We start from the raw sequence: 288,358 nt of genomic DNA, 5'->3' as shown, positions 1-288,358 counted from the left end.
TTTACTGTGTATCATGGCTTATCCTGACTTTCCTTAAACATGCTCAGAACACCTATATCAGCCTACAGCTGGGCAAATTCATTCAACACAAAGCCTGTTTGGTAAAGAAGTTTTGCTATTTCATGTAGTTTATTGAATACTGTACTGAAAGTGAAAAAAAGAATGGCTGCCTGTGTAGGAATGGTTGTGGGGGTATTGGTTGTTTAACCTCTGATGGTGTGACTGACTGGGAGCCATGGCTCACTGCTGCTGTTCCACATCCCAAGAGAAGATCACATTGCATATAACTAGTCTGGGAAAAGATGAAAACCCCGAATTCAAAGTAGTGTTTCATGTTCGCACCATTATAAAGTAAAAAAAAAAAAAAAAAAAAAAATCACAAGTCAAATTGTTGTAAGTCAAGGACCATCTGTATTTTAATTTTGGATTCTGCTTATAAAATATAAATATATTGCTGTTCATTTGGCATGCTTTCAAATTTCACTTTTTGATATCTTATAAACTTCAAAGTGCTACAATTTTAAAGCTGTTGATAGCTTTCATGGACATAGTCTGACCTATAACTTTACCTTAAAAAATATAAGAGAGGGAACTAGCATTCAGCTTTCTAAATAATATTACTACACATGTCTTACCTTGGAAACACAGCTTCTTCTGACCTAGATTTCCAGTGAAAATTAAGAATTTTCCCTGCATCTTGGTACTTTAGAAAAAAAAAATCAGATCCAATTTGGGAGGATAATTTAAACTGCATTGAGAATATAAATGAAGTTGCTTCCATCTCTAGAATTCTTTCAAAACTGTTACCTGATCAAGCTCACTAGAATAAGTAAGTAATTAAATTAGACAAATAAGCCTCACACATAGGTAATTTTATTCCTCTTTCTTCCTTTCTTACATAAGAAAATGCATAAGCTAGTTTATTGTTGTCACCCTACCCTCTTTTGAACAGGATATATTATAGAGATTCTGGTGAATGAGGGGGAAATAAGCTCTTTGCATTTTGAGCTACATTTTTTTTTCCTCACCATCAACCAGGAATGGTAGACCTGCAATTTTTAGAAGAAAATCATAAAAATGCAACCTCTAAAATTTCTGGAGCATGTCTATGTGACAGCCAGGACCATGTCTGCTCACCTTCCACATACTTCCATAGGAGGTCAGTTGAAAAGACAACACAGAGCTCCCTCAGAGAGGTTCAGTGATCCCACCAGGAAAAGAATGCACCCTCCTTGCTCTGTCTTGTAGCAAGACTACTGTCCCATATGACTACCATCCAGGTCTAAAACTTTACTGACATTTACACTTGCATCTCTTATAGGGGTCAAACTGCCATTTACAGAAATATGAATGAAGGCAGTTTTTGAATTGTGCTGTTATATGTGGCATTGGTCAAAATGGCTTCAGCTAAAGCAACTGAAGAATTAAAAGAAAAGGTCAATGGTATTTTCTTAAAAAGTCTAAAATCTTAGTTGCTTCACTTCTATCAAAGGTAAATTTGAAACTTTTATGTGTAACACCAAATAAACCTATTTTCACGTTTGAAAAGATAGCCAGCTTTGACCATCTTCGAAGAACAATTATTTGAAGTGTTAGAATTATATAATTGAGACTCAGTAACTTTAAAGATAATATCAGTGTGTCAAAATTTTAACAGAGCAATGTATGCTTCTACTGTATATCCCCTAAAGAAGAAAAACTTAGCTAAGGTATTACAAAATGTCAAAAACTGAGAAGGAAAGAAGAAAGCCAAGAGCTTTGTAGCTAGTGAATCAATGCTCAACTTATAATCACACAAAATGAGCCATCTTCCACCTTCCTTAGAACAGAAAGCCTTTCCAGTAAAGTGTAGTACATGTTCTGCATAGCTGTCATAACAATGTCATTTATGTTACTTCTATAGTCTTGAATAATGCAAAAACAGGTACCTATATATAACTCTAGGCAACGTACAATAATGAGCAAGTTTCCAATTTCCATGATTTTTGCTTTCATGTTCATGAACTTGACAGTCAAAATCAGTTATTTAAAATGTGAATTTTATATTGTCTTGACAAGACTGGTGCTTTAGCACATGGTCTGTTTCATATAACTTTGGTATAATTTCCATTGTATATTGTGCAGCTAGGTTTTAATGTACCTATATGCAGAGATACAGAATATATCTCTAAGTGCTAAGTGAGAAAAAATAAGTTGCAAAACATTGTATATGTAGGAAAGGGATGGTTCTGAATCTGTAGTTTTGTTTACTAATCACTGATTTTTTTACTACTTTTTTTGTTTACTAATTACTAATTTAAAATTACTAATTTTAATTTTGTTTACTAATTACTAATTTACTAATTACTAATTTCTACTACATGTAGAAATGTTGGAGGATATATGAATAACTAATTAGTAAAAATAGAATGAAAATCATACAGGTGACAGGAAGAGGGAGACTGAGACATCTTGAAGTATGCCTTTGTACACAATTTTGATTTTTTAAAACATGTAAGTACTACTGGTTTAAAGGTTAAAGTATATTTTTAAATGATTTTTCAATATTTTAGTATTTTAGACCCAGTTCTATCGTGGGGGGGAGGTGGTTTCCTTACACAGTATCAAGCAATTCTTGGACACCAGTGAGGTGTCGAACAATTCAGCTCAGGTCTGACACTAGCTACCCAGAGAGCATCAGATTCCACAGGTGAAGAGTTTAGTGCTGCAAGGCTGCCCTCATACATTTCAGATGCCTTTCACAAACCTAGCTTGTTACTGGTACTTCTGACCAACTGACTATAAATGAAAGGTTCCTACCAGTCCTCCTTGGGTTCCATTAATTTGCTAGAGCAGCTCCCTGAACTCAGAGAAACATTTCATTTACTTGTTGCCCATTTATTATCAAAAGATATCACTCAAGAGCAGCCAGATAGAAGCTTTGCTTAGGGAAAGATACAAAAGAAGGAGCAGAGCTTCCATGCTCTCTCCGAAGTGCACCACTCTCCCAAGATCTCCATGTGCTCACCAATTCAGAAGCTTTCCAAACCATGCCCTTTTGGATTTTTATGGAGGCTTCATTACATAGGTAGGATTGATGATATCATTGGCCATTGGAAATTTATTTCAACTTCCAGCCCCTCTCCCCTACCTGAAATTTGGAGGCAGGACTGACAGTTCCAATCCTCCAATCTCGTGGTTGACTCCCCTGACAAGCCTCATCATAACATGCCCTCCTTAATACCCATCACCTGGTTACCCCATGCCCCTAACCCTCTCCTTTCTCTAACCCTCAGTTTGTGCCCCAGAGTCCAGAGCATCTCATGGTTCATCTCCCTCTCTGGTTTCTTCCCATTCAGTTTTCTCTCCCTTCCACCGTGGTCTTCTGTGCTATTCCTTATGTTCCACATATGAGTGAAACCGTATGTTAATTGTCTTTCTCTGCTTGACTTCTTCCACTTAAAAACCCCATCCTTAAGTATAGTTCAAAAGTAACCTCCTTAATACAGCAAAAGGTCTTTTATAGCTCGCATCACTTAGGAAATTCTAAGGGATTTATGAGCTCTGTGCCAGAACCAGGGAAGAACACCAAATATATATTCTTTATTTTAAATCACAGTATCACGGATACTTATTAATAATGTGACCCATCTCAAGGCAAAGATGAAACATCCTTTTGTCATTAACACTAAGTCCTTTTTGAGAGATATATCAAGAATTAGAAAAAGAAGAAAAGCATGAATTATGTCTATCAATTTTGTCTTATAAATTCTTCTTTCTTTCTTTACTTTTAGCAGTGTACCATTATCAACAATGGACTGATCTGCCAAAAAACAAACAAAAACAACAGTAAATGCCCACATATGTCTTTTTTTTTTTTTTTTTTTTTTTTTATTTTACAGAGAGAAATCACAAGTAGATGGAGAGGCAGGCAGAGAGAGAGAGAGAGGGAAGCAGGCTCTCCGCTGAGCAGAGAGCCCGATGCGGGACTCGATCCCAGGACTCTGAGATCATGACCTGAGCCGAAGGCAGCGGCTTAACCCACTGAGCCACCCAGGCGCCCCATCCCACATATGTCTTTTGACATATACATTATATACACATGCGTGTGTGTGTGTGTGTATGTGTGTGTATAATTTCTTAAGAAAGAGAATTAATTTTTCAAGATGAATTAAGTATCTATATACGAATACCAACTCCATGCTATTTATTACAGTCTCAACCTTAGTATTTACAGCCTAGATAGAGACTGGTTTATGTTTATTGTGAATTTAATTCAATCTAGCAAATATTTTTAGGTCCCCTACTATATGCCAATGAATACAGCCTACAGATAACCCTACCCTTGTGTCGATAACATTCTATGTGTCTGAGAAGGATAGGGAAACAGACCATGAATGAGAAATATACTCTGATAATTTTTTATGGTTATTATTATTACTATTAAATTCTACTATTAAAAAATCCTACTATTAGGGTGCCTGGGTGGCTCACTGGGTTAAGCCTCTGCCTTCGGCTCAGGTCATGATCTCAGGGTCCTGGGATCAAGCTCTGCATTGGGCTCTCTGCTCGGCAGGGAGCCTGCTTCCCTCTCTCTCTCTCTGCCTGTCTCTATCCCTACTTGTGATCTCTCTCTCTTTGTCAAATAAATAAATAAAATCTTAAAAAAATCCTAATATTAAAAAATAGAGCTACGTAAGGAGGATCCAGAGTACCACAGAGGCTGTTAGGGTTTAATTCTAAATAAAATAGTCAGGGTGTACTTAATTAGGAAGGTAGTATTTGAACAAAGACATAAAGGATGTGTATTAGTTGTGCAGATATCTGATGGAAAGTATTCTAGGGAGATGCAGTAGTTAAGGGAAAGACCAAAAGCTGCAGCATGCCTAAACTTCTTCAGGAATAGCAATAAGACCACTGTAGAAAAAAAACAGAGAAAGTTAGGCTCAAGAAATAAAATGGACTAGAACATATACATCATGTAAGCTTGGTTTTTATCCTTGGTGACAATGGAAACCTCTGTAAAGTTCTGAGCAAAGGAATTGCATGATTTAACTTATGGTCAAAATAATCAGTTAACAAGGGCAAAGGTAGAAGCATAAAGAACACATGTTTATGATGTTATTGGAGTAATCCAGGCTAGAGATATACTGACTTGGGCCAGAATGGTAGATAGATGGGGCGGGAAATGTTTAAATTCTGGAATTACTATCAAGGTACAGCCAGTATGATTTGCTGGCAGATTTGCTCTGGGAGAGAAAGAAGTTGAACTTGACTTCATACCTTTGGCTTCAGTAACAGAAAGAATGAAGTTTCCTTCAAGCAAGACTGGAAAGCATTGTATAAGAGTCACAGGCACATATCAACAAGAACACAAGGGAAGAAAAAACTCAAGGTTCACTACGAAAAGCTTCCAAGTAGGAGAATGAAGACTAGAATAAAGTAGCTCTCTAGCTATCTGTAATGATACTGTGCTCCGTCATGTGTGATCATCTCATTGCTTCCACTCTACCCACCAAATCTCTTGGAAAACAATGACTTCTGCTATTATTTGTTTTGGAAACTGAAATTCTAAGCACAAATTTGTCCCAAACATGAATCAGAGCTGTTCCATTGTTCCGCTAAACTAAAGGTAACAACTATAATGTAAGCCTGTGATATTTGTAATGATGATAATAATCAAAAGGAAATGAATGGCCCCAATACCTTTTTAATAGAGCTTAGGGTAAAGTGTGGGAATTTGTGAAGCAGATTTACTTCTCTAGTTATTTTTCCAAAATTTATGTCTAAGGAACCTGACTTCATATAACTAAATTAACCATTGTTTGGAATGGTGAACTGCATTAACTCTGAGTAGATCTAAAATAGCTTTTAGGTCTATAGTTGTAAAAGTTGAGAACAGAATATCTCTAACAACAAAGGTATTCAAGTATATGAGATAGAGATAATCTTTTTATGGGGAAAATGCCCAATTGTAGAAACAGTCTTTTTATTATGCAATTCTTATTTTGGTGAGAATGTGTGTCTTTGTTGTGGATCTGTGATCTGTATATGAAAATTATGATACAATTTTATTTAAGCATGGCAATATAATAAGTATTGAGAAGGCATTTAAGATTTCTCCCATTGAAGGTAGTTTATTGATTTTTTAAAAATATATTATCATATCCAGGAAGTGTCATCTAGATGTCCCCTGTGGTACACTAGAGTTCAGGACCCATGGTACAACATTAACATGGGTTAAAGAATAGGCTTTTTCAGAATAAAGTAAACTTCTAAGAGTAGTGTCAGCCATCAGAGAAGAGAAGGTACAGTTTCCCCACTTCCCCATCATTCCACAGGGACACATGTCAGAGGTGGGCCACTGCTGGAGCCACATCTCAGCTTGAGGGAATGCCTCCATTCTGTGGGTCTCCAGCCCCAAAGGTCCTGTCTCCAAAGGCATCCATGGGAAAGTAGCATTGTCAGTGAGCAAATATACATATTGCTTGGTGCCAGAGTCTAGATTTGGGGCACTAAGCCTTAACAGGAGTAACCCTGGAATCCAGATATCCAACTCCTGGAGATGTGGAGGCCATCCTTCCAGAGTCCCAGGTCTTTGATGTTGGTTCTAGTCCCTCCCTGTTCATTGTTCAGGCAATCCAGAGTCAGCCCCCAGGGTCACTTCTAGACAACTTGGATTGTTTCGCATGTAAACTTCCCAGGTGTGTCTTTATGTAAGTGAAATAAAATATTTTGTTTTACTGAATACCAGATATTTCTATACATTTCTGGTACAGTGATATTGAAACAGTTTCAGGATGACAATACAACTTTAATTTTATTCATGACTGAGTCTATGACATTTCATATAAATTTCTGAGACAAATTTAAGCTTCTTGAGTGTGGGAGAGCCTTTGCTTATCAAAAATTTTTATGGTATTTCTCATTCCAGTGATAATAAACAGCTTTACAACTGCATTGGGTGTAAACTCTTTATAATTTCCCCTGTGGCTCCAAGAACTTTGTTCTAACTCTTGTCAATATAAAAATCATCTCATCAATAATTAAAACAATACTCCTGTTCCCATGAGCTAGCTAAAAGAATAAAAACCAGGCCCCATTACAACGTTTTATTAACGAGAAGTTTTTAAGCCAGGCTTTGTTTTATTTGTTCCTTCATTAGCAGCCTGGGAAAAACTGCATGGAGTATTTTAAGAAGTCTTAAAGTACTACCTAATATTTACTGCTTATTTGTAATTACGAAATTCCTCTATCATGTTATAGATTCTGGGAAGTTTGTGCTCAAGACAAATAACTACTAATAAGTGATAAAAACTGAGAGATTCTAATAACTACTCATAACTTCTAATAACTGCTAAATTCTAGTAACTAGAAAAACTAGTTACTAGTAAACTCTCTAGTAAACTCTCTAGTAAAACTGAGAGAAATATTCTAATAACTACTAAATTCTCATAACTACTAAATTCTAATAACTGCTAAAAACTGAGAGAAATATTTCTTTTTCCCCCCCAAATTGTGAGGTTCTCCTGTATACAAAAATATCTGAAGGGAAGAGTACAGAACATTGTTAGTGAAAGAAACCAACAATAAGAAAACTCATGCAGAAACCCACCCTTTAATCTGCTAGCACTGGGAACCAATTCCAGGGGTTCTAAAACTCTATAACATACAGAGAATATACAGCAAGGAGTGGACCATGGCAGCATGAAAATGCACTGTTCCTATCTTGTGCTGCCATCCCTCGGCAACTACCATCTGTTTTCTGAGGCCATGCTTTCTGCACACTGCCTCCAGCCAATGACTGAACATAGCAAGTGGGTTGTTTTTTTTTTTTTGCACTATTTTCTTCAAATTTTGTATCTTTTTTTCTCCCATGTTACTTTTTTTTCAACTTTTTATTTAAATTCTAGTTAGTTAACATACAGTGTAATATTGGTTTCAGGAGTAGAATTTAGTGATTCGTCCCTTACATATAACACCCAGTCCTCATTGCAAGTGTGCTCCTTAATGCCCATCGCCCATCTAGTCTGTCCTCTACCCACCTCCCCTCCGTCAACCCGTTTGTTTTTTATTGTTAAGAGTCTCTTATGGTTTGTTTTCCTCTCCCTTCCTCTTCCCCTCTTCCCGTAAGTTCATCTGTTTTGTTTCTTAAAGTCCATATTTGAGTGAAATCATAGAACATAGCAAGTGTTAATTCAGGTCTGTTCTCTTGAACCATGGACTTCTGTGACAGATAACTTTGGCTCAAGGATACTCCATTAGTCTGACAAGAAACTTCTTATAATGGTTTCCTACCAGGTCTCTTTTCTCTCCAGACTCCTTCACAGATATCAGACCTGGACTATGGTCTGAAGGTTCTCCTATTCCTGTTCCTCACCTCCATCTCTCATATTACCCCAACACAACTTTCATGTCTCCTCAACAGATCCCTTATACCTTGTACACTGGATAACTAGTTTGTGCCAGCATATCCAAACGCCCCCATAAATCACTATCCTGAAAATGTAGAGCTCCTGTCCTCCCTCTGCATTCCCATCAAGCAGAATGTGTAGTAGAGTGTGTTGTTTAGTGCTCAAGGTCAGGGGCTCTGGGGGCAGCCAAACCAGAGTGTTCCTTGTAAGAAGAAGTGTCCAGGTGGCTGGTCTTGATCTCCTTGGAAATGTTGGCCATGCGAGGAGGCGGAAGGCTACTGAAAGTTGTTAGAGTAAGTTGCTATGATACAAAACTTTTTGCATGTAGAGCCCAACAGCAGATGCATTATCCAGTTGGCTGCTCCTGGATTTTGTATACATAAATTCCCCCATAAACTTATGTCTCCATTGGTGAGTCTGGGGTTTTTTTCCCCTATGGCTTCACTGGATCATCACCCACCCTAGATTGAGAGTCTTCTGTGGTGTGGTTGCACATACTTTAATTCCATCTTGGCGCACGCTTCTTGGAGCACGTTTCCTCCTCCATTCTCACGTTACACTAGTCCTCTCATTTACTCTGCCTAACCACCCCCAGTGGTCTTCGCTGATTTCTTAAAGCATGATAAATTGTTTCTACCTCACAGCCTTTGCATGGGCTATCCTAGTATACAGGATAAACAAATATACATATAAAGATACATAAATAAGTATAACCTTTATATATTTCAGTGCTTTGTGTAGATTTAAAAAATTATTTTCCCAACTAAGTTTTGACTGTAAATTCCATTCATAGATGTTGAGTCATTAAAGTTTTTTGCTATCTTTACCTTGTGATAGTTTTATGGAATAGCTAAGGCTAAGTGGAAACTACAGTGTATTGAAATTACTACATTGCTTCTGACAAAATATTATAACCACTAATTTTTTTGAGGTGTTTCTCAAAATGAATACTCATAGAGAGGAAGATACAGTTGATTCTTGAATGGCACAGGTTTGAACTATGCCACTTCTTTTTTTTTTTTTAAGATTTTATTTATTTATTTGGCAGACAGAGATCACAAGAAGGCAGAGAGGCAGGCAGAGAGAGAGAGGGGGAAGCAGGCTTCCCTTTGAGCAGAGAGCCCAACGTGGGGCTTAATCCCAGGCTCCTGGGATCATGACCTGAGCTAAAGGCAGAGGCTTTAACGCACTGAGTCACCCAGGTGCCCCTGCATGTCCACTTCTATGCAGATGTTTTTATAGTACAGTACTACAAATTCATTTTGTTTTTCTTATAATTTTCCCTCATAACATTTTTTCTTCAGCTTTCTTATTATAAGAATACTGTATATAATACACGTAACATGTGAAATATGTTTTGATAAACTATTTATGTTATTTGTAAGGCTTTTGATCAAGTGTAGGCTATTAGTAGTTAAGTTTTGGGGGAGTCAAAAGTTATATGTGGACTTTTGACTATGTAGGGGTCAACACCTCCAACATCCATGTTGTTCCAGGATCAATTATATTGCAAAAGTATGGGGGGGGGAATAAAAAAGGAAAGAAAACAATTTTCAGTGAATGTCTTGATTTACTAAAGCAGTGTTTATCAGATTCTAATATGTAGACAACTACTGGAAATCTTCTTCCCTACATTACCCACTTGGCTGATTTTTCTTCAGAATGAGCCCAGGAAACACCTTCTCCCAGAAAATTCATTACCCTTCTTTCTATTCATTTGGATGAGAGGCACCTCTAATGTGGTCCTATAGAACCTGACATCTCACAGCACTTATCCCATGAAATTCATCCGCCAGCCTGAAAATGGACTAGTCAGTCATATATTGCCCCCTTAGGAGCAGAACCCGCAAAAGCAAAAGTTTAACCTTAGTCCTAATATCCTCCAACACTATCATAGTACCTGCCACTACTTCTACTGAGTAGAGCTCAGTAAATGTCATCAAAGAATAAAAGGTTTGCCTGAAATCCAGAGTTGATAAATTGAATTACCAGATAAGAAGTATGATTCTGCATGGGTTATTAAAGGAGATTCAAAATACCTTGTTTCTCTTTTTATGAAGCATATGTGCGTATATGAGTAGAAATTTCTGGAAGAGAATATATCTAGAGAGTACATCTAGTTGACTGGTTGCTCCTCTGGGCTCTCACACTATAAAACAATTAGATCCTATGTAAAATATACCTTCTGCTGTGGTGCTGAGATTATAGGGCCAGAGCACCAACAAACATCTCGGGCATGGGTGGGGAAGGGGTGATGATCAGGGAAGAGGAAATAGTAAGCAAACCAAAAGTGAGGTTGTCATGGGAGCAAATGCCAGTATCAACATTTCAAGTACTTCAGGTTTTAAGTTTGGGGTTAACATCCAGACGGTAAGCTCAGCCTGAAACTCCCAAATTAAACTGGGACCAGGGACAGAGTTAGTGTCCTCAAAGATCCATGATGCTCCCAACTATAGCAGAAAATATCTTCACGTTAGACTTTCACGATTTCCAGTTTAAAGTCATTGGAATATGGATCAAGAGATCACTAAATCTGTAAGGACATGACAGCATAGAGCACAAATAAATGATGATAACAATAGCATGTTTTCAACACAGATTTATATCCTTAAGGACTTCAATAACTGGAGCTGTATTATAAAATAAGTATGTACAAAACTTTTAAAATAATTAAAGATGACCAGAAATATTATCTTTTTTCAGACTGACTAGATAGATTTTAAAAAGGGAATAGAACTTTGAGAAATGAGTTCAAAGCTCTAAGTACTTTAGGATCATTCATACCAAACCCTCATTTTATTGTAGAACAGGGAGCCTGCAACACGCCTCTGCTGACTAGGCCAGAAGTGAGCCCAGAGCCCCAGCTCCACAATCCAAGTTCAGTGCTCCTTCCTCTGGGCTGTTGTGCGATAGGTCAGCAAGGACGTCATGATCATGTGAACAAACACTACAGCTTTGCTTACCATGTGCCAGGCATAGTGTTAAGACCCTAACTCACTTAATCCTTACAAGAATCCTATGAGGTTAGTACTATTACCATCAGCATCATAAAACTGACGGGAAGAGAGCTGAAATAATTTGCCCATGGCCCCACTGCTAGGAAATGGTGAAGCAGGGATTCCATGATCTATAGCACTTATAACAGAAGTTAAAATGCTTGATGATAATCCTCAAAAGTCCCATTCAGTCATATCACACATCTCAGTCACTATCAAGAGGCAGTGGCCTTTTTAATTTGTCTAAGCTGGCTAAATGGCTCAGAGGCACGCAATTTATTTCTTTCTCCCCCAGAAAGGTTGAAATACTCTTCTTTTTACTCCTCAAATTAAATACATACCAGAACAAAGAAGAGAAGAAATAAAATATATCCAAGTACAATTATTTCTGAATTTGTTCTGATATAGAACTTCTTAGTCTATTTCTCTGGGTCTGCTCATTATGTAGAAAGGGAAATTGAAGGCACACAGATAAAGGTCATCCACTTAGTGTGAAAAAAAAAAAAACATAAAAACAGACAATAAAATCTGTTTTGATTTTAATATGGTCTTTTTTCATTTGCGTGTAAATCATGTCAAACTGTCCCTTAGATGTTTGATGGTATACACATATGCCAAAATTTACTGAATTATATAATTAAAATTTGGCACTGTATTACATGGAGATTATACCTCAATAAAAGTGTTGTTGTTTTTTTTCTAAGTAGGTAGAAAAACTAAGTGTATGCCACCAGCTTACTTAATTATTCTTTTATACGTTAGGTGGTATTTACCAAGAAATTTCATATTTGGTTAGCTATTCCCTTTCTCAAATGCTAGAAAACAATATAATCATCAAAAAAATAAATCAACAAATTAACCATTTTATTAATTCAATATCGATTCTCCAGTGAACTAGACTTGACCACATGGAAAACTCTTGTTATTGATTCAATCTGATAAAGCTAGAACTGAAAAGCTAAAGTGCCTACACTTTCCACTTCACTCCACTTTATTCAAAACTAACACTGAGAAACAAAGAAAGACCATCCCAAACATTCTAGCCAGTAATAACCTAGTACTATGACCAAGAGACTGCCTGAAGACAAGATAGGAAACAAAAGAGAAAACTCAAGTTTTGGCCAAGTCCAAGTGGCTCCTTTTGACTTGTACAGTTTTTGTTATTGTTGGTTTGCTTTTTTACATAAAAGAGAAATTACTTCATTTGTTCTGCCAGAAACATGTTCCCATAATGTATACTCCAATTTAAAGAATCCATATATAGACATGCTTCCTCCTTAGGTTGGGCAAATATCAGGTGGCAATTAGAGAAAATGAGCTTCTTCTGGCCATCATTTATAAAAGTTAATATAACGAGAACAGATTATATCAATGTTTAGTTTAATATAACCTCATAAAACCCAATGAGGCATATGTTATTACCACTGTCATTAGGAGTTTGGTGACCTTTTAAATAGATGTTTTTTAATCCTAAGTTAATTTTTTTCTGCATCAGAGTTATTTTACTTCCTAAAGATAAAGAAACTGTTGCGATAGAATTTTTAAAAGAAAAATTCAGTCCTACTTAATGAGGATTGTGATTTATCATATTTGCTAATTGGAGTCTAGGCCTCACCTAAGTTTTTAGGAAGAATAGACACATTTCCCACAACAAGTGAAAAGCAAGGGCCTTAGACACAGAAACCAATAAAAGAACTGTCCCGGGTGATATTTGATCCAAAGTAGATCAAAGAGATAATATTTAAAAAACCTGAAAGGCATATGGAGAAGTTGATACCACCATGCTGAAAAGTACCTCATGTTGCCAGAAGAGAAATCTTGGGTGATTTCCTTTCATCAAAGAATTTTTGGTTAAAAACTAAAATGACTGCTGTACAAACTTCAGTATTTATTCAACAAGGAAATATCAAATGTTCATTTAGCACATGCTATATGCAATCCACTAGAAAAATGAAGACTGACATAGTTAAAATAATTAGAGAATAATGAAGATAAGAATAATCAAGTGTGTGATGGTTTTAAACTTTAGGCTACTCATGAATAATCTGGATTTCTTGGACCCCAATACCAAATATTCTAATTCAGTAATTCTGTGGTGAAACCTAAGAATATATATTTTTAAGTTATCCCGGTTGATTTTATACAGGTGGTCCAAAGTCTTGCACTTTAAAAAAGAATAACAGAATAAATCTAATGGAAAGACTTTTTGAGCTTGTAGCAGTTGGTAGAGTTTTTCTGAAGAGAACATGACTTAAGATGGTCATCATACTACATGTTGGGTTTGATTTTAGATCAGTTTGTAGTATTTGAAATTTTGCTTAGGGGCTCCTGGGTGGCTCAGTTGGTTAAGCATCTGCCTTCTGCTTGGATCATGATCTCAGGGTCCTGCAATCGAGCCCTGCTTCAGGCTTCCAGGTCAGCAAAGAGTCTGCTTCTCTCTCTCCCTCTCCCTCTAACCTCTCCCTGCCCCCACCTCCATCCCTCTAGTGCTCTCTTTCTTGTTCTCTCTCAAATAAATACATAAATAAAATATTTTTTAATTGTTAAAGAAAATTAAATAAGCAGCAGACACAAATTTCTTTTTTTTTCTAGAAACACTTATTGCCAGAAAATTCTAATATATAAGAATCCATCCACTTCAATAAGATTTAATCCTTTCCATATTAGCTGGTATAGTATGTATACAGAAAGACTGCTTCTGATCCACATGTGGCCATGATAATATTTTAAAACCATAATTTTACACAAGGAAATCAACAAAGTTGAGTGCTGTAATCAATAATATTTTTAACATCTAAATAATGAACTAGAAAAATAAATAGCAGGTCAATGAGGCATGGAATTGTAACTCAAGAAATAAATTAAAATGTGTTATGTATGAGCTGCTAGTTTCCACGCTAATCTCTCCCATACCCTTCAGTGAAGGATACTGTTCAAGATCAAGCATGTTATCCATGAGTAATATGGAATGAATATGCAGTAGTTTTAATAGCAAAAAAGAAAATAATTCTCAATTTTTGAGGCAAAATGTAAATGTAAAAAAAAACATTTTATATATTTTTCTCTCACTTTATGCTTTATGTAAATATATGTATTTATGTGTGTGTAGTGGGAGTTAAAGTTAAAAGATTTAGACAAATTCCTCAAATTATCTGTCATTAAGAAATCAATTGAAACAATAGTACATTAAATTCAAAATCAAGCACACACAGGAATAAATATGTTTACTTTTAATCAACAAATGCTACATCCAACAAGAACATTAGCTTCTAAATTTTCACATATATTTAAAACATCTAACCTATTAAAAGAAGTCACGTTACAAATACAAAAGTACTTTGTTGGAAAATGACATGTCATAATGTAAGTATGTATTATATTATAAACATAACTTATTCAGTAATGCCACTAAAGAAAGAATAAAGATGTTCAGTATTGGTACACACCAGGACACATACATATATATACATATATGAATCCATAGAAAATTGGACTATTATTCCTGAAAAAAAGAGATATGTTTAGCAAAAGCATTTTGAAATGGTGAGAATCTAGTAGACTAGTCAGTTGCTTCTTTTTATGTTATCTCTATCTAAGAAAATAAAGAGAATTTGGTGAAGCGTTCAGAATAGAATGGAGAAAAAACACATTTTCAAATATAACAGGTACAACCATTACAGTCTACTTCCCAAATCCCCTGAGTTAGATAGTATATTTATATTGAGAGAGAAACAAGACTCATTGGATTAAAATTGGGGATAATGACTTCTGGTCCAGCATGTCAGGAGCTTGGAAGTCACCACTCTATCCTAAAAAGTAAAAACCTGAATAAACTGAAAAATCAACAACTTTCTAGATTTGTTAAGGGAAGTGAGAGAGCTGGATAAATTGCTGCCCCCCAAACTGAAGATAGACAAGGAGATACAAAGAATTATGACCTACCAGAGCAGAAAACCAGGAGCAAGAACCTCCACAGGAACCAGTGGCAAGGTAAGAAAACCTAAGCTGTGATGAATGAATTACTGGATCCTCAATGTGGACAAGTCAGAGAGATAAAATCTTCAGGGGACCCCATGACAAAGGACCCCCTGCATTTTGTGTGTGTTTTTTTTCTTTGGGAGTTCCATAATACTCTGATAGTGAAGATCAGAAAATAATCAATCCCCTGGTGCTTCCTGCAGGGGAAAAACAAAGTAGCCATTTTTTTCCCCAAATTTTTATTTAAATTCTAGTTAACATTCAATGTAATATTGGTTTCAGGATTAGAATTCAGTCCTTCATCACATATACATACATACAACACCCAGTGCTCATCAGACCAAGTCCCCTCCTTAATATCCATCACCCGTCTAGCCCATCTCCCACCCACCTCCCTCCATCAATCTTCAGTTTGCTGTCATCTATTATTAGAGTCTCTTATGGTTTGTTTCCCTCTCTCTCTTTGTCCTCCCCCATTCCCCCTACCATGTTCTTCTGTTCTTCTGTTTTGTGAAGAAAAACACTGTTAGAATGTCAATACCACCCAAAGCAATCTACACATTTAATGCAATCCACACATTGAATGCAATCCCTGTCAAAATACCACCAACATTTTTGTTGAGCTAAACAGAGCTAAAACAAAGTAGCCATTTGGAAATACCCCAGAGTGCTTTGTTCTTAACTAGGATCCCCCTCAGGAGAAACTATTTGATCATAATTGACTTAGGGGAAGTGAAATGCACAACTCCAGCCCACTCTAGCCACCCTGGCCCCTCAAAGGGTTGAGAAATATTCGTGAAGTTCATGGTTCAGTGGCAGAGACTCACCAAAAAACTGGGAACTAATCATGGGACTGTAAACTTTCTCTTCCCCCACACCTCACCCCTATGTTGCTAAACTGCTATTAACACTTCTTTTTATCTAGCGCATCATGTTCAGCTATCTAGAAAAAAATTACAATACTAAAAGCTAAAAGTGGGGATTATTTTTATTGGCATAAATTGTTCAGTTATGTTGAATTCTCACATAATAAAATTATATGCCATGTAAACAAATGGAAGTTTTAAGTGGATTGCTGCAAGATAAGACAAATTATTGCATGTTTTCAGATCAACTTTCCATGAATGCTATTATATCCTATCCATCTCTATCACAAAATAAATATTTCTAGTTTTGAAATTAATTAAAAAAATAACTTTGCTTTCTAACCATGATGAAATAACAAGGACCAGACTTAACTTCCCATCGTAAACAATTAGAGGACTGGATAAAACACATGAAGTAATTATTTTTAGACATTGGATAACATTCAACATAGGAACGACCTCTGTGAGAATGGTAACCTGGTTAATATATAATAACCCTCAGTTGCTGGCTGGAGCACATTCTAGATCACTCTGCAGGCAGGGGAATTATAAGGGGTCTCACTGAACTGAAGAGATAGTGATTGGATTTCAGGGAGATTGAGGTTTTGTGGGATTGTGCAAACAAAACAAAAATTTGCACAAAAGCCCTTTGAGTCTTTGCTGAGAGCTAGACTAAAAATATTTATTTGTGAGACTCTAGGAAACAGGCGAAGTAGGGCTCTGGCTGTAAACTAAATAATTCTCTGAGCTCACAAAGAATGATGTGTACTCAAACATTGAAGCTTGTGGAGAGGTCTCAGTACTCACCTGGGCATTCAGTGTTCTCAAAAATGTGAACCTTAGGGCAGATTAAAATAAGCTGTTGAGTTAAAAAAAGACTCCAGAAACAAAAACAAAAACATACATATATCAGGGTATAAAAATTATCAGTTACAAAATATATGCTAAGCCCACAAACTGAAAACTCTAAAACATTGCCAAGGGAAAGTTAATAAATAAATGGAATGATATACTTTATATATGGTTTAGAAAACTGATTAGTTTTTGAGTGACATATTTCTCCAGATTCATTTATAAATTCAGTGGACTCCCAATCAAAACCCAGCAGGGTTTTTCAGTAATCAACAAGCTTATTCAGGGACGCCTGGGTGGCTCAGTTGGTTAAGCAGCTGCCTTCGGCTCAGGTCATGATCCCAGCATCCTGGGATTGAGTCCCACATCGGGCTCCTTGCTCCGCAGGGAGCCTGCTTCTCCCTCTGACTCTGCCTGCCACTCTGTCTGCCTGTGCTCGCTCCCGCTCGCTCTCTCTCTGACAAATAAATAAATAAAATCTTTAAAAAAAAAAAAAAAAAGCTTATTCAAAATGCACATAGAAATGCAAGCCTAGAAGAGCCCAAACTGTTAAAAAAAATAACCAAGTTGAAAGACTTAAACTCTGATTTCAATATTACTGTAAAAACACAATATTCAAGAGGTGTGAGTATTGGCTTTAGATGTAGAGATTAGAGTGAAATAGAATAAAGTCCAGATTTAGACCTGCATGGTAAAATCAATTGATTTTTTATTAATGTACATATACTTAGCTGAATAATGGCCACCTGAAGATATTAGCTCCTAAACTCTGCAACCTATAAATACTACTATATAAGTAGTCTTTGTAGTTCTGATAAAGATCTTGAGGTAGAATGATTATGCTGGGTTATCTCCATCGACCCTAAATCCAATCACAAGCATTCTTAGAAAAGAGAGGTGCCTGGGTGGCTCAGTGGGTTAAGCCGCTGCCTTTGGCTCAGGTCATGATCCCGGGGTCCTGGGATCGAGTCCCACGTCGGGCTCTCTGCCCAGCGGGGAGCCTGCTTCCCCCCCCTCCGCCTGCCTCTCTGCCTGCTTGTGATCTCTCTCTGTCAAATAAATAAATAAATAAAATCTTTAAAAAAAAAAAAAAAAGAAAAGAGAGGCAAAGAGATCTGATGCATGCTAAGGAGGATGAGGCAGTGTGTCCACAGAGGCTGAGACTAGAGTGATGGGCCACAACTCAAAGAATGTTAGCAGACACTAGAAGCTGGGAGCCTATTTTGACCCGGTGATACTGATTTTGGACTTTGGGCCTATGGAACTATGAGAGAATAAATTTCCATTGTTCTAAGCTATCTAATTTTGACATTTATTATAGTAGTCACAAGACACTAATACACTGCCAAAGCTTTTAAAATGGTAAAAAGTAATGTTTTCAATGGATGGAATCACTAAGGACCTACATCCCAGAATTATAAATGCTCCATAAAATGCAAGTAGAGCACAATGCATGCTTTTTAATAAATGGTAAATGAATGAGTAAAGGAATTTATGTTGCTATGCAACTTGTTAAATTAAAATTAATAGATCTCTAAATTATTTTTAGCAAGTAACTTAGATAACAAGATGGGTTACTTGGTTTAGTCTCACCAATTCTTACCCTCCAAAAGAACTGTTAAGAATTTTCTGTTTTCCCTAAAATCAAGGGTTTATGAATTAAGATTATTTGTTCCTGTGTTTTTATTTTCCTCAATAGTGTATTTTTTTTATTTATTTGACAGAGAGAGCAAAAGAGCACAAGCCAGGGGGAGCCACAGAAGGAGAAGGAGTGGCAGAGAGAGAGGGAGAGGCAGAGGGAGAGAGAGAAGCAGGGTCCCCACTGAGCAAAGAGCAAGACTCAGGGCTCCATTCTAGGACCTCAGGATCATGACCTGATTTGAAGGCTGATGTTTAAACAACAGAGCCATGCATGCACTCCAATAGTGCAGATTCTTAGTGTGTGTTCATTTACCTGCAAAATATCACTACGAAATAATGATAATTTAGCAGAAGCAGTACTGGAGGGTTGGTTTGTTTGCTTGCTTGTTTTTTCACAAATTTTATACCAAATTGTCATGACATTATTATGACAACACTGAAGTAACTGACAATTCAATTAAACTGAACTTGAAGCAGGGCACCTGGGTGACTCATTGGGTTAAGCCTCTGCCTTTGGCTCAAGTCATGATCTCAGGGTCCTGGGATCCAGCCCCACACTGGGCTCTCTGCTAAGCAGGGAGCCTGCTTCCCCATCTCTGTCTGCCTACTTGTGATCTCTCTCTCTCTTTCTGTCAAATAAATAAATAAAATCTTTAAAAAACAACAACAACAACTGAACATGAAGCTGCTCTTTTCCTGAAAATTTAGTCAAATTGCTTAAGTTTAGGATTCCCATTAATGACCCTCACCTTAAAATAATCTATGCACAAGCAATGAACTTCTAAGAAAAAAAATATAAAATGTTCACAGATAGTCACCAAAAGCAATTGCTTATTAGCGGTTATGAAGAATTATTGTCTGAAACCAAGGCATCTTTTATTTATGTAATCAGAATTGAAATAAGGATAAAATAATTAAAAGTGGAGCCTAAACTACGTGCCTCAAAAGATATTTCTTTTCTTTTATTTTTAACTTTTTTTTTTAAGATTTTATTTATTTATTTGAGAGAGAGACAGTGAGAGAGGAGAAGGTCAGAGAGAGAAGCAGACTCCCCGTGGAGCTGGGAGCCCGATGCGGGACTCGATCCCAGGACTCCGGGATCATGACCTGAGCTGAAGGCAGTCGTCCAACCAACTGAGCCACCCAGGCATCCCACAAAAGATATTTCTTGAGAGTTCTCAGAAGTAATTAAATGTCCTCAACTCTGCCCAGTAGCAGATTATTTTAAATATTGAATAAAAGCAGAAAAATGTGGGTTGTTTTTTTTTTTTTGCCACTTCATGCTACTTACCTTAAAAAAAATCCTACTAATATTTACAATTGAAAACAGAGAAGTAATATTCTGAAAGGCTCCAAAAGAGGCAGAAATCTCCAGAAAGGCAGTAATAAGAAATTCACAACTAATAACCATCTAGAAGCTAGAATTCAGTAAGGTCTATTAGTAACTTAATCATTATTAACAATGTAATTAATGAGAAGTCAGTGGTGTAAAACCAGAACTTTTAGAAGTTGGAGTAAGATAAACTGAACATTTTCTTTTATTATCTTGTGGAATTTTTTAAAAAAAATAAGAATATATTCCTTTTCACAGGGAATCCTCATGAGCAATTTGAAATTGCTCTTATTTGTAGCCATTGATACCTTTGATTTTTTAATTCACAGTAATTATGTTCTACTAGTTCTGTACAGTGATTTAGTGAATACTGAAACATTTCATTTATGAGAAAAACAGGGTTAGGTACCTATGAACCTCTGTTCAAAATATTTTGGGCAAATGATCAATACTTGACTGTTTTATGTATTTTTTTTGTTCAAGATACAGCTTACATATATACAGCTTACATATATATATTTAGTTCACTACCAATGAACTCACAGTTAACAGCACAATATCACAGGAAGGAAGTTTGTCTAACACATTTTTTTTTTCTATGTAAGACGTACCAGCGTCTTGCACACAGGACATCAGACAACACTTCAGCATGAAAACTGGCAACAAATTCAAACAGTAAAACCACCAACAAAAAGTACAGAGATGCAAAAAAACAAACAAAAAACAAAAACAAAAAAGCAAAGTGGTGCTGAACAGACCATAAAAAGGACACTTGTTTACATTAGGAGAGCTGAAAGAAGGCTGAGCATCCTTGTTTGGCCTCAGCTAGAACGTGCACATCAGATGATGCAAATTTTTTGTTGCTCAACATATATTCCTGAATGACCCAGGAAGTGTTATGGATATTGTTTTTGGAGTTCCAAATAGATTCTAGTGAGCAGGCGAATTTGCAAACACGTGAATAATGAGGATCCACTATACTATGATGTGAGAAGAGACTGAACACAAGTGGAGCTCTGAGCTGCTCAAAAACACTGCTGAAAAGGAGACTGCTTCTCCAAGGAAGGACGGCCAAGTTTTGGTCACTAAGCAAATGATTGCTCTAGTAAACCAACACACCTTGGCAGAAGGTATTTGTGCCTCTCTTTATTTTGAATTTTTAGATTGCAAAAATAGGTAGGACTCTTTTTCCAGGAAAAAAAAAAAAAAACAAACTGTAACTACCTTCCAAAGATTTATTCCCATTAATATATTTCATCTGTGGCATATCCTGGAATTGCAGGCATAGTACATATGGGGAATTAATCTACAACTGTTCGCCAAGATTTAGACAATTAATTTTAGTAGATTGGTGATAAATTTCACACATGCTTGTTAGTATTAAACAGCATTGTTGGTTTTTGTAATCATTGATTTGGCTATGTTATCCCCAACCTTCTCCCCCACAAAAAAATTGTTCCCTGAAAAGCCGAGATATAAATATCCATTTATGAGACCCCTGCAATTCCACATCTCCTGACACCGGAATCATAAATGTCGTTTTACTAATTGAAATGAATTCCTCTGCATATATCAGGCAGAGGGGAGATGAGTTTATCACTGATAGTCATGCTTATTTGCTGATGAGCGAGGAGTCACACACTGCAGAATTTTTTTCAACAAAAATATCAACTGCTTTCACAGAAGCAGTACAATTAACTCATGGAATTCCAACTTAAAATGCTACCTTCAGACAGCGCACACTGTTTTTGTTTCTCAGGGATGTATATATGATATATGTCACTGGAATGAAGACATATATTTGCCTTAAAAAATCTTTCCAAAGTCAAAACACCTGCCCTGTTAATGCCAAAAGAAATAGACATATTAAATAGAAAAAGCTAATAAGTACATTTGCATTGAAAAATACTATCTGGGAAATAGCATTTCATGAGCAGCCCCTTATGACAATCATTATGCAAGAAGCTCTAGGGAATTATAAGGAAAGGATACAAAGTCTATTTGAACACCATTTGGCCAATAAACAGCAACTTCATATATAGTGTAGTGTCTTACCCACGGCTTTCATAAGATTAAAGGTAAGGGTGATTTTAACAATGCGGTTTCCCAGAACTCATCTCAGATCTATTAAATAAGAATGTTCATGTATTGTAATCTTAACTTAAATTTTTTTAAAAATTGCCAAGCAATTCTGATGCACATGTAAGTTTGAGAATTTCTGATTAGTATTTTATGCCGTATTATTCTTTTTTTTTAATTTTTTTTTTAAATTTATTTGACAGACAGAGATCACAGGTAGGCACAGAAGCAGGCAGAGAGAGAAGAAGGGAAGCAGGCTCCCTGCTGAGCAGAGAGCCCAATCCATGGCTCCATCCCAGGACTCTGGGATCATGACCCGAGCCGAAGGCAGTGGCTTAACCCACTGAGCCACCCAGGCACCCCTATGCCATATTATTCTAGATAAATAATAATTTTAATTGAAATGATCCTAGAGCACAATGAAAACACAGCATGTTCTATAATTTCTAAATGTTCCTAAATCAATGATCTGCAAATATCGGTGAATAGTCAGTCAGAATTCCTGGGCAATATTTGGAATTCAGATCCCAAGAATCCACTTTAGGATTAATTTAAAAGAATTTTTAAGAGTAAGCCTCAGAAATGTGCATATGAAAATTGTTTCCTTTTGTTTTTCAAAAAGGAATCTGAGTTTGAAATTAGTTGCCTAGTGGAGCTCCTGGATGGCTCAGTTGGTTAGATGTCTGACTCTTGATTTCTGCTCAGGTCATGATCTCAGGGTCAGGAGATCAAGTCCAGCATCAGGCTCTGTGCCTAGTGGGGGGTTTGTTTGGGATTCTCTCCCTCTCTCTCTGTCTCCCCCCCCCCCAATAAATAAATCTTTAAAACAATAAAATAAATAAAATTATTTGCACAGCTTAAAACCATTCCTTAAATGACAGTGCGACAAGAGTTAACATAGGACTTGCTGGGTGGGTGGTTAGGCAGTTAGAAAGAAATTGCATGGCTGGTCATTTTGGCGAAGAATAACAATTTCTCAAATACAGCCAAAGCATCAGCACACATCTTTTCTTCAGAAGGACATGGTTATAGCAGAAATAAAGACAGTAAAATAGATTTAGCTCAGAGTGATTCAAAGAAGTCAGCACACAAAACAGCATCTTGAACAAATACTTGAAGTCCACTTGTTATCGCTTCTACAACCAAGATCTAACTGAAGACCAACGTATTATGGGAGAAAAAATACCTATTATCTAAGTTTTAAGTTTGATTTTATAAGGTGGTTTTGCAATTTGCCAATAGTTGGATGACAAGAAACTTTACCTAAGAAGTATTCTACCAAAGGATGTGCCACTCATTGAATCTTTGGTGCAACCAGAGACAGCAGCAGAGGTGAGCTCAGACACCAGTCTCTGAGGCTCCTATGCTCAGGACACTAAACCTGCTCAGGTAACCCAGCTGGCATCTGTGGTGCTGGGGTCAGATGACAGCAGCTTCACCCACTGCTCCCACCCCCAAACCCAAGGCTCTACCATCCCCCTTGCAATGGATTATATTCAGGATAATCTTCTGTCTCTTCAAACTCTCACCACCCACTTTTCAAATATTTTAACATTTTAAAATACAAATATTTAAATAGTACATAAGTGTGTTTAAACAATGATACATGTTACCCAGGTTTGGGATCCTTTTTAATTGTTATCTTTTGTAGCATCTTCTGAATTTATTTTTTATTTGAAGACTTCCCCTAAAAGAATGTCTTTGTGGCAAACCCTCTGTAGTGAACATCACGATAATGCTCTACTCTGATTCCTTGGGTTCACTATTTACCACAACTTACCCTTCAAGGTTTCAGTGCAGGATCAGATTGAACTGACCACAGGAAGACTGTGATCCTGCTTGAATTCAACTGCTTACCTGTCTTGCTTTTCTCATTCTCTTGCTGGTTTCATCTAGAACTGCTTCCTTAATAAACCACTTGCAAAGCAATTTTTGACTTCTTGCGGGGATCCTGGCATAAGACACCCAGTGAGGTCTTCTGAGACTGAGAATATTTTCATTATTTGAAAGACAATTTGGAGCCCCCTGGGTGACTCAATCGGTTAAGCACTCAACTCTTGGTTTTGGCTTAGGTCATGACCTCAGGGTCATGGAATTGAGCCCCAGACTGGGCTCCACTCTACACTTAGCACACAGTCTGCTGGAGATTCTCTCCCTCTTTCCCCCACCCCTACCCTTCCCCTGACTCATGTACACACTCTCTCTCTCTAAAACAAACAAATAAAATCTTAAGAAAAAAAAGACCATTTAACTGAAAAAAGAAAAGTATCCCAGATTCATTTTGTTTCCTTCAGTATTATAATAAATATTATGTGGTAAATATTTATTATAATAAATATTATGAAGTATTATAATAAATATTATAAAACAATATAAAAATTATTATAATAAATATTTTCTTGAATATAATACTGCTGTTAAGAAGTCTGAAGCCAATTTCTCTTGCTTCTTTATGGGTAATCAGTTTTTCTTCTCTTGAAGATTACATGTTTTTTCTTTTGTTTTTGGTATCTTTCAGGTTTAATGTATCTAGAAACCTTGATCATTGCCATAAAAAATTATAATTTATAAGACAACAATGAATACATTGTAAAATGCAAATGGTAAGAACTTTATTAAATATTTATATTTGCTTACTTAGTCTATAATGCATGGGGCACAGCAGGACTTTATCAAATACTAAAATATAGGGGCGCCTGGGTGGCTCAGTGGGTTAAGCCTCTGCCTCTGGCTCAGGTCATGATCCTAGGGTCCTGGGATCGAGCCCCACATCGGGATTTCTGCTCAGCATGGAGCCTGCTTCTTCCTCTCTCTCTCTGCCTGCCTCTCTGCCTACTTGTGATCTCTGTCTTTAAAAAAAATAAATAAAATCTTTTAAAAAAAGATATCAAATACTAAAATATACCCAATTAAATATTAACTATGCTATAATAGATTAGAAATATTTTAATGTCTTCAACCCTTCTGTAGGAATTCTTTCATTATGCTATATTCTCTAAAACAAATCATAGTGCAAAGTTTAATTTGTTGAAGAATATTTGCTCGTGATAAAGGAGATACTGATATAATCTGGAAGTTGACAATGCTAGTATAACAGGTAGCTTATTTCACATGTCAATCTGCAGTACCTATCTGTATCATGTGGTTGGGTATAATAAAACACACATAGGCAAGCACAGAATGTTGATTTATCACCAGTTCTAGTTTTAAAAGGATCCAGATATATCCAACACAATACAGAAAATGAACAAAGTGGGAAGACTCCCACTACCTCATATCAAGATTAATTAAAAAATTATAATAATTAAGACAGCATGTTGCCAGCAAAATAATAGACACATAGATAATAGTACAGAATACAGAGCCCAGATATAGCCCCAGATGATGTAATCAACTTAGTTTTGGCAAAAGTACAAAAGTAATTCTATGGAGAAAAGATAATTTTTCACCAGGGGTGCCTGGGTAGCTCAGTGGGTTAAGCCTCTGCTTTCGGCTCAGGTCATGATCCTGGGGTCCTGGGATCAAGCCCCGCATCAGGCTCTCTGCTCAGCAGGGAGCCTGCTTTCCTTCCTCTCTCTCTGCCTGCCTCTCTGCCTACTTGTGATCTCTCTCTGTCACATAAATAAATAAAAATCTTTTTTTTAAAAAAAGATAATTTTTCAACAAATAAACATGCTGGAAAAAAAAAATGGGCATACACGAGAAAAAAGGGAAAGAAAGAAACCTGTATACATACCTTACATTGTGTACAAGGTTGGGTAAAATGGGTGAAGGCAAGTGGAAGGTACAGGTTTCCAGTTATGGAATGAAAAAGTCACAGGAATAAAAAGTGGATCATAAGGAATACAATTAATGATATTGTAATAGTGGTGATGTAACAGGACAGATGAAGCTATATTGTGGTAACCACAACATAATGTATTATCTTGTCAAATCACTAAGCTGTATACTTGAAACTAACATAACATAGTGTGTCAACTACCCTGAAAAATAGTTAACTCAAAATGGATCATAGAACTAAATGTAAAATCCAAAACAATAAAATTTCTAGAAGAAAACATAGAAAGTCATCTAGGTGAACTTGAGTTTGGTGATCTGTTTTTAGATAAAACATCAAAATGATGATCCATGAAAGAAAAAAAAGTAACAATTAGACTTCATTAAAATTTAAAAATTCTGCTCTGTGAAAATTATCATCAAGAGAATGAAAAGATAAGCTATTGGGTTGGAAATTATTTGTAAAATACACATGTGATAGAGGACTTGTAGTCAAAACTCTTAAACTCAACAACAAGACCCAAATTAAAAACTGGCAAATTATCTGAACTGATGCCTCACCAAAAAAGATATGGGGAAGGCAATTTTTCATATAAAAAGATCTTCAACATCATTTGTTACTAGAAAATTGCAAATTAAAACAACAATGAGATACCACTATGTAACTATTAGAATGGATAAATTCCAAAAATTTGACAATACCAATTACTGGCAAGGATGGGGTGCAACAGGAACTCTGATTCTTTGCTGGTGGAAATGCAAAATGCTACATTTGCTTTGGAAGATAGTTTGGCAGTTTCCTACAAAATTAAAAGCATTTTTTTATCACGTGATACAGAAGTCATGTTCCTAGGTATTTGCCCAATTGAGTTAAAAGTTTATGTCCACACAAAGACCTGTTCATATTATTTTTTAAATAAGTTTTTGACAGTAGTTAAAACTTTAAAAAGTTGGATCTTCTCCTCGTCCTATTATTTGAAGATATCCTATGTTGGCATCTTTTGCTATCTGTTGAGCATTAAGTTTTGTTACACACATGGCATGTTAATATTTTAGAGATTATTTTCCTCAAATAATTGTAGTTATGCACTGTTAATAAGTTACATGCATCCTAAAAACAATTTGAAAATTCTCTGTTTTCTTTCTTTGCGTTGACCAAATTCAAATTTCTCACATAGAAAACAAGTAAGGGCATGGCTAGTTGACTATGCAGTGGGCAGCATGAAAGCATCACTAATGTTATGGACATTATCTCTCATTTATTTTCCTATTGTTGCTGTTGTTTTTAATTATTTTAATTTCATGTGACTTCAAAATTTTAGAAAGGTAAGAAGTGGCATTTTTATTGGATGCCTTTAAAAAGTAGGAAAGAAAGCCAGAACTAGCTTTTCATCAGCACTATTTAATAATATTAAAGCAGATATTCTGTGCCATGATCATCTGTTAATTATTATTTCCTGAACCAATAAGACAAGTAGTGCATCTCAAGACCTTTATATCTATCCTGATCCTTGAGTATTTGATAACTCCAAGAGTAAGATTTATTTGATTCACAGGTCCAACCCAGGGTTTTTGTTTAGTTTGTTTTTCTTTCTTTTTTTTTTTTTTTTAGGAAAAAATAATAAGAAAAAAAATGGAAGAAATGGGATCAATTTTGATAGCATTTATAAAAGCTTCATGTACTGTAATATGTTGAATTAAAATTCCAAAGTTCTGAATTATCTATGCTCCTTTTTAAATAAACATTCCAAATCTTTTATTCATTCTCTCAATATTTTAAGTTAATATAGTCACAAATATGATTGCCACTCCTTTTAATGATATGAATATATCTTCTCAACTCCTCAATTCCAACCCCTTTAGCTTGGCTTCTAAGACTCTTCCCAACAGATCTTTCTTACTTTTATAGTCTGACCTCCCATTATTTTCTTCATCCTCTACACACAAGTCAAATTGGACTCATAAAGTCTATCCACATACATCCTCTCATAGCTGATGTCACTATCATCTCACAGCTGCAAGATGGAGGTCCAGCAAGATCAGGCACTTGTCCAGAATCTCACTGTGAGTAACAGCAAAGGACACTGGGGCTGGTCTCCCCATCCCTTCTGGGGTTCCTGACATTTCTCCACAATGCCTGCAGGAGGAGCAGTTATACTTTAACTCCAAGCTTCTGTGCTTTTAGACCAAGGAAGGAAGTTGGGGATTTAGAGCCGGTTGGGTGTCAATGTGAAGGCAAAATTTTTTATAGATAGGGAGCTATAGACATCATCCAGTAATATCGGGAGAGCAACCATTACATTTTCCCATTTCCATATCTAATTTTGCCATCATCTATCATTTTCCCCTTTTTCTTTGGATTAGAGAATCAGAGTTCAGGCAGGTGAATGGCTGTGCATCTGCATTTTTGTTTTTCCTTAAGAATAATTTATAGCCTACCTTTATGTGAACTATCTAAAGAAAAAAGTGAATCATGGAATAACATTGTTTATTTCATTTATATGCCCTTCTATATAAAATGTTCTGAATGTGCAGCAAGGTTACAACATTAGAGGGGAGGTCTGAACAAGTTTAAAAGAGCTCTTCCCGTGAAGGGCGTTCTTACTTCCCATGGAGATACACTGTGACTAGTATCTGTTTTTTCCACTACTGTAATAAATTATCTTTACAAATGGAAATGTAGGTCACGTTATGATATTTTCCATCCTTTCTCTTCAGAAAAAAAGTAAAAGCATTCTCATTAATCATTATTGCATAATTTCATGTCAAAGATCTTTTTGCCAACTCTAAATATCCTGGCTTTTTAAAATGGCATATTGGTCTTCTTTAGTGTACTGTGGTTACATGCCTCTGGAGGGACATTCATTCGTTATCTCTGAGAAAATAGTCTCACATTCTAAGTCTGTGGAAAGTTCTCTATATCATGCCCTCAAGCATTAAAGAAAAGTTTAATCTGAGTATCAAAGCCAGACCCGATTCTTCTCACTTCAAGCAGGGAGTACAAATGAAGAATGTGGGGAAAGGAAGACTATTGGTAACCAAAGTTGTCTTCCCATTAGACCTAATTAACAGCATCACCAGAACCCCAAGCAACTGACCATTTTTCCCTTTTGTTATTCAGAATCTCTAGAAATGACTTTTTGGATTGCTGAATGATATCTTCCTCCCACTATGTGCCAATCCCACTGATCACTGAATGGCCACAGTGGTCTCCATTCTTCTTCTTCCCGGCATTGCTTCAGACCCTTCCTTTTACTGCTTTTGCTATTCCTCTTCTGCTCTTCTCTACCAGTAACTACATGAGAGAGGTGAGACATACACACATCTTCATTGCACTCATTGTCTTGTAGCTCTGAGTTAGCACTGACTCCCAGTTTCTGTATGTTTTTCATAATGTGATATTTTAAATATAAATGATTCATCCAATTCACTATCACTTTCCCTTTTTTTTATGCTGCTCTTTTCTTTCTTTTAGAAGTAAGGCACAGGTTTCCTAGTAGATCTGATACTAAGGTAAGAATCTAACAACAGATTTGAGTATGTATAGCTGATGCTGAAATGAAAATCTTTCCACAATTTCAAAATAGAAAAACCAACTTCAAATTTCAACAACAAGTTAAATATTCACATCTACTATCTGGGCTCACTTTTTCTGACCCTTTCCTTACTTACCATTTCCTTATATAGCCTAGCAGGGTAAGAATTAGCAATGGGTCTCTGACTGCTTGAACAATCTTTAAGCCACTCTCAGCACAAATATATTAAGGTATTCTGCCTTTTCTAAGGTTTGTATGCCCAGTGCAGCCCTCTAAACTTCTTAGCTGAGCTACGTAAAACTATATTGATAAGCAACCTCATCTGATTTGTTTGGTGCCAACTCTGTAGCTTCTGGAAATCTTGTGCTTCCTCTCCCACCCATGTTGATCTCTTGCTTTGTTGATCTTCCACTCCTTGAGTAGAATACCCTGGTGTTTCTGAATTTTACGTTTCTGGTCTGGTATTTTGAAGGACTGAAGAAAAAAATTAATCAAACATCAGTCATGTCTGAGTTCTTCCTCTTGAGATGTCCTTGGGGTCACTATCTTGGATTCTGAACACTGAGCCACTGACAAGCTTTGTCTCCAGGTGACCCTAAGGCTCCACATTCTCAAACTAGATATACTGTATGGTCAGATATACTGTATGGCCCCCTGCCCTGGTCTGTTAACCTCGTAGGGCTATAAAAACATATGTATATAATTTTTATATGTTATAACTCATATGAAAATAAATAAAAGGCTCTAAGCTCTGCCTTATAGTATATATTAAGCTATTGCAATGGAGTGTCCAAAATAAAATGACCCAAACAAGATAGAAGAATATTAGTTTCAAACCTAGTAGTCCAGATTTGTAATCCCAGGTAGTTAATTCTGTTTTATGGTTTTTCAAGTGCCTCTTCAATCTCCTCCAGTGACGCCTTTGTCTGTGTGGTCAGACATATCTTACTAAATTTGCATTCTAACCAATGAAAGGAAGAAAAAGAAGAAGGGAACAGAGGAAATCTTCTTTTTAAGTGATTTGACCCAAAAGATACAACCCTCACCTCCAATCACATTCCATTCCCAGAGCTTAGCCATAAGGCTAATCCAAGATGCAAAGGAGTCTAGAAATCTAGGTTAGAGAATCATATATCCAGCTAAAACCTGAGAAGGAGTTTCTTTTCCTAAAAAGAAGAAAAGGAGACTGGATAGGGGGAAATTAACCACGTTTACCACAGAGATATATTTCTGGTATTCAAAAAAGCAGAAGAAATTCAGCCAACCCATCCTGAGCACAAACTTACATTACAGTGACTTGGGATACTGGCAATGTGTAATGGAACTCTGAGTACCTGAACTTCATGGAATCATACAAAATAGGTGGGTCTTACCTAAACAGGAGGAGAATTTAGGAAATACAGCCATTTATTCCAAGTTATTAGTTATTAGTTACCATGCAGTAAGTAAAACACTCTTGAGAAAATTGATATAAGAACATCATTAAGACTAACTATACTAAAGTTAAAAGTATGTATAGTTATAGATATATATAAGTATACATAGTTACATACTACATACTATATAGTTATAAGACTAAATATACTATGCTAATACTTACTGCTTCTAAATTAAATACATCTGATAATATTTAAACTACATAAATAATCAAATGTGGTAACAACATTATGAAATATACATAAGAAAAAAACATATGTTGTAGTCTGCATGGAAAGGAATCAAAAAGCACATATTTGAAACAAAGCAATAAACAGTCCCATTTGCCCACTTTTATCTCCCTGCACATACGCAAATACACAAGATAGCAAAGCCTGCAGATTTGGCCTGAACTTTCCCAAGAGCTAACTTTTTAATTATCAGGTCCACTGAGTCATAAAATCTTTAAAAATTGATTGCTTAAAACTGAATCAATAATCTGCTAGTTACACTACATATTTATAAAGAAAGAAACAAGAGGAAATAAATTATAAATCAATTTTTTCCTCTACTCTGTATGATAATTTTCATTACTGATTTATAGGTACCCTGTGCTCCTGAAACATACTAATTCCTACAGGAAAATCTTGATGAAATTATCATGAAACTTTGTTTTAATCTGCTGAAAAAATTGTATACCATAAAAATAAAACCTTAGTATAAAGTAAGGTAGTTATGAAAAACAAAGAATAAATAGGAAATAAGAAGTTATAGACAGTAAATATGTATTTGGTCTTTATCCTTTGTTTGCTAGAGAATTAGGATGAGCGAGTGTCTGATCAATCATTTTTTCCCCAGTTTTAATGCCTGGATGTGATCATCCTGATGGCATTTTACCCATGATCTGACCCAGTATTTATGCTAGAGAATGGATTTTGGAATTCTTTCTGCATGGAAGGTGCTAAGGCCAAAGGTAGTCCATCCTCCAAAAGTCTGAGTGACAGATTTAAGTAGTAAACCAATTATAAGGGATATAGAACCAGAAGAACTGAGTGGAAGGGCCAGAAAGAGGGATCACCCATGTAAACAAAGGTGGAAGAACTCCAGGGTCTATAAGCTCTTCACACATTTCTCCCATGTTCATATGACAAGCCCGAGATACCAAAACAGAGCCATGCTTAGAGGACCATGCTTCCCACCAAGTTTTCTGAGAAAGCACTAATTCCTCAGAATGTACTAAGAATAAAAGTTTTGCATTTTTAATACCATAATATAAAATGTTTCAGTTAGTATTTTAGCTCCTGTATTGTCATACTTGGGAATGTTTAGCTGAAGTATCAGAGTTTCTTGAAATCAGCTTTAAGAAACACTGATGCTCAGGTTCCATATGCAGAAATTATGTTTAATTAGTCCAGAGTACACTCAGAAACTAGACTTCTCAATCTCCTTAGGGGATTTTGGTTGAGAACCACTGGATTGAAGTACTGAAAATATGGGAATTTTATGTTGTATTTATACTGATTTCCTGATACTTAAATATTTATTTTTTTCTTTGAAACTATATTATTTATATATCCAGGAAAATGTATAAATCTCTGTAACATTTCATTGACATTTTAGCACTTTGAATCTTATTTCACATTTATTAAGTCTTTTGTAGTAGTAGCCCTATATTACCATGTATGTGATGAAATAGCCTAAGGTTCTCAGGTTAAAGCACACTAAAACTAGTTAAGTATTATGGCTCTCTTACTCTGTTTTTCATCAAAAATAATTTTTTTAAGTTTTATTAAGTTTAAAGAAATTTAAAGAAAGAAATATGACAATCATTAATTTGAAATGTAATGGTCATGATTGTTCATTCTTCATTATTCATTGTATCTACATAATACTTTAACCCAATATTTATACTCCCATCTCCAGTGATTTGCTTAAGAACCAGTTATGTTTAATGAAATAGAAAGAAAGTCTGCCTGAGTAATCTAAGGAATGCTATCTCACACTTAAGATGATATGGAAAGGGAGAGTTTCTCCTCTTCCCTGGATGATTTCATTTTTGAATGAATTATCAGGCTAACTTGGTGGTTTTAAGCAGACTCATGAAGACTGACTGAGGGAGAGTATGGGAGAGGAGATGAGAGAAGATAAAGAAGGGAGCAGTTGTAAAGCAGGAAGAACAAAGAGCCTGGGAGTGCAAAGGGAACGTCTGGAAATAGGTGAACAAATCTGAGAAGGAGTAAGGACATAGTAGGAAGAAATTTCAGGCAAGGATGACTAATGATCCATGTTCTTGTGTCATCCCCTCCCCTGAGTGTGGGTGTGACCTGTGAATATGAAGGGACAAGACTCCCATGACTGAGTCAGGTTATGGCAAAGGAGAAAGGATTTCACATCTATAATTAAGGTATCTAGTCTGTTGACCTTGTGTTAATGAAAAAAGAAATAATCTGAGTTGGTTTGATCTAATTAAGAAGTTTTTAAAAAGAGGGTACAGAAGTAGGAAGCAGGAGCAGAGATGCTCTTCTGTTGATCTTGAGAAAGGAACCTGCCATGTTATGGAAAGGACCATATGGCAGGGAATGCTGTGTGGTCTCTAAGAGCTAGGGATCTCAGTCCCACAGCAGCAAAGGAAACTTAAATTCTGCCAAGTAACACCTAGTGTTTGGAAGAGAGCCTGGAGCCTCAGATGAGAATTCAGTCCCAGACAGGACCTTAACTGCAGCCCTGTGAGATTCTGGGCAAATGACCTTGCTAGACCTGCATGAACTTCTGATCCACAGAAACCAGGATAATGATTTATCATGTTTTAAGCTACTAAATTTGTAGTAATTTGTTATGCGGCTATAGAAAATTAACACAAGGAGAAGATAAAAGATGAAGGTGCTATGATTTGTTTTTAAATTCTTCTTAGTCAATTAGAAGATGAGGTCATGTGCAAAAAGCCAAGGAGAAAGATGGGTGATTAAAGATGAGTGGATAATGAAGAGTTTAAATCAGTACTGGGATAAATTCAAGAGTTTAATTTAACATAAATTGCTTGTGTTTGTGTGTTGTCTTATAGTGCTGGTGAAAAGAAAATTATAGATTGCACTGTATTTTTTATGCTCATGGATCATTTGCAAACTCTTGTTTGCAGATATTCCATACTACAGTTCACATAATTGCAGATGTCCCATTGGCAGCCTGAGATCTCATTCTTTGCCAATATTGAGGCTATATTCAGGCCTTCCTCAGTTTTCCCTCAAACTCCACAATACCTATAAGTAATGTGTGGTTTTGTGGGGATATAGGGAAATGTGACTACATTAAATGGCAAGATTTTTTATAAAAAGTACTTCTAAATATTGTATTCATTTTTTAGGACTGCTATTAACATAGTGCCACATAGTGAGTAGCTTAGACAACAGAAATTTATCCTCTTGCAATTCTCGAGACTAGAAGTCCAAGTTCAGGATATCAGCAAAGTAGGTTCTTTCTGGAACTGTGAAGAAGAATCTGTTTCATGTTTCTTTCCCTGCTTATGCTGGTTTGCTGCCAATCTTTGACATTCTATGACTTGTAGAAGCATCAACCCATCTCTGCTTGATGTTCATATGGCATTCTCCACACATGTGTGTGTTTCCTCACATTGTCTTCTCTCTGGGCATAACTGCATCCAAAATTCCTGTTTCTCTATGGGCACTCATATTGGATTAGGGTCCTGCCTCATATTAACTTAATTATCTCTTTAAAAACTTTATTTGCAAATAAAATCACCTTCTGAGGCACTGTGGGTTTAGTACCTCAAAATATCTTTCCTTAATATGACCTGTAACAAATATTTCATTCTTTATATTCCTCTGTGTCTACAACACTGTATCTTCATTATTGTTGTTTTTCCCAACCTCTGTGGCCATATCTATATTCCTCATTAACAGTCATAAATATTTTAGGTTACAATCAGTAGACATATAAAGGACTCAAGTGGTTCTCCAGGTAAGTTAATGAAGACCAACTGCTAGATGTTTGAAAACAGACATCCCAAATGTCTACTGTGCCTATTACATCCATGTTTGGACATTTTTCACCATTGGGAGCTCTGTGAAAATCAAGAGAAACAGTAAGAGATAAAATGATAAATACTCAGCACATACGGATATTTCATGATGTCACCATTTTTTTCTCTCTGCCCATTTTTAAATTTTTTTTGCTTGTTTATATCTCTGAAATATTTTTTTCCTCTACTTTTCCCTTCAAACCAAATCTTAATAATAAGTTGTCATGACTTTAACAATTGCCTATTGAATATTCATAAGACATTGAATTAGTATTTACTTATAGGTCTGACACAACTAAATTCCAAAAACTAATTCTTCTTACCATGACTTCTGAGATTTCGAGTTACAGTTAATTGGTTAAACTTCCAGTTTGTTCGCTATTTTGAAAAATAGTGACTTTGTAAAATGTTTAAACTACAATGTTATTTCCCCAATGAGATTATTACCTGATTTTTTACTTCCTAATAAATGGCTTTATTTATCACAGAAATGTTCTGAATGGTAAAGATGTTACTTTAATCAATAAAAGATAGAGGTTTCAGAAAAATAAACTCAGGTTTTCAATATTTGAGTTTCACCACAAAAATGACTGAAGGCAAAAGTTTATTTTCTCCAACAATATGTGACCTAGTTGCAAATTCTTTGGTGATAAAGAAAATTCGGATTTTCTTTCTACAAACTTTGTGGGGGAAACTTGACCTCTTTAATGTGGTCCTTCAGATATGATTGGGAGTATAACTTTGCCTATAATTCTTCTACCAAAGAAACCATTGTGGTAAGTGGTGTTCTTAAGAGGATAATGCCTGAAGCCAATTACAGTTGGAGTTTTGGAGTTCTTTTACTGATAACTAAAGAAACTAACATCCCAACTCTACCCTGAGTGATCCTTCCTGTCCACTGGCCTATTAAATATGTTGCTCTGGTGATTCTAATGTGCAGTCAAGGTTGAAAAATTGAGTCCCAGAGGAAAAATCATTCTCTCATGCTGCATCCATTCTTCTGAACCTTTCTATGCAGATGAAATTTATATAAGATGTGAATGGGTGAACAAAACATAGAAAAGTGGTAAAGATTAGCAAAAAAATAAGTATTTGTTGACTATCTTCTACAGGTGACCCTTGAACAGCACAGGTTTAAGTGGATCCTGCCCACTGAAATGTGGATTTTTTTGTGGTACAGTACTGTAAATGTATTTTCTCTTCCTTATGGTTTTCTTAATACCATTTTCTTTTCTTTAGCTTTCTATATTACAAGAACATAGTATATAATACATGTAACATACAAAATAGGTGTTAATTTACAGCTTATGTTATTAGGAAGGCTTCTGATCAACAATAGGCTATTAATAGTTGAGTTTTGGGGGAGTCAAAATTTGCACATGGATTTTTGGGTGCACAGGGAGTCAGTGCCCCTAATCCCTGCATAGTTCAAGAGTCAGCGGTATCTGCCAATTGTTCTGTTGGCACTGGACTTACTGTAATGGGAACTGCATATATAAAGGTTTGGCACTGCCCAAGGAAAGAAACAGCCAGTAAATGGAGGAAAAGATAACACATTGTTACTAGTAATATTTTAAATAATACAAGTATGCAAAAGTCTATAAAGGAGCAAAGAGCAGAGGGACTTACCCTCACATACAAAACAGCCAAAAACCAAGAGAAGGAGAGTCATTTGTAAAAAGAAAGATGAACAAATTTAAGGGTAAAAGTCAGTATGATAGGACTATTTTTTTAACTAGTCTCTTGTATGTCCTTTCTCTTAATCAGCCAGTCTTGCATTGATTCATCAGGAGTTCTAAGAACCTGTGACTGATTAATAGCAAGTGCAGTTACAATAGAGCATGAACCTAGACAGCCTGTCAATGTAAGCATCCTTACCAGTCTTAATTGACTCTAGAACTTCAGAGATACAAAATATTAGTATAGCATAACATATATAATATAGTTTGCCACATGAGCTGGCCTGGGGATATAGCTAATTTCATCAACAGTAAAGTCAGTCAATATGATCTCCTTGATAAAAGGAAGTGGAGATGCAACCTGGGGGGTTTGGGGGGTAGAAAAAGAATAAATGAAACAAGATGGGAGCGGGAGGGTGACAAACCATAAGAGACTCTTAATCTCACAATACAAACTGAGGGTTGCCAGAGGGGAGGGGGGTAGGAAGACGGGGGTGGGGTTATGGACATTAGGGAGGGTATGTGCTATGGTGAGTGCTGTGAAGTATGGTGAAGTGCTGTGAACCTGGAGATTCACAGACCTGTACCCCGGGACGAATAATATATTATATGTTAATAAAAAGAAAAAGAAGAGAAAGAAGAAAAGAAGAGAAAAAAAGTTACTATCTTTAAATCAGATGAAAAAATCTAGCAATCTGGCAAGCCATCTATTCTGGGTTAACTTCTTCTTTTTTTTTTTTTTTCAAGATTTTATTTATTTATTTGAAAGAGAGAGATCATTGTAGACAGAGAGGCAGGCAGAGAGAGAAAGAGGGAAGCAGGTTCCCTGCTGAGCAGAGAGCCCCGATGCGGGACTCGATCCCAGAAGCCTGAGATTACGACCTGAGGCAAAGGCAGTGGCTTAACCCACTGAGCCACCCAGGCGCCCCTGGGTTAACTTCTTTTACCACTCAAGAATCTTAATATAAATTGATCCAAAGAGAATCATCACAAATCACTGGATTTATGGTCCTGGAGTAAACTCTTTTTTTTCTCTTGTACCTGTTTCACAGAGATACTGTAAAAACTTTTTAGGTTATGCTTTATATCCAATAAAATCTATGAAGATCCTGAGGCCTTTAGAAGGAATTCCATTTTAATATGCTTTTCTATTATTGGTGCTTTATTATAGAGATTGGTTTGCAATTTGTGTTTGAAATTTATTTATTAATTTAATATTTTATGTTAATTTCTGTCATAAAATTTATTAAAATGCTATAAACTAGGGAAGACAAATAGTAATATTTTTAATTGTACCTACTTACCAGTCAGAAAATATAGAATGTCACTCACTCACAGATAAAACTTTTAAGCAATTTTTGTGACAATGATAATTATTTTCTCTTCTGAAACTGTAATTCTAAAAATAATCAAATCTGTAGGCTGCTGCATTTACATTTTAATGGTTTAAATTAGAAGTGAAATTAAACACCAACACAATTCTAAAATAGTCTTGAAAACAATTTTTTAACTTGCTTACTGAATTAATTTTTAAAGACATTGAGGTTTTTAAATTATTTTTATATTTTATTATTATTATTATTCAGGTATTATTTTATTATTTATTTTTTATTATGTTCAGTTGGCCACTGTACAGTACGTCATTAGTTCTTGATACAGTTTTTAACTAGGAAGATTGCATTATATTTGTTTTTTTATTATTATTATTTTTTATTTCTTTTCAGCATAACAGTATTCATTGCTTTTGTACCACACCCAGTGCTCCATGCAGTCCGTGCCCTCTATAATACCCACCGTCTGGTTCCCCCAACCTCCCATCCCCCACCCCTTCAACACAATGTTTTTCAGAGTCCATAGTCTCTCATGGTACACCTCCCCTTCCAATTTCCCTCAACTCCCTTCTCCTCTCCATCTCCCCTTGTCCTCTATGATATTTGTTATGCTCCACAAATAAGTGAAACCAAATGATAATTGACTCTCTCTGCTTGACTTATTTCACTCAGCATAATCTCTTCCAGTCCCATCCATGTTGCTACGAAAGTTGGGTATTCATCCTTCCTGATGGAGGCATAATACTCCATTGTATATCGACCACATCTTCCTTATCCATTTGTCCGTTGAAGGGCATCTTGGTTCTTTCCACAGTTTGGTGACCGTGGCCATTGCTGCTATAAACAGTGGGGTAGAGATGGCCCTTCTTTTCACTACATCTGTAACTTCGGGGTAAATACCCAGTAGTGCAATGGCAGGGTCATAGGGAAGCTAGCACTATTTTTAATTTCTTGAGGAATCTCCACACTGTTTTCCAAAGTGGCTGCACCAACTAGCAAACTCCACTAAGAAGCCTGCTCATGAGCTGTTCCATGTAATTTGCCTACAGATCCCCCTCGCCTGTGGGCACCCTCAGAGCTCTGCAGACCTTACCTCCACAAACTCACCCCACAGCAGGAGCCAGTCTGAAGGCAGGCAAGGGAAAGACTAGAAACCTCAGTTTTTGTTTTTTTGGTTTTTTTTTTTAGTGCTGCCTTTGGAAAAACAACAAGGAGGCTGTCAGCAAGCAACCTGGTGTGCTATAGGATGAAGAGAAGGTAGACAAGCTTAAGAATTCTGCTACAAGAGAGAGCAAGAACAGTGGGGCAGGTGTATTGAAAGAAGTTCTAAGAAAACCTCAGAATCCCTAGTAGTGTTGATGGAAGTTATTTCTCTCCTTTAAGAGAGAAATTAACTACTTTCAAGAAGTTAATGACTGGAGGATGTGAGAGCTACTTCAAATGTGAAGATAGCAATGCAGAAACTTCAAGGAATATGAAGAAAATCAAGGAAACATGATACTGCCAAAGGATCACAATAATCTATCTGTAACTGATCTCAAAGACATGGAAACGTAATTTTCCCAATAAATATTTCAAAGTAGCTGTTTTAAGGAAACTCAAAGAGCTACAAAAAACAGAGAAACATATCTTGATATTAGGAAAACAGACATGAACAAAATGAAAACTTCTCAGAGAAATCATAAAAAAAGGACCAAACATTCTGGAGCAGAATATAATAAATGAAACAAAAATGAACTAAAAAGCATCAGCAACACAATGGATTAATCAGAAGAAAGATATTGTGAGTTAGAAGACAGAACTATAAATTTTCTGTTCAGAGAAGAAAGAGTGAAGAAAGTCTACATGAATCATGGTGCATTATCATACAAAACTATATTCACATTATGAAAATCTCAGAATGTGAAGACTGAGAAAAAGGGCAGAAAGCCTATTTAAAGAAATAACGCCTGAAAACTTCCAAATCTGGAGAGAGATTTTGATATCCAAGTTCATAAAGCTCACAACACTTGAGATCAAGAGCTGATGCATGCTCTACTGACAGAGCCAGCCAGGTATCCCACCACTGTATACTTTAAACTAACACAATATTATATGTAAATTATATCTCAATAAAGCTGAAAAAAAATTTTTTAAAGAAAAAAAAGACATTGAAGATTTGATTAATTATTATGGGCTGATTAATCCACAGTTCATACAAAAACACAAACATGTATGAACATACATATCACTTTTTTTCCTTTTCACAATTTCATGTTAAGCCACATTTTAAATTTACTCAAATGTAAAGACAAAATTTTGCAGCTTTTGAAATAAATTTAATTGAATTATTTTATCGGTTTTTTATAGGGAAATATTAAAGCAAGTCAGTAACCAACTAACTGCAATGTTCAATCTCCCTTCACTCAAAATGTGCCTGGAGTTAGTTTTCCTTCTCAATTATGTTTGATTTGCCAAAAATAAAAGTCAGTAGAGAGTTCTGCTTTTAACAGGTTATGAAACACAACCAAGGTAAAATAATCCATCAAGTTTTACTCTAGTGATATTTTTTCCTTTTACATTTTAGTTTTTCTTTGTGATTCCAACATGTTTTATATTAGTACTTTCTAAAATTTCACTTTATTATAAAAGAAATATATTTGTGTTGTATAATTTAAACAATACTACTTTATAAACTTTAGTATATTTAAACATATAAATACTTACAAAATACATATTTACATATTGTATATATTTACATATGTATGTATTTTATGTATATGTAGTCATTATTTTTAAATGATAGATTATTAAAATATATCATAAACAAACATATCATATTTTCACTGTAACATTATCCAATACATATTAAGTACTAAGTACACATTGAATACTAAAGAATATTCAAAGAGTACATGAAGATATGAGATCTCACTTCAGATTATTCAAAAAGGTAAAAAGCAGATAGAATAGATATAAAAACACAACCATATGCAAAGCATTTTGCTACACAGTAAATGTTTAAAAAAATAACAAATATAAGTAGAAAGCTTAAAACAATCCAGGAAATTATAACATTTTCAGTTTTTCTCACTGAATTGTGATTCAATATCTATAAAATCAAAAGCAAGTAGAAAATTATAGGATGAGAATGTAATCAGAAGTCTGTTTAGCCTGTGTATAATTGCTCATAATATGTTCTTATGATTGTTTGTATTTCTTTGGTGTTGGTTGTGATCTCTCCTCTTTCATTCATGATTTTATTAATTTGGGTCCTTTCTCTTCTTTTTACTAAGTCTGGCCAGGGGGTTACCAATTGCTGTGAAATGTGTAAGCCTGGTGATTCATAGACAGTACCCCCGGGCCAAATAATACATTATATGTTAATTTTAAAAAAAGAAGTCCATTTAGAACTCATAGAATGGATCCATTATTCAGATAATTTATGAAAGGTCTATTAAGAAAGAGATGATAAGACTCCATAACATAATTAAAACACACACATGATTTGTGTAGGGCTCAGAGAAACTTATTCCATTAGTGGACATTGTATTTTTAAATCTATATCACAAAGAAAGTATGGAATGAATGTGTTTTTCTCTAAATGGATTTTTCACCCTTTTATCACCAACGTTTATGTTTTAAGCTATGTTAAGATTGGGAAGGCAAGGTTTGGCAGGGTAATGGTAATCTATACAAGGCTATACAAAAAGTATAGCCTTTATTATATTGCACAAAATGCTTTCACCTACAAATCTAATTTGTTAACAATAACTTCCTGAGGCACATACTATAATCACATCCATTTTGTAGGAAGCTGAGGCTTAAAGAAAGTAACAGACTTACCCAAGGACATTCAGCTAGAGGGTGGTGAACTAGGAGATGCTGTCATGATGCTAAGTAAAGGTATTTTGTTTGATGTTAGAATAGATGTAATTCTGAGAAAGTTTGTAAGACACCCTCCACTCCTCCCATCCCTCCTGCAAAAGAATATCCTTAGGCTACATCATTCTAATCTCCCACAGCTTTAGGTTAAACTAATGACAATGATTCCTCACTGCCCATAATGTCCCTGATTTTTTTTTTTTTCATTATAACATGATGGCATCATCCCAGGCTAATATCTTGCTTCTAATTTTAGGGGGTGTGCCTTGCTTTGGTCAGTATGACATTAGCAGAGGTAACACTAACAGTCTTAAAACAACGCTATGTCTGGGTTGGCATACTTTGATGCTTATTGTTGCCACGAGAAAGACATACCTTAGGTTGTCTTGCTTATTTCAGGAGGATGAAAAGAAGTACATGGGCAGCACTGTCCACCCAAGGGGCCCAGCCAAGCCCAAGATAGTGCAGAGCCTCTAGCTGACTGCAAACACCTGAGCAAAAACACAGCTGAAACCAGGAGGACCATGACATAAAAATGACTCTAAATTTCATGTTTAAAGCACTCTAGCTCAGAACAAATCAGTAGAACTCTAGAAATATTTAAGAAATCTTATTGTTGTTTTCTAGGTTGTTCTCTACTGTTTTTTATTGTTGCAGTTGTGCATTATGTAAAATAACTTGTAAACAATACAGAAAATTGACAATATGACTTAGTTATTTTAAGGACCTGGTTGGCCAGACGGAGTCATTTTGTGTTTATGTAGTGAACTTAGATTGACCCTGCCCCTCCCAGAGGAACTTACTTGCAAAGCCTAGATACAAGGGTGGGTCAGGCCAGGTGAAGACATCCAATCAGTGGGGCACGCATATATCTACTAGGATAAATTGAAATTCAATTGGCCACCCGTGTGTTACCTAGCAGTTTTTTCTGTGTGTGGCAGACCTAGCATGACTGTGCAGTTTTCTCTGTGTATTGCAATCACATTTGCCACCTGTGTATAGCCTGGCAAAACTACCTCTATAAAACTTACCCTGTGAGGCCGGGAGGGGGTCACCTTTTTGCAAGAGATGGCCCTGACCAGTCAGTTTGATCTCGATGCTTGGCATGAAATAAAGCTTTGCCTGACCTTTGCTTTGTATCAGGCTTGCTCTTTTGATTACAGACCCTAACACTGGGGGCTCGTCCGGGATCAAACGACAAGAACTGAACCAGCATCAGAATTTTTGGGAAAAGGCTCCAGAGGTAAGATCACGGGATCCTGTCTGTTGTGTTGTGGAGCTCCAGGGTATGGCCCACCCGGGAGAAGCTGGAAGCAGCAATGCTTTCCAGGGCTGGAGTGGATGCGGAGATGCCCCATCCCTTTCCTGGTAGATCATCTAGGGGTCTGAGCACCCCCAGGCATCTGGGTCTTGTTCTGTTCTATGGCTCATCTTGGCGAACATCTGTAGGGGTCCGGGAAAACCCCCAGCAGAGACAGCCTCTGGGTGAGGGCCGCTGGGTCTGGTTCTGCTCTGTTGCTCATCCCAGTGAGCGTCTGTAGGGGGCCGGGTAACCCCCGCTTGTAGGGGGCTGGGAAAACCCCCACCCACGGCAGGCTCTGGATGAGGGCTGCTGGGTTTGTGGCTGTCTTTGTCTTGTCTCTTTGTAGTCTGTTGTGTTGTTTGTTGTGTTTGAAGGAATGGGGCAAGCAGAGAGTAAGGGGACTCTGACTTTCATCTCTCTGTTCCTCATAATAGATGTGGGGCTTCTCCCTTTCTCATTTCATGTGTTAAGAGCTATGACTGGAGTCAACTGCGGTTAGTCTAACTCAAGACAGAGACTTTAAGGAATATTCCCAAGCAGCTGCTGAAACTCACTTTGTTTTAGAGAATTCCTTGCCTTCTCTGGCCCGATGTGGACTGCCTAGCCCCTCCCCCTTGCTGGAGAGAGAGCATGGCATCTGAAGTGGTGATGGTTACTTGTCTCTCTCAAGGTTTTAATGGGTAATTGTTAAAGTGGTTTTCAAAGTCTTTGGTAACCTGAAACTGTGAAGGGTTGCTTGAATGACAAAAGGAATTAAATTTGTTGGACGTCTAGGTCTTAACCAAATGGGATAAAATGCTAGAGCGTCAGTTGCTGGAACTGGGTTTGTGCTTTTGAAATCTGCTGGTGAACATGTTTTGTGCTTAGCTGATTCATAAATTTGCCTTCTAATAATTCTCTTGTAAAAAGATTTCTGCCTTAAAGGAAATTCATATGGAAAGACTTTCAGGACAAATACAGGTCTTTGGTATGTTGAAATCTTGGAACTGAAATGGGTAAGAATTTACAGATGTAAAAGCTGCATTCAGACAAAGCCAGAATTAATAACATGGGACTAGGTGAACTGAAAGATTGTAATGTTGTATCTCTTGATGTTTTGTCTTATTTTAAACATTAATTGTACATAATGTTTGCTCTTCCAGACTAGGGAAACTTAAGTTATCTGTAACTGTATCTGTATTCTTAAGTTATCTGTAACTTACAGAGATGTAAAAGTAGTCATTTGTAAACAAATCAAGGTATTCAAACTCTTTCTCTCTATCTGAATCCTCTGAAACCAAAAGGTCTCAGCAAGTATTCTTTCTTCCATGGAAATCAGTCATTTGCACAAGTTCAATAAGAATCTGTTCTTTTTATAACAGGACACCACTGGAAACCCTGGTTATTTTACCAAGGCTTTGACTGAAATGTCATATTTGAAAAGACTCAGACATGACTAGACAGCTTAAAGGAACTAAGGTTGACTTTATAAAACCTGGAACCGTAAAGCCCTTTGGAATTGTGGGCCTGATAATTTGCTTACAGATTTCCCAGAAGCCTCACCAAGGATGTTACTTCCTGGCAGGTGCAGGAACCTCAGGATACTTTGGGGACCTCAGGAAGAAGAATTCGCCCAAATTGACAGGTATTGCAGGCATGTCTGATGGCAAGTACGTAGCTTGGCTTCTGGCCTGGAGAGGCTACTATAGGTTCAACCTAGAGATTCCTTATGAGAAGTTCCAGAAAAGCAGACTCTAAAAGATTTATATGATCTCTCACTGTTCTTGCTGAGCTTATGTAAATAATTAGGCCAAGTGTGTTAAAACTGGACTTTTTTTCAAATAAATTAGTCCTGATTTGGCAATCTCTTGAAAAAATTATGGTTTTTTTGTTTTTTTTTAATTTTATTTTATTTATTTGACAGAGAGAGATCACAAGTAGGCAGAGAGGCAGGCAGAGAGAGAGGAGGAAGCAGGCTCCCTGCTGAGCAGAGAGCCCAATGCAGGACTCGATCCCAGGACCCTGAGATCATGACCTGAGCCGAAGGCAGCGGCTTAACCCACTGAGCCACCCAGGCACCCAAGAAAAATTATGTTTTAATAACACACCTTTATGGATGTTAAATTCTAGATTTGATTGTCTTCAAATATTTGTTTACCTAAGCTAGACAACTTGAGGTAAACTTCAGGGAAGTTGGGTGATAGCTCATTTAGACGATCTTGCTTTGCCAGTCAATCAGCCCCAGATATAGGAAACCAGAAAATTGAAGGATTTGAAGGGAAGAATCTTACTGAGTTAGTGGGAATAGCAGAAAAGGTGTTTAACAACAGGGATGCACAGGAGAAAGGTTTTGGTATTACATGAGACAGGTAGGGGATGGTAAAAGGAAGGAAAAGCCTAAGCACAGAGAAGGTAGGTGGGAAGACTTGGATTCAGATCTGTGCACTTACTGTGAGGAAAAAGGACATTGGGCCAGGGAGTGCCCCGAAAGGAAGATGGCCATGCTGGCCTCCAGAGACTAAAGGGGCCATGTTTTGGAGCCCCTCCTTGAACCTCAGATAAAAATTGAAGTGGAGGGAACATCAACTGAAACCTATTGAAAATTATTTGGAGAGGAAGTCTGGGTACAAGGGGCGAATGACATAGAAAGACATAAATGGACAACTGTGCAGATGTTTGTGGCAGGAGTAGATGAATACATTCTTTACGAGCCAGTCTCAGAACCAGAGGAGACAAGACAAGGGAGCCTTCTCCAAACTCTACAGGTCTAGTTTCCCAAAGTCTGGGCAGAAGGGAAGCCCCCTGGGTTGGCCAGGGGACAGCCTCCAGTTGTGGTAAACTTAAAAGCGATGGCTACGGCTGTTCACGTCTGGCAGTACTCCCTCCCTCAGGAAGCAAAGGAAGGATCAGAAAGCACATTAACAGCCTCCGAGGAGATGGGATCCTAGGTGCTTGCAAATCTCCATGGAACACACTTTTGCTGCCCGTCAAAAAGGCCGAGACTGGGGATTACCGACCCATTCAGGACTTGTGGGAAGTTAATAAATGGGTTGAAGATATCCGCCCAATGGGGCCTGACTCCTATACCCCCCTCTCCCTCCTGGGCTCCAGAAGAACTGTGTATACCATCTTAGATCTCAAGGATGCATTTTTCTGCATATCTTTAGCAAATGAGTCTCAGCCTTCTTTTGCTTTTGAGTGGTCTGACCCACAGGAAGGATTCCAAGGCCAGCTCACCTGGACAAGACTTCCCCATGGGTTCAAGAATTCACCCACTATCTTCGATGAGACCCTACACAAGGATTTGCATGAGTACAGAACCTCCAACCCGGGAGTCACTCTGTTACAGTATGTTTATGACTTGCTAATAACTGCTGAGGACTATGTGTCATGTTTGTGGGGACGAGAGCTCTCTTACAGACTCTGCAGGAAAAAGGGTATCGGGTGTCAGCAAGGAAAGCACAGCTCTGTCAGAGCCATGCCACTTATCTAGGCTTTGATCTTCATGAGGGAGTGCGTTCACTGTCTGTGTCCAGGAAATAGGTGATCACCTGATAACCCCGTCCCACCACGTCCCGACAAGTGAGGGAGTTTCTTGGGACGGTGGGCTACTGTAGGCTGTGGATAATGCAGTTTATGGAGGTTGCCCAAATTCTACATCCCCCCATAGTGAGGGGGACTCATTATGATAGAGTGGACAGCTGAGGCAGAAGGAGCATTTCAGGAATTACAAACAGCCTTACTGAATGCCCCAGCATTGATCATCCCAGATGTTACCAAGCCCTTCCACTTGTATGTGGATGAAAAAGCAGGGGTGGCCAAAGGAGTTTTGACTCAGGCTCTGGGGCCTTGGCAAAGGCCAGTAGCCTACTTTAGCAAGAAACTAGATCCAGTAGCAAATGGGTTCTCCCCTTGCCTTTGCATAATTGCTACCACAGTCCTCCTGGTCAAGGATGCAAGTAAATTGACTTTGGGTCAAAACCTTATCTTGACCACCACCCATGCTATCGAGGGCCTCCAGACTCCACCAAACCGATGGATGATGAACGCCTGAGTGACAGGGTATCAGGCCCTCCTCCTCAACGAGCCAAGAGTGACCTTCTAGCCCCGGTGGTGCTAAATCCAGCCACGCTGCTGCCAGAGGAGCTGGCTGACCACCCACACAAATGCAGGGAGGTCCTAACCCAAGTCACAGGAGTAAGGCTGGACCTCAGAGACATTCCCCTTCCAGATGTGGAGATGACTCTGTTCACAGATGGGAGTAGCTACATGGTCAATGGAAAGAGGGATGAGGGGGCTGTGGTGGTTTCCCCTGAGCGGGAACTCTGAACAGCAGCCCTGCCACACAGAACATCAGTGCAAAAAAGCGGAGCTGATTGCACTCCCCAAGGCACTGGAGATGGCCAAAGTTAAAATCGCCAACATCTATACGGACAGCAGGTACGCCATTGCTACTCTCCATATACATGGGGCTATTTATAAAGAAAGGGGCCTATTAGCAGCAGAGGGGAAGGGAATTAAAACTCAGAGGAGAAATATTGGCTCTCCTCCAGGCTATTTGGGATCCAAAAGAGGTGGCCATTATGCATTGCCCAGGACAACAAAAGGGGACTGATCTGATTTCAAAAGGAAACCAATTAGCAGATCGAGTTGCAAAGCAAGCAGCCCGAGAAACAGTGCAAGAGCTGGTTGTAATCCCGGATCCAGCCCTATCAGAAAAAAAGGACTAGGACTATTCAAAGGAAGATTTAAAGTATTTACATAAATGGGCTAAATTAGACTATGAAGGGGACAGGGCTAAGACTAAAACAGGAAAGTTAATTCTTCCTCGAAGACTAAGTAAGAAGTTAGTAGACCAGATACATCAGGGTACTCATTTGGGGAAACGCAAACTCAAGGAACTTATAGGCAAGCAGTTCCAGGTTTCTAAATTAGGGCATATGGTTCAGGATATAGTTGATAGATGTGCTCAATGCCAGGCAGCTCAATGTGGGAGGAACTAGAATGGGAAGAGGGAAAGGAGAAAGAGGTAAGGAACAAGAAATTTATTGGAAAATAGATTTCACAGAAATGAAACCCAGAAAATATGGGCACAAGTATATGTTAGTTTTTGTAGATACCTTTTCAGGCTGGGTAGAGGCTTTTTCTGCCAAACATGAGATGGCAGGAGTGGTAGCCAAAAAGCTATTAGAAGAAATAATTCCTAGGTTTGGGCTGTCTCTCACAATTGGGTCAGACAACAGCCCTGCATTTGGGAGTTCAGTCTCACAGGCACTGGCCAAGGCTGTGGGCACTAATTGAAAACTACATTGTGCCTACTGGGCCCAGAGTTCCAGACAAGTAGAGGGAATGAACTGGACTCTTAAAGAGACCTTGACAAAGCTAATTCTGGAGACTGGCGGTGGATGTGTGGATCTCCTTCCTTTCACCCTCCTCAGGGTGCAATGTACACCCTACTTAAACAAGGTGACCCCATTTGAAATAATGTTCAGGAGACCCTCCCCCGCCCCCACCACTTTGCCCTCAGCTATAAGAGGTTGCCCTAGCAGAAAGAACTGATCAGTCTGTACTCCAGTCACTGCAGGCATTACAGTTTGTCTTAAAAAGAACCCACACAGGGATCCAAACTGCCCAAGTTAAGACAGAGACAGAGGTGGGACCACATCCTTACCAACCCAGGGACTTGGTTTGGATACAGCGCCACCAAGTGGGAAACTTGGAGCCTCGCTGAAAGGGACCATTTACTGTCATCCTGACCAACCCCACAGCGATAAAAGTAGAAGGCATCAGGGCTTGGATTCACGCAGGTCACGTCAAATGAGTCAAGGACAAAGATTCCCCCCAGAGGTGGAAGCCGCAGCCAATGGACCCCACTGACCATGGACTAAAGCTAAGACTCAAAAGACAATGTGTTTATTGTTGCTCCTATTGTTACCTGTTTTTAAAAAGTATAAGTAGGAAATTAGATGAACAACATTATGAAAAATGGAAAAGGTTATACAAAGTGGTTATTGGCTAACTCAGCAGCCGACTGTGCACTAGTGTCATTTGTACAAAAGAAAACTAGAGCGATAAAAATGTTAGACTTACATGCTCAATATAACCCCTTACAACTAGAGAACATAGAACTGGCTGAAAAGTCAAGGATTTGACTAATCTCCAAAGAAAAGAGGGGAATGTAAGGGCCTGGTTGGCCAGAGGGAGTCATTTTGTGTTTATGTAGTGAACTTAGATTGACCCTGCCCCTCCCTGAGGAACTTACTTGCCAAGCCTAGATACAAGCGCAGGTCAGGCCAGGTGAAGACATCCAATCAGTGGGGCATGCATATATCTACTAGGGTAAATTGAAATTCAATTGGCCACCCGTGTGTTACTTAGCAGTTTTTTCTGTGTGTGGCAGACCTAGCATGACTGTGCAGTTTTCTCTGTGTATTGCAATCCCATTTGCCACCTGTGTACAGCCTGGCAAAACTACCTCTATAAAACTTAGCCTGTGAGGCCGGGAGGGGTCGCCTCTTTGCAAGAGATGGCCCTGACTGGTCAGTTTGATTCTCAATGCTTGCCGCAAAATAAAGCTTTGCTTGACGTTTGCTTTGTATCAGTCTCACTCCTTTGATTATGGACCCTAACAGCTATGAATTCCTTCTCTTTGCTCAAGTTTTATTTTAACCAATTTTTTTTTAATCTCTCCAATTTTTAAGCTACTAGGAAGGGAACAAAGAACTACAAAAACAACCAGAAAACAAATTTTAAAATGACAATAAGTACATACACTATCAGTATTACCTTAAATAAAAATGCCCTAAATTCTCCAATAAAAAGATATAGAGTGGCAGAATGGACAAAGCAAGGCCCATTTATATGCTGTCTACAGGAGACTCACCTCAGACCTAAAGAGAAATACAGACTTAAAGTGAAGGGATGGGAAAACCCTTACTGTGCAAATGGAAGTAAAAAAGAGAAAACCAGAATATCAATACTTATATCAGACAAAATAAACTTTAAAACAAAAACTGTAACAAGAGACAAAGAAGAGCGACACATAATGATAAAGGGATCACTCAAACAAGATTATAAACACCTACCACCCAACACTGTAACAATTAAATGCACAAAAAAATTAATGGATGTAACAAGAGAAATTGATGGTGATATAATTATAGTAGGGATTTTTAATAGTCCACTTACATTGATGGATAGATCATCCAGATGGAAAATCAATAAGGAAATATCTTTGAATAACATATGGGAACAAATGGATACAAGAGATATATATAGAACAATTTGTCCAAAACCAACAGAATACACATTCCTTTCAAGTGCACTTGGAACACTTTTGGAAATCTGTGGATGTGTAATCACAAAATGTATTGAGTTTGTGTACTACATGATATTGGATATGCATTATTTTATAAATTAATATTTTTAATGTTAAAATATCTGATAGAACTATTTTTAGACAACTTTAAGTGATAGTTTAGGAAGAGGAGAGATTATTGATGTCAGTTAGAAAGCATAGCTCAAGTTTCATGGTGACAATGGCTAACAAGAGTTGAGGCTTATTGACTATATAACCTTCACTGACATGCTTATTTGTCTATTGAGAAAAGGTCAAATAAGCAAAAATGTTACAGCAGAAGAGGAGAAGAATTATGGCTTTTACAGCAGGGAGCTGAGTGGATGAGTTCTGCGCTGGGTTCTCATCATCTGAAGCAAAGAAATGCCCAAAGCTTTCAAAGGATTGTGATGTGAATTAATAACATTCTGATGGCCAAACATAAAAGCTAAGATAATGCAATTGATAATGAGATCTATAGCACAGATCCCAAGGGAATGATAAGGTAAAAGCAGTGTCTTAGGAGAATACTATGAACCCTCACTTGCCTAAAATAAAATCTTTTATTTTAGAATACATACACTTTCAGAACAAATAGCTCCCATGATTTGTAATTTTGTTTAAAAAATTGGACATTTTACAAGACAATATATTTATTACGTTTGCCTCTTTAGTAATTCATTTGAATGGACAGTATTAAGTAAGATATGTTCAACAAAATAATGATTTAGTTTTAGGAAATTGGTCTCTGTGGGAAATTATCATGTTATATTTATTTAGATAAAAAAAGTGAATGAAACATTCAAAACCCTTGGAGGCTTAGGTAGAATAAATGTGGAAAAATGTTAATATATATCATGATATTCACTGATAATGCTTTTTTTAAAAAGTGTATTTCAATACCTCTCTTAAAAATGCATGCAAAGCAGGAGCACCTGGGTAGTTCAGTGGGTTAAGCCTTTGTCTTCGGTCCAGGTCATGATCTCAGGGTCCTGGGATCGAGCTCCGCATCAGGCTCTCTGCTTGGCAGGGAGCTTGCTTCTCTCTCTGTGTGTGTGTACTTGTGATCTCTCTCTCTGTGTCAAATAAATATATAAAATCTTTAAAAAAAAATGCATGCAAAGCAAAGACACAATTTAATTTGGGAGCAAATGTTTTATACTAAATATAAATTTATACCAATACACATTATAAAGCCAGAGATTAAATAAATAATATTTTAATGAGTAGTTTTGAGATTTGATAAGTGATAGTAAATATATAACTTCTCATTCATGCTTTTTAGTTGTATTTCAATCTCAAAACTATTTCACCCTCATGAGCAGTGTGTGATCAAAATGACTGTTTATTTTATTTTATTTTATTTTATTTTAAGATTTTATTTATTTATTTGACAGACAGAAATCACAAGTAGGCAGAGAGGAAAGCAGAGAGAGAGAGGAGGAAGCAGGCTCCCTGCTGAGCAGAGAGCCCAATGTGGGACTCGATCCCAGGACCCTGAGATCATGACCTGAGCCGAAGGCAGCGGCTTAACCCACTGAGCCACCCAGGCGCCCAAAATGACTGTTTAAATAAGAAAAATATTCATCTGGAAAATCCCAGAAATTTCCCTTCTTTCTTCTGCCTCTTTCTTGACCTAATTGGAGCGTTCCAGAAGAAAATGGAAAATAGGAGGACCACAAATGTCATTCCCCTATGTAGGGAATTGTAAATGGTAGAAAAAAAGAGTATGGGATGGAAGAGAGGAACATCCTGTTCAGCATTCAAACCAGAGCGTCATAAATGTTCCAAACTTATTTTGCATTCTCTTTTTCAGACTTTCCTTCCTCTTCCCTACTCCTCTTCACTTTTCCCAGAGTTCTGACTAAAATATTTTGACCACCTCTTCTTCCCCTTAGCAAAATGCTATTTCCAACTTCATTATTTCAAAAGCATTAATAATTTTTTCCATGCATTTAAACATGAAGATGAAAGCTGTGTGATATTAATTGTATTTGTTCAAATGAAGTGCCTGTTATGTGGAAAGAACTTACTGTCTTAAACGTCGAACAATGAATTACTTTAGGAAGCTTAAAAACTATCCAAATTTACTGAGCAGTCATGAATCAAATTAAGCTTAAAAAATCATCTATTATTGATGCATGGGAACTATTTTAGGAAAGGAATTTTGAACTGTTGAAATACACAGTTTTAATCTCTCTCACATCCAAATGATGCAGACATATATTTCAAATTATACTTAGTTCTTCTTCTTTTTTTTTTTTTAAGATTTTATTTATTTATTTGACCAAAATATACAGAGAGAGCACAAGTAAGCAGAGCAGCAGGGAGATGTAGGCTCTCTGCTAAGCAAGGAGCCCGATGCAGGGCTTGACCCCAAAACCCGGTAATCATGACCGGAGCTGAAGACAGCCACCCAACCAACTGAGCCACCCAGGCGCCCTTTAGTTCTTTTAATGTAGTATTCACACACAAGGAAAGACACAAATCTTAAGGAAACATTCGTTGAGATCTAACAAATGCTTTCTTCTGTGCAATCCAAATCTGTGTCAAGATCCAGAATACTTTCAACACTTCAGAAAGTTTCTTCGCATGGAGGAGTCCATTCCTTCTCATATTCTCTGCAGAGAAAAGTGACTTTCCTACATTTTCCAAAGGTGGAATTATGTCTGTGCTAAAACATACTGTAAGTGGCATAATGCAATTTGTATTCTTGTTGTAAAGTTCATTGTGATGATTTTAGATTGATCCATATCTTTCTGTGAATCAGTAGGTTGTGTTTTTTTATTCATGAATAACATTCCATTGTACAAATATGTTATAGTTTATTCATTGTCCTAATTCTGGATACCTGAGTTATTTCCAGTTTTTGGTTGTTATGACTGGAGCCATTATGAACATATCTTACCAACACATCTTCATTTCAACTCTGATTGTGATTCAAATGATCTAGGAGTATAATTCCTGGATCAAAGGTAAGTGTATGTTTGGTTTTATAAGAAATTTCCAGAATTTTTCCAAATGTTACACAATTTCTCATTCTTTCTAATAATAGGATGCTTCAAATACCCTCCAACAGTCAGTGTTGTGAGTCTTTTCTTATGTAGCCATTAAGGTAAGTATGAAATGTTATCTCCTTAAATTTTAACTTTGCACTTCTCAGATGAATGATGACATTTAATGCATTTTCACGTGCATGTTTGCAGTTTATATATTTCTCTGTTAAATGTGTGTTCAAGTTTTTCCCCATTTTTCTCTGAGTTCTCTTCATTTTTTGTTATTAAATTACAAGTGTTCTTTATGTATTTCATTGTCAGATATATGTTTTTCAAGTATTTTCTACTTTGTCACTTGCTATTTCATCTTCTTAAATTTGTATTATATGCTATTTTAATCATTTTGAAAAATGTATATATTAACATTTCTTGTATTGTTTTTACTTCTTCTGAGCTAAAAAATCTTTGCTTACACCTGAGTCATTAATATAGTCTGCAACATTTTCCTTTAAAGGGTTTCATTTTTTGTTAAAACATGTAACATCAGTCCTTTTTAAATGTTTTTCTCCATAAGTCCTTTAATATTGTTCCATTATTTCAAGATTGCTTTGGTTACTGTAAGCCATTTACATCTTCATGTAAATTTTAAACCAGCTTGTAATTCTCATTTTCATTTTAAGAAGACTGCATATATTTTCATAAGAACTAAAAATAATCCACAGATCAATTTGGAGAGAATTACCCTTTTTACAATAATAGATGCTCCAATCCTTAAACACAAACTATCTTTGTACTTATTTAGGGCTTTTGGTAGATGGATGATTGAAGAAATTGTCTCTGATTCCTATTTTGGTAATTTGTGTCCTTCCCTGATTTTGTTGAGACAATCTAGTTCAAGATGTATCCATTTTGTTGAACTTTTCAGGGAACCAAATTTTGCCACTGTTAGTTTTTTCTGATGTGTGCTTTTTTCCAAATTCATTCATTTCTCTCTTTATGCTATACCATTCTCTTTTACCAACTTTGGTAATTATTTCTTAAATACCTTTGCCCATTTAAATAATGTGGTCAAATTCACTGGGAGAAAGTAACTCATGACATTATTATGTTAAAAGACAAAATTCAACTGAATAAATTTTAAAGAGCTTGTTGGTTTTTTCCAGCAATTTATGAATCAGACGTTATCTAATCTAGCAGACAGAAAGGAGCTCCAAATAGCTGTACTATTGATGAAATGAAAAATGAAAGGCTTTTATAGGCAGAGGGGGCAAGAAAAAGAAAATTATACTAGGGGCAAAGTAGGTTGATTATGCAAGATTTCTTTCCTTTAGGGATAGCACAGGTCTATTAGGCAGATTACCTCACTGGTACTGTTCAAGCAATTCCTGACTAGTTTAAAATTCCATTTCTGGGAGAATTAGAACTGTAATTAGTTTAAGTCTCAGTTTGGTGACATAGGGCTTAGCATAAGTGATTCCATTTTGGGCCTGCTGTCTTATTTTTAACACTTACTAAAACTTTTCTTCAATATTTTTATAATGTGTAATCAGATGCAAATCCTTCATAGTATTGGGTCTGTAAATTTATCATAAGAATACTAATTTTTATCTCTAAATATTAACTTCTTAATATAAATATTTTCTTTTATCTCTAAATATTAATATTAATCTCTAAACATTAATACAGAATACCTTAAATTTTATGTATACAATTTAACACCTCTGATAAAGTGTGGTGGAAAGTCACAAAGAAATTGTTCTTGTTTTACTTAAAGGAATGTCTCAACTAATCTTTTTCTCTGCATTTCGTATCTCATACAGAAAAGAGACATAATGAAAACACTACCTGAGATACACAAATTTCAATAGGAAATGTCATTTCAGATAAAGGACTTGAAGACATCAGCAAGTTGGGGTTTTTTTGCAGAAACTAAGTCTAAGAAAATCCTGTCTTCATCTCCATTACTAATTAATTTCTCATTCTTATATGTACATCTATTTATTCAGAAAACACTTATCATCAAATCCAGTAAAATGATCAAATTTAAAAATCAACTGAAGAACATAAAACTAAAGATTTTCATCAGCATAGTTTTATTAAAAATGTGGAAAAAATATACTAGCTTTGACCTTAGCAATGTAGGCAGTATATTCAGCAGCCTTCCTCCGTGGTTGCCACCCAGATCCTCCTTTGTTTCTTTAAGTCACTTCCCCAAATTTTCTCTTCTTGGTTAGAGAAAATATCACCTGGTCTCCATATTCCTTGTTCTCTAGATGTGCATAAAACAAAAGAATATCCATAAAGTTTATTTTAAAAAAAAGGAGCCTAGTGGTAAATTTTTGCCAAAGTTTAGCTCTAAGGAAAAACCTATCACTAAAGATAAATGTACATGCTTTTTCTAGTTGACATATGAAAATATTGTAGTACATAATTTTTTCTTATTTGCAATAGATGTCAAAAATCTCAGACCCCAACTCACTGCCTAAATGCTTTGAGATACATTTTGTTTACTTCAAACAATGGTCATCTATTTTGGCCTAGAATGTCCTCTCTCACACTATGTTTTAATTTCCAAGCCATTTATGATGTTTTTAACAAGTGGCATGGCATCGGTATCTAGGGGAAAAAATATGGAAGCCTTCTCTATTATGAATCAACTCCTTCCCTTTTTTTCCCTTTTATATGTCATAGAAAGCATGCAGCAGTCCCTGGAAATAAAGTCTAAAAATAGTCCCAGTGCTTTATTTCTTGAAGGTACCAATGTCATCACCAGCAGAAAGGTTTTGTAATGGAAAGCGATGAAATCTTTGAGTGAACAAAGCAAAGTCTGAAGGGAGCTTTTGAGTTAATGAAAGTGAGATATAATCAATTCTGTTATTTAAAGAGACTTGACCTACTTCTCTCCCCATGCCAGAGCCAGAAGGTTTTGTTGTATGAAGATCCATTCAGTCTCTCACCCAGAAAACATGCTGAGACAAAATTTCAAATTAGGTTTGGAATTTGTCAGATGGACTTAACCCTCCTATTTCGACAACTCTTTATTTAATACTATTCCTTCTTTTTCCTGTTTCCACTTAACTACGCCACTGACAATGTATTATTTTAGCACATTCTTCTCCACAACCACCCACTCAGACATGTTGACATTTTTATAGGATAGTTTTTAAAAAAACAAAACTTTGGATACCAAAGAAGTATTTCCATAGTTGTGGAGTAGAGTGTCATAAGTAGTGAGAATATTTTGGTGATGTGTTTTTTGTTGTTTTTGTGTGTGATGGATGATATTCATTCTCTTATTAAAATCAGAAGAGAAAACAATATGCTTACACGAAGATAATTTCATCACAGCTTTATTTCAGTTTTTGGTTTAAAATAATAAAAACTGCCATTACCAAACATGATTACCTACTATATTACCATATCTGCCTGATTGATATTATAAAATTTGGCCTATGTCCATAAACTGAATCCATTCTTAATTTTTTTTAATGTTATAGATCACAATCAAAATAATATGTAAGTCTGTAAAGGTCTTTCCAAATAAAGTCACCACAAAATCATTTCTGAGTCATGGAAGAATCATGGGACATATATTTTAATTTTCCACTAGGATCCCTCTGAATTAGCCAAAACTCACATTAGTTTTTTTTTCTTTTTTATTCCCCATTTAATTTTTTGTTACTTTTTTTTTCAATTCGAGTATAGTTAATATACAGATCCTATGATATCTGCTTTTCACTGACTGGCTTATTTCTGTTAGCAAAATGCACTCCAGCTCCACCCATGTTGTTGCAAATGGCAAGTTCTCATTCTTTTTTATGGTTGTCTAATATTCCATTCTATGTATGTAATCTGTATGTGTGCTTGTGTCTGTGGTTCATATATTAATATATACAGCATGTCTTCTTCATCTACTTGTCTATAGATGGACACTTGGGCTGCTTCCACAATCTTGCAGTTGTAAATAATGCTGCTGAAATTGTACAGGTGTATTTACCCCTTTCAATTAGTGTTCTTGTATTCTTTGGGTAAATACCCAGTTAGTGTGGTTACTGGATTGTAGGGTAGTACTGTTTTTAACTTTTTGAGGATCTTCCATACTGTTTCCCACAATTTCTTGACCCGTTTGTATTCTCATCAACAGTAGAGGGGTGTTCCTTTTCCACCTCCTCACAAACACTTATTCTTTTGTTGCGTTGTTGATTTTAGCCATTCTGACAGGGATGAGGTGGTATCTTATTATAGTTTGATTTGAATCTCCCAGATGATGATGATGTTGAGCATATTTTCATGTGCCTATGGACCAATAGAATGTCTTCTTTGGAAAAATGTTTATTATGTCTTCAGTCCATTTGTTTGTTTGTTTTTTAATTAACATATAATGTATTATTTGCCCCAGTGGTACAGGTCTGTGAATCGTCAGGCTTACACACTTCACAGCACTCACCATAGCACAGACCCTCCACAATGTCCATAACCCAACCACCCTATCCATACCTCTCTCCCCCCAGCAACCCTCAGTTTGTTTTGTGAGATTAAGAGTCTCAATATATACAATGGAATACTATACAGCCATCAAAAAGAAATGAAATCTTGCCATTCGCAATGACATGGATAAAACTGGAGGGTATTATGCTGAGAGAAATAAGTAAATCAGAGAAAGACAATTATCATATGATCTCTCTGATACGAGGAATTTGAGAAGAAGAGCAGGGGGTCATGGTGGGTAGGGAAGGGAAAAATGAAACAAGATGGGATCAGGAGGGAGACAAACCATGAAGCTCACATTAGTTTTTGACAGTTTATTTAAAAATTGTATCATGGTATTGTTTAAATTGAAGTTTTATTAATATTGGCATGTTAGACATTCTATACTTTGGTATGGCTATTCATGTCTGGGCTCAAGAATAAGAAAAAACTCACCATAACAGAAATGAAGATGCTCTTTTGCTTTCTAAAGCTTGTCTTATGACACTTGAAAAGTCCAGTGGGCTGTGTCATTCCTTTTTTTGGATCATGCATACATTTCCTGGAGTACACTGCCTAAGGCAGGGGCTCTAGGACAAATCATGAGATTCTGGCCCTGAGAGAGAGAATGAACTTTGGCTATTTTCTTGATTAATTTTTATAAAATCACTTATATTCTCTGAAACGACAAATTTCTTTTGTTTTCCTTTTTTTGTGCATGTGAGAGTTTCTGATATTCATATCCTTTAATCTCTGTTTCAAAAAATCCTAGGTGTTTTCAGGATGTTAATTATAAATGCAGTGGAAACTCTTCCAGAGATATACTAAAGTGAAATTATTTAGAAACAGAGCTATTTCAGCTAGATTGGTTTCAGTTGATATTAATAGAAAATAAATAGAAAATTCAGTTGACATTAATAGAAAATAGAAATTTGACAAAATAGAAAATTTGAAAAATGACATTTTAAAAGCAAGAGGAATTACTAGCTAATGTAACTGAAGTATCCAGCGCTAGATTTGATTTCAGGAATTTTTTTTTTTCTCCCAGGACTCAAGCAATAGGACAAAGATTTTGCTTTTCTCTCCTCATTTCTTTTCCTCTCACATTGATATTTTTTCAGGCAAACTCTACCCATTGTAATTCCAGTATAGCATTAGCAGGGTCCTGGGATGTCCACATCCTTATTCATGTCTACATAGAAGTTAAAAGAATCTTCTTTCATGGAATATGGTAACCATAATTGACCTAACCCAGTCATGTACCCTGCCTTGAACTCCCACTATGAGACATATCTGCATTATGGCTCTAAAAATGTCAATTTAGTTCTTCTTGCATAATCACTATCCTTTGGATCTCCAGATTCAAACCACCTTATAATGATCTTGAAAGATGTAAACAAGAATGGAGAGGTCATTAGATGTCCTTAGAAGAAAATTGAGAATAGTTGATGGCAAGTCCAGTATCAGTTGTTTTTCCTAGGATTTTACAGGAGTGAGCTTGTGAACATGTTACTATATTAGTTCCTAAGTTCTACTCACCATGAGGAAAGCCAATCTCCAAGGAAATTTAATTATGGGGAGGTTAAATTTCTTGTTGCAAGTCTGTATGTTGGATGGAATAGAACCCATGATGGTTAATTTTATTTGTCAGCTTGGCTGGGCCATAATGCCTAGATATTTTGGTCAAATAGTATTCTAGATGTTTCTTTGAAGGTGTTTTTTTTTTAATAGATGATATTAATATTTAAATCAGTAGACTTTGAGGGTAGTAGATTAATCATCATAATGTGCACCTCATCCAATCAGTTGAGTGCCTTAGTAGAACAAAGGCTGGCTGCCTCCAAGGAAGAAGGAATTCTACAACAGAATTCCTTTGGACTCAGACTACAACTCTCACTCGAGTCTCCAGCTTTCAGGACCATTCTGCAGATTTCTGAGCTTGCACCTCCACAATCATGTGAACCATTTTTCTATAAAATGACTCTTTCTGTAATATACACATCCTGTTGGTGTTTCCCTACATATCCCTAACACAGAACCATAATTAATAGTCATAAATGTGGCTTCTGAATAATTTTACTAGAACTGTATGAGCCTTTTCAGAAAATCATATTAGGTAGATAGATAAGTCAGTATAAATATATATAGAGACAAATGATTTTATCTCAGTCCCTTGCCATCTCCACACTAGCCATTCACAACTATAAAACAGTGGACACTGAATTGATAAAAATGTACTTTAGTTTCTCTATGAAATCATTAGTATTAAATACATCCAAAGTTTAGTTGCTTACTTAGTCATGACTTCTTATTTGAAACATTTGCAATTCCCATTCTCACATGGAATAGGTTAAAGATTATCTCCTGTCTTCTATCATGTCACTACTCCCTGTCCATTGAAATGAATAATTTAAATGTATAACCTCTGTTAACCTATCTCCCTCCCTAGACTGCAAATTTCTTTTCAGTAAGGATTCTGAATAGTCATCTTTGATGTTAGCCAAGTGAATGTTAACATTTCATATTGATTCCAAGTTAAATATTTAAGACATCAAAATTTGTTACAAGATGGCAGATAAAGAAATTATCATATCACTCCTATATTTTAAGCTCCAAATATTTCATGAAAACATTATTCAATTACTATTGTCATTGTTAACAATAGTAAGCTCTTAAATTTGATTTTCACTGTTGATTTCCACGTGCTTTCACATATTTAATTTCTTTTGGACTTTCAACAATCCTGTGTATTTCATGGGGTCATGGTTAATACACATACTTAAGTTGGTATCATTATATTTAGAACTTATTCAAGGTTTATATCTTCTGATTATTTAGCCAGATTTAATCCTAATACCAGATTAATACCTAACACCTGACTATTTAACCAGATTTAATCCTAATACCTAACACTTAATATAGAAGCTAGATTCTTCTATATTACATGTAGGATGTGGCAGCATGGGACCCTAGGACATTTAAAAGTGAAGTAGGATATGAAGCAGGGGGAAAGGTTCAGAAGAGAAAGGTTCATGTAACAAAACCAATAATATAACACTATAAATAATATTTTATTGTTTTATAACAGCAAACAATATAACAGCAACACAAAATAGAATTTTGACAAAAAAATCATTACCATATATATAGTATATAATGTTTTATATATAATATATAGTTATACATATAAACATATTATATATTAACTGTATTACATTATAATTTAATTGGTTCTTGGTACTTGCTGTCCCTATAACCTTGGGCAAATTAGGCTTGGAAACTCATTTTCCAGCTCTGTCACAACCTGGTAGAGTAGAATCATCTCACATTGTTCTAATATGAAACTCCAAATGGCCACAGGCAGAAAGGGAACTAGAAAGAAGAAGACATATCAGATAGCAGAGAATCAGCCCACTCCAGAATACATGCCAATTAGAATTGTCCTTAATAATTTATAGACTCCAGTACACTTGGGTGGCTCAGTTGGTTAAGCATCTGCCTTTGACTGAGATCCTTATCCCAGAGTCCTGGGATCAAGTTCCGCATCCAGCTCCTTGCTTAACAGGGAGCCTGCTTCTCATTTCTGCCTGCTTCTCTCTCTGCGTGCTGCTCCCCCTGCTTGTGTGTGTGTGCTCTCTCTCTCATTGACAAAAAGCAAAAAAAAAAAAAAAAAAAAAATTAATTTATAGAATTCATTTGAGACTGACCAGCACTAAAGCCATGAAGATCCTTTAAGCATTTTACCTGGGTAAAAGCATCGTACTCATATCAACAGGGAAACTACAAAAGTCAATTTCTTGCCTATTGCAAAGCATATTCCTTAATAGTTACTAAAATTTAAATAATCACTAAAAACCTGTCTGATGCAACAAGGTCCTATACAATAAGAAACTAATACTCTCATTCTTGTGTGACAAGACTTGGAATTAGTGACAAGAGTCAGTAAGTAATTTGTAATGATGGACAATTAGCTCAAAACCTAATACTAAAATGTTATAAATCTTCATTTGAAACAGGGATTCTTAACTTGAATACTTGTGTGGGATACAGGGAAATAATAAAACTCAAAACGGAATGATTTTTGCATATGGATACACTTAGGATACTTTTTCTAGAGAGAGAACTTACATCTCTCAAGCAAACCCAAAGAAGGTTATGAACCACTGTTGTGAAGTTTTACTGGCTCCTGGTAATATGCCAAAGTTTTGTTTGTTTGTTTTGTTTTGTTTTGTTTTGTTTTGTTTGTTTGTTTGACAGAGAGAAAGAGAGAGAGAGAGCACAAGCAGGGGGAGTGGCAGACAGAAGGAGAGGGAGAACCACGCTCCCTTCAGAGCAGAGGTAGCCGGATACAGGACTTGATCTCAGGACTCCAGGATCATGACCTGAGCCAAAGGCAGTGGCTTAACAAACTGAACCATGCAGGCACCCTAAACCATTGTTTTTAATCAGCTAAGTACATATAGTAATGTTTTAGTGCGACTGATATTAAAATACATTAATTTTAACACTAAATATTGGGTTCCTAAATTTTTTCATCTCTAGATTAACGAGCTTTTGTTAATCTGACTTGAATTACATTCAGTTATTTCTTGGACTACTCAAAAAATATTGTGCAGTAACATTCTTACTTTCTTTCCACTTGTACAAAAATTGGAAAATGCTCCCAACTGTACTCCTCATCATATTTAAAGGATGGAAGTTCAGTGAAACCAATCTCTATGGTAATTCTTTCTGTTTCCTCCCATCGGAGCACACTACCAGGCTGGCTCATATCCAGCTGTCCTGTGTACCTGAGATAAAGCCTTCCTTCCCACCACAGCCTGAAGATATCTTTTTCCTATCTGAACTCTTAACAAACTGACAATCAGTGCCCCTTGGTTGGCAATTAATCATTTCCTACTCTGCTCCATGACATACTTCCTAGCAGCTGATTTAATACTAAACCAAATTAAACTAAGTTGAAAAGCACGTTACTATTTGCATTGCTCTAGTGTTCTGCTAATTGAAAAAAAAAAGTGAGTAGGCTTTTTCAAGAGTTAATTGATTTATTTTTTTCTCTAAAAAAAAAAATTTCTTGTTTATGGCATGAAATTTCTGTTCAGTAAACGAGGCTTGAGTCTTTCATGTTTGGAAAGAGCTGCTCTTCCTCAGAGGAGAAATAAATCCCGTGTAGGATAATCTGACTCCTCAGTTGTTTACTTAAGAGAAGGTTTTTTCTCTTTAGATTTGGCTTCAGTCACCACTAGAAAATACAGTGAGCTGAGAATTGGTATGTGTGAGATTGGGATGTATGGTTTCATATTAGCTAGTATACTTCTTATCTCTGAAATGTTGTTCCCTCACAAATAACATCAGTCCATACACAACCCTGCTTGCTTCAAAAGATTGTTATTTAGTGAACAATAGAAATATGCAGGCTCTAGCTTTGGAAGCTAGTCCTATCCAAATGCAAGATATTACATTATTATTTAATTTGATCTTAGATTACCTGCCTGTGGAATATATTGGACTTTATGCTGCATATGTTAGTATCCAGAAGCCAGGTGGGCCAGGACTCAGAGAAATTAGTATGCACCAGACAGTCATGAGTCACTCTGGTCCACATGCCTTAAGCCTCAAGGTCTAAGGCAGAAAGGAGAACTGTGTGTTGAATTCCCACAGCTACCAAGTGCGGCAGAGCTGGCTTTTCCTCTGGCAATCTTCTAGCAGAGTTCATATTTGGAACCCTTGTCTCTACTGCCTTAGCACAGTCAGAATTCCAAGTCCAGCTCCTTCAGCAATTCTTCTAGGTCACTTTCCAAGAGGCTCATTAAGGCCTATCTTAATGAACTTCCTACTGCTATTGGTTTTTATAAATTTCAAAAGAACATAAAAGCCTACTGATTTATATTGTATCTTTCTTCCAATATGGCAATTCTGTAAAAATTAACTTTTCCATTTTAAAGCCCTGAAGTAAATGCCCTGCTATAGTTGAGCCATGCTTTCCCAGGGGTACACAAAAGAGCCTTCAGTTAACCCTGGATATATGGCACGCCTTCAGTGACAGCACATCGGTAGCTTGAAATAAGCCATGTTGGACGTTTTCACACCAAGAAAATGGACAAATGCCACAAATCAGTCCCCGCTGCTCCCCGCCAACCCCCCTTGGCCCCCACCCCCAACCCTGGAGCCAGTTGTTAACCAGCTACCAGAACAGCACTAGATTTAGGCTAATGGGAACTTGTATCTTAAAGTTATGACCCTGAGCAAATTATTTATTAATCTCTGAGACTCAGTTTCCTCCTCTGTGAGATGGTGATAATAATGCCACCTGCCAAACAATTCTGTGAATTTAATGAGAACATTATCATGAAAAAGTTCCTGCCAGTTGATGGTGCCAGCAGCTTCACTCCTGACCAGCATCCCTTGGTGCCTGTATCTCTCTGGCTATGCCCCTCTCTCCAGATTTTGGTGTCGTGGATTGCCCTTCATCTCCATTCCCTGATAAGCCCAAGAAAAGGCACTGATTTTCAGTTTTACCAGCTTTTTCTAGCTATTAGGATGAGACTGATAAATTCCAAGGACTTTCCATGGGCATGTGGGCATTGATTCTTGTGTCTGGAGGCTTCTAACTTTGATTAAGAAAAACTCCAACCACCTGACTGTCATAAGGCAAGTTTTCTCAGTTCACATCACGTCTGGGGGGAAAAAAAAAAGTGATTTGACTGATTCTACTTTGCTTACATGTAAAGTACTATAGAAAAATTAAAAAAATATAGAAATGGAGCATCAATCACTGATTTTTATTGTTGTTGTTATCAATATTGAATGCATAGACATATTTTGCCACAAGGATTTTTCTCATGATTTCTGGTTTAAAATTGCTGCTCCAGGTTTAAAATCCCTGAAGCCTCAAAGTTTCATTCTGTTTCTCTTCCAGGGTCTCTAACACTGATGTTATGGGATGATATGAGCTGCTTCTAGGGCCACTAGTTCTGTGATATTTCAGAATAGCCTTCTTGAGAGGCTTCCTATCTCAACCAGCATCTATATAGTGCTGAGATCCAAGGTTAACCATTTGTTTAAAAGGTATCTTCAAATACTCTGCTGCCTATTTCGTCAGATGAGATGTCTTCATGGAAGTAAGAAGAATGGGATTCATTAAATGGTCTGCATGATTGTTCACCCATTTTAAGAGAAGAAAACAAATTAAAAATCTACTTCCTTCTTAGTAATCTAGTTTCTTCCCCTTTTCTCCAAGCAACAATAGTCACTGAATCTTCTGGGCACTGAGCTCCATTCATTCATTCCATTCATTAAATCTACTCCAGGAATTGCCCAAAGAAATTCATATTCCTAACTCCCAGTCATGGAATGTATGGCTTGCCTCCAAATATTTCACATTGGGATTTGACTTCGAGAGCACACACTCTGAAATACTCAGAGTATTCAGAAATACTAATCAGACATCTATTTTCCATCTGCTCTTTATACTGTGAAATACCTAATAAAAAGCACAATCCTAACAAATTCTCTGGAGGAAAAAAATCACAAACACATTCTATAATCACTCAATCATTCTTTTGTTTTATGCAGTTGATAAATTATTTTAAAGTTGTTCCTGGAATCTGCAGGATTACTTTGCCTTTTACAGAAAAATTATGCCTTTGGAATGGAAACTTTTTCAACAAGAATGTAGAAACAATTGTAAATGATTGAATTTAATCTGGCATTATGTGTACTATGGTATCATAAAATAGCTTCATATTTCATCTTTCGGCTTTGAAAAGATGAAGTCTAAAAAAAATCCATGATGTTTCTTGATACTGTTTTAGTATTAAAAGGCAACTAACTGTTGTCATAATAAAATGAATGTTTATCTGTGTCTTTCAGAAAAATCTGGGTGGAAATTTAAAAAATTCACTCGATTTGTATAGATTATCAACACACTGTTTTTTACTGCACACAATACAAGCACACAATGTAGGACTCCCCTAATATTGGAAAAAAAGAGAACTTTTTGTCATAACAAATTCCTATCCTAAAAAAAAGCATACATTTTAAGATTTTAAAACTACTCTATACTATTACTTTTAAAATTCATAAATAAAAAATATGTGTTAATAGAATGACAAATCATGAAATTTAGAAGAGATATGCCATTTAACATTTTCTAGTTCTACAGAATAGAGAGCCCAGAAGTAGACCCTCAACTCTAAGGTCAATTAATCTTCAACAAAGCAGGAAGGAATATCCAGAGGAAAAAAGACAGTGCCTTCAGTAAATCGTTTTAGGAAAATTGGACAGCCACAAGCAGAAGAATGAAACTGTATCATTCCCTTACACCATACACAAAGATAAACTCAAAATGGATGAAAGACCTAAATGTGAGAAAGGAATCCATCAAATCTTAGGGGAGAACACAGGTATTAACCTGTTCAGCCTTGGACACAGGAACTTCTTTTTAGACATCTCTCTAAAGGCAAAGGAAACAAAAGCAAAAATGAACTATTGGGACTTCATCACGATAAAAAGCTTCTGCACAGAAAAAGAAATAGTCAACAAAACTAGAAGGCAACCTATGGAATGAGAGAAGATATTTGCAAATGACATATCAGATAAAGGCTTGATATCCAAACTCTATAAAGAACTTGTCAAACTCGGGCGCCTGGGTGGCTCAGTGGGTTAAGCCGCTGCCTTCGGCTCAGGTCATGATCTCAGGTTCCTGGGATCGAGTCCCGCATCGGGCTCTCTGCTCAGCAGGGAGCCTGCTTCCCTCTCTCTCTCTCTGCCTGCCTCTCCATCTACTTGTGATTTCTCTCTGTCAAATAAATAAATAAATAAAATCTTTAAATAATAAAAAAAAAGAACTTGTCAAACTCAACACCCAGAAAAACAAATAATCCAATCAAGAAATGGGCAGAAGACATGAACATAAATTTCCCCACAGAAGACATACAAATGGCCAACAGACACATGAAAAAATGCTCCTTATCTCTTGTCATCAGCGAAATAAAAATCAAAACAACAATAAGATTCCACATTACACCAGTCAGAATGGATAAAATTAACAAGACAGGAAATGACTGAAGTTGGCGAGAATGTGATGAAAGGGGAACCCTCTTGCACTCTTGGTGGGGATGCAAGTTGGTACATCTACTTTGAGAAAACAGTATGGAACTTCCTCAAGAAGTTAAAAATAGAATTACTCTATGACCCAGCAACTGAACTACTGGGCATTTACCCTAAAGATATTGATGTAGTGAAAAGAAGGGGCACATACACCTCAATGTTCATAACAGTGATGTCTACAATTGCCGAACTGTGAAAGGATCCAAGATGTCCTTCAACAGATGAATATATAAAGAAGATGTGGTTCATTTATACAATGAAAGATTACTCAGCCATCAGAAAGGATGAAAACTTACCATTTACATCGATGTGGATGGAACTGGAAGATATTATGCTAAGTGAAATAAATCAATCAGAGAAAGACAATTATCATATAGTTTCACTCATACATGGAATATAAGAAATAACACAGAGGATCATAGGGGAAGGGAGGGAAAACTGAATGGGAAGAAATCAAAGAAGGAGACAAACCATGAGAGACTCTTGACTCTGGGAAACAGACTGGGGGTTGGAGAAGGGGAGGTGGGTGCAGACATGGGGCAGCGGGGTGGTGGACACTAGGTGGGGTCACGTTCTGTAGTGAACACCGGTGTTGTGCATAACTGATAAATCACTGAGCACTGCATCAGAAACTAATGATGCTAATATGTTGCTAATTGAATCTAAATTAGAAAAAAAAAGATATTTTCTAGTTCCACTCAGGGGGACCTCAGGAAGAAAAACAAATTTTTTATTGCTAAATATATAACTTGTGATAAATCCAGAATTTAACTTCAAATTCATATACTTTGTTTTTATTTCGGTCCCCATTCTATTTGAACCTGAAAATACATGTACACATCCCATGTCATTATTTGTTAGAAAGCCAAGTTGCCAGCATTTATTATACTTAATGTGGAAAAACCTAATGGGCATTTAGCTGGACTGCACTATCAATATCTGTTTTTCACAGATAAATATTAAGTAGGAAATCAATCTTTTTGGTCACACCTTCTTTCCCAAATGAATTTGAAAATATATTTCTGGGGACGCCTGGGTGGCTCAGTTGGTTAAGCAGCTGCCTTCGGCTCAGGTCATGATCCCAGGGTCCTGGGATCGAGTCCCACATCGGGCTCCTTGCTCGGCAGGGAGCCTGCTTCTCCCTCTGCCTCTGCCTGCCTCTCTGTCTGCCTGTGCTTGTTCGCGCTCTCTCCCTCTGTCTCTGAAAAATAAATAAAATCTTAAAAAAAAAAAAAAAATATATATATATATATATATATATATATATATATATATATATATTTCTGAACAAGAGAAACACCATTCATGAAGACAACCACATTTAAAATTTTAGGTCTAAAGAAACACTTTGAAAAATAAAATTCATATATAAACCGATATACAAGAAGGAAGGTCTCAGGAAAGTTGATGTGTCCTTAAGTATTAAGAGATTCTAATTATCATGGATCATGAACAATTAGGCAACGGGTAGACAGTAGCTCCAAAACAGTATTCAGGGGCACCTCCTTCTGTGGAAAAGTGAGAGTAAGTAGACTGAGATACAAGAACAGGAAGCTGTTCTAAGAAATAGTGGACCATTACAGGAGTGAAAAGATTAATTTGCTTGTATTCATGCCAATTTATGATATACATAAGTCATATAGTTCATAAATTCCTTCAAATATAAGGCAGCATGTTGCACCTGGAAAGAACATTCCATTGTAAATTTAAATAAACACATTATAAATACAGCTAGATTGTGTGTTAAGTTTCTGCAAGTATATGTATCAGATCTATATCTGAATACCTACTATACTCTAGGAATATACATATTCACTAGGGGAAGTAGAGTCACAAATATAATTCAAATGTAATTATAGAATATGTAAGAATTTACAAATTGGCAGATTTTGGATTGTAGGCAGAGCCAGTGGGAGGTGGAAGCTGAAGATTGGGTGGGTAGGGAGTTCTTCCAAGGAAAGCAGGGGATGGCTGTCTTTCTAGATGTGGAGTAGGAGAAACACTCTCTCAGAATGCCACTCTCTCTTCATGGTTGGTGATATACCAAAGCAAAACATGTTTTTGAATTCTTTCTGATGACAATTATGAAACGTTGCCTTTTAAACAAATGGAATTTTACAGAAAACAGTATTATTAAGAGCACTAGAGGACTAGGAAAGGGAGATGATCTCCTTGTTTAGTATTTGGTGAGCTTAAAACACTTAGAGAGCCCCAGGGAGTTATGTCCAGTAGGACTTTCATTCTATAATTTGCACTGCAAAGAATGATTGCAGAGTCATCACTCTATAGAAGGTAACTAGAATCATGAAAGTACAAAAATGTTCCTAAACAGTGTGTGAAGTGATACAGAAAAATTATGTTATCATAACCCAGAAGAACATCAACCTTTTAATGAGAAGGGCAATATGCAAGAAGTTCAGAAGAAACCTAAAAAAAAAAAAAAAATTAGCAAAGGACAAGGAGAAAGCAGAGTTACAGACACCAAGAAAGGACGTATTACAAGAAAAATAGGATGCTTACCTAAAGTCACTGCTGGTGTCTTTGAGATTAATTTTTGTGAAATGGTGAGAACAGAAGCCTCAGCCAGCAGGCAGTCAGGAAATTTTCTGAGATGTTACTTGACTTGAAAATATTATTTACTTCTTTTAATTTGAAAGAATTTCCCAAACAAGAATTAAGCTTTATATAGACAATATCCAGAAAATCAACTATTACAATGAAATAGTGGGGAGTAGAATTACTCAAAGACTTTGATTCTAGATTTTTTTAAATGTTCACTTTGAAAGTGATCGACATTACCTATTTTAATTGTCAAGACTACTTTGAAAGATGAGGGGCATTATTTTCCATGTTTTTGTCATTGAAGAACCCAGCATGAAGTGTAGGTGTCTCACTACAAAGACCTATGATTTTTCCAGTTTTAAAGTGTTAAATGGGGTGATCATTTTTCATACAAACAAAAGGAAGGATTTGCTTTCCATAAAAAAAATAGTTGCTTCACTTGGCCACCAAAGCAAAAGCAATATCATTTAATATTTTATAGTTTATGTGTTTACTTAGCACAGGCAAAGTTATTTCATTTAGAAAAAATATATACTTAAATGGATTCAGTCATTTTCCCAGTACTGGTTTTCAAAATATTCATATGAAGCCCAAGTTCAACAGAGATTATTTTCCTTCCAAAAAATTTACACACTGAATATTCTGTTTGCATAGTCTTGCAGTGCCTCAGCTTTCTTATACAAATGTTTCAGAATGGAAGACAATGGTTTTTGCTGAACTGCTTTGCTAATAGTGTGGTTTACTCAGGCCCAGTGCCATGGAACAACAAAATGGCTTTTGTTTGTTTTTAAATCCGTGAGGATTTGATTTTATTGAACTTGCATTTGGATTAAATTTCAGCAGCATTTATTTCTGCTTCCATAAGGGTCATTTTCCAAATGAACAACTGGGAAGCTAATTTGCTGAAGCCAGTGATGCGTTGCTGAGCTTTTCCTTGGTTTGCTCTGATGACTCCTCACTTTCACCAACAGCTCTGAGACGGTGAGCAAACATCGGATAGTAGCTCTTGGATAAATCTTACCAATAAAAGTGGTTGAGAAGTAAGGCAGAACTTTGGAGTGTAGTAACAATTTCTTCATCAAAGTGTATTTCTATCTACCATCCCACTGACATTCAGAATCATTTCTAAGGATTTCACAGGAGCGTGGTTCTCACCTAGATACAAATCACTCCTATCTGTTCTCATCTTTCCTTCACAGGTTAGACTCCTTGGCTTTAGCAAGGTGAAATGACTATGGTACTCCAGAGAGCTGTGAATTTTAGTGAGTATCATTGAATTTGGTGTAGTAGAGTAATTTTGTCTGAGTAAAACAGACTAGAAATTCATTCCCACTAAATTGAAATGGAAGGTTCTTCTTTATCTTTTTATCTTTAAGATAGTCTCCTCCCATTCTGTTTAGCCATAGGAAAATTGTTGACTAAAGATCTACAAGGTAGTATGGTAGGGACTTTACTTGTTTTATTTACAAACTCAAATGTTCAGATCTTTATAACTATGAATTCATTTTTATTCCAACAAGGGTTTCCTTTTTTTTTTTTTTTTTTAAGATTGTATTTATTTGAGAGAGAGTGAGTAAGAGAGAGCATGAGAGAGGGAAGAAGGTCAGAGGGAGAAGCAGACTCCCCATGGAACTGGGAACCCAATGCAGGACTCCATCCCAGGACTTCAGGATCATGACCTGAGCTGAAGGTAGTTACTTAACCAACTGAGCCACTCAGGAACCTCCCCGGCAAGGGTTTCTTAATTATAGTTTTGAATACTTGTTCTGTTCCTTTGCTTTGGTTTTCTTCTCAAAGGACTCCTATTAACCATATGCTGTTATTTTCTCTTATGTCTTTCATCTTTCCACTTAAAAAATTTAACTCTTTATCTTTTATGTCTTCGATTTCTTTTAAGATATTATCCACTCAATTTATTTTCTCGAGTTAATTTTAAATCTCTGAAATATTTTCCTTGTATTTCTAATTCTTTACTCAGATTTGTCCTCTCATTTCTGAGTTTCTGAATCTGATTTATACTGTCCTTTTATGTATTGGATCATTTTCTTTTATTTCTTTTTGTATCAAAAAAAGTAGATTACAATTCTGGTTTGTGGCTGATTTTTTTTCTGGCATGGTTTCCTTGTCTGGAACAATTTCTTAGATTTCCTTATACTCATTTTAAAGTAAATATGTTGTATAATATTTGACATTGTCTATTTTCACATAAAATTAGTCTTGAGCTATTAGGAGGAGGAAGTTAGAGTTGAAATTTGAAAGAGCTAATTTCAGAAAGGTCATCTTTTGTGACTTGCATGATGTTACAATGTAAACGCATGCACACACACACACACAGCAGCTTGTTTTCTGAAATTTCTTGACACAGTTGCTCACCATCAGCTTTATCTGAACATCCTGTTTCCTTTGTCTCTATCATCTCTGTGTTGTGAATTTTTTCTTTCATTTCCAGCAGTTTCTCCTCCTTATAAGATGAGCTGATGAATGGAATCCTAGATGGTCAGTTTAGAGAGTTCATAAGACCGTCCTGCTCTAATTCCTTTACAGTTAATGCAAGCTCCTTCCTGCACCTGAAATCAGAGTGGGCAGCACACTTTCAGTTTCAACTGCTGTTCCCAGAATGGCTTGGTATTCTTTCCAGTGGATATCTATTGACTATTTTTGTGTGCTCTACTGTTTTCCAGTTCATTAGGTTCTCTACTGCTTTTCTTCTGCTTTTTCCTGTGCAGGCATTAATCCCATGGAGGTCTATAAATGTCCATAGTTTATCACAACCACTTGTGCTTTTTCATTTTGGGAGCTAATTTGTCATTTAAATGTTGTCTGTGAAGTATATGTTTTGCTATCCAATTGGTCTTGTCTGCTATTTTGTGAGGAATTTCAGAAAGACTGAAAAACTGCCACTCTTACTGTCTTCCTACATACTCCCAGCATTGAATTTTAATATATATGTGTATACAAACTTTCTACCATCACAGCAAATCAGTCCCTATATTTGCCCCACAAACAATACAAAATCATTGTTAATAAATATTTTGTATCCAGAAATGTGTGAGAATTTTTTCCCTCACTAAAATTCTAGTTTGACGGCATACAATTATTATAGCAAATCACATTTCCTCGTGATTCTAAAGACATTGCTCCACTGTCTACCTAGATCCAAAGGTGATAAAAAACCTGATGTCAATAGAATTCTAAATCAGTCTTTGTCAGTCTTTTTTCTCATTTTCTTTTATATTTAGAAGGACTTACAACTTTCTGTTTATCCTTGATTTTCCAAAATTTCACTATGCTGTTAGTCTTTTAAATATATCTTTCTAAGTCCCAGGTAATTCCTTTCAACTTGAGGACCAGTGTCCTTCTCCTTGACAAAGTTTCTTCTACATGTTCCTTTATTCTCTCTTTAAAAATATTTTATTCTTTTGAGAGTCAGAGAGAGCAGAGAGCACAAGCAGGGAGTATATGGGAGAGAGGCAGAAGGACAGGGAGAACAGATTCCTGGCTGAGCAGGAAGCCTGATAGGAGGCTCCATCCCAGGACTCTGAGATCATGACCTGAACTGAAGCCTGACTGAGCCACCCAGGTGCCCCAAAACTTTCCTTTATTCTCTATCTTGCACCTCTAATCAGATACACATTGCAATAGCTCCTATTTTTTCCTTTTACACTTTGTACCATATTCTTACAGAATTCTTCCTTCTGTTGCTTCTTTCAGCTCTTATTCACACTTGAGGAGTGTACATTTTACCATTTAAATCCCCTTTCAAATATTTAAGTATAAATGATATATAAATTCAGACTGTTATGACATCCTGTTCTTCTTAATAGATATCATGTCCTAAAATATCTTTATAAAGATATAAATTATACTTTTTTGACATCTTTCTCTACATTCTTATTTAGTTTGTTTAGTTTATTATTTTCGCTAGGTATTGGTTTTCCTCAAATATCCAATAGTTCTTTATGTCCATTTTCATCTAGAATTTTTTATTTGCCAGTCTATGGATGCTCTTTGGGTTTACTAAAGCCAGACTCTGATGATTAGTGGTTGATGGAAAGAAGACCAGAAGGTATGCGGTTAGGCACAATTTGCTTGTTATAGTTGTTTTCCTTCAGGGAAATCTCTCTTCATTTCTGAGGTTTTACTGGCCACCTGGAACATGAGCCTGTTTCTTCCACTAAAGTATTAACACTCAGTTCTCTACCTACCGACAAATACTTATAATACTTACTGCTTAGCACTGATGTATGTGATTCATGAGTCAACATTTCTAATATGTGCAATAGTGCTTCTCTCCCCTTCTAATTACAAAGACATTGCAATGTGGATATTACACAGAGTTGTTCCTGTTTTAAAGTGCTACTTTTGTTTGGTGTGCAATATCTTCACTTAATCCAAATCAGTTTACTTTTCAACTATCAGGAATTGCCCAAACTTATGATCTATCACTAATAGCCCTTTTCCTTTTCATTAGGTTATAGACTTTAAAATATATTTTTATTAATATTAATAAAGTAACATTAATAAATTAATAATCTAGGGTATTTGAGAAAGAAGCATAATTACTCAGTCTGTTATTTTTACCCAGATATTATGAACTTTGAAAATTTCATTAGATAACTTTTCATGAAACATAAATTTCAGTACAAGTACAGTACAAGTACAAATTTCAAACATGCACCCAAATCTAGTTAAGATTTCAATCAATATTTATCATGACACACAACATCTTCAGACTCTATAATATACACTCTATATTATAATCGATACTCTATAATATTCAGACTCCATAATATAATCTACGTTATATTATAGTATAAATTGCAAGGACTTTAAAATTAGGCAAACACAAACTCTGGTTTTTATCAGATGTCTGAATTGAACAAACCACCTTAATTCACTGAGACTATTTTTTCCTTTAAAATGTAAGTAATAAGCATCTCCTATGATATTTTGAATTTTAAGCAATGTATATGATAGCATTTAACAAATTTCTGAGACCTGATACTCTCTTTTTTTCTCTTTTTCTCTTTCTTTTATTTACTTCTTTTTTTCTGTTGCTCTATGTGACAGATGCCAGAATTCTCTGCAACTAAAATATGATATTTCTTGCTCTCAAAGGCAATACAATGAAGAAAGGATTCATCTCTGCATACTTTCTCTGTTTGTTTTGAGTGCTGTGAAATGTCAAACAGTATTGCAAAAGAAAACAACTTTGAAACCAGCACAGCATTTGTGAATAATTTCCTCTTGGTATTATTGAAATATTTGAATAACTATGATTCCATTGTTGGTTTTAGAACAATGTATTTCCTTCTGTAATTCCCTGGGATTGTAAAATAGTACTAGGTCAGTATCATACTCTCTTAAATCAATGTTATACTTAATTCCACACCCTCTCACAGTATTTCTGATGTTTGGGGTCAATATGTTGTGATTTATGAAATAACCTAGGTTTATATCTAAGGACATAGAAACACACACACACACACACACACACACACACACACACAGGCAAGGGCAGGATGGAAAAGCCAGGATATCTTACTTGGAGTAAAAACTAATGAACATGAGAACAAAGGTTCAAGTCATGAAAAAGCCTTTAATATCACAGGCGAAGATAGTACATGAATGTGGATAAATGCTATGAAAATTTATAATCCTATTAAGTGTATAACAAACACTGAATAAAATAAAGAGGCTGTTGATACAATGCATAGTCTTGATCTTCAGTGTTTTTTGTGAACTCAATAATTTGGGAATGTTTTCAGTACCTATAATCAGTTAAGCCTTAAAAATATGGTCAAGTTTCTACGTCAGGTTTTTAGTAAATTATATAGTATGTAATAGAAATACTTTGGGAAATTTCTAATGCTCAACTTGAGAAAAACATACCAACTAAGTAGAATGTAAAAAAGGAATTCAATCAGGAATGTGGGTAAATCTTCACTACTATATATAGCATCACTAATGGAAAGAAGAAAAAAAATTAGAAATGTGTTTCTTATAGAGTGCACCCATGTTGCACTGATTTCTTTAAAACACCACAATAACTAATCATAAAATTATTAAAGAATTTAACATGGATCTCCTGAACTCTGTAAAGGCCATACCTAAACCCAAACAGAGCATCCTAAAGCCTCCATGCTTTTTCCTCTCTTACCCACTCTCTTTCCCACCAATCTTACTATTCTCTGCTCTAATAATATCCATTTGCCTCTAAACTCAGTCATAATACCTTGACTTCTTTGTCTCTCTGCACTGACTTTCCCCTTTTGCTCCTGATCTACTATCACAAATAGCTTATTAAGTAAGGCATGACATTTTCTTGGAGGAAAAAGCAAGACACAAGAGCCATACATGTGTTAGTGTCCTATGCCATCACACAAATATATGAGAAAGACTAATCCGTCATTTATAGGATTTATCCTGTGGAATCATGGTAGACATATGCACATATTCAATGTTATAGCATCCTCATGGCCAACCTCAGGTGTAAGCAATACCTCCATTTTACAGATGAAACTGAGCACAGAGGAATTAGTTACTTGTCAAAATGGCAGAACAATGTTGAGGATTCTGGCCTGCCTGAATTCTCAGCCCATATTCTTAACCACTATGCTCTGCTTCCTTTCTACTAAAAACAAAACAAAAACTTCCTAACTTTAAACACATTTCTAAACTTGCTTCCCCTTATAAGTAATCTTGATACAAAATGTGTTCATTTTTTTAAAAAAGGTTCATTTTAAGGTGGATTTTACTCCTTTTTTTTTTTAAATAAAGATTTTATTTATTTATTTAATAGAGAGAGGCAGGCAGAAAGAGAGAGGAGGAGGAAGTAGGCTCCCTGCCAAGCAGAGAGCCCAATGTGGGACTTGATCCCAGGACCCTGCAATCATGACCTGAGCCAAAGGCAGAGACTTAAACCCACTGAGCCACCCAGGCCCCCCAAGGAGGATTTGACTCTTACAAAGACAACATTTTTTGAATCAAGAGTAGGGTTCTTTTGGTGTAATTGTAAATTGTGTTGTTTTTAAAATTTCCCCTTCTGAGACTTTGCTGTTAGTGGATAGAAATGCTACTGGTTTCTGGATATTAGTTTTCTGCCACTTTGCTGAATTTGTTTATTACTTCTGGTATTTTTTTGGTGGAGGTGTTAGGATTTTTCTATGTATAGTATCATATCATCCACAAAAAGTGAGTTTAACTTCTTCATTACCAATATAGATAACTCTTATTTCTTTTTATTGTCTGATTGCTGTGGCTAGGACTTCCAGTACTATGTTGAATAAAACTGCTGAGAGTGGATATTCTTTTCTTAAGGGTTTTTCACCATTTAGGAAAATGTTAGCTGTGTTTTCTTCATAAGTGGCCTTTACTATGTTGAGGTATGTTCCCTTTAAGCCTATTTTGTTGAGAGTTTTTATTGTGAATGGATGTTGATTCTTGTTCAATGGTTTTTCTGCATCTAATGAAGTATCATATGATTTTTATCCTTTGTTTTGTTGATGTGGTGTATGACTTTGATTGATTTATGATTACTGAACCCTCCTTGCATCCCAGGAATAAATCCCACTTGATTGTAGTGAATGACGTTTTTAATGTATTGTCATATGAGGTTTGCTAATATTTTTTGAGAATTTTTGCATCTCTGTTCATCAGGGATATTGGCCTGTGGTTTTGTTTTTGTGATGTCTGTCTGATTTTGGTCCCAGGGTAATGCTGGCCTCATATTTGGAAGATTTTCCCCCTTTTCTATTTTTGAGGAGAGTAGGTATTAACTCTTCTTTAAATGCCTGGTAGAATTCACCTGTGATTCCATCTGGTCCTGGTCTTTTATTACTAATTCCATTTTCTTACTTTTTTTTATTTCTTTTTTTATTATGTTATGTTAGTCACCATGCAGTACGTCATTAGTTTTTGATGTAGTGTTCCATGATTCATTGTTAGCATATAATACTCAGTGCTCCATGCAAACCATGCCCTCCCTAATACCCATCACCAGGCTAACACATTCCTCCACATCCTTCCCCTCTGAAACCCTCAGTTTGTTTCCCAGACTCCATAATTTCTCACGGTTTGTCTTCCCCTCTGATTTCCTTCTCTTCATTGTTCCCTTCCTTCTCCTAATGTCCTCCATGCTATTTCTTATGTTCTTTATATAAGTGAAATCATAATTGACTTTTTCTACTTGACTTCTTGTATTTAGCATAATCTCCTTCAGTTCCATTAATGTAGATGCAAATTGTGGGTATTCATCCTTTCTGATGGCTGAGTAATATTCCATTTCATATATGGACCACATCTTCTTTATCAATTTGTCTATCAAAGGGCATCTTGGCTCATTCCACAGTTTAGTTGTTGTGGACATTGCTGCTATGAACATTGGGGTGCATGTGGCACTTCTTTTCGTTATATCGGTATCTTTGGGGTAAACACCCAGTAGGGCATTTGCTAGGTCATAGGACAGCTCTATTTTTAACTTTTTGAGGAAGCTCCACACTGTTTCCCAAAGTGGCTATACCAACTTGCATTCCAACAACAGTGAAAGAGGATTCCCCTTTCTCCATATCCTCTTCAACATTGGTTGTTTCTTGCCTCATCAATTTTTACCGTTCTAACTGGTGTAAGGTGGTATCTCAAATATACTTTTGATTTGAATTTCCTTGATGGCTAATGATGTTGAACACTTTTTCAGGTGCCTGTTAGCTATTTGAATGTCCTCTTTGGAGAAGTGTCTGTTCATGTCTTTTGCCCATTTTTTAACTTAATTATTTGGGGTTTTTTTGGGTGTTGAGTTTGAGAAGTTCCATTTCCATACTGGTAATTGGTGTATTCAGATTTTCTATTTCTTCTTGGTTTAGTTTTAGAAGATTATATGTTTCTAGGAATTTATCCATTTCTTTTAGGTTGTCTAGTTTGTTGGCATATAATTATTCATAACATTGTCATAATCCTTTGTATTTCTTTTCTCTTTTTTCTGATTTTATTTGAGTCATTTCTCTCTCTTTTTTTTTTTTTTCTTGATGAGTCTAAGAATCTGTCCACTTTATTTATCTTTTCAAAGAACCAACTCTTGGTCTCATTGATTTTTTATAGCTTTTTTAGTCTCTACGTCATTTATTTCTGCTCTCAACTTTATTATTTCCTTTCTTCTACTCACCTTGGGTTTTGTTGTTTTTCTAGTTCCTTTAGGTGTAAGGTTAGATTGTTAATTTGAATTCTTTCTTGTTCCTTGAGGTAGGCCTGTATTATTTCCTTCTTAGAACTGTATTTGTTATGTCTCAGAAATTTTGGACTATTGTATTTTCATTTCATTTCTCTCCATGTATTTTTTAAAATTTTTTTCTTTGACTGCTTCATTGAACCACTGCTTGTTTAGTATCATGTTGTCAAGTCTGCATGTGTTTGTGTTTTCCCCACTTTTTTTCTTTTTTTTTTTCTTTTTTTTTTTTCCAAAGACTCCATTTATTCCTCTGACAGAGACAGATCAGAAGTAGGCAGAGAGGAAGGCAGAGAGAGAAGGAAGCAGGCTCCCCGCCGAGCAGAGAGCCTGATGCGGGACTCGATCCCAGGACCCTGAGATCATGACCGGAGCCGAAGACAGAGGCCTTAACCCACTGAGCCACCCAGGCGCCCCTTCCCCACTTTTTTTCTTGTGATATACTTCTACTTTCATAATGTTGTGGTTGGAAAAAATGCATGGTATGGTTTCAATCTTCTTAAATGTATTGAGGTTTGTTTTATAGATTACTCTGTGATCTATTCTGGAGAATGTTTTAAGCATACTTGAAAACAATGTGTGTTCTGTTGGTTTTGAATGGAATGTTCTGTATATATCTGTTATGTCCATCTGTTCCAGTGTCTTTCAAAGGCATTGTTTATAGATTGTCTGTCTGGATGATCTATCCACTGAAAAAGTGGAATATTAAAGTCCTCTACTATTATTGTATTACCATCAATTTCTCTCTTTATGTCCATTAGTATTTGTTTAATGCATTTAGGTGCTCCAGTTGTTACGTAGGTAGATATTTACAATTATTATACCTACTGTTATTGGATTAATCCCTTTATCATTACATAATGCCTTTCTTTGTCTCTTGTTATAGGTTTTGTTTTAAAGCCTATTTTATCTGATAGGTATTGCTACCCTGGCTTTTTTTTTTTTTTCCTGCTTCATTTGCATGGTGAATGTTCTCCCATCTCTTCATTTTCACTCTTTAAGTCTGGTGTGAGTCTCAAAGGCAGCATATAAATGGGTCTTGTATTTTTATTCATTTTACCACTCTATATCTTTTGATTAGAGCATTTAGGCCATTTGTATTTCAAGTAATCATGATAGATATGTACTTACTGACATTGTTAAAATTTGCTTTCTCGTTGTTTTTGTAGCTCTACCTTGCTCCTTTCTTCTTTTGCTCTTTTTCTTTGTGATGAGTGAGCACCTATAGTGTTTTGTTTGGCTTTCTTTCTCCTTATTTTTTTGTATCTGTCATAAGGTTTGAATTTATGATTACCATGAGGTACATATATAATATTCTAAGTAAACAGAAGTTCATATTAACTTGAAGGTTCAAATGTATTCTAAGTTTAAAAAGGAAAAACAGAAAAAGAAGAAATCCTCTTTCTTTTTCCCATTCTCTTCCCTTTTTACTTCTTTCTCCACACTTCATGTATATGTTGTCACAGTTTACACCTTTTTTTTCATATTTTTCTTATATCTTCCTGCTCCTCCTTCTCCTGCTCCTCCTCCTTGTGTGTTTTCCATTGCCCTGTCTTTCACTTTGCTGATTCATTATTCTGCATCCTCTAATCTATTTGATTCCCTCTAGTGTGTTTTTAATTTCAGTTATTGTATTCTACATCTCTAGTTGGTTTTTTTACATAATTTCTATCTATTGAAAATCTCACTGAATTCTTCCACTCTTTTCCCCAACTCAGTGGGTATTTCTATGATCATTAATTTAAATCCTTTACCGGGCACAATTGCTTCACAATTGTTTCATTTAGTTCTTTTTCTGAGGATTTTTTCTTGTTCTTTCTTTTGGAGCATATTCCCCACCCCACATTTTGCTTAACATTCTGTGTTTGTGTTTATGGATTAGGCAAAATGGTTAATTCTCCTAAACTTGAAGGAGTGGTTTTGTGTATGGTATCTCCTATGTACTTTGTGTCCTTGGGGACTGTTGTGAGTTGGCTAACCTGTATACGTTAGTTACTTTTTTTAAACTGTGACTTTTTGCAGAAAGAATTAAAAAATAATAATGATAAAAGAAAAAAGAAAGTAGTAAAATATAAGAAGAAAGGAAAAAATTAAAAAGAATAAAAGGAAGAAAAGAAAAAATAGAGAACAAGAAAAAAAGAACAAAACTGAAAAAGAAAAAATAAAAACAGGGGTGCCTTCATGGCTCAGTTGTTAAGCATCTGCCTTCAGCTCAGGTCATGATCTAGAATCCTGGGATTGAGCTTCACATTAGGCTCCCTGACCAGCAGAAAGCCTGCTTCTCCCTCTCACACTCCTCCTGCTTGTGTTCCCTCTCTCGCTCTCTCTCTCTCCCTTTGTCAAATAAATACATAAAACCTTAAAAAATAAATAAATAAATAAAAACAAAGCTAGACAACACAAGTTTTTTTTTTTAAGTAAAAATTAAAATTAAATTAGAAAGTTAAAATTGAAGAAAAAAAAAAAACCCACCTCAAACCTGCAGCTCGTTTTCTGTGCCCCAGCACCACAGGGCAGCTGATGTGGGCTTGAGCACCTTGGGTTCACTGAGGTCAAAAGCTCCCTGTTATAACTAGACTCACCATTATGTCATTAGGACCAGCCCCTTACTATGTTGGGATCCTCCAGTTATTGAGTCCAACGTCACCCTTTATAGTGCCAGATTCTGCTCTGATCTGGGCTTTTAAAGGGTTGGGGACAGAACATCCCTGCAGTTTCTAGGCCCTTTTAAAATATGGCTTTTTTGTGTGTTCCAGTGAGATCAGGGCTGATATGGGCTTGCATATACTGGATTTGTTGAGGTCATAAGCTTTCTGTGATGATCTGACCCATTGTGCAATGAGGGTCCCCTAATACTGGCATCTAGACCCTGCTCTAATCTGCTGTTAAAGTGGAGGGGGAGGAGATATTCCCATAGCTCCTCAGGTTTTTTGAACCCCAGTTCCTTTTCAATGTCCCAGCACATCTAAGGCTGATGTGGGCTTGTGGACCCTGAGTTTGGTGAAGGCACAAGCCCACTGAGATGACCAGACTCACCCACCATAGTGTCTGAACCCTGCTTTAGTCTGGGCATCCAAGATGGGGTGGGAAAGTAAACTTTGTCATTCTCCAATCTCTCTCACCTAGAGTTTTCCCATAGTTTCTGCACCATTTGGCAGAATTCCAGTATTGTTTCTTTTATATGTTAATTGTTCTTTTAAACCATGGCATTTTTTCTGTGCCCTAGGACAGAGACAAACTGTTCCCAGTCTCTTGGTACTATCCCTTTCCATGCCATTTGCGGTGTAGGTGGTGGGGTTTTCCTTTGTTATGTGTTTCTGTTTCTCCTCCTGTTCTCTTTCTTCTGTTCTATCTTTGGTTGTTCAGTAGATATTCAGCCAGCCCTCACTTCTTCTTAACAGGAATTGTTCTATTAACAGGTGTAATTTGGTGTGTTTTATGGAGGAGGTGAGTTCAGAAATCTTCCAATGCACCATCATGAACCAGAACTCTGTTTATTTCTTTATGGTCATGGGCTATATACCTTGTTTGTGCCAAGTTTTGGGATTGTGAAATTAGATTTATTTTAATAAAAATGTATCTTGTACAAATGTATTTATTTAATACAAGATACATTTATTTAAAGTAAATGTCTTAAGTGGCCAAATGAATGCAGAAATAAAAAGAAGTAACTTCTCAAGAAACTTTAAAAAATAACCACTTAATCAAGGCAAAAACATGATTTTAAAACCATCAACAAATCTAGAGCATTCGTACAAACAGGATAAAGATTTATCTGTCAGGAAGTGATTTGACATCATCTATGAGAAATGCCATTACTTAAATTGGAAGGCAATTAGTTGGAAGAAACCAATTTTAGTGCAAAGAAAATGGACTTGGTTTGTTTAAACATGGATGACCCAATGGGTTGTTAACAAATCCATGTACCAAAGGTTTTCTACTAATTAAAATTTTAATAAAGTTAACCAAATAAAATGTATGACATTTGAAAGTCATCTTTCAAAAATCACTTCAAAAATGCTTAGTTACTAATGGAAACTTTCCTAATTGTAGCAAATACATGTGTGTCTTTGAGGGGAAGCAAAAGCACTTGCTTCCTAATTGTAGCAAATATATGTGTGTCTTTGACGGGAAGAAGAAGCACTTGCTTCTTCCATTAGCTCAAAAGGATGACTGTGAGAACATCTTGATTCTTTTAAAAACAGTCTAGCTAACAGACTACTAACTTGAAAGAGAATACTTATATTCAAGGGCAGGAATAGATGAAAAATATCTCTTCAAAAGCAGAGATGGGATTCAAAATAATAGGGTGACAATTTTTAATGGAGTATTTCAAACAATAATCTTTTCATCTTTGATGCTTATTTAAATTTATCTCTATAAAAACCTACAATACTTTTGCTCTAATATTTAGGAAGAATTTTTTGTTAAATATATTTGACATATAACATTGTATAAATTTTAGGTATACAACATGTTACTTTAATACATTTAGATATTGTAATATGATTGTCATTTTAGCAATATTTATCACATTACATAATTACAGTACAATATTGTTGTCTATATTCATTATGTTGCACAGTGGATCACTATGGTTTATCTACTATTTGTTCTAAGTTCAGACCCTTAAACAATTCAGGAAAAATTTAACTTAGTGTAATACCATGCTCAAATAATTGATAGTTACATCTTTGATATGATGTAAAAAATATTGTCTCTAATTTAATCTTTTTAATATAACTGAGAGAAACTACAGTGGATTAGAATCTCTTTTTCACTTTTAGGTTTTAAAGTTCATTTGTTAAGCTGAGTTTAGTGAAAATAAGTTTTTCACTTAATCGCCTTACTTCAGAGATTCAAATTGTTTCTAAAGGAATTTATAGCCTGGCATAAATGTGTAAGAATGCTTAAGTTATAAAAGTTAGCAAGAGGACAATCTCTTTTTTCCAATTCCTATTATGTATCCTCTTGAGTTGGTATTGTGTCAAAGCTCAGGGATAAGAATAATTTAAACACCGCTTTGTGGACTAAAGCATTCTTAACAGAAGGCAAGAATCCATTTACTTAGCACCAAGAATTGGGCCTCTGGCACTCTTAAGTTCCTAATTTAGAAAGTTTGGCTTTGATGAAAAAAATCACAATACATAAGAGCTTCAGGACTTCTCTGTCAAATTCTCTCCTACCACAGCTTAGTTCAGTAGTCCTGAGCATCTCGACACAAAATTGAAACTGAGAAATGGGTTTCTAAGGGGGGCTGTAGACAAGGAAGAAAGGAAAGCACCCTTTGCTTTAGCTGTTTCCCCTGAGGTAAGGACATTTGTCTGGCCCAGATATTCCTCTCTCAAGGTAAATATGACCAGAGACAGATGGGATATCAATGATATTCTTACATTATAATGTGGATACCTCAAAGAAATTGCAGAGGAAGTCCAATTAGTTGTTAAAGCATTGTCTGCATAGGCACACCTTGTTTCACAGAAGCCCGCCCCACTCCTACACATTCACATCTGTCCATCAGAAACAGGACTTTTTATAAATAGTTCCATTTCCCCAAGGTAATATCAGATGTGGAAACTTGTCCCTCGTTAGCTCAGTTGAGTCCCTGTAAGTGGAAAATTATTGACACAACTATATTATCTTATTTAAAGGATCAAAGCATTTGTCAGCCAGATCTTGTTATTCATATTTGAATAAAATATACTTGATATTTAAACTTGAAATATTCAATTTTGGTTTTACTTCCTTTTTTCTAAGAGTAGGTAATGACACTGATTTTCTTTGGGGGGAGGCCACTGTCTTCTTTCCCCCTTCTCTTCACCACATCAAAATGAAAGAATCACAATCAGAATTTTTAAGAGTTTTTTTTTATCTGAACACATGTTCAGAAATGGGTAATATACAGTCAGAACTAGCTGTATTTTTTACCTGCTGCTAAAATGTTTCTTAAAACTACTTTTAGTTTTAAGACTAAAAGTACTTAAAACTTGACTACTTTGGGGGGAGTATTTCCCTTAAATTTTGTTTATGAAGCCATAACAAAATTGTTGTTATGATTTCATAAACGAAATTAAAATTTTTGTTTTTAAAAATTTTTTTTAAGATTATTTAAATTTATTTATTTGACAGAGAGAGATCACAAGTAGGCAGAGAAGCAGGCAGAGAGAGAGGGGAAGCAGGCTCCCCGCTAAGCAGAAAGCCCGATTTGGGGCTCAATTCCAGGGTCCTGAGATCACAACCTGAGCAGAAGGCAGAGGCTTAACCCACTTAACCCCTTCAAAATTTAAATTATTAATAGATATAACAGAATCTCTCTATATATGGCCTGCGCGCGTGTGTGTGTGTGTGTTTGTGTGTGATATTCATGTATTGAGTATATATTTTATTTATATATACACATGCAAATTATATATAGGCACACATACATGTTTTTAATCTCTACCTGCAATTAACTCTTCTACCTTCATTTTTCTGGAGAGAGCCTACTCCTGATTCTTTAGTTGAGGATGACCTAAGTTATCTCTTTACTGGCACAGCAGTAACTTCTTCAGGTAGCTAATACCAGTGTTTATTGAACACTTAGTGTTCCTCAGAGATCACATTAAGTTTTACTTTATCCCATGAGGTAAGCTTTATTATACATATAGACTTGATAGACTTGATGACGACTTTGAGCAAATTAATCAGTCACACAATATTAAATAATTCAAACTCAAATTTTTCAGACACTAAATGGATGCTTATAAACACCATATAATGTGATTGATTTCCAGTGAGGACCTTAGAGCTAATTTTACATGGGAAATGAGGCAGTCACTTTCACAGTATTAGCTTAGGTAATATCGTTAAAATAGGTCCCCTGCCCTAAGTATCTCCCCCAACTAGGGTTATACCTAAAATCCCACCATATATAAATACCCCTTAGAAGCAAAGCATTCAAGCACTTCAGTGAAGGGACCGTTCTCACTTCTCTTTCTCTTGTCTCAGATGAATGCATATTCCTTCTTACTCCCTAGGCATCACTTCCTCCTGCACTTTTGCAACCATCATTTCCTGTTCCCTGTAAGACAATAGTTCTCAGATTGTGTTTATGGAACCTCTTGGCAGGGACAGTGCCCAGAAGACAAAGCCTGGGTGCATCCACCCCCCTTCACCCAAAGTAGCTCTGTTTAATGCTTTCAAATCAACATCATAAAAGAAAGATTTTGGTTTGAGATGTTAGATTTCTTTCTTCCACAGGCAAGAGGGATTTTACAAGAGGGATTTTATTGGATCTTCTTTTATAATTCTTTGCTTAAATTCTTTTGATCGCTAGATATGTTTTGAATATCCAATGTTTTACTTCTCACAGGTGTGTAAGAAAAGTTTATGTTCTCAATGTTCTCTATGTTCTCAAAAGGTTTACAATCTAGTTAAAATATACATAGACAGTTTCCATTAATGTGAAAGGAATTATACTGAATTTTTTACGGAGAACACAGGCATTGCAGCTTCCATTTGTTGAGCTGATCAGATGACACCTCACAAAGCTAGTAATCCTTGAAATACTTAACCACAGGAGGAAGTTTTCCTTAGGTAACACTTAGGAGCTGTTGGCTGACCATGTTCGTTCCATAGAGGTTCTAGCAAGGCAATACTATGTGCTAATAAATTAAATATAATTTATTATTTATTGGTAATACCAAGAGAGATAATGCCATGTGCTAATAAATTAAATGTATGACAGAAAAACATGAAAAACTTAAGTGAATGCTATAATCTTCTTGCGTAGTTTAGTATGAGTCAATTTAGATTAATTTTGCCTTTTCTTGTACTACAACTTAATATCATTTGCTCTGTTGTCCTTATAAATGCATAGTAAGATTACCTAGAATGGCCAGACATATTAGCAAGGTCAGATGACTTTGGAGACTAAACACTGAAAAATACTAAAAGTATGAAATCACAGTGTGATTTATGATTAGCACACATTTAAAGTAAGTTCAAAAAAATAAAGTTTATAAGATAATTATTATATCAGAAAACCATAAGTAAGGACTCAATTCTATATTCTAAAATTTATCCTGCAAATTCTACTTTTAATTTTTTTTTTGTTCTTTATTATTTAGAACTGAGGTCACTTTGATGCTGAAATTTCTTTATGGTAGCAAGTTAGATGATATTAAGTTCACTAGGCATCTTAGTCTGCTTGGACTGTTAAAACAAAATGATATATAGAGTGAGTGGTTTAAAGAAGAGAAATTTATTTTCTTACTGTTCTGGAGGCTAGAAATCTGAGATCAGGGTACCAGTGTTGTTGGTTTCCCTTTTTGGCATGTAGATGGCTGACTTCTCACTGTGTCCTGATAAGGTAGGAGTGTGGTGGAGGTGGGGATAGGGAGAGCCCTCCGGTGTCTCTTCTTATGAGGGCACTAATCCCTTCTCACCAAGGCTGCACCTCCATGACTTAATCTGGCCTTAATTACCTCTCAAATGTTTCCTCTCCAAATACCATCACACTGGTGGTTAGGGTTTCCACATATAAAAACAGGGAAAAACACAAATATTTAGTTTATGATACTAAGGTACAATTGCTCACCAGAGAAGGAGCTGTGCAGTATGTTTTCAGAAAAAAATACTTAAAAAGTGACAACTTACACCAAAATAGTGTCGATTCCACATTATTGTTAAAATACATCAGGAAAGGGTATCTGCTTAGAAGATCCACAAGAGTGTTATTACAAAGCAAATACAAATGATAAAAAGATAAAATGTTTAAAGATTTATTGTAAGAAAATAATACTATCAGAATAAAAAGTGTTTATCTGAGGAGAACAATAAAATAAATAAATTCTTCCTTTGAAATTTGAAGTAGATTATTTGTCAGAGTCAAGTGCTATACACTGACAATTACTTTCTAGAACTCATTTCAAGAACAAGATGATTGAACAAAGCCAACTCAGCCAGAAAAAAGAAAGGAAAAAATATAAGTACTACAGATTGTTGAGTCTATTTTAAGCTGATAAGAACCAGCCTCCACCACACCCAGCATTCAAACTGGTCCTAAGTTTCAGTACAGATGTAAAGAGTCCTAATACAAAGATATTTTATTTCCATTCGCTTTAGGATAAAAAATAAGGATGACTTCTAAAATTCCAATATTTAAAAAAAAAACTTTAAAAATTTACAAATGAGTTAAGAATCTAGATATTAAAATCAAAAGTATGAAAAAAACTAACATATACAAACTCTTAGGTTAAAATATACTGCAAAACAAACTGTTAAAAATGGGTAATTTTACTGGGAACAGGAAACATAAAACACCTTTTCTAAAATCTGAGAAAGGTTTCCAAGTATCATACAAGATGTTAAAGATAAATTTATTAATCTAACATGTTAACAAACACCAGTATTAAATAGCTTGTAAACATGGAGAGATTGTTCTCTCTGAATGGTGGAATTACCAATACTTTTATTTATTTTTTTTAATTTTTAATTTTTTATAAACATATATTTTTATCCCCAGGGGTACAGGTCTGTGAATCGCCAGGTTTACACACTTCACAGCACTCACCAAAGCACATACCCTCCCCAATGTCCATAAAAGTTGTTTCTATTTTTAAATATACCCAAAGTGAAGTTCTATCACTCCATGATAAGTTATCACTGTATCACTTAGGCACTTAAAAAAAAATTCTTCCTAGACAAGACTGCATCAGGTAAACTTTTCAGATGACAGAGGTTTAGACTCTAGAATTTTAAACTTACTGTCATTGAAACTACAGATTTTTTTTGGCTGAAAATAAAAACAATTTGCTGTAACATAGGGAAATTTATTCATCAAGCCCATGGCATTTTTGTACATAAAATGGTCCAGTGGGAATATCCCAGGCAACAATACATGAGCAAGATGCTTACACACCAAGTCTCTTGCTTTATTCATACTATTAATAAATAAATGTCTAGGATGCCTGAGTGGCTCAGTGGGTAGCCTCTGCCTTCGGCTCAGGTCATGATCCCAGGGTCCTGGGAAGCCCTGCATCAGGCTCTCTGCTCAACAGGGAGCCTGCTTCTCCCTCTCCCTCTGCCTGCCTCTCTGCCTACCTGTGATTTCTCTCTCTGTCAAGTGAATAAATAAAAACTTTAAAAATAAATAAATAAATGTCTAGATCATAGAACACTGTTTATATTTAAACCATTTGTTAAATTTTAAGTAGCAGCCCTATTTGCTTTGATAATGTTTCTCCCAAAAAGCTGCAGGTTATATCTCTAAACAAGTTAGTTATATTTATTGAGATAGTTCTCTGCATATTTGAATAACTATGCCATGGAATATTCATATGCTGATAAACTAAAATGAGTTTATTCTACTCTGACTTTCCTAGAAAAAATATGAGTGGATTTCACTAACATTTCTTAACTGGAGACACTAAAACCCAACAATTATTAACAGTTCCTACAATAAGGGAATAAAAGAAGCAAATCAGACAATTTCACTGGTAGCACACAGCATAGGATACACATGTTCTCCTATTTCATCCGTACAGCGATAAACATAATGTAAGCATTTTCACAGTTGTCTGCAATCCACATAAAACATCCATACGTTGTTCATTTACAGATCATTTAGGCTTCACAGGTGCTATAACTCTGATACAGTGTGTTGCTTTTACGAATGAGCACTGATGTTTATTTCAGCTGAATCCTTTGAGAAAAAAAACTAGAAATTATATTAAAACAAAGTGGAGGGGCGCCTGAATGGCTCAGTTGGGTAAGTATCTGCCTTCAGCTCAGGTTATGACCCGAGGGTCCTGGGATGGAGCCTAGCGTCCAGCTCCCTGCTCAGTGGGGAGCCTGCTTCTCGCTCTCTCCTTCTGCGTGCCGCTCCACCTGCTTGTGTGCTCTTTCTCTCTCTTTCTCTGTGTTAATAAATGAATGAATGAATGAATGAACCTTTTTTTAAAAGCCACTTGGGTGGCTCAGTTGTTAAGCTACTGCCTTTGGCTCAGATCATGATCCCGGGATCCTGGGATGGAGCCCCGCATCAGGCTGCCTCCTCAGCGGGGAGTCTGCTTCTCCCTCTCCTGTTCCACCTGCTGTGTTCCTTCTCTCACTGTCTTTCTCTGTCAGATAAATAAAATAACATCTTTTTTTTTTTTTAAGTGGAGTATCCAACTTTCTACTGAGAAAAGACTTCCAGTCTGTCAAAAAGAATCTGTATTTTACCTTTTAACTCTGTACTTCCATTCGGAAGCATTCTTGATCCAGGTTGGACCTGGTACACACAGTGAAGCATTAGCCTCTCGGGATTGTCTGTCTGCTGCTTTGATCTGCATCTGGATCTAGAGGAAAAAATAAAACAGAAATTACATCATTTTGTATCACACGCACGACCAGAGAAGAAGATTCAGGGACTCCTTATCTCCAGTAGAGCTGGCAGGCGGACTTCGGGCTGACAGTATGCTTATGGTTCTGAATTAGTTGGGGTTCTTCTGATGGAATGGCTCCCATTGGTTCCATTGCTCAAAAAAAGAGAGACATACAGAGAGAGAGATTTATAATAAGGAATTGATGCACATGGGTATGGAGGCTGAGAATTTCCAAATCTGTAGTCCACAAGCTGGAGAGCCAGGAGAGCTGAGACTATTCCAGTCCAAGTTTGGGTTTGAAGGCGGCAGAAAACCAATGTCCCAGCTTGTAGACGCAGAGAAAGCAAATTCTCCCTTACTCAGTCTTTTGTTCTATTCAGACCTTCAAAGTATAGGATGAAGCCCACCCACGCTGGGGAAGGCAGTTTCCAGTCTACCAACTCAAATGTTAATCTCATTCAGAAGCATCCTCATAGACACACCCAGAATAATGTTTAACCAAGTATCTGGATAACCCATGGCCCAGTCAAGCTGACATAAAATCAGTGTCACAGGTTTATCATTGGGTTAGTTTTTGCTGGGAGGCAATGTGGTCCAGTGATATGAGCATAGTCTCTGAATTTAGTCTGGGCCAAAACCCACCTTCCTTATCATGCATCTACCTTATGAAGCTATTGTAGATGTTAAATGAAGAGGTGTATAAACAATACAGGAGAGTTTGGTGTTATTATGGAATTATTGCAGTAGATTTTGCAGGAGTCTTGGGGGGAGGTGACTCACTGAATTCCCTACTTTCCAAATTCTTTGTTTTTTATGGGGATAAAAGTATACATTTGGGAGAAAAATAGAGTAAGTAGAAGGTAGCACAGAAACTTATTGTAATTCTGAAGTTGATTAAACTTCAGTAGAAGCTTCAGTCTCTGAGTCACATTTGACCTTAAATATTATCTGACTCCTACAACCCAGAAGGCAACGTGTGGCCAAAAATGCCCTCCAGAAGCTGTTGTTCCAATGATCACTGTAGTCTTAACCTCTGTTTCACTGGGGCTTAACGGGCCATAATCCCAAGACACTTTGAAAGTTGATCATGAATTAGTTTGAGGGGGATTTTTGCAGTCTTAACTGCTTCACGAAATTTCAAAAACACCATCCTGTATGAAATAGTGTAGATGACTGGGCTTATGTTTAATATAGCCAAATTCTAAAGTTGAATTTTCCCCCCGGACTGCTTGAAGTTGTCCAGCTTTGGTGACCCTCCGTGAATCTGTGATAAGACTTACGGAAAACTTTCACCATCCACCTGTCTACTTGAGTCATTTCTCATAAACAGGGAGAGTATGCTACCTCCATTCAAGGGAGCTAAAGCCACACAATTAATTGCAAGGGGTTTTGCGATTGCCCTCTGTGTGCGGACTGGGAAGAAACCTAATCATCTGAAATTTAAAATAAACTCCTAAGAATTCAACTTTTTGCTGCTTAGGTTTTATTGATCAGAGACGAAGTGCCAGATGCTGTCACCGCTTATTTTTCATGTTTCCAGCTGTACTTTGAACTCTAAAAATGGTTAAGATTGCACTCAGCGCCTTCTGATGCGGTCGGCTTGTAGAGTTCTTCACAGTTGTTTATAGACTTCTGAGTTCTTATTCATTACGCCATTATCTTCTTACATTTAATACCTGAGGTATGGGGGACAGGCGTTATTTTCCAACCGGAGGAGGCAGAGACAGGGGAGATGAGTGACTTGTCCGTGATTCACAGCCTAGCTCACCAGGACGGAAGCTCCCAAAGGACAGGTCATTTTGTCTTTTTGTTTACTCGTGTATCCGGTGTCTGGGACGATACCTGGTACGTAGTAGGTGTCAGTAACTTTTTGTGGGAATAATCAATGAATCTGATTGGACCTGGGAATAGATTTCCTCAGTTCTACAAACTTGTCTATCGCACTTTTTATTTTGGCAAGTTTTCTGGATGCGACTGCTGTCAGGTTGGTGAAGGCGCGACCAGGAGCCTTCTCCAAGGAGGGGTAACGGGGACCCCAGAAGGTCCTCTGGGGGCCTGTCCCGAAGGCGCTAGTCTCACTCTGGCGGCGGCGGCGGTGGCGACGGAGTTCGAGGCCGAGGCTTGGCAGACTCTGGGGGGCTACCACTGCCACTGTCCCTTCTGGACATCGCGCTGGCTGTGGCAGGTGCTGAGGGGCCTGGATCTCTGACCCCGACCCTTGCAGCTGGGGCACAGCCCAGAGGTCAGTGGGGCGGCGGCCAGGGCGCGGCGGCCGCGTGGGAAGGTGGGGCGGGGGCAAGGACTGGGGCGGGCGGGGGGCGCGGGGTCGCGGGGGCCGGGGCAGCAGGCCTGGGAACGCGGGGAGGTGGGGCCGGGGCAAGGGCCGGGCGCCCTGGCTGCTCCGGTTCGCCTCCTCCACGGCGCAACCCCAGCAGCTTTCTCCGCCTCCCTGCTCCCTTTTCTTCTTTCCTCGTCTTCCTCTTCTCCTTCTCGCCCTCTCCGAGCTTCCTGCCCGGTGTCACTTTTTTCCCCCCTTTCCCTTAGAGCCTCGGTTCTCCAGGTCCAACAGAAGTCTCCGCGAGCGCCACGGAAACCTCCCGATCTGCGTGCGGGTGAGAGATGTTGTCACCGCTCGGGCGCGGTCGAGCGCGCGCCGCGGTCCCCCTCGCCCGGTCCCGCGTGGGGACGGAGCCTCCGCGGTCCGCGGGAGGCAGGAGGGACTCGGAGCCGCGGCCGCTCGCCGAGGTGGAGCTGCCCGGAAGCGTCGGGCCGGCCTCCCCGCGTGTCCTTACGGAGCCGGGCGCTGGTGCTGGGCTCCCAGACCAGACGGTGCGATTTGGCGGATGGCTTGGACGGGCCAGGGTTAATGCTACCCGAGGTTAGAATGTGCGACTCCGCCGAGGTGACGGAGTGGGAGATGGAGACGGAGCAACCTGCAGGCAGGAACTCTTGGCCACTTTCAAATAATTTCCCCTGTCAGTGGTCGAGAAACAATTCGAAAGATAAGATAAATATTCAGATTTTTGAAATAACGAGAAGAATCCAGGTTGATGGAAGGTGGGGCAGGAGGAGTTTTGCCCTTTTCTGAGTTAGTCTTCACTCCTTTGTTTCTCCTTTTTCTGAAAGACCAAAACGATCATCAAGAATTTATCTAATCCGTTTTTCTTTCTTCTTTTTAAAGGTTGTTTCAGCGCTGCTTTGCTGGCTGTCTTTTTTCTCCTTGGCTTCTATTTGGAGGTAGAAATTTCAAGAGTGTGCTGGAAAGAGGGCAGGAGGGTGGAGGTGTGTCTTTGGGGGAAGGGAGAGAGGAAAGGGAATCAAGTCAGAAACACCATCCTTGAAAATTGGAACCTTGGTGTCATTCTGCCTGGTACCAGCAGCCTCTGGGATTATGTCAGCAAATTAAAAAATAAATAAATAAATAAATAAAACCTTTCAGTAGCAACAAGCCCATTTCTTAAGATCATTGTTTGCCACCTGCTGTGAGATCTTATCACAGTGGTTCCAGGACATACATCCATGAGTGAGGCATACATCCATGTGTGCACACATACATATTATGATGTTAGAAACAGCAGTGCAGCTTCCAAAGTCAAATTGTTTGAGGGCTTGGTGATTGAACTATGCAAGACATTTGTAAAAGAAACAAAAGATACTGTCTGGAGGGATACAGTATGATTTGGAGCAAGGGATCAATGGATATTAGGAAGGATATGTAACATTAATTTCAAATGTACACTAGATTTTAAAAAGATCAGGCAGGATTGAAATTGGTTGCAAACCCAAATAGACAGCTGAAGTTAAGTGATATTACAGGGAGTTCATTATATCTGAGAAAAAAGAAATCAAGTTTCTGACAGATGAATCTTTTCTATTAAAAATATCAATTTACTTTTTAATTTACTTTAGATTTCTTTCTTTCTTTTTTTTTTTTAATACACTTGATGACTTTGTCTCTGGTCCAACAAGAATGAAATTAAACCCCATTGTTATATAAGGTAGTTCCCTTCCAAATCTATGCAGGTTCTTGAAAATACAACGTGTGATGGACATGGATTTTAAAAGCAGGCAGTTCATCAATTCACTGCTCTTGACTTTTCTGGAAGCAGGAGTCAGGTTGTGCCATCTTTTCTGCATTCCAGGTTCTCCACAATTTCCAAATCTCAAACAAGTACAGATTGGAGACTAAGTAAACCAGATTGTTATAGCAAAGTGTCCTCTGGACCTCATCTAGGGTCTTACAAAGACTACTCTATCCAGCATTTAGAGCATACATAAAATGGGTAACAGCAGCATCAGTGTGAGAAATTAAGAGTGCACCTACATTAAAAGGGACTTGATAGGAAATTAGACCAGGTGAGGGTTATACTGACTTAAACCACCGTATAGCTCAGGGAACTACACTAGGCACCATAGAGATTGATGTAAAAACAATGAAAAAAGAACTTGCCTCTCAGAAAGTCTGACAATGGAATGGGAAAGAGATGCGTACATGTGACACATGAACACTTCATTGTGTCATGATTCCCATATTTGTGAAATGGGGATGATGATCCTGATGAAAATGATGATCATAAAAATAGCAATCCTAGAAATATCTAATTGTCCCTGGTTATTTTCTATATGGCAGGCATTCGTATCAGTGTCTTACTTGGATTATATTTATATATCACAATTTTTCATTATGAGTTTCTGTACTCAACATTGTGAGATTTTAAGATTACCTGTTTTCTGCCCACTGTGTGTCATTGCGTGTCTCTGTCCTATGATAGCCCCAAATAATCCCATACCCTTCTATCTATCTAGGATCAAAAACCAGCAATGGAGGAAGGGGACATCTTCCTCTTGATGAAACGAAGCATGTTAGCTCAATGCCTCTAAAGCCCCAGACTCAGACTCAACACTGTACGACAAATAACAAAGTTCTGGGGGTGCCTGGGTGACTCAGTCAGTTAACCATCTGCTTTCATCATGTCCTGGTCTCAGAGTCCTGGCATTCAGCCCAGCTTCTCCCTCCCCCTCCCCCTCGGCTCCTCCCACCCCACTTCTGTGCTCTCTATCTCTCTTTCAGATAAATAAATAAAGTCTTTAAAAATCAAAATCAAAACAAAACAAATAACGATGTTCTGTTTGGAGCAATTGCTTGGTTTGGATTTTTTATTATTATCTAAAAGATTGTGTTTCTCCAAATATATGTTCTCCGAATATATGCATATATTCTCCAACCAAAGGAGTTCTTATTGCTATAGCTGCTTTCCTCAAAGGATTTTATTCCCTAATTTCCTAATTACTCCTGTCCTTTCCACCCAGCATACTACTTCCCAGAGAGTATCATGCAAAGCAGTGTGTTCTGAAAATAACAATATATCTATAATTTACCTATGTGTGACCATAACAATTTGGTTTTCTGGATTTATACATTATTTTGCCTATAGTGTATAGTTGTATTGTTGATAAAGCAACAAGAAGGTCTGAAAAATTCTTTGCAAATTTATTACTGAATTTGAGGGATAAAACTATCCCATTTGTGATGTCAACTGACCTTGACCTACACTGTAATGATCTAGAATTGGATGATGGGAAATTTCTTTTTTTTACCCTATTCTTTTGCTCTGAAAAATTGCAGCATTGTAAAAAATGAATTGGTAAATTACTTATATAAACTGCACATGGTGTTTACCTAAGATTTATAGCACTGCTTGAATTGGATCTATGATTCACATGGTGAAACACTGCTCTTGTACCTAATTACAGCTGCACTCAGCTTCACAGATAATCAAGTAATCAAAAACTTAGAGCAATTTGACTAAGTGGAGTAGGTACAACTTAATCTTACTTAACAAAATACCTACCCTCCCAATTTTAAATGCTTCAAAATGCTATCAAAAATAAATTGTTGAAAATATTTCCATTGCATTAGTGTAATATGTATAAGGGAAATAAAAGAGAAAGCTGAGTTCATGAAAAGAAATGAAAAATTTCCCATTTTGCTAAAGAAAAATATGCTATGTGTTTTAAAATATGTGACCAAAGTATTGGTTGTATTTCAGATTTTTAAGAAAACCTCTACATTTTTAAGAGTCCAGAAATGAAATCTTTTAAAATTAAACATACGGTGAAAAAAAACTTGAACATTAAAGTGTTTATTTTACAAAATATTTCTGTTTATCAATTATCTGTTATAAACAAACCACTCCAGGCTTAGTAGCATAAAACAATACTTTCACTATACTCACGGATTCTGTGGGTTAGGGATCAGAATAGCACACAAGAACACGTCTCTGGAGGCTTAGCTGGGGAGACTCAAAAGCTGTCAGACTCAACTTGACAGATACTGAGGGGAAGAATATGTTGGTGTTTTCACTCATATGTTAAAGTGTTAATGTTGACTGAATCTTGGATCTCAGGTGGACTTTCAAGTAGAGCATCTATCTGTGACCTTCCTCTGTGGTCTCTGTGGAAGGCTAGTTTGGACTTCATCACAGTATCAAGTGGTTTCAAGGAGCAATCCCTCTGCTGAAGAAGCAAAACCTGGAAGCATGGCATCGTATGATGGACCCGAAAGATCACAGTGTTGCCTTTCCCTTTGCTATTGGCCAAGGAAGTCACAAAAGTCCAGTAGATTCGAGTGCTGGCCCATAGACCCAGGGTCTTGGGTCCTCAGTCTTCATAGGAGGATTGTCCCATTCCATAGAACTTGGGTGGGATATAGATTGGCATGGCCATATTTTTAAAATATCTATAGTAGACTTTCCTATGGGCGCACAATTCACCTCTCCCCTACAGGAAAATATATATATATATATATTTTTTTTTTCTCACAATGTGCCCAAGACTCATCCAATTGTGAGAAGGAGAAGCAGCTCTATTTTCATACAAAAGAAGTGCTGGCTCCTTTAAGATACTTCTTTAGCTCATCTCTCTCCTCTCATTTTCTACTCAGCACCTGAGAGCCGAATGTATTTTCAACACCGCTTGGTAATCTTAGGTCACCCTATTCACCAGGTAGATTTTCTATTTACTATGTTTTGAGGAAAATAGTTTTGCTAAACTTTTGCCTCTACATAACAAGTGTCTTTTTTTGTCCAACTTTGACCAAAAATCTCCTTAAGGCTTTTCCAACTTCTTCCCAGCCTCAAAGCCAGTGCTACGTATTTTAGGTTTTCATTATCTTAGCACCCTACTCTTAGTACTAGAACCAGTACTACTATTGCTATCATAATAAATCTCCCCAAACACTTAGTCACGTAAAGCAGCCATCATGATGCTCAAGGATTCTGTGGGTCAGGAACTTGGGTAGGCACAGTATGGATGGTTTATCTGTGCCCCATAGTGTCTAGGTCCTCAGGGATGGAAGTAGAAACGATTCCACTTATCATCTTTTGCAAAGACCTATTTGTGGTTACTGTCCCTACAGTGCTGGACTCCAGGGTTAGATGTCTTGGTTTCCAAAAGATGAACACTTATATGAGGGTTTGCTACAATGTTTTGTTGAACTGTCAGCTAAGGTTGTTGCTGGAGTCCATGTGACCATGGACCAGCAGGCAGGAAGCATAGTCTTGGTCTTCTGAAGAGGAAGGAGGGATGCTGTTACATCACGCAGACCCAAGGAATATGTCTGGTATCAGGTGATCCTCTTGCTCACCTCTTGGTACTCCCTTGTTCAAGTCTGACAGGAAATAGCTAAGGGTAGCATCTGGGGCTGAGCAGACCATATTGACCAGGGGCTCACATGCTATTTATTGAAAAAACATCTTAGAATATTTTCCATTACCATCTTTTTTATATTCCTTACAGCAAAGTCACTTTCTTTATGAATCTTAATATTACAAAATTTAAAGGGGTCATCTGGGTGGCTCAGTTAGTTGAGCATCTGCCTTTGGATCAGGTCATGATTTCCAGGTACCGGATCGAGCCTGGTATCGGGATCCAGCCCATGTCCAGCTCCCAGCTCAATGTGGTGCCTGCTTCTCTCTCTCCCTCTGCCTCTCTCCATGCTTGTGCTTTCGCTCTCTCTCGAAGGAATAAAATTTAACATTTTCACTTCTTTTCTAGGACTTTTATTTTGTATCACATTAAGACTTATTAACAATGAGTATTGAACACCAGGCCGGATAGATGAGGTATAACTTTTTCTGCTAGAGAAAAAAAGTTAAAATAAAAACAAGATGCTAGGGGCACCTGGGTGGCTCAGTGGGTTAAAGCCTCTGCCTTCTGCTCAGGTCATGATCCCAGGGTCCTGGGATTGAGCCCTGCATTGGGCTCTCTCTTTGGTGGGGAGCCTGCTTCCTCCTCTCTCTCTCTCTCTGCCTGCCTCTCTGCCTACTTGTGATCTCTGTCTGTCAAATAAATAAATAAATAATCTTTAAAAAAAAAAAAGAGTACATAATTGTCGTAACACTAAGATGCTAACAGGCTTTTGAAATAGTTTTCCCAAAAGAATAATAGCACTTTGTTACATAATCTATTTTAGAGTGACCAGTAAATTTTTATCTGTTAAAGTTTTTAAAAAATCTGTTAAGTGTAAAAAAAAATACAGTCTAATAAAGTTGATTTTTAAAACCATATTTTCTACAAAAAGGGGGGAGCTCACAAAGTCATTTGGAAAGTTCATTTTTGAATTTTCCTTTACTTTGTGGTAAAGCAAAGTAGTAGAGTGTTAAGATTTGAAAATGATTTGAAGGCATTTGATTTAACTCCCTCATTTTATAGAAAAGAAACTGGAAAGTTTGACTCACCTAAGAACACGCTGCTAATTACTGACAGAACTCTCAACTCACACATGTCAAATTCTGGTATAAAATGTTCTCTGTTGCAGTGTCCTTGGAATAGTTACAATAAGTGTTTATTTTTTCCCACCTATCTTGATGACAAATCTCTTGCTTTTTTAAATTGGCCTGCTTATTATTTTCACTAAATAAACTTTATTCTGTAGTCTGTAGCATTTCTATTTCTTTTTCTGAAAACAGATAAAATATTTGGAGAGGATTGCTTTGTATGTGCCCATCTGGTATCAAAATACAAAAAAGCACTATTCACACAATAAATATTTTTGTACATTTCACAGAATGTTTAAAATTCCTTACCCATTTCTTTGACATAAGGATCCTATTCCAAAGGATACCTGCCAGCATTAGTAGCACAAAGAAGAAAAGTAGGAATATAAATAAACTCCCTTGATATTTTTAGTTTGCTTAGATTTTAATATCTCATAGGTCTTGGATAACTTCTGCTAGATACAAGCGTTTTCTGCCTGGCTTTGTTTTTATTCCTTCTTTGAACTAGTACTGATTTAATGGCACTTATTATTGGCTAGAAAACTTAATAACCTACAATTGCCAATTTTTCTCCCTGGGTTTTATTTGTGTTTTCACCTTTTTCTTTGGAATTACATGAAATGTAATCATTTAGATTTAGTACAGTTTCATATTTTTCAAAATAATTTAGCAGCTGTAAAATAGAACTAATAATCTTATGCTAGTTGAATTTCGAGTTATCTAATCCCCACCCCTTTCCTATCAGAAATCCTCTGCATTATACTTTCATTACAGATGTCCCCCATGCTTCGAAAAATGAGATCTCTGTGATGCAATGCTTCCATTTGACATCTCTTTTGTAGTGCTTTACAACTGAATCACATTGGTGTTCTCTTTTTCAGCATGCCAACACAAATGGCATTTTATGTGCCTATCCCTTACTGTACAGTATGCATTGCACATTTTTTTTTTTTTTTTTTTTGCAAATGGGATTGGAAAGTGAACTGCCTTTATATGATTTACGGCTATTAATATGGGTGCTACAAACTCCAAAGATAAGTGTAGTTCTATTCATATTTATATTTGCAAAAGGTTTCTATGGCTTCTAAGGGAGAGGTTTCTGTGTGGATAATAAAAGACATTCTCTCTGTTGCAGCTTATAACATGCTGATAATAACACTGCATTGACTCGGAACTTCGCTGCTTCCCTGTGACTGGCCTCGGGGAGCTACGGCTGCTGCTATCATAGAGCACCTCAGTTACAGAATTATATATGATCTTGTGTAGGACATCATATATTTGATCCTCAGGGTGCTTTAAGGACCCTTCCATAAGGGATACAGCCAGTAGAAGATTCTTGGGTGTAAATAGCTTCAGTGTTAACCAAATACATTTAAATAATAAAACAGTGCCTGCTGCTTATTCCTGAGAGTTAAGTTTGCCAGATTCTTTGAGAAACATGCTAAAAAGCTTTAGCTGAAAGTAGTTTGGGGGCACAGTTGTTCATTTTCCTCTCTCAAGTTGCTCAGGACAGTTTTTAACTTTTTGCAGGTCTCTGTGTACATCATTTTGCATAATTTCTTCTTAAAATAGCCCCCAACTCAAGCATACACTTCATTACCAAAGTGGGCTTTGGGAAGGGGGCAAAAGTAGATTTTATACCTGCTAATCTCTGAATACAAAAAGTCTTTTAAAAAAAATACTGCAGATTAACATTTTTACTTATTTATTTTAAGATTTTATTTATTTGACAGACAGAGATGACAAGTAGGCAGAGAGGCAGACAGAGAGAGAGGAAGGGAAGCAGGCTCCCTGCTGAGCAGAGAGCCCTATGCGGGGCTCTGTCCCAGGATCCTGGGATCATGACCTGAGCTGAAGGCACAGGCTTAACCCACTGAACCACCCAGGCACCCCTGAGTAATAATAGGTCTTATAATGTCTTTATACCACAGTATGAAGGGGAACCTGAGTGGCTCAGTCAGTTTGAGTGTCCGACTCTTGATTTCTGCTCAGCCCTGCATCCCACGCTCAGTGGGAGTCTGCTTGAGATTTTCTCCCTTTCCATCTCCCTCTGCTCCTCTGCCTGTTCTCACTCTAGCTCTCTCTCATGCTCTCTCTCTCTAAAACAAATAAATAATCTTGAAAAGGAAAAAAATTTCATCAAGATTTTCCTATTCCTGAAAAAATTGATACTGTTTGTTTTGAATCCCACACAAACCTATACTTAGGGAAGGGTCTAGTAAGCAAAAAGCTTAGCATATTGTAAACTTAATATTACAGAAGTGTTGAAAGTGTTGAAGTGTTGAAAGTACAGAAGTGTTCAGAAGTGGAAAGTATCTCAGAAGACTAAAATAATTTTGGATGACAAAAAAAGTTCTAAGCACTTCTTCTGATATCACTAAAAGAGTCTTTTAAAAACACTGAAAAGAGAGCCCAAACTGAGGTCATCCTCTATATCCTTCTGAGCATCTGTAAAATCATTTGGAGCATATTGTCCTCCCAAACACAAGAGAATCCCTGACCGTGGTGCTCTGTAGCCTAGCTGAGATCTGGCTGCCAAGCCCTTCAATAGGGAAGCCCAATTATTCTTCCTTCTTAAAAAAATGGTGTCATGAACCAGACATTTTCCAGTTTCTGTGCTCCAGAAGCCCTCATCTGTATGTTTAATTTTCTTTTTTTCCTATGTTTAATTTTCTAAATAACAGTCTTCCCATTTGGAAATGGCATGCCAACTATGTAAACGTGTTTATACTGATAGACTTTATAAATGATCATTTCTCTCTATATTATGGTTTGTTGGTAATACATTTACATTTAAAAGGAAGTAGTGTCTGCACAATACATTAACCAACTGGTTTCCAAATATTTCTTTTAACAAAATATTATTTTTAGTCACTTTCAAAGAAAATCATGTTTTCCCTATTATACAAGGCAGATGAAAGTTATTGTAACGAGTGGCACAGCTCCTCTCTCTGACCCTTGCTTTTCAAAAATGACATGGAGGCACTTTGGAGGAGCCCTAGGGTTTCTTTCCTTAATCTAATGCATTAACTAATGTTGGGGGTTTTAGAAATAGATTTAGAAAAACCTCTTTTTAAGTACACACTGAGCACAAGCTATGACTATAAAACTATATAAGATGAACATAATGCATAATTATTTCAGCCTAAACCTAAATAATTACACACAGATATTTTCTGGAATGATTTCATTAGTTAAATTCTTAAAAGGATCACAAATTAGAGAATTCATTGGATTAAAATTTGGTTAAATTGCAGTAAAAAGAGTGCTGATTCTTATATCTTGGGAAATTACTAAATGCTTTCTTATTTTTCTCATTCTACACCCCTTCCCATTATCTACCGCATTGGTAAAAATCTCATCAGGAAGAACTAAGAATTTAAAGCAACTTCATTTTGTATAACACACAATTAACTAATTTGAGTTTAAAAGAAAATACAGGTATATGAGAAAATAGAAAGCGTAACAAAATCAGAGTATTCAAAGAGCTTCTGAATTCTTCCGTTTTTAAAATTTTTTTTTTTTTGCTTTTGGTTTCTACAGCTGAATGTCATCCTTGGATTAACCCAGCTGCCAGCTATTTTGCAGAAGGAGAAAAGGAAGCAGGACATATTAGAGTTGTATCAATGCTGCATTGAACGCATCCTTTAATTTTCCCCTCAGGGAGATGCGCTTTTTGTGGAATAGGAGGAACCAAGAGTGATTTTCCTGTAAGAAGTCTCTCCGGCTCTACCCAGAATTTTTTCCCAGGGATTTACGTCATGTCTCATTCTGAAAAGGCTAGAGATGGCTTAGAAAATAAAATAGAGTGTGAAAAAAATATTTAAGGCTAAAGCCAAAAAGCACAAACAAAACCAAAATGCATGTGGACGGAGGGTATTTAAAGTATTTGGCATGGAGTTTGACGTGTAGAGTTCTGACAGTTACTACAAATAAAAGAAACATAATGGAATGTATCACCTTTATTTTTATTCAAAAATAGAAGACACAATAGAAGACACCTGTAAAGATGGACTTTTTTTTAGTGCGAATCTCAAGTAGGAATTTAATCCCTTGTTTACAAAGGAAGAACACAACTATGTATGCATAGCCTGTGACCCTGCGATATAGAAAGTGTGAAGCAAGTAAATAAAAGCCAATGTAGTGACTTCAAGTACTAACACAGAAACCTGATCTAAACACAAAAGAATGTCTGTATATTTTGATTGCATTGCTAAGTCATAAAGAGCTTGGGATTTTTACAATTGTTAACCAAACACGTTTTTCACTAGTTACTTTAGCTAATCACTTTGTCTCATTCTTTTTTCTCCAATTGATTCTTAAAGTTGGTCCTTTAATCGTGAAGCTGATAAGAACTTCATTACTAATGAATGGAGGTACAGAACATACAAGTGGCTTGCACTTGTACCGCTTATGGTTAGCTGAGAGCAAAACCAGATTCTCTAATTTCCAGTGTAGAACTTGGTCTCATAGCAACATACCCTTTCTGGTGATGGTTCAAATATCCAGTTTCTTCATTGGGAATGAGATTACTTCTAGAAGCAGTCTTTGCTGCAAATTAAGTTTTGTCAAGTGGCGGTTTTATAAGATCTCCTTACCAGTTGCAGAAGAGATTGTTAAAAATTTGTTTTGACATTCCTTGACATAGAAGCAAAGATTATCAACGTTCTTTTCTCCCCGCTCCCACTCTATCAAAAGCATGGAACTGTAGAGCCCAAAGAAATATTTTTCAGGAATGAAAACCAACTAAATATGTAAGTGAGAACTAGAGATTGAGAAAGGAAGACTAGCTAATCAATCAGGAGCACAGACCCAACAGCTCCAGAGGATTTGAACCTGATGTAACAGTTTAAAAAAAGAGAAACATATTTATAATTTATAATTGTATTTGAAAACAATATAAAACTGTCATATGTATATTAATTTTAATATTTTGTGTAAATATTAAATATTGATGAGCACAAATATTCATAAATAATATTTATTGGATTGTACTTGATATAAAATATTCAATAAAATTAGAAATATATCACGCCTGAGAGTATCTCGCTCAATAAGATTGAAATGATTGATCTCTTTCTCTGTATTTGTTGCTTTATTCATTATCTCAGTGTGAGATAGTCTTTCCTGACTCAAACTAGACTTAAGTTATAAAAAAATCTTTTAAGATATTGAGTCTAAAATTTCTTTATTTTTAACATCAGAAGAAGATTGTATAATTTCCTTATTATTATGCGAGCCTCATGCAGGCTTACCTAGGAACCAAAGTGTTTGTACTTTGAAAATCCTACTTATGATTCCATTGGTGTTTGTCATCCATTTCAAAATCATGACACAAACCAAGTAAAGCAGAATAGGATGATTATCAACTCCACTGAGCACTTGGAGGATAACTCACACCCCCTTACAGCTTCACTGAATTCTGATGTAATTTCCTACCGGAAATTGAAAATAGTCTTCTGCTTCAACCTGGTGACCCCACAGAGAGGACACCCGACAAAGGTTATTTCCCTTTGTAAAATAATTTTCCTTTTCTTTCTGACTCTTCTGATTAGATTACTTATTTGATGTTTATTGATCTTCAAGGCAGATTCTTCTCAAATCATCATCTCTGTGAAACTTCAGTTATATTTTTTGGCTGACCTTCATTCATCTCTCCCTTCTATAAACAACATTTTAACATTTCTCAGTGTGTCCTCATATAAAATACAACACCGTATTGAAAAATACTAAAATACTAAAATTATTCATACTCTCACCATTCCAGCCCAGTGTATATCACGGTTTAACCTACTACTTCCTACATGGACACTTAAGTTTTCATAGATACAATCATAGGTACATACTGTATTATATTTCATTATGCTCTGATAACATCATACTATAAACACATTTCTAGATCTTCCACATATACACTTGAGTGGTGCAAAGATATTTTATCATGTTACTATAACACGGAGTACAATACAGACTTCCTAATGCTGGGCTCTCTGATTTTTATCCAAACTTCCACTCACATAGCATGCCTAGTTTTTACAGTGTATATGATTTCCTATATGTACAAAATCTGGATCTATCTCTTGTGCAGTGAATTAACTGTTCCTGTTTAGGGGCACCACATTGCCAGCTGATATTAGACAGAATGTGTGAGTCAGAGAACTAACTCCAGGTTCTACAGGCTACTGTCTCCTGATAGCACATATGGCAATACTAGTACCCCTTGGGCACATCAGCGCCATTCTCCAATAGGCCTCTTGGTGCTGCACAGGCATTTCATGAGAAAAGTTCTCTCTTTCCAGGAGGTTGATTCTTGACTTCTGCAGGATCTCTGGGTACTTGGAATTTGTTGTGAGAAAACCATGTATTCTCAGTCAAGAGTGAAAGAATGATACTTTGGGGATTTTCATAAAGTACTAAACTTCTGAAAACTGCACATCTAATTTGCAATATACTATTGTATTGCTTTGTCTCTTCGGATCAGCCGTTTGAGACAATGTTGCCCTTTACTTATGAGAGGGCGAAATTCTCACATAATTAACAACACTCTGTTCCTTAACCTGGAAAGCCCTCTGAACACTGGTCAGAACACCAGAACCTGAACAGATTGTCTGCCACTTTCTATATTCACTTCAAATGTTAAGCCTCTCAGGAAAATAAATCTAGTAGCTAGCCTTGGTTGAAACACTTAAGGAATATGCATGCTGAGCATATCTTTACATAGATTTTCATAGACCCTTGTCAGAGTAAAAAGTCACATGGATTGACCTTATAAGACATAATTTCTGAATGCTATTCTGGGACCTGAGAAGAGTTAGTTCATCTCAAATGGTTTGTTATTTCCTCACAGAAGAATCAAATACACTTACGAACAGTCAATCTGAACTTTTGGGTAACCAATTTCTTGCATAAACATTAAAAACAATGAAAACATTTGCTAAAATCAAGTTCATTAGAGTTTATTTTGACTCCTATATAATAGAATGAATATCTTTATTTGATCTTCCTTTAAAAAAAATAGCAGTAACCAATTAGTGAGAAAGAATATCTTGTGCCTCCATCACCATACCATCATGATTCTTGAAATACTGAATGCAGACAGCATCTGATGGTGTCAGAGTTCCCATATATGACTGCCTTTCCAGATGAGGGAAAGTTTAATTGCACTCATAAGTTGTCTCTCATAACAAATACCATTAATCTGGCTTTCTGAATTGTAAGCAAGGGGGAAAAAATAAAGAAATCCTTTAAATCCTAGCATTTTCTATTTATCATTTCTTCAGGTTTGCATATCCTCTTATAGTTTTTGTAAATTTAGATATTGACGGGACCCTTTCATGCCAGTACCTCACAAGCTGTATACCTAATGAAGGCAGGGTTTTTAGTAAAACAAGAAAGAAATAAACAAGAAAGAAATAAAACAAGAAGAAATAAACCTTCCCTTTTATGAGTGTAGGTGAGTGAATCTTGTAACCATTCTGGGTTAGCACTCTACCAGATATCAGAGTACTACCCAGGAAAAATACATATGCTGTGGCAGTAATAGAGTTATTTAGGAATTTGGAGACTTTGTTTTGCCTTAGCATTACATGTAGGGGATAATTTTATTGTTCATGATATGATATAATATTACTTTCCAGAAAATGCCAAGAAAAGACTCCAAACTTTTGCTACTCAAAAAGCTTAAATTTTAGATACATGAGAATCTATGACCTACCACAAACAAGTAAAAGCAACCAAAATGACAACTTTTTAAAGGATTTCAGCCTTAAACACTTTTTACTTTGATGGTATCAAATTTACTTCATTTTATCAAGTATGCTAGATTTAATATTAGAGTAGAACACTAAAATAGTATAGAAGACATAGCTACACAATGAAAGAGGAACATCTGTGCACGCATTTCCAGGGTATTGTAATAGAATTTGACTCTGAGGTAAGCTATGCATACACAGTTCACTTAAACAAGATATTTCTCAATGTCTTTATTTTCCCATAAGATATACTATCATCCCTTTTCTTGGAGCACTGATTAGGGATCAGAATTTTGCAAAGAATGAATTTGATGATAAATTTTTTAGTTTATCATGCCATACTGAATTAGAGATCATAATCATAGATTTTATTATTACTATAACGTATAGAAAAAGCAGTCTTTTGGGCCTCCTGGGTGGCTCAGTCATTGAGCATCTGCCTTTGGCTCAGGTCATGATCCCAGGTCCTGGGATCTAGTCCTACAATGGTATCTCCGGTAGGCAGGAGGCTTCCTTTTCCCTTTCTCACTCCTCCTGCTTATGTTCCCTCTCTTGCTGTGTCTTTCTCTGTCAAATGAACGAATGATTGAGTAAATAAATAAATAAAATCTTTTAGAAAAAGAAAAAGGAGTCTTTAAAAATCAGACAAACCATTTTACAGTGAGATCTTTCACTAAGTGTGTCTCTGCCAGGGATATAACTTCTTTTCTGTCATAAATGGGGCTGAACAGACCATGCTGCAAGAAGGATTTCTTTTTATTTAACCTGAGGACAGTCTGTATTCTTCTACCCACCTCTGTAGCCCCATTATCTGAAAGGTCAATAAACATCTCTGTAAAATTCCCTTTTAGGTTCCTGAACAGTGCTTTTAGTTCCACCAGGTTTAAATGCAATTTTAGATAATCAGGAAATGTCATTCTTTCTGGTTAGTTGAAAGTCAGAGGGGAAGAATTTGTGAAAGGTAAAATGGGAGAGGAAGGTGGATTTAATAGTTGACCTAAATAACTTTTCAGGAAGGCTTCTAATCCAGCTGAGCTAAGACAATAACTTTATTAGTGAGACTTTTTCACTGTTTGAACAAATGTATTAACAGGCCATAGTTCAAATTTCTCACAACTTCTGTTAGCTTCATGAGATTATGTACCAAGGGATCTTTTCACCTTCGATAGCTCGTCTCTCTTGGTCTTCATCATCACCCTCTCTTTCACCAGACCCACTCAGTGTTGCACATGTGTGTTGAAGCCACACTTCAGGCAGTCCAACTGATGGACAAGAAAAAACAGCATGAAGTGAGAAGCAAATGAAATCCATGCTTTGAGTTTGTGAAAATGCAAATAGTTATAATTCAATCAAACTTTTTAAGATTAAGCATTTCAAAATAAGGGTGAAACTCTCACTAGCAGCATGTCTGTTAGACTGGTTATGTCCAACTAGTGCAGATGCCTCAAAGGCGAAAGTACCAAAAATGTAAAGAAAGTTAGCTAACATCATACCCGATTATGAAAAATTGAGAGATTTTCCCCTACAATCAGGAACAAGACAGGGATTTCCACTCTCACCACATTTATTCAACATGGTACTGGAAGTCCAAGCCACTGCAGTTAGACAAGGACAAGAAATAAAACGCATCCATGTTTGTAAGGAAAAAGTACAACTTTCACTATTTGCAGACGACATGATACTATACATAGAAAACCCTAAAGATTCCATCAAAAAACTACCAGAACTGATAAATGAATTCAGTAATGTTGCAAGAAAAAGAAATCAGTATGTATAAATCTGCTGCATTTCTATACACTAATAATGAAGGAGCAGAAAGAGAAATTAAGAAAACAGTCCCATTTACAATTGCACCAGAAATAATAAAATACTTAGGAATAAAGATAACCAAAGGCTGAAAGATGTATACTATGAAAACTATAAAACATTGATGAAAGAAATTGAAGATGACACAAACAAATGGAAAGATATTCCATGCTCATTGATCAGAAGAACAAATATTGTTAAAATGTCTATACTACTCAATAAAACCTACAGATTTAATATAATCCCTATCAAAATACCAGTAGCATTTATCATATAACTAGAACAAATAATCCTAAAATCCTTATGAAACCATAACCCCCCCCCCAAATAAAAACAGATCTCCAAAGCAATCTTGAAAAGAAGAGCAATGGTGGAAGTATATCAAGATATACCTCAAAGCTATACAACAAAAACAGTATTTTACTGGCAAAAAAAATAGATCAATAGAGTAGAACAACAGCTCAGGAATAAACCCTTGCTGATATGGTCAATTTATCTAAGACATAAGAGGCAAGGATATGCAATTGGAAAAAGGCAGTCTCTTTAGCAAATGGTGTTGAGGAAACTGGACAGCTACATGGAAAAGAATAAAATTGGATGACATTCTAATACCATATGCAAAAATAAATTCAAAATGGATTAAAAAGACTTAAATGCAAGACCTGAAACCTAAAAATCCTAGAAGATTTTACATCTCTAAAAATGAGCACATTTCTTCCAAATTGCCTAATTTGTTGACATATACTTGCTCATATGCTCTTATAATATTCTGTATTTCCTTGGTGTTCTTGAGATCTCTCCCCTTTCATTCATAATCTTATTTATCTGGGTCCTTTCTCTTTTCTTTTTGATAAGTCTGACCAGGGGTTTATCAATCTTATTAATTCTTTCAAAGAAGTATCTCCTAGTTTTGTTGATCTGTTCTACTGTTCTTTTGGTTTCTGTTTCATTGATTTCTGCTCTGATCTTTATTATTTCTTTTCTCCTGCTGATGAACTCTAAACAGCTTTATTTCCTGCTTGTTCTCCATCTCCTTTAGGTCTAAATTTAGGTTGTATATTTGAGACCTTTGTGATTCCTTGAGAAAGGCTTGTATTGCTATATACTTACTTCCCTCTTAGAAACACCTTTGCTGCAACTCAAAGGTTTTGAACAGTTGTGTATCATTTTCATTCGTTTCCATGAATTTTTAAAATTCTTGTTTAATTTCCTGCTTGACTCATTCATTCTTTAGTAGGATGCTCTTTAGCCTCCATGTATTTGAGTTCTTTCCAAGTGATGGAAATTCTTGTGATGGAATTCTTTCTTGTGTTGGAATTCCAGTTTCAAAGCATTGTGGTCTGAAAATATGCATGGAATGATCCCAATCTTTTAGTACCAATTGAGACAGCATTTTGTGATCTAGTATGTGATCTATTCTTGAGAATTTTCCATATGTAGAGAAGAATGTATATTCTGTTGCTTATGAAGGAAGGCTCTGAATATATTTGTGAAGTCCATTTGGTCCAGTGTGTCATTCAAAGCCCTTGTTTCCTTGTGGATCTTCTGCTTAGATGATCTGTCCACCTAAGTCGGGTGTTAAAGTCCCCTAATATTATTGTATTATTATTTATGTGTTTCTTTCATTTTGTTATTAATTGGTTTATATAATTGGCTGATCCCATGGTAGGGGCATAAATATTTACAATTGTTAGATCTTCTTGTTGGATAGACACATTATTTATGATATAGTGTTATTCTTCATCTCTTATTATAGTCTCTGGTTTAAATCTAATTAGTCTGATGTAAGGATTGCCCTTCCCAGCTTTCTTTTGAAGCCCATTAGCATGATAAATTGTTTTATTCCCCCTCGCTTTCAAACTGGAGGTGTGTTTAGGTATGAAATGAGTCACTTGTAGATAGTATACAGATGGTCTTGCTTTTTTTTTTTTTTTTTTTTAAAGATTTTATTTATTTATTTGACAGAGAGAGATCACAAGTAGGCAGAGAGGCAGGCAGAGAGAGAGGAGGAAGCAGGCTCCCTGCTGAGCAGAGAGCCCGATGCGGGACTCGATCCCAGGACCCTGAGATCATGACCTGAGCCGAAGGCAGCGGCTTAACCCACTGAGCCACCCAGGCGCCCTGGTCTTGCTTTTTTTATCCAATTTGATACCCTATGTCTTTTGACTGGAGCATTTAGCCCATTTGCATTCAGGGTAACTACTGAAAGGTATGAATTTAGTGCCATTGTTTTACCTGAGAAGTCCCTATTTCTGTGCATTGTCTCTGATTTTTCTGGTCTGTGTTATTTGGGGACTCTCTCTTTGCTTAGAGGATCCCCTTTAATATTTCTTACAGGTCTAGTTTAGTGACCACAAATTCATTTAATTTCTGTTTGTCCAGGAAGCTCTTTATCTCTCCTTCCATTCTGAATCACAGTACTGATAGATAAAGTATTCTTGGCACATGTTTTTCTCCATTAGTACCCTGAGTATATCATGCCAGCCCTTTCTGGCCTGTCACGTCTCTGTGGATAGGTCTGCTCCCAGTAATGTTCCCAACACTGTGTGTTAAGGAACTCTTGTCTCAAGCTGCTTTCAGGATTTTCTCTTTGCCCCTGAGCTCTGTAAGCTTCACCATTATATTTCAGGGTGTTGCCCTATTTTTACTAATTTTGAGGAGGGTTCTCCGTGCCTCCTGTACTTGAATGCCTGTTTCCAGTCCCAGATTAGGAAATTTCCCACTATAATTTGCTCCAATATACCTCCTGTTCCCTCCCCCAATTCCTCTTCTTCTGGGATTCCAATTATCCTAATATTGTTTCACTTTGTGGTATCATTTATCTCTCAAATTCTCCTCTTATAATTCAGTAATTATTTATGTCTCTTTTTCCCAGATTCTTTACTCTCCATCTTTTTGTCTTCTATATCACTAATTCTTTCTTCTGCCTCATTTATTCTAGCAATTAGAGCCTCCATGTTTTTTAATTAATGTATAATGTATTATTTGTTTTAGGAGTAAAATTCTGTGATTCATGAGTCTTACAAAACTCACAGTGCTCACCATAGCACATACCCTCCCCAAAGTCCATCCCCTAGCCACCCCATCCCTACCTTCCAGCAACCCTCAGTTTGTTTCTCAGTTGTTAAAGGTCTCTTATGCTTTGTCTTCCTCCCTGGTTTTGTCTTGTTTCATTTTTCCTACCCTTCCCCTATGATCCTCTGTCTTGTTTCTCAAACTCCTTTCAGTGAGAACATATGATAATTGCTTTTCTCTGATTGACTTATTTTGCTTAGCATAATACCCTCTAGTTCCATCCATGTCATTGCAAATGGCAAGATTTCATTTTTTATGAAATAAATATGTACTATATAAATATAATGTTCATATATATGTGTATACACACACACACACACACAATTGTGAGATAGATCCCTACATCTTCTTTATCCATTCATCTGTTGATGGACATCTGGGATCTTTCCATAGTATGGCTATTGTGGACATTGCTGCTATAGACATGGGAATGGACATGCCGTTCAGGTGATATTTGTATCTTTGGTATAAATACCCAGTAGTTCAATTGATGGGTCATAGGATACCTCTACTCTCATCTTTTTGAGGAACCTCCATACTGTTTTCCAGTGTGGCTGCACCAGTTATCATTCCCACCAACAGTGTAGGAGGGCTCCCCTTTCTCTGCATCCTTACCAAGAGTTGTCATTTCCAGACTTGCTAATTTTAGCCATTCTGACCTGTGTGAGGTAATATCTCATTTTGGTTTGGATTTCTATTTCCCTGATGCTGAGTGACATTGAGCATTTTTCCATGTGTCTGTTGGCCATCTGGATATCTTCTTTGTGGAAATGTCTGTTCATGTCTTCTGTCCATTTCTTGATTGGATTATTTGTTCTTTGGGTGTTGAGTCTGGTAAGTTCTTTAAAGATTTTGGATACTAACCCTTTATCTGATAGGTCATTTGCAGATATCTTCTCCCATTCTGTCAGTTGTCTTTTGCTTCTGTCAACTGTTTCCTTTCTTGTGCAAAAGCTTTTGATCTTGATGAAGTCCCTATAGTTCATTTTTGCCTTTGGTTCCCTTGCCTTTGGAAATGTGTCTAGGAAGAATTTGCTGTGTTCAAGGTCACAGAGTTTGCTGCCTGTGTTCTCCTCAAGGATTTCGATGGATTCCTGTCTCACATTTGGGTCTTTCATCCATTTTGAGTCTACTTTTGTCTGTGATGTAAGGAAATGGTCCAGTTTCACTCTTTTGCATGTGGCCGTCCAATTTTCCCAACACCATTTGTTGAAGAGACTGTCTTTTTTCCATTGGACATTCTTTCTTCTGTCGAAGATTAGTTGACCATATTGTTGAGGGTCCATTTCTGGGCTCTCTATTCTGTTCCATTGATCTCTTTGTCTGTTATTGTGCCAGTTCCATACTGTCTTGATGATTACAGCTTTGTAATAGAGCTTGAAGTCCGGGACTGTGTTACCACCAGCTTTGGTTTTCTTTGTCAACATTACTTTGGCTATTCAGGGTCTTTTCTGGTTCCATACAAATTTTAGGATTATTTGTTCCAATTCTTTGAAAAAAGTTGATGGTATCTTGATAGGGATTGCATTAATTGTGTAGATTGCTTTAGGTAGCATGGAAGGTTTCACAATATTTGTTCTTTCAATCCATGAGCTTGGGACTTTTTTCCATTTCATTGTGTCTTCCTCAGTTTCTTTCATGAGTACTTTATAGTTTTCTGAATACATATTTTTTGCCTCTTTGGTTAGGTTTAGTCCTAGGTATCTTATGGTTTTGGGTGCAAGTGTAAATGGGATGGACTTCTTAATTTCTCTTTCTTCTCTTGTTGTATAGAAATTCTGTCTTGTTGGTGTATAGATATACAACTGATTTCTGAGCTTTTGTTTTATATCCTGCCACTTTGCTAAATTTCTGTATGAGTTCTAGCAGTTTGGGGTGGGGTCCTTTGGGTTTTCCACATAAAGTATCATATCATCTGCAAAGAGTTGGTGTTTAACTTCTTCTTTCTTGATTCGGAAGCCTTTTATTTCTTTCTGTTGTCTGATTGCTGAGGCTAGGACTTCTAGTACTATGCTGAATAGCAGTGGAGCTAACTGACATTGCTGCCATGTTCCTGACCTTAGGGAAAAGCTCTCATTTTTTTCCCAATTGAGCATGATATTCACTGTGGGTTTTTCATAGATGGCTTTGATGATATTGAGGTATGTACCCTCTATCCTTACACTGTGAAGGGTTTTGATCAAGAAAGGATGTTGTACTTTGTCAAATGCTTTTTCTTCATCCATTAAGAGGATCGTGAGTTTCTTGTCCTTTCTCTTATTAATGTATTGTATCACATTGGTTGATTTGCGATGTTGAAACAACCCTGCAGACCAGGAATAAATCCCACTTGGTCATGTTGAATAATCCTTTTAATGGATTCAATCTTAATGGCTAGTATTTTGGTAGAATTTTGGCATCCCTGTTCACCAGGGATATTGATCTGTAATTCTCCTTTATGATGGGGTCTCTGTCTGGTTTTGAGATCAAGGTAATGCTGGCCTCGTAAAATGAGTTTGGAAGTTTTCTTTCCATTTCCATTTTTTGGAACACCTTCAGAAGAATAGGTATTTAATTCTTCCTTCAATGTTCAGTAGAATTCCCCTGGGAAGCCATTGGCCCTGGGTTCTTGTTTTTTGGGGGACATTTTTGATTACTGCTTCAATTTCCTTGTCTGTTCAGGTGTTCTATTTCTTTCTGGTTTAGTTTTTGTAGTTTGTAATCTCAAGGAATGCATCCATTTCTTTCAGATTGTCAAATTTGTTGGCATATTGTTGCTCGTAATATATTCTTATAATTGTTTGTGTTTCTTTGGTGTTGGTTGTGATCTCTTTTCTTTCATTTATGATTTTATTAATTTGGGTCCTTCCTTTTTTGTTTCTGATAAGTCTGGCCAGGGGTTTATCAATCTTATTAATTCTTTCAAAGAACCATCTCATAGTTTCATTGATTTGTTCTACTGTTCTTTTGGTTTCTAATTTATTCATTTCTGCTCTGATCTTTATTATTTCTCTTCTCCTGCTGGGTTTGGGTTTTCTATGCTGTTCTTTCTCCAGCTCCTTAGGTGTAGGATTAGGTTGTATGCTTGAGAACTTTCTTGTTCCTTGAGAAAGGCTAGTATTGGTACATGGTTTCATCTTAGGACTGTCTTTGCTGCATCCCAAGGATTTTGAACAGTTATGTTTTCATTTTCACTTGTTCCCATGAATATTTTTTAATTCTTTAATTTCTTTAGTAGGATGCTCTTCAGCCTCCACATATTTGAGTTCTTTCCAACTTTCCTCTTGTAATTGAGTTTCAGTTTCAAAGCATTGTGGTCTGAAAATATGCAGGGAATGATCTCAATCTTTTGGTACCAGTTGAGACCAGATTTGTTACCCAGGATGTGATCTATTCTGGAAAATGTTCCCCGTGCATTAGAGAAGAATGTGTATTCTGTTGCTTTGGGATGGAATGTTCTGAATTTATCTACGGTATCCATCTGGTCCAGTGTGTCATTTAAAACCTTTATTTCCTTGTTTATCTTTTGCTTAGATGATCTGTCAATTTCAGTGAGTGTTTAAATCCTTTACTATTATTGAATTATTGTTGATGTGTTTCTTTGATTTTGTTATTAATTGGCTTATATAATTGGCTGCTCCCATGTTAGGGGCATAGGTACTTAAAGTTGTTAGATCTTCTTGTTGGACAGACCCTTTATGTATGATATATTGTCCTTCCTCATTTCTCACCATAGCCTTTGGTTTAAATCTAAATTTTCTGATATAAGGATTGCCACCCTAGCTTTCTTTTGATGTCTATTAGCATGATGAATTGTTTTCCACTCCCTCACTTTAAATCTAGAGGTAACTTTGTGTCTAAAATGAGTCTCTTGCAGACAGCATATTGATGGGTCTTGTTCTTTTATCCATTCTGATACCATGTGTCTTTTGATTGGAGCATTTAGCTCATTTACATTCAGGGTAACTACTAAAAGATTTGAATTTAGTGCCATTGTCTTGCCTGTAAGGTGTCTGTTTCTATATATTGTCTTTGTTTTTTTCTGGTCTATGTGACTTTGGGGTTCTGTCTTTTCTTTGAGGATCCTTTTCAATATTCCCTGTAGGGCTAGTTTGGTGTTTGCAAATTCTTTTAGTTTTTGTTTGTCCTGGAAGCTTTTTATCTCTCCTATTTTTAATGACAGTCTAGATGGATATGATATTCTTGGCTGCATATTTTTCTCATTTAGTGCTTTAAATATATCCTGCCAGTCCTTTTTGGCCTGCCAGGTCTCTTTGGATATGTCTGGTACCGATCCAATATTTCTACCCTTGTAGGCTATAGACCTCTTTTCCTGAGCTGCTTTCAGGATTTTCTCTTTGTCTCTGAGACTTCAGTTTTACTATTAGGTGATGGGGTATTGACCTATTTTTATTGATTTTGAGGGGGATTCTTGTGCCTCCTGGATTTTGATGCCTATGTCCTTTCCCCAATTAGGGAAGTTCTCCACTGTAATTTGCTCCAATATACCTTCTGCCCCTATGTCTCTTTCTTAGTCTTCTGGGATCCCAATCATTCTATTACTGTTTCCTCTTATACTTTCACTTATCTCTCAAATTATCTCCTTGTGATCCAGTAGTTGTTTATCTCTTTTTCCCAGCTTCTTCATTCCCCATCATTTGGTCTTCTATATCAATAATTCTCTCTTCTGTCTCATTTATCCTAGTAGTTAGAGCCTCCATTTTTTGTTGCACCTCACTAGTATCTTTTTTTTATTTCAACTTGGCTAGATTTTATTTCTGTTATTTCTCAGAAAAGGATTCTTTGGAACTCAAGTTCTGATGTCTTATTCATGTCCATAATGATAAGGTCCCTGGCAGTCAGTACTGTCTCTTGTTCTTTTTTTTTTTCTTTTAAGTTGAGATTTTCCTTGTTTTCATTTTGTCCAGAGAAGAGTAGATGAATGAGAGAGTGAAATGCAAAAAGGTAACGACTCCAGAAAAATATACACTAAACAAATCTGAAGAAACCCAAAACTGGGGGAGGAAAGAAAATAAAAAAAGAAAAGAATGTGATCAGTCTGGTGAATAGAACAGAGCTACACACTAGATTTTGGGTGTATTTTGGTCTGGTAGGGGAAACTGCTTCCCAAAATTTTAAAGAAAGGAAAAAAAAAAAAATATATATATATATATATATATATATATATATATATATATGTAAATATGATGAAGATATGAAATACGACTGTAAAGATGAAAATTTAAAAATATTTTTAAAAAGGAATTGATAAAATAAGAAGTTGGTTGAAAAAAGAAAGAAAAAAAATTTTTAAAAAGGAGAGGATATGATTAGGTGGGGGACTAGAACAAAGCTATATACTAAATTTGGGGTATATTTTGGACTGTTAGAAGAAACTGTATTCCAAAATTTTAAAGAAAGAAGAACATATGTATACAAAAAATAAGGTTAAATACACTGAAGGATAGAATATGTTTGTAAAAATGAAAATTAAAAAAAGATTTTTAAAAAGAAATTAGTAAGATAAGATGTTGGTTAAAATAGGAAAGAAGAAAAATTCAAAAAAATATAGAAAATACAGTCTGAATGTATCCTTAAGTTCAAAATGAGTCCATTGTGGGCAAAATATAGATGGGTCCTGTCATTTTATCCAATCTACAACCCTGTGCCACTTTATGGGAGCATTTAGACCATTCACATTAGAGTGATTACTGAAAGGTACGTTTTTATTGGCATCATGTCACCTGTGAAATCCTTGTTTCTATAGATTGTCTCTGTGAATTTCTGTCCTATGTCACTCTTGGGTTCTTTCTTCTTTTATAGAACCCCCCTTAATATCTTATAGTGCTTAAAATCTTGTAGTGCTGACTTGGTGGTCACATACTCTCTTAAATATTGCCAGTCTTGGAAGATCTTTATCTCTCCATTGATTTTGAATGTCAAACTTGCTGGATAAAGTATTCTTGGCTGCATGATCTTCTCATTTAGTGTTTCTGCACAGCAAAGGAAACAGTCAACAAAACAAAGAGGCAACCGCTGGAATGGGAGAAGATATTTGCAAATGACACTACAGACACAAGGCTGATATCCAAGATCTATATCCAAGACATATAAAGAACTCCTCAAACTCAACACACACAAAACACAAAACATGAGCAGACACTTCTCCAAAGAAGACATACAAATGGCTAACAAACACATGAAAAAAAATGTTCCTCATCATTAGCTATCAGGGAGATTCAAATCAAAACCACATTGAGATACCACCTTGAACAAGTTTAGAATGGCCAAAATCAGCAAGATAGTAAACAGCATGTGTTGGAGAGGATGTGGAGAAAGGGGAGCCCTCTTACACTGCTGGTGGGAATGCAAGTTGGTGCAGCCACTTTGGAAAACAGTGTGGTGATTCCTTAAGAAATTAAAAATAGGTCTGCCTTATGACCCTGCAATTGCACTACTGGTTATTTATCCCAAAGATACAGATGTAGTGAAAAGAAGGGCCATATGTACCCCAATGTTCATAGCATCAATGGCCACAGTTGCCAAATTGTGGAAAGAAACAACATGCCCTTCAATAGACAGATGGGTAAAGAAGATATGGTCCATATATACAATGGGGTATTATGCCCCCATCAGAAAGGATGAATACCCGACTTTTGTACCAGCATGGAGGGGATTAGAAGAGATTATGCCGAGTGAATTGAATCAAGCAGAGACAGTCAATTATCATATAGTTTAACTTACTTGTGGAGCATAAGGCATAACACGGAGGTCATTGGAAGATGGAGAGAAGTGAGTTGGGGGAAATTGAAGGTGGAGACAAACCATGAGAGACAGTGGACTCTGAGAAACAAAATGAGGGTTTTGGAGGGGAAAGTGATGGGGAATGGGGTAAGCCTGGTGTTAAGGAGGGCATGTATTGCATGGAGCACTGGGAGTGTTGCATGAACAAAGAATTACGGATCACTGAAAAAGAATTTAATTTAATTTAATTTAATTTAATTTAATTTAATTTAATTTAATTTTTTAAAATATATAGAAAAAGAAAAAAATAAAATTTTTAATTTTAAATAAAAACTTAAATTTAAATTTAAACTTATTTAAATTTAAATAAAAATTAACTTTGAAAAACTAAAGAATCATGGGGGAAAAGCCATGAATTCTATGTGCTGCATTCCCCTAGTGCTGGACTCTTGCAGTTCTCATTGATCCATAGACTTGGACTTGGTTAAATTTTCTTGCTGATATTCTGGGAGAGGGGTCTATTGCAGTGATTCTCAAATGTCTTTGCCCAAGGTGGAACTGCATAGCTCTTGTCAGGGGCCAGACTAAGTAATCCTTTGGTAGCTTTTGTTCCCTGAAAGTTTTCCTGTAGCTCTGAAGAACAAGAATAAAAATGGCAGTGTCCCAATCTCTGGTCCAGAGGGGCTGAGAATTTAGGATCCCACTGTTGAGCGTACCCTCAGAGAAAAGCAATCACTCCTCTGTCTCCTTGGTCTCTGGGCACACTCTGTGCTCACGGCCCATGACCAACAGTTTCTATCTCTGTTAATCTCTGGAGTCTCCAAACCCAACAGATTCCTGCAGTGCACTCTCATGCTGTTCTTCCCAGTGGAGGAAGTGGCAGGGGAGGGGAGGATCTCCTCAGATCTGCCAATTGTGGGTCCCTGTTCAAAGAGCTGTGGCCCGACAGTGCCATGGATCTTGGTTTATGACAACCCCAAGTTAAGAGCCCATTCCTTGGCTCTGTCTTTGCAGCCTGCTTCCCTGCTCTGATACATGGGAGCTCTGCCAAACTCAGGCACCCCTGGTCTTTCTGTGATCCTGAGGTTCCTGAGACCACACTGTCCTAGTGAGGATTCTGCCCCTGGCTCCACCACTGGAGTGACATCCCTCAGTGGAACAAACTTCTAAAAGTTCTGATTTTGTGTTCCACTGTTCCATCACTTGCCAGTAGCCAACTGATGGAGGCTCCCCCCACCCTCCACAGTCTATCTTCTGTTATATCACCTCAGATTCACTTCTCCCCATGTCCTACCTTCCAGAACATGTTTGCTTTTCTGTTCATAGAAATGCTTCTATTCTCTTCTTTGATCTCCTGTTGAGTTTGTAGGTGTTCAGAATGGTTTAAGAACTATCAAGCTGAATTCCTGGGGCCAGAGAAAATTTAGGTCTTCTACTCCTCTGTCATCTTGCTCCTGAGCCTCCATTTTTTTATTGTATCCCATTAATAGCTTATTTTTATTTCAACTTAATTAGAATTTAGTTCTTTTATTTCTATGGAAAGTGATTCTCTAGTGTCTTCTATGCTTTCTGCAAGCCCAGCTAATATCTGTATAATCATTATTCTGAATTCAAGTTCCAACATCTTACTTATGTCCATACTGACTAGGTCCCTTACAGTCAGTAGTATCTCTTGTTCTCTCTTTTTGAGGTGAGTTTTTCCATCTCATCATTCTGTCCAGAGAACAGATGAGTGAGAGGATAAAATTTTTTAAAAATGACAACAGTGTTCCCAGAGAAATATACCTTAAACAAATCAGAAGAGACCTGAAACTGAAAAAAAAATTACAGAAAATTGAAAGAATATAATCAGACAGGTGAGTAGACCAGCAAAATACACTGGATCCTGTGTGTGTTTTGGCCTGTTTGTTAGAAAACAAGATCTCAAAATTGTAAAGAAAGAAAAACTCAAATATGTAAAATAAATAAATACATATGTACATACATACATACAATGAAAGGACAGAATGCAACTGTAAAAGTGAAAATTAAAGCACAAAGTAAAAAAAAGAATATAAGCAAACAGGTTAACAGAGCAATACACTATATTCTGGGTATATTTGGGTCTGTTTGTTAGAAGAAACTACATCTTGAAATTGTAAAGAAAGGAAAAACATATATATATATATATATATATATATATATATACACACACATAAAATTAAATACAATGAAAGGGTAAAATGTAACCATAAAAATTGAAATTAAAAAAGACTTAAACTTAATAGACCCAAAGCTAGCAAGGAAATTGAAGCAGTAATGAAAAATTTCCCAACAAACTAGAGTCCAGGGCCAGATGGCTTCCCAGGGGAATTCTCCACACGTTTAAAGAAGAATTAATACCTATTCTTCTGAAGCTGTGTCAAAAGAGGAAATGGAAGGAAAACTTCTAAACTCTATGAGCCAGCATTACCTTGATCCCTAAGCCAGTCAAAGACCCCACCAAAAAGGAGAATTACAGACCAATATCCCTGGTGAACGGGAACACCAAATTTTTCACCAAAATACTAGCCAATAGGATCCAACAGTACCTTAGAAGGATTATTCACCACGACCAGGCAGGATTTATTCCTAGAATTCAAGGGTGGTTCACAAATCCACAAATCCACTCACTGTGATGTACTACATAAATAAAAGAAAGGATAAGAACCATATGATACTCTTAATAGAAGCAGAAAAATTATTTGACAAAGTACAGCATCCTTTCTTGATTTCTTTCTTTGTGTGTAGGAATAAAGGAAATATACCTCAATATCATAAAAGCTATGTACAAAAAGCAAAAGAAATATCATTCTCAATGATGAAAACTGAGAGCTTTTCTATGAGGCCACCATCACCTTGATCCTTAAACCAGACAAAGACCCCACCAAAAGGGAAAATTACAGACGAATATCTCTAGTGAATAGGGATGCCAAAATTCTTACTGAAATAGTAGCCAATAGGATCCAACAGCACATTAAAAGGATTATTCACCATGACCAAGTGAGATTTATTCCAACATCCACAAATCAATCAATATGATACACTACATAAATGAAAGAAGGGACAAGAACCATATGAGTCTCTTAATAGACAGAAAAACCATTTGACAAAGTACAGCATGATTTCTTGATCAAAATTCTTTACAGTATATGATAGAGGGAACATACCTCAATATCATAAAAGCCATATACATAAAGGCCCATGACAAATATCATTCACAAGCTTTCAGCTTTTCCCTTAAGGCTGGGAACATGGCAGGGATGTCCACTCTCACCACTGCTGTTCAACATAGTACTAGAAGTCTTAGTCTCAGCAATCAGACAACAAAAAGAAATAAAAGGCTTCTGAACTGGCAAAGAAATCAAACTCTCACTCTTCACAGGTGACATGATACTCTATGTGGAAAACCCAAAAGATACCATCCCCAAATTGCTAGAACTTATTAGGAATTCAGCATAGTGGCAAGATGTAAAATCATTGCATAGAAATCTGTTGTGTTTCCATGCACTAACAACGAGACAGAAGAAGGAGAAATTAAGGATTCAATCCCATTTACAATTGCATCCAAAACCATAAGATACATAAGAATAAACATAACCAAAGAGTAAAGAATCTGTACTCAGAAAACTATAGAATACTCATGAAAGAAATTGAGTAAGACACAAAGAAGTGGAAAAATGTTCCATGTTCATGGATTGGAAGAACAAATATTGTGAAAATGTCTATTGTAAAACAGATTAATGTACACATATCAAAATACCATCAATGTTTTTCAAATAATTGAAACAAATAATCCTAAAATTTGTATGGAACCAGAAAAGACCCTGAATAACCAAAGCAATGTTGACAAAGAAAACCAAAGCTGGTGGTAACACAGTCCCGGACTTCAAGCTCTATTACAAAGCTGTAATCATCAAGACAGTATGGAACTGGCACAATAACAGACAAAGAGATCAATGGAACAGAATAGAGAGCCCAGAAATGGACCCTCAACAATATGGTCAACTAATCTTCGACAGAAGAAAGAATGTCCAATGGAAAAAAGACAGTCTCTTCAACAAATGGTGTTGGGAAAATTGGACGGCCACATGCAAAAGAGTGAAACTGGACCATTTCCTTACATCACAGACAAAAGTAGACTCAAAATGGATGAAAGACCCAAATGTGAGACAGGAATCCATCGAAATCCTTGAGGAGAACACAGGCAGCAAACTCTGTGACCTTGAACACAGCAAATTCTTCCTAGACACATTTCCAAAGGCAAGGGAACCAAAGGCAAAAATGAACTATAGGGACTTCATCAAGATCAAAAGCTTTTGCACAAGAAAGGAAACAGTTGACAAAAGCAAAAGACAACTGACAGAATGGGAGAAGATATTTGCAAATGACCTATCAGATAAAGGGTTAGTATCCAAAATCTATAAAGAACTTATCAGACTCAACACCCAAAGAACAAGAAATAATCAAGAAATGGACAAAAGACATGAACAGACATTTCTGCAAAGAATATATCCAAATGGCCAACAGGCCAAACACACACACACACACACACACACACACACACACACACACACATACACACAATGCTCCACATCACTCAGAAACAAGCAAATAAAAATCAAAACCACAATGAGATATCACCTCACACTGGTCAGAATGGTTAAAATTAACAAGTTAAGAAATGACAGATGTTCGTGAGGGTGTGGGGAAAGGGAAACCCTCTTATACTGTTGGTGGGAATACAAGCTAGTGCAGCCACTTGGAAGTAGTATGGAGGTTCCTCAAAAAGTTGAAAGTAGAGCTACCCTATGACCCGTCAATTGAACTACTGGATATTTACACCAAATATACAAATGTCGCCTGAAGGGGCACGTGCATCCCAATGTTTATAGCAGCAATGTCCACAATAGCCAAACTATGGAAAGATCCCAGACGTCCATCAATAGATGAATGGATAAAGAAGATCTGGCATAAAGGTGCCTGGGTGGCTCAGTCAGTTAAACCACCCTTTAACTCTGCCTTTAGCTCAGGTCACGGTTCTGGGGTCCTGGGCTCAAGTCCCACATTGGGCTTTTCCCTCTCCTCCTCATTCTGGCTCTCAGTTTCTCTTTTTCACATAAATAAATAAATCCTTAAAAAAGGGAATCTGGGGATACAAGATGGTCGGGAAGTAGGAGGAGGTGCCTTTTCAACCTGTACCCTAAAGTGAGCTGATTACCTACCAAAGAACTCCGATCACCCATGAAATCAGCCTGAGATCAGAATTATACATGTCTGGATCTCTACAGGGGCAGAAGACGCCAGTGGGCAGGTAAAGCAGAGTGGGAATGTCCGACTGATATCGGAAGATAAACAAAATGGGAGGGAGCCACCAGAGGCGACCAATTGGAAAATAATACCCCTAATATGAGTGTCCTGCATCTGGGGACCAGCATTAATTTGGAGACTGGTTGAAAACACTCAAAAAGAACAAAGGATCATGGGGGGGTAATTGTGGGAATCGGGGTAGCTAGGGAGAGGGGCTTAAGTCTCCAGACCCAGGACAGCCTCCCCTGGTGCTGAGCCAGAGAGAGTTTGGAAGAGAAACCAGGTCTTGGTCCCTGAGCCACCAGTGCGCCCAAGATTGCATGAGGTCCGGCTCCTGTGAGGGGCTGGGAGCCTCGCCAGATGGCAGAAAGCCGAGCTGTGCTACAGAGCCTGAGACACATGCGACCCTCACTCTCCCCTGAGAGAAGTGCATGCAAGTCCAGTGCTCTTAAACCCAGAAAGACCAGGCACTCCCAGCCTGGGCCAGCAGGAAAATCTCAGTATGCGATTGCTGCTTGGAACCTCTCTGGCAGTCTGGAGCTGCCCAAACAGCAGCAGAAGATTTTGGGGGGTACAAGCAGAAGATCCTGCATCCCCAGGGACTGCGACTTGGAACCTGCTCTGCCAGCAGCCAAGGGGGAATTTATATGGGCTCTGCAGCACCCGCAGGAGAGCAAACTGAGGCTTTTCTCGGAGAGGGAGGTCAGGGTGCAGTTTGCTTTCCTCTAAACCTACAAATACCATCAAAAGTGGTCAAGGCGAGAGAAAAAAAAAAAAATGAACAAACATAAAAACCTCCAGAGAACAAAAGCCTGAAAAAACCGTTTTTCTCAGAGCCCACCCCCTTGGGGGGGGGGTGGGAGGACTTAACTCAGGGAACATCATTGACTGAAAACCCATGTGGCAGGTCCCTCCCCAAGAAAACCAACCAGGAAAGAAAAAAAAAAAAAAAAAGACTACAAGAGAACAACCACCACTACGTCATAGGACAACTTTTATTTTTAATTCGTTCCCACTATTCTGGCTCTTTTTTTTTATATATATAGATGATTTTTAACCTATTTACCATCACAGTGACATGTCCAGTACATCAAATTCCATAATAACCTTCTAACCTGAACTTTTTGATACACACCTGTGTTTTTCTTTTGCATTTCTATTTTTTAAATTTCTTTTTTTTTTAATTTTAGTTTAGTTTAGTCTAGTTTATTCCTTTTTTACTTTTATTTTCTAATATTCATATAGAGTTAAACTTCGAAGTAATCCCCTTTCCCCAATCAATACTACCCCTATAGGTAAACCAATTTTTAATCCCCCTTTATCTTAGGAAAGTTGAGTCCTTTAACAAAGATATCAAGATACATCCAGGAAGAATCAAAACAACCTTCCTCGCCCACACTGAGAATTTATAACCACTCTCCCATCTTTTTCTTCCACCAGCGTTTCTGTGTTTTTGTGTTTGTCCTGATAGTATATAAATCTTACACTTGGGGTTCTTTTGACGAGGTTCTTCCTTTATTTGCTTATATATATATTTTTTTCTCTTGTCATATACTTTTATCAGTCTTTTTGTTTGTCTGTTTTTGTTTCTATACTTCATAAATCTTACCTTGGGGCCCATTTGGGCTGAACCTTCTCTTTTATCTTCCCTTTTTTTCTTTTTCTTTTCTTTTTTCTCTCATTTGGGTGGGGAATCCTGATTGCTCAGAAACGTTCCAGGGTGCACCTTGACTGCACCACATTCGATACATCCAGGTACATCCATTCAGTCATCTCTCACCAAAATGACTAGGAGGAGGATTGCCCAACAGAAGAAAAACACAGAGGATGGACCTTCTGCAACAGAGCTAATGGCTATCAACATATACAATATGTCAGAAAGAGAATTTAGGCTAACAATTATCCAGGCAATAGCTAGTTTGGAGAAAGCCATGGATGACCAAACGGAATTGATTAGGGCCGAACTGAAAGCGACCAGAAATGATGTTCACAATGTTAGGGCAGAGCTGAAAGCTACCAGGGATGAGGTTCACAATGCTTTCAATGAGTTCCAATCTAATCTAAATTCTCTCAAAGCCAGGGTAACTGAGACAGAAGATAGAATTAGTGATCTGGAGGACAAACAAATAGAAAGGATCAGGAGGAAGCCTGGAACAAACAGCTTAGAAGCTTTCCAAAGTATCCAAATTGGCAATGAAGAAGTCAAACTCTCTCTCTTTGCAGATGACATGATTCTTTATATGGAAAACCCAAAAGACTCCACCCCCAAACTACTAGAACTCATACAGCAATTCAGCAACATGGCAGGATACAAAGTCAATGTACAGAAATCAGTGGCTTTCTTATACACTAATAATGAAAATACAGAAAGGGAAATTAGAGAATTGATTCCATTTACTATAGCACCAAGAACCATAAGATACCTGGGAATAAACCTAACCAAAGAGGTAAAGGATCTGTACTCGAGGAACTCCAGAACATCATGAAAGACATTGAAGAAGACACAAAAAGATGGAAGACCATTTCATGCTCTTGGATCGGAAGAATAAACATTGTTAAAATGTCTATACTGCCTAGAGCAATCTATACTTTTAATGCCATTCTGATCAAAATTCCACCTGTATTTTTCAAAGAGCTGGAGCAAATAATCCAAAAATTTGTATGGAATCAGAAGAGACCCCGAATCGCTAAGGAAATGTTGAAAAACAAAACTGGAGGCATCATGTTACCTGATTTCAAGCTTTACTACAAAGCTGTAATCACCAAGACAGCATGGTACTGGCATAAAAACAGACACATAGACCAGTGGAACAGAGTAGAGAGCCCAGATATGGACCCTCAACTCTATGGGCAAATAATCTTCAACAAAACAGGAAAAAATATCCAGTGGAAAAAAGAGTCTCTTCAATAAATGGTGCTGGGAAAACTGGACAGCTATATGTAGAAGAATGAAACTCGACCATTCTCTTACACCGTACACAAAGATAAACTCAAAATGGATAAAAGACCTCAATGTGAGACAGGAATCCATCAGAATCCTAGAGGAGAACATAGGCAGTAATCTCTTTGATATCAGCCACAGCAACTTCTTTCAAGATATGTCTCCAAAGGCAAAGGAAACAAAAGCGAAAATGAACTTTTTGGACTTCATCAAAATCAAAAGCTTCTGCACAGCCAAGGAAACAGTCAACAAAACAAAGAGGCGACCCACAGAATGGGAGAAGATATTTGCAAATGACAGTACAGACAAAAGGTTGATATCCAGGATCTATAAAGAACTTCTCAAACTCAACACACACAAAACAGACAATCATATCAAAAAATGGGCAGAAGATATGAACAGGCACTTCTCCAATGAAGACATACAAATGGCTATCAGACACATGAAAAAATGTTCATCATCACTAGCCCTCAGGGAGATTCAAATTAAAACCACATTGTGATATCACCTTACACCAGTTAGAATGGCCAAAATTAGCAAGACAGGAAACAACATGTGTTGGAGGGGATGTGGAGAAAGGGGAACCCTCTTCCACTGTTGGTTGGAATGCAAGTTGGTGCAGCCTCTTTGGAGAACAGTGTGGATATTCCTCAAGAAATTAAAAATAGAACTTCCCTATGACCCTGCAATTGCACTACTGTGTATTTACCCCAAAGATACAGATGTCGTGAAAAGAAGGACCATCTGTACCCCAATGTTTATAGGAGCAATGGCCACGGTCACCAAACTGTGGAAAGAACCAAAATGCCCTTCGACGGATGAATGGATAAGGAAGATGTGGTCCATATACACCATGGAGTATTATGCCTCCATCAGAAAGGATGAATACCCAACTTTTGTAGCAACGTGGTTGGGACTGGAAGAGATTATGCTGAGTGAAATAAGTCAAGCAGAGAGAGTCAATTATCATACGGTTTCACTTATTTGTGGAGCATAACAAATAGTATGGAGGACAAGGGGAGATAGAGAGGAGAAGAGAGTTGGGGGAAATTGGAAGGGGAAGTCAACCATGAGAGACTATGGACTCTGAAAAACAATCTGAGGGTTTTGAAGGGGTGGGAGGTTGGGGGAACCAGGTGGTGGGTATTATAGAGGGCACGGATTGCAGGGAGTGTGGGTGTGGTGCAAAAATAATGAATACTGTTATGCTGAAAATAAATAAGAAATGATTTTTTTTAAAAAAAGACTAAAGTTCCCATATTTAAAACGATGATAAGAGGATTCCCATTTCTGGGAAGACAAAGTACACATCCTATTCCCCATTCATCCCATAAAGTAAAACAAACATAAAAGCCTCTGAAAGGTAGAGGGAAACAGGCAGAAAAGCTAGAGTTCTGGGTCCAAAGGAATAACACGGTTGGGAATTCATCAGGTTTCTGTTTTCTCCTAATATATCCTATATTGGGAACTGAAGAAGCCAGTAATCTGAAAACAACCAAAAAGCACAGACAGAAATGCCCCAGAGTGTTTACTTTCTCTAGCCACAGGGACAGGGAAGAGGAAGCAAGCCTCTAGCAAAACCTCCAAAGGAAAGAGAGATGATACAAAACTCTAATAGCAGCAGTAAAAGAAAGACTATAACTATAAACTCTACATACATAAAAAGAATAACAAGGAAATTCTACAAACAACTATATACACATATTTTTACAACTTAGGTGAAATGGATCCACTCTTTGGAAACACAAATTACTACACCACTATACATAAAATAATTTAAATAGTTCAATAACTTGAGAAAATTCAATTTATAATTTTAAAAAACTCTGCCAAAAAATAAATTTTCAGGTACAAATTATTTCAGTAGAAAATTCTATCACAGATGTGAAGAATTAACAGCAGTTCTACAAAATATTTTCCAGAAAATATGAGGCTAGAACTCATTTCATTTTATGAAACTGGTATTATCCTGACACCAAAACCAGAAAAAGATAGTACAACAAAGAAAGCTACAGACTCATATTCCTTATGAATATACAAGCAAAAATCCTTAAATATATTAGCAAATAAAATTTGGAATGTACATTGGAAATTATACATGATGACCTGATAGAGTTCATTGAAAAGTTGCAATATTCAGAAATCAATCAATGTAATCCACCATATTAACAGACTAAAGAGGAAAAAATTTCATGACTGTATCAGTTAATAACCGCACAAGATAATATTTGACAAATTCAACACATTCATGTCAAAAACTTTTGAAGAAATAAAAATAAAAGAGAACCACCTCAACCTGATAAATTGCATATACAAAAACCTTATAGATAACATTAATACATAATAGCAAAGAATAGAATGTTTTCTCCTGAAGACTGGGAAAAAGTCATGGATGTTTACTCTCGCTGGTCTTTTTCAGCATAGTGCAGGATATTCTTGGCAGTGCAATAAGGTAGGAAAAAGAAATAAATGGCATACATACTGGAAAGGAAAATATTAAACTCTCCCTATTTGTGGAGACACATACATAGAAGATCAATAAATTGTGAGAATTCATAGTTGAATTGAACTTTCAATTTTGGACTCATGACTTTTTCATTTATAGAAAATTCTCATCACCTATCTCTTCAGGCTTTGCTTCACTACTGTTCTCTCTATTCTTTTCTTCTCTAATTCCTACTCGATTTTATAGTTTTTAAGTCTCTTTTGAATGTCTGGGAGTAACAGAAGCATGTGGGTGGCTCAGTTGGTTAAGTGTCTGACTCTTGATTTCTGCTCAGGTCAGGATCGCGGGGTTGTAAAATCAAGCTCTTGTTGAGCCCTGGGTTGAGTCCACTGTTGAGTCCAGGTGGGGCTCCACACTCAGCAGGGAGTCTGCTGAGATCTTCCTCCTCCTTCCTTCCTCTACTAACACTCACTCACCTTCTAAAATATATAAATAAATAAATGAAATTATAAAAAAAAAATGTGAATGTTTGAAAATAACAGACATTTTATCTCATTGTTTCTCTGGATACATTTCAGTCCATTATTTTTCCCCAATTAGTCTTTTATTTTTCAATGAACACTAAAGTTTGTCTTCTTCATGTCTTTTTATATCAATGACTGAATTTTTCATTGCCAAATTTTCTCTTTGATTATTTTATATCTACTAATACTTACCCAATTTCTTTTCTTTATTTCTTTCTTTTCCTTTACTTTCTAGTTTCTGGCACACAATAATAAAGACCCCAGTTTCTGAATCAGACTGCATGGGTTCAAAGCTGAACTCCATCACATACCATGTTGAATTGGCCAAATCACTTAAATCTCCCTTGTCTTAGTTTTTGCATTTGCAAAATGATGATTTTCCTCCAAAGGTTGTTACAAAAATTATTGAGCTTTTATAAGTAAAACTCTCAAAACAATGTCTGGCACATAGTATCTTTTATATAATTGTTGACAATGTCATCATTTTTTATTAATGTCATTTCTTAATTTGTCACTTCCAGAATCTAAAGCACATTTAGCTTTCTGGGCATTGCTCATATTTTAATTTCAGCCAGACAAAATATATATCCTATTTTAAAATTATTTTCCTATTAACAAGACCTTTTTTCACTTATATGCTTTAGAATTTTTATTTGAAAACATATCTTGAGCTAGAAGTCTTTTTCCTTTTTCCTCTTCTTCCATTCCTTACAGCTCATGTTCATTGCTATCTTGAAATTAGGTTCTATTTCAGAGCTTCTTTTTTGATATTGTAAGTAGCTAACCAAAAAAAAAACGTCGAGTGACAATTTGATTTGGCTTTGTTTCTTCATTCCCCATCTTAGTTATATATTTCAAGTTGAAAAAAAAATTGTTTTTACAGATCATGCTTCCTTCCAGTCGGTCCCTCCTTCCCCATTCCCAGAGTGAAACATTTTTATTTTCTAGATGAAAAGTCTTGGTTATAGGTTTTTCTACCTCCTGATGCTGCATGGGAGAAGGATGAGGTACAAACAAGTCAGTTACAAGAGCATGGGAGCAGGGGATGACAGTAGAAAAGACTGCCACCCCAAACAACTCTTCAGTCTCATATTTATTAGAAAGTGAGTAACAGGCAACAAAGAAGCGAGTAGATTATGAGTCTTATAGATACATAAGAAGAAAGGCAAAATATGTCTGGTTACATAGTACATGACCTATAGTGAGCAAGCCCAAGCAAAAGGATTGACTAACTGCTGATTTCTCTGGGGAAGGGGAGATAATGGAAAAATGAAGCAGGCAACATTCCACCCTGACTAGACCAGGCGTTCCCAACTGCTCACCTTCAGGAACTAATACCATCTTTTCCCCCAGAGGTCTATTGCCAGTACATGTTTTTCTTAAGGCTATATCTAAGTATGCTTGGTAACTAGTATAATTTCTCATAGGTTTCATTTTAAGCAGTATGTTGTTCTGAGGGATGGTTACAGGTTTAGCTGTGAACTCCATTATTCTGTGTTTTGGTCTGAGGCTTAGGAAGTTAGTAGATTCTGTTCTACTGTTGTTTGGTTCTTGGAAGAACACTTGAAGAGGTTCATGTTCCCCTTGATTATATCAGAAATTGAGTAAAACTACACACAGTGGAGCTCCCATCTTGGGCAGAAAATGTGGCATTCCAAACTCATTCCTGTGTACCCCAGCAAAAACTTCCCTAAATACGTCAGAACCTGAGTAGAAACCAAAGACATAAAAATCAAGGACAAGAAAACAGGGTAAGGAGAAATAATTTTTTTCTTTGTTTATTCTAAAGAAAACTTTTTTTTTCTTTAAAGTTCTAAGGAAGTTGAGCCATAGTAAAAGAATTATTTACTATGTCAATATAGTTATAACTTTCATTATTATGTTAGTATAGTATTCTTTCCAACTCCTTTAAAACTCCACTGATTGTGGTCCTAGTAGGTAATATAACAACATATCATTTCTCATAATGAAAGCCACACCCTCTGACTTTTGCTCCTTTAATATTGGCATTGGGGCAAGAGCTTCCTTATGGAACTAAGCAAAATATTCTTTATTTTGTAAATACATATTATAATCATGATTATGCATAACAATGCATCATTAAATAAGAAATCATTTAGGGGCACCTGGGTGGCTCAGTGGGTTAATGCCTCTGCCTTCAGCTCAGGTCATCATCTCAGGGTCCTGGGATCGAGCCCCACATCGGGTTCTCTGCTCGGTGGGGAGCCTGCTTCCTCCTCCCTCTCTGCCTGCCTCTCTGCCAACTTGGATCTCTGTCTGTCAAATAAATAAATAAAATCTTTAAAAAAAAATAAGAAATCATTTTGACTGATTTTTACCTTCTTTACATAAATCTAGAACCACCTTCCTTTTATTAAGCTTTTTAATTCTTATTAAAAAAATATTAATTTTATTATCATAGCCACTAAAATCAAACATAATAACCAATTAAGATAGAGAAACAGCAATTGCATTTTTAGATGTTCTTTATCGCTAATTCTCAACATCTCTGAACATTAGCTTTGTGATATAATTGACTTTCAGTGCTTCTTGGTAGGCAAGCTCTGTTAAATGAAATCTGAAAGTGCTCAATTTACAGATCAGTAGGAAAATATTGTGGCCTTGCTGCTTTCTCCTAAACACAAGCCACAGTGGCTCCCTTCATTACTGTTTTGCCTGAGAAGGCTTCTGGGGGAACACTGGAGTAAAGAGGCTGGCTTCAGAGGTATGGCCCCTGCAGATTATGGGAAGAACCTATGCTTTATTCATTATTCAGCAAAGTACTCATATAATATATTCTTAGCATCTTATAAATGTCATATCTAAGCCTCCAATATTCACTGTAATGATTTCTCCAAGAGAAATACCTCAAGAGAGGGAGGAATAACAGCCTCTTTGGTTCTGGTTTGGTAAGGTTTACAATCCTTCATGTTGATTTCCACTGGAAAGAAACATGATATATTTCTCAGTTATTCTCTTATATTAAAAATATTACTCGGGATGCCTGGGTGGCTCAGTTGGTTGGGCAGCTGCCTTGGGCTCGGGTCATGATCCTGGTGTCCTGGGATCGAGTCCCGCATCAGGCTCCTTGCTCGGCAGGAGGCCTGCTTCTCCCTCTGCCTCTGCCTCCCATTCTGTCTGCTGGTGCTCGCTCTCTCTCCCTCTCTCTCTCTGACAAATAAATAAATAAAATCTTTAAAATATATATATATATTACTCAACCTTTAATCCTAAATCCAATCCCAATTCCAGCACCAACACCAACCCTGACCCTAAACCTACTATGAAATCAGAGGATGTGATTTTTTTTCACAGACCTAAATGTGACTTTAGTGGACTTGACTTTGTTGCCTTTTCCCAGGGTTATACATCAGAAGCAGGAATTCAGACACTGGCATTTTTCTTTATGCATCATCTTTAGCCATCCCTCAATCTCCATCCATGTGGGTAAGAGAAAGAGCAAGGATGAGACAAGTCCACTCTTAATTTTCTTACTAGAAATCACACATTACTTCCAACTCATACTCCATGCTAAAAATGAATTATGAGAACCTATTTACCTTCAGGGTAACAATTGTATATGGATATATGGCACATGGACATATTGTGAATACTAATATCATTTGACATATTCACAGGCTCTTTTTGTTTACTGTTTATTCTTGTTTATGTTTTTCCTCACTACATGCAGAAAATAGGCTTCCAAGCGCTTACACATTACCATCACCGGAAGCAACAGTGAAGCAATCATACACCTGTAGTCCCAGCCATGTGATCACTTCGCTTAGGTAGGTGTGCAGCTACTGCCAGGGAAGAATAGCCTATTTCTGCTCTCTTCTTCTTTCTCGATTTCTTGCCCTTCATGCAAGACAGACTTGCCCTAAAATGAAATCACCAGCTTTTAATTCTTAAATTTAGAATGCTGGTGTAGGTTCTATGGTCTTCAAATTCCCTTCTGCTCCATTCCTCTTTGCTCCCATCTTATATAAGTCATTCTCATAGTCTATGGATCTAGTTTTGTTGTGTGTTTGTTCCCTATAGCCTAAGCTTTCTTGTTCCAAAGAACAACTGGTGGAACAAGAATAGGAAGTGGTTAAAAAAAAAAAAAAAAGGACCCCAGATTCTGAAAAATGTTTTATCTCCTTCTAAAATAGTCTTGCTGTAGAAGGGAGAACTTCTGGGGTGCCTGGGTTGCTCAGTCAGTTAACTGTCTGCCTTCGGGTCGGGTCATGATCCCAGTGTCCTGGGTTTGAGCCTCACATTGGGCTCCCTGCTCAGCGGAGAGTCTGCTTATCCCTCTCCGTCTGCTGCTCCCTCTGTTTGTGCGCTGTGTGTTAAATAAATAAATAAAATCTTTAAAAAGAAAACAAAAGAGGAATAAAGAACTCCTGCTGTGGAAGGAGGAAAGTCTCTATTGTGTGTATATTTTCTTTTTATACTTAACTCCACCCTTCTCTTTTCCTGTCTGACGTTTTTCTTTTTTTTCTCTTTTATCTCTTCTACTTTTCCATATATATGTATATAAATTTATTAATACAGTATGTTTCCTTAAGAGTCAGGGAAAGAGTGAAAATCACATTGGAAGTCATAAGATTGGGGTAAAATTGAAGATTGAAAAGAATATCATTGACAACCAACATATGTAATTCAAATGACCATTTTTCAAAGCTATTCCACATTTACCTATTTATCCATTTTTAAATTCTATGGCCCAGAACTGGATGCTCTAACATTTAGTAAAATACATCTTAGTACTCCAAAGTAATTGAAAAAAAAAAAAAACTGATTTCAAACTTGTGTCTATGGATGTTCAGTAATGGGGATCCAATATGTAAATAATAGGATTAATTGCAAATACCCCATTCCTTTGTACCCTGATTCCCTTATACTTATAGCAGTTCCACTTCTCCTCCACACTCTGTTTGCTTAAAGACTATTAAAAACATCAATTCATTCACAATATTTTCTCTCCACCTTTCTCAATTTACCTATTTTGTATCCTTCCCTTGATGCAACCAATCCTTGCCATAATGTCTAGGATTGTATGGGAAAGATAGGACTTCATTTAGAATATGGGTAAGAGAAAGAAGTTTAAGAAGGCAAAGACAAAACTATCTCCACATGGGCAGAGTATTTTGGACATGCATGGTGGCTCTGTCCGTAGAATGTGAGCTCCATGAAGGCAGGACATATTTTCAGTGTTTACTGCTGAATCTTCATTTGCCATAACCATGCCTAGTACAAAGTAGGTGTTAAGTAAGTAAGTGCTGAATAAATGAATAGATTTGTCCATCCACTCGCGCTTTCATTCATTTAACTAATCTTTTTTGATCCTGACAGGTATTCAGTGATTTAGTGTAATTACTTTGATCTCATAGATGAATTTCGTATGTATTTCTCTGAATGGCCGAGAATGTCTTTCTCTGGATGACTGAGAATGCATATCCTTAGAAGAAAGTTAATTTAGTAATATTTGAAGAAGTAGAGGGATTCCAGGATGGAAGGGTGAGGGAAAAGGAAGAATAAGTCAGAAAAAAGTATATCTAAGGTCAATCTCACTGAGCTGGTTACATCGTTACAAATGCATTTGGTTTCTCAGTGTCAGGAGACATCCTCCTAATATTTACTCAGGAAGAGTATCCAGGGGCTTTGGAGAAAAGGGAGTAGAATTTGTCCATGACTTCCTCCTATCCCCTGTCTCTCATTAGTCCAAGTTAAATCTTTCACATTTTCTGGTTATGTTATCTGGTCTCTCCAAGGAGCTGTTTGAGAAGCAATAGTCCCAAAGGTTCGATTGATCCAGTCAGTGCACAGTGCGGCACAGAATCAGAACTCTTTGCCAGTGGGCACTGTGTGGGATGTAGCAGGCCACCCTACCTCTAGATCTTAGCCAAAGCACAAACATTTCTTGAACTTCTCTGTCTGAAAAACTGGGTGAGTATGCACATCTAGGATGAGCATAACCTGAGTTTGACATTAACGGTAATCCAAATCTCTGACACTCCAAGGGTCCTGCAAAGTGTGAGTGGCCGAACTGAAACCTCAACCTTTGGTATTTTGATGACATACTGTTTTGTTAAACATGAATTTTTTTTTCTTTTCATCTATTTCTAGGCTTAGTTGTATAAATTTAAGTCAAAAGGGAATGGTGCATATATTTTTATCCCCAGGGGTACAGGTCTGTGAATCACCAGGTTTATAAAAAATAAAAAATTTAAAAAAAAAGGGGAATGGTGCAAAAAAAGAGAGAGAAAGAGAGAGGGAGAGGAAGAAAGAATTGAAGTTGTTTTAAACACAAACACACACACACATTCATATATAAAGAACAGTTTTCTGAGTCCTGCTTTTTCTCGGAAGTTCCCTGACCCATTAATTAGTAATGTGTTCATGTAAAAAACTAAAATTTAATCTGTGGAATTATGTCTGCTTGCTTTTATTTGTTTAATACATTACCATGTTTTCTTTTTAAATGCATTTCACTGCAAAAAAATGTTTGGGGAAAAATAGAAATACAGACATCATCAACATTAAGTCTGTTATTTACTAACTGAAATTGTATGTGTGGATAATGAGCACTTTGGAATAAATAAAAAACTTCTCTGTTCATTAAACTATAGGGGGTTCTGAGGAATCAGAAGACACATAGGGTTTATAGCTAATTTACTCTCCTACAATTTTAGATTATACCATTTACATAGTAGTAAGTTCCAATTTAGATATGAATCATAATACACCTGGAGACAGTTGTGGAAATATTCAGAGTTCCTTGCGTCCAGTGGATGGAGTGGAAGGTATTATTACAAGAAACCAGGACACTGCAACATAATTGCATGGTAGTTTTTAATCTAGTTGTTTTCACTGAAAGCACAGAATACTATTTTTCTTTTTCCTTTAATCAGATTTACTAAATCTCTGCTTTTTTATGGAGGTGGAGGTCTCACTTGTACCTTTTCTCTTTCCGTTACTAATTTCAACTTGATCCTACTCTATTTTCATTTTAACCCTACTTTACAGTAAAATAGTATGAAATATCTCAGAATTGCTTCAGTTAATAATGGTCAAAGAGAACAATCATAAAAAGAAACTGAACGTTAAAACTAGAATTTTTCACATTGTTTATCCATTCTCCACTAAAGAAAAATGAAAAGTTTTATTTATTCCTTTTTTAGAAAGCTGCTAAAATATATTCCCTGGGAGTATAGAAGATCAAATGGAATCAATAAAAAAGGCTTAGAGTTTACATAAATATTTTTTGGAATTTAAAGACCGTATATAAGTTAGGCATTAACAAAGTCAAGAGTTGTTTCAGGCTACTAATTTTTTTTAATTAGTATATATTTTTTTTTAATAGGGGAAGGGTTGGGAAGAGAAGAGGGAGAGAGAAATAATTTTAAGCAAGCTCCACACCCAGCATGGAGCCAGACATGGGGCTTGATTTCACAACCCTGAGATCATGACCTGAACCCAAATCAAGAGTCAGATGCTTAACCGACTGAGCCACCCAGGCACCCCAGAGCCACTAATTTCTAAAAGAGAGATCTAACTCTGTAAAGAAAAGATAATTCATTAAGTTTGTTTTAAAAATAATAAGTATTATAGAAAATCTCAATAATCTGGCAAATACATCCAAGTCTACCGATGCTTGACTGTGAAATCACCAGAGCTTATACACATTACTTTTCTGTTCAATGAACTCACTATGACTTCCCATTCCCAGTATTAAATAAATAAAATTTTAAGACAGAAATAGTTTAGCTTGTATTTCTAAATAAAGAAGACCTACCATAGTCATAGCCATTTTATACATTTCTTGGCTTGTCTTCTGCATTGTTATGAACTGAACAAAAGTTTAAATGCTTAAAAAAACACTGCAATTGACACTGTATTCTTATGTGCAGGTTTCATATATATTTCTTTTTGGATTTTCAGTCAAATTTCTGTCCAATAGTACAAAATTCACTGGGGAAAGATGAATCCCATCTCCCAGACATCACTGCCCTTCACTGTCTGAAGTCCATTGTCTTGAAAATTGTTTCAATTTTTTTTTTTCTAGTTTTGTTGTTGTTTCAGGCAGGGGAGTACATCTGGTCCCTATTACAATGCCTTGGCTAAAAGTGGAAGTCTGTGTGATAAGATTTTATTTTTCAAAGTTAAATCATAGGATAACAATATACTGAATGAAAGATAGTGATTTGGGGAGATGTTTTGCTGCACAGTAGGTTCCAGAACTTTTAGTTTCCTAATAATAAAAAACAAAAGTTGTCTTATTTGAAAAGACATTGATTGGCAATTGTTCATCCAAAATACCAATAATGAGAAAATCTACAGCTTCAGAACTCAAAGAAATGGCATATCCAACAGTGCACATGATGGAGAGAGATTCAATAAGCTCCTGCTGGAGGGAAAGAACTGGAAGTTAAAAGGACTGCCTTATGCTAATTTCTCCCTGTTATGCTGGGAAAAGAAAAAGGTCAAAAGCATATGTTACATTTGCAATATTCCATTTTTTCTTGAATGAGGATTTTTACATATTGTTTTGAATTATTTAAAAATGAAAATCCTTTATAGACACAATTTTAATGTGTAAGAGACAAAGAGAAAAGTTAAATAAGTTTCCAAACTCTTATAAACAATAACAAAAAAACTGTCAATATTTTATTTCCTTTCAACCTTTCCATGAATAATTTACTTCAGTTTCAAACAGTTTGGTTTACAAACTATATTCAAGTTTGTGTGCTGCTTTTTTTCTAGCTACCTGTATAACAAAAGCAAAGTTTACCTACTATTATAAACTCTTTAGACTCATAATTTTTAATAGCTACATCTCATTATAGTGATTCATTTTCCACTTATTTTCTTAGAAATTTAAATCTTTTTAAATATTTCCCTTTTTTTAAATGCCACCTGCTGGGCACCTTGGTGGCTCAGTGGATTAAGCCTCTGTTTCAGCTCAGGTCATGATCTCAGTATCCTGAGATCGAGTCACATGTTGGACTCTCTGCTTAGCAGGGAGCCTGCTTCCTCCTCTCTCTCTGCCTGCCTCTCTGCCTACTTGTGATCTCTCTCTGTCTGTCAAATAAATAAATAAAATCTTTTAAAAAAATAAAATAAAATGCTCCCTGTTTTCATTATTTCCTTAGGCTAGATTACTTGATGTCAAATTACAGTGTCAAAGGATTTAAGTCTTTTAAAGGCTTTTGACATATTTTGTCAAAATACTTTCTAAAGGAACCTACTCTTCTTTGGAAATAAAATACATTTTATTGTAAGGTATGACATTTTCTTCTAATTGTATTATCATACCATAAATAATTTTGATCACCTGTGGTCTAGTTTAACAATATTTTGCTTCTTTTTAAAAATGGTTATTTTACAATTTAGGACATAATGTAGTGCTCAAAATTTCCCATCATCTTTCCCCAATGAAGAAGCACGTCTATGTACATACATTCCTCTAACCTTGGTTTATAAGAATTTCATAAAACAACTCATTATAAACTATAAACTATAATAAAATAGCTAAATAAACTATTAAGTAAGTAATATCATTGTGTCATAGGACATATCAATAGTACTATGGAGACATAATGTTGGAACACAACCCAGATCCTAGCCAATGTGACTGGAGTGAGAAAACTCTAGGAGATGAAGGGCAAGAGTCACATGGGAGGAACCTCTGAGTACCTTCATGCCCTCCTTTAGATGGACATGATAATTGAAGCATCCTTAACTTACTCTTGTCATTTAAAGTTAAGAGATAATCATTGCTGTCACTTGTTGCACTTGATTGCCTGCATGTAGCCCACATCCCACACGTAGTTCACATCCTGCACGTAAAACTATATCCTGTTTGTAACTGGATCTTGTGTAAAGTATAAAAGAAGTGATTGTAAGAAATAAAGTCATCTCCTGATCATCAGTCGGTCGTTCCCCCCATCATTTTGGCTCCAATCACCAGGATCCCCACCTTGCGAAGGTGACAAGTGTACCCCCAAACACAGTTGGTCTCCTGTTTGGACAGAGTAGTTTAACTATGAAAGGAATTACAGTACATACTGGAGTTATAGACTGATTATTATGGTGAGATTCAAATTATGGTTTCTGTCACCATTCCTTGGACCTTTTCAGCAGGCGAAAGAGTCGCCCAACTTTTGTTACTTCCCTACATTATGCCTGCTCAATCTTCAAACTTCAGGGAAGGAGAACTAAGCAGTACTAATAAAAAGATTCATTTTTCTAAGAAACTGTTTGAAGGAAGTTGACCCCAAGTGATGTTTTCTATTAAGGGATGACTATTTAAAGGGATTTTAGATTCTGGAGCAGATATCTGTATCATTTCTTATTACTCTTGGCCATGCCAGTGGCCTACAATGCTTGCTCATTATGCGCTTGAAGATTTTGGCTTTGTAACTACTCAACAATTGAGACAAAGCATCTGACCTCTGCCCTGTACAGGCCCAGCGGGATTACAAAGTCATATTCAACCTCACCTATTATATGCCCCCATACCTATTAATCTCTGGGGATTAGATTTATTACTACAATGGGATGTTGAAATTCACATATCTACATCCTCACTTGTAAAAAAAACATGATGAAAAACATGGGGTATATTTCTGGGAAAGGCTTAGATAAAAACTTACAACATAATTTGTATTTCTTAAGTTTTCTCAAGTTACTGTAAGCAAGAGACACCACTCTTTAAATTGTTAAGAAAATGAAATCATTCATACTGAAACAGTTGGTCTTCAAATGTTTATTTTTTCACTTTTATAGGAAACATTATACTCCTTACACTACCTTTATTTATTGTGCTTCTTGTCATATATAGCAATAGAGAAGCAAAATCTAGAAGGGTAACTAAATAGTTTACATTTATTAAGCCCATAATTTCATAGCAATTTAAAGTTGAATTTGCCCTCACTTAAAATACAGATACCTTTCATCACCTAATACAGTAAATATTCGATAATTTTTTTTTATGCCAAAGGAAATGTAATTCCTTTTGAGACATTTTGTATGCATTCAGTGTTGGTTTTAACTTTAATGTAGGTAATATAAAATAGTCCAGAGATTGATTCATTTTATAGAGGAATCTGATGATCAGTGATATGCAAAAGTGAATTTTTTTTATCATCTTACTAACTGAACCAATTCAATTGCTGGCTATTTGTACTAGAAAAGGATTACACCAAGAAATCAAATCCTACTTATGAGTGCTGAAGTGCCATTTTCTACCAATCTACTCCCACTCCTCAATAAAGTACAGCCACACAGAAAAGTCTATGTCCTAAGATAACATTGCCTACTCTCAAGTCATGGGGTTGTTTTATTTTTTTCTGAAAGATTTATAGTTTTAATTTTTATTTTTCAATCTCTTATCCATCCCAAATTAGTTTTTGTGTATGTGTGAGGTAGAGCACGTGGATATTTGTCTTCCATATGGATATTCAGTTATTCCAGCAACATTGCTTGAAGTTTTCCTTCTTGCATTATATATTGCTAATTCCTTTATCAAGAGTCAACTAAGGGTATAATAGCATTTTCATAAGTTCCCAACAGAAATATCCTTCCCAAGATGAATAACTTTACCATGAACAGAAATGCCACAAACTATGCTATTTGCTTAGTACAAATCCACCCATCATACATACATACATATATATGTGTATACACACACACATATATATACACACACACACACGTATAATTTATTTGTAAGATGATGACAATATATCATGGCTTTAAAAAAAAGCAGTGTTTTTATTTTTCTCCTGAAGAATCTTACTTAAAAGATGTTTACACTCTCAATGTAGCTATCTTTAATATTTGAATGTCCACCACAAGATACTCTTCTCTTCATTTGGGTTTTCCTCACCCAAAATAGACAGAATGTGTCATATTTATATTTTTATTTTCAAATATACATTAACATCTCATAATGATTTTTCTACTGTGGTATAAGTTATTCAGCATTGACATTCTGGCCCATTTGTCTTTCTTTCCTACTTGCCTTTGAGCTTCCTTAGATAATCACTTTACCTTGTAGACCTTGCTACTCATTTCTACTCCTGGGTCATATGCACAAATATAATTTTTAAAGTTTGAACATAACTATTTGGGCTTAACTTTAATACCACCAGTAATCAAAAGGACATTCTATCACTGAAATGCCATGTGCTCAGTGAAAAACATTTTAAATGATAACACCTGAATAATGTCTGTAAGTGTACCACTGTATCAGGATAATATGGGTCACCTGGTAAATCCAGGGTGTAACCTCGCCCTGGTGGGCTGGAGATTCTAGAGATAGAAATTGCCAAAAAAAATTCAGGAAATACAGGCTAGATTCAAAGAAATCTGAAGCTAATCAACAGGATTCACAACTTTTACCATATCCCCTGGAAATATTCATTTTTTGTTTCCTTAACCACAGATGTAGCCTTTTCACTGAAAAAAAAAAACTTTCAGGGACAAAAACATACTAATATCTGCAGTTTTTAATATATTTTTTCCTAAAGAATATAGATAGTTAATCATGAGGATGTTTGATTTGGGTATGATTATTATAACTGATTAATTCATCTTTCAACATCTCAGATAAGAGCAATACATTTTATATTGTTTTACAAATATTATAAAGTGACATTAAAATGATAGTTTACTTAAAACATAGAGGATGTATTTACTAGCAATTACATCCAAATAAAATCACACACACAGAAAATTCTGATTACAGTGCTGACAGGGTATATGGAAATAGTGAACAGATCTGACCAATTCAGTATAGGTAGAGTCTCTTAAATTTAATGCTACCTCAGATCTGGCACAAGGGAATTGGACAGGGCAATCAAACTGATGCATTATGAGAACCCTGCCTATGCAGATTCCAAGTCTCGACTTTCGCCAGAATCAATACATATCCTCAGGATATATGTCTGGTTGTCAGCTCAATTTGAAAGGATTCCCCAAGGTCTAGAATTTTAGTTCATCTAATCCTCATTGCTTCTACCTTATTCCTATGCCTTTAAAACTTTTTTTTAATTCAACCAGCTGTTGCAGTGGAAACTTTGCCCTGTTACAACCTATTTTATCCAATCCACAACCAAAGGATCTGTCCTGTTTTAAATTCAAAATAAACTAATCAATAAGGGTTAAAAGTTTTTATTTTCATTTTTTTTAATACCCTGCTTGCTGTAATTCCTAGAATTCTTACGATCTACTGATAGTGAGAATTTTGTCAAAGCTTTAGAAGCACAAAGTTAATGAAAATAATATCTCATTTGCCACATGGCTGTGGTTTATATGCAATTGTGCCAGCTTCATTAAAAAAGGGACAACATAAAACTGCCATCTTTCTATTAGCCACTTTTTTCTCCTCTATTTTAGCTACATATTAGTTTACTTGGAGTATTGCTAGATGGTTTGATTACTACATAGAAACAAATCATGTTTAACCAAAAGCCAAATCATGGATATTTCAAGAAAGTTGATCATTATAATGAATATAACTTTGGAGTGAAAAATAACCACCAAATTTAAAAAAATTAAACATAGGTGCTCCTAGGTGGCTCAGTCAGTTAAACATCCTGCTTGATCTCAATTCAGGTCATGATCTCAGGGTTGTGAGTTCAAGCCCGTGTTGGGTTTCATGCTGGGTGTGGAGCCTACTTAAAAAATAATAATAATAAGTCCATTTTAAAATTTTTTAATTTAAAAATAAAAATTAAGCACAATGACTAAAACACATCATAGTCTATATTTTGATATTATTTGATACTCTATGTTAATACTTTATACAGTGAAGAATTTAAGGATTTCTTTCAATAGTATAGATTCCATAATTTAGACATTTATAAATAACATGAGAAAGTCTCTTTACGTTCAAAAAGCTAAACAACCAAATATAATGCAGCATTTAAAACTTCACAATTATTATACTATTAGTGAAACAAGACTTCACTAGTCACCAAAAATAGTAATTGCTTAATAATTTACTAGTATATTTTGTGTATCTTTCTGCAAAGAATTTTTTTGGTAAATTTTTATTTTATTTTTTAAGGTTTTATTTAAGATTTTGTTTATTTATTTGAGAGACACAGCAAGAGAGGAAACACAAGCAGGGGGAATGGTAGGAGGGAAGCAGGCTACCCACTGAGCAGGGACTTAGTGCAGGGCTCCATCCCAGGGCCCTGGGGTTATGACCCAAGCCAAAGGCAAATGCTTAACTACTGAGCCAATCAGGTGCCCCTGCAAAGAATTTTCATTATAATGCAAAGAGTAGAATTCAAAAGTTAAACATAAAAATTAATCAAAACATGGAAAAGACATCTGTAGGACATACAGTGTTAAGTTCAAAAGCTTATATTGTTCTTTGAGCGTAATCCCAAGAACTTTAGTAGGAAAAAAAATATTTTAAACTTTTTAAATAAATACACCTGAAGAGTGTTTAAATACTCAGCTCTAAGAATTTATTTCAGCACTGGTGTTAACATGGAAAAACTGAGTTTCCCTTTTAAACCGAGTCCCTGATATTGGAGTATCGTCAAATGGTGAGGTGACTGGGTAATTTCCACTCCACCACTCACAAAATACTTCACTTTTTCAGCTTGGCTCTTGACCTGATGTGAGAGAAGAATGGATAATGATTTCAAATTTTCTTCGACTTTGTACTTTTGAGCATCTCTTCTTTAAGGCAGACTTGGAAAATATTTGCTATGGGTTGAACTGTGCCCTGCCACTTCCAATTCACAGGTTGAAATTCTAATCCCAAGGTGATGGTATTTCAAGAAGGAGCCTTTAGGAGATAGTTAGGTTTAGATGAGGTCTTGAGAGTAAGCACCCTCATGATGGGCTTTCTAAGAACGAATACCAAAGAACTTGCTCTGTCTGCTATGTGAGGATGTAATGAGAAGACGGTCATCAACGAGCCAGGAAGAGACCTCTTACCAAAACATGATCATTCTATTACCCTGATCTCAGGCTTCCAGACTAAAGGGCTATAAGAAAATAAATTTTTGATGCTAAAAACACTCAGTCTATGGTATTTTGCTATGGCAGCTTGAGCTAAGACAACTGTGAAACAAAATATTTACTTCATGTTAATTCAGTCAAGTAACTAGATTGGACAGAAAATATTGACTGACTTACGCTTCCAAGCACCCTTTGCTCTACCTTGGAACACAACCATTCTGTGTATATCTTGTCTCCATTTTTCTTTTTTCCTCTCTGACTTGCCTGTGACATTGTCAGATCATAATGAATTTTTCCTACCGTTCACTTCCTCCACTTTTTCTTAACCTTTTGATGATTTCTGATCTGTCAAGATCGCAGTCAATGACAGGTTTTATTGTTCCCATTATGTCAGAAAGCCGTCTGCTCAAATCACTCAGTAGTTAAAGTAGATGACTGATAGAACTAGGGATAACTATAAGAAATGAATAATCCAAAGACAGAAAGAGAGAGCGCAAGCACATGGAGAGAATAAAGGAGGAGGAGTAGGAGAATGAGAAGAAAGAAGAAGAAGATGATGAAGAAGAAGAAGATGAAGAAGAAGAAGGAGGAAGAGGAAGAGGAGGAAGAAGAGGAGGAGGAGAAGGTGGTGGTGAAAGAGAAGGAGAAGGAGGAAGGGGGGAAGAGGAGGAGGGGGAAGGAAGAAGAGGAAAAGGAGGAGGAGACCAACAATGATAAGAACAAGAACAAGAAGAACAAGAAGGGGAGGAGGAAGAGGAGGAGGAAGAGAGAGGCAGGGGAAGGAGGAGAGGGGAAGTGGAGGAGGAAAAAGAGGGAGGAGTAGAATGAAGAGATAAGGAAGAAGAGAATAAAGCTAACAGGAATATAAAATGCTTTCCATTCTTTTAATTCTAAGACCAAAGACAAGCAAGAATACGTTTTGTCCTAGAGAGTCCAAATGTCTAAGTCAAAGCAGCCTTGTACATTCTCTGTTCCCAGTTAACCCCTTTGAGGAAGGAGTTTATACATTTAAAAAGTTACATGCATAAAAATACACACTGGCTAGAGAAAGGGACACATATGATATCAGTACTCAAACCTGGGAAAACATCTGAAGGAGTTTAGGATATGTTTTTTTTCCACAGGCAAATGACATTGTAAAGGGAAATATTATGACAAGTGGCTAGAAATGATAACTTGACTGGGTGCTTGAGAGAGCTTTCAGGTCTTCCATGGACTTCGTTTGGAGTCAGTATTAAATAATAAGTCAGGTAGTTAGAGAACCTCCTTGTTTCTCCTGGTCTCCAGCATCATAACTGGGCAGAAATCCCCAGAAAGAAGAATCTCTAGATTAGGAAAAAACCAGATTCTCTCTCTTCCAATGTCCTGGGTAAGGATTCGGAGTCACCCAGGCCAACTTCTGCTTGCACTGTTTTCTTTGCGTGGATTATTGGACCCACTTTGGACTCAGGATAAGATACAGAGGGAAAGCAAACTATTTCTAAGAATAAAAATACTTTGGTACTGAATACATCAAAGTTCTGAGGGGAAGTCCTTCAATTTCTCAGTGTCACACTGTTTTCCTATTTTATCAATCACTGATTCTCAGTGAGTCTAAGAATTTGGGTGAAATCAAACTTCCAAACCATTTACTTCTCGCAGTCTTATGTGCTACTGGATAAGAAAAGATTGTTATATCTCTTCTATACATAAATAATACCACACATAACTATATATCTTTAAAAAGACCTATTGATAAATTAGTACATTATTTTAGATACAGTTTTATTACCTGGCCTTTCTGGGATGTATTTATTGCTCCATTCTTCTCATTAATACTACCCTGAAAGAACAGAGTAGCAGGTTAGTTCACCCTTCTACTTTGTTACTTTAAAGTTTATCTCACCTGTAAATTTATGTTATTAAGAAGTTTATTCAGAAGTACTGAGCACTTTACTTAACTCTAACCCTCTAACCCTGACTTTAGTTAATAAGCAGTTAAGACAAGAAAATTTCTAGCAGCAGCTAGTATCATGGGGAGATCATCAAGAATACACTAATACCCACCTAGATTATCCATAGTACTGTATTTTCATCATTTAGAGATGGTAATAGTCTATCTACCAAATGAGAACCATTCAGACACCTCAACCCATGCCTTTCTACTTTTTTTCCTTGATACTGACTTGGGGTTCAACTCAACCTTACTGACTCAGGAGAAAATACGGTATGGCAACTATTGAAAAGCACAAAATTCCAAATCAGTCTGACAGTTAATTATTTTTTCATTCCTCATTTTTCATTGTCAACTTTTACATGAACATTATTATTGGCCGAGTCAACTTCAAAGTGTTCTCTTCCAAGCTTTCCTTTCTGAGAAGGACATGCAGATTAGTAACCTGAAGATATGGTTCATCTGTCTGCACCATGATAGTCCTATAGTCCACCTCAAGTGGAGCTAATCAAACACTACTCTCTGCCTCAACTTATTTCAACCATCTGCAGATGGAGCCCAAACATCGTTTAATCATCATATAGCCAGTTTTCATTTCTCATGCTTTCACTAGTATTTTTCATTGACATTCATGTGTGTGTGTCCCCCTTCATGTAACACACCTGAATTTTTAATATCTTCAATGCAAACTGGATATAACTAACAAAATGCCAAAATAAGAATCAAGATGCAAAATTTTTCATGAATTTCAAATTTCCCAAAAGGCTATTACTCAGCCCTCCTATGCAGAGAATACTAATTTATTTAATCACAGGCTGATAGAGCACTGCTAAAGAAATACTTGCTTGGAAACATGAATGTTATGATGGGCCATTTTGAAGCACTTCATTGAACTACTGCTAAACTATAACCAATGAGCTTTAAATTGCTAAGCTGTTAAGAAAAAAGCAATTTCCATTAGTGGCTATAGCAGCATGGGGTGATTGTTGAAAATACATTAATATCTGCCTATATTATTCATAGTATACATTATCATCATTTTGAGATGACAGCATTCTCTGTGTTAATCAAGAGGTGTTGGATTACCTGGACCCATGCCTCTCTACCTTTTTTTCTCTACTGTTTGCTGTTTTTTGATATTTTTTCATAGATTTTCTTCATAGATGTTATATGAATTTCTCTCCAATCTCATTTGTGGCAGCCATATTTCCCTGCAATTTTCAGGATCAAACGATCCAGCCAACACAGTAACCCCTTACTCTTTTTGTTTGTCTTTTAGTTCAATGCCAAGAAAATCTCAAAAATAACCAGATATTCTCAACAGCCAATTCAGCAGAAACATTACTTTATCTCCGTGTGTAAACATTGTGCCTTGGCCACTAAGACCACAAATCAGTATAACCCAAAGTCTTGAATTTAGAAATAAAAATTCTGTGAGAGGTCATTAAATGCAACAATGAAGTGCATGAGTTCTGCTTCTCTTTTTTTTCTAGACTTATGTCTGTAAGACCACAAAGCTAAAACATGGCATAGCCAGAGAAAAACACATGGAACACATCTTCCCATTCCATAGTTTCAGGTAATCAAGATTATCAAAGGCAAAAGATGAGTTTTTGGAGACAAAAACTGTGAAACCTATATTCTAAAGATGCATTTTAAGATATATTCTAAACTCTCTTTTGTGTACTTTCAAGAATTTTGTTTTCTATAAAATGTTAGTAATGGTATAAGTGACAGAAATCATTTCTTTCTCTATATGGATAACGATTTTGAAGTGAACAAAGATTTTGAAATGAACAAAGATGTACTTAAGATATTGATTTAAAATAGAATAATTAGTGGTAGAACTGGAATAAGTAATGGGTATGAAATCAGAATCTTTCATCATTGTCACATGCTTGCTGAAGTGAAAAATTATTTCTGACACTGAACAAATTCTTCTGTATGAGAGTTACTTTTTTTTTTTTCCATTTTGAAATTTAATTTCTTACTGTTGGTGTTATTTTTTTCTTGACTGGGTAAATCAAGAGAGATAATAAAAGAGGACACATCCAAGCAACTACCACTAGAAATTTATGATAACTCAATGAGCCATCTCTGGCATGGAATTCTTGTTTTATTTCTATGAACATTCTGCTATTAGACACCTTTCAGAGACAGTGACAAGTGTCTTGAAACTATTCGTATATTTTAAATTGAGTACAAATTACTACAGTCATTAAGATTAACGGGAGAAGATACTTTCTGAGTTTAGAAAATAACTTTCTGAGTTACGAAATAAATGAAGATTAAATCCTTGGGCTAACAGATTCAGGGAATTTTCCAAACATTTGAAAATTTAAGCATCCCACTTTTATATAATTGGATCAACAAACCAATAATAATGAAAATTAGAATATATTTAAAACTGATGATCATTGTGTGATATTGACATAAAATGCAACTAAAAAATTTTAGAGATGTCTTTTTTGGTTTTTTTTTTTCATTCTTAATGCATGAGTTAGAAAAGAAGAAAGGTTGAAAAATCAATAATTTAGGTTTCTATCTCACAAGCTAGAAAAAGCAGAGCAAATTAAACTCAAAGAATATAAAAGGGAAGAGATATTTTAAAATCTGAACAGAGACCAAGAAGATTTAAAGCACATATGCAATAGATAAAAATATAAATATATACTAGAGAAGATACACTAAATAAAAACATGGTTCTTTGAAAATTTTAACAAAATTCACAAGTGCTAGCAAGACTGAAGGAGAAAAATGAGAGGAAATAAAAATTGTGAATGTCAGAAATAAAAAGCATTATCATTATAGAACCAATAGACAGGAAAAAGTCTTTAAAGAGGATTTAGGAAAAACTTATTTAACAACAAAATCTATTTATTTATTTACTATTTTTGTTTGTTTTTAAAGTGGGACTTTTTAAAAATGTAATTTAATTTGATTTTTTCAGAGTTCCAAAATTCATTGTTTACGCACCACACCCAGTGCTCCGTGCAATACGTGCCCTCTATGATACCCACCACCAAGCTCACCCCACCGCCACCCCTCCCTCCAAAACCCTCAATTTGTTTTTCAGAGTCCACAGTCCAAAGTCTATTTAAATGAAAGAAAAATTACCTTGAAAAATACTTACCAAAACTGACAAAAAAAGACACCAAAAATCTAAATATTCTTAATCTATTAAAGAATTTGGGTCTATAATTTCAAAACTTTTCCACAAAGTAAACTTGCAGCCAGACAGTTTCACATTCACAAAGGGATCTCTTCAAATATAAAAAAGAAATAATCCGAGGGCACCTGGGTGGCTCAGTCAGTTAAGCATCTGCTTTAGGCTCAAGTCATGATCCTGGGGTCCTGGGATCAAGCCCTGAATCCCGCTCCTTGCTCAAAATCTGCTTCTCCTTCTTAACCTTTGCTGCTTCCTCCCCCAATTTGTGTTCTTTCTCTCTCTAATAAATAAATAAAATCTTAAGAAAAAAAAACTCGCACAGTCTTACACAAATTCTTCCTGAGAATTGAAAAAGGGAAAATACTTCCTAATTTGTTTTATGAGACACATAACCCTGACATAGCCAAACTTGAAACCCTTCAGATAGACTTGTGAGGTAAAGAGCAATGAGTTATATGGATACGTATAGATAAGCAGAGGTTTTAATAGCCTATCTTTTACCAGGATTGAGAATCAACTGCTAGGGAAACCAGCACATGGGACTTCCTTTTGGTCTACTGATTCCTTTCCTGGTTTGAAAAGCTTCAAGGATGAAAGAAAAAGATAGAAAGTTCAGTGGGATGTTGCTTAGTGTAGGACAGTACTCACAGAGACAAACATTGCCCTCTGAATTGATGAGATTTACCTACTTGTAAATATTAAGTCTGTAATTATAGTTTTTGACATTAATCAGAATTAACCTGAATCTTCATAAACATGTAAATACTGCATACAATTTTAGAGTTATATGTAACTCATCTGATTTATTCTATAGCTTTATTTTGCTGATTACAATTACTTAATAGAATCTGTCATTTTAAACTCACTAGCAAAGCCTCAATATTTTTAGTAATCAACCATGATCTATTTATCATTTCTTTTCCATTTGACTTCACATTTTAAAATATGTCTCACAGCGTACTTAACTTTTTAGTAATTATTTAACATAAAATTACATACAGTCCCAGGAAAATAGTTTAATGGTTTAATGGTTTAAATAATTATAATTTGATTAGAGGGTTGGTAGGGCTTAAGGAAATTTTAGTGAATAGTTGAAGTTATAAACAGGAATTTATTTTTCTGAAAGTAAGCTCACATTAATTTTGTGAATGGCATTGGAGAAAAGGTGTTAAGAACTGATTAAATATCTCTCTTGATTACTGAGGGAATTTCCTGAAAAAAGAAAACCAGCAGATAACCTAGTGTAATTTCTTCATAAACATGCTGATAATTGACATCTAATAATGAGACTGATTATGTTAACATTATTAGCATAACTAGAAAAACAATTAAAAGAGCCTGAAAAAATATATCTTAACAGCACGCTCCACCTTTAGGATCATTTATGATAAATAAAACTAAGATGTTCCAATTTATGGGTATGACATCTTAGAAAATGTCATAAAAGCTAGATGACTATCTCGGGTATGAAATAGGTTAAGTTTTAAAAACGAAATGTTCCTGGAGACATATCACAATGGTAGAGGAGTGAGAGAACTTGGTTTTATCTGGTCCCAGGATCTCAGCTAGATAGCTATCAAATCATTCTGAACACCTATGAACTCAACCAGAGAGCTAAAAAAAGAATAGCTGCAATACTACAAATAGAAAAGTGACCACTTTATGCAAGGCAGGAGGTGCAGAGAACTGAATCTGAGGTGATGTATGGGAAGATAAATTGAGGACTGAAGGAACCTCCATCAGTTGGCTACTGGAAAGTGATATAGCAGTGGAACACAGAATCATAACTTTTAGAAACCTGCTCTGGTGAAGGATATCCTGGCCTGTAAGGCACTCAGGTGGCTAAATGGGGCAGAATCCTAGGTGGGACAGTGGGGGTTCAGGATCCTTGCAGTCACAGGAAGACTGGGGGTGCCTGAGTGAGGCAGAGTTCCTAGGCATAGAAGTAGGGAAGCCAGCTGCAAACAGTGAGCCCAGGAGCGAGCTTTCAGCTCAGGGTTGCCATAAACTGGGAACTGAAGCTCAGTCAGGTGACTGCTGTCTGAGCAAGGGCCCAACAAGCAGCAAAACCAGTAAGATCCCCCTTATTACCCTAGAAGTGGCTCAGAAAAATACTGCGGGAGTTTGGAGACTTGAAAGGGGTTATGTGCCTGAGATAGAAATGCTCCACCACAGGCTTAATGAACCTGGGGTGCAGAGACCAAGGAAACAGGAATAATTGATTGCTTTTCCCTGAGGGTGCACTGAAGAGTGGAGCCATGAGCTTTCAGCTCTGGAGCCAGAGATTAGGAGGCCATGATTTTCATTCTCATCCTCTAAAGCTGCATAAAAAACCTTCAGAGAAAAAAAGTGACATAAATTAAACCACATAGAGTATATTACTTAGCCTGGCCCACTGGCAAAGGCAGTGAAATTACCCCTAGGGCAAATACACTAATCAAGCAACAGACCCCTCTCCCAGATCACAAAGAACATCCAGCCAAGACCTACTTTACCTACCAATGAGAACTGCAAAAACTCCCCATCTAGGGGAATATAGCATACAGAAGTCATGGAGTTTTCCCCCATGATTCTTTGGTTTTCGATTTTAACTTTTTTTCTCATTCCTTTTTCAACAAATTTCTTAGTTTATTAACTCTTTAAATCCTTTTTAATTTTCATCTTTATAGTTACATTCTATCCTTTCATTGTATTTGTATATATGTAAGTTTTTCTTTCTCCACAATTTTGGGATGCAGTTTTTTCTAACAGAGCAAAAGACATCCTGAATCTAGTGTATATCTCTGTTCTCTTCACCTGTCTGATCACATTCTTTTCTATTTTCATTTTTTCTGGTTTTTTTTTGCTTCTTTGTTTTGTTAAAATCTTTAAAATTTTCATCTTTAGAGTTACATTCTATCATTTCAATGTATTTAGTTTTATTTTGGTATATATATGTTTTTCTTTCTTCACAATTTTGAGATGCAGTTTCTTCTAATGAATTGACCAAAATATACTCAAGATATAGTATATTGCTCTGTTCTGTTCACCTGTCTGTTTATATCCCTCCATTTTTGTTGTGGTGGTTGTTTTCTTTTCTCTCTTTTGTTTTTTCTTATCTTTTAATTTTCATTTTTACAGTTACATTCTATCTTTTTGATGTATTTAATTTTATTTTTACACATATTTAAGTGTTTCTTTATTTAAAATATTGGGATCAGGGTGCCTGAGTGGCTCAGTGGGTTAAGCCTCTGCCTTCAGCTCAGGTCATGATCTCAGGGTCCAGGGATCAATCCCACATTGGGCTCTCTGCTCCTCAGGGAGCCTGCATCCTCCTCTCTCTCTGCCTGCCTCTCTGCCTACTTGTGATCTCTCTCTCTTTCAAATAAATAAATAAAATCTTTTAAAAATAAAATACTGGGATCTAGTTTTCAAACAAATGGACCAAAGACACAGAATGTCCAGTGCATTGCTCTATTCTATCCACCTGTCTGATTATATTCTCTTTTCTTTCTTTTTTTCAGTTTTTGGTCTTTACTGATTTGTTTGGTGTATATTTCTCTGGGGCCATTGTTACCATTTTTAGTATTTTGCTCTCTTATTCATCTGTTTTTCTACAGACAGAATGAAAAATGGAAAAATACAACTCAGAAAAAGAGAATAAAAGGTTGTACTGACTGCCAGGGACCTAATCAGTATGAACATAAGTCAGATGTTGGAGCTAGAATTCAGAATAACTATTATAAAGATTATAGGTGGGCTTAAAAAAAGCATAGAAGACACTAGAGAATCCCTTTCCAGAGAAGTAAAAGAACTAAAAGCTAATCAAGTTGAAATTTTAAAAAGGCTATTAATGGAATGCAATAAAAAATGGAGGCTCTAATTGATAGGATAAATGAGGCAGAAAAGAGAATTAGTGATATAGAAGACAAAATGATGGAAAGTAAAGAAGCTGAGAAAAATAGAGATAAACAATTACTGGATCACAAGAGGAGAATTTAAGAGATAAGTGATACCATAAAGTCAAAGAATATTAGATTAATTGGGATCCCAGAAGAGGAATTTGGGGAGGGGACAGAAGGTACATTGGAGCAAATTATAGTGGGAACTTTCCTAATCTGGGACAGGAAATAGGCATTCAAGTCCAGGAGGCACAGAGAACCCTCCTCAAAATCAATAATGATAGGTCAACACCCCAAACTATAATAGTGAAGCTTGCAAAACTCAGAGACAGAAAATCCTTAAAGCAGTTTGAGACAAGGGGTCCAAAAAGCACAGGGTTGGGAATAATGGACTGGCAACAGATCTATCCACAGAGACCTGGCAGGCTAGAAAGGGCTGGCCTTATATACTCAAGGTACTAAATGAGAAAAACATACAGTCAAGAATACTTTATCCATTAATCCTGTTATTCATAATGCAAGGAGAAAAAAAAAAACACGCTTCCAGGACAAACAGGAATTAAAATAATTTGTGATCACTAAACCAGCCTTGCAAGAAGTATTAAAAGGGATCCTCTAAGCAAAGAGAAAGCCCCAAAGTAACATAGACCCAAAAGAAACAGACAATATACAGGAACAGGGACTTTACAATGGCGCTAAATTCATACCTTTCAATAGTTATCCTGAATGCAAATGGTGCAAATGCTCCAAATGCTCCAATTACAAGGTATCAGATTGGATAAAAAAGCAAGATCCATCCATACTGTCTATAAGTGACTCATTTTAGGCCCCAAATCACCTCCAGTTTGAAAATGAGGGGATACAAAACAATTTATCATCCCAATGGACTTCAAAAGAAAGCTGGGGGAGGGCAATCCTCATATCAGACAAATTAGATTTAAATCAAGACTATAATAAGAGATGAAGAAGGACACTATATCATAATTAATGTGTCTATCTAACAAGATCTAATATTGTAAATATTTATGCCCCTACCATGGGAGCAGCCAATTATATAAGCCAATTAATAACAAAATGAAAGAAACACATTGATAATAATACAATAATATTAGGGGACATTAACACCCAACTCACTGCAATGGACAGATCAGCTAAGCAGAAGATCCACAAAGAAACAAGGGCTTTGAATAACACACTGGACCAGATGGATTTCACAAATATTTTCAGAGCCTTCCATCCTAAAGCAACAGAATACACATTCTTCTCTGTACATGGAACATTCTCAAGAATACATCACATACTGGGTCACAAAGTGGGTCTTGACTGATACTAAAAGATTGGGATCATTCCCTGCATATTTTTTTTAAAGATTTTATTTATTTATTTGTCAGAGAGAGAGAGAGAGAGCAAGAGTGATCACAGGCAGAGTGGCAGGCAGAGTCAGAGGGAGAAGCAGGCTCCCTGCAGAGCAAGGAGCCCAATGTGGGACTTGATACCAGGACGCTGGGATCATGACCTGAGCCGAAGGCAGCTGCTTAACCAACTGAGCCACCCAGGTGTCCCATTCCCTGCATATTTTAAGACCACGGTGCTTTGAACCTGGAATTCCATCACAAAAGGAAAGTTGAAAAGAACTCAAACACATGGAGGCTAAGAGCATCCTATTAGGAATAAATTGTCAACAAGAAAATTAAAGAATAATTTTAAAAATTAATGGAAAAAAACAAATTAAATGAAAACACAACTGTTCAAAACTTTTGTGATGCATCAAAGTTGGTCCTAACAAGGAAGCATACAGCATTACAAGCCTTACAAGCCCTTCTCAAGAAACAAGAAAGGTTTCAAGTACACAACATAACCTTACTCCTAAAGGAGCTAGAGAAAGAACAGCAAAGAAAGCCTAACTCCAGCAGGAGAGGAGACATAATAAAGATCAGAAATCAATGAAATAGAAACCAAAATAGAACAGATCAACAAAACTAGAAGCTTATTATTCAAAAGAATTAATAAGATTGATAAACCCCTGGCCAGACTTATCAAAAACAAAATAGAAAGGACCCAAATAAATAAAATCAAGAACGAAAGAGGAAAGATCATAACCAACACTGAAGAAATACAAATAATTACCAGAACGTATTATGAGCAACTATGTGCCAAGAAATTAGGCAATCTGGAAAAAAATGGAAGCATCCCTAGAGACATACAACCTACCAAAATTACCAAGAAAGAAAGAAAGAAAGAAAGAACCTGAACAGACCCATAACCAGCAAGGAAATTAAAGCAGTAATCAAAAATCTCCCAACAAACAATGGTCCAGGGCCAGATGGTTTCTTAGGGGATTTCTACCACACATTTAAGGAAGAATTAATACCTATTCTTCTGAAGCTGTGTCAAAAGTAGACATGGAAGAAAAACTTCCAAACTCTATGAGCCAAGCATTACCTTGATCCCTAAATCAGACAAAGACCCTACCAAAAAGGAGAATTACAGACCAATATCCCTGGTGAACAGGAACACCAAAATTTTCACCAAAATGCTAACCAATAGGATCCAACAGTACATTTGAAGGATTATTCACCACGACCAGGCGGGATTTATTCCTAGAATGCAAGGGTGGTTCAACCTCCACAAATCACTCAATGTGATACACTACATAAATAAAAGGACAAGAACCATATGATACTCTTTTTTTTAAAAGATTTTTTATTTAATTGACAGAGAGAGATCACAAGTAGGCAGAGAGGCAGGCAGAGAGAGAGGAGGAAGCAGGCTCCCCACTGAGCAGAGAGCCTGATGCAGGGCTCGATCCCAGGACCCTGAGATCATGACCCAAGCTGAAGGCAGTGGCTTAACCCACTGAGCCACCCAGGCACCCCACCGTATGATACTCTTAATAGATGCAGAAAAATCATTTGACAAAGTAGAGCATACTTTCTTGATTAAAACTCTTCACAGTGTGGGGATAAAGGAAGCATACCTCAGTATCATAAAAGCTATGTAAAAAAAGCACAAGAAGTATTATTCTCAATGAGGAAAACTGAGAACTTTTCCCCCAAGGTCAGGAACATGGCAGTGATGTCCATTCTCACTACTGCTGCTCAGCATAGTACTAGAAGTACTAGCCTCAGCAATCAGACAACAAAAATAATAAATAAATAAATAAGTGGTATCCAAATTGGGAAAGAACTCAAACTCTCACTTATTACAGATGACATGATATTCTATGCGAAAACCCAAAAGATTCCACCCCAAAATTGCTAAAGCTCATACAGGAATTTGGAAAAGTGGCAGGATATAAAATCGATGCACAGAAATCAGTTGTGTTTCTATGCATTAATGGTGAGACAGAATAAAGAGAAATTAAGGATTTGATCCCATTTACAATTGCGTCTAAAACCATAAGATACATAGGAAAAAACATAACCAAAGAACAAAGGATCTACACTCAGAAAACTATAGAATACTCATGAAAGAAATCGAGGAAGAGACAGAGAAATGGAAAAATGTTCCATGTTTATGGATTGGAAGAATAAATATTGTGAAAATGTCTATGCTATCTAGAGGAATCTATACATTCAGGGAAAGCCCTATCAAAATGCCATCAAGTTTTTCCCAGAGCTGGAATAAATAATCCTAAAATTTTTATGGAACCAAAAAAGATCCTAAGTAGCCTAAGGAATGCTGACAAAGAAAAAACAAAGCTGGTGGCAATGCAGTCCTGGACTTCAAGCTCTATTACAAAACTGTAATCATCAAGACAGTATGGTAATGGCACAAAAACAGACACAGAGATGAAGGGAACAGAATAGAGAGCCCCGAAATAGACCCTCAACTCTATGGTCAACTAATCTTTGACAAAATAGAAAAGTATGTCCAATGGAAAAAAGTCTTTTCAACAAATGGTGTTGGAAAAATTGGACAGCCATACACAGAAGAATGAATCTGAGACATTTCTTTATACCACACAGAAAAATAGACTCAAAATAGATGAAAGACCCAAATGTGAGACAGGAATCCATCAAAATCCTTGAGGAGAACACAGGCAGTAACCTCTGTGACCTTGGCCACAGCAGCTACTTGCTAGACATATCTCCAAAGGCAAGGGAAGGAAAGACAAAAGTGAACTATAGGGACTTAAAGAAATAAATTTTTTTGCACAGCAAAAGAAACAGTTGCCAAAACCAAAGAAAACCAACAGAGTGGCAGAAGAAATTTGCAAATGACATATCAGATAAAGGGCTAGTTTCTAAAATCTATAAAGATTATTAGATTAAAAAACCAAAGAACAGGGCACCTGGGTGGCTCAGTGCATTAAAGCCTCTGCCTTCAGCTCAGGTCAGGATCCCAGGATCCTGGGATCGAGCCCCACATTAGGCTTTCTGCTCAGCAGGGGGCCTGCTTCCTCCTCTCTCTCTACCTGCCTTGCTTACTAGTGATCTCTGTCTGTATAATAAATAAATAAAATCTTTAAAAAAATAAAAATAAAAACCCAAAGAACAAATAATCCAAACAAGAAATGGGCAAAAGACATGAACAGATATTTCTGCAAAGAAGCTATCCAAATGGCCAACAAACACATGAAAAAATGCTCCAAATCACTCAGCATTGGGGGAATACAAACCAAAACCACAATGAGATACCACCTCACACTGGTCAGAATGACTAAAATTAATAAGTCAGGAAATGACAGCCATTGGTGAGGGTGTAGGAAAAAGAAACCCTCTTATACTGTTGGTGAGAATGCAAGCTGGTACAACCACTTGAAAGTAGTATGGAGGTTCCTCAAAAAGCTGAAAATAGAACAATTCTATGACCCAGCAACTGCACTACTGGATATTTACCCTAAAGATATAATTGCAGTGATCTAAATGGGCACCTGCACCCCAATGTTTATAGCAGCAATGTCCACAATAGCCAAACAAGGAAAGAGTCTAGATGTCCATCAACAGATAAATGGATAAAGAAGATGTGATATATATATATATATATACAATGGAATACTACTCAGCCACCAAAAAATGAAATCTTGCCATTTGCAATGGCATGGATGGAACTAGACAGTATGATGCTAAAGGAAATATGTCAATCAGAGAAAGACAACAATCACAGGATCTCACTTATATGTGGAATTAAGAGACAAAACAGAAGATCACAGGAGAAGAGAGGAAAAAATAAAATGAGATAAAATCAGAGAGGGAGGCAAACCATAAGAGATTCTAAATTACAGGAAATAAACTGAGAGTTACTGGAGGAGAGGGAGGTGGGGGGATGGGGTAACTGGGTGATAGACATTTAGGAGGGCACATGATGTAAAGAGCAATAGGTATTTATATAATACAGATAAATCACTGACCTCTACCTCAGAAACCAATAATATATTATATGTTAAGTAATTGAATTTAAATTTAAAAAATAGTAAAAAATTAAAAAATAAAAAATAAATGTTTCCCATTATAGGAGATAATATACTTTCACTTTACATTGAAACATCACTTACTCTGGACTAGTGAGTGTGTGTCTAGTAAAGGAAGATAAGATCTGTAGTGCTGCTCTTGACTTCTCTGCCAATGTCTCTTGATTGTATCACTGAAATGAATAGTAAAGCTTAATCCTGGGTAAGAGCTCTAATTTGAGTGAATCAAATCTGACAATCAGTATTGCATTGGATATGACTCCCTGAAAAAACAATTTAAGAAAATAATTCACTATTGCAAACACTGCAATGTTGGGCTCCCTGCCGAGGGGAGGAGGCGCCCGGGCCAGCCGGAGGCCTCTCCTTGGGGCTGAGCGGGATGGCGAGTGTCGCGAACCCGGAACGCACCCACAGAAGACACCAGGCTCGGGAGGTCTGTCGAAGCAGGATCTCGCTTTATTGAGCAGGGCAGCGGCTTATATGGGGTGAGGGAAGGGAAGTGAGGTCAGCAAAGTGGGGGCCAATGGGGATGTGCCCTGTCGGCGGGAGTTGGGAGAGACACGCCCTGCAGGGAGTGGAGACTCGCAGGAAACGAAACTGATGGGAAACCGAAACCGCCACTTTGGCGCCTTTGTGGTCGGCCATGTGGGTTCCCGATCCGGAAGAGAAGGCCACCCGGCGCCATCTTAGCCTCTTGGGGCCCAACACTGCAATGTGAAAAGAAAGACCGACGTATTAGTTAAGACATCACACAACATGATGAGGTCACTCCTAGTGTTAAAAAAGATTTAATAGGTAAATAGGCATATGTGTATATGCACCCTAGGAGATGGAAAATTTCATCCAAAGCTGCAGTATATCCTCAGGAAAGTTTTTTAACCACTAAATTTTATTTTTCCCATCTTTAAGTGTTGTTTTTTTTTTTTCCAGAACAGAAATTTTCATAGATAAGGATAAATATAATGATCTAGATATCAGTCCTGGGCCTAGGGGACACTTCTGGTTTTATTCTACTTTGTTGTGTTATTCCTACAGTGATAACCAACTGTGGGATTAGAGATTGATAATGAATCTGTTACTAACGTGATAAAATTGCCATGAGTACGTGATTTTTGTTCAACATCTTTATACAGATATTGATTTGTACATGGTAACTCAAATTCCTCCCTACCCCTGCAAAAAATATCAATGATCATTATAACATAATCTATAAGAAGATGATAGAAATTAAATTTTAAAAACAACTATAGTTTACTGTTTCTGCAACTCAAAATTTTCCATATATATATATATATATATATATATATACATTGTTAAAAATTTTTCTATATCAATATATACACCATTGGTCAAACTATGACTTATTAAGCCACATTTAATGTTTCATTTCATTTATTTTAACTAAACTCCAGACTTCATTCAAATTTCACTGGTTTATCCACTAATGTCTTATTTCTATTCTAGAAACCCATCCCAGATAATACGTTATAGATAATCTGTCTCCTCAATTTATTCTGGCCTCCTATGGTTTCTCAGTCTTCCCTTGTTTTTCATGATCTTGAGAGTTTTGAGGAGTACTGGTCAGGTATTTTGTAGAATCACCTTCAGTTTGGGCTTATCTGATTTTGTTTTTATGATTAGAATGAGGCTATAGATTTTTTAGACACTACAGAAGTGAGGCAACCTTCTTATCATATTATATGAAGATAGTATCAACATGACTTATAACTGGTGTTATAAGTTATGTTAACTTTTATCTCCTGACCAAGGTAATGTTTGTTGGATTTTTCTACTGTAGAACTACTTTTTTCCTTCTTTCTGAACTCTAGTTTTTCAAAGGAAATCACAGATTCCAGCTTACACTCAATAGGTCTGAGAAAAATTAGGCTCTACCTCCTGAAGTAGTGTCTACCTAAATTATTTGGAATTTTTCTGTAAGGAAGATTTGTCCCTTCTTCCCTATCTATTTATTCAGTGATTTATGTATTAATACCAATATGGAATCATGTGTATTTATTTCATACTTTGAGATAAAATTCAATACTATCTTATTTATTTTATTGCTCAAATTATTCCAGCTTAGCTATGAGTAGCTCATTCAAGTTGGCCCCTTTGACATAGTCCTATCTTTTGATTATGAGAACTTCCTTATTTTATGACACTATAAGAGTTCCATTTATATTGTTGTTTAAGTGCCTCTCTCATTTTTAATTAGTTATTACAGGAAATCAAAGACTATGCAGGATACCTGGGTAACTCAGTTGGTTAAGCATCTTCAACTCAGGTCATGATCCCAGGGTCCTGGGATTGAGTCCCACGTTGGGCTACTAGCTAAGCAGAGAGCCTGCTTCTCCATCTGCCTGATGCTTCCCTTGCCTGTGTACTCTCTCTCTGTCTGTCTGTCTCTGACAAATAAATAAATATAATCTTTTAAAAAAACAATCAAAATCTATGAAAGAAACTTTTATCATAGTATCATTTTCATATGATTGAGACAAAGCATAATCCTAATGGTATTCCCACTTATCTCTCTTATAATGTTATAAGTACAGTAAGTCCAGTGCCAGTAAACCATCAAACATTTGAGAACTTCTTAGTAAAAAATTATTAAGTATTCACAAAGATCTTTGGATGAGAAACAGACTGAGGTCTACAGTATGGTTTACCAATGGAATATACCTAGAGGTCCCACTTGACATTAACTGAAAGTTCCTGAGTGGTCTCATTAATTGAAATCACATGGATTTCAACTCAGATTCCTTGATGGTGAAGGAACAAAAAGACAGAAACCTTACCCTAGTACTAACTTGAAGATACTAATCTTACACTGATTGGCAAGGGTACAATTATGAAGAGTCAACATTCTTCAAAATAACAATAAGTCATGAAAAAAGCAGAGATAAGTTGGTTCAGAATGAACAAAAGATAACATTATATTTGCTGAAAAACAATGTGAGACACTGGTAACTGATATCTATCTCCCACAGGACAAATTTAGTGTATACACATTATCTCATCTCTTTAAAAACAAAGACATGTCAGACTATCTAATTGATAAACTTAAAGATACTAAAGTGGAAGACATTCAGCCTATAAATGGCTTGGGAATCAAAAAAATCACTGAAGCAATTACACTTCTACCGATGTTCAGATACTTTAAAGATCTTTATTAAATAATTAGCAGATATGACAAGAGGAAATCATCAGCCCACACTATTAAGAGAAAAAAATAACATAGATTTTTAATTTATTGCATAAGTATGGCCAAGGGCAATAAAAATTTCATTAAAATAAGTACAATCCATGAAGATCTAATGCATGGAGACATTAAAACCTTTGAAAGAATACATCAGCTTCTATAACTCTAAGAAACCACGAACTTTATAAAATAGTGAACATTGATTTGCATAACCTAATTTAACAAAAACCTATTAGTTGTTTAATGTGTTCACTTTGTTTTTGTAAAGTGTCATGATAAACTATTAGCTTGAAAAGATATTTTGAAATATGTTTATTGTTTTGTTCTTTTTAAAATAGGATACCAAAACTCCACTCAAGGTTATGATAAAGTAAATGTAGTACACCTCCCTTAGAGGGCAACCAGGAAGGAAAAGAAAAGAGAAGAGAAGAAAAGAAAAGGCAAGAGAAGACAAGACAGGGGAGGAGATGGAAGAGGGGGGAGAGGGAAGGAAGGGGAGGCAAGGAGAGGAGAGGAGAAGAAAGGGGAGGGGAGGGGAGGGGGAGGAGGGGAGGGGGAGGAGAGGAGAGGAGAGAAGAAAAACCTGGGTATTTGAAGGGACAGGAAAATTGCTGTGATAACCAGAACTTCAAATCAAAAAATCAAGCAGATGACTGAATTGCACAGAGAGGTGAGCCAACATTCTGAAGTGGCTGTATTCTTTGGTATTTACTGATTATGGGCTGAGATCAAGAGGATGAGGATGTAGCAAACAGGATAATTTCTACTACACCAGAAAAATACCAGAAAACCTGGCAGAAATTATGGAAATTTTTGGAGTCTGAAAATATAAAGACTGGAGACATGAAGGTTAAATAAGGAGCAATATAAGAGAATCAATCTATCTGTTGGCTTAACTGTGACAAAATAAGGAATTCTAAAGCTGGGCAGAAAACAGTTTAAATAGAAGCCAAGGAGAACATTCAGAATGGCAAAATGAAGTTTTAAACAGTTTCATAACACTCAGGAGAACAGGGTAGAGGGACTCCTGTGACCTCCCTAGAGTTTGGAACTCTTAGAAGGCTACTCGCAGGAGAAAGGGAAGTGAGGGTCAAATGACAAGTGGACAAAACCTTAACAAACTGTAATGCAGTTTGGAGTCCTGGATTCTTCATTATATTAAAGGGCACACCTCAATTCTATCCCCGTAGTAAAGAGGAGAAGATAATGTTAACCACCACCTCTAAATTATTTATTAAATAGTGTGCAGGGGGTTTTTTTGGTGGTTTTTAAAAAATTATTTTATATTTTGTGCTTTTTTTTAAACTTCAAAATTTACTGTTCTTTTCTCTTTTTTATTAAATTTTTTATTTTTTATAAACATATATTTTTATCCCCAGGGGTACAGGTCTGTGAATCGCCAGTTTACACACTTCACAGCACTCACCAGAGCACATACCCTCCCCAATGTCCATAACCCCCCCAACTCCCTCCCCACAGCAACCCTCAGTTTGTTTTGTGAGATTAAAAGTCACTTATGGGGGCACCTGGGTGGCTCAGTGGGTTAAGCCGCTGCCTTCGGCTCAGGTCATGATCCCAGGGTCCTGGGATTGAGTCCCGCATCAGGCTCTCTGCTCAGTGGGGAGCCTGCTTCCTCCTCTCTCTCTGTCTGCCTCTCTGTCTACTTGTAATCTCTGTCTGTCAAATAAACAAATAAAATCTGAAAAAATAAAGTCACTTATGGTTTGTCTCCCTCCCAATCCCATCTTGTTTCATTTATTCTTCTCCTACCCCCTTAACCCCCCATGTTGCATCTCCACTTCCTCATATCAGGGAGATCATATGATAGTTGTCTTCCTCCAATTTACTTATTTCGCTAAGCATGATACCCTCTAGTTCCATCCATGTCCTTGCAAATGGCAAGATTTCATTTCTTTTGATGGCTGCATAGTATTCCATTGTGTATATATGCCACATCTTCTTGATCCATTCATCTGTTGATGGACATCTAGGTTCTTTCCATAGTTTGGCTATTGCAGACATTGCTGCTATAAACATTCAGGTGCACGTGCCCCTTCGGATCACTACGTTTGTATCTTTAGGGTAAATACCCAGTAGTGCAATTGCTGGGTTATAGGGTAGTTCTATTTTCAACATTTTGAGGAACCTCCATGCTGTTTTCCAGAGTGGTTGCACCAGCTTGCATTCCCACCAACAGTGTAGGAGGGTTCCCCTTTCTCAGCATCCTCGCCAGTATATGTCATTTCCCGACTTGTTAATTTTAGCCATTCTGACTGGTGTGAGGTGATATCTCATTGTGGTTTTGATTTGCATTTCGCTGATGCCGAGTGATATGGAGCATTTTTTCATGTGTCTGTTGGCCATCTGAATGTCTTCTTTGCAGAAATGTCTGTTCATGTCTTCTGCCTATATCTTGATTGGATTATTTGTTCTTTGGGTGTTGAGTTTGCTAAGTTCTTTATAGATTTTGGACACTAGCCCTTTATCTTTTATGTCGTTTACAAATATCTTCTCCCATTCTGTCAGGTGTATTTTGGTTTTGTTTACTGTTTCCTTTGCTGTGCAAAAGCTTTCGATCTTGATGAAATCCCAATAGTTCATTTTTGCCCTTGCTTCCCTTGCCTTTGGTGGTGTTCCTAGGAAGATATTGCTGCAGCTGAGGTCGAAGAGGTTGCTGCCTGTGTTCTCCTCAAGGATTTTGATGAATTCCTTTCTCACAATGGAGGTCCTTCATCCATTTTGAGTCTATTTTCATGTGTGGTGTAAGGAAATGGTCCAATTTCATATTTTCTATTTTCATGTGTGGTGTAAGGAAATGGTCCAATTTCATTTTTCTGCTTGTGGCTGTCCAATTTTCCCAACACCATTTTTTGAAGAGGCTGTCTTTTTCCATTGGACATTCTTTCCCGCTTTGTTGAAGATTAATTGATCATAGAGTTGAGAGTCTATTTCTGGGCTCTCTATTCTGTTCCATTGATCTATGTATCTGTTTTTGTGCCAGTACCATACTGTCTTGATGATGACAAGCTTTGTAATAGAGCTAAAAGTCCGGAATTGTGATGCCACCAACTTTGGCTTTCTTTTTCAATATTCCTTTGGCTATTCGAGATCTTTTCTGGTTCCATATAAATTTTAGAATTATTTGTTCCATTTCTTTGAAAAAGATGGATGGTACTTTGATAGGAATTGCATTAAATGTGTAGATTGCTTTAGGTAGCATAGACATTTTCACAATATTTATTCTTCCAATCCAGGAGCATGGAACATTTTTCCATTTCTTTGTGTCTTCCTCAATTTCTTTCATTAGTACTTTATAGTTTTTTGAGTATAGATTCTTAGCCTCTTTGCTTAGGTTTATTCCTAGGTATCTTATGGTTTTGGGTGCAATTGTAAATGGGATTGACTCCTTAATTTCTCTTTCTTCTGTCTTGCTGATGGTGTAGAGAAATGCAACTGATTTCTGTGCATTGATTTTATATCCTGACACTTTACTGAATTCATGTACAAGTTCTAGAAGTTTTGGAGTGGAGTCTTTTCGGTTATCCACATATAGTATCATATCATCTGCGAAGAGTGATAGTTTGACTTCTTTGCTGATTTGGATGCCTTTAATTTCTTTTTGTTGTCTGATTGCTGAGGCTAGGACTTCTACTACTATGTTGAATAGCACTGGTGATAATGGACATCCCTGTCGTGTTCTTGACCTTAGCGGAAAAGCTTTCAGTTTTTCTCCATTGAGAGTGATATTTGTGTGGGTTTTTCATAGACAGCTTTGATAATATTGAGGTATGTGCCCTCTATCCCTACACTTTGAAGAGCTTTGATCAGGAAGGGATGCTGTACTTTGTCAAATGCTTTTTCAGCATCTGTTGAGAGTATCATATGGTTCTTGTTCTTTCTTTTATTAATGTGTTGTATCACATTGATTGATTTGTGGATGTTGAACCAACCTTGCAGCCCTGGAATAAATCCCACTTGGTTGTGGTGAATAATCCTTTTAATGTACTGTTGAATCCTATTGGCTAGTATTTTGGTGAGAATTTTTACATCTGGTTCCATCAAGGATATTGGTCTGTAGTTCTCTTTTTTGTCTGGTTTGGGGATCAAGGTGATGCTGGTCTCATAAAATGAGTTTGGAAGTTTTCCTTCCATTTCTATTTTTTGGAACAGTTTCAGGAGAATAGGAATTAGTTCTCCTTTAAAAGTTTGGTAGAATTCCCCTGGGAAGCCATCTGGCCCTGGGCTTTTGTTTGTTTGGAGATTTTTGATGACTGTTTCAATCTCCTTACTGGTTATGGGTCTGTTCAGGTTTTCTATTTCTTCCTGGTTCAGTTGTGGTAGTTTATATGTCTCTAGGGATGCATCCATTTCTTCCAGATTGTCAAATTTGTTGGCAAAGAGTTGCTCATAGTATGTTCTTATAATTTTTTGTATTTCTTTGGTGTTAGTTGTGATCTCTCCTCTTTCATTCATGATTTTATTTATTTGGGTCCTTTCTCTTTTCTTTTTGATAAGTCTGGCCAGGGGTTTTTCAATTTTATTAATTCTTTCAAAGAACCAGCTCCTAGTTTCATTGATTTGCTCTATTGTTTTTTTTTGGTTTCTATTTCATTGATTTCTGCTCTGATCTTTATGATTTCTCTTCTCCTGCTGGGTTTAGGCTTTCTTTGCTGTTCTTTCCCCAGGTCCTTTAGGTGTAGGGTTAGGTTGTGTACTTGAGACCTCTCTTGTTTCTTGATAAAGGCTTGTACCACTATTTATTTTCCTCTCCGGACTGCCTTTGCTGTGTCCCACAGATTTTGAACTGTTGTGTTTTCATTATGATTTGTTTCCATCAAGTTTTTCAATTCTTCTTTAATTTCCTGGTTGGCCCATTCATTCTGTATAAGGATGCTGTTTAGTCTCCATGTATTTGGGTTCTTTCCAAATTTTCTCTTGTGATTGAGTTCTACCTTCAGAGTATTGTGGTTTGAAAATATGCAGGGAATGATCCCAATCTTTTGATACCAGTTGAGACCTGATTTATGACCCAGGATGTGATCTATTCTGGAGAATGTTCCATGTGCACTAGAGAAGAATGTGTATTCTGTTGCTTTGGAATAAAATGCTCTGAATAGATCTGTGATGTCCATTTGGTCCAATGTGTCATTTAAGGCCTTTATTTCCTTGTTTATCTTTTGGTTGGATGATCTGTCCATTTCAGTGAGGGGAGTGTTAAAGTCCCCTACGGTTATTGTACTATTGCTGATGTGTTTCTTTGATTTTGTTATTAATTGGTTTATATAGTTGGCTGCTCCTATGTTAGGGGCATAGATATTTAAAATTGTTAGATCTTCTTTTTGGACAGATCCTTTGAGTATGATATAGTGTCCTTCCTCATCTCTTATTATAGTCTTTGGCTTAAAATCTAATTGATCTGTTATAAGGATTGCCACCCCTGCTTTATTCTGATGTCCCTTAGCATGGTAAATAGTTTACCACCTCCTCACTTTAAATCTGGAGGTGTCTTTGGGTCTAAAATGAGTTTCTTGTAGCAACATATAGATGGGTTTTGTTTTTTTATCCATTCTGATACCCTATGTCTTTTGATTGGGGCATTTAGTCCATTAACATTCAGGGTAACTATTGAGAGATGTGAATTTAGTGTCATTGTATTGCCTGTAAGTTGACTGTTACTGTATATTATCTCTGTTCCTTTCTGATATACTACTTTTAGGCTCTCTCTTTGCTTAGAGAACCCCTTTCAATATTTCCTGTAGAGCTGGTTTGGTGTTTGCAAATTCTTTCAGTTTTTGTTTGTCCTGGAAGCTTTTTATCGCTCCTTCTATTTTCAATGATAGCCTAGCTGGATATAGTATTCTTGGCTGCATGTTTTTCTCATTTAGTGCTCTGAATATATCATGCCAGCTCTTTCTGGCCTGCCAGGTCTCTGTGGATAAGTCTGATGCCAATCTAATATTTCTAACATTGTATGTTACAGACTTCTTTTCCTGGGCTGCTTTCAGGATTTTCTCTTTGTCACTAAGCCTTGTAAATTTTACTATTAGGTGACGGGGTGTGGACCTATTCTTGTTGATTTTGAGGGGAGTTCTCTATACCTCCTGGATTTTGATGCTTGTTCCCTTTGCCATATGAGGGAAATTCTCTCCAATAATTCTCTCCAATATACCTTCTGCTCCCCTCTCTCTTTCTTCTTCTTCTGGAATCCCAATTATTCTAATGTTGTTTCCTTTTATGGTGTCACTTAACTCTCGAATTCTCCCCTCGTGGTTCAGTAGCTTTGTCCCTCTTTTGCTCAACTTCTTTATTCTCTGTCATTTCATCTTCTGTATCGCTAATTCTTTCTTCTGCCTCATTTGTCTAGCAGTGAGAGCCTCCATTTTTGATTGCACCTCATTAATAGCTTTTTTGATTTCAACTTGTTTAGATTTTAGTTCTTTTATTTCTCCAGAAAGGGCTTTTATATCTCCTGAGAGGGTTTCTCTAATATCTTCCATGCCTTTTTCAAGCCCAGCTAGAACCTTGAGAATCGTCATTCTGAACTCTAGATCTGACATATTACCAATGTCTGTATTGATTAGGTCTCTAGCCTTCGGTACTGCCTCTTGTTCTTTTTTTTGTGGTGAATCTTTCCTCCTTGTTATTTTGTCTAGATAAGAGTATATGAAGGAGCAAGTAAAATGCTAAAAGGCTCGCAAAGACCCCAGGAAAATATGCTTTAACCAAATCAGAAGAGATCCCAAATCATGGGGTGGGGGAGAAAGGGGATAAAAAGAGGTTCAGGAAAAAAAAATAAACAATTAAAAAATAAAATGAATAAAGAAAAAATATAAAAAAGAAATATATATATAAATATATATATTTATATATGTATTAGATAAACTAGTTAAAAAACGTTAAAAAAGAAAAAGGTAAAAGTTTAAAAAATTTAGCAGAAGAAGAGAAAAAAAATTAAATTAACTGAAGACTAAAAAATCATGGGGAGAAAGCCATGGGTTCTGTGCTTGCTTTCTCCTCTTTTGGAATTCTGCTGCTCTCCTTGGTATTGAACCTGCACTCCTTGGTAGGTGAACTTGTTCCTGGCTGGATTCCTTGTTGATCTTCTGGGGGAGGGGCCTGTTGTAGTGATTCTCAAGTGTCTCTACCTCAGGCAGAATTGCACTGCCCTTACCAGGGGCCAGGCTGAGTAATCTGCTTGGGTTTGCTTTCAGGAGCTTTTGTTCCCTGAGTGCTTTCAGTAGAGGTCCGGAGGACGGGAATGAATATGGCGGCCTCTGGGTCTCTGGCCCCGAGGAGCTAAGAGCTCTGGGCCCCACTCCTCAGTGCACCCTCAGAGAACAGCATCCAATTACTCCCATCTCCCAAGCCTGCAACCAGTTCAAGGTAACCCCGAGCTGAGAGCTCACTCCTCGGCTCTGTCTCTGTAGCCGGCTTCCCTGTTCTAATACCTGCAAGCTCTGTGACACTCAGACACCCCCAATCCTTCTATGACCCTGCGGGACCTGAGGCCACGCTGACCCCGCGTGGGCTTCACCCCGGTTTAGCCTCTGGAGCGATGTCCCTCAGTGCAACAGACTTTTAAAAGTCCTGATTTTGTGCTCCATTGCTCTGCTGCTTGCCAGGAGCCAGCCCCTCCCTCCATGGTCTATCTTCCTGTGGCTTTGGATTCACTTCTCCGCCAGTCCTACCTTTCAGAAAGTGGTTGATTTTCTGTTTCTAGAATTGCTGTTCTTCTTCTCTTCGATCTCCCGCTGGATTTGTAGGTGTTTGCAATCTTTAGATAAGCTATCTAGCTGACCTCTTGCTACCTGATGTAGTCTCAGCTTGCTACTTCTCTGCCATCTTGACTCCTCTCCCAGTGTGTAGTTTTTAATCCACAATTATGCCAAGGATTTGAAGAGATATTTAAAACCCAGGAAGTAATAGAAAAAAAAAAATAGAATAAAGACTCTAAATGATCCTGGTATTCATATTATCATAGTAAAACTTATCTCTAACTATGGTTTTGTCATCAAAATAGAAAAAAATGGAAGATATAAATTAAGTTGGGAAATATTTCACCAGAATTAGTCGATAAATTAAGAATAAAATGAAAATTATATAATTTAAAAATACCACAAATTATAAATTTAACAGATAGGTTAAAGGAAAATTAGACAAGTAGAAGAGAGTATAGCTAACTGAAGACAGGTCAGTAGAAAATATTTAGATGAATAGAGAAAAAAACTAAAGGAAAAAAATACCTTTTTTTTTTCAAAAATGAAAATACAGTTCAAGTGTCAATCTGTTCAGGGACAATAAAGTACTCAAACCTCTGAGTTGGGTTAATAATTAAATTTGATTAATCTAAAACATTGATGCAGGATATCTTGTTAGACCTCTAGTCAAACTTCAACACCAGGAATGGGTGTCAACTCATGAAATCAAATATCTCTGATTAATTGAGTAAATTTTTCCATTTTAATTTGAATTTCTGATCTTACTGTGAAAATAATGATAGTCTCAATCACTCAAACACCATTAGGTGTCAAAAGCAAAAATCTACCAATGTGTGCCTTAACAAATTGAAAAATGCATTTTCTCCTCAAAGGATATTGATAAAGACTGATGGTGGGCATAAGAGCACATCACATGGGGAAGTTAAAAGGTGGTCTAAAATAATTCAAAGAATAAAAATTTTAAAATAAAATAATTCAAACAATAAAGTCTAGATGTCCATATTTTTAAGACATTATTATGAGGTACTGTGCTAGATAATATGGGATGTCAAAATTGCAAGCTCTGCCACCAAGTGAAACATCACTTTAAAGAGATGATTCAGGTATACGGTTCCCTTCTGTAGTCATATTATTTAATTATTTCTGTGAGTTGGGGAACATGTGCAAAAACAATGGCTAAAATCTCAAGAGTTACTCCCAAATAAGTTTACATGTTGTAAATTTGCTTCTCGTGATTAATTCATGTGATAATATAAAATTTAAATATACAAAAACAAGTTTTACAAAAATACTTAACCTACAATTATTTAGACCCCCATCTAGCAAAAATCATATTTACTTTCCTAATTTTATTTGAATTTATAAGAAATACATTATAATAAGAGCAGATGTTCTCATTTAAACTATAATTTTTCTAAGAGCATATGTATTATAAAAATCCTTCTAATTTATTAGTCTTCTTTGTAATACATTTTTACATTACCAGCATACATAAAAAAAACCAAGAATTTTAAGCAATAGCATGTAATGCTGTGCATACTACTTGGCAAAAGTACAATCATAAAGCTATATGTTAATAATATGGTGTAAGGTTGGCCCGCTGTTCAAATGCACGAGACAGCAGTAGAATAACCATTCAATTCTAAATAATGCATAAATACTGCATTAGGCATTTTCAAGTTGTAAGGAACAGGACGTGGCCAGTTAAACTCTTTGGCATTTATTATCTGAACACAATACATTAAGAAAATCCAGACATCTTTTTTGTGCCTTGCAGAACTGAAACAACAGTTGAAACCATTCCAGTTACTATGACTACCCTTGTGATCCGAAAGAAACACTGGACAGCTGCATGCCGTCCTTTAGAAGCCAGCTTTTGCTTCTTCCCATTCTACTGATGTCCCAGGAATTATGATCAAGGTTCTTTCCTGTTTTTGACTGCTATAACATGGTCCCTAATTCTGTAATACAGTCCCTCATTCTACTTCTTTCCTAAAATCATAAGGAGGATATGAATGAGTGTCATGTTAGTCATCATTTCATAGGAGCAAAGTTCTCAAACTAGGTTACCTCATCGGCTCTGGGCTCAGGATATCTAGCCTATACAGAAAATGTCTGTTGGCTAGTGTTGGGTCAATCAGTTGTGTCCATGGAAGCTAAAACACATGAAAATTTTTGGTGAATTATAAAAAGAAACTGCTGCAGTGCCTGAGTGGCTCAGTCAGATATCACACTCTTGGTTTCAGCTCAGGTCATAATCTCAGGATCATGAGATGGACTCCTTCTCAGTGGGCAGTCTACTTGTCCCTCTTCGTCATCCCCCTCTGTCCCTCCCCCCATGCTCGCCACTCGTGTGCTCTTTCTCTAAAATAAATAAAATCTTAAAAGAAAAAGAAAAGAAAAGAAATTGTTGGCGGCCATATTATTCAGAAAAGAGGACAACCCCAGCGGGTACTTAGTGCTTCATGGATTTGTCCCTGTACCATTCTGAAAGGTTATATATTATACAGATTATAAAAAATGATTAAAGAAAATTTCTGTTCTTTAAGGAAGTATCAATCTCAATCCATTATTCAGTGGTTTCAATGTAGAGTCTTACGTAAACTGTCATCAGAGTTCTAGGTTATCCTTCATGTATAGGTTTATAAAATTTCCCTCCCTGAAATATTCAGAGTTTGATTTATCATAGACCATAAAAAATTTTGAAAATGGGTAATCAACATTCTTAAAATGACATGTATCACTTTTCCTAAGAGACTGTGTGCTATCTATTTATCTATATCTCTATATAAACATATCTACATAAATATTATTGAATTCTAGATCATGTGTCATATGTATTTAAGTGGTTGAAAGATAATATTCAGGTTCTAATAAAATACGAGAGAATTCTAGAATATAAGACCTATGCATTTCCATAGCATACAAAAACAGTTATTTAGGGAAATAAACAATTTGCCTTAGTTTTTAAAATTGTGATGTTCTCTGTTTGCTTATATTAAATGGTTACTGAATGGATAATTCATGGTTTACATCTAAATCAATTTTTGTAAGCAGTATCATTCTCCAAGCTTAACAAGTTAACGAGTTAACGAGTTCCAATAAATTGTGGAATTCTTTAAATTAGAAAATGTTCATGCTCCTAGATTAGTAAACATTCTTCACTTGATCTTAGCCAAAAGGCCAAAAAGCGATAGATAAGTAAACATTCTTGATGAGCATATAACAAATGTCATGCTCTGTCAAGAAAATAAACCTTTTGAGTTGTTGCCTTATATTTAATGGCTGTTTCATGTCCACTGTCCTCACTGAGCTCTTAAGTTCCTTGAGATGCTGAGCAGTAACTTTTACTCTACATCCCCAGTGCCTAGAAAACTTAAGACATGAGACTTTCTGAATTTAGTTGCTTTGAAAACTAAATGACTTCAGTAATAGAGAGTTAATACTCATTTGAGATGATTAGATTGCACAGTTCATTAAGTCAAAGGATACAGGGAACCCTTGAAAAGGCAATGGAGGGGGCCTGGATGGCTTAGTCCTTAAGGGTCTACCTCCAGCTCAGTTCATGATCTTAGGGTCCTAGAATCAAGCCCCGAGTCAGGCTCCCTGCTCTGCAGGAAGCCTTCTTCTCCTCTCTCACTGCCTCTGCTTGTGTTCCTCTCTTACTGTCTCTCTTTGTCAAGTAAATAAATTTTTTAAAAATCTAAAAAAAAAAAAAAAGAATAAATTCTATTGGGGTCAGAAACCAGTGGGGAAAAAGACATAAGTGAAAGTAGCATAGACATTTGCAAAGTTCTCAAATGAAAAGGAGAGAGCTGATTAGTGTAAGATCAAGGAAGGAAACTTTGAGGAAAAGGTAACTGAAATCTGTGTATATGGAGAGGAATGAGCAGGTAAAGCAGGAGAATTTGAAGGTATGAGAGAAATAGGACCTATTACTTTGGGAAAAAATAAATCCAGCAAGAGACAAGAGAAAAAAGGGTTAAGATCGAAAGAAAACACAAGGAGGGACTCTTTCTCCTTTGGAATTGGATGGAAGATAATAAGGATATATTGTGAATAAGTGTATCCCGTTAGTCTGTTGAATAAAATATTATATGATTATAATTTCTGAGTTGTATTTTGTCTTATTTCATTGGCTACTGAAAAGTAGAAATGAAAACACCATTTTGAAAATCTTTTCTCCCTGATAACCAACAAATTCTTAATTCTTACATATAAATTTCATATATATAGCTGTGTATATATGGTAAGCATATATTATATATATTTGTGTATAGATAAAGCTTTTTCTGGCAAAATAATATGTAAATGATGTTACTATGCAATTTTAAAAATCGGTGAAATGACAGCTGATAGAGTTAAAATTAAAAAGTGTAAACGTTTCTATAAGATCATTTAAGCATGAAGTCTTCTGAATCAGCAGCTTACTCATACTGTTACATAAATGAATAAGCCCCCAAACAGAAATAACCTCTTTATACATAAATGGATCTTGGTTAAGATAAGGCAAACAAATAAAAAACCATTTCAGCATGAACCATCCAGAAATATATTGATGCACATACACATGGGTACTCACATAAATACACACAAGCATTACAGATAATTTTGAAGACTGCTTTAAAAAAAAAATGAGGAAAGCCATTGACAATAAGCAAATAAACCATGGTTGATTCATTCCAGAGAAAGCCCCTATGGTTTTCTGCAGTTTTCATTGGCAAGCTAGTGCAGAAAGATGTCATTGAAATATTACAGTGAAGAGCACGCGTTATGCTGAAGAGAAGAAGCTCCTGTGAGGGGACAAGACTTGCCAGCAAAAGCAACATTCAGCCCTTGACTAACCCTGGAAGGTCTGAATGTGTCCACCATAACTGCAGAGCTCAGATTTCTCAAAGGTATTTCATGCAGCATCTTTGCACCACCTATACATGCATCCAACTTTAAATGCACAAAGAAGTTTTTCTCTCTTTTTGCTCTTTCTTTTTATTGTACCTATAGGAGATGATGGATGCTCATTAAACTTTCCACAGTAATTGTTTCATAATATATGTAAGTCGAGCTGTTATGCTGTATACCTTAAACTTATTGATGCATGTCAATTGTCTCATAACAAAACTGGGAGAAAAAGAATAAAACTAATTATCCTCCAACAATAATCATAATATGCACAAAAGACACAGTGACCATGGGTTCTGCCACCTAGCCAGTCCCTTAGCATTAGAATAAGACTTGAAATGACTTCTGCCTACAGAGTGTAGACAGGAGCACAGGAATGGTACAGCAAAGCACCTATGCAACAGTGGTGTGGCCAGCCAAAGGAGGATGTGAATAAAAGGGTTACCAAGAGATTAACAAGGCATGCCCTTCTTTTCCCTAAATGCCTCAGAGACTCCTGAGAGGGAGACTTTTTTGCAGCACCCTACTGTTATCTTTTAGCACTTGGAGTGATTCTGCTAGAGGTAATGATGACTGCCAGATTGTGTGGGACAGGAGCCTGTGTTAGCCAATAAAGGAGACAAAAATGGGTTCCTTTTAAGTGGGGTTGCATGTTAAAATTGGGTGTGCCCCACCCTCCCTGTGTTAGAGGATCTGAAGGGACTTTCAAGTCCTCTGGCTAATAATAAAAGACCAAACAATTATAGTGAGCTGAATTTTGAACAACTCTGAATTTGCCAACATACACTCAATAGCACTTTCATCAACTTGTTAGACTAATATTTGAAGACTACAGCATATCCAGGAGTTTGCCTCAGAGTTCTTACCTCCCAGAATGCTTTCTGCTCCAAATAATGACCCTTCACATGGTGCTAATGAATTTACTAAAATTTACTAAAACCCAGCACATTTATCTGGTCATATTACTATCTATTCCATTTAGGGAACTTAAATGGAACTTTGGTTTCAAGTGGAAGTTATAGTTCGCTATTTGTTTTAAATTATTTTAAAGGAAAAATGGAAAAGAGTCTAGCATTTATTCCCCAAAAGAAAGTTTTTGTCAAATGTTCAACATAACCATTAAGTTATAATCATTATACATTTACATCTAATTTGGTTACAAATGCAATTCATCTGAAGAGTGATATAAATTATAACATTTTTTCAGAATGGATCTAGAAAGGTCAATCATAGTTTATGGAGACTTTATTAGTTACATTCTGTTACATTTTATAATAATATGCTTTTTAATTTAACCCCTAAATTTTCTTATTTTGTAATATTTAGATACAGATATTATTTACTACTATAAATAATTCTGAAATTGGTTGAGACTTTTTTTTACTATTTTTCCATTTATTTTTACTTCATAGTGTTGATGAAGGTAACAGTGATTCTACAATGTCTCCAGGAGAGTGTGGAGTGCTATTCAGAGAAGTAAAGGAATTCAGAGAAATAAACATTCTTAAAATGTTGGTTCAATATATGAATGATAGCCATGAAAGATAAATGCTGTCAGTAGTATCCAAGATGACAGGACACAAGAAAGACTTACCCCAGAGTGCATCTTATTGTCTTCAATTGGCACAAAGTGATCTAATCTACCTAATTCTGTCAGAGCTACAGATTGTATACATCATGAACTGAAAAAGTGAATTAAAAAACAAACTTTTATACCCGCTCAGTCCAAATAAAAGCATCTGCAAAATTTGTGAATGTCTGTAAAAGCCTTATTAGCATCACCAAGAATGGCAAACAAGGGAAATCTTTCAGTGATGGAAATAGCCTATATCTTGATTATGTAGATAATTATTTGAGTGTATAAATTTGTCAAAAGACATCAAAATATACATTTCAATTTGAGGTGTTTTTATATGATATAATTTTCTTATATGATATAACCATACCTCCATAAATTTCACTTAAAAATGCTCTAATATTTGTAAAGATTGCTGTATGGTTTTAAGGAGAGCTGGAAAGAAGTAGCTTAGCAAGAAAAATAGAATTATTATGCTCTTAATAATAAATTATTGAATATCTAGAAAGAAATGGTTTAGTAAGGAAAAAAGAATTATTTGATTAGGAAATGTTCAGTTTAATGAAAAATGTCACTTTGATAAAAGCTTAAAGAGTACTTAAATAACTTTGACTCCAGGGGTGCCTGGGTGGCTCAGTTCATTGAGCATCTGCCTTTGGCTCAGGTCATGATCTCAGGATCCTGGGGTGAAGACCCACATCAAGCTCCCTGGTTAGTGGGGAGTCTGCTTCTCCTTTTCCCTCTTACTCTTTCTCTCACGCACATGCTTTCTCTCAAATAAAATAAATAAAATTTTTTAAAAAAACTTTGAATCTTTTCTCTCTCTCACGCTTTCTCTCAAATAAAATAAATAAAATTTAAAAAAAACTTTGACTCTAATTTTTTCCTATCATAATTTCCTAAAATATGAAAAGTTCTGCCTCCTGGAGAGGTAAAACAGAGGGATAGTGCAAATATGGAAAAAAACATGTTTTTTTTAAGACACATATATTTCTTGAATAGTTTTATTTAAAAACCATTATCTGGGCTGCCTGGTGGTTAAGTGATTAAGCATCTGCCTTCTGCTCAGGTCACAGTCCCGGGGTCTTGGGATCGAGCCCCACATCGAGCTCCCTGCTCAGCAGGAAGCCTGCTTTTCCCTCTCCCAATCCCCTTGCTTGTGTTCCCTCTCTCACTGTGTCTCTCTCTGTCAAATAATGTTTTAAAAAAATCATTACCTGTTAAAATATTCTTTCTCAAAGCACTTTTATCATCATGAAGTTTTGTGTTTTACTAAACTACAGTACTTATTTCTTCTGAACACATTACTGATTTTAACTGAAGGATGAAGAAAGTCACAGTACTCCAAAGCATGAGAAGAGCTGGTTTCATTTAAAAATCGATTTATTTCAAGAACAGTAGCTGAAGAGTAACTGTAACTGATCCACAAAATGCCTATCACTCAGCATGTTCATACCTTCAAAAAATTATTTTCAATGTTTATGATGTTCATAATCTAGACATATAAAAGACATCATCTTCAAATATCATCTTAAAGGATGACAAAATCAGAGAAAAAATATATTTAAGGAATAGTATAATAAAAATGTTAGCGAGACTGTCATCAAAATACTGAATGATCCATTAATTCCACCACAGGGTATTTACCCAAAGAAAACAAAACACTGATTTTGTTTTATTTTTTTTAAAGATTTTGTTTATTTATTTGACAGACAGAGATCACAAGTAGGCAGAGGTTGGCAGAGAGAGGAGGAAGCAGAATCCCTGTGGAGCAGAGAGCCTGATGCGGGGCTCAATCCCAGGACACTGGGATCATGACCTGAGCTGAAGGCAGAGGCTTTAACCCACTGAGCCACCCAGGCACCCCCAAAACACTGATTTTAAAAGATATATGCACCCCTAAGTTTATCACAACATTATGTACAATAGCCAAGATACAGAAATAACCTGTGTCCATCAATAAATAAATGAATAAAGGAGATATACTATATATATATATATATACATATATACACACACAAATATGAATATATATGAATTGTATGTATATGAATATGATGTGGAATATTACTTACTCAGAAAGAAGAATGAGATCTTGCCATTTGTGACAACATGGATGGACTTAGAGGGTATTATAGTTAAGTGAAATAAATGAGACAAAAAAAGAGAAATACCATATGATTGCAGTTATATGTGGAATCTAAAAAAAACACAAACAAATAAGCAAACAAACTGATGGTTGTCCAAGGGGAAGGGAGTGGAGGATGGGCAAAATGGGTGAAGGAGAGAAGGAGATACAGGGTTCCAGTTAAGGAATGAATAAGTCATGGGAATAAAAGGTACAGCATAGGGAATGGTTGATGGTACTGTAATAGTGTTGTATGATGGTAGATGGTAGCTATATTTGTGGTGAGCATAAGATATTGTATTGACTTAGAGAATCACTATGTTGTATGCCTAAAACTAATATAACACTGTTTGCCAACTATATTCAAACCAAGAAAAAAAAAGAATACAGAAGCATTTATCTACAACTTACAACATCTAAAATAAATATTTCTTGCCCCCTCTGAGTTTCAGACCATGTCAAATTTTTCCCAGGTTTTATAGAAGAGAGATTCTAAATTAGTACACTGGCCATTATTTAAATTTCATGTATATTAATTCTTTTTATTAAATGCACATTAGGATGGAGAAGAAAATGAAAGAAGTGCATATTTGAAAAGCATAGAAGAATGTTTTAGAATGCATTGTTAACTGAAAAAAATTAGAACTAGTAAATAATGGCATATCTAAAATTATAAGACATTATTTTTAAAAATGATTTTTATTTATTTTTTAGAGAGAGAGAGAGAGTATGAACATAGGGGAGAGTAGGGGGAGAGGGAGAAGCAGACTCCCTGAACCCAATGCAGAACTCCATTCCAGGACCCCAGGATCATCACCTGAGATGAAGGCAGATGCTTGATTGACTGAGACATCCAGACACCCCTAATATAGTCTTTATTCAAAAGAATAAGTAGAAAAGATAGTGTAATTCCTTACTACCTGGTAATCATAGATGACAACACAATTCTGCTGAAATTGACAAAAATAGGCATTGATATAGATGACATAGATTAGCTATAGATGATGATATAGGTAAGATATAAGATATACGTGAAAATTGTTTTTGTAAAAATAGTCTAACTTCACCACTAAATATTATGAATTTAAAATGAGAGTTATATTTATTAGGCTTCATACTCAAGTTATAAAATTATAATTAAAAATTTTAAGTAATTACAATGTAATGTTACCACTTTATTTGTATGGGGGAAAAAAACCCCTGAATTTAAGCATTTAAAATCTGAAACCATATTTAAATGGAATTGTAGAAACTACTCCAAAAGAAGTAAAGTGTTAGGATAATGAAATTTCAAAAAACAGGTGAGAGGAAATTTCATTATTTGGAAAGAGAAAATACAGCAGAAGTGATGCCTATCATCCAAGTGATTTAAAGGAGTGAAGTGAAGATGTAAAAAAAGATCATAAAGGGTTGGAAGCAGAGTCAACAGGAGCAAGAGTGTACCTCAAGGGGACATTTGTCATTGAGTTTTACAACACTAGCCAGTGTTTTCTTTGCTAATATGTTCCCATTGCTCCCAAAGTTTTCAAGTTTTAATTAGAAATCTAAAGTCTGGACTTGTTGTGTGAAATTGCCTAGCTTTTTAAAATGGTAGCAGTTATTGCCCAACCAGAATCCTTCCATCCTTCTGCACAAAATTGGGGTGTAAGTCCAGATAGTACTTAGGATCTTCCAGGTTACAACTATTGATCTGCCCATAACCACATAATTAAAGGACAATAAAAATCTAAATAAATCAGTGACAGGAAGGATAAAAAAAAATAGACTTCTAAGAAAAAGATAAAAAAAATCCACTAGAGAAAGATGAGCAGTAAGGAGAATATATAACTGGATATTTTGGAAAGAAAAAGAAAGAGAATGAATAGATTAGCACATTTCATATAATCTCCAGAATTAAAGCAAGATCAGTGCCCCCAAATTGAGTTGACTCAGAAGTTTTTACAAGGAAAAACTGGTGAAATAAACCCATACCTAGACAATAATTTTGCAATACATTTGAAAGATGAAGATTAAAAAGACAAATAATATCAAAAGGATAAATAAACAAAAAGTCAGCATTCTAAAAAAATGATTAACTACAAAATGTAAATATAATGTTCTAAGATATCTTTTTCCTGCAGTACTAGATGCCAAAATACAATGGAAAAACTATTACAAAACTTTGAATTTGAAAGTTGCAACTGAAGAACTTTATAAATAAATTCCAATAGGAATGTATTTTATTAACAGATGTAATACTTAGTGAAAAAACAACAACAACAAAGTACTTGAAGAATTTGTTCAAAGGTACAGAGTTCCTTAGCAACATGATAACTATTATAAAATAAAAAACCAGATAGAGAGAACAAACAACCATTGGATGAATGGGGAAAATAAGCAAGTGGTTATATGAAGGTAGAAGAAATAAAATGGGATTGAGAAGAAAAGATGTATTTCAGGGGATCCGAGTAGTTCAAAAACTTGGAGCAAATAAGCAAAGACTAGGAGGTAATGTCTCAATAAAACAAAATGTGGGTGACACTTGATAAGTTATATAACTCCTTAATGGGAGTTTATAGTAAAATGATTAAATTGTATCTACAAAATCCATGAAGACCTCCCCAGCTAAATACTATATGATACGTAACATAGCAAAGAACCAGCTCAAAAGCAGAGGGTGAGTATGCATGTATATCTCCCTTCTATCTACGTTTCCCAGCTGATTTGCTTCTGTTTGTTTGTATCGTGAACAGCATTTTATAAAATAGCTGACTACTGCTGAGACACAGAAAGGTTATTGATTTTTACTATTGATTTTTAGTCTAGCCAAGTTACTGAATTCTTATATTAGTTATATAGATGTGTAGTAGATTCTATTGGCTGGCCTATGTGAACAATCATATTATTGGCAAACAGCATTATTTCCCTTTGTCTCTTGAAATAGTTTTACCACTTAATTTTATTTTCTCCCTAATTACACTGCCCATGAATTACTATTGTCAAATAAAATTTCTTCAGAAACATGTTTACAGTTTTCAGGGTCTAAATCTATACACTCAATTGATTTCACTGTTCAACTCATAATTCTTGAGAATTTGATTTTTTAAAGACTGGTTTTTAATTCAGAAGTCAGTGAGCTGAGGTGACTATTTCTATTTGTTATGTTTTAAAGAAAGATACATTTTGGAGGTCTACATATCTGAGGCTGACTTCTTATTTGTTCTCATACATGAATGGTAGCTAGATAATTACAGAATTTTTATAGTGGAATAATTCTACATCTGAAATGAAAGGTCATCAAAAGAATACTTATAAAGTAAGTAAAAATTATTGTATTTTGCACAAATATTTTCTCTGAACTACATGAGGAAATTAAAAATTAAAGAATTAGATCATAGTTTTACAGAAATAAGTCTCAAGGAAATCATTCTGAATCTTTGAAGATAGCTTTGAAAACTGAGTCCAAAATGATGAATCTCATTTTCATAAATATCCCCTACATAACTGAAAGTTCCTTTACATTAGCAAACTCTGACCAATTTCTGTCACATCTAACGTTTTCAGAATGTGTGTGTGTGTTTATATATGTGTGTGTGTGTGTGTGTGTGTGTATGTAAATACATATTTATAGTTATGTCATTGAGAATAGTAGTCTTCTTGGTGAAGATCAAATGGCAGTTCTTCACAGAAAATGTCCTTTTTAATACAGTTATATGGATCACTGTACTATTAGAATTCAGTTTCAGAATATGTCCAATACATGTTGGCCCATGTTTTACCTTGTGGTTATATTTTATCTATAATATTCATAGCACGTTCAGAAAGGGAAGTTTTACCATCAGTAAAAATGTTTGTGGTTTCCTCGTTAAAGGCACTGTTTGCGCAGGTTGTCTTCCTTCTTTTCAACAGTCCCCAGAAGCATCACCCATTCTATCTTTTGTTCTGATGAAAGAATTTTTCAAAATGAGTCTGCAGATGACCATATTCATACATAAAATCCATCAACATGATAAGGATTCCTTCCATTTTAAGAAAATTCCAGGCCTGCTCTCTCTCTAAACCTAGTATGAATATGTTTTTACTACATTTTGCACACTTTGTTTATATCAGCTCGAATCTGTGAGACTACCTGTGCGTTTAAAAAAATAATTGTTTCTCGTGTGTTTGCTGATAAGTGTTTCTAAATACAAAACAATAACTGTGGATAAATGTTTTGTTATTTGATGAATTAAGCAAAGTTATCGGTTATCACTATATTCTTTTTAACATCCCACTGGACTACAATTTCATTTTTTATAAAGAAGGTGATATTGTCAATGCCATCACTGTGATACCTTTACTCCAATTTATAATGTCCTTGTCACAACTTTGTGCAGTACCTAAATGACTATGATAGAATGGGAAGTGTTGCCAAATTTAGGAAGAGTTCCTGGTATTTGGGAACTTTAAATATATCAAAACATTAAAAAGAGTAAGTGCATTTGTATACACAAATGAGATTCGGTTATGTCTTCCTTCATATTTAGAAGAAAATCTGTTATTTCTACATTAGTTAAAGGGAAAAATTATCTATGTCTTTTATAAACTACCAAGGGCTTTCATGTATGTGTTCCTAATAATCCAGCTTCTGAACATAGGTGTGGGAACTGCATATCTACCTCAAAAAGAATCAGAGAAATTAGGTTTGAAAATTGAAATACACTAAGTACTCTGTTCTGACATGTTACACTGAGTAAAAAATTTTCTACTGTGTTGGACTGAGAAACACTTTTTAAGTTTTAACTATTAATTTAAATCCTGCTGGAATAAAAATACTCTATTGGCTAATGTCATTTATATATATATTATCTCCCAGTTTATAGCTTTTCATTTTTTTTAACAGTGTCTTGCAAAGATTAAGTTTGATGAGGGCCAAGTTATCCAATTTTATTTTATGGGTCATGTGGTCAGTGTCATATCTAAGAACCAACCCACCGTCAGAGAGATTTCTCCTACGTTTTCTTCTACAAAGTTATAAAGTTTTAAATTTTGCATGTGTCTCTCATTCATCTTGAGTTAACTTTTATGTTAGGTATGAAATTGAGTCGGGGTTCATTTTCTCATACAATGTCCAATTGTTCTTGCACTGTTTGGGGAAACTATACTTCTCAATTGAATTACCTTTGTTCTGTGCATCTTACAGATTTCACTTTGAATGAGATTTTTCTTCCATTCTTAAATTGGTTTTATTAATATATAAAAATCATATCTTACATCTGACCATGTTGTTAAACTATTATTTCTAAAAGTTTTTTTGTACCTGTTTCTCTGAATTTTGTAGGAAAACACTTATGTAGAATTTAATAATCTTTTCCTTTTGACTATTGATGCTCTCATTCACTTTCTTTATCCTTGAATTTGATGACTTACTTCACACAGTTCACATTTTCTGGTTTGTTAGATTTCTGTTAGATACAATTTTATAAGGAATAGAAATGTTCTATTTTTGGTTTTTCTTAGAGTTGTAATAATTTTTTTTGGAAATTATATTTACTCATCCAGTAATAGATTTTCTCATGTTGAAGTTCCTTTACTAATCTTTGGAATGAATCTCACTTGTTCAAAGTGAATTAATCATTTAATACACTACTTAAATGTAAAATATTTTATATTCAGTTTTTACATCTATATTCATTAGTGATATAAACACAACTTTTGTAGATGAGTATTCTAGTTCCTTGTAATGAATTGAGAGATTTTCATCTTCCTATTTCTGTTTTTGCTGTTTTTCTTGTTTTTACCCTAATCACACTATTGACTGAAATTCTTTTTCAGGGAGATCTAATTTTTCTATGCCACTGGATGGAAAGTTTGTCATTCCCTTTCTTGTATTTTTTAAATATTTTCCCTTACGATTTGTGAAATAACATATACACAAATATGTACAAATTTAAGAATCATTTTAAAGCAGGGCACCTGGGTGGCTCAGTCATTAAGCATCTGTTTTCAGCTCAGGTTATGATTCCAGGGTCCTGGGATGAAGCCACACATAGAGTTCCCTGCCCAGTGGGAAACCTGCTTCTACCTCTCCCACTCCCCCTGCTTGTATTCCCTTTCTCACTGTCAAATAAATAAAAATCTAAAAAAAAAAAAAATCATTTTAAAGCAAATAGTCATGGAACAACCAGGTCAAGGAAGAGAACATCTACATATTCGTAAGTCCCTGCTAGTCAATATTCGTTTCTTTCTTCTCTCATCTTTCTTCTCATCTTCCTTCTCCATCCTGACTTTGTGACTATTAATTTTATTGATTTTCCTTTAGCATTTTGTCTGTTATAGATAGTTATCCAAGCAATACATTGTACCTGTCTATGAAATGAATATAAATGAAACATAGTGTACATATTATCTTGTGTCACGCCCTTTAAGTCAGCATTTTGATGAGAACTATTCATGTGTATAACTGTACTTCATTCATTTTCATCACTATATATGAGTGGTTGTAGAAATATACAGCAATGTATAGATCCATTCTCCTCTTGATAGGTATTTAGGATAAATTCAGCATTGGGGTACAGTATTTGTGAACTATTTTTAGTGACAGGCTCCTGAAAAAAATACCTTGCAGAACATTTTTTTCATGTATCTTGGTACACATATGCAAGTGTTCCTCTAAGGTACACACATATGTCCTGTAAGTGAAATAGCTGGTTTATTAAAAAAATGCAAATCTTCCACTTAATAAATAATTCCAAATTGTTATCCAAAACCTACTGTATCAATATACATTCACACCAGCAGATTTCTCATTGCCGACATCCTTAAAAAAAACTTGGTTTTGACACTTTTTCTTTTTTCCAATCTAGCAGATAAGTAGTGGTACCTGATTTTAATTCTCTGTACATGATCATCTATGTTACTAAGGACTTTTTTGTATATTTTGTTGTCCATATCTCCTACAGAGATGAAAGACATGCCAAACATGAGCTTTCTGTCCCTGTAGTAAAGAAAAAACAGCATAAACTTTGAAATGTGGAAAGTTTGGTTTCAAATCCTGGTATTGATTTTTATCAAATGGAAGTATGTTTTTGTTTTCAATGAGGCTTTAGGGTAAAATAATGCTGAGGGGAAAAAGGACACAAAAGAGTGCATTCTATTTTTATGGTTCTATTTTTATGATGTTCTGGAAAAACTGAATGCATCAAATAGATGACCTTGAACTAATCATGTTAATTCACTGGGCGAAATTACTCTCACTTAAAGTGGGACTAATAACCACTGCAGGTGTTATTTTGGGAATTCGGATGTATAATGTATATAATAGCATCAAACACAAAACCCAACTCATATTAGATGAATTAATGCCCTCTGTGTCCTTTGCTTTATTTTTCTTTATTTTTATTTTGTTTTACATGACTAATATCAGACATTTGTATAATGTTATTATTTGTTATCTGCATGACACAGATATGAAAGCATACTTCATTTAAATGGCATTAGTTTATATGTATTTTTAAAATGGCAGATTGATTTTGCACAAGGAAACATTTTTGAAAATAGCTTATCTCTTGTTCCTGTTTATATACCTGAAGAAATATGATTTTACATCAAAGGTACAAATTCATAATTTTTTGATAAGATATTTATATCATGATTTCTTGGGATTATGCAAATCTAGGCCAAATTATCATTCAGCTGTCTTCTACTTCTAATTGTACACAAATTCCCATCAATGTTCCAATTTTCCTGGTTTTTAGAGTCAGTGTGCTGTGATTTATTAGATTCCTGCTTATTCCAATTAAACATGCATACACTCATATGATCAAGAAAGCTTAGAGAAAAAACTAGTAAATCTGAAAGCTGGAGATATACCCCTTTCTTCCTCCATTTCATCTGCGTAAATTACAAACAAAACCTGGCTGGCTGCTTTGGAACTTTGTCCTCGTAGTGACAGAAAATATCTTTGGAGAACAAGAAACATCAAATCATGTAATAGTGCATCTGAAGACTTGCACTCATTTTGAGATACAGAGAATATTTTTTAAAGGTAAATGAGACATAATTATTAAGCATTCATTGTTTGGTCAAGTATATAAACCACATCATTTTTTGAATTGTAAGTTGTATAACGGAAATACAGAGTGCTTATTTTGAATTTCTAGCTTCAGGAAATCATTTTTACTGTGTTGCAAAGAACTCAGAAAGAAATCTGGCCGTGTCCAATCTAATGGAGAACTGAAACTACATCCCCCACCTTTAAAGAAAAAAATGTTGTCCTGATTAATAAAACGAGTCCATGTCACTAAAACTAATTTCAAAATAATTCAAGGGTTTTTTTTTTAAGATTTTACTTATCTATTTAAGAAAGGGAGAAATAAAGGAAAAGAAAAGAACAACAACAACAACAACAAAAATGAGTGGAGAGGGGCAGAGGACAAGCAGACTCCCCACTGAGCAGGAAGGTTGATCCCAGGACCCCAGGATCATGACCTGAGCCAAAGCCAGATGCTTAGCCAAGGGTCCCATAGTAACTCGAGTTCCTTACCATTATCTTCTGAATTCCAGAAAGGGTAAGACATGGCTTCAGCAATACTAATTCATTCATCCTTTCCTCTCTATCCCTCCAAAGTCCTTAAAAAAAAAAAAAAAAATCTTAATTACTTGAGAGAGAGAGAGCCCAAGCAGGAGGTGGGGGAGAAATAGTAGGGTGAGCAGACTCCCTGCAGAACAGGCAGCCCAACACAGGGCTGGATCACAGGACTCTGAGATCATGACCTGAGTCCAAGTCAACCTCTTAAGCAACTGAGCCACCCACTCCCAATCTTTGGCTAAAATTAGGTCAAGTCATAACACTGAGTGCAATGATATTGGGTAAGAACTCTCCTTTACATACCAAAATAATGAGGCAGAATTTCCTGTGATTCATAAAATGGCTCTAAAGGTATCTCGAAAGAGAGTCAGAAAGTACTCTAAGTCATGATGTATTTGCATTCAAATTTTTGGAGCCATTAAAACCCTAGTTCAAATCTAGATTTTAAAGTATATATGTCAATAGCACACACTGTTGGTTTTTTGTAGGTTAATAATAAATTGTGATATTAAAAGTGATAATTATGCAATGTGCTTAGCAGGATTTTAAAGTACAAGGGATACAGAAAACATGCCATAATGCTTCTGTTGACATTAATGTTAATTATAACCAATTAATTACTTTGAAGTCTTCAATTGTGTATTTGCATTTGCAACTAAAGAAGAACTGGGCAAGTAAAATCAGACTATTTTAACTAAGAAAATAATAAAATAATGTAAATAAAGTAGGTGGCTAATAATAAATCAGAAACCAATGAATTTCTTTTATTTCAATTATAGAAGAAAGCCACATAGAGACTATAAATAGTCACATATGAGCTTAAAGTATTAATAGATCAGCAGCAACTTCTTATATCTGAGCACAAAAGGAAGTTTATCTTTCAGACAGCAATTAAGAAATCACTGGTTTAAGAAAAAAGAAATCTTAGAAATTGATTGGTGATTAGGAGAGAGGTAAAAGGATTAACAGGTTTTAGAAGAGAGAGAAAATGAATGTGACCATTAGAGATGGAGAGGTTAAATATAGATGAGTAAACAGGGTTTTAATGAATCCATATGCCATAGATTTCCCACTAATTAGGAAATTAACAAAGTCGACCAGATAAAATGTGTGACATTTAGAAATAATCTTTCAAAATTAGTTATGAAGTGTTAAGTTACTAGAGAAAATTTTTCCTGAATTATATAAAAATATATATGTACCTCACTAGGGCAGTCTTCTCCCATTGGCTTATGGTTCTTTTGTGATGGTGTCTAGAACAGTGGTTCTCAAACATTGATGTGCATAAGAATCCCATGGTGGGCTGGATAATGGGCTGGTTCCTGATTCGGTGGGACAGGGAAAGGCCAAGAATTGCCTTTCTAATGGGTTCCAGGTGATGGTGATACTGCTAGTCTTGGGACTAGGTTTTGAGAACCACAGTTTTGGAGTCTTTGTAAATAAAGAACATGTCCTCTGGGAAAAGAACACAAATAACAGGAATCCCACAAAGCAAGGTGGAGGTCACAATAATGTAATGAAATTTGTTGGTAGAATGGCAGAAACACCCCTTCAGAGGGGATTTTTTTCCAATGTCACCTTGCAGTGAGTCTCCAATTTACAAATGCACTGGCTCTTGTGCAAAACACTTACACAGAATTTAACTCAGTTTACTAACTTGCTCCAACAATCTATAATGTTTATTTTCTGAACAATTAAAAGTGATCTTGCTGAAATACAGTCTTCCTACTTTTTATGAAACACAACTAGGTTTACAGGCTTTTTGTATCCTACATTTTCTCTCTCAATTTAGGCAGAGGGAAATGAGCTGATGTCGGACAAAATATTTCTAACCTATCAAGTTATTCTTTAAGAACTTAGATGTTTATAAAAGAAAAATAACAATTTTGGAGGGAAAATTTCTATTCTGTAAATAAATATGATCTTTTGCTTTTTCACTCTATTCTTATATTTGTATTAATTATATTTTTATTGCTCTTTGGAGATGCCCCAGTGACAACTCAGGAGTAAAGATAATATGAAAACCTCTTCATTATACAAAGAATTCACTATTCTTAACAGAGGGAAAGTGTTAATGTATTAAAGCTGAGAATGAGACAAAAAGAATCAAGTTCCTGGTTCAGGTACATTTGTTGTAATAATGAAATAAATACGTGTTACACAGAATAGCTTCTGGCTACCTTATCAGTGTTCCCTCTTAATTCAGCCTGTTTAAACTGAATTGAGCTCATGTTAGCACTATGCACTTCAAAAGATGGAGAAGACTCAGTCCAGTGAGTTGTAACAAGGTAGGACCAGAAGTGGAGCCAACTGCCCTTTCCCTGGGCTCTGTCCCCAGGGTAAAGCACTTACCTTGCCCATTCACACTCAGAATGAATATGGCTGGGGACAGATTACATGTTAATGAGCATTCTTGGATTACAAATGGTTGTTTCAGGGAATCTCACAGGGATCTAATTAGATTTCAAAAAATAGTCATTCTGTCCTCTCAGTGAGTCCTGAGTGTTCCAGAAGACTGGGCTCACTTATTTCCTGTATCTGTGCTTTCACAGGCCCAAAACACTTGTTCACGAGAAACAGATTTTCTCCTAAATGTTAAATCTGAACTGGGAGTTTCTCTTTCATTGCTTTTCTTTCATAGCTCATTTCCTCTTAAGAATCAGTGGAGAATTAATGGCTCAGCTACTTTATCTGTTTATATGATCCTTGAAGACTGGCTTTCTTATTCATTTTAAAGCAAAAAGTATTCAACACCTAACCTGAACATATCCAGCATTAATTATAATTCTCATTATCTAAAGGTTGATAACCACAAAAGATATTCTGTGGAAAAGTGTTCATAATAAACATGGTTTCCTACATAGAGTATTGTGTCTTCCTCAAATAGTGAAGGTCTGACTTCTTCCTTGCCAATCTGGATGCCTTTTATTTCTTTTTTTGTCCAATTGCTATGGCTAGGACCTCCAGTACTATGTTCAATTACAGTGCTGAGAGTGGATGTCTCTGTCTTGTTCCTGACCATAAAGGGAAAACTCTGTTTTTCCCCACTGAGGATGATATTAGCTGTGGGGTTTTCATATATGGCCTTTATTATGTTGAGGTTTATTCCGTTACACCCTACTTTATTGAATGTATATTGTATTTTGTCAAATATTTTTCTCCATCTATTGAAAGGTTCATGTGGTTCCTATCCTTTCTTTTATTAATGTGGTATATCATGTTGACTGATTTGCAAATATTGAACCATGTCTGCAGCCCAAGAATAAATCCCATTTGATTATGCTGAATGATTCTTTTAATGTACTGAGAATTTTTGCATCCATTGTCATGATTAGATATTGGTCTGTGGTTCTCTTTTTTTAGTGGATTCTTTATTTGGTTTTGGTATCAGGGTAATACTTGTCTCATGGAATGAATTTGGAGGTTTTCCTCCCATTTCTATTTTTTTTGGACTAGTTTGAGAAGAATAGGTATTAACTCTTCTTTAAATGTTTGGTAAAATTCATCTGCAAAGCCGTCTGGTCCTGGACTTCTGTTTGTTGAGAGATTTTTGACAAATGATTTAGTCTTTGCTGGTTATTGGTCTGTTCAAGTTTTCTATTTCTTCCTGTTTCCATTTTGGTACTCTATATGTGTCTAGGAATTATTCCATTTCTTCCAGATTGTCCAATTTGTTGGCATATAGTCCTTCATAATATTCTCTTATAGTTTTTTTTGTATTTCTGTGGTGTTGGTTTTTACTTCTCCTCTCTCATTTGTGATTTTATTTATTTGAGTCATTTCTCTTTTCTTTTTGATAAACTTGGCTAGGGGTTTAGCAATTTTATTAATTATCTTCACACAGCAGTTCCCAGTTTCACTGATCTATTGGTTTTTTTTTTTCATTTCTATAACATTTATTTCTGCTCTAATCTTTATTATATCCCTTCTTCTGCTGGTGTTAGGCTTCATTTGTTGTTTTTTTCTAGCTCCTTTAGGTGTAAGTCTAGGTTGTTTCTTTAAAATTTTTCTTGCTTCTTAAGGTAGGCTTGTACTGTAATATACTGCCCTCTTAGGACACTTTTGCTGCATCCCAAAAGTTTTGGACCATCATGTTTTCATTACCATTTGTTGGCATGTTTTTTTTTTTTTTTAATTTCTTCTTTGATTTCCTAGTTGATCTCTTCATTGTGTATTAGCATGTTGTTAAACCTCCATGTATTTGTGGTCTTTCCAAATTTTTTCCTCTGGTTGACTTCAAGTTTCATAGCATTGTGGCCAGAAAATATGAGTAGTTTGATTTTAATCTTTTTTTTCCTTTTTGAGGTCTGATTTGTGAGCATGTGATCTAATATAGAGAATGTCCCATGAATCACAGTCAGAATTTTCAAAGACATTCTTTGTAACACATCCTCAGAACTAATACATTTCAAACATATTATGACCAGAATGAAGTATATTCCTTATTCTTGGCCAAATTTCTTTCTCTGGAATTTTTTGCCATATATTTTTACTGCTCTTATTATATTTTTTCATTAAATTATTTCATAAAATTGTGAACAGCTAATAGCTACTTTGAGTATATATATTTCTTATTTTACAGTACATTTTGTTCTTAAATTAATTGAATTAAATCCCTTTCAATTCTTTAGCTTGAAGGTAGTCAGAATTCTGATTATATTTTAAAGATTTTTCATTTATTCATTTGACAGACAGAAATCACATGTAGGCAGAGAGGCAGGCAGATAAAGAGGAAGGGAAGCAGGCTCCCTGCTGAGTAGAGAGCCCACACAGGGCTCTATCCCAGGACCCAAGATCATGATCCGAGCTGAAGGCAGAGGCTTTAACCCACCGACCCACCCAGGTGCCCCCAGAATTCTGATTATTGATATAGAAATTCGATTGAAATTTTAGCTAATAAATATCATTTATTGGTTACTTAGTTTATGCCAGAAACCACGTCAAGTACTTGGTATGTGTTACTTCATTTAACTCTCATAGTAACTTCATGAGCTAGATATTATTATATACTCATATTTTTAAAATAATAGGAAAGGAAGTTATTAACGTGCTCAATGTCTCAAAACTCTTAATGAATGATCCATGACTCAAACCCAAATTATTTTTATTCTGAAATGCATCTTTATATAAACACTACTAAGAGCTATTTTCAAGACTTCAAGGCTGTATGTATATTGTTAAAGTGAGCAGTTACCTCTGGAATATAGAAGGCCTCTCACTATCAAATATCTCTTCTACGAGTCTATGGTAATTTGAAAATTTATCTTTCAAAATGCATTTTTTTAAGATCTTATTTATTTATTTGGGAGAGAGAGTGAGCAACAGAGGGTGAAGGGCAGAGGAAGCAGATTCCTCACTAAGCAGGGAGCTCGATGCAGGACTTGATCCCAGGACTCCAGTATGATGACCTGAGCTGAAGGCAGAAGTTTAACAAATTGTGCCACCCAGGATCCCCTCAAAATGCATTTCTGATTAAATCTTTTCCTTTATTTTATGCCTATTAAAGGCAATAAATTACATCTTATATATTAATCTGTTCTATTATCACCTAACTCTCTTCCTTTCCTCTTATGGTTTTTTTTTCTCCTTCCTTAAGGAAGATTCTAGCTGGACTTTTGTTTCCACCTTTCCCTGCTTTCCTCTCCTCAGATCAGAGGCTGACATAACTCTTCACTTGAAGCCTCTCAGCAGAGAGCTGAACCCAGAGAGGGCAGGTGTCTAGACTTGTAGCCAGCCTTTACTCAGAACAGCTCTGCCTTTACCTGCTTCCGGTATTGAGTAAGAGTATTTGGCATACTAAAACTTTCTGCTTATACTACCTCCTTGTCTCTGCTTAAATGGCAAGAGGTAACTTTATGTTACTTTGTTCCAAATTTGGAATCTTCTAGAGCAGCCAGAATTCATTGTGTGGGCAGTCCTTTGCACTGATGAACCATGTAACAGAGCCTCTGGGCCTTTTCTCTGAAATATTTTCTCCAATGGTTGAGCTAATCATAATATTCATCCTCTTGTTGTCTCTTGAACCAAGAAAGATATGGTGACAACCCACAGAGTGACAAAAATTTATCTTGTAATGAGCTTCTGCAAGGTAATTTATAACAAATTCTAAGGTTTTATTAACATTCTTTTCCAGAAACAACTTTCTTCAATATTATAATTTCAATAGTTACTGCTTTCCCCTTACATTTAAACTTTAGACAATAATAATTCTCTTAATATCTGATGTGGGCTATAATTTAATTTTAAAACAACTGTGAAGGATAGGCCTTATCATATTTTTCAAGTAAAGAAGTTAAGAGAGTTTAGATAATTTTCCCAAGGCAACACACACATACAGTGCTTTGATGAACAACCAGCAGTGGATCATAGTAATATTAGTTCCTATATGCTTTCTCCTAAATCATGTTTAAAGTTGCTTTGTAAATAATAACTTAAGATTTTGATCCCCAAACTTGCAAATTATCTATTATTTAAGGATGTCTACACCTAAAATAGGTTGTGTTTTAAGTGAAATAGATGATTTAAAATAAGAGATTTAAACTAGAGAAATAGTACTAACTGAAGAGAGCCCCAAGAAAAATCATATAAATTACTAGATTAATAGTTAGTAAAACAAAAGACTGATCAAACACACAGAAATTAAAAACCTATAAGTCAAGGCAAAAAACACTTTATTACTCTTCTTCTGACTCACTCTCAAGTCGGACAAAAACATATAACTTGATATGTATAAGAGGTACAGGGTATTCACTCAAGAAAGGGAATTTTGAAATCTTGAAAAAACTAAAATACTTTAAAATATATATCACAAGGGTACCTGGTGATATACAAGGGTACCTGGCTCAGTGGGTTAAGCTTCTGCCTTTGGCTCAGATCATGATCTCAGAGTCCTGGGATCAAACTCCCAAACTGGGCTTTCTGCTCAGTGGGGAGCCCACTTCCCCCCCCCCCTGCCTGCTTCTCTGCCTACTTGTAATCTCTGTCAAATAAATAAATAAAATCTTTAAGGGCAACTGGATGGCTCAGTGGGTTAAGCCTCTGCCTTCAGCTCAGGTCATGGACCCAGGGTCTTGGGATGGAGGCCTGCATCGGGCTCTTTGCTCAGCGGGGAGCCTGCTCGCCCCCACCCACCCACCTGTTTCTCTGCCTACTTGTGTTCTCTCTCTCTCTGTCAAATAAATAAATAAAATCTTTTAAAAAATAAAATAAAATATATAGCCCAAAATACATTGGAAAATAAGTTGGCTGAGTTTCCTGTCTTTGAAAAAACTTTAGAAAAATTAATTTATTTACATCCAAAAATAGAAAAATATTGTTGCCATTTAATTAAAAAATTTAAAAACATATTTGATAACTAAATGAAAAATCTAAGCAAAACATTTATTGAGAATAATTGGAAGATAAGAATAAGAAATGTTTCTAAAGGCACATTATATCTTCATCATCCTTCACCTGGTAATGCACAATTATATCTTTGACAAACTTACTTTGCAATAAACCAATTGCTAGTTCATAATGTCATGAGACATTACGTTTACCAATAATGCTTTGAAATAGTCCCATATACGAAACTGTAGTTTAAATGGATTAAATTTGGATGTTTCAACACCTCTGAGATATCAGTTGACACCAGTATGTATTCAGCATTTTGGAAACACTTTCTAACTCTTACATAAAGACAAGGAAGATAAAACACCCTCATTCAAATTTTAAGAAGTCAGGTCTTGTTAGAAACTTAACAGGTCAGCTCCTTGTATATCCACAGGACTTCTCTTCTTGTGTCTGGAATTCCATTATTACACATGGTTTATGAGGTATGAGTTGTCTATATCTTGGTTATGTTATATCAGTTATGATTCTTGAGCTTTAACTAAAATTTAAAAATATTTATTTAGGAAAGGATATATAGGGTTTAGATAACGGACAGAACAGACATGAAAAGTAAATCAAACAAGTCACCATTCAGAAAGATCAACTTACAAAGCAGATCTGTCAGGAATAGGCTGGATATCACAGCCATCAGCAGACTTCGATGCTTCTGCCCCTGGACACAGCTCTGCGCTGTCACCAATGGATTATCCACTAGAGCTACACCTCCCAGCAATGAGCCATGCTTGGGACTTAAGCCTTAGCTCCCATAAGAAAAGCAGCAGGAGGGTTCTGCTTTTCTGGATCCTGTAGTGAAAGGCAGGTTGTTTCCTGTGTATCCGTAAGGACTCGGTCAGAAAAAGAAAATCCTTTCTAAGCGTTTCAATCAGAAGAAACTTAATAAAAAGAACCAACTAGGTGCTTATTAAATAATTAGAAAATCTTCCAGCCTTCGGATTTCTGCTAGTCTTCTGACATGCTGGATGTGGCTAATGCTGCTTTGGTCAAAAATTGTATGAGACTATTAGTTAGCAATAGCCACCTTTGCATTCCAGCCCCTAAATGTATGATTCGAGGTGGAATGCATGGAGATTGCTGTAAAACTTCATGTTTGATGAAGGCTCTGAATTTGTCTGCTGCTGCTAGAGGAAGGATAAGGACTTTTGCTTTGTGTCTACCTTCCAAGATTTGGGGTGAATGCCTAATTGCCTGAGTCTAAGCACAATGCTGCTGGTAAAGAAGTCTCCGCAATGTCATTCCCAAGTTTCCTCTGATTCTAGGATGGGCATAGAAGGGGTTGAGTTTATTGCTGAGGGCCAACCGATAGTTCTGTATTCCTTCACAGAGACTAGATATGTATATATAGATAGAATCATCTTCAAATAGAACAGTAGAGTCCAAGCTGGAACAAAAGACCAGAAAAACACACATCACAATGTAATCTTCATGTAATGTGTATTTTCTAGACAGATGATAGTCAATATCCAATAAAAGTTGATTTTTTTAAGTTACCAGTTAATCTCTCTATTAAACCATTTTCAGACATAATCTTCTGGTACATGTAAGTATCATCTTCTATTGGTATGATCACTATGTACCAGGATAACTAGGGAACACTATAGTGAAAAGTACAAACATACCCACTCTCTCTTGTTCTCTTCTATCCATTATATGCAAAGATTGTTCTTGGATCTTCCACTGTGTCTTCAAGTAGTGTTCTTATATTTGTTACATTATGGGCATGTGGTCTGCCAGAGATAAACTATTTACTTCATGGCTTCCCTGAGGCAACCCTACTTGAATTATTTAAAACTCACTTTAGACTATACAGGAATTGGCTTTTCTTTGTCTGCAAGACTAACAATTTTAGACAACCATAGTTTTTCAGAAATCCATTCAGAATACACAGTCAATCCAAGGGCTCCTATTGCCTTAAACCCTCACTGTAAACTCCTTGTGAAGATTGAAAACCATCTTATTCAAACTTTCACCAAAACAGAAACTGTCGCATAGTAGGTATTTAATAAGCATGAACGAATGAATCCTTGACAGTAGATAGCTATAGCCAGGACTTGATTGTTGGTTGATCTGTATTTATCATTTTATGTAACATAACTCCAGATATAAAAACACACATGACCAAAAACAACAACAACCCACACACATGACATAAATCAAAAAAAAAAAAAAATGTATAGAATGTGTTCTTTCAAATTTTTGCTTTTAGTAACTTTCTATGGTAGGTTAAATTATTTTTCAACTTACTTTTTTCATAACAGTATGAATTAGTCCTTTTACTTCTTCAATCCCCATAAATGTTATTGCTACTTTGGCAACCACCTTCTATGATAAACTCTAAGCACTGAAACAAATTGCTTCTCAAATTATCTGATCTTTAATCTGAAGGCTCAGGGAGACATTTATTATTTTAGAGTGAATCATCTTCAAGATGAAATTCTCTGGTTTCCTCCCAGATTCTAAGACCTAAACAAATCATTAATTCAATAAAAATGTAAAATAAAATTACAAATTAAACAGAATATTTTTCCTTGAATCTGAATCAGCTTTATAATATAGGTAATAACCTATGATCTAAGACTCTTTTACTTCACTAATGTTGATCATTTTTTTTTAAGATTTTATTTATTTGACAGAGAGAGATCACAAGTAGGCAGAGAGGCAGGCAGAGAGAGAGAGAGAGGAGGAAGCAGGCTCCCTGCTAAGCAGAGAGCCCGATGTGGGACTCGATCCCAGGACCCTGAGATCATGACCTGAGCCGAAGGCAGCGGCTTAACCCACTGAGCCACCCAGGCGCCCCAATGTTGATCATTTTTAAGTAATAATAAAGTAAGTAACTTCCCCTACAAGGTAATTTTATTTCCAAATTGACCAGCACTTAGTAAATCTGACCAATCACAGCTAGCCTTAACATGAAAAAATGAAACTATATATTCCATAAAACCTTCCATTGAATTGTTTAGCAAATATATTATTTTACAAATTTATCAACAATAGAAATTGGTCAATGAGAAAAACAATTAAATAGCTATCAACAAATGGAGCAATGCAATCCCTATAAAGATACCAGAAGGAAAGAAATTGCTAAGCTGATTCAAAAATTTATATGGAAATGCCAAAGAAATATATATATATATATATATATATATATATATATATATATCTTACTTTAATAATAATGCTATCTTCTGATCTATGGAAATGGCATAATTCTTCAATTGCATCTTCTTTAACACCTCTCAGCAATGTTTGGTAGTTTTCTATGTATAAGTATTAAACATTTTTGTCAGATTTGTCATTATCTCATATTTACTGATGCTACTATAATTGTTTTTGTTATTCTCCTTTCTATTTCTAAATGCTTTTCTATTTTGTAGTAATAATACTAATTTTTTAATATTGATTTTATATCCTCCACACTTACTAAACTCCCTTATTGATTCTAGGAGGTTTTTTTTAATAGATTCCATAGAATTTGTACATATGTCCTCTTTGAATCCAGTTTTATTTACATTCTTTCTTTTTCTTGTCTTACTGTGGTGGCTGGCACCATTGTAGACTATTAACTCCACATGATAAGAGCAGATATCTCTGTCTTATTTCTGATCTTAGGGGAAAAGTATTTAATCTTTCATCATTAAGTAGGATGTTAGATATGTGGGGTTTTTTTAATAGATATCCTTTAGCATATTGAGGAAGTTCCTTCCTATTCCTATTTGCTGAGTTGTTGTTTTTTTGCTTTTGTTTTTGCTCAGAAATGGATTTTGGGGTTTGACAATTTTCTCTGTATTTAATGAGATGACAATATTTTATTTTAAAGCTTTTTTTTAGTCTGTTGATATGGTAAATTACATTGATTGATTTTCAAATATGAACACAATCTTTTGTTCCTGGGTTAAATGTTATTTAGTCATGAAGTAATAGACCAAGCACTAAAAGAAAGCATCTTTCTCTGAAAATGCTGACACTAAAACATTATTATTATTTTTTTTAATTTAGCAACTTCAATGAAATGCTATTGCAATATGGCTATTTTAGTGATTTGGGGCTGCAATAACATAACACCAGAGATGAGTTGTGTATACACATACAGAAATTTATTGCTCACTCACAGTTTTGGAAGTTAGGAAGTCTAAGATCAAGTCACAAACATATTCAGCGTCTGGTAAGAGCCCCATTTTTGAATCATAGATAGCTCCTCCTCACTGTGTCCTCACATGGCCAATGGGGTAAGGGAGTTCTTTGATATTTCCTTTATAAAGGCACTAATCCACTAGTCTCATTCCTGAGAGCTCTGCCTTTATGACCTAATCATCTCCCAGAGGTTCCCATCCTCAAATGCCATCACACTGGAGATTAGATTTCAACATGTGAGTTTTGGGGAGGACACAAACATTAAGGCTAGAGCAACAACAACGGAAATCCTACAGCTTTATCTTTAATGTATAATATGATGTATAACATGACCCAGCCATACAGGCTGGGAGAGAATTCTCACCTCTCTTAATCAACTATGCCCACAATCTCTCCTTTACTAACTTATCTACTTTAGGTTTACCTAAAAAGATAAATGAACATTAAAAGGAAAACAGAAAACTTTTGAAGTTAAAGATGACTTTCAAATTTGCTTCCATAAAATAATATTTTTCTGATGTTGACAGTAGCCTATTCAGTTAACTCAAAATATAAATGCATAAAATATTTTCTTTAAATGGAAATTCTTGGCTGAAGAATCTGAATGCCTAGACTAACACTTTCGACACCACTAAAAAAAAAAAAAAAAAAAAAAAAAGCAAACACATTTTCCCTCACTGTCTATGAATAACATCACCTTTAGAGAGAAAAGCTGGCATTACCTTATACAGAAGCATGTATGGGAGGTTGAAAATAACATATGTGGGATCATGCAATGTTGCTACTTTTAACCCCCAAATAAATGTGGTTTAGCAATACTAATACCACTTTATACAGGGACTATCTACAGAGAACTAGCTGTTTTAAGATTGAAAGTGATTCCCTTCTGAACAATAGAGAAGATGACAGACAACTTCTTACTGTGGTCAAAAATAGATGACACTCATGTAAATCATCTTATCAAGGCTGCAAGAGAGACTAATAATACTGAGACTAATCTTCTTTACTTTCCCATTACTTCTTCCCCCGATAATATTTCCTTAAAATGGAAGGCAACCCTCACCAGTTATGTAAGCCAGCATCTGGTCCTGCATACTACCCTTCTCAGGCATCTTCACCAAGTTTCCATGATGCCAAATGGTAATGTTAAGCAAACAAGAACTCTCTTCCTACTTTTCCATTCATTCACAGGTTCTGGGGAGCCATTTAGGAAAAACCACTTTTAGGAAGGATATGACAAAATATGTTCATTAGAAAGAGAAAGGGAGAGACATATAAGCAGGAAAGAAAATGGTTGTGTCATTAAAATGTGGTAATAAGTTCTCTCTTATGCTCATACTTCCTATGTGGGGTTTTTTCACTATGAATTGGCAGCCTCAGTGCATAAAGTCACCCAGTGCCTAAGAAACAATACTGTGAATACAATAGAGGAAAGCCAGCTCATTTGGAAGGGTGGACATGATGCTGTTAATCATCCCTCTCTTTTCTGGACTTGGAGGTAAAAATTTCAGTTTGCCTTTTCTTTGAAGTTGATACTGTCTTATTAAGAAAACAACAATCGAGGGTCAACATGGTCCTGTGTCTTTAGGGGAGAAGGGAGAGTGGTTGTGTGGAAAATACATCCTTTATAGGCACCATAGCAACAGTTTTGTTTGAAAGTAGAAGTTACTCGTAAAAGAATTTCTGTTCTGTTCTTTGAAATGTGTAGAGGGGTAAAATAAAATTTGAAAGCCTTGATTTGATTCATATATATCTGAGTTTGTTGTTATCAATTGGTAAAGGAGGCTAGACAATTGAGAGGGCTGAGGAGCTCCCTTGGAAAGAATGTGTCCACAAAGGAAAAAGTGACTGGCCTGGGAAGAAGACTGAGCTTATTTGCCAGAGGTGAGAAACTGTTATAAAGTCATGCCTTGCTATGACATAGGGAGTTGCCTCACATGACCCCAAAGGATTTCTGTCTGAATTCCAGTTAGGGAATAAAGATGCTGTGAGTGAAAAGGAAACAAACTTCCATTAAAAATGCTCTTAGGCACCATATTGCTAACAGCCACACCATTCTATCCTCCTGACAGAATGTGGTGGAACCCAGAAAAGAGCATGATACTGGCTGAGGAACTCAGAAAGCCTGGGTCCCATGTGAAGCCTCAGAGATGAATGCTAGAGATGGGAGACCTTAGGAATGACCTGAGCAAGAAGGATTATTACTTAAATTCATCTATTATAAAAACAGAGAAAGCAGGACCTCTAACTATGTATGCAAGTGGGTGGGAGGCATGACAGTGGGCCTCTACGGAAATCCTTCTCTGCTTGCTTCCATTTCCTAGGGAAGATTAGAAATTAGGTCATCATCTAAGAGGGAGCTGTGATGCCGCAGGAGTAAGGAGAGATGAGAAGGTATACAATAGCCACGTAGGAGAAAAGGAGACCAAATTTATCAGGAAAATGTAGTCTGATTTCTGGGTAGCACTAAGGGCCCATTTGAGGTTAGTACCAACAAAGGTGAGTCATCTACTAAGAGGTTATGAGTCTGTTTCCACCAACTCTGAGCTCCTTTGTACCCCTGCTGACAAAAGTTGAAGGAAAGGGAAGAAGTGGTTCCAGAAGTACAGGGAGCTTAGGAACCTCTCTTCACATCTGAGAGGTAGGATCTCAGATACGGGAATCGTGTTTGCAGGCATCAGTTTAGCACCTCCAGAATATCATCGCCAGTCTCTGCAATTCTTTTGATTGGTCTCAATATAACTATTACTTCTCCAGCTCTCACATCCAAGTTCTAAGTAAGGGGAAGGTAAAAAGCACATGGTAAAAATATCTGTTTCCTGATAGGAGAAAGAGAAATAGTTAATTTAAAAAAAAAAAAAATCTCCTGAGAGTCCCTAGTTGAAAAAAGCAGACTTCAGGGAAGAGTGGGAAGCCTTGGGGAAAAGCCTCTCTGATACCATGAGTTTCTAAGAATCTCACCAAAAGCAGGAAAATCTTCGATGGCTCCCCATCCACTAGCTTCTGCTGCTAAGACATATAAGAGAGAAAATAATACTCAGGGCCAATAGTCTCAACCAACAGAATTACTGGGATTTAACAGGATGGAAAGAAAGATAGCCAACTAGAACAGCTAACGGGGAAAAAGACACAAGAGAGGCACTGAGCTTCCCTCCTTCCACGTGAATCATGAATGCTGTGGACACAGAATAGTAGGAGACTATAACTCTCCCTTATTAGCCTGTAGTGAATCAAGTAGGAAAAGATTTATGAGAGATGTAGAAAATCTGAATCATATGATTATTCCGGATAATCTAAGTTGAACACAAAGAATATACTTTTTTTTTTTTTGAAGGATAGGATATAGGGAAACTGAAGGGACTCTATTTTTAGAAAGGCTCCATCTCCATTGTTTTTCTGCTAGGTCCAATTTATTCATGTTCTACATTTCCCTTTGCATCTGAATAAACTGAAGAAGCTATGCTCCCACTCCTAGGGGGAAATAAAGTTAATCTGAATTTCATCCTAGATCCCCCAAACACCTGGTAACATCTATAAAGAATCATACCCCAAACATGTTCTGTGGAGGCCGAGAAAATTAAGACCATCCCATCTCAAGGTTAGCTGATGTGGGAAACAGAGGCAGAAGAAAATCATTAAAATTCCTTACCTATTGACAAGTCCTTGAAACAGACAGAGTGGCTCTCCCCTGGGGACTTAACTGCCCTCACCTTGAGGTTTTGCTAAGGACAATCCTAGCCTAACCGACCCCCTACCCCGACAGGTCCGACCAGGATCCTATAAGTCTACTTTAACAATTCCTTTAGGAAACTTTATCTCTAAACCTCCAAGATAGTGTCAAGAATCATTCCCAAGCATATGGCCTACTGATACACATCTAAAGGGTCTCATGAGAAGATTTTTATTATTGGTAATAAATAACCTTTCTCCCAACAATAGCTAGCCCCTCAAGGTCCTGGAGACCTTGCTTCCAAAAATCCTTGAAGACTTACACCATTCCTAATCTCCTTTGTTCTCACCCACCGCCAAGTCCACTCCCACTCTGCCTTTAAAAACTCTGACTGTCATCTGGTTTGGGGTCCAAGTCTCTACTCCGCTGTGTCAGGTATACTTAAGCTTGTCAAATAAACCCTTATGTGATTGCATCGGTGCTTGGTTCCTTGGTGGTCTCCTGGACGCGAAAACTCGGGCATAACAGTTCTAGGACATTAGCTTTGAACAAACCTTGGCCAATGCTGACATCAATAGCCTCGACCTTTGCTGATTTATGAAATAACACCTATTATTCACTTGTCACTTGGCTTGGATCGGGCCCTACCATGGATTCCTGAAGGAACATGTACCCTGGACCCCAATATAAAGTCATAACTTCAAGCAATGACAAGACTTACTTTCCTCGCCCCACGCCCTACCAGTCTCCCAGGCACTCCCTCTGCTATAATCTATCACTTACATTACTCAGTAAACTCTGCTTTCACTTCCTCTGGCTCACATTTGATTTCTATCCTGTAGGAAGATAAGGACCCTCTTGCCGGGTCCCCCAGGATCTATTCTGGGTCCTTAGATGGCCTGCCTACTTCAGATCCATGGAGCATTTAGAGAAAAAAATGATCATATGCTGATTCAAAAGAAAGAAGTTACTGAATTCAAAAGGTAGAAATATAACAAATTGTATTCTCAAATACAATGCAATAAAAGGATCAAAATATTTTAAGAATCATTAAACACACAAACTAGAATTCAGAAAATAATCTCTGGACATTGGATCAAGAAAAAAACACATGAAATGCAGGATTTTTGTGATATATACTAAAAACCACTTATAACTGATAGTATTAAATCTTTGATAAATAAAAAAGAATGAAAATATATGTTAACTATTAATTTCAAAATCTTAAGGAAAATAACAAAATAATTCTATGGAAAGTAAAAGCAAATTATAAAAAAAAAAGAAAATTGTAGAAGATACATAAAAAATTTTAAAAAAAGAACTAGAACAGATCTGTAAAACTAACATTTTTGTTTCTGAAAATGAAAAGAAAAAAGTAGAAAATACAATGATCACCAAACAGTCGCATGAGGTAAAAAGAGTAAAAAATCCAAGTATACTATATCAAAAATGAGTAATGAATGGGGAATAACTAAATACACAGGGACTAGTAAAGAAATGATAAGAGGCAGAAGAAAAGTTATTAAATTTCCTTACACTAATAAGCCCTTGAAACAGGTAGAGTGGTATTCCTCTAGGGACACTCCACGTTAAGGCTTTGCTAAGGGCAAAAGGCAATCCTAGCCTGACTGACCCCTACCTCCAACAGGGATCCTGTTGTAAGGGCCTATTTAGCCAGAGCAGCTCCATCCTGACCCTCCCCACCCCCTTCAGGGAACTTACATAAAAAGAGGTCCCAGAAAACAGTCCCAGGTAACAAAGCCCAAATGCAAGGGTGGGTCAGGCCAGGTGGAGGTATCCAATCGGTGGGGATGCATACTGTCTCCCTAGCTACCAAGGATTATGGGCTCCGCCCTTTGGGTGTCCTTTGGGCACCAATTCTGACTAAGGTGATAGGCTAGTTCAAATATCTACTATAGGGTAAATTGTAATTCAATTGGTCACTTATGTGTGACCTAGCAGGACTGTGCAGCTTTCTCTGTGTTACAATCTCATTGGTGACCTGTGCGTGGCCAGGTCCAACCACATGGCCTTTGCCCTTAAAAGCTAGTTTATAAAGAAGAGAGGGGTCACCTCTCTGCAAGAGACAGCCCTGGCCGGTCAGTTTGATCCTCAATGCTTGGTGAGAAATAAAGCTTTTCTTGACCTTCGCTTTGTATCAGTCTCGCTCCTTTGACCATGGACCCAACACTCTAAGTCTACTCTAACAATTCCTTTGGAAACTTCCTTTATCTCTAAACCCTCCAAGATAGTGCCAACAATCATTCTCAAACATATGGCCCACTGCTATACATCTAAAGGGCCTCACGACAAAGGTTTTATTACTGGTAATGAATAACATTTTTCCCAACAATAGCTAGCCCCTCGAGATCCTGGAAACCTTGCTTCCAAAGTTCCTTGGAGACTTACGCCATCCCTGACCCCCTTCCAAGTTACAAGTGTATAATGGACCACTCCTCACAGCCCCAGGGCAGCAGCTCTTTCTGCCCATGTGTTCTGTCCCCACGCTTTAATAAACCACCATTTTGCACCAAAGATGTCTCAAGAATTCTTTCTTGGTCATCGGCTCCAGACCTCACCCCACTGAACCTCACTTTTGTATTCTAAACCTTCATCAGTACCATCCAAATTGTAGTGCAAATAAATTCACCATTTGGATAATTTGGATAATGCAAATATCCACCATTTGGATAATGCAAGTTATTTCTAAGAACCAGTAGTATAGAAATCAACTCTAATCAAGCCAATTAGAGTTGTCTAGCCTTCCTTTAACAAAAAAATCTAAAGCCCCGAATTATTACAAAGATAAACTTTCCTAAATCTTAAAGGAACAAGTTATACCCATACAATTAAAACATTTTGAGAGGTAAAAGGCAAAAAAGAAATTTCCCAGTGTTTTATAAAGCCAGAATAACATAGACACCCAAACCTGAAAAGTTACCACAAACATAGAAACCTAAAGGGAAATTACATTTATGAACACAGAAGCAGCAAATCTGAATAAAATATTAAGAGATAGCCCTCAGCAGTATTTTAGAACTAGATGAACCATGATGAATATGAGTCAATTCTGGGAATACAAATAAAATTTATTTTTTAAGAAATCTTTTCATTTAATTCAACACAAAAGCTAATTGTGTACTCAGAGAAACATGAAAAAAATTAGGAATAATGAAACTTTTCATGCCTCTCAAGTACAAAAGTAATGTATAAAAATCAATAGCCTTTTTCAAGATAAACAAGTACTCTTAGAGTTGTTGGGGAAAAAATGCCTTTAAATTCCTATGGCAGCAGAACATAAAACTTGGCAAAGTAGATGACCTGGTACACTGCCTAAAGTTCTACTGATTGGAATACCACATCTCTATGGTCTTTTAAGGGCCATCCTTTTATTTATTAATTTTTTTATATTTTATTTATTTGAGAGAGAGAGAGCTTGAGCAAGAGCATGAACTGGAGGCAGAGAGGGTGAGGAAGAAGCAGACTTCCCACTGCTGAGCAGGGAGCCTGATGGGCAGTCCATCCCAGGACCCTGAGATCATGACCTGAGCCCAAAGACAGATGTTAAAATGACTGAGCCACCCAGGTGCTCCAAAGGACGTCCTTTTAAAAACAACTTTTCAAAAATCCACATATAAAACCAGGAATCAGGCAAACATTTCCCTATTAATCACTCCTAGTCAACAACAGACTGAAAGTTGTACTTAGTGCCAAGTGCAAAAAGGCATCAAGACTGAAAAGTAGTAGTTTATAGAGAAAGGTTGGGTTTGTTTCCAACACCAGAAACAGAGCTGGGACATACTGAGGATGTCTGCATGAAATGAAGAAGGCAAAAAGGAGAAACTTCCTTTTGAAATACGGTTCCTGTCATCACAAATACATAACTAGTGCTGGGAAATACTCAGTAAGGGCTGGAGACATCAGCAGTGAGCACCTGTGCCTTGCTCAGCTGGGACTACAGTCAGGCAAGTGAGGCACTCTCCTCAGGTAAAAGATGCAAAAGGACACCAAAAACCTCAGGAAGCAAGATAAAGAATACTAATGCAAAAATCCATGGCAAACAAAATAGCAAGTTTCAAATGAAGGCTAGGTCCAACCATGGACTCGAATGACTCATCTCATTCACCTCACCCCATGGAAACTGGAAATTGTTGGGCTGACAGAAAGGGCTACTTAAGATGGTGAAAGTTCCCCTCACAAGACCTGAACTCAGACAGGAGAACAAAGACCCAAGATGGCAAAACTTCCTGCAGAAGACCTGAATTCGGACAGGAGAACAAAGGCCCAAGCAGGAATCTGAGATCCCCGCCCCGGGCTCCTGTAGACCAATGGGAACCCGACGAGCAGGTGAGATATCCGAATAAGGGAAACTTGCCAAAAGACCCCTGAGCACACCGCCCCCCCACCCCTTAAAAGCCCCCTCCTCCCTGCCTTGGGCACGACTTCCGCCACTCTGCTTTCCAGAGTTGCGGAACCTCGCCCGAAGGTGCCCACCTCCTCCCAGTGCAACTTTCCTGGCTCCCCTTCTCCTGAGCCCTGAAACTTCACCAGAGAGTGTTTTTAATAAATCTTGCCTTGCACCCACTTTGCCTGGTGTTGTGTTTATCTCGCCAGAAAAAACTTTGCAGAAATTTCGGAATGCAGGGAGAAAATTTCCTGCAGTCATATTTTGAAGGTGTAGAATGTGATGGCTTGAAGGTGTCCCCCAGCTGCTGCTGGTCCTCTTGATTAGTAAAGGGGCCCATTTGGGGGCTCAGGCCTCTGATGAGAATCGATGCCCAGCGGGTGATGGTCTCATGAGGGAGAGTATTAATGAAACTATTTTTTCTGGTGATATGTGGGAAAAAAAATTTTTTTTAACTAGAAGCTGGAGCCAATTACAGTTGTCAGGATGAAGAAAATTTCCTGGGGAAGAGGAATAGGAACTAACAAAACAAGGGAAAGAGTATCTCTTCTCCCGTCCTCAAATCCCCTCTAGTAACTACAGTTAATAAACTCGGGCTAGGAGCCGTCTGACCAAGTAGAAATACCCCAGATCCAGCATCATGAATCAGAACATAGAAAGGTAGGTCTGGAGTGGAGAATCAGTAATTTAATGACAAACACTTTGAGCTTGATGGTTATCAATGGAAGGTGGGGGAAGGAACAATGGGACACCCAAACCGAGGCCTTCCAAAATATGCATTTTTCTGCTTATTCTCATGTACTTCTTTCACATGCCATGACGAGGTGCCCTGGGTTTCAAGAAATGAGAAGACACATGAAACACGACCTGAACCCAACACACAGTGTGGGACTAGGCTGACTGAATCAGCCAAACTCCATTGCATCCACAGACCTATGAGTAAGGAAAATAAACTTCTTTTGGTGATGAACCACTGAGATTTTACGACAGTCTCTTACCCGTCAAAAATTAACTAGCATGCTCACTTTCTTATCTGTAAGTTGGATTTAATGATAACACTTATTTTCAGGCTTAGAGTGATACTTGCTGACATAATGTAATACAAAAGAGGACATGAATTATAGAAACAGAATAAATACCTCACAAAACTCAAGGGAGCTTCATTTAATATATTCCATTAGGGCTTTGGGCCATCTCTTTAATTGCTTCTTTTTTCTCTTAAGTGTAGAGTTCAGTGGTATTGAACATATTCATAATATTTTGCCATTACCACCACCATCTCCAAAACTCTCTCATCTTGTTAAAATAAAACTCTCTACCCATTAAATGATAAGTCCCTTTTTCTCTCTTCTCCCAGACCCTGGCAAGCAATACTCTACTTTCTGTCCCTATAATTTTGATTACTTCAAGTATCTCATATAAGTAGTCATATAGTATTTATCTTTTTGTAACTGGCTTATTTCACTCAGCATACTGTCTTCAAGTTCCATCCATGTTGTGACATATGTCAGTTTTCCTCCTTTTTATGGCAGAATAATACTCCAGTAATACTGCCAAAACTCTTTTCCACAGTAGCTACACTATTACACATTCCCATCCACAGAATAGAAGTGTTCCCATGACTCCTCATTCTTACCAAAACTTGCCATTTTGTTTTTGATGTAGCCATCTTGATGGATGGAAGGTGGCACCTCAATCTAATTTTGATTTGCATTCCCCTAATGATTGTGATATTGAGCATCTTTTCATACGCTTATTGGCCATTGTATGTCTTCTCTGAAGAAATGTCTCTTCAAGTCCTTTGCCCATTTTTCACTGCTTCCTTTTGACAGGCAAGTGTGAGAGATTCTAGGGTCCATTTAAAAGAGTGAGAAACCCACCTGGATGGACGTTGGATATTTTATCTTTGCCATCCCTTGGATAAATTACATAATCTCTCTCAACATCATCATTTCTTTTCTCAGAAATTTAGTTTTCTGAGCTATAATTAGCAAGCAGATATATAAAGCTTTATAAAAATCTAAAACAACACACATGGAAGGCTTCACTGTATACAACTTCAAAATTTAGACTTCATAACGAAGAAAATATTTAAAGAAAAATCCATGTCTCTTTTTTTAGCAAATGTAGTTATGGCTCTCACTCAATTTAACTGAGCATTGGTTCCCAAAGTAGTTTTCTGCTTCAATAAGCCTTTCTTCTTCAGAGCAGAGGCATTTAATAACTTTTTTTGGCAGCTACCTTCTCATTTCCAACATTGACACCCCTCCCCCACATTTGTATTATTTTACTCCATTCAGTATGGGTAGTAATTTCCTGAAGTGTCTTCTTTTCCTGAGATTAGTTTGAATTGGTGCAAATCTGCCACATCTGTGTTCAGTTGTTAATGATGTAAAACAAAGCTCTGAAGTAACAAAAGAATACTTTATATGTGTCACTAAAACCACTTTCTATACTTCACCTTTTGCTCAAAAGTGACATGAAATAATATTATCCACAAATGAAATGAACGTTTTCAGCAGTTTAAAGGATGCTTCATGCATATGAATTATGTTCTTTCATTGTTATCCTGGATACTGGTGATTTGAGGCAAATACACAACTTGTTCTTGCATAATCATCCTGTATAGTTTACATAAATGAGTTGATTACATTTTACAGAATTTTGTAGTTTTGTTTTGCATCAACTTGAGCATCACTTCAAGAAGGAAACTCTGTCAACAGCATTATAAGAGGTCTAAACACTACAGTTTCCATAAAAACACCAAAAAGGGCACAAAAATATACATATAGATCAATGGAACAGGATAGAGAGCTCTGAAAGAAACCCACACTTAGAAAGTCAATTAATCTACAACGAAGGTGGCAAAAATGTACAATGGGGAAATGGCAGTCTCTTCAAGCGGTGCTGGAAAAACTAGACTAGTTTCTTTTTTGTCTTTCTTTCCTTCTTTCTCTCTCTCTCTCTCTCCTGTGTAGTTTACATATAGTGTTCTATTAGTTTCAAGTATACAATATAGTGTTTCAATAATTGTGTACATTGAAACTGGATTACTTTCTTACACCATACACAAAAATAAACTTGAAATGGATTAATGATTTAAATCCAAAACCTGACACCATAAAACTCCTAGAAGAATATATGGACAGTAATTTCTTACTCATTGGCTTTAGCATCATATTTATGGATATGTCTCCTCAGGCAAGGGAAACAAAAGCTAAAATAAACTATTGGGACTATACCAAAAAAAAAAAAAAAAAAAAAAAAAAAAAAAAAAAAAAACTTTTGCGCAGCAAAGGCAACCATCAATAAAATTAAAAAGCAGCCTACTGAATGAGAGAAGACATTTGCAAATGATGTATCTGAGAAGGAGTTAATGTCCAAAATGCATAAAGAACTTCTACAACACAACACTTTAAAAAAAAATCCAATTTAAAAATGGACAGATGACCTGAATGGATATTTTTCCAAATAATACACACAGGTGGCTGATAGGCACACAATAAGATGCTCAGCATCATTAATCATCAAGAAAATGCAAATCAAAACCTCCATGAGATATCACCACTTCACACCAGGCAGGGATGCAGAGAAGAGGGAGTCCTCTTGGTGGGAATGTAAATTGATGAAAACACTGTGGAGAACAATAATGGAGATACCTCAAAAAAATCAAAATTACAACTATCATATGACTCAGTAATTCCACTACTGGGTATTTACCCAAAGAAAACAAAAACACTAATTCAAAGAGGAGTATGAACCCTTGCATATACTGCAACATTATTTACAATAGCCAAGACATGGAAGCAGCCCGAGTGTCCATCAATAGATGAGTGGATGAAGATGTGAGATACATATATGATATATAATGGAATATTACTCAATCATAAAAAAGAATGAGGTCTTGCCATTTACAACATGGATAGATCTAGGGGGGTAAATGTTAAGTGAAATAAGTCAGAGAAAGACAAATACCATACGATTTCACTTAGATGTGGAATCTAAAAAACAAAACAAGGAAACAAACAAAAACAGGAACAGACTCATAACTACAGAGAACAAACCAATGGTTGCCAGAAGGAGGGAAGTGTGAGGATGGGCTAAATGGGTGAAGGAGATTAAGAGGTACAAAATTCCAGTTATAGAATAAATAAGTCATGGAGATGAAAAGTATAGTATAGAGAATATAGTCGATAATTTTAAGATAACATTGAATGGGGACACATGGTAACCATACTTACCATGGTGAGCATTGGATAACGTACAGACTTGTCTAATCATGATGCTGTACACCTGAAACTAATATAACATTGTATGTCAACTGTACTTCCATAATAAAAAAAAAAAATGTAATGCCAAAAAGGGGAATTTAAGTGTCAGAGGGCCTGCAACATTATTTTCATGTGGCAAATTGCATGTGGCAAAAAGAAATAAAGAAAATTTATGTACATATTTCTATGCCTCATTTTCCTCATCAGTCAAAGGGAAGATAAATGTTAACTAATCACTGCTAGTACTTTCTAGGCACCAGGCATGTTTCTTGGTGTTTGGCAGGCACTACTTCATCTAACCCTCCCAAAACCAACGAGAGTTCAATAACTTACCCAGGATGACAGTATTCTCTCTCCCTGCTGCCTTGTCTGAGAGGCATAGCATCCTGTCTGTTTCTAGGGTTTGGTTCACACAAGTCACCTTATTGACTGTGTTTCTGTCAAAAAGGCCTGTGGGGATCAAGTTATTCTCACTACTACATCTATGCACATGGAGTAATATACCTCCTGGCCCAAAACCCTGAGAAGTCATGAGGGTACGTGAGGTCCATATGCAAGGCAGGACAGTAAAAACAGGGAAGTGGGTAGTCCTAAAAGCAGCTCATAATTTGTTTGGGATTTTTATTTATGTGGCAGGGAGAAAGGATTGCAGCAGCATACCAGAGGCAAAGAAGTAGGGAGTCCAGTGTCGCTGAATTATTTCAGACACAATGGTATTACTGTTGTGAGATTTTGAAAAAAAGATTAATCCAAGATTATTATAGATAGACTCATTACATACCAACAAACTGGAAGCAAAAAGAAAAGAAAAGAAAAACAAAAAACAATAAAAACAAAGTTAAGTACAAGTTCTTGGGCCTAGAGTCCTGGAAAAGCACTTTTAGAGAAAGGAGACAACTTGATAAGATCAACTCTGCTATTAGCAGGTATGTGTAATGTGTGTATATGTACATATATTTCTACAAACTGTAATATTTGCTTAATTGTAGTATCCTATTCCCCAACTACACTTAATAGCAAACCAAAACAAAACAAAATGATTCTGTTTTCAGGGGTAAATTCTTTATACCACTGGTCTTCTGATAAAACAAATACAGTGCTTTTAATATAGAAAACCATTTTAACTTTGTAAAATGTAGATATATAACTGAGGGTTTGTTTGTGTGAAATTAATTAATCTTACAATAATATTGGCCAGAAGAAATACTTCTATTTCAGGGAGGATCTTCCTTAGAAAAATATGGGGAGTAGGATAAAAGATTAAAAGATTACACTTTACTTTTAATGTATGATCTATATTGGAAAATCTTGCTTGCTTTATGAAAAGAATAAAAAGAATAAATAAATTTCTTCTGGACCCCAAACAATCAGAGAAAAGTTAAATATAACAATTTCTCTTAATTAAATTGAAAATAAATAGTCTTTAGTTTAACTTTTGTCAAAACATTCCAAGTATACTGTCATATCATAATAGATTTCTTCTCTCTCCCAGCAAAGCCAAAGTGTTTATAACATAGACTAACTGAGAAAAACTTCAGATAAGGCATAAATGTGATCATTTTTTTTGAAGGCATTGATGCTTCTTGGTACTTATTCATTGTTTCAAAAAAAAAATGTATCTTCTTTTTAGGTTCAAAGTGCAAAGATAAAAATGTTAATGAAAATATATAAAAAATTTAACAGTGATTCAGGCAAGGCCCCAAAATGGTAGGCTTTTGTACTGAGAAAAATATATGTATATACAATCATCTTCCTATTTCACTGTTTTGTCTTGGTGATGATGATATATTAAATATATAATATGAGCTGAATTACAGATACAAAAGTACTTGTCCCTATAAAAATGTAAGGAGAAGCTCTGGGTAACGTAGGTTGATTTATCCTATGCTAAAGTCAAGGTAGCAGCTGTTCTCAACTCAGAAGGCAAATGAACAACAAAGACTTTCTGAGCCCATCCCCCTCTTCAAAGTCTTTGGCATCCTGCAGAATAATCTTTGGCATCCTGCAGAATAATCAGAGTAAGCTATAACACGGATGCATCAGTCGAATGTTTAGAACATCAAATATATCAGTGTGAAAGTATATTTTCTATCTGCTTTCCAACCAGTTGGAGAAATTTATAGAAATCAGTAGGGGAAAAACCCACATACTTTTAGAGATAAGCTTATCTTGCTTTCCAAGAGTAGACTAGCACTTTAGGGAAATTTCTGGAGATGGTGGTTCAGGGAGAGAGAACTGATTGCTAGCTCTCTTCCTATTTCTGTGGCCTCTTTTGGGGCTAGGGAAGGACAACATACAACAGGGATTCTATCTGAATTGAAAATGTTGTAGGTAGGGAAAAAATGAATTTAAAAGAAAACCACATTCACACACACACACAAAAATCTAGGTCTGGAAAGAGACGATTTGGGGTAAGCTTTCAGGCTCTCTTTAGCATTTCTCTTTTTTTTTTTTTTTTTTTTTTAGATTTTATGTATTTATTTGACAGAGAGAAATCACAAGTAGATGGAGAGGCAGGCAGAGAGAGAGAGGGAAGCAGGCTCCCTGCTGAGCAGAGAGCCCGATGCGGGACTCAATCCCAGGACCCTGAGATCATGACCTGAGCCGAAGGCAGCAGCTTAACCCACTGAGCCACCCAGGTGCCCATAGCATTTCTCTTTTAAGTTTGAATTCCTTTGTGTATATAAGGGTTTTGCATCTTGGAAATGGAAGGGAAGATTTCATGCTTCTTTTGCAAAGTCAAATTTTTATTAAAGAGTGTGATCTCTTGGGGAGAGAATGATTCTATTTCCTAATTTTATGTGCTTGATTAAAATGTTTGGTTTATTTCCTCTCATTCTTGAGAAACACATCTCTGTTCTTTTCTCCAGAGATTATGGAGATAGAAGCAAAGAAAGAAATCCACTCTTGCAGAATCTCTCTCTGTGCTGTAATAAATTACCTGAGAGCTGCTTTACGCCAGAAGAGAAATGCTTCTAAGCAAGCTGACCAAAGCAGAGGATAGGCTTTCTCCTGTGGGAAGTCTACAGGGACAGAACATCCTTAGGTCTCTTAATAACCGTCTTCCTATACAACAACCCAACTAACATCTCTGAACTGTGTTTGAACTCTCTTTGAGCTCAGTTAAACATTTTTATTTCAAAACTACACTAATGAAATCTGTAGTACAGTTAGGGGTTAAATAACTCCATTGATTTAGCACTAAGCCTATGGGGGAAAAAAAAACCTTAAATCTTTATATTTGTGAACTTTCCTTTTTATAATTAAATTTCAAAAAAAATGTTGGTCTTATCATTTTGCAAATAATGATTGTCTTGATTCAATTCTGGACACTGTATTGTCTTGTTGCCTTTTAAACTGTGTTTCAAATGAACACTCTTCCCTTCACGGGGACATGTAGCTAATAAACTGTTTAGCCACATGGGATCCCTAATGCTAAGCTACTGGCTAGAAGCTCTAGGGTGGTAGGGAGTCAACGAAAAGAGAAATTTGACAGAAAGAGTGAAATAGAAATAGCAACATATACTGTGATGTAATAAATACAAAGGACTGTGTGTTCCAGGCAGGTGAGGGGAGGGGGGCCACCTAAGCTATAATAGAGATTTACACTGAAATATACATCTATGATGGGGGGAAAAAGAAATATTGAGTGTAGGCAACACCCTTTCAGGAAGGTTAATGACTTTTTTCAACCTGGATGGGTAAATGTATTCAGAGCCACAGTATAGAGAAAATGTGTACTTCACCAGAAACATATGCACTGTCTGTAGTTCACCCTCTGCTCTTTATGACTGTAATTCTATGGGAGATCTTTTGCACCTTTGTAAATTATCAATAGCTGGTAACAATGCAAAAATAATTCTTGTCTACTGGCATAAAAATTCTCTTCTTTCCAACAGAGGTTCAGAGCACTTTCCCATCTAGTTTTGTCCTCATTTATGTATTCTCTTCACTATTCCTTTACTCTAAATAAATTCATACTTTTTGGACTTTTCTTTGGAACTGGTTCTAACACCATATTAAAGATGCCCTCCTTAATGAGTTAAAGAAAATCTTTAACTTGTATTCATTAATCTGTACAAGATGTGTATAAGAGTCATGATTTTACCCTCTTTTGAAAATAATCTTTTAACAGTGGGAAGATACTAAACAAATAACACAAAATGTATAGGTATTTAATTTGACAAAATTTAAGTAAAACAGTTTTATTTAAATGTGGATTCCTCCCGGGGCGCCTGGGTGGCTCAGTGGGTTAAGCCGCTGCCTTCGGCTCAGGTCATGATCTCAGGGTCCTGGGATCGAGTCCCGCATCGGGCTCTCTGCTCAGCAGGGAGCCTGCTTCCTTCTCTCTCTCTCTCTGCCTGCCTCTCAGTGTACTTGTAATTTCTCTCTGTCAAATAAATAAATAAAATCTTTAAAAAAAAATGTGGATTCCTCCCAAGAATGCTCTTTTGGCTTTAGAACACTTACTATAAGCTGTCCTTTGCAATTATTTGCATGCTTGACTACTGCCCTCAACCAGGATTGTGTAGGAGACATTTTTTAGTTGTCTGCTTAGCCCCAGTATCACCCTTCCCTCCCTCTTTGTCTATAGCAACCAGATTTTCCTTTAAGAACCTGCACTCCTCCATTGTGTAATGCCCATGACATGTGGCTAGGATGGCCCCCATTCGGAACTTCATGTGTGAGCGCTGATTGGTCTAAGACAAATAGTACATTCCCGTCCCTCTTTGTTATTAGTAGTTCATTCATGGATGGGCAAATGAACCAAAGTTAGCTTATAAAAGCAAAACTCGGGTCTTCATTCAATGTCTGGAGAGAAAACAGAAACAAATAAACAGAAACAGTCCCCAGAGTCTTGCTGTATTTGGCTATTTTCCATTGACTGCTTCCGGGCTATACTGCATTCTAGAAGAACATTGACAGTTAAGACAAGATCTCATAATTCAACTGGAAACAGCAAAAATACTTTTTTAAATAGTAAAATCCACAATGCTTGGAATAAGAGCCAAAGGGATGAAAAGATACTTTATACACAATGAATGGAACAAGTATGATTGGAAATGAGAAATGACATACGGTACGAGATAATAAATGGGCTTTAAAATATTCAAAAGACACCTGAAAAAGACAGCTGGAATGGAACAGTGTAAAAATTGGAAAAAGCAAAAAAAAAAAAAAAAAAAGAAGAAGAAAAAGAAAGAAAAAAAATGGAAAAAGTGAATCCATTTTTTCTTTCAAGTCTTTATTTCACGGATTTGAAAAAAAAAAAAGAATGATACAATTCAAAAGTATTTTTGAGTGCCTCCTTTTGAAACATCTTATGCTATAGGAGGTATTAAGAAAATCAGAGGTTCTAAAAATAAATAAATAAATAAAAGAAAATCGGAGGTTCTAATCTCAGAAATCTCACAATTTGATTAATATAGGAAACGTTATGGTAGAAGTAAATAGAAACCAAAACAAACTGTCTTAAAAAAAAAAAGGAAATTTTATTGACTCGTGATTGCAAAGCCAAGAAGAAAAGCTAATGCCAGGTGTTTTGACCCAGTGACACAACACTCAAAAATGCTTTTGAATTGTATCATTCTTTTTTTTCCCAAATCATTAAAACAAAGACTTTAAAGAAAAAATGGATTCACTTATTCCTTTTTTTTTTCTTTTTCCAATTTTTACACTCTGTTCCATTCCAGCTGTCTTTTTCAGGTGTCTTTTTAATATTTTAAAGCCCATTTATTATCTCTTACCATATCGCATTTCTCATTTCCAGTCATACTTGTTCCATTCATTGTGTATAAAGTATCTCCTCATCCCTTTGGCTCTTATTCCAAGCATTGCAGGTTTAACTATTTAAAAAAGTATTTTTGCTGTTTCCAGTTGAATTATGAAATCTTGTCCTAACAGCCAATGTTGTTCTAGAGTGCAATACAGCCCCGAAGCAGTCAATGGAAAACAGACGAACCAACCTAACCCATTTAGCACTTTATTGATGCCTCATGTGATCCCCAATTTCTTTTTCAAAGGTAAACTATCTCATTATTTAATGTCAGTAGAATATATCTAACTTGATCTTCATCAACCAATGCTTTAGAAGAAAAGAGCATTCTCAAACTCATCTACCTGAAATGAAGATTCACAATTGTACAACTGGGTAAATTAAAAGGGAGGTCTTGAGGGCCAGTTAAAAATATCTGTTGAAACAAAAAAATTTGCATATCTGTTGATTGTGATATTCATTTATTTTGTCAAATTGAAATACATGCATTGTTTATAATAACAAAACCATGGAGAATGAAAATAACACTGAAATTTCTATCAAAAGGAAGATGGATTAATATATTATGCCAGATACTGACTATAAAAAGGGACAATGGCCAGACCATATATGACAATAGAACTCCGACCCAAGCAGGAGCCTTTGCAGCAATAAGCCCAGAATGATCATGACTTAGTGACTGCCAGCTTCCTTATTTTTTTGTCCATGCTTGCAACACAGAATCAACTAGAGAAAGCCAAATACACTCCCAAACCAATCACATCATCCTTCTGGTTAATCGGGCTTCAGCTTCTCCAGGTTTACAACCTCCCATCAGAGCGTTCATGAAGTCTTCCTTTTTTGTCACTCTAAAACTGTCCCACTTCCCTCCCCCTCTTTGAGCCTCTGCCAGATACAAGCAATGGGAGCTAACTCTCTTGCTCTAGAAAGCTCTGAATAGATTCTGTTCTCATTTGTCCTAAATAGAATCATTTGCCCCCATGACAGCAAACCAAGATTTAACTGCAGTTTCAATCTTTCCCGGAAATGTTACCTGTTGGGTCAGTGGTTCTGGGAATGCAGGAGGAACAATAGAAATGACCACCAGGACGGCCATCTTCCAATCCCCTCCCCCCCCCTTCCTTCCCCTAGACTCTCCCGCCAAAAGGGTGTAGCCCAGGTCAAGTCTCCATAGGTAACCCGATACCTATGCAGGAAACAGGAGTATCAGGAGCCCTCACCCCATACCTTCTGATCACCAAATATGGATGTGAGCCCATGCCCTACCTTGGCCCAATAAAAGACCCCCATAAATTCCCTCCCAGTGCGACTTCCCCCACTCCCCTTTCTAGAGTCTAGGAACCTCGCCCAAGGGTGCCCACCTCCTCCCAGCGAGACTTTCCCGGCTCCTCTTCTCCTGAGCCCTAAAACTTTGCTGGAGAGTGCCTTTAATAAATCTTGCCTTGCGCCTACCTTGTCTGGCGTTGTGTTTACCTTGCCTGCAAAACCTTACATTACCTTTAAACAGTCAATCTGAATTTCCTGATCAGTGTTAGTGAGGCCATCTGCAAAATAAGACCCCCTCCCATTCCCATACCCCCCAAAAGAAGATGACCAGACCTGAAAACAATCTTTCCTTTTGCTAACAACCTCTTTGACCCACCCTCCTCAGGCCTACAAAAAACTGTCCGTTTGTACAGCTTCCCTGAGCACCCCTTGTCTATTTACAAGAAGGGATGCCGCCCCCCTATTCATGAATCATTGAGTAAACCCAATTAGATCTTCAGTTTTTTTCAGTTAAATTTTTGTTCTTTCAAAGACAACAGAGGCAGTTTGTTTTCTAAAACTGGAAAAAATAAATAAATAAATCAAGAGACACAGGAGCAAGTTCTTTAAGATAAGTCTTTCCAAGGACCTAAGCTTCCAAACCAGACATTTTTTGAAACAAGTTAGACAATGTTGTTTTAAATTAAATTGTTGCCCTTTGTGCCTACATTTCAGTGACAAGAAACCCACAAAGCACTGATTGCCAATGGATAGCTTCTCTGGGAGAGGCCAAGCAATACCAGAAAGACCCTTGGGAGCTTTCTTCAAATAAAATATCATATGTACAAAACAAAATAGCATCAAACCACTTCTCTAAGAGTTTGTGATTTTATTGGCTTTTCTTAGAGATTTACTTGCAATTGTTCTCTTTCTTTTAGGAAGTAAAATTCATGTCATTTTTATGTCATAGTACTGGCAAACAGACCATTGACTTGGCACAATATTGCCTAGCATATGCCCTCTTAAACAATAAAATGGTCCAATTTTGGAGATAGTATGTGACCTTTGTGGCTTGGAGTTCAAATGAGGGTAAATGTAAGCAAATCTCCTTCTTGGCTTACGAAGCGACAGTGACCAGCATTGTAGCAGAATGGACGATCCGAGTAACTGGATGGTTTTATTTGGTTTTATTCTCTGATTCTTTTGAAAACAACAAAAGATTTTCTCGGGTATCTACCATAGCCAGCTTCTCTCAGTCCATGAAGACAAACCATCCCAAAGATAATATTTTGTATAAATCACAGTGAGAAATATTTTAAATAAATGCTCAAAGCAGTACATACATATTGATGAAGAATCATCAAGAAACTAGGAAGAACCTAGAAAACTTTGCCCTGAAAATTACAGAAGCAGAGGCCAGAGCAGCTCCTCTGGGCCTGGAGGTTTAGAGGCTAGAGAGGGAGAGGACTGAGGGACAAGACAGAAAGGCTGGAAGCAACAAATTGCAGGTCCAAGATTTTAAAGCTCAGTTCAAAGTTCTTAAAACTCAGTTTATGGATTCATCCTGGTGGCAAAAAGTAGCCAGGTATTGCACAAAATTCAAAATTGGAAATGGCAAATGCTTTGTTCTCTGAATCACTTTATTTTCTGAATTGTATAATTTATAGGCAAGCAAAGAGGAATCAATAAAATGATTTTTTTTCAGGCAAGACATGATCTTTAGAAAACTTGCCATAAGTCAGCCAGATTGTTGGAATTAATTGCAGACTTGGCAGTTTGGTCAGAACCTCAAACACCACACTGACATTTGAGAAGGATGTGTACCTCTTCAAAGACAGAAACCTGAATCCCCTCTGATGTTACTAGTCAGTGGAGTTTGAAGCAACAAAACAAGCCACTGGGTGCCTTTCACCTTATTGAGAGATAAGGAAAATTATCATCTTCACCTGTAGGAATTAATAAGGAAAAAAATTAAAATCCTTTGGAGAATGCTACTATACCAGTGAATCCTGAAGAGTTCCAAAGGAATTACAAGGTTTGCTGAAAATTTTGTAGAGCTTACAGCCTGAAAAATGTTGTGACAAGTATATTTAATGACAAATATATTTAATGACCCAAGATCTCTGGCTATGACTCACCGCTTGAAGTGTCATAAAACAATTTTGGAGGGTTTCAGCATTTTTAAAAAATTGAAAACTGTTTTTATCATTTAGGTCTTTTTTTTTAAAAATTGAGATGTTCCTTTAATATTGTTTACACTGTGATCTTTGAGTATAAGAGTAGGGGAAAATGAGAGAATGAATGAGAAAGAAAGAGGGACACATTGCTGGCTAACATTTTCATTTGAAGAAAGTCTTTCTTTTTTTCCTCTTCTGACTTTTCTTTCCTTTAGGACATGAAATTTCAAACAAAAACAAAAAAACCTTGTTCTCTTTTCCTAACCTACGGAAGAAAAAAATTATTTCCTTTACAGAGTGTCTCATAAGAAAATACGGGCTAACCTAGCAATGGTTTGGAACGATTCACTCACCATTTTGAAAAATATATTAGATGCCCACTTTACCAAAAATAAAAAAAGCTCTTTGATCTGAAGGGAAAGATCTGTAAAGTTGGAATCTGCCTAAGTATAGTGACAAGGCAGTTTCATTTCAGTTAGAAGCATGAGTGTTACCTAAGACCATGAGTGCATATAGAAGAAAAACAAGTGCAGAAATGGAAATACACTCAGAGAACATTTTTCCCCCTCTCAAAGTACACAGCAAATCACATTCACAACTATTTATTGAAATACACTGTTTTCCCCAACAGTTAATACCAAATAAAACTAACAGTGGGGAAAATTGAAAGTTTTAATAAAGTGGAAATATGACAATAGCATGTGTTACAATAATATTTTGTTTTCACAAATAAATGATGTATTAGTTTCTAGATGCCACAAACCAAGAATCTTAGGGGTATTTGGCTGGCTCAGTAGGTAGAGTGTGCAACTTTTGACCTCAGGGTTGTGAGTTCAAGCCCCACATTGTGTGTAGGGGTCACATTTAAGCAAACAAACAAACAAACAAACAAACAGGTAAGTAGCTTAAACAACAGAAAGTTATTATCTCACAGTTCTTCATACTACAAGTCCAAGATCAGTGTATCAGCAGTATTGATTTCTTCTGAAAGCTATGGGGAGAAACTGTTCAATGCTTCTCCTTAGTCTCTGGTGGTTTCTCTCAATCTTTGGCATTCCTCGAACTATAGACAGTATTCCAATCTCTGCCTCTATGTTCACATGCCATTGTCCCAAGGTGGGTTCCTGTCTCTGTGTTGGAATTTCTCCTTTAATAAAGACACCAGTCGTACTATCTTAGAGCTCACCTTAATGGCCCTACCTTAACTTGATTGTCTGCAAAGACCCTATTTTCAAACAGGTACATTCACAGGTACTGAAAGTTAGGACTTTAACATCTTTTGGGGAAATATAATTCAACCACGATATAATATTGTTTATTCATAGTGACTCACTCTAAGAGTCAGTCAATTTGCTAATTAGACTGATTAATAATTAATTGATTGTTAATCATTAATTCATCTTTCAGCAGACCTTCAGGTGGTGAGGGAAAGAACCTTGAGTAAGAAGAAGAGTTTACAATAGAAATTCTTTCAGTATTTGATTATTGGGGAGGCATGTATGTTTCTTCGGGCTTACCAGCAGAACTGTTTTTCTTTTTTGGTCGGGGCATCAGAGAGGATCATGAGCTCTTAGAAACCAGAAGCTACGGCACAAATATTAAGTATGCTGTAGTGCTTAATGTGTTCAACAGAGCACAGGGAAGCCAGTACAGCTTAGAAAATGATTGAGTCGATGAGTTGTTTACACTGCACAATAAAAACTGCCAAAAGAGGCACAAAAACATTTATTTCCAGGGTTCTACTTTTTTAGTCTTTTTGGGGGGGGAAAAATCTATGTTCTTTTGTTGTTTCAGTTATTTCTCCAAAAAGGAAATACTGAACATTTTATAAACTAGGGATGAATCACAAGTGGGTTTTTGCCCAGAGGCCTCTCTGTCTTCCTACAGCTGAAATAGACTGCTGTCACCATTCTCCAACAGGAATCTATCCTCAGGTTTTGTCTAGGGCAGCGGTTCTCCAAGTGTGGACCCTTCCCAGCAGCATCCGTATCACCTGGAAACTGGTTAGAAATGCAGATACTTGGGTCCTGCCCAAGACCTGGTAAATCAGAAACTCTGGGCATGAGGTTCAGCTATCTGTATTTTAACAAGCCTCTGGGAGATTTTTGAAACCCTTTCAAATTTGAGAACCACTGCTGTTCACTAAAGTGAATGCCTTGCCAGTCCATACAATTTAAACAAAAACTGTTGGATTTTTTTTTTTTTTTGTCATCATCAGTGTTTAGGGCTTACTTTAAACATATGTTTGTTGTGATCAGCTACTGTTGCACTCCTGAAATATCTCTTTGTGAATAAAACTTTAGAATTGTTTTCTGATTTCAAAATCAGTCAGTGCCAGAATATTTCAGTGTCACACATTCAAACTCACTCTGGGGGGAGAGAACACGTTAAAATGCAACCATCACGGAGACGATTTCAGACACTACATCTGTCCTCTTCCTCTGATTCAGATTAGAGAAACCTCCCAGGATCTGAGAACTGAGTTGCTCTGAGTGTCTTGTTTTAAATGGTTTCTTAACCCAAAAGCCATCCCAGACCTGCTGAATCACAATCTTTTCTTCTAGAGCCATGAGTAGTCCAGTTCAAAAACATCCTTAGACGATTCCATTGGACACATGTCGTGAACTATATAACAGGCCTGGCAAATTCTATCGTCAACATCCTTTGAAGACATCCGTTGTACCATAGCCCCTTGAGGGAGTAATTAACTCCCTGGTTTATTAATACTGGTTTATTCACATCAGAAAGAATAACGCAGGGAGAGAGAGGTGGTCCCAGCTGGAGGCACTGGAAAGGAGCCTACCCTGGAGGGAAAGATGCAGCGTTTGGAGGTTTCGGCCACATCCGGAGAAGTAACATTTCCAATTACTGAGCATCAAGCATATGCCAGAGGCTCCACTTAGATTAACTTCAGATTCTCTGTCTCCAATGCTTTTTTCCCACAAGCCTAAAAGATTGTCATCTTTTAGACAGGGAAACTGAAAAAGAAAGTGATTTGCCCAACACTATGAAGCCAGTGAACACAAGAGGTGAGTTTGGAGTCAGATCTCTTTTGCCTTCTACTCCTTCTGTACAGCTGCCATTCAAGGAAGGCGCAGGCCCTGGGCATGTGATACAGATTTGCTGAGCATTCCAACCAGACAGCCTGACAAAACAGCAACAGGAAATCCAGAGGTGACCGAGCAGCTGGCCTCGGTGATGGAGGTCAAAGTTATCACAGGTCAAATGTAAGTGAAACACCCAGCAATAAAAGAACAAAAGAAAATAAAAACTAGTTAATATTCATAGAACTTTTTACTATGTACTAGGCTCTGTTCCAAATACTTTTCCTGTTTTAATTTATTTAATCCTTGTAACAAACCTATGAGATAGAGATTATTATTCTCACAATTTTACAGAGAGGTAAAATAACTTGTCAACGGTCACTCAAGCAGTCTGGTTGTTGAAAAGACACTCTTAGTCATTATGAAAATTAGGATGTATCAAAATGATGTTTTTACCACATGGTCAGTAAACTTATAAACATGTAGACCCAACTAACAAATGTGTATGGAAAAAATTATATGCGAATTCAAAAATAATGAATAATTAGATTGTTCAGTTACGTGCTCTAATAAGAACAAAACATTTAACATATATTTTATGCAGTATATGCAAAGGGTAGTTTTTCACTGGGCTAACTGAACTATCTTGCTATGTAACAAACTGACCAAAGTTTGGGAGCTTTTAAGAAGAAATATTTATAATCACATAGTTTCTGTGGATCCAGAATCTTGACATGACTCACCTGGTTTCTCTGGCTCAGGGTTTCTCATAGGCAGCTGTCCAGGTGTTGGCCAGGATTTCAGTCACCTCGAGGCTCAACTGTTTGATACACAGAAATACACACCTTGTGATATGCCACTGAAAAATGCATAAGCTGAATCCAACCATGAAATATTAGGCAAGCCAAATTTGAAGAACATAACACAAAATTACTTGACACTTAATACTGTCAAGATCAAAAAAGGAAAAGAAAGGCTGAAGAATTTTTCCAGATCAAAAGCCTCAGGAAGATTATAACTACATATGATTCATGATTGATGCTGCACTAGGAAAAAGCAAACAGGAATAACAAAGCTGACTATTGGATCAGTTGAATAATGCCTGATGTTTCAAAATCTTACATGGCTGAAAGATCTACTTAAAGTACAAGATAAGCCAATATATTTTAATGTAACCTAGTTCAGTGATAGTCTTTTGGATTTCAAGTTGAAATTCATTTTAGGGAACCACTACTTATTGAGATTTGGCATATATATATGAAATTATCTGAAAAAGTTGTTGAAGTACAACTCCTGGGCACCTGGGTGGCTCAGTCAGTCAAGTATCTGCCTTCGGCTCTGCTCATGATCCCAGGTCCTGGAATTGAGCCCTCCACTGGGTTCCTTGCTCAGTGAGGAGCCTGCTTCTCCCTCTGCCTGCCACTCTCCTGCTTGTGCTCCCTCTCTTCCCCCACCCCATTTCAAATAAATAAATAAATAAAATCTTTTAAAAAAGGTATAAACTCCCTCTTCCAAATATATCTATATATATTTATATTTATGTATATGTATAGGTGTGTGTGTGTGTATATATATACATATATCCATATGTGTGTGTGTGTGTGTGTGTGTATATATATATATATATATATATATAAAAATACAGTGGGATTTTCTTCATATTCTTCAACAAAACAACATATCCCAAAAGAAGGAATGCAGAAGCAAATATAAGAATTCAGCTATATTCTATTAAGCCAGTTACTGAAGAAATTTATAGAGTAAATCAATACCACTGTTCTTAGTAGTTTTTGTTTTAGAAAATGTTTTTAGGGACGCCTGGGTGGCTCAGTGGGTTAAAGCCTCTGCTTTCAGCTCCGATCATGATCTTAGGGTCCTGGGATGGAGCCTCACATCAGGCTCTCTGCTCAGCCTCTCTCTGCCTCCCTCTCTGCCTACTTGTGATCTCTCTGTCAAATAAATAAAAAATATATTTTAAAAAAAAAGAAAATGCTTTTAATTTAAAAATATGTCACTTATATTAATGGGTAATGAGACTGGTCTTGCTATTTAAATAAAATAATAAATATTTTTAAGTTTCTCAGTTGTGATTTCTTTTTTTTTAAAGGTTTTATTTTTTTATTTGACAGAGAGAGATCACAAGTAAGCAGAGAGGCAGGCAGAGAGAGAGAGGAGGAAGCAGGCTCCCTGCTGAGCAGAGAGCCCGATGCGGGCCCCGATCCCAGGACCCTGAGACCATGACCTGAGCCGAAGGCAGCGGCTTAACCCACTGAGCCACCCAGGCGCCCTCAGTTGTGATTTCTAATACGATAAATAGCAATAGATATAATCCACTGGACAAAACTCTTGACATCCTCAATAATCTCTCAGAGTATAAAGTTATCCTGAAACTAACAAGATTCACTGATTTTATTGGTATGGTCATCTGATTCAATTTTGAGTAATTTTTTATCTCAACTAGCACAGCTGGTTGTGAAGCTTCACTGTATTTTTCCATAGACTGAAAGGGAAATGACGGCAACAGAAAGTTTGCTAGTTCATGAAGTTTTTTGTTGATAAAAGGTTAAAATGTGTAATTGCACCCTGAAGCAACTCACCAGCATAGCAAAATTTGGATGGGTACTCATCATTGTAAGATAAAAAATAAAACACTAGCTAGAAAGAATTAAGATTAAAGGATCCCTAAGCAAAAAAATAAATAATAAATAAAAGGCTCCTTATTTTTCTTATCACAGAATTCCATAAATTAGAAGTATAAAAAACATGATTTAGTCAAATAAGGAAAATTTACCTTTTTAAAAAAAATTCTATTTCTTTATTTGAAAGAGGGAGAGTGAGGGAGAAGAGGGAAGAGGCAGAGGGAGAGGGAAAAGAGACTTCCCACTGAACAGGGAGCCCCATGCTTGGGATTGATCCCAGGGCCCCAGGATCACAACCTGAGCCAAAGACAGGCTTAACTGACTGAGCCACCTGGGTACCCCGAAAAAATTTACCTTTTATTTAAGAAATGAAGATGTATGGAATAAACTTGAGAGAACTTTAACACCTCTAAAAATATTACCATCAAATACACTGAATGTTTGGTAGTTAGGCTAAGGACATTGTCAGAGGTCACCTGCATGTGTATGACAATAACAAACATATTTCATTTTCTCTCACAGTATATACCAAGGGGAGTATTTCTTGATGGTGGACCACCACCATCCAGGGCAGTTTTTTAAGGATCCAAATCCTTTCCACTTTGTCATTGTTTGGTGTACAAAGCTTTCTTACAATAGTTGAATAACAGCCCATCAGACAGCCTCAGAACTTTTTATTCTGTAGTAACCATTGATATAACGATGCCGTCTACCTAGTAGAATCTAGCTGACACCATTCAGTGTCATTCTGTCCCTTTTTCTATAAATGGATTGTGTCCAAATCCTAAATTATTCTCTTATATTCTTTCTATCCTCCTGAAATTATTCAAACTCTTATAGAATTTTATCTTTAGTATGGTCAATCAAATAGTTAAAAGGCATGTTTATTTTGTACATGCAAATCATCTGACTTTGTTGGATTTCAGTTTCCAAGTCATTCCAGTGAACTTATAAAAGAATTATAGGACTAATTCCTTTCTGAAAGTGAAATAGCAGACTGAGGAGCAATGGGCCTTTTAAGAATCACTTAAATATTTAAAATGAAATCTTTATACACATCTATTTTCTTCCTCTGATTTTCCAGAATCTCCTCTACCTGCCTCCAACATCATTGTCCCAGTGCTCTACTGCATAGTTTCCAAAGTCCTTTTGCTAAAGTTCGCAGCACCCCTTGTGTTATAGAGTTAGGAAATAAGCAACAGCAAGAGGAGCATCTCACCAGCAGCTAAAGGTCAATAGAAGAGAAACAAAGAGAAAAGAAGAGCAACTGGTGATCTCAGATTATAAAATTAATGGAAATGCGGAGAGACTAAATCAAGATAGGGAACAGAGCAGAATGGTGTAGGCAGAAGCTGGCCGACAGGCATCCCAGGAAGTGGCAGGAATCATTACCACTCACCATCTCCACACCTTCTCCTCTTCCTAGAAGGAAGAGGTAGACCTATGCTCCTCCAAGTGTGGTGTTTGGACAGGCACTGCTCTATAAACTCTATAATTTTTGATGCTAAAACCAGACTATGAATCAACTACATTACTAAGCACACAGTTAAGTTCAGCTAACATTTTTTCCCCTGAAAAACTTTCTCAATGAAGGAAGTAATGTGCTGATTTATATTCTTATTTAAGTCTCAAGGATTTAGTGGGCAGCACTGTGGTAGAAAGCACTCTCTGAACCTCCTTAGATCTTGCTGGGGACATGTGACTACCTCTCACTGTTGCGATGTGAGCAGAAGTACCATGAGTCAGCTCCCACCAGAATGTTTGTACCGTGTTGTGCCACCAGGATCTCCCTCTTCAGGACGAAAGCCCTCAACTCCACTATCTGCTGTCTGTGTTGACAGCTCAATGCTCACAGATAAATAAATAGCCTCTCCCAGTGACATCTCTTGGCTGAAGAGAGCTGTATTCTCCACAAGGGCTGCATAGACTTCTTGGGGATGGCTGCATTCAGTGACATCACTGTGTGGGTATAAAGTCATGGCTTCTTACCCTAAATTCTGCACAACTCTGAGCTCCAGAGCTCCATGTGGGTCAGCAGAGGTCTTTGTTTTGACTGCATTACAGCTCAAGTCTTCTTTCTGCCAAGTTGTGCTTCCTTCGTTCTAGAAGCATTCCCCTGGAACCTTCTTGAACACAGACTTTCATCTAAGAAAGTTCTTCATAAGGAACTGACCCAAGGGAAAGCAGATCTGATTTCCTCTCTTTCTGGGATGACAGTCTTATTTGCTGGAGACCTTAGAGGGTGGAAGACTCACATAATGAATCAATGGTCCCTAAGGGATTCCCTGGTACCTGAGCCTACCCATCAACTAATAAACTAATATTGGACGAAGATACAAGATTTGCCCTGTTTGTTTGGAAAGCAACTGAGATTTATGGTTATGTATTGAAAGAGTCAATGAACAAAAACTAATATAGAAAGTAGATTATGGATTTATTAGCAGCTAAATATTGAATAGATATTCCCCCACCTCAAAACTGGAGTGTTTTCCCTGTGTTCTTTTTGCCAGCCAATTGGGATTACTGGCAAAATAAGTGAGACTTCACTTGGTTTTTCAAGTGATCTTGCCTATCCGTCTTTACCATTAGCTCTTCAGTTGTATGACAGTAGTTCTTGAAAATATTATCTGGATTACTTAAAGAAATATAAGCAAATGAAAAACCAAATATTTCCTTTAGATATTCTGAAGGAATTAGATGAATTGTTTGTTTGTTTGTTTGTTTTTAATTAATTTTTTATTTTTTATAAACATATATTTTTATCCCCAGGGGTACAGGTCTGTGAATCACCAGGTTTACACACCTCACAGCACTCACCAAAGCACATACCCTCCCCAATGTCCATAATCCCACCCCCTTCTCCCAAACCCCCTCCCCCCAGCAACCCTCAGTTTGTTTTGTGAGATTAAGAGTCACTTATGGTTTTTTTTTAAGATTTTTATTTATTTATTTGACAGAGAGAGAGAGAGAGAGCATGCACAAGCAGGGGCAGTGGCAGAGGGAGAGGGAGAAGCAGACTTCCCGCTGAGCAGGGAGCCCAATGTGGGGCTCAATCCCAGGGCCCTGGGATCATGACCTGAGGTGAAGACAGATGCTTAACTGACTGAGCCACCCAGACACCCCAATTATATGAATTCTTAATGGAATAGCTGATATATGAATCATACACAAAAATGGTACACTCAGACTCAATCTTAAATTTGAAAGTAACTATAAACTTATTACAGTCTAGGTAGGTAAGACAAGGTGAAATACAACTAAACTATCCTAATATCCAAAAATATTGCTTTTCTGTTAAAATGGTGACTTAAATAAATGATTCTCTACCACTGAAAAGAAGCCAAAAATATGGTTCTTTGCACATCAGACAAGTAAGGGTAGACTAAGATTTTTAAAAAATGAAAAAGAAAAAAAGATACCTCTATGCTATAGCCAGAGAGTACAGATCTAAATATTGTATGTGCTTTATGTTGACTCATTAAATGATGGTACTAAGATACACCCTAAGGAGTAATTAAACTTTATTAAGAGTTGTGAATAGTTTAGATGTACAGTTTTATGGACATTGATAGAAGACATGAGACTCCTGGGTTAGAAACAAAATACAGTTTATAACTCATAGCAATAATGGAAGTCAACTTATCAGCATTTCGTTGTAGTAATTCCTTGAGCTTAATTCCCACATAGCAAAACAAAGAGAGCCAGACAGTACAAGCACACATGATAGATTGCATCACAGGAAAGGAACCCAGAGTTGAGGGAATTCTGAATGGGTGGTAAGCTATCTCTGTCATCCAAGAAACTATCTCTATCATCCAAGGTGTGGACCATATGAATATCCTTGCCCTAGAGCAAAGGGCAGCAGTGAAACTGCTTAGAAACTATACAGAAACCTGGGAGACCTGTGGAGAATTATCTCCTAAAAATCCTATGGAAAAAGCCTTTTCTATGTTTGCTCATTATACAACAACATAAAAACATAAAACTAGTGTTTTATATAATCAATGTTTTTGCATGCTTATGTAAAAGAATTTACAGAAAAGTGTGAAGAAAAATACCAGTTTTATTTTTATACTGTATTTAACATCAGCTAGAACCATCCTTTGATTTTAAAATATCTCAAGACTTTTTAGAGAATAGAATATATTCCTAGAGAGCTATGAAAATTTGCAAGTCTTTTCAAAACTTCCTTTAATTTCTTTCATGCCAGTTCAGCCTTTTCTTTGTATAGCCTACCCATGTATAGAATATTTACCCTTCTGTTTTCTATCCCTTTGTTACTGATTGATTCAGCCACATTTTTGTGTTTTGTGGCTGGAGGAGGATTTCAACTGTCATAATGAATAACTAATTAGGCAATTTTACTGTCTTCTTGCTATCGCTTTTCCCCTAATGCATCCCTGAGGTCACAGTGATTGTTTAATGGACCAGAAAACATCTGATGATAACACAGGCCCTCTGGACTCCTGAATTCCTGTGAATGCATCTGAAGTTTCTTCCATTTGGCTTCCGCTGTGGAACTGCCACTCTGTGAGATTAATAGGCTGACCTAATTGAGGCCACTAATGAGCTCTTCTTCTCTCTTGAAAGAATACATATACATAGTACAATATTAGGAAGGTTCATTTTTCTAGCTCCTATGCTTTATGATAGCATTAGGTGTCCTGGGAATTATTAAAAGCTACATCATAAATATACAGACATGTCATCTGTCTGGCCTCTGTAAGCATTAGAATTTGAGACTCACTATTTAGTGAGAAAGAAACAGGAAATTGCTAACTGTAGGTTCTGATTTATGGCTTTTAGTAGGTATGGAACCAAATCCTAAAATTCAAACCAAATCCTTGCTAATTCTTCTCTTAGGGAGAGTTGGAGAAGAAGCGATCAATTTAACAGATGCAAAGATTATAGGGCATGAGAACCTAGATATATTTTACTTGATAAATAAAGATTAGTGCCTGGTATCCATTATATTAAGTACTAGGAAATGTATGATGTGAGATGAAGTATGATTCTTTCATTTTAATAGTGTGTAACTTATGAGAAGAAAAAAAGATATATATGTGTGTGAAAAATTATGCAGCAAATAAGACAAAATAAAATAGATGATAATGAGAGAAAGCATATGTCATAAGGAATAGCAGAAAGTGATCAGTTACCAACTGGCAAGGATTTAAAAGAGTTTTAGTGTTCCCATGAGAGAAAGGGTTTCAGTCTGGGGGTGATCAAAGAAAGCCCTTATCAACATTGTCAATGTTGAGAATGCATGTATCCCAAGTGAGAAGACATTGAAAGGGAGGAAAACTATAGTCATTGTCTTCATTTAGCTTTTTTCCTGGATATCTAGAATTTAAATAGGAACCTGAGTACATTTGGGAGTTCCGGGAAATTTTAGCCAGAAAGAGAAAAAGTAATTATATGAAAACTAGTTACTATTCAAATAGTTCAGAAAATATTAGAATGCATGTCTGATTACATAAATGCAAACTCCATTCACATAGAAAAAAATAGCTTTAGAAATCTAATATTTAGAGACACCTGGGTGGCTCAATTAGTTGAGCGGCAGCCCTCAGCTCAGGTCATGATCCCAGGGTCCTGGGATCAAGTCCTACAACAAGCTCCTTGCTCAGCGGTGAGCCTGCTTCTCTCTCTGCCTCTGCCTACCCCTCTGCCTGCTTGTGCACACACTCTCTCTCTGACAAATAAATAAAATCTTTATAAAAAAAAAGAAATCTAATATTTAATGTTGAAATTAATATATGAAATATTAGGCATGGCATTAGAGAAATGGAAGATAGAGATGATTAATAGTAACATTATTAGAGTTGAAGTACCTGAGATTTAGAGACATTCTGTTGCAAGAGTTGTGTTAGTTACAAGGATAATCAATGGGACTCTACAACAGTGGTTCTTTTTCTTTTTCTTTTTTTTTTTTTTTTTTTAATTTTCTGGACAGACAGAGATCACAAGTAAGCAGAGATGCAGGCAGAGAGAGACGGGGGAGCAGGCTCCTTGCTGAGCAGAGAGTCCAATGCGGGGCTCGATCCCAGGACCCTGAGGTTATTACCCAAGCCAAAGGCAGAAGCTTAACCCACTGAGCCAGGCACCTCTACAACAGTAGTTCTTAACCTTTTTGCCAAAAATGTTTTTGATATTCTAAAGAAAGCTCTATTTCCTCTCTTTTGATATCTCCAAGTTTATTACAAACAAATTTTTATTCATTTTAGAGCACCCATTTGTCCCCAAAACCCATACACATACTCAGGATTAAAGAATCTTGCTCATCAAGATCTGTTAAGCCACCATCTGTCACCACAGAGATTCGTACTGACTCTTACATGTCAGGAGTCCTGAGTCCTGCTTCACACAGTAAGATGGGGCTGGGACAGATCCTGGACCCCTTGGTCAGATTCTATTTATAGAAGGTTTTATTGTCAAGCTTATTTATAGACTTATTGTATCTTTAAAAAAGAGAAGAGGAATGTTTGCCCGGAAGCATCATTAAAAATGCTCAGCTTTGCTGCCCTTGAGCTAGGTTTTCACTTCTCATGCCTAAGTTTGCCCACTGTAGTTTGCACTCATTTCTGTGATTATTTAAATCTTCAGTATCCATGAAAGATTATACTGTTAGATACATGGTAGTTGACCTTTATATTTTTATTCTTAATATGAGTGTGCTCCTATGAAGATACTCTGAATGATCTTGATTTTAGTGCTGTTCAAACCCAAGCTGAGCTCTTAAATTGTTAATAACAACTCTACTAGGCACGTGTTATGGAATGGTTAGGGTCTCTGCATCCAATTTACCTTTTGCTTTGTACTTTTTTCTAGATTATGGTCACTTGATTTTCAAACCACAACAGTGTGAAAGCTTTCACTGTCCTTGCCCATGGAAAATCTTGACCAATCTTTCTATTAAATGTTGTCTTCAGTCTAGGAAATGTGTGTAGTTTTTTTTCTCAATATAGAGCATGTATTAATGGCATTGTAAATTTGCTGACCTCCTTTTCCACATTTTTCTACCTTTCAGCACCTTTTTGCATTTTCAGATCTCCTGGGATTCCATGCTTTTCCCATAATGGAGAAGAACCATGGGATAAACCCAGTCCAAATTTAACTTTTGTACTAGCTTAAATACTTACTACCTATGTACCTATAGTAATCTGCCTTAAATTCACTATACTTCATCTTTAATATAAAAACTATAACAACTGCTCGAGAAAATTATTATTGGATTTTTGGTTTCTGGTTCCACGTATAAGGAGCTTAGAAATCACCATTCTGTCCTAACAAGTGAAAACCCGAACAGACTAAAAATTCAATAACCTTTCTTGGATCTGTAAGAGAAGGGAGGAAGGATGCAGGGCAAACCGCTGCCCCCAAAACTAAAGAGACAGACAAATACCGCAAGTCACAGCTTACTGGAGCAGAGATTCATCAGTGGAAACTGTCACAGAAACCAGTACTAGAGGAAGAAAGAAGACCTGACTCCTAATTGGCAAATTCTGGGAGGCTCAGTGCAGACAACTCTGAGAGTTATAAACTTCAGGGGGACCCAATCGTAGGTGAGGGGCCCTACAATACTGTGGACATCTACCTCCAGGAGTTCAACCAGTTTCCCACAGTAAATATTGGAGAAAAATCCCTTAGGCCTTCTGGGAAGAGGAGGGAAAAAAGAACAATTTTGAAATAGGCCAGAGCAAACACTCTGTTCTTCACAGAACCTACGCTCAGGGAAAACTAGTTAACCAGAACCTAATCTGCAGCGGGTATGATCAGAGCCTAAATGACCTGGGGAAAGGGATGTACAAAACTTCAACCGACTCTAGCCATCCTGTCGCTTCCAAGCAGGGAGTAAAAAACTGAGCAACCGTTATGAAGCTCACAGTTCAGAAGCTTAGGCTCACTAAAAGACTGAGACCTAACTGTGCTATGGAGCACTTCCCCACCCACCCACCTCACCACCACAGCAGCAAATTATCTGTTTACAGCAGCTCCTTTTACCCAGTGCATGATCCCTGGCTTTAAAGAAAAATTACGAGACATAAACAAAAAAATTTTTGAAGAAAGAGAGCAAGCATCAGAGCCAGACATGGCAGGGATGTTGGAATTATCAGACTGGGAATTTAAAACCACTGATTAATATGCTAAAGCTTTAATGGATAAAGTTAAAAACATGCAAGAACAGATGGATAATGGAAGCAGAGAGATGGAAATCCAAAGAAGAACCAGAGAAATGCTAAAGATAAAAATACACTATAACAAATGAAAAATGCCTTTGATGGATTTAGTAGACTAGACACAGCTGAGGAAAGAATCTCTGAACGAATTCTTGAAAATTCAAAAAGCAAGGAGATCAAAGGCTGAAAGAAAAAAAAAAAAAAAAACACAGACCAGAATATCCAAGGACTGTGGGACAACTACAAAAGGCATAATATACATGTAATGGGAATACCTGAAGGAGAAGAAAGAAAGGAACAGAAGAAATATTTGAAACAATAATGACTGAGAGTTTCCCCAAATTAGTGTCAGGCACCAACCACAGATCCAGGAAACTCAAAGAATACCAAGCAGGAAAAATATAAAACAAACGAAAAACAAAACAAACAAACAAACAAAAACACCCCACTATACCTTGACATATCATTCTCAAACTACAGAAAATCAAAGATAAAGAAACTTATTGTTTCAGAACAAAAGACCAAAATGGTAGTAAAAGTTATTTGAAAAATGATGAAGTACCATCGCACTTACGGACTTTCTGTTGTTATTTACAACTATAATTTTTTTTTAAAGATTTTATTTATTTATTTGACAGAGAGAGATCACAAGTAGACAGAGAGGCAGGAAGAGAGAGAGAGAGAGAGAGAGAGAGAGGGAAGCAGGCTCCCTGCTGAGCAGAGAGCCCGATGCAGGACTCGATTCCAGGACCCCGAGATCATGACCTGAGCCGAAGGCAGCGGCTTAACCCACTGAGCCACCCAGGCGCCCCATACAACTATAATTTTTTAAAAAATAAAATCTTTGACGCTAAAATATTTGGTTCACAAATGCTGGACAAAATTGAAAAGGCTTTTTCTCTGATTTTGGTTACAATACTGATGGTAATTAAAATAAATTTGCCTTCTAAAATAGTATTTATTGGAGCACCTGGGTGGCTCAGTGGGTTAAAGCCTCTGCCTTCGGCTCAGGTCATGATCCCAGGGTCCTGGGATCAAGCCTCTCATCTGGCTCTCTGCTCCTCAGAGAGCCTGCTTCCTCCTCTCTCTCTGCCTGCCTCTCTGCCTGCTTGTGTTCTGCCTGTCAAATAAATAAATAAAATCTTAAAAAAAAATTATTTATTTGGCATTTTTATATTTATTCAACAGGCATTTAAGAACCCACTGTCAGACACTAGGCTAAACACGCATGATACACAGATGAATAGCCAGCTACCCTCCTTTGTAAATATTCTTGGTCTAGCGAAGAAGATATATGGGTTAGCAAAGATTATAATGCAATGGGATAGAAGTATATACAGAGATCATTACAGAAGCACGGAGAGTGGCAAGGAGGATCCAGCCTAGTGTTCTTTTCACCAAAAGCAGCAATTCTTTCTCTACCTTTCCTTGAGACTGGAACTGGTTGTTACAGCATTAGCAATGCAAAATATAGATAGAGTGCACTTCCCGTTTGGAGACAACAGAGTAACATTTCACCTACTGAGAGAGAAGGTATAATTCAAAGGTGGTAGAACTGGGCGTTTGTAGAGACATCCATAATTGTTGCCAGTCTAATAATATTCCTTTTCCAATCATTTGGTAGCATATTCTTTTTTTCATGAGGGTACCTTAATCAGTCAGGGTAATCTGACCCTAACCTTCACCATAGGATGGGTACACTACCTGATCCAGATCAAATAGAATCATGTTTGCATTTTCTTTTTTTTTTTTTTAAGATTTTATTTATTTATTTGACAGAGAGAGATCACAAGTAGGCAGAAAGGCAGGCAGAGAGTGAGAGAGGAGGAAGCAGACTCCCTGCTGAGCAGAGAGCCTGATGCGGGACTCGATCCCAGGACCCTGAGATCATGACCTGAGCCGAAGGCAGTGGCTTAACCCACTGAGCCACCCAGGCGCCCTCATGTTTGCATTTTCCATCAGAGCTACCAGAGTAGAAGCTTCTTCTCTCATAAAGTTACTAAACAGCTAATGGAGATTCTGGAGCTATGACAGTCTCCTTTGCCACCATGGGAATACCTGTCTGAGAATGACACCAATACAGATGAGGCAGGACTGAAAGATGAAGACACAGGGCTTTGATGCATTGTTTGAACCCTAAGATCCAGACACACCTGAAAGAGCTGCCTCCTTTGGGCTTTCTACTTGTATGAGTTAATAAATCCCTTTCTTTGCTTAAGCTGATTTAAATTAGGTTTTGATCACTTGCAAATGAGAATTATTAATACGATCTGAAATGTAGCTGTGAATCAGCCAGTATTTTCTCCTTCCAGAAATTTGGACTGAAGAGAAAGCTGTAATGGTCCTCTTCAGCCCTATTTCTGTTATAATTTGGAAATTACCAGTTCAATGGAAAAGTCATTACTCGCTTTACATTAATGGCTTTCTTTCTTTCTTTCTTTCTTTCTTTCTTTCTTTCTTTCTTTCTTAATATAGTTGTTTTCTGGGTGCCTGGGTAGCTCAGTGGGTTAAGCCTCTGCCTCTGGCTCAGGTCATGATCTCAGGGCCCTGGGATGGAGCCTCACATCGGGCTCTCTGCTCAACAGGGAGCCTACTTCCCTCTCTCTCTCTGCCTGCTTCTATGCCTACTTTTGATCTCTCTCTGTGTGTCAAATAAATAAATAAAATATTTAAAATATATATATACAGTCATTTTCTTCTCCTTCATGTTGTCCATCTATTATAGGTACCCTATTGCAAATTGAGCTTGTTATTGATCTGTAAAAGAATCCTGCTCAATGTTGACAAGAATGACTGCTTTTAGCTGATGGGCTACTTGTTCAATTTTGTTACTTCATATCTCTGACTTGGTGGCAATGTTAGGTGGGAGACCTGGGGGAGAGACGATTTAATACTGTTGGATATACAGACACCGATCTGGAAAGTTGAAGATAAAAATAGAAGAGAATTCAGTTTCCACAAAGTAGAATTATTCTGTTGTAAATGGCATGGCTTCCTTAACATCAAAAGTGCCTCTTAAAGCTACTTCGAAATGCAAATACTTTCTGTGCTGGGAGAAAAGGAAACATATTAAAATAAATATCTCAGTATGTTTTAACAAGGAAATGTGGGGGAAAAAAAAGGAAATCCTTTTTGTCTTTAGAAATGGTCTTAAAAGGAGGATTAACAACAATTCTGCCTTGAGCACTCAATTAAGTGTTAGCAATAAAACAGAAACTTGTTAAACAACAGTAAATCTAATGAGTTAAATAATCAATATGTAAAAAATCATTATCCAGAGCCAGAAGCCAAAGTCATTCAACTCCTAAATTGACAAAGCAAAAAGTACCTGAGTACGATGGCAAATAAAGAAGGACCAAGAAGATAAAAAAGGAGAAAATCAACCTCAGTATGACCTGGCTATCCCAGAAGTTTTGAAAAGTGGAGTACAGTGATATAAAAATAAATTCTTAGTTTGGAGAGAATCGTTCTTGCTATCTTGGCATAGATATTATAATTTTCTTCATGATAAATAAATATGAAGTAATGAGACATACAGTGGTAAGAGCCATGTATCAAAACGTAGGCCGACTTGGAAATGTCCTTTACCACTGTGCTCTCAGTAGGGAGCAAGAGCCGACTGCTACCAGGTACACAAGTGCAGAATTAAAAACCAGGATTGTATGTACAATGAGAACTTAAATTAATAAACATCAGAGCCCCATGAATCAAAGACTTGAAAACAGTTTCACTGTTTTCAAGAAAAAAATGAAGCCAACTGTTTATGAAGTTTCAGTATGCTGGAGAGCTAACTGGCTGATGAAATGGAAAAAAATCTGACTAAATGAAAGTACTGACATCTAATGAAATACATGAAAGGGCTCATAGGTAATTAGTAATCTTATGAAAGGGACACATTGTAAGGATATTGATTAATATCCTTTGGCTCTATTTTATCCATTAATAGTAATGTCACAGCTCCCTTTTGTTTTTCTTTTGATCATATGAATTAAGCAGTACTCGTGTTGACTGCCCATCTATTTCTTCTTGGGAGGCCGTGTTCCATTCATCATCTGCACATTTCTCTGAAAGGCAAGATGACTGACCTTGCTGGTCATTGCAATGATTGAAACAACTTACACTGGGATGGTTAAAAGCCACTAACTGGGCCCTCTTTTCATACCCATTTCCATTAGCAAATCAAACTCTATGAATCCTCTCAGACCATCAGTGCTGGCCTAAAGAGCCAAAACTGAAAATGCTGGTGCCTGTCTTAGCAGTGCGTTCTTGATGGCCTTGGTAAATGTATGTTCTCTGGGCCTTCCTGCAAAATGTAATGCTTGAATACATCCTTTGTTCTTACCTAACTTTTCCACTTCGGCATGCTCACTTCCCTGACCCTTTCATTCTCTTCATCACTCTTCCCCAGCAATGTAAGCACTGCAACACCACTCTGCATGAGCCCTCACTTTCTCCAGGCCTCCAGGGGCCTCCAGAGTAGCAAGTTGGAACCATCTACTGAGATGTTTGCTAGGTGTTCAATACTGTACCTTAAGAAAGTGCCCTCAAGCCCATACTATCTCTCTTTTTCAAGTTTATGCCCCCTGAATTAATCAACAAAAATGTCCAGTCTTCCAAGTACTTCTTTAGCATATATGTTATTATTTCCTGGCTAAGACTTGAAGCTCATCATTTTATAGCAACTCTCTTTATCTGCCTCACCTAGGTAGAAGCAGATCCTGAAGGGGCCTCCTGATGCTTTGCAAAGGAAAGGCCACAAGGGGGATTGCTGTCTTTTAGGGGTAAAACCACATCAGCAGGCCCTGGCACCAAATCTTATAGAAAATAACCAATATAAGGAAAGAGGAGGAAGCATCACTATAAAGATCCTGCAAATATTTATTTTATTTTTTTTTTTTATTTCCAGCATAACAGTATTCATTATTTTTGCACCACACCCCGTGCTCCATGCAATCCGTGCCCTCTATAATACCCACCACCTGGTACCCCAACCTCCCACCCCCCGTCCCTTCAAAACCCTCAGATTGTTTTTCAGAGTCCATAGTCTCTCATGGTTCACCTCCCCTTCCAATTTCCCCCAACTCCCTTCTCCACTCTAAGTCCCCATGTCCTCCATGCTATTTGTTATGCTCCACAAATAAGTGAAACCATATGATAATTGACTCTCTCTGCTTGACTTATTTAAAGGATAATAAAGGAATGTTATAAAGCTTGATGACAATACACTTAACAACCGGAAGTCCTTCATATGCACAAGTTACTAAAAAGAGAAACAAAAAATCTGACTGGCTCTAGATCTTTAAGAAGTTGAATTCATAACTAAAGCCTTCACATAAAGAGAACTCCAAACCCATATAGTTTTATTGGTGAATTCTATCAAATAATTAAGGAAGAAATAATATCAATTCTGCACACAAATTCCTTCAGAAAGCAGAGAAGTTCTACTTCTTAACCTGTTTAATGAGGCAAGTATAAATTAACAGAACAATAAACTCCATGATTACAATAGTCTTCAATCAAATATTAGCAAATTAAATCTAGTAATATATGGAAAGGATAATACATCATGACCAAGTGGAGTTTATCTCTATAATGCAAGATTAATTTTTTTTAAGACTTGATTTATTTGAGAGAGAGCACAAGTGGAGGGGGCAGAGGGAGAGGAGCAAAGGAAGAGGGAGAGAGAGAGTATCAGTTAGCCTAATGAGGGTCTCAATCCCAGGACACAGGGATCATGAACAGAGCCAAAGGCAGATTCTTAACTGACTGAGCCACCTAGGTACCCCGCTGTAATGCAAAGTTAATTTAACATTTCAAATAAAATAATGTAATTCACCATGATAAAAAAAAATAATAGTAAGAGAATATGTGATTATCTCAAGAAATATGGAAAAGCATTTGAAACAATCCAACCTAATCATGAAAAAATTTTCAGCAAGCTAAGGATAGGAAAAACCTCCTCATTCAGATGAGTCATTTATAAAAATGTATAGTTAGTGGTACAGTGAATTAATGAATGCTTTCCCTCTAAAATAAGGTATAAGACAAGATTATTTCTTCTGTCTGTTTCTATGCAATATTTCACTAGCCAGTGAAATATGGCACAAAGAAGAAAGAAAAACATCATTAAATTTAGAAAAGAAACATTGACAGTCTCCATTTGCAGATGTCATGGTTGTATAAACAGGAAATCCTAGAAAATCTACTAAAACCAAAAGTGACTTAACACAGTTGTAGAATAAAGGATTAAAACACAAAAAGTCTTTTGTATACTATAAAACAATTATAAGATGAAATAAAAATGAAAAACTAATTCATATTAGTAAGCAAAAATATAAAATAGCTAGAAATAAATTTAAAGAAAATATGAAAGACTACCATACTGAAAACTATAAAACACTGATGAGAGAAATTATAGATCTAATTAAATGGAGAGCTAAACTTTGTTCATAGATGACAAGACTCATTATTGCTAACAATACATAATGTCTTCTCAAAGAAAATCTCAACAGATTTCTTGATAGAAGTTGAAAAACTGATTGCAAGATTTATGCTGAAATTAAAATGACGTATGATAGCCAAAACAATCTTTAAAAGAGGAATCGAAGTTGGAATGCCTGTATTATCAAAATTTCACATTTACCATAAAGTTAAATCAGTGAGGTATGAGTATAAAGATAGATCAATGGAGCCAATAGATACACTCATATTTATTTGATCAATATATTTTCAACAATGTTACCATTCAATTTAATGAGTAAAGGGAAAAAAAACAATTTTAAACAAATGGTGCTCTTCAAATCTTTATTTTAAAAACTAAAAAAGCTCAATCCTGTCCCACATGATACACAAAAATTAATTAGAGATGTATCATGGAACTGAGCTCATAGAACAAACACATAGGAGAATATCTTTGTAAACACGAAGTAGGCAAAAATTTCTTAGGTCACAGAAAGTATAGCCATTAAAGAAAAATTGATAAAGTAGACTTTTTCAAATTTAAGAGTTTTAACAACTCTATTTGTAAAACGGATAAAAGTGTTAAAGAAATATTTCACAAAAGAAGATAACCAGATTGGCTGTTTTACACATATATAGCTGCTCAGTAGAAATGGTCATCAATAAAATGTAGTTGAGAGCCACAATGAGATACCAATATACACACACTTTGCTAATATCTAAAAAGACTGGAAATACCAAATGGTGAGCATGTAGAGCAAACGGCCTCATATAGCATTCTAAAATGGCCAACTTCTTTTGAAAATTGTTTGGCATTTTTTTGTAAAATTAAATATATATATATAACAATGAATTGCCCAAGGATATTAATAGCCACTTCTTGAGAATTTAGCTGAACTTTGCAATATTGCTGCCTCAGCATCCATTTCATCCAAGTCCTGTGGCCAGGCAATCTGCAGGGCCCTTGAACCGATCTCTAGCCCCTCCAGGGGGCGCAGGCCCTAGGGAACAGCCTGCTGAGTCACAGGTAAATTGAAGTTTTTGATAAAACTACCTCAATGACCCTGGCCTTAAGCACTCTTCTCTACTCCCCCAGCTCTTCCCTTTGTGCATGTCTTAGAAGAGACACCACACACCCCACCCCACCCGACCCTGCCCAGAGCTTACCAAAATCCCACCTTTTTGTGGGGGTGTTTTTGGGGGGGGAGGGGGGTTGTTTGTTTGTTTGTTTTTGTTTTGTTTTATTTTGTTGAGAGAGAGTTTGTGTGCAGCAACTGGTGCGTGTAGTGGGGAGGGCGTAGAAGCAGGCTCTGCACTGAGCAGAGAGAGTCCGACATGGGGCTCAACAGGATCCTGAGATCATGAACTGAGCTGAAGGCAAATGCTTAACTGACTCAGATACCCAGCCTCCCCCTAAAAAGCCAACTCTTACTGGTTTAAATTGTCAAATACTGCCTTAGCCGGGACCCTCAAAGCACTTCACCCTCAGACCCTAGTAAAAGCATGTGGCCCAAGTCCTGCCCTTCTCTCTTTCCCTGTTCCCTGCCTTGATCTCCCCACATGGCTTGCTGTGTACCCTGTTCCCTACCTGTGAGTAATAAACACTATTTCCCTTCTCCTTGCAGTTTTTTGGTAGAACATGGGTTACCATTTGACACCCTGGGGCTCTACTTAAATGCTAATTTAACAAAGTCACTACCTACAATGGCTAAAAACTGAAACAATGGCTAAAAACTGAAATGACCTGAAATGTCCAAAAACAGAAAATAAATAAATTGTGGCATATTCATATATACCACATACATGCTGGAATATTTCTCAGCAACCAAAGAGAATGAATCACTGACATGCAAAAGGTGGGTAAATTGTTTAATATTATGTTAAGCAAAAGAGGTAAGACACAAAATAATGCATAATTATGGTTTCATTTATATGATGTTTTAGAATAGGCAAAACTGATCTGTGATTATAGAATTCAGGATTCCTGAGAGCAGAAGGAATGGTATTGACTGGAAAGGGGCACAAGGACTTTGTATGGTAGTGGAAATGTTTACTATCTTGACTGTTGTCATTTTAGATGAGTGTATGTGTTTGCTGAAATCCATCAAACAGTACACTTACAGTTTGTACATTCCATAGTATATAAGTATATATATATATATATATATATATATATATGTATAAGTATATATATTCCATAGTATATAAGTTAAATGTCAATAAGTTAAGAAAAAAAGAATATTTTTCTCTATGCTGGATCTGGCTCAGAACCTCTAATCTCATTATGTCTATCTAAACTTTAAATCTGAATTATGACTGAGAGCAAATATGTAGTTTCAACCATAATCTTGTGTTATAGCTTTAACAATAGTCACAGAGTCTAAAAATTGTCCTATTCTTCATTTTAAGAATCTAATGCAAAGAACTCATAAGATGCATCCTGACTCACTTTGGTTTTGGCATCACTCTTTAGGTCCCAATCAGCAGTAGACATGAGAGCTTCCAATTCATAACTATCTTCTCCCCCCAAATTTGCTTTTCTCTCTAGTATTTGACATTTTTATTTTTAATGACAAATTTAAGGATAGTTGCTGCATTAATGGAAACCACTCTGCTTACCAAATCTCTCTCACACACTCACATCCAACCAACTTGTCTTCTTTATTACATCACTATGTGCTGACTTAAAAGGTAGATACAACTTTTAAGTTAAAATGAAAATGTTGCTAGTAGTCAAAAAATATAGGTTCTGAGCCTCAAATGAAAAAAGACGATGTCATTTTCTTGACTACTCAAGAGCTGTTTGTGTTAGGAAAATATAAACAGTGAGATGTTAAAACCCGGTACATTGTCAAACCTCACATCTGACAGTGGAAGGCCCTATGTGGCATTAAGCCATACACTGCCCTCGATATGCATCTCTGGCTAATTCTTCTAGAATCATTCTTGCTGCCTTGGTGTGCTATGCCCTGTGCCCATCACCATATCCATCTTATAGTTTGCAAGGTCTATGCCTTCTCCTTTCCACTGGGAGGTATTTGTAAGCAGTGGATACAACTTTTAATTCCATTCAGATTTCTTTTCTAATGCCCTAACGTCTACTGGTCTACAACTGGTCATTCAATATGCATAATATGTATATATTTAAAACACTACACCAAACCTTCCTTAGATTTGTCTAGTGTCCTTCACGATGCATTTATATTTAAAAATGAAGAGTTTTAAAAATAAATTTTACACCAGAAATAAAAAATGGGATTTCACTTAATTTCTCGTTGAAGGGTTGAGTCCCCAAGTCTTTGGAGATTGTCATTAAGAGATGGTATATGCACACCATTGACTCTTGAATGTAATTTAAAGGAAGCTAACTTTTTACATTTCATTAGAGCAAATCTCTACATAGCTTGTAGGAGAAATCTAATAAGTGACTGCGTTGGCCAGCTTAAGAGAGATGCTTAGGAAAAAAAAAAAAAGTATTCTCCATGGATCAATTGAAACTCTGTCACTCAGAATTTTTCTGAAAATAGGGCTTTCAACTTTAAAAAAAAAAAAAAGACTCATTCAGTGTAAGTTTGTGAGACTGAATTTATTATCTTTGTACTTGACAGAATTCAAATCAAGTGTCTCCCAGATTTTCCTATGATTAGGGGAGCATCATGACAACCTTTAGAGATGGTTTGTTTATTGTTGGCATTCATTTAATTAAATCCAAACAGCAGCCAGCAAAATAAACAAAGAAAAATAATATATTTTAGCTTCAAAAATCTGTGAAAAGTAATACAGATATATGAATGTTTATTAATAAAAATTAATTCTTTTAAATTATAAATATATACTTTCAAATTTGCCTTTATTTTATATGAGAAAAGAGCAATGACAGGCCAAATCAAAATAATAGTTAGCATTTTGCATAACCTCATCTTTGAAGGTTATCTTTTCAAATACTAAATTACATTTCTTTAAAGAAATCTTTTCTTTAGAATGATTTGGTCATCCAGGGTGTGTATTAATACAGAATACCTCAGGAAAAGCTGGCTGGCAAGTAAGCTGACATCCTAAAGGAGTTTTCTAATTAGTGCATCATTTTCTTAATTAGCACATAGACATTTTACTTATCAGAATTTTTTTTTTAAGATTTTTATTTTATTTTATTTTTTTTTGTTGGTATAAAGCTATTATGCTTTTCTTTTTTTTTTCTTTTTTTTTTTTTTATTTCCAGCATAACAGTATTCATTATTTTTGCACCACACCCTGTGCTCCATGCAATCCGTGCCCTCTATAATACCCACCACCTGGTACCACAACCTCCCACCCCCCGTCCCTTCAAAACCCTCAGATTTATCAGAATTTTTTATAAACCTTCTTCAATTGTGAATATATCCTAAAGGAAATAGATAGATAGATAGATGATAGAGAGATGATAGATGATAGATAGATGACAGATCAATGATAGATAGATAGATAATAGATGATAGATAATAGGTAGCTAATCATAGATAATAGGTATCTATCATTTAGATAGATAAATGATGGACGAATAGATGGCTGGGTGGATGGATGGATAGATTATGATAGCTAGCTACCCAGCTAGCGAGGTAGATGGGTGAAAAAATCTTGATGGAATCCCCTGCTATCATTACTTTAGATTAAGAAATATATCACTAATCACCCCTACTTCCCACCTTTCCTAGATCACATTCCATTTTCCATCCTGTCGAGGTAACCATTTTTCCGACTTTTTGTATAATAAAACCCTTGCTTTTCTTGATAGTTTTCCACCACTGTGTGCATTACTAAGCAACACAATTTAATTTTATCTGATTTTGAAATCTGTTTATTTATTCATTCTTTTTTTTTTTTTTTAAAGAGAGATCCTAAGTAGGCAGAAAGGCAGGCAGAGGGAGAGGAGGAAGCAGGCTCCCTGCTGAGCAGAGATTCCTGATGCAGGGCTGGATCCCAGGACCCTGAGATCATGACCTGAGCAGAAGACAGAGGTTAACCCACTGAGCCACCCAGGCGCTCTTATTTATGAATTCTGATAACATGTTTCCCTTTGTAACTGGCTACTTTTGGCCTCCATTTTGTTTGTGAGATTTATCTAGGTTAATGAAGAGCTATAGTTTTATTTCCAAAGCCATGTGGGATTCTGCTATATGAATGGAGCATAAACTATTTATCTAGTTGCCATTGATAGGTAAATGGGTTGTTTTCAGCTTGGAACTATTATAAACATTTTTATGTTTTATCTTGGTGCATATGTACAAAATCATCTCTAGGACTGGAATTACTGAGCCATAGATTATGGCTTTTTCAAGTTTTTCTAGGTAAAGTAAGTTCTTCTACAATGTGGTTGTCCCATGTACTTGAGCACCAGCTCTGTGTGAGAGGTCTCTTTGCTACATAACTTCATCAACCCATGGTGGTGTCAGAATTTTACATTTTTGCGTTACTGCTGGGTGTTTTTTCTTCTTTGCATTTCTCTAATCATTACTAAAGTTGTACCATCTTTCCATGTTAATTAGTGATATGGATTTTTCTTTTGCGCAGGATTTGCTCAAGACTTTGACTATTTTTCTGGTAGTTTGTCTTTTTATTATCACTTTGTATTGATTTCATCCTATATATTATTGACCTTGAACATCTCTTCTTATATTTATTCTAAAATAACCATTTAAATGTTACCTTTTTAAAAAACTATTTTCTAGGGCGCCTGGGTGGCTTAGTGGGTTAAAGCCTCTGCCTTTGGCTCAGGTCGTGATCCCAGGGTCCTGGGATAGAGACCCGCATCGGGCTCTCTACTCAGCAGGGAGCCTACTTCCCTTCCTCTCTCTCTCTCTGCCTGCCTCTCTGCCTAGTTGTGATCTCTGTCTGTCAAATAAATAAATAAATAAATAAATAAATAAATAAATAAATAATCTTTTTTAAAAAAACTATTTTATAAAACTTTATAGCTGTTTTGTAGAAATATATCACATGCAGCAAATTTTCAAAAATGGATTTTGTATCCAACTGCTTTGTAAAACTCTCTCATATTTTATGTTCAGATTTTTTGGGTTTTGTTTTATGTACAAACTCATGTTATCTCTAAATGATGATAGCTCTAAACCTTCCTTTTCTAATCCTTATACTTTATATTTCTTTTTCTTTAACTTAGTGTGTGGCTGAGATTACCAGTTCAACAGTGATTAGAAGTGGAGTGGAAGTAGCATATTTTCTTGTCTTGTCCCTGATTTTGAAAAAAATCTTCCAGTATTTCGTGTTTAAATTTTGCTTTTTTCTTTGGGGTGTGTGTGTGCAGTCTCTTCATCATTTTAATGATTTTCCTTTCTAATTCTAGTTTGTTAAGAGATTTCATAATGAATGCATGTGAGTTTTATCAAATGCCTTTTAAATCTAGTAAAATAATCCATGTGGTTTATTCCATTTACACATTCCTAGGGAGATTGCATTAGTTGTTTATACAATACTAAATCTATTTTATGTTCTTGGAATAAACCCCACTTCAATGAAGGCATGTGATCTTTTTTTTTATTCCGTACTGGATCCATTGTTTGTTTAGGGTCTTTATATTTCTGTTCTTGAAAGATGTTGAATTCTAGCATTTCTCATTCTTATTTATCAAATTTGGGTATCAAGGATTCGCAGGCTAATAAACACATTACAGAGTGTTTCCTTTTTTGTACTCTCTGGAAGTGATTATGTAATATTAAGATATAATTTCTTGCTTGACTATTTGGTGGCATTCTTGACTTCCATTAGTGCCAGGAATGGCCAGCAATCCCTGCACTGACAGATGAAGGATTACTCCAAACTTTGCTGTAAAGAAGAGGAGAAGTCGAAGGGGTCAACAGTCCGAGACAAAGACTTTGCCCTTCTTTGCTCTTGCCTTAATTGGTCTTTCAGGATAATCATAAATCTTCATCACTGTATCTCAAGCATGTGAGATGTGACATGGGGTCTTACTGGAACTGGGAGGATCTGTTTATAGGAAAGATACAGATTTGCTTATCTGCACGTTCTAGCTAAACATAGCCTAGGGAGCAATGCATACATCTCTTAGATCACACGGCAGCTGTTTGGGCTAAGAAAACTTCAGGGAAGGCAACTCCTATGGCTGAGTGGTCACACAGGTCTCCGCATTCCAAAGGCCTATACTCTCCTGGGGAAGCTTCCCTCATCCCCAGAGGCCTCTGTGTTAACATTTTAGCAAGCCAGGTATTATGGATGATTTCATGCTCTACCTTAACCGCAACACTTTGGGGGCGGGGGTGGTGAAATTTTTCCTGGTCTGTGGTCTCTATCTAGCACTCAGCAGATTTCTCAGAAGCTCATCAATTCACTTAAAATAGCAATTTAAAAATATTTTTATTGGGCGGTTGGGTGGCTCAGTGGATTAATCCACTGCCTTCTGCTCAGGTCGTGATCCCGGAATCCTGGGATTGAGTCCCACATCGGGCTCTCTGCTTTGGTGGGGAGCCTGCTTCCCCCTCTTTCTCTCTGCCTGCCTCTCTGAGTACTAGTGCTCTCTGTCTGTCAAATAAATAAATAAATTTTAAAAATTAAAAAAAATATACTTTTATTGAGCATTTTTTGAGATTATATAGCAGGAACTCTTAATAAGACTTAGTGTACCATATTGCTAACAACAAAAATCTGTAAATTTATTTTGAAATGTGTTTTGGATAATGGTAGGACCTCTACATGAAACACAAAGATGTAGTTGGAAGCCATTAGAAAACGTAGAGTAGGTTCTGATGGATTTATAAGTCATTCTTGTAGAGGAAGCAGGAGCACTGAGAAGTATTCGATGACAGTGGTGACACTGTAATATAACATTACATTTACCCTGCATCAAAGGGAAACAGTAATATTCCCATATGCTTTGTAGTGCTTATTATTATATAGAAAATGTTTTAAGTTCTTTACATGTATAAATTCATATACTGCTCACAACTGTGTACGACAGGTTAGTACATTAAGTAAGAGAGGTCAGTAAAATATCAGCACTGGCATTTGCAACTGGTAAGTCCAGCTGTAGAAGTCATGCCATCACCCTCTGCTCTATACTGCTTCTAAGTGCTTTTGTGAAAAAACTTCTGTAATAATTATGTGTCGAGGACTGTAACTGACTTCCTTCACTAAATAAGTTTTTCATTAACATAAAGCACACATTTCTTGTTTTAGTAACAGAGCATCCATCAATGGGGTGCACGATAAAGCCCACTTATGGAGTAAATTCATCCCAGCCCTAATGAGGTCCAAAATGATCCGCCACTGGACTAACACCATGGCTCCCCTAGATCCTCTACTCTCATTAGAAAAGAAGAAGAGGCCCAAGAACTTGGAATTTCAACTCTATCTTCAGACCTCAATTCAGTACCAGAACACTTGATATAAGTTCAGCATTCTCCAGAAATAAATACAACCATCCTTCGGTTCTACTTTCACAGCATGTTTAAAATCTATTTTCTCATCATTTCTATGCTGTCTTGTTGGTCTTGTTGTCTTTGGATTACTGCAGTTTCTTCCTAACTGTGCTACTCTTTTTGAAACTTGAGATATGAGAATAGGGTTATTTTGGGAAATCTATGGGCAATCTGTTAACATGTTCAGTATAAAAACTAAACTTTTGGATGTGTGGCATCTTAATAAACAGGAGTTTATGTTTTAAACAAAGTACCGATATAACAAAGGCAAAGGAAAAAGACATGTCAAAAAGGAAAAAAATATGTATTCTTTTATATCACGTGCTGGTTTCTAAAACTCACTTCAAATACTTTATTTAACAAGATGCAGGCTGTAGAAAAGTTGAGTATGTTTACTCTGAACACACAATTATATTTTCCCTGTAACTTTTGTACCCTAGGGAGATACTGTCAGGATTTTGGATTGAGGAAACTTTCCCTTAACCAAGAAAACTTGAATTTTGATGAGTACTTTCTTGAATGTTGCTAAATTGTTTACAGCACCTGAGATGTAAACAGCTTACCTCTTGGAGACGGGAAGTTTTCTAACAAAAACTAGGTTGTGGGGTTCATTTTCTATTTCATTTTTTAAATTTTGTGTATATTTTGTCTTGAAAAAAGCAGTCAGGCCCATTTTTTCCTCCTTATTATGAAAAAACTGATACACATATAAAAGTAAAGAGGAAAAACTAATGAACTGAGACCCAGCTCAACAATGCTCAACTCCCAGCACTTGTCTCACTTGTCCCCCTGCTCAATTTGCCATTGCAAAGATGCACCACATTTTATTGAACCATTTGACTGTTGATGGGCTGCTGGGTTGTTTTCTGTCTTTTACTAGAAGACAGTAAATAGTGCTCCAGTGAATAGCTTTATACACATGACTTTTCTGTGTTTTCTGTGAAGTAAGTGCCTAGACTTGGGATTTCTTTGTCAAAGGATAAAAGCAACTGTAATTTTACTAGATGGGGTACATTATTTACAAATATGAGTTCAACTATTCTCATATGTATCATATTTATATGCCCTTGCCTTAAGGTTTTTCAGTTCCTCTCATCAACAAATGGAGCCTATCTCCTTACTGACTGAATCAGTTAGCCTTGTGCCTTGCTTTGGCCAATATAATGTAGTGAAAGTGATTATGTGCAATTTTAATTCCAGTCCTCAAAAAGGCTTTACAACATGTCGCTCACTTTCTTGGGAGCATTGTCTCCACCAGGTGAACAAGTTCAGTCAAGCCTATTAAAGGATAAAAGTCCACCTAGGACAGAGCCATGTCAACTTGCTTTTCTCAGCCAATGCCCCAGATTTGTGAGGTAGCTCGGTCATGATGACAGATGTATGAGAGCAAAGCCATGATTAGAGGAACTACCCAGGTGTGCGCAGCCTGTTTCCAGCCCACAGAACTGTAAACTGATTAAATGCCTGTTGTTTGAAGGTACTAAGTTTCAGTATAGTTTCTACCCAGAAATAATCAACTTATACACAAAATATATAACTTCCAGATTGTCCTTCACTGGTATTTTACCATTTTGTAATCCCAACACCAACATCTATTTCTTCTCTGCCATAGAGTGTGTTGTTGAAATTCTCAATTTTTCCCATCTAAAAGGCAAAAAAAAAAAAAAAAACAATGTATCAGTGTTGTTTTATTTTGCATCTCTCTTATTATGAATTAGGATGAGTACCTTTTCAGATGGCTAGGTATCCCTCGTTTGTGACTTCATCAAAAACTTTGCTTTCCTGTTTCCTTTCCACAATTAGCATGTGTATTATACACATCCAACAGAGAAATTGAGATACCGTAAATCCTCACATAATGTAAGCTTCCCCAAATTTTGACCTATTTATTAAATTCTTTATATCCTCACAAATGAAAATTGCTTTTCTAACAGCTCATGGACACTATTGGCTTTATGAAAACACTTTGCCCTAACTTAAGACCCAGATAGCCTATATATTGACCAATAGGAATGAGATAAATTGTAATGGTTGATTCTCCACAAGTAATACCATGAAATGCAGCTTCATAGGGCCAAATTACAAATCTTCAGCTTAGATGTAATACAGAATTCATATCACACATACGGTGTGTACCTAATAGTTATATTCACCCCAAGCTAAAGTCAGAAATACATCTTATTCTAATGGTCAGAGTAACCCACATTAAAAGCCATATTCCTCACTCTGTTGTACACTCGAAAATAATGTAGCTTTCTGTGTCAATTATATTTCAACTTAAAAAAAGAGAGAGAGAAAAATACAAACACTTCACAGAATACCAAAAAAGAGTTCAAAATTCAGGTCGCTTTCTGATTATATTAAATATTTTCCTGATGTAACTAATCATTTATAAATTCTAAAAATAAAATCCACATTCTTCCCTCTTCTGAGTTAACTTACTAAGTTATCTAAGACATAAGTATGAAAATATGTATTCAAGAAAATAGAACTTTCTGAGCTCATGTCCTTTTACTAAAAGCTAATAGCCTCAGGATGATCAGACAATGAATAAACCAGTGAATTCTTGATGAACTGAGAATCTGGGTCATCTGCGCCAAGGAAGTCTATTACCTGTACATTACCACCTTTCTGTATCCTCCTATCTCTTCATCTTATTTATCTTATCCTAGCATGTGAACCATCTGTTTATCTATCTGTTGCCTTAAGGGCAGCTGGATAGATGCTGCTTTGCTCATATAAACATCTGCAGTCATTAGTCCAGCATCTGAAACATGATAGATATCCAGAAATATTTGTTAAGGTGGAAGAAACTAAAAGGTAATCATTAGCATAATTAAAATTATCCACTTTAATAGGACATATTCAGATCTTGCTATAAAAACAAGACTCCCAATTCAAACATAATTATGGGTTTTAAAGACTTTTTTATATACATGTCATATCCATAGCAATGCTAAGGAAGGCAGGATGGCCCTATACATTGTAAGGAAGACCCTGATTAATTCTTTTACAACTGCTATTTCATAATGAAAGCGCCCTGATATTGACATCACATAAGAGAAGGAGAAAGAGCATGCAGGAGGAAAATGGATTCTTTCGACAAGATTAATATTTTACCTATTGATGTTGGATTTATGAACACAAGGGTGTGGAGCATTTTCCAAACTGCTTTCTCATGACGCACCCTTTTTTGGCCTGTTCATATGTCGGGAGAGGACATGGTGTGTTTCTCAGTCTCTGAGCTTATATATGTGTGTTCTTTGTCCTTGTCACTAAATGCTCTTACATACTTTACAAAATGATATTCAAGGTTAATAATAACTGAGTCTCAATAGCAATGCCACATTGAGTTCGCATATACTTTAACACAGGGGATGCCGCTTTTGCCCAGCGGAAGGAAGTGAGGTCAGAAGTGCTTGGTTTAAATTCCTTACTCCAGGACTGACACTAGCATGATCTTGAGCTTCCTACCTGCCTTCTCAAACTACTAGTGTCCTCATCTAGAAAAATGGGAAATGTAAGACACCATATATGAAGGGGCCCAGGTTGAAAACTGGGTGTTCAATATCTGTGGGTGACTTTCTCATCTCCCTGAAAATGATTGCTCCATCTAATTCATGGGGAAATATATTCAAAGACTTTGGGAAATTCTGCTCAGCAGGCTCTAGAAGACTGGCTTACTTTGGTTCGAAATTGGGCGGGTTGCTTAACCTCTGTTAGGCCTCTGTTACCTTGTTAGCAAAATGAGGGATATTGAGAGACATAAAGGCACCTGGCATAGTCTGGCACAGAGTAAGGGCCCAATAGATGTTGAGTTAATTTATTTTCTTTATTTAGAGTTAGTGTACTTGAAATTTATAAATGACAATATTAGTTCGATAGGATACTTGAAAACTAAAAATTAACCTACTCTAGTTGGTTTTCCCTGAACTGATATCACTGACATAAAGTTAGATAAAAATAGCTTAGAGTAGAAATTCTTGGTTCTCTGAATTCTGGTAATGCTTCATGACATATTGACAGGATTTCACCCAATACATTTCTGTTTTAAATTTACAGGTAAATTATTTCACAGTTGAGGGAATGCTCTCACAGTGCAGTAAACTCAGGGTTTGGCATCCACTTTTAAAATTTCATTTATGTTAGCTATGTTCTTTCTCTTTTCTTTTTGCTTTTCTCTCTCTCTCTCTTTCTTTCTTTCTTTCAACCAGAAACATGATGAGCTAACCAGAGGAAGAAAGGGAAGGAAATAAACCCAAAGGATTCTGCAGGGAAGGGACCAGTGAGCATTTAAACTGAAAGCTGGTCTGATCTGAGAAACAGAATTCTGGCTTATTTTGTCTTTTAGGCATAGCCACTATTGCCATTCAGTAGGATGCAACACAGAACATGTACAGGAGCAAATTGAAGTCTTCCTTTTAGGAATCAGGGACTAAATGCTGAGGAAATGACTGTGCATTCAGCACAAAGTGGCCTCTTGCAGGACAAAAGGTATGACTGAACACAGAGAAGCTGGTTGATTCTAATAAAAAAATTTCATTTCATCAGGGACTGTCAAATTCTGTTCCAATGACCCCACTTAGGATCTCCAAGATCAAGAGGAACATGTGGCAAGTTGGGGAACAGTGGAGAAGTGTACCTTCCATGCAAGAAGCATGCGTTTGGTCTGATGTGTTTGTGCTCCCTCTATCAAAGGAGCCAAGGCTAAAAAGATTATCAATTCTGAGAAAATGGTTTAGCCATCATAAAATCACATAATAATGACAATAAGTACAATTATTTTTTAAAGGCATAACCTGCATGTTTTGTTATGAGTCATTTATTTATTTGTTCAAGTCCACTCACATTTTCCTGCTCCTTTCCCTCACAAGTGGTGTGTCAGATTGTCTTTGTATGTTCCAAGACTCAAATCAAAATGAGGTGAGCTGGTGGTTTCCTTTATAACCTATCTGAAATTGAAATCTACAGGGTTTTATTTTTCTGGCATGATTAGTCCTAAGTTATCAAAATTTACTAAAGTAAATTGTTAAATATGAAACTGTTAAGTACTAAATTGTTAAATACTAAAGTAAAAATGTTATTGATATTATCAACCGAATTTGATATGAAAAATCTACATTGTTGTAAAACCATTTGTTGTCAGTGTTCCCATTAGCCATTCTATCGTCCTTTCTAAATCTTCTGACTGGAATTAGTAGCAGTGTAACAAATGTTGCTGTTGACAAACTTAACATCCATTTCCTCCATTTGATTTCTCATAGAACTCAAAATTCTGTTATAGTATTCAGTCATTCCCTATATGGCCCTTATTAGTCAGGGTTCTGCAGAGAAACAAAACCAATAGGATATAAAGAAAGAGAAAATGAGATTTATTTTAAGGAATTGACTCATGCCATTGTGAAGGTTGGCAAGTCAAAACCACAAGGTAAGCAGGCAGGCTTACAGATTAGAGCTGATGTAGTCTTGAGTATGAGATATGAAAGACAGACCAGCAGGCTGGAAACTCAGGCAGGATTTCTATGTTGCATTCTTGAGGTGGAATTCCTTTTTTGAGAAACCTGATTTGTTCTTAAAGCCTTTAACTGATTGGATGAGTCCTGTTCATACTGCAGAGGGTAATCTACTTTACTCAAAGTCAACTTATTAAATGTTTAATCTTTACAATTACAAATTAAATCTTCACAATACTGATGTGATGGGACAACTTGCCCATGGCTGCCAACAGAATGCACCTACAATCTCATACTATAGGAACATGACTGACAAGGAGCCTTGGGTGCTGCACTTTGAAATTCATTACTAGACCTTTAACAAGGTCTTCCCTACAAAAGGCTGCTCCCCAGTAATTGAGCTCCCAGAAAACACAGAACATTGGTGTTCATTTACTTTAGCTCAGGGACTCCCAGAAAACTTTGCTGAGCCTTCCTTACACTGCAGAGATGTCTAGGACACGTCTACCCATTTTCTTTCTGTGTCTCTATCTCTATCTCTCTTTTTGTCCTTTGCTACATTGAGGTCTGATGGCTTTCCAGACATCCCCAGCTTCCATTTCCATCTCCCCATTTCCATTCACATGGTCATTTCCCCTAATAATGTCCTTGCACATTTAATAATATCTCAGAGTTAGTTTCTAAGAAAATCTGGGTGGCTCAGTTGGTTAAGCAATCTGACTCTTGATTTCAGCTCAGGCATGATCTCAGGGTTGTGAGATGGAGACCCATGTTGGGCTCCATGTTGTGCATGGAGCCTCCTTAAGATTATCCCCCTCTATCTCCCTCTGACCCGCCACTCTCTCTCTGCCCCCCCACCCCTAAAAAAATAAAAATGAAAAAAGAAAGAAAGAAACTGGGACTAGTTATATTGATTAAATCCTGGACAAAGACCTGACTAAAGACATACCTAGTATTGGACTGTTGAGTTACACAAGCCAGTAAAATCTACTTTTGTTTTTTCCCTTAAACTAATTTAGATTGAGTTTTCTGTAACTTGCAAAGGAAAATCTCCTAAATGATACAATTAGTCTCTAAACAACACTAACTCTAGTATATTTTCATGTGAGTTTCCATTTTGGATATGATCAACATGATTGCAACGAGGTTCTGAATTAAGTCTTTATAAGTCTTGAAAGAGCAGAAACAATCACATTTTTAAAAGAAATATTTATACAGAAAAACACAAGATATGTGTCTTTCCTTAAAATAATGCAAGAAAATGAGAAAAAATTCCTTCTTCCTTTTAAAAATTTAAGTCAGAGGGGCACTTGGGAGGCTCAGTCAGTTAAGCATCTGACTCTTGATTTCAGCTCAGGTCATGATCTTGGGATAATGAGATCGGTCTCTGCATCTAGCTCTGTGCTCAGCAGGGAGTCTGCTTGGGATTCTCTCTCTTCCTTTTTTTCTGCCCCCCCCCCCCAACTTGCTCTGGTTCTAAATAAATAAATAAACAAATAAATAAACAAAATCTTTTTAAAAAATAAAACAAAATAGAGGTGCCTGGGTGGCTCAGTGGATTAAAGCCTCTGTTTTCAGCTCAGGTCATGATCCCAGGGTCCTGGGATCGAGCCCCGCATCAGGCTCTCTGCTCGGCAGGGAGTCTGCTTCCTCCTCTCTCTCTGCCTGCCTCTCTGCCTACTTGTGATCTCTGTCTGTCAAATAAATAAATAAAATCTTTTAATAAATAAATAAATAAATAAAACAAAATAAATAAAAATTTGAGTCACTGTTAAGAACAGTCTGGAGTCCCTTCCTTTTACAACACGTAGCTATAGAGGAGGGGGCTTGTTACAGACAAGTATGGAGCTCCCCCACTGAATTTTCCATAGTCCATGAGTCAAATTTTAGAAGGTAAGAAATTCTTGGTGTGTTCTTCATGTATTAATGTGGCAGGCACCAAGAGTTCATACTCTACATTAGAAAAATGACAGAAGTTCATTCACATCAGTGAATTTTTAGTATATATAGTATATGTCTCAATATTTAAATAAGTTAATTAAGAATATGTGTACTGGTTTTTCAAAGTAGCTCTGCTAGGGAGTTAAATAATGTTTCCAATAAGGTTACCATTTTTCAGAAGGACTTTTGGATTACTTTCTTTTGGAAATGTCATTATAATCTTTGATAGATTTTTTTTTTTGACTACCGTCCATGAAAACAAATTTCCTATTCGACTTGGAATCAGTATCTGGAAGTAACCTAAATGTGTTCAACACCAACCAAGACTTTTAAATTAGATGTTAAGTTAGGAACACCATTTTTAGTTTAAAAATTAAATGAGATTATGAAGATTTGCCATTCATTCTTGAGAAAGTTTTTTAAAACCCAAACAACATATCAGTAATTAAATTTTTCCCTTTCTATCAGAATGACTGCTTGACATGAGAGATGATTTCCTTGGGTTTTGAAAGCTTTTTGGTCTTTAATAATTTCCTATGAAGATGTATCTGCATACAGGTGGGTTATGAAGAGGATTAATCTGCTGAATTTTAACACTTTATTTAAAATACCATGAGGAAGTAGGTGGTGGGAGGGATGGTATAAAACAAGGAGTTGTTGAGAGGGGAGGGGATAATCCCCCTTGCAGGGAGGGGAATACACTAAATTTGAAATTTCACATGAGCCACTTCTATGGCATAGGAAAAGAATAGATTTTTGGTGCGCTGGCTGGGCAACGAGAAATGATCTCTTCCAAGTAATGGTAAATACAGAATTGATTGAAATTCATTTTCATTAACTCAGAAGTTCTCTCTACTTTTTGCCTTTCTGCATTCAGAAACATAAGGCTTCCCATTACAAACCTTCTTTATATTGATAATGACAAGTGTATCCTTTAAGTGTTGTATAACATATGTAGTTCAGACTTCATTCTTAGAGAACATTGCAATTTTCTAGAGCCTACGGGAGACAAAGAATGATTTTTCCTTAAATTATAAGAAGCTATAAGCATTTTTCTCAGATTTTTCAATAAAATTTTACAAAATTTACCTCAAGCTTCTTTTTGAAAGTAAGAGATTCCTTAAAGGTTGGAATATTGTAAGATTCTCAAAAGAACAAGTATTTCTTATATGAGTCAATGAACTTGAGTCCATTTGACATAAAACAAATACAGTTGAGTAGATTTAAATCATTTGAGCAAGAAATTTGGTTTCATTGCATAACTTTCACTTTCTGACAAGTTAAAGCAGATTCGGTCATTTCTGGAGACAGACTTTTTTTAAAGGTGAAACTCCAGCAGGAATTCAGCATGAGGCCTGCGTTTACAAACTGAAGGACAGGGAGCTTTCTATGATTAGCTAGGAGTAGGTAAAATCTGGAAACTAGTCTGATGCTTACTTAGTCAAATAAAATTCTATGTAAAATGACTCAAAGTTCCAAACAGCACCTTGATCAAAATCAAAGAACACTTCTGAGCATTTTTATTACATTTCTAAGGTCAAAGAGTTTGAAGTTTTACACTTTCCAATTCAACACAAACTTATTCTTCATAATCTCTTCCAGTTCCTACTCTTTAAATTAATTCTTAAATTTGATCCTTTAGCTCCTTGCTAATGCCAAGAAAATCTACTTCCTGAATAAATAGAGAGCAGAATATATATGTGGCTTACACAAGATCTTACTTGATTTGTAACAGATGTAGAACAGAATACAGATTTTCTGATTTCTATCTTGGGACTCGGTAACTAACTAGCAACACCCTCTTCTGGGAAAATCAAGCCCTGTATCAGAAACAGAATTACCTCCCCAGAAACATTCCTTTCTGTGAAATTAGCATCTCTCAGTTGGCCCTTTCAGATGTGTGAGATAGTAGAAAATACATATTGGTCTCTGCCAACCAGTGCCAGGCACAGATCTCCTAAAAACCCTGGAATTTTCTAAGCAATAAGAGAAATAAAAAGTGTCTTTTGTTACATGAGTTAGGTGACTTTTGGACCTACCTAAGAATGGGGGCTGTTTGCCAGGTAACCAATCCTGTGATTAGAGTTGGAAATTTCAGTCCCACAACCTCCATGCCCCCTCCCAACATCCTGGGAGAGAAGAGAGGCTATAGGTTGAATCAGTTGCCAGTGGCCAATGATTTAATCAATCATAACGATGTAAAGAAGCTTAAAAAAAAAGGACAAGGTTTGGAAAGTTTCCGCGTTGGTGAATACATGGTCCTGGGAGAGTGACATACCCAGCGGGGCCATGGAAGCTCCATATCCTTTCCCACATTCTTTGCCCTACCCATTTCTTTCATCTGGATGTTCAACTGTATCCTTTATCATATCCTCCTATTTAAAAACTGGTAAAAGTAAATTAAATTTTCTCTGAGTTCTGTGAGCCTCTTTAATAAACTAATCAAACCTGAAAAGGAGTTTTTAGAACCTCCAATCTATAACTAGTTGATTAGAAGCCGGGGTCACTAGCCGGGCTTGCTACTGACATCTGAAGTTGGAGAAAAAGGGGAATCATGTGGGATGAGCCCTTGATCTGTCAAATCTGATGCTAGTGCCAGGTAAATAGTGTCAGAATTGAGTTGATGTACACTGGTGTCTGAGAATTGCTTGTTGGTGGGAAAAAACCTCCACACAGTTGGTGATCAGAAGTGTCAGAAGTGAAGTATTTGTGTAAAAGTAATGGAGACTCACAGAGAAGAAACACACAGGAGAGAGACTGAACTGAGGTTTTCTTCTACAACAGGAAGGAAAGCCTTGTGTTTTTCCCTTTTTAAAATGAGAAATTCAGAGGACACAGTTTGGGTGCAACATTCTGCTAGGTGGAAGCAAAATTAACCTGGTGACTTTTATTTAATCCCACTAATCCCACTATAGTAGGCAGAATTCTAAAATGACCCCCAAATGACCATTGCCCTTGAATAACTTTCTCTCCTTGAGTGTAGGCGGAACACATGGGGACACATGGTTATGATATATGACACAGTTGACCTTACGGTGGAAGAGCTTAACAAAGGAGACCCAACATAATCATGTGAGCCTCTTAAAAACAGAGAATTTTCTCTATCTGGTTGCAGAAGACAGAAAGATTTGAAGCACAAGAAGAATGTGGCACCTCTTTGCTGGCTTTACAGATGGAAGGGGCTATGTTCAAAGGACCTAAGAGGGGCACCTGGGTGGCTCAGTGGGTTAGGCCTCTGCCTTCGGCTCAGGTCATGATCTCGGGATCGAGCTCTGCATCAGGCTCTCTGCTCAGCAGGGAGCTGCTTCCCCCTCCCTCTCTGCCTGCCTCTCTGCCTACTTGTGATTTCTTTCTCTGTGTGTGAAATAAATAAAATCTTTTTTAAAAAAAAGGACCTAAGCTTGGTCTCTAGGAGTTGAGAGCAAACTTTGGGCCCAACAGTCCACAAACAACAACAACAATAACAAACAGGAACCTCTGTTCTAAAGCCACAAGACACTAAATTCTGTCAACACCGTGAGTGAGCTCAGAAGTTAATTCTTACTTGGATCTTCTAAATAAGAATACAGCATGGCTGACATCTTTTTTTTTTTTTTAAGATTTTATTTATTTATTTGTCAGAGAGAGAGAGAGTGAGAGCAAGCACAGGCAGACAGAGTGGAAGGCAGAGGCAGAGGGAGAAGCAGGCTCCCTGCGGAGCAAGGAGCCCGATGTGGGACTCGATCCCAGGATGCTGGGATCATGACCTGAGCCGAAGGCAGCTGCTTAAACAACTGAGCCACCCAGGCATCACGCATGGCTGACATCTTAATTTCAGCCCTATATAACCCTAAACAGAGTACCCAGCCAAGCCCACCTGCATGCTGTCCGAAAGAACTTAAGATATTTTGTGCAATATTAACAAACTGCATTGCTTGCATAGTTTGTGGTAGTCTGCATGTAATAATAGAAAAATTAATACACCCACTCTATCAGAGACATTAAATCTTAGAACAGCAGCAACAAAAATATTCCATGACGGAACACAAATAATTAACAGAGAATTGAAATTCGGAGAGGAAAACTAACTAATTGAATGAAAGTTCTCCCCCTACAGATCTTAAGGATTTTCACTTTGCCAACTATTGCATTTTAATATTTGGCAAAAATGCTAATATGTATATGGAATGCCTATCTCTAAGGAAATGCTTGAAGCATGTTATTAGCATTCTCTAATATTCTCCATATAGGTATTCAATAAGGTATTTTATAGCCTTTGAATCCTTTTCTTTGGTCCTGGTACCTACCTATCTGCAGGAACCTCCATTAATATAAGGAAATAACCAGATACCCTTATTAAATCATAGTAATTCAAATTAACCTGTAGGAGGCAAGCTCTCAAATCCTATCATAATGAGCCAACATTATCTCTGTTGGAAAGCCACTAAGAAAAGAAAAATGGCTTTCAGAGTCCTATGAATAGTACTTCTAATTTTCAAACCCTGTCATTTTTATTAGTTCAGGGGGGGAGAAGATCATTCAAAAAGACAAAGCTGCATTTTCATCCATTTACCCATCCAGGTAATTCATTCAGTTGTTCACTCAACCCACAAATACAGTATAAACTTAAGCCCTCCCTTCATATGTCTACCAGATTCCTTCTGCTTATCCTCAGAGCTACAGGGGGCAAACTACATCTTTGCTCTATAATCTTAGAGCAGCTCTCATTGACTTTTTAACTAGCTTCCTAAATATCTATTTATGGTCTCTCTCACCTGTTGGGAGTTCACTGAGTATCTTGTTCACTGTGCTCATGGACCTAGCCAAGCAGCAGATACATAATATTTGCTCGATAAATACTTTGTTGAAAAAATAAATATCAATTGTTGTCCTAGGCAGGGGAATTCAGACATAAAAGAACATCTCATTGTCTTTAGATAGTTCGGTCTCCAAGCACACATACTGACAAGAACATTATTATGAGGTATAATAGTTCTATGCAAAAACTATAAACAAGGTGCTCTGGAGGCATCTAAACAGTCTAGAAAGTGATCATAGATGGTGAGCAGAAGCTGGGCAGGTGAAGGAGAGGGAACTAGGCATTTCAGGTGGAAGAGATAATGTGAACAAGTTATCTCCTGTGACAAGCAAGACACAACTGAAGCAATCACAGAAATTCACATAGGTGGTTTGCTATGTCAGGATGGTAGAATAAAGGGGCTGCCATGAGGGATAGAGCTAGAAAGATATGTAGAAGGCAAGTCATAACTGTTTCAGTTAGCAGTGGTGAGAAGCTTGGGTTTTGTTCTTAGAATAATAGGGAACCAATGAGGAATTCTGAAGTAGATAGTCACATGAGAATATAATCTGGTGCCCATAGTAATAGACTGGTCAAGCAACTGAAGTTTGCGAATCCTGGAAAAAAGGAAAAAAGGTTGCCCTGGCAGAAAGACAATGACTACCAGGAATCAAGCCTCAGGAAACATATAGAGATCCAGGCTACATAACAGGTGAGGCCCAGGGTCTGATAGTTTGGAACTACCCATCCCTTGGGCCATGCTTTGAAGTCAAGATTCCTGCTTAGGAATATGCAAAGAACAAAAGAAGTTCCTACTTTGTCAGAATAGGACGAGAACTCAGGGTCAAAGGAAGAAAAAAATGAAATTAGTTCTGTTACTAAACCTGACTGAAGTACAAGACCAACGAAGGTGATTGTTCCCAGGAACAAAATAGCACTTATTCACCAGAGCTAAGGCCCATGGTCAGGACAGTATTCCTAGCATAGCTGACTTTACTAATCAGGGTTTTGTAAATCCTTCCTAAATGTATCAAGGAGTTTCTGTCAGGTAACAAAACATCCCAAACAGCCACCATTTATTTAATTCAATTCTGTGTGGGTCAACAGAGCATGTTCTACTGATCTCATTGGGTTCACTCTTAAGTCTGTGTCAGTTGCCAGTCAGCTCAATGGCTTTGCTTCTAGAGCTTGGCTGGTTTGGGGTTGAGTCAGAAGCATCTTTTCATCCAGAAAGCTAGCCTAGACTTGTTCAGGGTCTCAAGAGAGCAAGAAAAGACATAAATAGCTTCTTGGACATTCAGGCTCAGAAATCACACGAGTTATGTTTCTACATTTTAGAGATTAAAACAAGTCAGAAGACTAATTCAAATTCATGGGGTTAAGAAATAGACAATACTCACTTGATGGAAGGAGCTGCAAAGTTGCATTGCAAAGTCATGCAAGCAGGAGAGAAGAATCTGTGGTCTTTTTTTTAATCTTCCACACGAAGTAAAAGAAGGACTAGCCCTAAATGTTAGAGGAGAAGTTTGTTTAGTCGCTGTAGATGATGAGCAGAGAGTTAGGCAGTCTAGTCTATTCTGCATTTTGGGCTAACCTAATCCAGAGATGCAACAACAAGGGATATTTAGAGTCTATCAAGTCTTAAATAGAGTCTTTCTTAAAATGTTTGAAGAAAATTCAAGGGTTATAACAAAGCTTTATCTAAGAAAAACATTTTTCATTTGTCATAAAAGAAACACTTGTAGTATTTTTGTATTGTTACTTCTAAAAGAATCTGGAGGAACATAATACAGAAAAAAGAAAGTTTTGAAGTAGAGGGAAAAAATAAAGGATGTACAGAAATGTTATTCTAATGCATTGATCCTCAAAATGTAGTCCTCCAGAGTAGAAGCATCATAATACCTGGGAGTATATTTGAAATGCAGAAGCTCAAGCCCGCATTTGACCTCCTAAATCAAAATCCAAAATCTGCTATTTTAACCTGAAACCTAGGTAATTCCTATGTACATGAAAGTTTGAAAAGCACAGATCTTATGGGGATAGCTGACCAGCTATTTCAGTATCCACAGTATTCCAAAAGGACTCTAAGACTCACGTGTGTGTGTGTGTGTGTGTGTGTGTGTGTGTGTGTGTGTGTAGAGAGACAGAGAGAGAGAGAGAGAGAGAAATGTGGCTGCAAAGCTACCATAAGGAAAGTGAGCTCAATGCCAATGCCAATGCCAATGCCAAAGTACCCATTTCAGAGTTTTACTTAGCCACTTGCACTGAATCTTAATCTTACCACATTGTAGTCACATATCAGTTCAAAAACTGGGTAAAGTGAAAAGAACACTCTTTATGCAATCAGAAGAACTTGTTCCAAATTTTGATTGCATGGTTTACTGACTGGGTTAACTTAATCTTCTAGGTCTATAATTAAACACTGGCTTGTGTCCATCAGGTTTCAGTGCAAAGAAATAGGAAAACTTCTATGTTTCCAAATATAACCAATCTTATGAAAGACAGAATGATTGGCTTCAATTCTCCACGTCTTTGCTATGACCTCATCATTCACGCAATGTGTGCACTGCAACCTTGTGCTTTTCTCCAGAAATTCTTGGAATCATGATATTGACCCTTAAGCAGACATGCGTATACAAACAAACAAGTATACAAATACAAACAAATGACTAGTGTCATCCTGTGTTAGAGTTCAGAACATACCAAAGGAAAACCTGTATGAACTTGTCAGCATTTTTCATAGGAAATGCATGTATTGGTGGTTTACACCTGGTTTGGGTTATGTTATCTGAATTTCTGTCATTGAGCTTGATCACACAACTTGGTTTTAGCTTTATGACAAATGAGGTATAAAAGACCTTTCTTCATTAGATGAGACTGTGGCTTCTGGTGGTTATGATACAAAGACCAGACTCAACCTGACCAACTTGGGCCTCTCTAATGTACCTGTTCTTTCTTTCTCCTACTTGAGTGTACCCTCCCATTGCTAAAATCTTACATGAATATATTCTGCAGAGTCTCATGAGTCTTTTCCATAAGTATGGATATTTATTATTAACACCACTGACATAATTTCTAAACAAAGTATGCTCCAGCAGCTCTTGGCTTTGAGCTTGGCCATGTAAGTTGCATTGGCCAGTGGTATGTAGACAAAAGTAACACAGTACCAGTTTGAACCAGGATTTGAGAGCCCTTGAAGGTTTCTATTTGTTTTCTTGTACTTCTGCCACTGCGGTTAGAGGACTTCCCACTCCAGCTAGGTAAGCTGCTTCCTCTTCCACAGAGACCCAAGTCTGAGCATACCTGGAATAGAGTTGGCCAAGCCAAGACCAGCTGGACAGATATCTTAAAGCAGAACAATAGTGCTTAGTCACACACAGCTTAGGTCACTCAATCCCAAACTACAGATGCATGAGAATAGGTTGTTGTTTTAAACCACTGAATTTTTGGTGTGGATTAGTAAGCAACATTTGTAAAGAAATTGCTAACTGGTACAGATCTAAATGTAGAAATTAAATACTTACAAACTTGTTAGAAGAGCTGGAAAATCACTAAATCCAGATTTGGAAAGCTTCAGGATACCACTTCTCTATAACCCTTCAAAATACTAGTAGGGAAATAATAGTAGGGAATAATATAATATAATAGTATATATTATTATATATATAATAGTATATATTATATTATATATGTAATATTAATATAATATATATTATATATTATATTTTTATATTTAATATTTTATATATAATATTTGTAAAATCTTTTTTAAAGATTATAATATATTATATATTATAATCTTTTTAAAAACATTTTTATTTATTTATTTGAGAGAGAGAGAGAGAGAGAGTAACCACAAGCATCATCCAGGGGAGGGGTAGAGGGAGAAGCAGACTCTTTGACGAGTGGGGAGCCCAGTGCAGGACTTGATCCCAGGACCCTGGAATCCTAACCTGAGCCAAAGGCAGATGCTTAACTGACTGAGCCACCCAGGCATCTAGGAAATGAGAAGTTTTGTTGCTATGTAAAATCTGTCTGCTAAAGCCCACTGGTGTTGGATGAAAATGACTGTTACCTCCCTTCCATCTTCCAAATCTTATATAATGCATCCAATTGACACAACCCTTCTGACAAAGGAGTTGGGAAAATGTGTTTTTTAGACATTTAGCCCCCATACAATAGGCACTAGAAGGGGCTGGGAATAAATATGGAATACCTATGTACATTTTCCAGCAGTAGTATTATAATTATTTCATATTTGGATAAAAGAGGCTTGTCATGTGATTGATGGAGGTGCTCAAGATAGAAGTTTTAGTTGCTTTGGGATTGAAGAGGGAAATGTGTAAGAAAAATAAGACAGTAAGAACAGAGAGAGAAAGTGACTCAATAAAGGAGTCTGGTAATGGGGTAGCAGCCGGGTGAGTGGGGGGGGACCCAAAAAACAATTTTCTGGAAAGGAACTGAATGGTGAAATTCAAGATATCTGCTATTGTTTTCATTTGTTTATTTTCGTTGCTCCAGTTTTTCCATTATCTATAAACCTTCAGCAAAAGATTGCTACACCAGAGTCTTGTGTTAGTGTTACTATAAGTAATGAAGGTGAAGAGGCCACTTGAAGAACAAAATAAAGTAAAATAAAATAAAAATAAAATAAAAGTAAAATAAAATAAAGATAGCTAAAAAGCTATCTTGACATACAAGAGTCAATAACTGAGTTAGAATGAGAAATTCAAGGTAAGAAGTGATGGAAAACAACCAGGAAAATTTAAGTACTATCTTCAGAATCTTGAAAAATATAAACAAAGGGTTATGCTTTCCATTTTTACATGACCAAAATGTGAATTATTTCATTTGGACATTAAAGCAAAGGGAGACCCCAGAATACTGGAAGACTCAGGAACTATTGGACTATATATACAAGGTCTCTAATATATGAGCAAGCAAGAGAATAACTCCAATAGGTGAGAAGTGGTGAGGTTGCACTGACTATTCTTATCATTTCATTTCCTATTATTAAATTATATAGAAAAGAATGGGGCACATAATTAGTATTCAAGTAATAATTTTGTATTATTGATTCAGGCATGAGAAGTATCAGAGATATCAGAAGATACTTTAAATTTGTTCAGTAAGATATCATGAGCTAATCTAGGCATCACATTAGAGAGCCCCTCTCTTTTAGATTCTTGCCTTAATCTCATCTCATTTGATATATGTTTTTAAAGTCCTGATTGCCTTAGATAAGGTTTAAACTGGGAAAGGCAGGTCTTAGATGATTTTAGGTCTTCAGCAACTAAAAAATATGTCTTTGTATATGGAACATGAAAGGGAAGAAAGATGGGCATTTTTAGTCTTCATTAAAAAGCTAAGAAATATAACTAGAGGGATGTGATATTAAGAATAGCAATATGGGGGCACCTGGGTGGCTCAGTGGGTTAAAGCCTCTGCCTTCGGCTCAGGTCATGATCCCAGGGTCCTGGGATCGAGCCCCACATCTGGCTCTCTGCTCCGTGGAGAGCCTGATTCCTCCTCTCTGCCTGCCTCTCTGCCTACTTGTGATCTCTCTCTCTGTCAAATAAATAAATAAAATGTTTAAAAATATATATATATTTTAAAAAAAAGAATAGCAATATGTGAATTAAAACCCCAGATCTTCAGGTAATACACTATAAAGTTCAGAGCTCATTCAACCAAAAATGAAAAAAATTATTCTTCACCCCAGTTTTTAATTTAAAATGTCTTACTTGCTCTTTCCTGAAAGAATGATTTCTTGGAAGTAGATAAAGCAGTTGGGAGTCAGCCAGTTTTTCTCTGGCTTCTACTCATTTATATTAAGATTATATTTGGTTGTTGAGTGCACTTTGGATCCAAGAAATACTGGTCAGAAATGAGAGGACCAAAAGCCAGAGTGCCCTCAAAACAGACAATAGGATCTCAAGGCAGAAGGGATCTCTCTGAAGAGATCCTTGTGCCATTTGCAGTTATTTCAATCAGTCCTTGTTCTTCTTAATACCTAAATTCCAAATAAGTTTCTTTTTTTTTCCATTTTATTATTTTTTTTTAGTGTTCCAAAATTCATTGTTTATGCACCACACCCAGTGCTCCATACAATATGTGCCCTCCACAATACCCACCACCAGGCTCACCCAATCCCCCACTCCTCCTCCCCTCCAAAACCCTCAGTTTGTTTTTCAGAGTCCACAGTTTCTAATAGTTTGTCTCCCCCTCTAGTTTCCCCCATCTCACTTTTCCTCTCCATCTCCCAATGTCCTCTGTTATTCCCTATGCTCCACAAGTAAGTGAAACCATATGATACTTGACTGTCTCTGCTTGACTTATTTCACTTCCAATGAATCTCTTCCAGTTCTGTCAATGTTGATATAAAAGTTGGGTATTCATCCTTTCTGATGGAGGCATAATATTCCATTGTATATATTGATCATATCTTCTTTATCCATTTATCCGTTGAAGGGCATCTTGGTTCTTTCCACAGTTTGGCGACTGTGGCCATTGCTGCTATGAACACTGGGGTACAGATGGCCTTTCTTTTCACTACATCTATATCTTTGGGGTAAATACCCAGTACTACAATTGCAGGGTCATAGGATAGCTCTATTTTAATTTTTAGAGGAATCTCTGCACTGTTTTCCAAAAATGGCTGCACCAACTTGCATTCCCAACAACAATGTAAGAGGGTTCCCCTTTCTCCACATCCTCTCCAACACATGTTGCTTACTGTCTTGTTGATGTTGGCCATTCTAACTGGTGTAAGCAGGTCAATGTGGCTTTGATTTGAAACTCCCTGATGCCTAATGATGAAGAACATATTTTCATGTGTCTATTAGCCATTTTTATGTCTTCTTTGAAGAAGTGTGTGCTCATGTATTCTCCCCATTTTTTGATGTGATTATCTGTTTTGTGTGTGTTGAGTTTGAGGAGTCCTTTATAAATCTTGCATATCAGCCCTTTGTCTGTTGTGCCATTTACAAATATCTTCTCCCATTCCGTCGGTTGCCTCTTTGTTTTGTTGACTGTTTCCTTTGCTGTGCAGAGGTTTTGAACTTGATGAAGTCCAGATACATCCAGACTGAAAGTGAATGGATGGAGAAGCATCTTTCATGCCAATGGGCCTCAAAAGATAGCTGGGGTGGTGATTCTTATATCAGATAAATTGGATTTTAAACTAAAGACTATAGTCAGAGATAAAGAAGGACACTACATCATTTTTAAGGGTCTACCTACCAAGAAGATCTAACTATTGTAAATATTTATGCCCCAATACAAGAGCAGCAAACTACATAAGACAACTATTAATCAATATGAAGAGCCATGTTGATATGAATGCATTAACAGGGGATCTTACCATGCCACTCTCAGTAATAAAGAGATCATCCAAGCAGAAAATCAGTAAAGAAACAAGAGCATTGAATGACACATTGGACCAGATGGACCTCATAGATATATACAGAACATTCCATCCTAAAACAACAGAATATTCATTCTTCTTGAGTCCACATGGAACTTTCTCTAGAATAGACCACATAATGGGTCACAAATCAGGGCTCAACTGATACCAAAAGATTAAGATTATTCCCTGGATATTCTCAGACCACAGTGCTTTGAAACTGGAACTCAACTGCAAGAAAAAGTTTGGAAGGAATTCAAACACCTGGAAGCTAAAGACCACCTTGCTCAAGAATGTTTGAATCAACCAGGAAATCAAAGAAGAACTTAAACAATTCATGGAAACCAAGGAGAATGAAGACACTTCAGTCCAAAACCTGTGGGATACAGCAAAGGCAGTCCTAAGGGGGAAATACATAGCCATCCAAACCTCCCTCAAAAAAGATAAAAATCCAGAATACACCAGATCTCTTTACACCTTAAAGAACTGGAGAATCAACAACAAATTAAGTCAACCCCACACACAAGAAGGGAAATAATCAAGATTAGGGCAGAGATCAATGAGATAGAAACTAGAGATACAATAGAACACATCAATGAAACTAGAAGCTGGTTTTTTGAAAAAAATCAATAAGATCAATAAACCACTGGCCAGACTAATCCAAAAGAAAAGAGAGAGGACCCAAATTAATAAAATTATGAATGAAAAGGGAGAGATCATGACTAACACCAAGGAAATAGAAACAATCATCAGAAATTATTATCAACAGATATATCCCAATAAGTTAAGAAACCTAGGTGAAATGGATGCATTTCTGGAGACCTATAAATTTGCAAAACTGAATCAGGAAGAAATTGACAATAGCCCAATATCTAGTAAGCAGATTGAAGCAGTGATTAAAAACCTCTCAAAAAACAAGAGCCCAGGACCTGATGGAATCCCTGGAGAATTCTACCAAACATTCAAAAAAGAAATATTACCTATTCTCCTGTAGGTGTTTCAAAAAATAGAAACAGAAAGAAAACTTCCAGACTCTTTTTATGAAACCAGCATTACCCTGATCCCCAAACCAGGCAAAGACCCCACCAAAAAGGAGAATTTCAGACCAATATCTCTGATGAATATGGTTGCTAAGATTCTCAACAAGATTCTAGCTAATAGGATACAACAGTACATTAAAAAGATAATCCACCATGACTAGGTGGGATTTATCCATGGGATGCAAGGGTGGTTCAGCACTCGCAAATCAATGTGATAGAACAAATCAATAAGGAAGAGAGAAGAACCACATCATCCTCTCAACTGATGCAGAAAAAGCATTTGAGAAGATACAGCATCTGTTCCTGATTAAAATGCTTCAAAGTATAGGGATAGAGGGAACATTCCTCAACTTCATAAAATCTATGAAAAACCCACAGCAAATATCATCCTCAATGGGGAAAAGCTGACAGCCTTCCCTCTGATCAGGAACATGACAGGGATGCCCACTCTCGCCACTCTTGTTCAACATAGTACTGGAAGTCCTAGCAACAGCAATCAGACAACAAAAAGAAATAAAAGGTATTCAAACTGGCAATGAAGAAGTCAAACTCTCTCTCTTTACAGATGACACGATACTTTATATGGAAAACCCAAAAGGCACCGCCCCCAAACTACCAGAACTCATACAGCAATTCAGTAATGTGGGAGGATACAAAATCAATGTACAGAAATCAGTAGCTTTCTTATACACTAACAATGAAAATATAGAAAGGGAAATTAGAGAATCGATTCCATTTACTATAGCATCAAATAAGTTTGTTTGTTTGTTTTTTAAGATTTTATTTATTTGATACAGAGAGAGAGATCACAAGTAGGCAGAGAGCCAGGCAGAGAGAAGTAGGGAAGCAGACTTCCTGCTGAGCAGAGAGCCTGATGTGGGGCTCCATCCCAGGACCCTGAGATCATGACCGGAGCTGAAGGCAGAGGCTTAACCCACTGAGCCACACAGGTGCCCCCATCAAATAAGTTTCTTAATGCCATCTCTTTTCTGCAGAGGAGATGACAAGTCACCTTGATTAAACAAAGGAAAAGAAAATGCTCTGCTTAGTATTCATCTAAGATTTAACATACAGTGTTTTCTCATCTAAGACTTCCTCATTGTCTTCTACTTACATTTCTGTTGTTATCACCCCTTAAAGGCATGGAGTTTCTATTTTAGATCTTCTACCTTGCTGTCAGTGTTCTCTATACAGTAAGGACTCAAAAACACTCTGTTGTTCAAGACAATGATCTTTTTTCTTTTGTATCATGACTTCTTTCTGCCTTTTCCTACTCTCATCCTGAGAGTCAATAAAATCTTAAAAGTTTCTAAGTCCAACAGCTTGATGTCCTTCATTTCTCTTAATAGATCTTAGCACATCTGTACTAAAAAATGGTACAATTCTATTACAGGTCCAAAGTTTATTTTCTATTAAAATACACTTAAAAGTAAGTACATGATATAGTTTCTGTTATAGTTGACCTCACATGTTATGAATGATCATGGGAGAAGACAGAAAAAATCAGGTCATTAATAGGCAAGCTAGACACTCAGGTTTTAGGGGAAATTGCAGAATTTATTCTTATATTTTTTTCAAAGTGTTTTTTTTTGTTTGTTTGTTTGTTTTACTGGCTTCTATGCACTTATCTCAACCCATTTGGCAGTAATATTAAGTTCTTCAGGGTAAATATCTGTGACTGCTGGTGATTAGAAGAAAGAGAAACCAGTGCATCTCCTTTCCCAATAATCTATCTGTTGCATTATAGTAAAAGTAAATGACAAACTTATGAACATTTATTAGCAAGAAGTTACAAAACAGGTACACAACCTGTTATTTTATGCTCAGCCACGAAGAAATCTCCATCTATACGCTCTCCAACAAGCCCTCTGTAAGAGATCCTCATTCTAAAATATCCCAGCAGGTCATCCAACATTTTTTGGGACATTTTTTGGGTAAAGTATCCTACAGTCAGAAAGCATACATCTGGTTTCCCAAACCAAATCTTTGGGCTAGTTCACCTGTTATTACTCCTTAGAATGTCCTTCTCCCTTTATATTGGCACACTGTATACTCTTCTTTTAGCTTAAAACCTCCATGAACCTTACCCAAATTAATAATTCTCAAAATCTTATTTTCCTACTCTTAAAATCCCAACTCCATATCCCTATCATCTATCTTCATTAGCTGTCTTCAGTAAATAATACACTCCTCAAGGAAGGTATAAATGTTACTTTGGTTTTTTATTTTATTATAGCAACCACTCATACTCACCAAAAAAAAAAAAAAGAAAGAAAGAAAAGAAAAAGAAAAAAAAAAAGGTGCCAAACAGTATTATCTAAAAGTAAGCTATTTGATTTTCTGGTCTTTTCACCAAAATATCTGAAAGTCATCTTCATATTTATCAAAGGTTTATAATACATGGACTGATTGAGTGATATAATAATAGCTCACATGATTTTTTCATTTTACTTTAAAAATAAAAGCAATGGTTTGGCCTTACCATCTTTGGGGAAACTAAGTTTATAAAGGTTAAATAATTTCCCTAAATCACAAAAATAGTATAGTGATGGGGCCTTGATTCTAACTCGGGTTTGTTTCACTGCAAAGTCCTTACTCTGAAGCAATGCTGGACACTAGGGAAACAGAGGGTTTGATCCTTGAAAAAGTATAATATGACTCTTAAATGAGAGCAATCCAAAAGCACCAAATATAGTTAACAGAATACTTGCTTAAGAAGATCAAGATTAAATGTACTGGAATCGAAGAGTTAAGACACAATCAACTTTAATGAAATTGGAAGTCAAAGACCCATGACCAGCTATTCCTAACAATTATGTAATTATGAGTAAGTTGCTTAATCTTTGTGTTTCAATAATTTGATCTGTTAAATGAGGTAGCTGAACTAAATAAATTCAAAACCTAAAAGTCTATAGTTCATATAGAGGAAATGAAAACTTTTCCTCAATGACTATTGTCAATAGCCATTTAGACTCAGGAAACTATAAATCAGGCTGTCTCAGTATTTCTCTGTATATTTGTGTGGTATCAAGACTTGATGTTATATTTGAATTCATATTTGTTATTTTTATAGCTTAGTTTCTTGCACTGCTCTTCAGCATCACTGAAATAATTGTTCTTTCTTCTTGCTTGCATTTTTAGAAACAAAGTAAAGCTAGAGTTTACATAAATATTTGTTTTTTGCCAACATTGACTCTTGGAAAATAAGATAATGTTCCTTGGAACATGCCTCAATAAGCTATCAAAAATATGATTTCCTCCTCAGAATAGTTTATCATACTGATTTAGAAGTTGACAGCTGAAGATAAATTTAAATACACACACACACACACACACACACACACACACACTACACTAGAAAGGACAAAAACAACACCATATTTTTTTCAATGAAATAAAAGATTAACATTCTGAAAAGAGGCATTTTAGTCATATTTAGTTAAGTATTTATGTATTATTTTAAAGTTTTAAAGTACAACAATAAATAAAATGATAAACCTATTCTTTTTATCTGAAATTATAATTGTAATGACACTAAGTTAGCTTTGTTAAAAAAATAAACTGTTTCAATCAATAGCATGTCCAAAAACGCCATCCTTTAAATGGATTCTTATTTAAACCTTTAATTCTGCCTAGGTAAAAAAAAAATATTTTCTCAGTGAACAAAGATGTGACATTGGGAGAAGGAGAGGAGAAGTGAGTTGGGGGAAATTGGAGGGGGCGGGAAACCATGAGAGTCTGTGGACTCTGAGAAACAAACAGGGTTTTGGAGGGGAGAACATTGGGGGGGGTGAGCCTGGTGGTGGGTATTAAGGAGGGCATGTATTGCATAGAGTACTGGGTGTGGTGCATAAATAATGAATCTTGGAACACTGAAAAAATAAAATTAAATTTAAAAATAAAATAATAATAATAATAATATTTAATAAATAATGGTGTTTTTCTTCTTGAATTTAATCTAGATTTGTGTAAAGTTTTTAGTTTATTTTGGAGATCATATATTTCATGATTTAATATATATTGTTTAAATGATAATATACCATTAGCTATGAGGACAATGATGTAGTTCATCAATCGCAACAAATATACCACTGTGGTAGGGAATGTTGATAATAGGAAATGCTATACATGTGGGGCAGGTGGGTAGGGAGTATTTGGGAAATCTCTATACCTTTCCCTCAATTTAAAAACTGTTCTTAAAAAAAGTAGTCCTTTTAAAAAGAAGAAAAACCATATAATCAATCTAATAGATGCCATAAAAGCATGTGATAAATTCTACTGTTCAGTCATCATAGAAGTTTTCAGCAAATTAGGAATAGCATGGGATTTCCTCAACCAATGAAGAATATCTACAAAATAAAACCTATTAGTAACGTGATACTCAATACTGAAATATTTCAGCTTTTTACCTAAGATTAGGAACAAGACAAGGCTAGTCATCTCATTATTTCTTTTAATTCATTTTCAGCGTAACAGTATTCATTGTTTTTGCACCACACTCTATGCATTTCCTGCCCTCTCCAATACCCACCACCTGGTTCCCCCAACCTACCATCCCCCGCCCCTTCAAAACCCTCAGATTGTTTTTCAGAGTCCATAGTCTCTCATGGTTCACCTCCCCTTCCGATTTCCCTCAACTCCCTTCTCCTTTCCATCTCCCCTTGTCCTCCATGCTATTTGTTATGCTCCACATTTAAGTGAAACCATATGATAATTGACTCTCTCTGCTTGACTTATTTCACTCAGCATAATCTCTTCCAGTCCCAACCATGTTGCTACAAAAGTTGGTATTCATCCTTTCTGATGGAGGCATAATACTCCATAGTGTATATGGACCACATCTTCCTTATCCATTCGTCCGTTGAAGGACATCTAGGTTCTTTCCACAGTTTGGCGACTGTGGCCATTGCTGCTATAAACATTGGGGTACAGATGGCGTTTCTTTTCACTACATCTGTATCTTTGGGTTAAATACCCAGTAGTGCAATTGCAGCGTCATAGGGAAGCTCTATTTTTAATTTCTTGAGAAATCTCCACACTGTTCTCCAAAGTGGCTGCACCAACTTGCATTCCCACCAAGAGTGGAGGTGGGTTCCCCTTTCTGCACATCCCCTCCAACACATGTTGCTTCCTGTCTTGCTAATTTTGGCCATTCTAACTGGTATAAGGTGATATCTCAATGTGGTTTTAATTTGAATCTCCTTGATGGCTAGTGATGATGAACATTTTTTCATGTGTCTTATAGCCATTTGTATATCTTCATTGGAGAAGTGTCTGTTCATATCTTCTGCCCATTTTTTGATATGATTATCTGTATTGTGTGTGTTGAGTTTGGGAAGTTCTTTATAGATCCTGGATATCAACCTTTTGTCTGTACTGTCATTTGCAAATATCTTCTTCCATTCCATAGGTTGCCTCTTTGTTTTGTTGACTGCTTTCTTTGCTGTGCAGAAGCTTTTGATTTTGGTGAAGTCCCAAAAGTTTATTTTCGCTTTTGTTTCTTTTGCCTTTGGAGACATATCTTGAAAGAAGTTGCTGTGGCTGATATCGAAGAGGTTACTGCCTATATTATCCTCTAGGATTCTGATGGATTCCTGTCTCACGCCTGTCTCATGTTGAGGTCTTTTATCCATTTTGAGTTTATCTTTGTGTATGGTGTAAGAGAATGGTCGAGTTTCATTCTTCTACATATAGCTGTCCAGTTTTCCCAGCACCATTTATTGAAGAGACTCCACCCCCAAACTACTAGAACTCATACAACAATTCAGCAACGTGGCAGGATACAAAGTCAATGTACAGAAATCAGTGGCTTTCTTATATACTAACAATGAAAATACAGAAAGGGAAATTAGAGAATCAATTCCATTTACTATAACACCGAGAACCATAAGATACCTGGGAATAAATCTAACCAAAGAGGTAAAGGATCTGTACTCGAGGAACTACGGAACACTCATAAAAATAATTGAAGAAGACACAGAAAGATGGAAGACCATTCCATGCTCTTGGATCAGAAGAATAAACATTGTTAAAATGTTAAACATTGTAAAATGCCTAGAGCAATCTATACTTTTAATGCCATTCTGATCAAAATTCTACTGGTATTTTTCAAAGAGCTGGAGCAAATAATCCAAAAATTTGTATGGAATCAGAAGAGACCCCGAATCACTAAGGAAATGTTGAAAAACAAAAATAAAACTGGGGGCATCACGTTACCTGATTTCAAGCTTTACTACAAAGCTGTGATCACCAAGACAGCATGGTACTGGCATAAAAACAGACACATAGACCAGTGCAACAGAGTAGAGAGCCCAGATATGGACTATGGTCAACTCTATGGTCAAATAATCTTCGACAAAACAGGAAAAAATATGCAGTGGAAAAAAGATAGTCATCTCATTATTTTAATTTTTTTTTTTTGACAGGAAGTTGGATTTATTGGTGGGCATGAATATGACGGGAAGGGGTAGTGCTAAGGTTCTCATGAGTGCAGAGCCCTCCATTTGTCCAAGGAACCACGGTTAGGGATGTATTTGACCCCACAGCCATCTGGGATAAGCCGCTTTTCAGCCACCATGTCTTCAAATTCATCCACATTGAACTTAGTAAAGCCCCACTTCTTGGAGATGTGGATCTTCTGGCGGCCAGGGAACTTGAACTTGGCCCTGCATAGGGCCTCAATCACATGCTCCTTGTTCTGCAGCTTGGTACAGATGGACATGATGACTTGGCCAATGTGGACCCTGGCTACTGTGCCCTGGGGCTTTCCAAAGGCCCCCCGCATACCTGTCTGCAGCCTAAATTGGAGATAGCCATGAGGTCAGACCCCAGCATCCACCAAAAGGGCTGTCTCCAAGGTCCCTTAGGGCAACCCATACAATCAACAGGCTGCATACACTACCGAGGAGGCTACTGTTTGCAGCCATGGCACACTGGGCCCCCACAGACAAAGAGCACAGTCGGCTTAACTGGCTGCAGTCATTATTTTAATTTATTATGACACTAGAGATCATCCTTGTTAGTGTAATAATGTAAGAAAAAGGAAAAAGTCACAAAGATTGAAAGGAAAATAAAACTGTCAGATTTCATAATTATTTATATAGAAAATCTTAACACATCTATAAGCAATTTACTATAATAAGTATGTTTAGCAAGGTCACAAGATGCAAGGTAAATATTTTTTAAAAGTAATTGCAATTCTATATACTTGCAACAAACAATAAGAAAATGAAATTTATAAGTAGTTGTATTGAAGTGTAATTGACATACAAAAACTATATATCTTTGATGAAATTAGACATATGTATACACCCTTAAAAACCATCACCACATTCAAGATAATAAATATATCTATTACTTCCAAAAGTTTCCTTGTGTCTCCTTTCTAGTTTGTTTGCCTGCTTATTTCCTTTGTGTGTGTGTGTGTGTGTGTGTGTGTGTGTGTGTCGAGAACACTTAACATGAAATCTACCCTCATCAAATTTTTAAGTGAACAATACAAAATTGCTGACTATAGTCACAAAGCTATTTAGCAGATCTCTAAAACTAATTCAGTTTTCATAACTGAAACTTTATGCCAATGGATAAATTCTCCAATTCTCAGTCCCCCAACCCATGGCAGCCACCATCCTATTCTCTATTTAATGAGTTTAACTATTTTAGTGCCTCAACTAAGAGAAATCATATATATTTTGTTTTGTTTTTCTGTGACTACCTTATTTCGTTTTGCATAGTGTTCTCCAGATTCATACACACTGCCCCAAATTGCAAGATTTCCTTCTTTTTGAAAGCTGGATAATATTAGTATTCCAGTGTGTGTGTTTGTGTGTGTGTGTATACATCATCTTTACTCATTCATCTGTAGATGGGCATTTGCGTTACTTTGTAACTTGGTCATTGTTGCAACGAACATAGAAGTACAGATACCTCTTGAAGTGGCGGGGGTGGGGGTGGGAGGTTGGGGTACCAGGTGGGTATTATAGAGGGCACAGGTTGCATGGAGCACTGGGTGTGGTGAAAAAATAATGAGTACTGTTATGCTGAAAATAAATAAATAAATTTTAAAAAATAAATTTAAAAAAATTAAAAAAAAAAAAAAGATCCTGATTTCAATTCCTTTGAGTTATACCCAGAAGTGAAAGGGCTGGATCATATAGGGGTTCTAGTTTTAATTTGTTGAGGAAACTCAATACTGTTTTCCATAACAACTGTACTATTTTATACCTCCATCAGCAGTGTACAAGGTTTCTAATTTCTCTGCATCCCACCAATACTTTTATATAAAATCTTCCATTTTTTTAGAGAATAATCATCCTAGCAAGTGAGGTAATGTCCTATTGTGTTTTGATTTTCATTTCTCTGACCATTAGTCAGTGATGTTCAACACCTTTTCATGTGCCTGTTGGTACAATAGCATCAAAATGCTTTAGAAATATATTTTTAAAAGATATGCAAGATAAGCACCCTAAGAACTATAATGTATTTTAAAAAGTAATCAACTTAAATAAATGAAAAGATAAATATAAGAGACAAGAGAGAGTGAAAGAAAGCAAATCAACAGACGCCTGAGGTCCAATGCTAATGGACATACAGAATCTCCTACAAGGGGCACAGTGATATTTCTAGAGAGATAAAAATGTTCTCTATAATGCATGTTGTATTAAAGAATAGAAATTTTAGAAACTACTTACCCCCCCAAAAAAGGATGAGAAAATGGAAATAACAAGATCTTTGGGACAGTATCGAAAGAGAATAGCCAAGAATTTTCCAAGATTTATGAAAGATATCAATCAACAAATCCTAGAAAATCAATAAAACCAAGGCAAAATATATCTATATCTATAGTTTTAATACATATTCAATATATATACTCAGAATACATACACATATATTTTAATATGTATTTTCTATATATATTTTCAACATTTACATTCATATTTTAAAAGGCTATTTCTGGGTATAAAATATATATGTAATAACAATATTTTGTGTCATTTATTACATTTGAAATTAAAATATATAACAGAGAGAACACAGAGGGCAGGAGGGGGGAAATAAAATCATACTGATATAAAGTTCTGACATTGTAAAAACTAATATTTTTTAAAATACATCATGATAAATTAAAGATGTGCATGTTATTATCACAACCACTAAAAAATAGCTCAAAATTTATCATCTATATTTCATAAAGTATGTTTGGAAACTAGTATGAGACTGAAGCAGAATAAGCCAAATCCAAATATTAGTCAAGATTCTAAATCAGTCTTATTCACTGAATTATATTAAAGCATATAAAAAATGTAATCATTCATTGAAAATTTACTATGTACCAGGTACTAACTGAACACCAAAATGTATTATCTCACTTAATTTCCAAAATTCAGTGAGGAAAAAGCTGAAACACTGAGGTTACATAGCTCATTACTTCAAGAGCCAGAACTCAGACTAATTTCAGTCCACACACTTTTAACTACTATGATATGTAGCTTCCTAAGCCTCTGTAACACATTTTTTTTTCAAGAGAGCAAACAAGATTAGCACAAGTGCATTGCCCATGCCAAACCATGCTGTGCTGGAGAACTTTCATTATCTGCCTGATCAGCACTGAACAAAGTTTTTTACTAGTTTAAAGTTCGTATTGAGTCTATTACCCTTATATCAATAGGCCCCTTTAGCCCAGGGGGAAATATGATCATATTAACCACAGTAAACATCATTTATATTTCTTGTTCTCACTCATTATTTCAAGCCCTGTAGCTCTTCCTGAAGGCATTTTTTGGTATCTCCTGGGCATGTCTTACATCTGTTCACAGATGTGACATTTTTCCCTTTGTTCCTTCCCTGATGGGATCTCCCCAGCCATGTCTGTAACAGAGAATTCTGTGTTTGGGATGCCATGTGAACCATCTCACTCTGGCCACTGCTCCTGGTACTTGTCGAAGTCTAGAACCCAGGTGGTCATGTAAGGCTACTGTCCTCCAACATCCCTAAAGCCATGCTGGTTCCTACTCCTCCCAGAACTGCCTGTCTCTGCTGTGGAACCTGGAAATTTGTGTGCCTCTATTGCCCGCAATGTCTAGAGAATACCTCTGCCCAGGTACAGCTGAACACTGGAGTCAGGCCATATTACCACATGTTCCTTGGGTTCTTTGCCCAGTTGTTGTTCTTTCATGACAATTTTTCAATGCAAAGGTTTTCAATCCTTCCTGTTATTAGAAATACTTGGAACAAATGGAAAAAATATCAACCTTTGGCATTTGCTCTGAGGTTCTGGGTTAAAATGCATAGGTCCCAGGTCTAAGGTCTAAGGTGTAGGTGAAGTTGAAGAATCTTGACTTAGGCAGCTACCAAAACAATCCTGCCTTCTTTCACCATGTGCAACAGAAAGTTTAATGAAAGGGATATGTAAACCTCAGAGCTCATAAACCCCCAAGGGAGGGCATGCATTGAATGAAGTATCTCATTTATAAGGCACTATTTTGTTGCTTACTTGTTAGGCAGGATACGCCAATCAGAGAACAAATCTATGTTCTGCAGCTTAGCACTACTGATGCTACACACTATGGTTTTAGTACACCATGAACACAGTAAACCCAACTTCCCACAGAACACTTGATAGTGTTAAACTAATTCATTGCACTCATTCTCTCCAACCCCTCTTCCCTTCTCCTCCCCCCATTCTCCCCCTCTCACTCTCCAGGTTATAGAACATTAGTATTGACAGAATCTCCTGAGCCCACAAATCTATTTGTAAGTTAACAATGTAAATGTAATCAATGCAAATAAAAATGAAAGGAATGGGGTCTTTGTGAGAAAGCACAGAAAATCATTTTCTCACAGAAGAACCAAAACCACTTAAAATATTTGTCTGGCCCTGTAGATAAGAATATTTATCTAGCTCTTTAAATGCCTTGTTTGTCAACCTCTGCTGGAATCAAGTCTTAAGAATTTATTTTAACTAGAATGCAATAGAATGGTATCTCTATATTGTTTATATTTGAAACACAATATAAAATCAGTAGCCAATTAGTGAAAAAAATTCCCTGTACCACATTGTCCACTCCACCTCAACTATTGAATATTGAACAGAGAAGAGCAATCTATTGTGCCTGCATTCCCATCAATTGTCTTCCCAGCTGCCAGTAGGTCTCATTAGCCAAAAAGCTTATATGGGATATAAGTAAAAAATTCACTTGAATTCTGATGAAAACTTATTTTCATTCATTTCTACAACATAGACCCCTCTGTTCAAGACTGGATATTTGCTAATAAAAACTGTACAATTAGGAAAATAACTTGGTATTTTCATCAGTCATACAAAAAGCATAGATAATAAAGTCAGAGTTCTAGGTTGGAGAAAAAAGGAGGCTGGGTAAACTGTGCCTCTTATACAGGTAAGTTTATATTATAGCTAGCACTCAACCAGTTAGTGATGAAAACATTCATCAAATCACACACAGGAAAAACCCCACATGCTGTGGTAATCATCAGCTAGTTTGGACAGCCAGAATTTTCCCTTTGCATTAACATAGCTTGGAGAGCCTTAGCAGTGGAAGAATATAAGAGTGCTTGCTTCCTTCACCCCATGAGAAGGGTCTGGAAATATTTTTTCCTTACGAGGTAATGCCAGGTTGGCATTTGATTCCTTACTAATTATGCCAGTGGAAGCAAAAAGAATATACTGTGACACGTGACACTTTATATTGTTTCATAAATCAGAATTTATTTGAAACAAAGGAAGAAATCATCTTCCTAGAATTAGAATGTTAACTAGATTTGAAGCAGAGAACGAAAACACCAGCAAGAACTTCCAAAAGATCTGTATCATTCATTATATATATGATTCAATTAAGCACAATTGGCTTTAAATCCAGTTTCCAGTTAACTTCTTAGAAAGTAATGAACAAAGGACACATTTCCACTGCTCTCAAATTCTGGGTATTCTTATCCATAAAATTTATGAGTGAGGGGGTCCTGGGTGGCTTAGTCAGTTAAGCATTGCCTTCAGCTACGGTCACGATCACAGGGTTCTGGAATGAGCCCCACATCAGGCTCCCAGCTCAGTGGGGAGTCTGCTACTCCTTCTAGCTCTGTCTTTCCCTCTGCTTGTGATCTCTTTGTTTCACTCTTTCTCTCAATGCATAAATAAAATCTTCTTAAAAAATAAAATAAAATATCTTCTCCCATTCTGTTGGTTGTCTTTTGGTTTTGTTGACTGTTTCCTTTGCTGTGCAAAACTTTTGATTTTGATGAAGTCCCAATAGTTCATTTTTGCCATTGCTTCCCTTGTCTTTGGTGATGTGTCTACCAAGAAGTCACTATGGGTGAGGTTGAAGAGGTTGCTGCCTGTGTTCTCCTCAAGGATTTCGATGGATTCCTGTCTCACATTGAGGTCTTTCATCCATTTTGAGTCTATTTTTATGTGTGGTGTAAGGAAATGGTCCAGTTTCATTTTTCTTCATGTTGGCTGTCCAATTTTCCCAACACCATTTGTTGAAGAGACTTTTTTCCATTGGATATTCTTTCCTCCTTTCTTGGAGATTAGTTGACATAGAGTTGAGAGTTTCTTTCTATCTGGGCTCTCTATTCTGTTCCATTGATCTATGTGTCTGCTTTTGTGCCAGTACTATACTGTCTTGATGATTACATCTTTGTAAAAGAGCCTGAAGTCTGGAATTGTGATGCCACAACCTTTGGCTTTCTTCTTCAACATTCCTCTGGCTATTCGGGTTTTTTTCTGGTTCCATATAAATTTTAGGATAATTTGTTCCATTTCTTTGAAAAAAAAAAAAAAAGGATGGTATTTTGTTAGGGATTGCATTAAATGTGTAGATTGCTTTAGGTAACATAGACATTTTCACAATATTTGTTCTTTCAATTCATGAGCATGGAATACTTTTCCATTTCTTTGTGTCTCCCTCAATTTCTTACATGAGTACTTTATAGTTTTCTGAATATGGAATCTTTGCCTCTTTGGTGAGGTTTCTTCCTAGGTATCTTATGGCTTTGGGTGCAATGGTAAATGGGACTGATTTCTGTGTATTGATATTATATCCTGACACTTTACTGAATTGCAACTGATTTCTGTGTATTGATATTATATCCTGACACTTTACTGAATTCCTCTACAAGTTCTAGTAATTTTGGAGTGGAGTCTTTTGGGTTTTCTACATAAAGTATCATATCATCTGCAAATAGTGAGAGTTTGACTTCTTCTTTGCCAAGTCAGATGCTTTAATTTCTTTTTGTTGTCTGATTGCTGAGGCTAGGACTTCTAGCACTATGTTGAATAGCAGTGGTGATAGCAGACATCCCTGCTATGTTCCTGATCTTAGGGGAAAAGATCTCAGTTTATCCCCTTTGAGAATGAATTTTGCTGTGGGTTTTTCATAGATGGCTTTGATGATATTGAGGAATGTACCCTCTATTCCTACACTTTGAAGAGTTTTGATCAAGAAAGGATGCTGTACTTCATCAAATGCTTTTTCAGCATCTATTAAGCTTATGGTTCTTGTTTTTTCTTTTATAAATGTATTGTATCACATTGACTGATTTGCAGATGTTGAACCAACCTTGCAGCCCAGGAATAAATCCCACTTGGTCATGGTGAATAATGCTTTTAACATATTGTTGGATCCTATTGGCTAGTATTTTGGTGAGAATTTTCACATCTGTGTTCATCAAGGATATCGGTCTGTAATTCTCCTTTTTGGTGGGGTCTTTGTCTAGTTTTGGGATCAAAGTAATGCTAGCCTCACGAACTAAGTTTGGAAGTTTTCCTTCCATTTCTATTTTTTGTAACAGTTTCAAGAGAATAGGTGATAATTCTTCTTTAAATGTTTGGTAGAATTCCCCTGGGAAGCTCTCTGGCCCTGGGCTCTTGTTTGTTGGGAGATTTTTAATGACTGCTTCAATCTCCTTATAGGTTATGGATTTGTTCAGGTTTTCTATTTCTTCCTGGTTCAGTTTTGGTAGTTTATATGTCTCTAGAAATGCATCCATTTCTTTGAGATTTTTAAATTTGCTGGCATATAGTTGCCCGTAATATGTTCTTATAATCGTTTATATTTCTTTGGTGTTGGTTGTGATCTCTCCTCTTTCATTCATGATTTTATTTATTTGGGTCTTTTCTCTTTTCTTTTTGATAAGTTTGGCCAGGGGTTTATCAATCCTATTAATTCTTTCAAAGAACCAGCTCCTAGTTTCATTGATCTGTTCTACTGTTCTTTAGTTTTCTATTTCATTGATTTCTGCTCTGATCTTTATTATGTCTCTTCTCCTGCTGGGTTTAGGCTTTCTTTGCTATTCTTTCTCCAGCTCCTTCCGGTGTAGGGTTAGGTTGTATACTTGAGACCTTTCTTGTTTCTTGAGAAAGTCTTATATCACTATATACTTTCCTCTCAGGACTGCCTTTGCTGTGTCCCAAAGATTTTGAACAGTTGTGTTTTCATTTTCATTTGTTTTCCTGAATTTTTTTTCAATTCTTCTTTAATTTCATGGTTGATCCATTCATTTTTTAGTGGGATGTGTTTTAGCCTCTACATATTTGAGTTTCTTCCAACTTTCCTCTTGTGATTGAATTCTAGCTTCAGAGCATTGTGATCTGAAAATATGCAGGAAATGAGCCCAGTCTTTTGGTACCAGTTTCAACCTGATTTGTGACCCAGGATGTGATCTTGTCTGGAGAATGTTCCATGTGCCCTAGAGAAGAATGTGAATTCTGTTGCTTTGGGATGGAATGCTCTGAATATATATGTGATGTCCATTTGGTCCAGTGTGTCATTTAAGGCCTTTATTTCCTGGTTGATCTTTTGCTTGGGTGATCTGTCCATTTCAGTGAGAATTATATTATTATTATATTATTATAATAATAATACTATTATTATACTATTGTCAATGTGTTTCTTTGATTTTGTTATTAATTGGTTTATATAGTTGGCTGCTCCCATGTTAGGGGCATAGGCATTTAAAATTATTAAATCTTCTTGTGGGACAGACCCTTTGATTATGATACAATGTCCTTCCTCATCTCTTAGTATAGTCTTTGGCTTAAAATCTAATTTATCTGATATAAGGATTGCCACCCCAGCTTTCTTTTGATATCCATTAGCATGGTAAATTGTTTTCTTCCCCCTCACTTTAAATCTGGGGGTGTCTTTGAGTCTAAAATGAGTTTTTTGTAGACAGCATATCAATGGGTCTTGTTTTTTTTTCATCAATTCTGATACCTTGTGTCTTTTGATTGGGGCATTTAGCCCGTTTATATTCAGGGTACCTATTGAAAGATACAAATTTAGTGCCATGGTATTGCCTGTAAGGTGACTGTTTCTGTATATTGTCTCTGTTCCCTTCTGGTCTACTACTTTTAGGCTCTCTGCTTAGAGGAACCCTTGCAATATTTCCTGTAGGACTGGTTTGCTGTTTGCAAATTCTTTTAGTTTTTATTTGTCCTAGAAGGTTTTTATCTCTCCTTCTATTTTTAATGACAGCCTATTGGCTGCATATTTTTCTCATTTAGTGCTCTGAATATATCATGCCAGTTCTTTCTGGCCTGCAAGTTTCCTGTGGATAAGTCTGCTGCCAATCTATCATTGTATGTTACAGACTTCTTGTTCCAAGCCACTTTCAGGATTTTCTCTTTGTCACTAAGACTGGTGAGATTTACTATTAGATGATGGGGTGTGGATCTATTTTTATTGATTTTGAGGGGAGTTCTCTGTGCCTCCTGGATTTTGATTCTTGTTCCCTTTGCCATATTAGGGAAATTCTCTATTATAATTTGCTCCAATATACCTTCTGTCCCTCTCTCTCTCTTTCTTCTTCTTTTTCTGGAATCCCAATTATTCTAATATTGTTTTATCTTATGGTATCACTTATGTCTTGAATTCTCCCTTCATGTTCTAGTAGTTATTTGTCTCTCTTTTGCTCAGCTTCTTTATTCCTCATCACTTGGTCTTCTATATCACTAATTCTCTCTTCTGCCTCATTTATGCTAGCAGTAAGAACCTCCATTCTTGATTGTACCTCATTAATACTTTTTTTGATTTCAACTTGTTTAGATTTTAGTTCCTTTATTTCTACAGAATGGGATTTTTGTTCCCTTAAGGCTTTCTGTAGAGCTTTGGAGGACGGGAATGAAAATAGCAGCCTCCCAATCTCCAGCCCAGGAATCCATTCTTCAGTGCACCCTCAGAGAAAAGGAGTCAATCACTCTTGTCTCCCTGGTCTCTGGCTGCACTCCAGGCTCACCAGCCTGTGACCAGACATTTCTGTCTCTGGCACACAGCCCTGTTTGGAGTCTCCAAACCCAGCAGATTCCTGTCTCCAGAGGAGGAAGGTGAGTCTCCCTGGATCTGCTCAAAAAGCAGTGACCTGACTGTGCCACAGTTCACAGTTTAAGGTAATCCTGAACTGAGAACTCACTCCTCTGCTCTGTCTCTGTAGTCAGCTTCCCCACTCTGATACCTGGAAGCTAGGCTACACTCAGACACCCCGATCTTCCAGTGACCCCGCATGTCCTGAGACCACACTGTCCCTGCAAGGGCTCCACCCCTGCTTAGCCTCTGGAGCAATATCCCTCAGTGGAACAGACTTCTAAAAGTTCTGATTTTGTGCTCCACTGCTTTGCTGCTTACTGGGAGCTGACCCTTCCTCCTGTGGTCTATCTTCACATTGCTTTCTCCACACGTCCTACCTTTCAGAAAGTGGTTGATTTTTCTGTTCCTAGAATTGGTGCTCTTCTTCTCTTTGATCTCTTCTTGAGTTTGTAGGTGTTTGTAATTGTTTGATAACCACCGAGTTGAACCCCTGCAACCTGATGTCATTTCAATCTGCTACTCCTCTGCCATCTTGCCCTCTCTCTTCCTCAAGGATTTTGATGTATTCCTGTCTCACATTGAGGTCTTTCATCCATTTTGAGTCTATTTATGTGTGTGGTGTAAGGAAATGGTCCAGTTTCATTCTTCTGCATGTGGCTGTCCAATTTTCCCAACGCCATTTGTTGAAGAGACTCTTTTTTCCACTGGACATTCTTTCCTGCTCTGTTGAAGATTGATTGACCATAGAGTTGAGGGTCCATTTATGGACTCTCTGTTCTGTTCCATTGATCTATGTGTCTGTTTTGTGCCAATACCATACTGTCTTGATGATTGCAACTTTGTAATAGAGTTTGAAGTCTGGGATTGTGATACTGCCAACTTTAGTTTTCTTTTTCAACAACCCTCTGACTATTCAGAGTCTTTTCTGCTTCCATATAAATTTTAGGATTATTTGGTCCATTCCTTTGAAAAAAAAAATGGATGGTATTTTGATAAGGATTACATTAAATGTGTAGTTGCTTTAGGTAGCATAGATATTTTCACAATATTTGTTCTTCCAATCCATGAGCATAGAACGTCTTTCCATTTCTTTTGTCTTCCTCAATTTGTTTCATGAGTACTTTATGATTTTCTGAGTACAGATTTTTTTGACTCTTTGGTTAGGTTTATTACTATGTATCTTGTGGTTTGGGGTGCAATTATAAATGGGATCAATTCTCTATTTCTCTTTCCTCTATCTTGCTATTGGTGTTTAGAAATGCAACTGATTTCTGTGCATTGATTTTGTATCCTGACACTTTACTGAATTCCTATGTGAGTTCTAGCAGATTTGGAGTAAAGTGGGGGAAGATGTTTGTAAATGACATATAAGATAAAGGGCTAGTATCCAAAATCTATAAAGAGCTTACCAAACTCAACACTTTGATCCAATCAAAAAATAGGCAGAAGACATGAAGAGACATTTCTGCAAACAAGACATCCAAATGGCCAACAGACACATGAAAAAGTGTTAAACATCACAAGGCATCAGGAAAATACAAATCAAAACCTCAGTGAGATACCACCTCACCCCAGTCAGAATGGCTAAAATTAACCAGTCAGGAAAAGACAGGTGTGGGTGAGGATGCAGAGAAAGGGAAACCCTCCTACCCTGCTGGTGGGAATGCAAACTGGTGCAGCCACTCTGGAAAACAGCATGGAGTTTCCTCAAAAAGTTGAAAATAGAGCTACCCTATAATCCAGCAATTGCACTACTGAGTATTTGCCCTAAAGATACAAATGTAGTGATCCGAAGGGGCATGTGCACCTAAATGTTTATAGCAGCACTGTCCTCAATAGCCAAACTATGGAAAGAACCTAGATGTCCATCCACAGTTGAATCGATAAAGAAGATGCAGCCATCAAAAAAAAAAAAAAGAAAGAAAGAAAAGAAAGAAAGAAAGAAAAGAAACCTTGCCATTTGCAATGACATAGATGGAACTAGAGGGTATTATGCCAAGTGAAAGAAGTCAATCAGAGGAAAACAATTAGCACATGATCTCTCTGATATGAGGAATTTGAGAGGCAGGGCATGGGTTGTGGGGGAGTTGGGAGGGAAAAAATGAAACAAGATAGGCCCAGAGAGGAAGACTAACTATAAGAGATTCTTAATCTCAGAAAACAAACTCAGGGTTGCTGGAGGGTGGTGCGGAAGAATAGGGTGGCTAAGTTATGGACATTGGGAATCGTATGTGTTATGGTGAGTGTTGTGAATTGTGTAAGACTGATGATTCACAAATCTGTACCCTTGAATCAAATAATACATTATATGTTAATAAAAAATAATAATAAATAAAGTTAAATAAAATAAAAGTATGAGTAAGTGAGTGACTGAGTATGTGTGTGTGTGATTGCCTTCAGAAAGGAAGACAGGCCCCAAAGCACAGTCTTTTTTTTTTTATTTTTTTTTCTAAAGCACAGTCTTAAGATAAAACTCATTTGATTTGTTCAGTTGAGAAGTCCTCAGAAAAAACCCAGACTCATCTGTTGCATTGTCTGGGGTTGAGAAATGGTTTGGCCAGGTAGAATGTTCTATTAAATAACCCATTTTTTATAAAAATTTTATACTGTATTACCTAGGATTTCTCCAATTTTAAGTAGTCTATTCAATCTGCTAAGAGGAGGTCTTATATAAGGTAACCTAATCTAGGGAATGACATCCCAT

At 36.5% G+C, this 288,358-nt stretch overlaps 1 protein-coding gene and 1 non-coding gene across 2 annotated transcripts; both read right to left on the bottom strand.

The window, feature by feature from the left end:
- Positions 1 to 275,743: 275,743 nt before the first annotated feature.
- Positions 275,744 to 276,293, bottom strand: LOC116596882 (60S ribosomal protein L10-like). The gene has a single exon (XM_032354055.1). It carries the CDS (start codon positions 276,117 to 276,119, stop codon positions 275,817 to 275,819), a length of 303 nt encoding a protein of 100 aa, XP_032209946.1. The 5' UTR covers positions 276,120 to 276,293; the 3' UTR covers positions 275,744 to 275,816.
- LOC116598003 lies at positions 276,180 to 276,313 on the bottom strand. Its single transcript, XR_004288913.1, has one exon. It is a non-coding gene; the product is annotated as a small nucleolar RNA SNORA70 (small nucleolar RNA).
- Positions 276,314 to 288,358: the final 12,045 nt, after the last annotated feature.

This window comes from Mustela erminea, chromosome 8 (assembly GCF_009829155.1).
Source record: "Mustela erminea isolate mMusErm1 chromosome 8, mMusErm1.Pri, whole genome shotgun sequence".
In the NCBI taxonomy this organism is placed as follows: Eukaryota; Metazoa; Chordata; class Mammalia; order Carnivora; family Mustelidae; genus Mustela; species Mustela erminea.
This window is presented reverse-complemented; position numbering and strand designations above follow the sequence as displayed.

What these genes read in the sequence shown, in the direction of transcription:
- LOC116596882 (XM_032354055.1), bottom strand. Translation starts at nt 276,119, where the DNA reads ATGCGGGGGGCCTTTGGAAAGCCCCAGGGCACAGTAGCCAGGGTCCAC.